Source organism: Pelobates fuscus, chromosome 1 (assembly GCF_036172605.1).
Source record: "Pelobates fuscus isolate aPelFus1 chromosome 1, aPelFus1.pri, whole genome shotgun sequence".
Taxonomy (NCBI): domain Eukaryota; kingdom Metazoa; phylum Chordata; class Amphibia; order Anura; family Pelobatidae; genus Pelobates; species Pelobates fuscus.
Genome location: NC_086317.1, coordinates 3,230,413 through 3,499,817, shown reverse-complemented (window position 1 = coordinate 3,499,817; position 269,405 = coordinate 3,230,413). Strand labels below are relative to the sequence as shown.

The following is a 269,405-nucleotide window of genomic DNA, read 5'->3' as shown; positions in this document are numbered from 1 at the left end:
CCTAGATATTGGTGTGTGGGGGGGAGGTCTGGTCTCAGCTGTGATGGAGGGGGTGTACTGTTCTTATTTATCTGTTTTTTAACCCCCCATGCCTCTGCTGTCTGCCGCTGTTTGGAGGCTGCAGGCATTGCTCACATGGGATCCATCTCTATTTTTGCCCTCTGAAAAAGTGACAGATGTCACAACCAATTAGGGTCCTTGCGCCCGCTGTGAATAACCAATGACAAATTCCCATTAAAGGGGCATTAAGTGCGTCCCAGACAGAACCCCCATCCCTCCTTCCCGTCTCAGTCCAGTACATCCCTGGAACCCAGGGGACATGGCTCCCCCCCCCCCCCCCATGCTCTGTCACTGTCACCGGCTGGTCTCCCCTGAGTAACACTCAGCTCTCCACCAGCTGCACTCATCCGCTCTACTCTCACAGGTGAGGAAGACAGTCACTCTTATCTCCCCCAGAGCTCGGACAATGTAATGCGTAGACCCCTGTTCTATGTGGACCACAGCCCCCTGAACCTGAGCACTGTGGATGCGGTAAGTCAATTTATGGCAGGGATGGGGGTAAATGGAATCTATATCTGTGCCCTCCAGGCAGTTATAACAAATTACTGGAGTAGATACAGCTATCGGAGGCTCTGAAATATCCAATCAATGGGATCAGGCAACAGGAGAGAGGGAGAAAGAGAGGGGTGGGATAGGGACTGAGAGAGGGAGGGGGAGAGAGAGAGAGAGGTGGGATATGGACAGAGAGAGGGAGAGAGAGAGGGGTGGGATAGGGACTGAGAGAGGGAGAGAGAGAGAGGTGGGATATGGACAGAGAGAGGGAGAGAGAGGTGGGATAGAGAGAGAGAGAGGTGGGATATGGACAGAGAGGGAGGGAGAGAGGTGGGATAGGGACAGAGAGAGGGAGAGAGAGAGGGGGATAGGGACAGAGAGAGGGAGAGAGAGGGGTGGGATAGGGACTGAGAGAGGGAGAGAGAGAGAGGTGGGATATGGACAGAGAGAGGGAGAGAGAGGTGGGATAGAGAGAGAGAGAGAGGTGGGATATGGACAGAGAGGGAGAGAGAGAGGTGGGATAGGGACAGAGAGAGGGAGAGAGAGAGGGGGATAGGGACAGAGAGAGGGAGAAAGAGAGGGGTGGCATAGGTACAGAGAGAGGGAGGGAGAGAGGTGGGATAGGTACAGAGAGAGGGAGGGAGAGAGAGGTGGGATAGGGACAGAGAGAGGGAGGGAGAGAGAGGTGGGATAGGGACAGAGAGAGGGAGAGAGATGGGGGCAGAGAGATGGAGAGAGAGGGCAGGGATGGAGAGAGAGACGGGGGAGAAACAAGAGGCAGTGAGAGTGAGGAAAAAAGATATAGATAGATCGATAGACAGACAGAGAAGGAGAGAGAGAGGTGGGATAGGGACAGAGAGAGTGAGAGAGAGAAAGAGAGGGATGGGATAGGGACAGAGAGAGGGAAGGAGAGAGAGGTGAGATAGGGACAGAGAGAGGGAGAGAGAGGTGGGATAGGGACAGAGGGAGGGAGAGAGAGAGGGGGGATAGGGACAGAGGGAGGGAAGGAGAGAGAGGGGGGATAGGGACAGAGAGAGGGAAGGAGAGAGAGAGAGAGGGAAAAGGGACAGAGAGAGGGAAGGAGAGAGAGGTGGGATAGGGACAGAGAGAGTGAGAGAGAGGGGTGGGATAGGGACAGAGAGAGGGAAGGAGAGAGAGGTGAGATAGGGACAGAGAGAGGGAGGGAGAGAGAGAGGCGGGATAGGGACAGAGGGAGGGAGAGAGAGAGGCGGGATAGGGACAGAGGGAGGGAGAGAGAGAGGTGGGATAGGGACAGAGGGAGGGAGAGAGAGAGGTGGGATAGGGACAGAGGGAGGGAGAGAGAGAGGGGGGATAGGGACAGAGAGAGGGAAGGAGAGAGAGAGGGGGGGATAGGGACAGAGAGAGGGAAGGAGAGAGAGGGGGATAGGGACAGAGAGAGGGAAGGAGAGAGAGGGGGATAGGAAGGAGAGAGAGAGAGGTGGGATAAGGACAGAGAGAGGTGGGATAGGGGCAGAGGGAGAGAGAGAGGTGGGATAGGGACAGAGAGAGGGAGGGAGAGAGAGAGAGAGGTGGGTTAGGGACAGAGAGAGAGAGAGAGGTGGGATAGGGACAGAGAGAGGGAGAGAGAAGTGGGATAGGGACAGAGAAGGGGAGAGAGAGGTGGGATAGGGACAGAGAGAGGGAGGGAGAGAGAGAGAGAGAGGTGGGATAGGGACAGAGAGAGAGAGAGAGAGGTGGGATAGGGACAGAGAGAGAGAGAGGTGAGATGGGAACAGAGAGAGAGAGGGGGATAGGGACAGAGAGGGAAGGAGAGAGAGGGAGGGATAGGGACAGAGAGAGGGAAGGAGAGAGAGAAAGGTGGGATAGGGACAGAGAGAGGGAGGGAGAGAGAGAGAGGTGGGATAGGTACAGAGAGAGGGAGGGAGAGAGAGAGGTGGGATAGGGACAGAGAGAGGGAGGGAGAGAGAGGTGGGATAGGGACAGAGAGAGGGAGAGAGATAGGGGCAGAGAGATGGAGAGAGAGAGGGCAGGGATGGAGAGAGAGAGAGACGGGGGAGAAACAAGAGGCAGTGAGAGTGAGGAAAAAAGATATAGATAGATCGATAGACAGACAGAGAGGGAGAGAGAGAGAGGTGGGATAGGGACAGAGAGAGGGAAGGAGAGAGGTGAGATAGGGACAGAGAGAGGGAGAGAGAGGTGGGATAGGGACAGAGGGAGGGAGAGAGAGAGGGGGGATAGGGACAGAGAGAGTGAAGGAGAGAGAGGGGGGATAGGGACAGAGAGAGGGAAGGAGAGAGAGAGAGGGGGATAGGGACAGAGAGAGGGACGGAGAGAGAGAGGTGGGATAGGGACAGAGAGAGGTGGGATAGGGGCAGAGGGAGAGAGAGAGAGGTGGGATAGGGACAGAGAGGGAGGGAGAGAGAGATGGACAGAGAGAGAGGTGGGTTAGGGACAGAGAGAGGGGTGGGTTAGGGACAGAGAGAGAGGTGGGTTAGGGACAGAGAGAGAGGTGGGCTAGGGACAGAGAGAGAGAGGTGGGTTAGGGACAGAGAGAGGTGGGTTAGGGACAGAGAGAGAGAGGTGGGTTAGGGACAGAGAGAGAGGTGGGTTAGGGACAGAGAGAGAGAGAGAGGTGGGTTAGGGACAGAGAGAGAGAGAGGTGGGTTAGGGACAGAGAGAGAGAGAGGTGGGTTAGGGACAGAGAGAGAGAGGTGGGTTAGGGACAGAGAGAGAGAGGTGGGTTAGGGACAGAGAGAGAGGTGGGTTAGGGACAGAGAGAGAGAGAGAGGTGGGTTAGGGACAGAGAGAGAGAGGTGGGTTAGGGACAGAGAGAGAGAGGTGGGTTAGGGACAGAGAGAGAGAGGTGGATTAGGGACAGAGAGAGAGGTGGGTTAGGGACATAGAGAGAGAGGTGGGTTAGGGACAGAGAGAGAGAGGTGGGTTAGGGACAGAGAGAGAGAGGTGGGTTAGGGACAGACAGAGAGAGGTGGGTTAGGGACAGAGAGAGAGAGGTGGGTTAGGGACAGAGAGAGAGGGGTGGGTTAGGGACAGAGAGAGAGAGGTGGGTTAGGGACAGAGAGAGAGAAGTGGGTTAGGGACAGAGAGAGAGAGGTGGGTTAGGGACAGAGAGAGAGAGGTGGGTTAGGGAAAGAGAGAGAGAGGTGGGTTAGGGACAGAGAGAGAGGTGGGTTAGGGACAGAGAGAGAGAGAGGTGGGTTAGGGACAGAGAGAGAGAGAGGTGGGTTAGGGACAGAGAGAGAGAGGTGGGTTAGGGACAGAGAGAGGTGGGTTAGGGACAGAGAGAGAGAGGTGAGTTAGGGACAGAGAGAGAGGTGGGTTAGGGACAGAGAGAGGGAGAGAGAAGTGGGATAGGGACAGAGAGAGGGAGAGAGAGGTGGGATAGGGACAGAGAGAGGGAGAGAGAGGTGGGATAGCAGGGGTCAAGTCCTGAGGAAAAAAGTGTGGGAACTCACCCAAGATCCACTGCCACCCCCCTCCCCCACCCCCCCTAAATAAATATAAATTTCGCAGAAAATTTTCAGTGCATTGAAATTCACAAGATTGGTTATGTTGCCTTTGAGACCGTATGGTAGCCCAGGAATAAGAATTACCCCCATGATGGCATACCATTTGCAAAAGTAGACAACCCAAAGTATTGCAATGGGGTTTGTCCAGTCTTTTTTAGTAACTGTGACTAAGTAGCTACTAAATAAGACTGAACATACCACATTTGCAATACCTTGGGTTGTCTACTATTGCAAATGGTGTGCCATCATGGGGGTAAATATCCTTCCTGGGCTACCGAACAGTCTCAAAGGCAACATAACCAACCTGGCAAATTTCAATTAGAAAAAAACTGAAAAGCAAGCCTTATATTTGACTCTGTAACTTTTGAAAACCCCATAAAACCTGTACATGAGGGGTACTGTTATACTCGGGAGACTTCGATGAACACAAATATTAGTGTTTAAAAACAGTAAAACATATCACAACAATTATATCGTCCGTGTAAGTGCCATTTGTGTGTGAAAAATGCACTTTCACTGACGATATCATCGCTGTAATACATTTTACTGTTTTGAAACACAAATATTTGTGTTCAGCAAAGTCTTCCGAGTAAAACAGTACCCCCCATGTACAGGTTTTAGGGTGTCTTGGAAAGTAACAGTTAAATATAGTGCTAACAAATTAAATTCCCTGGACTTTCAGCCTGGGTTGTCAGGCAGGTCCCACAAATTTTAATTAATAAAAATACCTAATTATGTAAAATTATTACATAAATATATACGTAGATTATTTTTATATATATATATATATATATATATATATATAATTTTTTCAAATTCTTTTTATTTATATATAGATATATATATATATATATATATATATATATTATTTAGTTATACGTGTATTTTGATATATATATATATATATATGTATATATATTAATTTTAAAATACAGTTAGAACGAATTTACACACACATATATTTATTTATTTAATTTTATTTTTTAACGTATTTACATACTTATTTTATATTATATATAAATATATATATATATAATGAAAATTATATATATATTTAATTAATATCATTGTACGTGTACTCCAACCCCCTCTCCAACCACCCAGCCCCCATCTGCATCCACCCTACCCCCCCTCCAACCACCCAGCCTCCATCTGAATCCAACCTACCCCCCTCCAACCACCCAGCCTCCATCTGCATCCACCCTACCCCCCCCCTCCAACCACCCAGCCCCCATCTGCATCCACCCTACCCCCCCCCCTCCAACCACCCAGCCCCATCTGCATCCACCCTACCCCCCCCCCCTCCAACCACCCAGCCCCCATCTGCATCCACCCTACCCCCCCCTCCAACCACCCAGCCCCCATCTGCATCCACCCTATCCCCCCCTCCAACCACCCAGCCCCCATCTGCATCCACCCAGCCCCCATCTGCATCCACCCCCTCCCCCCATCCAACCACCCAGCCCCCATCTGCATCCCCCCCCCATCCAACCACCCAGCCTCCAATAGTAGTAAAATATACTTACAGTTCTGACTCAGGGCTGGCTTGGCCTCAGGGGTGGGTGCTGGCTGGCTTGGCCTCAGGGGTGGGTGCTGGCTGGCTTGGCTGTTGGCTTCTTCTCCCTCCTCCTAGCGTTACACTCCGTGACTCCGCCTCCGCGTGACGTCACATCACTCCGCGTAGCCGCGTACGCAAAGGGCAGGGGAGGTCGGAGGAGGAACAACCCGGAAGTAAGTCCTCCGTCCGCTCCCGAGTCCTGACTCCTTCACTATGCGACGCCGCGCCAGCTTGCATAGTGAAGGCTCTGCTCAGGAGGAGCACCGGCTGGGCTCAAAAGGCACCTGCCTTTGTCCTGCAGGAGCAAAGGGAACGGCTTTCCTGCCATGAAAAAAGTGCAGGAACGCCGTTCCCACGCGTTCCCGCAGGACTCGAGCCCTGTGGGATAGGGACAGAGAGAGAGGTGGGATAGGGACAGAGAGAGAGGTGGGATAGGGACAGAGAGGTGGGATAGGGACAGAGAGGTGGGATAGGGACAGAGAGAGTGGGAGGGAGAGAGAAAGAGGTGGGATAGGGACAGAGAGGGAAGGAGAGGGAGGGATAGGGACAGAGAGAGGGAAGGAGAGAGAGAAAGGTGGGATAGGGACAGAGAGAGAGAGAGAGGGGGGGATAGGGAAAGAGAGAGGGAGGGGGGATAGGGAGGGATAGGGACAGAGAGATGGAAGGAGAGAGAGAAAGGTGGGATAGGGACAGAGAGAGGGAGAGAGAGGTGGGATAGGGAAAGAGAGAGGGAGGGGGATAGGGAGGGATAGGGACAGAGAGATGGAGAGAGAGATGGGGCAGGGATGGAGACAGAGAGAGGAAGTGAGAGAGAGAGAGAGAGAGAGAGAGACGGGGAGAAAACAAGAGGCAGTGAGAGTGAGGAAAAAAGAGACAGATAGATTAATAGACAGATAGATAGATTAATGGGTAGATAGAGTAATAGATAGATAGATAGATAGATAGATAGATAGATTAATGGATAGAACAATTTTTTTAATAAATAAATAGTTTAATTTAATATTTACTGGCCATATGTCTGATACAATATATAGATTATAGCCATACCTATAGATTATATAGATTATATCAGGATCAATAGATTATATAGATTCTAAATCTACTTATCTTTGTACATATAGATCATATACGTACCTATAGATTATATAGATAATATACGTACCTATAGATTATATAGATAATATACGTGCCTGTTACGGTACACCCCAGTATAAGAGGAGTTAATACTGCTGAGGACGTTCCCTTTCCGAATGAAAAAGCAGCTAACAGCAGTTCCAATTAGCCGAACAGGAACCATACGAAATCCTTCACAAAGCAAACAGCCGAACAAGTAAATCATACGAATCCAATACCCCCAAGTACGAGACCAAGCTCCGTATTGAGGGTTAAGCAGAGATCTGGTTTATTGAGGGCTGGTGGACACTCCCCTAGGGGACCAGATGGAAGACCGGGACAATATGGATACAGTAGCCAATCACAGTGGCACAAGCATAAACACTCCCCTTTGGTGTAGATAAACCCTCCTCCCTATCCTGGAGATAATTGGGAAGTAATCCAATTATCTCCAAGGATAGAGGCTAAACTCCATTTTGTACCTGAAAATAAAAATACAATAAAATTAATAACTTTAAATTCCACAGAATCCCCACATTCAACGTATCCCCAGATAGCTTAGATTTGAGCGCACATTATAACCGAATCCGCTCAGATCCTAGGCATACAGTTCAATAGCCATGGAGCCAAAGTCTTTCACATTGTCTTTCGGTATACGAACAGGCTCCATGGGATGGCTATCTGGGGTGCGTCTATTCATGCCGGAAAGTACCGAATGGACTGACGTTCATGTGCTGGATGGCAGAGAAGGGAGGTTGGTAGTACTGCCGCGAACATAACATTTTCGGTTCGCGAACGGCGAACGTGAACTTCCGCAAATGTTTGCGAACCGGGCGAACCACCATAGACTTCAATGGGCAGGCGAATTTTAAAACCCACAGGGACTCTTTCTGGCCACAATAGTGATGGAAAAGTTGTTTCAAGGGGACTAACACCTGGACTGTGGCATGAGGGGGATCCATGGCAAAACTCCCATGGAAAATTACACAGTTGATGCAGAGTCTGGTTTTAATCCATAAAGGGCATAAATCACCTAACATTCCTAAATCACAATGGATATGGATTGACACCTGACATATGACATATTGACACCTTGACATATGGATTGACACCTGTCCTCAGAGACCCTGATACACACTGACACAGAGCAGAATAGGGACTGTTCCCCCTACATAGGGTCACTTGGCAGATATGTATTGACGCCTGTCCTCAGAGACCCTGATACACACTGACACAGAGCAGAATAGGGACTGTTCCTCCTACATAGGGTCACTTGGCAGATATGGATTGATACCTGTCATCAGGGACCATGATACACACTGACACAGAGCAGAATAGGGACTGTTCCCCCTACATAGGGTCACTTGGCAGATATGGATTGACACCTGTCCTCAGAGACCCTGATACACACTGACACAGAGCAGAATATTCACTAAATGCCAAACATTGTTATACAGGGGAATATTCAGTAAATAAGGATAAGGGGGAGGGACCTACTGTCCTCCCCCCCGGCCCCCACCCCTGCGCGTTGGGTGGGGGCCATAAATCACAATGGGGGGGACCTACTGTCCTCCCGCCCGCCCCCACCTGTGAGCGGTGGGTGGTGGCCATAAAAATAATGAGGGGGGGAACCTACTGTATGATGTTGTATCGATCAGGTAGTGTAAGGGTTACGCCCGCTTCACAGTGACAGACCAAACTCCCCATTTAACGCACCGCAAACAACCACAAACAGTCCATTTGCACAACCGCAAACTCCCCATTTGCACAAGGTTGGATACCAAGCTAGCCATGTCCCGTTCCTTGTCCTCACTGATGTCAGTGAAGGTCTCTTCCTCCACCCAGCCACGTACAACACCAAGGGTCCCCGAAAGGTAACAACAAGCCGCCGGGGACGCCAGCTGTGTTTGGTCTTCCACCTCCTCAAAGCCACCTTCCTCCTCTGACGCCTCTTCTTCAGACTCCTCACTCTGCGTTGCCTCTCTAGTACTATTCTTATCAGTTTAATCCCTGTTACGAGTAGACCCCTTCAAAGGTGGAAAAAGCGGTATGAGTGGAAGAAACGAGGAAATGTGGTCAGGTGGTGGTGCCAGCCCCACCGAGGGCTTGTACCCAGGTATTCTAATAAACTGAAAAAAGAAAAAAATCTCCCAAGAAGGAGATCTAAAACTGGCATAGGAAAAGGTTAGACAACTATAATAAAGTGATACCTACAAATCCTAGTGAGCATAGGTGTATAATAGAGGGAGAAAGGGAAAGCAGAGTAATGCTTCCTAATACCATGGTTAGTACCCTTTGTTAAAGTAAATTGAGTAATGGACAAAAGTCTTTATTGTATCTGTAACGGATCACCCGGCACCCCGACTGAGTACCTCCGTTGAAGGATGCTCCTAGTGCTTCCCGAGGGCTACAAGCACTCCACCAGACACCATAAGCACCGCAGACCCCAAGTACCGCCGCAGCTTGGTTGGGGTCTCGCCGTCTCCTGCCCACCCTGGACCTACGACAAGGCTCCAGGGGGTAAACCTCTCCTCCAAGATAGTGGAGCAGGAACAAGCTCTTACAAGAGCTTAATAGTGATTACAGCAAGGGAATATGCAGAGCATAGCAATCCCTTGTAGCAGATTCCCCCAATAAGAGACGGCCCTTCAAATTGAGGGTAAAGAAGAACAGACTGTGCTGGCACACCCAGCCTGGTTTTTATTATGGTCTTGCACATACAGGACCGCCCACAGGGAGGTATAAAATAACCAATAAAATAACAGTTACAACCCACAGTAAAATCCTTCCCTCTGCCTGTGATACAATTATCTTACACAATGGGAAATGTAATTATCACAGGCAGAGAAATACAGTTTTTACAAATATACTATAACTTTAAAACTATACATCACATCACAAACTATACATCACATCACATTCACATAAAATGTCATGTTATTACATATTCACAATCAATCCATACAGGGGAACAACATATTAAAAAATGGCACGAATCAGACCAGGGGTTCAAAAGTTAGCAAAAGTATTAATAAAACCCACTGCCAGCATGGCTTTCCGGCCCAAACCAGTTTCACAAGAGTCCTCTATCCTGGAGACAATGGAGAGGTAATCCAATTATATCCAGGGATAAAGGCAGACTCCATTGAGCACATGTTAGCAAAATACACAAAAATACATAACTCCTATCATACTGAACAGAGCCCCCACATTTAACCCATCCCCAGATGGCTTGGATCTGAGCGCTCAATATATCCGAACAGCGCTCAGACCACACAAACACAGTCAAATCACACAGTCAAATCTAAGTTTAGCATGGGCTGATGAGAGGGCCATAGTCTGAAAGGGACATACACAGTCCAATAGAATTCCATATGCTGCTTAAACGGCCAGTGGCAGTATAATAAAATACAGTATGCCCAAATCTCCCAGGGACCATAATCACAGGGCAGGAGGCGGGCAAGCAGCCCCCTCCAAAAGCTCATGGCAAACTCTGTTACAAGGGTGAGTTTGCTACAGTATCATTTAAAAATAACAAAGGGATACTATACTCATTCCCCTATAGTGGCTAATTGTGTAATAATGGTAATACTATTACCTATTATATAATATTGGCAGGGGCAAGGAAATTCCCTCTAAATAGATGGGTATAGGCAGAGAGTATGGAGACCGGAGTGATAAAGTGTCAATAAGGTGATATAAAGTTAAATGTATCACAGACACACAGCCACCCTTTCTCTTAGCTAGTTTCCAGAAATGCTGGATAGGTAGAAGGGCTCAGAGAGGTCTAAGAAGAATCCTCTAAACTAGCCCTAATCTCCTTAAACACCTTCAAGGGTGTTCTAAGCTAAAGCTCAATCTAAACGTTTAGATGACTGCCTGATTTCCCATCACAGATGCTGGCTAGGAACAACACTGTGCAAGACAAAGAGTGGGTCTAAGTGCCCATAGTGCAGTAAAGTGTCCCTAGTGAAGTGAAAAAGAGAATAACGAGCTGGCGCCCAAGAGAATAACGAGCTGGCGCCCTATCAGGGGACGTCTATATGGCATCGATTTTAGGAACCGGGAGATGGAAAAAGATGCTTGGTCGGTCCTCCTACTTCAAAACTGGGGCACTGCGCGTGCAATCTAATGTGCCACCAGATAGGAGTGGTGTGTTAAGTAGTACTATTCCTATCAGTTTAATCCCTGTTATGTGCCTTTTTTGGGGTTTGGTTTTTGAAGCCACAGTGCAGCACCAGAGGCCCGAAAAATTAGGCATGTACACATGCCTGAAAAATTAGGTATTGTTGCAGCCGCTGCTGTAGCAGTGGCCAGAAAAATTTATGTTTGTTTCCCAGGCAGAAAGTGCCCTAGTTGGTGGCGGATAAGTCACGCAAGTCAACTGGCATTCAGAGCTAAAATACAGCAGCATGTGGACCATTTTTAGCCCAAGGCAGCTCATCTCATCAGACCTTTTTTAGTCGAATGTATCGCCCACTGTCAGTCCCTTTGGGATCCATCCCTCATTCATCTTAATAAAGGTGAGGTAATCTAGACTTTTTCGACCTAGGCGACTTCTCTTCTCAGTGACAATACCTCCTCCGCTCGGAACCTTGACGCACCATCCTCCTCCAGCTTAGCTTCGGGCACATCTCAAGATACCACTCACCCGCCTGCCGCCACCACCAACACTAGCACCACAGCCGCTTCACTTTATCTGTCAGAGGAGATATTTACACATCCGTTTGAAGAAATGAGTGATGCGCAACCATAATTGCCAGAGGATGTAGATAACAGGGATATGTCTCAGGCAGGCAGCATTACACACATGGACGTACGGTGTGATGATGATGATGTAGTACCCGCTGCTGCTTCCTTTGCTGGGGTGTCAGATACAAGTGAAGCGGTTGTCCATGGATGTCACGTGGGTGCCCGCTCGGCAAGAAGAACAGTGCGAAAGTTCAGATGGGGAGACAGAGAGGAGGAGGAGACGAGTTGGAAGCAGGGGGAGGTCGTCGCAAGGAGCTAGTGGCACAGTCAGACAGCATGCATTGGCACCCGGGGTCAGCCCGACAGCACGCCAATCAACGCATGCTGTGTCCACCACCAGAATGCCGTCATTGCAGAGCTCAGCAGTGTGGAATTTTTTTTTGTGTGCCTCTGACAACAGCGATGCCATTTGCAACCTGTGCCAAAAGAAACTGAGTCGTGGGAAGTCCAACACCCACCTAGGTACAACTGCTTTGCGTAGGCACATGATCGCACATCACAAACGCCTATGGGATCAACACATGAGTACAAGCAGCACACTAACTCAAAGCCGCCATCCTCCTCCTGGTCCAGCATCTTCAGCCACATCAACCACTGCTGTCCTCCTTGCCCCCTCTCAACCATCCGCCACTCCGTCTCTCGCCTTGAGCAGTTCCCGCTCATCTGCCCACAGTCAGGTGTCTGTCAAGGACATGTTTGAGCGTAAGAAGCCAATGTCAGAAAGTCACCCCCTTGCCCAGCGTCTGACAGCTGGCTTGTCTGAACTATTAGCCCGCCAGCTTTTACCTTACAAGCTGGTGGAGTCTGAGGTGTTCAAAAAATGTGTAGCTATTGGGACACCGCAGTGGAAGGTACCCGGACAAGCACTCCTGTCCACCCTGAACGCACAGATGGAAAAGTGGCTGACTCTGCAGCAACTGGAGATCGGCAAAGTGGTTTGTGACAACGGAACAAATTTGTTGGCGGCATTGAAGTTGGGCAAGTTGACACATGTGCTGTGCATGGCACATGTGTGTAATCTGATCGTACAACGCTTTTTGCATAAGTACACAGGCTTACAGGACGTCCTGAAGCAGGCCAGGAAGGTGTGTGGCCATTTCAGGCGTTCCTACACGGCCATGGCGCACTTTGCAGATATCCAGCGGCGAAACAACATGCCAGTGAGGCGCTTGATTTGCGACAGCCCGACACGTTGGAATTCAACACTCCTAATGTTCGACCGCCTGCTCCAACAAGAAAAAGCAGTTAATGAATATTTGTATGACCGGGGTGCTAGGACAGCCTCTGGGGAGCTGGGAATTTTTTTGCCACATTACTGGACGCTCATGCGCAATGCCTGTAGGCTCATGCGTCCTTTTGAGGAGGTGACAAACCTAGTCAGTCGCACCGAAGGCACCATCAGCGACATCATACCATTTGTTTTCTTCCTGGAGCGTGCCCTGCAAAGAGTGCTGGATCAGGCCGTAGATGAGCGTGAAGAGGAAGAGTTGTGGTCACCATCACAACCAGAAACAGCCTTATCAGCATCGCTTGCTGGACCTGCGGCAACGCTGGAAGAGGATTGTGAGGAAGAGGAGGAATGTGGCTTTGAGGAGGAGGAGGAAGACCAACCACAACAGGCATCCCAGGGTGCTCGTTGTCTCCTATCTGGTACCCGTGGTGTTGTACGTGGCTGGGGGGAAGAACATACCTTCATTGATATCACTGAGGAGGAGGAACGGGAAATGAGTAGCTCGGCATCCAACCTTGTGCAAATGGGGTCTTTCATGCTGTCGTGCCTGTTGAGGAACCCTCGTATAAAAAGGCTGAAGGAGAACGACCTGTACTGGGTGTCCACGCTACTAGACCCCCGGTGTAAGCAGAAAGTGCCTGAAATGTTACCAAATTGCAACAAGTCGGAAAGGATGCAGCAGTTCCAAAATCAATTAAAAAGTATGCTTTACACAGCGTATAAGGGTGATGTCACAGCACAACGGGAATCTAACAGGGGAAGAGGTGAAAGTAATCCTCCTCCTCCCACGACCACGCCTTTACAGACGTGTTGTTGATGGAGGACATGCAGAGCTTTTCAAGTCCTACACATCGCCACAGCCCTTCGGGATCCACCCTTAGAGAACGACTCGACCGACAGGTAGCAGACTACCTCGCCTTAACTGCAGATATCGACACTCTGAGGAGCGATGAACCCCTTCACTACTGGGTGTGCAGGCTTGACCTGTAGCCTGAGCTATCCCAATTTGCGATAGAACTTCTGGCCTGTCCCGCTTCAAGTGTCCTGTCAGAAAGGACCTTCAGTGACACCAGATATTGTGACACCAGATATGAGTGGCACTGTGCACTGGCAGAGGTTGGCAGAGCACACACTGTAGGCCTGACACACACGCTTGAAGACAACTAACTGCTATTCAATCTATAACAGTGAAAAAAATGGTTTATTTTTTATTTGACAATTTTTATTGTTTTGCAGGTATATATGGGTACAGAAAAGAAGGGGGAGGGGGTACGTTGATTTTTCTATCACATATCATACCATATCAAACATACAGAAGAGAAGGTTGTGTTATATTGCATTTCCTTTCACAAATCCCACTCTCCCTTGGTGGTCCTCTTGTTGTTACACTTCTGGGTGAAAGGCCCATGTGTGTGAGAGGTCTTTGTCTGTGGTCAGTAATGCTGTATGGGTCATGTTGGCCGGAGGGATGGCAAAGTCAGTGCCAGTATTATGCCCGTTGTGGGCTACATGTCGGTAGTTGTGAGTTTGGATAGGTGCTAAAGTGGAGTATGGCAAGGGGTAGCAAGATTTCTTTTACCCATTAACTAACTTCACGAGGGCATGCTGTGTGTTGAGCATTGTTTCCAGATGTCCCAAGCTTTGTGCCAGGCCGTGTTCGTCTTGCCATCAGTTCGTATTTGCAGTTGGTGTCTACTGTGTGTATACAATGTGCAATTGTGGGTGGATTTGTATTTTTCCAGTGTCTGCTGATTTCTGTGAGGGTGTCAGGATCATCATTGGGTTTTACACAATATTGTGTATTTGGGTCTGGCTGGGATCGAACCTGAGTTGCCTGCATCCCAGTCAGGATCCTTACATTGGGCTCCACGCATCTTTGACTGTTTCTAAATGTTCTTGGTATCCTGTAGTCTGAGCCTGTTTGCCTTGGATTTGCACACCTGTTCCTGGTTCCATGATTATTGGCTGAGTCTTCCTATTTAAGCCCCGCAAGTCTGGTCCTCGTTGTCAGATCGTGTTTCCTGTTCCGTTTGGTTTCACTGCTGTTCATCTGACTCCTGGTTTTGATCTCCTGCTCGTCTACTGTTTTCGCCTGATTGTCGCCAGCCCTGACTTCTGATTCTGTTACCGACTACTCTTCTGGATTTCCCTTGTCTGTACTGCGTTCCAGGAAGCACTGGTTATTTCAGCCCCAGTGCACTGTGTCACAGCCTTGGGGATTTCTGTCCTGAGTCCCCTCGGTCTGTGCCGAATTGCAAAGGGTGCCTTAACTCTGCCTGCCGGACTCCCACTCCAGGTAAGATCCCTGACAGAGGGCTGCGATAAGTATTTGGTATAATATGTACTGTTGCATTTTGTGCAGGCCTTTTGGAGGCAGAAGGAGTAGAAATGTTTCTGGCTTAAGGGGAATTTGTGTGCCTGTGCATTGTTCTGCGAGATTGTGAACAGCTTGCCAGTAGGCCTGAAGTTTATCGCATTGCCACCAGGTGTGCAGCATCGTGCCTTTTTGGGTTTGGCACCTCCAGCAGGTGTCTGACATGTTCGGGTAGCTGTGTTTGAGCCGGGTGGGGACTAGGTACCATCTATATAGTACTTTGCGCGATAATTCAACGTGCGTTGCGCACAGGGTCATTCGTTTTTGGGCTTGGATTATTGTTCTCCATTGTGTTTCTGTTAATTTGTAATAAATTCTTTCTCCCAGATGGACTTGAATGGAAGGGAGTCTGTGTTGGACATTTTATGTTCTGAGGCATAGATTGTGGAAATACGTTTTTTCGGTGGTTTGCTGCTCAGACAGATCATTTCCACTTCTGCGGAGGGTGTTGTTGACTCAGTCGAAAGTCGTTCTTTTTGTTGCGTAGTGGTCCAGGAGTGGAGTTGTTGGTATGTAAAGTGAGCTACGGAGGGAAGATGGAACTCTGCTTGTAGTTCTGCGAATGGCTTGAGGTGCGAGTCTTGAATAAGTTGGGACAATGTGTGTACGCCATGTCTATGCAGGACTGAAACGTTGATCGTTTTTTAAAGATGTTACAATAAAATTTGGATTTTTAACAAGTGAGTGCTCCTGACTATTTGAGATGGATATACTACACTAGCCATGGCATGCTAGCACCCTGATTTTTGGGATACTTTAAGCGTGAGTGCAGGAACACCTTGGATTTTCTGTGTATATATATAGTATGATTGCATACTGCAATACTCTGGGATATGTGTGTGTGTGTGTGTGTGTGTGTGTGTGTGTGTGTGTGTATGTATGTATGTGTGTATATATGTGTGTATGTGTGTGTGTGTGTGTATATATGTATGTGTGTGTGTGTGTGTGTGTGTGTGTATATGTATGTGTATGTGTATATATATGTGTGTGTGTGTGTGTGTGTGTGTATATATATATATATATATATATATATATATATATATATATATATATATATATAATATGTATTAAGGCCTTTTGGCCTGTAATTGTGGGAGGGGCGTATGACACACCTCTTCCCTACTTAAGGGACACCCCTTACCTGGCTCCATATCGTTCGAGGTCAGCGCTGCATCATTTCCACTTCCGGGTCATCCAGACGCCATTTTACCTGATTACTCCATGAGGTTTTTTAAGCAGAGCTGTGTCAGGAATCCAGCCACAGGCTTTTCCGGCCTACCACCTTCTTTCTTCAATCCATCGCCGTGGATGGTGTCCAAGTGACTCACAAACTGTAAGTCAACCTACCCGTTATGCCAGGCATCAGTCCCACGGCACCATGCACGGGTCAGGTCCTCACTTTACGGCTGCATTTTGTCTAAGTCTGTTCTAAAACCATTGCATGTTCATGCATATCATTCGTTTAAACCCCCTACCGGTCTTTGGGTGTACTACAGGCTTCTTAGACATTATCGCATTTCATGTACAAACCAACGAACCACTGCATTTTCGCCTACACACTGACCCCTACCGGTTATTCGGTGTACTACAGGCTTCTCAGACATTATTGCATTTCATGTACAAACCATCGAACCACTGCATTTTCGCCTACACACTGACCCCTACCGGTCATTCGGTGTACTACAGGCTTCTCAGACATTATTGCATTTCATGTAAAAACCAACCTTGCTTCATTTAAACGATTGTCATTTCGGTTTGTGTTTTCCGTTCGGCACTTATTCATAGTATATTCGATGCACGATTGCTGTTCGCATTAAAATGCATACGGTTAAGCTATTCATGCTAACTTCTGTTTCCCTTCATACTAAGATTCGGTTATTCTGCTATGTATTCACATAGATCTCTTTCGTGAGTTACATTTCATGATTTCATGTATTTACATTTGGTTAAAAAGTTGCTTGGTTAAATAGACAGACCATTTTCATGCTATTTTTAAGGTATCGCTTATTACATCAGGGTATGAAACCAGCTAACATTTCTGTATAGCCCATTGGACTCCCACGCTTACTGGAGTTTTCCATTTCATTACAATTAAATCAGCCTACGTTACAGGCCTCATTTCTTTGTTATTAACCATGACACAAGGATTTCATTCCTTTTCATGCATACTCGGGTTGAATCACACGTACTGATCCAACCAATCATACGTTTCCTGCACAGTAATCGGTTAAAGTTTCAAATACTTATTTTACACGATCTTAGGTTGTCTATTTTGTTTCAGTTTGCTTATTATATATATATGGTTTTAATAATAATAGTTATTTTATTTTACAATGCAGATATTACATGTATCTTACTGTTATGGTTAGCCTACATTATGGCTCCTTTTTCTGTCATGCTCGTACGACCTACCACGAGTTCAAGGACACGGTCCTATTTTCAAAGAGTATAATGGAGATATGATGTTATTACAACCATGTACATTACGATTACATGGCACTAACTATTCAGGCCATTTCTTATCATACTCATACGATATACCACGAGTATATAAGAACACGGTCCTACCTTCCACAGAGGGTTTCGGGTTGAATCACACGCATTGGTTCAACCACTCATACGTCACGTTACAACATTTTCTGCATAGATTGTCATTTCACATAATTTCACATGGCATTTACAAACTCAGGCCTTTTCTTGACACACTCAGACGACGTAACACGAGTATTCAAGAACACGGCATATACGTCTCACAAGACTTTCGGTTTTTGAATCACACGTTCTGGTTAATACATTCATACGTCACTTTACAGCAACATTTATGATTCTGCATATTGTCACTTCACATTAAAAAGTCCCTTGCATTCCCAGATCAGTTTAGTGACATGCATATCATCTGATCACCTTCCATATATACACATTACACGGCCAATCCCCTGTTGCCAGGTATCGGACTCAGCGTAACGGTTGTCACCAAGCATGGGCAGTCATGTCACTATCATACTCATAGATTTTACACCTCCCACACATACTGCTAGAAGCCCTAATCCCAGCCTATACAGATTACACAGGTCTCACAGGATCCATTCTCACTCTATCCCTTTTTAGGTTTATCCAGGTTTTCATACCTGTCGAATCTCAAAACTTCATACATACTACCAGGTACGTAAGCCTGCTCACGTTGTAGTTCACATACGTTTCATTCTTCTAGGCCATAGAGTACTGGCAAGTTAGGGGTATAGGCCCAAATAGGTACCTCCCTTCTTGGCATTTCTGCCTATCGTTTAGTGGTCCGCGAGGCCAACACCCCGCCTCAACGTTTCGGAGGCAAACGCCACACGTGAGTTAGCCGCCTCGCAATATTATAGAGAGGGCCTCACCTGTCACTCCCTCCCCCTGTTTTCTTTTACTATCACCGAGAGGCCTACGATTCCTGCCACTACGACGGGTGGCCTCAATAACCCCTCGCGCCAACTCATAGACAGAGCCTCTCATAGCCACTTGGCAACTAGCAGGGCCTCACCTGTCACAAAACAAGATTAATTTTTCGCCTTTCAGGCCTAGTTAGCCTGCCAGTATCACCCCTGGGGAATCGGTCACTACACCCCTTACCATGGCTGGGTTGGCCGCTGCGACCCCTCCAGCACTGGTTGAGTTGCAATCACTTTCTCCATGTCAGGGTACCTGAGGCCTCTACCTCTAAGGGAGGTAGAGACTTGGTGGTTTATCCGTCCAGGCGAGCTGTTTCCTCCGTTCCTCGCGGTTCATCCAGTCACTTAAACACCGGCCGCGAGGAATCCACGTCCTTTTCTAGCAGGACGCTCAATACGTGACGTCTTGACGCTATCACGAGCGACCTGCCACTCAAGTGTCCGATATCCAATCGGCACTTGTCAGAGGCGTGCTTACCATCCGGAGCCAGGGTATTTAAGCTTACTTCTCTCTTCAGCTCATTGCCCTGTCGTGGTTCTAGCTTGTCTAGTCACTCAGTGCTCTGGTATTCTAGTTTGCTCTATTTGGTTTTTGACTCGGCTTGTTGTACTTCCCTGCTTCTCTGTTCTCCCTTGACCCGGCTTGTCTCTCGCTTATCTGTCTTCTCGTTCCCTCGACCTCGGCTTGTCTCTGACTATTCTCTATTACTCTCGGTACGTTAGTCCGGCCATTCTAAGGCCCGGTATACGTACCTTTCCACTCTTTGTACTCTGCGTGTTGGATCCCTGTCCCGATCCTGACATTACGACAGGGCCAATGGATCCTGCAGGTACAAACAGTCAGCTTGGTTCTTCTGATCCCAGGTTTGACGCCATGGAACATAGGATGGATCAGATGGCTTTAGCACTACAGGCACTTTTGTCTCGTGCTAGTAACCCACCTGAGGAGACACGTACTCCTTCTATTTCTCCTGCAGTCTCAGGTCTAGAGGTAGCCACTGTAGGTGCTTCTTCCCGTATTACCCCACCAGTACGTTATGGCGGGTCACCGGAGAAGTGCCGTGGTTTTCTGAACCAGATTAGCATCCATTTCGAATTACAACCCCGCTCTTATCCTACAGATAGAGCGAAGGTTGGATTTGTTATTACTTTACTCATTGAGAAAGCTCTGAGATGGGCCAATCCTTTATGGGAGAATGATAATCCACTAGTCTATAATTATAATGCCTTTGTAGCTGCGTTTAGAAGAACTTTTGACCCTCCTGGTAGAAAGGTCAATGCAGCTAGATTACTGTTGCGCCTTAGACAGGACAATCGAACACTTGTGGACTATGCACTAGAGTTCAGGTCCTTGGCGGCAGAAGTTAAGTGGAACGAACAGGCTTATATAGATGTGTTTCTGAATGGGTTATCAGATGTAATTCTTGACGAGGTCGCTACTAGAGAACTCCCTGAGAATTTGGAGGATTTAATTTCTTTTATATCTCGTATTGATGAACGCATAAGAGAGAGGCAGAACACTCGAGATTAGACCCTCCTTTAAACTAGCGCCTACCTTTCAAAATTCTGAGTTCGAGGACTTACGTATTTCTGAACCTATGCAGATAGGCAGTACTCATCTCACAGAGAGAGAGAGACAGTACAGAAGAAGGGAGGGTTTATGTATGTATTGTGGAGTCAGAGGACATTTACGCCTAAATTGTCCTAATCGTTCGGGAAACGCTCGCACCTAAGTTTCTCTAGAGGACAGGCCTTGGGTGTTTCTACTTTGTCCTCTATTCACAACTACAAAGAGTTCAGGCTTCTGTTACCCGTTTCTTTGAGGTGGGAGAAGGGAGTAGTAAAGACTATGGCACTAATCGATTCTGGAGCTGCTGAGAGCTTTATAGATCAGGGTTTTGTTGCCAAGCATGCTATCCCATCCCAGTTAAAAGAGACACCACTGGCTGTTGAGGCCATCGATGGTAGACCGTTACTTGAGCCTGTTATTTTCCATGAGACCATACCGATTAACTTAACTGTTGGCATCCTACATAAAGAGGATATATCCTTAATGCTCATTTCTTCTCCGTCTATTCCCATAGTCCTGGGGTACTCCTGGTTGAGGAGACACAACCCTATTATTAATTGGGAGTCTGGGGAGAGTTTCGTGGGGAAAGAATTGTCAAGAAAAATGCTTGCGGAAGGTCTTACCTCTCGGATTAACTAACACATCGACTACCTCTGACAATCCTACAGAGACACAAATTCCGCCTCAGTATCTAGATTTAAAGGCAGTATTTGACAAAAAGAAAGCCGATACCTTACCCCCACACAGGTCCTTTGATTGCAAAATTAACCTACTCCCTGGTACCATGCCTCCCAGAGGTCATGTATACCCATTATCTACTAAAGAGAACTCAGTTCTAGAGGAGTATATTCACGAGAATTTAGACAAGGGATTCATCAGGAGGTCCTCCTCCCCTGCCGGGGCTGGATTTTTTTTTGTTAAAAAGAAAGATGGTTCTTTGAGACCTTGTATTGATTATCGAGGCTTGAATAAGATAACCATTAAAAATGCCTACCCGATTCCCTTGATCACCGAACTCTTCGATCGTTTGAAGGGCTCTACAATTTTCACCAAGTTAGACCTCAGAGGGGCATATAACTTGGTGAGAATCCAGCAGGGACATGAGTGGATGACGGCATTCAATACTCGATATGGTCACTATGAATATACTGTTATGCCTTTTGGGTTATGCAATGCGCCAGCTGTATTCCAGGATCTGATAAATGAGGTTCTTAGGGAATTTCAGCAAGATTGCGTCATTGTATACCTAGATGATATACTCATTCATTCTAGTGAGATTGAGACTCATCACAAGCAAGTCAGGAGGGTTTTGCACAAACTTCTCCAGCATGGCTTGTACTGCAAGTTGGAGAAATGTAGCTTTGATCAAACCCAGGTAACCTTTCTCGGCTATGTGATCTCTGGGGAGGGATTTAAGATGGATCCGGATAAGCTCCAATCCATTCTAGAGTGGCCTTTACCCAAAGGTCTTAAAGCCGTACAGAGATTTATTGGTTTTTCTAATTATTATAGGCGCTTTATTAAGGGCTATTCTTCCATTATCGCACCTATCACTAATATGACCAAACAGGGGGCTGATACTAAGAATTGGACTACTGAAGCTCTCCTTGCGTTCAAAACCCTCAAGGAGCTTTTCGCTTCCGCTCCAATTTTAGTTCACCCCGACACTTCTCTGCCTTTTCTACTTGAGGTAGACGCATCAGAGACTGGTTTAGGTGCTGTTCTATCTCAAAGGTTGGGGGTTGATAAACCATTACATCCATGTGGATTTTTCTCTAAAAAATTGACCGGTACTGAAAGCAGATATGACATTGGTGACAGAGAATTACTAGCGGTTATCAAGGCTTTGAAAGAGTGGAGACATTTATTGGAAGGTACATTACATCCTGTTACCATTCTAACTGACCACAAAAATTTGTCTTATATCGGAGAGGCTAAGCGGTTGTCCTCCAGGCAGGCTCGTTGGTCGTTGTTTCTTACCCATTTCAATTACGTTCTGACTTACAGACCTGGGTCAAAGAATTCTAAAGCCGATGCGCTATCTCGCCAATATGAGCCCTCTGCTTCAGTTGAACCACTTATGTCCTCCATTGTACCCAAATGCAATATTATTGCTAATACCAGTCTCAAAATTCATTCTCCGCTACTTGACCAGATCTTGAAGTCACAACATCTAGCTCCCGGAAACACTCCTGAGGGAAGAAACTTTGTTCCTCCTGAACTTCAACTGGAGCTCTTACAATGTTTTCACGAAAGTAAAATAGCTGGTCATCCTGGTATTCGCAAGACATACTCTTTGATATCCAAGGATTTCTGGTGGTCTTCACTGCGAAAAGATATTGAGGAGTTCGTCGCAGCTTGTGAAACTTGTGCCAAGACTAAACTACCTCATGCATCTCCATGTGGCCTGTTACACCCCTTGGACATTCCTGAGAAACCTTGGTCCTGTTTGTCCATAGACTTTATCGTTGATTTGCCTGCTTCCAAGAGACAGACTGTTATTCTCACGGTGGTGGATAGATTTACTAAGATGGCCCATTTCGTGCCATTACCTAAACTTCCGACTTCTCCTGAATTGGCGGAGATTTTTGCAAGAGAGGTTTTTCGCCTACATGGGATTCCTTCGGAGATTGTCTCTGATAGAGGCTCTCAATTTGTCTCACGTTTCTGGAGATCCTTTTGTTCTCAAATGGGCATCAAATTGAACTTCTCCTCGGCCTATCACCCTCAGTCTAACGGAGCTGCTGAACGTACCAATCAAAAGATCGAACAGTATCTGCGTTGCTTTGTTTCCGAACACCAGGACGATTGGGTCGGTCTGATTCCTTGGGCGGAGTTCGCACACAATAACCTTGTTTGCGATTCAACTCGCTCTAGCCCTTTCTTCATGAACTATGGCTTTCATCCTTCGATTTTTCCTTCGGTTTCCTCTTCTCAGGGGATACCGTCGGTTGATGATCATGTCGCCAACCTGAAGAAATTATGGGATCAGACTCGGCAAATTCTGTTACATAGTTCCTCGTTGTTCAAGAAACACGCTGACAAGCATAGAAGAGCGGCTCCTGTTTTTGTTCCTGGGGATAGGGTATGGTTAAGTACTAAGAACATTAGACTAAAAGTTCCATCTATGAAATTTGCTCCTCGCTACATAGGTCCTTACAGGGTTCTCACTCGTATCAATCCGGTTGCGTATCGCCTTGCTCTGCCACCTGCCTTACGCATTCCTAACTCTTTTCATGTCTCCTTGTTGAAACCTCTTATTTGCAACAAATTCTCCTCTAAGGTCTCCTCGCCTCGTCCTGTTCAGGTGGAGGGTCGGGAGGAGTACGAGGTCAGCTCCATCGTTGATTCCAGAATTTCAAGGGGAAAATTGCAATATCTGGTCAACTGGAGGGGATATGGTCCTGAGGAGAGGAGTTGGGTACCTCAGGAGGACGTTCATGCTTCTCGCCTTCGCAGAGCATTTCACCTCCGCTTCCCATCTCGCCCCGGTTCCTTCCGCCCGGTGGGCGTATCTGAGAGGGGGGGTACTGTCAGGGTACCTGAGGCCTCTACCTCTAAGGGAGGTAGAGACTTGGTGGTTTATCCGTCCAGGCGAGCTGTTTCCTCCGTTCCTCGCGGTTCATCCAGTCACTTAAACACCGGCCGCGAGGAATCCACGTCCTTTTCTAGCAGGACGCTCAATACGTGACGTCTTGACGCTATCACGAGCGACCTGCCACTCAAGTGTCCGATATCCAATCGGCACATGTCAGAGGCGTGCTTACCATCCGGAGCCAGGGTATTTAAGCTTACTTCTCTCTTCAGCTCATTGCCCTGTCGTGGTTCTAGCTTGTCTAGTCACTCAGTGCTCTGGTATTCTAGTTTGCTCTATTTGGTTTTTGACTCGGCTTGTTGTACTTCCCTGCTTCTCTGTTCTCCCTTGACCCGGCTTGTCTCTCGCTTATCTGTCTTCTCGTTCCCTCGACCTCGGCTTGTCTCTGACTATTCTCTATTACTCTCGGTACGTTAGTCCGGCCATTCTAAGGCCCGGTATACGTACCTTTCCACTCTTTGTACTCTGCGTGTTGGATCCCTGTCCCGATCCTGACACTCCAGCCATCTGTTTCAGGGCACATGCTAAATCTGTGTCCAAATAAAATGTATCCCAAAACTATACTTAACATCAATAAACATTTCTGTACTTACGACATTACTGCCACATCATCCATCTAGACATTTGGTGGAATTCATTATCTCGGGTCTATCAGAAGGATTCACACAGGCCTCATACACATGCCTTCCGGAATCCTGGAATGTCCTAATTTACAATCCGCACAACAAACCCTACAGCGGTGGAGACACTCATAGCCAGGAAGTGGCAGAGGACTTCCTATGGGGGCCCTTCCAGTCCCCTCCGTTCACCACATGGCGGACAAACGCCATCGGTATTGTCACGGGGAAATCTTCTCACAAACAGAGACTTATCATTGATCTATCAACACCTCACACCTCTGCCACTCCTAGTCTGAACTCCCTCATACCCTCTGAGGAATTTTCACTGCAATATTCCACCATAGATCACGCCATTACGGCTATCATGCAGGCAGGGGCCGGAGCATGGCTCAGTAAGACTGATCTCACAATGCTTTCAAGTTACTGCCTATCCACCCTACACTGTGTCACCTGCATGGTATCAAGTGGGCAGGGAACTACTATTTTGCTCACGTTTATCATTTAGGTTCCAAAGTAGTCCGGCCATTTTCGACGTATTTGCCGAAACCCTATGCTGGTTTTATTAAATATAGCCAGATGCCCTACAGTTATACATTATCTGGATGATTTCTTACTGGTCGAGGAGAATATTTCCCCTCCCAGTAGCCTAAAAGAAATCATCAGTCTATTCGAACAGGTGGGTGTCCCAGTCTCCTCCACCAAGACTGAAGGACCAGATACCTTCATCACATTCCTGGGTATCATACTAGACTCAGCCACCATGCAAGCTAGCCTGCCACGCCCAAGGTAGAAAACATTCTGATCAACATAATCTCTACATACAACTCGGTACTTGCAACCGCAAGAATTACAGTCTCTGCTTGGGTCACTGAATTTTGCCATTCGCATCATACCTCAAGGCTGGGCTTTCATCTCACAACTCCTTTACATGTTTCCCACTTTTAGACATGATGGACACAGGTCACCCCTGGATACCCAAGCCACGGCAGGCGTAATTATGTGGAGAACATTTTTAACCACCTTGAATGGTAAAAGCATGTTCCTTCCAAAATTGTCTGACTCCTCACCTACCATTTGGTCAGACGCGGCGTCTACCACAGGTTTTGCAGCAATTTTTCAGGAACGAATGGCTTTGGGGCAGCTGGCCTTCAGAAGTTCAGGACCTGGAGGGTTTTTCCACTACCTCAGCTCTGTTTGAGATATATCCCATCGTGACGGTTGCCGTGGCATGGGTGCATTTATGGGCAGGTTCGTCTGTACGTTGCTACTCAGACAACCAAGTAACTTGTCACATTATAAACAAGGCCGATCCAAATCACTGACTATTATGAGATTCTTGAGGAAACTCACTTGGCTGGCTGCATGTCATAATTTTCTCTTGTTTTGTATTCATGTTCCAGGTGTATGTAACACTGCTGCTGACAATTTGTCTCGCTTTAATTTCCAGGCTTTTCGTCAAATACTCCCGTCAGCCGCACTCACAGCCACGAACACCCCACTATTCCACTGTAACGGACCGTTTCACTTACAAGAGGATAAAACCCAGTTTAGGCGATAATCCCCTTTCTAGATGCACAGGCAGCTACGGCAAACACCATTCTCCCGACTGGAACCACACGAACACTGGGACAGCTGAACAAGAAAAGCAGACATCGGCTTACACTCCTGGCAGTCAGCAAACAATCCCATTCCCCCAAAGAACGAGACGACACATCGCTTTGAGGGTTAAGCAAGAACTCTAGACTGGGACACCCAGTCTGGCTTTTATTTCCAACTCACACATACAGGCCACACCCAGGGGGAGGCATAAAAGAACCAATTACATAGATGTTACCTCCCACACATCCCCTCCCCTTAGTGTGACACATAATTCCATTATGCATACAGAGTAAAATATACTTTTACACAACTTTCATAACTTGAAAACCATACATCACATTCACATAAAAATACATATCCACAATCAATCCATTCAGGGGAACAACATATTAAAAAATGGCATGAATCCGACCAGGGGTTTAAAAGTTACTAAAAGTATCTTTTGGGCCCTGGCTTGCAGCATGGCACAATCTGGCCCAAACAGAAGTAAAACATCCCCCACAATGCATCCCGGCTTCCTCCCTTCTGCCCTGGAGATAATTGGAGAAGTAATCCAATTATCTAGGACTAGAGTCAGACTCCATTAACCACATGGTTGCAAAAGACAGTAAAAGACATAAAATTACATACTGATACATTTAACACATAAAACACACATTTCTACATATCCCCAGTTTAACTGAACACATAAATACCTACATAATATTTAAGACAGTATTACTGTGATATGTTACAAAGTCTTAAAGGGACATTAGTCCCAAAAGTCCCAATATGTCCATCGCTGATTTTAAAGGGCCAGTAGCAGCAATATAAATTATTACATGCCCAAATATAGTGTTTATAGAGCAATATGTCCATGGGCCGTAGTCGCAGGGCAGGAGGCTAGCAGCCAGGCCTCTCCAGTTCACAGTGGCGAAGCTGGTTTCGCCACATCCACCATCTAGTAATGGACTAGATGCTATTATGCAACATAGCAGAACATTGTCCCAATTAGCACTGTCTACTAATACCCGGGAAACTTACGATAGAGCTTTCATTTGATTTAAAGATTCCTTTCTGAACACAACATCTTACAACCTTTCATCGTGACATCCTGGTTGGGCTTTGCTTCTTTTTGCCACCTCAAACTCAAACTATCATACAACACAATCAAACCATATCTGACAGGCATCCAACATCACATGCTAACTTTACAACCAGACAAATCAAGTGTCCTCCTACCAATTAAGAACATCCTTAGGGGTATTCAGAGATCCGAACCCCCACGTACGGCCCAGAGGCTACCCATAGATTTTCATATTTTTAAAGACTTATACAATTCACTAGATTTAAACCCTTTGCCAACAACACAAACCTCATCGTTAAAACCGCCATATACGTAGCCTTGTTTATGGTTTCTTGAGACCAAGAGAATTTACCGCCATCAGCACAACAGTCCACTCACATCCTACTTCATTCACACTTAACAAAACACATGGACTATTATATCTTGACTCTGCCTCACTCCAAAACCAGTCAACATGCACTTTCAGTAGAGATTAAGTACTATCCTACTCACAACAGGTAGAGCCCCGTCAAACTACTGGACTCATATACCCAGCATAACAACGAACCACCATCTCAACCACTTTCAGTCTACAAGGTTCGGTACTCACTACCACCACCTTTATGACACACGTCAGGTCTTTACTTACACAGCTGGGCCTCAAATCAGCTAACTATTCGGGCCACTCCTTCCGCATAGGAGCGGCCTCCACAGCATCCAGTGCAAACATTCCAGTTCATGTTATCAAGTCACTAGGGCGCTGGAAATCATCGGCTTACTCTAGATACATACCTAACCCGGTACAAGAAGTAAGAAATGCCTTTCAAGACATGTCTGGTTAAAGTATGTATATTGCTGGTATGTAATAAATTAGATTTTCTACTTTTGCCCTCTTTATTTACAGGCCTACCTCATCGTCGGTTCCGGCACACCACAACCGACTTGCTCTTTTAATACCATCCTACACTTATCAGTGTTTGTATCTTCTGTACTATCATGAGCCCTTAACACAAGTATTAAGGCCTTTTGGCCTGTAATTGTGGGAGGGGTGTATGACACACCTCTTCCCTACTTAAGGGACACCCCTTACCTGGCTCCATATCGTTCGAGGTCAGCGCTGCATCACCCACTCCTCATTATTAACTCCTTTTCTCTTTACATTTCTTCTTGGTGGGCCCTCTTTATTTACAGGCCTACCTCATCGTCGGTTCCAGCACACCACAACCGACTTGCTCTTTTAATACCATCCTACACTTATCAGTGTTTGTATCTTCTGTACTATCATGAGCCCTTAACACAAATATATGTATATATATGGTATTGTGGCAAACAAAATTAACGAATTGCTGAAGTGCCGAAGTTCCGAAGCACAGTATTGCCTAAGTACTAATATACTTACCCAGTTAAAGAAGAAGAATGTTACATTGTATACAATTTCAAATAAAAAGTATCCAAACATAGCCAGGATTCAGCTGTAAGCATTTGCAACACTTACATTTTATATGAATGTATGTTACTTGATTGTTGTAAGTTAATTAACCAGTCATGTAATGACAGGAATGAATAAGTAGATAACTCCCTAATTCCCACGGTATTAGGGAGTTATCTACTAAAAGGCTGAAAGACCTAAATTGGTCTTTCAGCCAAATTTACTAATACTAAGTAAAGACATTAGGTTTCCCCCCCCCTTATTCTTGTTTAGGGCCCCCACCCACCACTCAGAGGTGGGGGCCAGGGGGGAGGACAATAAGTCACCCCCAATTTGTGTTTAGGGCCCCCACCCGCCGCTCAGGGGTGGGGGCTGGTGGGGAGGACAATAGGTCCTCCCCTCTTTTTTTACTTTAGGGCCCCCACCCACCACTCAGGGAGGGGGGACCCTTTTTTTTAGCAGTGAGCAGGCTGCTCACTGTTTACTAGACTTGCCCCTACTCACGGTATAGCGAGTAGGGGCATAATTTACTAATACTAAGTAAGTTTTACTTAGTATCAGTAAATATGGCTCAAAGACTAATTCAGGTCTTTCAGCCTTTTGGTAGATAACTCCCTAATACCGTTGGAATTAGGGAGTTATCTACCAAGCGGCTGCAAGAAAAGTCCCGAAATTCCGAAGTTGCCGAAATTCCGAAGTTGCCGAAATGCCGAAGTGTTCAAGTGCCGAAGTGTTCAAGTGCCGAAGTTCAGAAGTGCCTAAGTGCCTGTAACGGACCGTTTTGCACACAATAGGTTAAAAACTGTTTAGGCGATATTCCCCTTTCAGATGCACAGACAGCTACTGCAATCACCAATCTCCGAACAGGAAACACACGAATGCTGTAAACAGCCGAACAGGAAAAACCATACTAACAGTTCACACTCCTGGCAGTCGTACTGTAACAGCATACAATTCAATTCCCCCCAAGAACGAGACGACACTTCGTTTGAGGGTCAAGCAGAGTCTGGTTTACTGGGGCTACCTGCCCGGCTTTTATGCAGGTCTCCCACCTGGTGGACACTCCCCTAAGGGACCAGATGGGAAACTGGGAAACATATTGGACATTGACCAATCACAAGCTTATAATCCCACAATGCATCACAAACCCTCCTCTCTGTCCTGGAGGTAATTGGGAAGTAATCCAATTATCTCCAAGGACAGAGGCAAAACTCCATTAACCACATGGCAGACAAAGGACAATACAAGACATAAAAATACATACTGTTACATTTATCACATAGAACATACACATTCTACATATGCCCAGATAGCTTAGATCTGAGTGCACATTATTACCTGATGGCGCTCACATCACATACATACAGTTCAATCGCCATGGAGCCAAAGTCTTTCATACAGTCTTTCCGTATACAGCTGGGCTCCATGGCATAGCTATCTGGGGTAGCATGGTTTAAACAGTAAAGTACCGAATGGACCGGTGTTCGGATAATTGATTGCAGGTAGGAAAAGGGAGGTCAGCGGCTCAGCGGTGTTCATGACTTTAACAGTCTGCAGAAAGGCACGAACCAGCCTTTCTGCAGGGAAAAAGAACAGTGTTAAACATGGGGCCATAGTCCAGCGGAAGGAGGCGGGCGACCAGGATCCTCCAGTGGCCAGTGGCGAGGTTGGTTCCGCCACAGTGCCAAATTGCCGAAGTCCCGAATTTCGGAATGCCGAACCGAGCCGAATATTTTAACCATGCACATGCCTAAAACTTAGCCACTTGGGACTATAAAAGACTTTCGTGCATGGGACCGCTTTCGGGACATTGAAAATGGTCGTATTTCATATTGCCAGTCTGTATAGATAAAGCATCCGTTTCCCGAACAGTAATCTGCAACCCTGTTCGGGAAACTAACTAACTACCGAATGAGAGACCACACCGATGAGGTTGTGTTTCTCTCATTAACGAAGTTGCAACATTGTTTCAATCACTGTTAAAGGGTCTTATCTGCGGCTGCCGTTCGTGTGCCGAACACGTGGTGGCGGCCATCTGTGCTCGCTAAAAGTTCAGCGGTGTTTAGTCGTCGAGTGCCTGGCACTAAAATCGGCTACTTGATTTTCAAACACCGCTGGACTTCCAGGCCGTTTGGGCAACTCGGTTTTTCGGCAAAATATAGCATTTTGTGTATTCTTTCCATAGAGTCCTGGTTCGCCTAAAGTTATATTATGTGTGGCATTCGGTCAATTCTGTGGGGATCTGAGCGGTATTTCGCTAGATTGTGCATTCAGATCCCCGCAACCCAATGAGGGATAATTCGTGCAAATCTGTTGTAAATTGTTATAGAATTTAATTTAAAATGTTCTGTTTTACTGTACAAGCTAATAATGTAATTAACAGTACTTGCTGACGTCATCTTGGTCCCTGTACAGTAAGGAATGCTGGGAAACGACCCTGCATGGTCAGTTTCCCACACAGTCCACCTGATTAAAACCCCTGCTGTAACAGTTTTGAGACCCCTTGCATGGGAAACCGTATAAATTTGGGAACTGTTCAATAAAGCCTCCAGATTACTCCTAGACTATGTGTCGTCTAGTCTTTGGGGGAAAAGGTATTATACTACGTTACCTGTGCTTTACCCGCGGATTCCTGACTACCAGCAGAGATATCGTGGATTAACCCCTGCTACTCTGCTACAGGTATCACTGCATACTGCAATACTCTGGGATTTATATATATATATATATATATATATATATATATATATATATATATATATATATATATATATATATAAAAGGTATCACTGCATACTGCAATACTCTGGGATTTATATATATAAAAGGTATCATTGCATACCGCAATACTCTGGGATTTATATATATAAAAGGTATCATTGCATACTGCGATACTCTGGGATTTATATATATATATATAAAAGGTATCATTGCATACCGCAATACTCTCGGATTTATATATATAAAAGGTATCATTGCATACTGCAATACTCTGGGATTTATATATATATAAAAGGTATCACTGCATACTGCAATACTCTGGGATTTATATATATAAAAGGTATCATTGCATACCGCAATACTCTGGGATTTATATATATATATAAAAGGTATCACTGCATACTGCAATACTCTGGGATTTATATATATATAAAAGGTATCATTGCATACTGCAATACTCTGGGATTTGTATATATATAAAAGGTATCATTGCATACTGCAATACTCTGGGATTTGTATATATAAAAGGTATCATTGCATACTGCAATACTCTGGGATTTATATATATATAAAATGTATCACTGCATACTGCAATACTCTGGGATTTATATATATAAAAGGTATCACTGCATACTGCAATACTCTGGGATTTATATATATATATATATATATATATATAAAGGTATCATTGCATACTGTAATACTCTGGGATTTATATATATATATAAAAGGTATCACTGCATACTGCAATACTCTGGGATTTATATATAAAAGGTATCACTGCATACTGCAATAATCTGGGATTTATATATATATATACCGTATATAAAAAGGTATCATTGCATACTGCAATACTCTGGGATTTATATATATATATATAAAGGTATCATTGCATACTGCAATACTCTGGGATTTATATATATAAAGGTATCACTGCATACTGCAATACACTGGGATTTATATATATAATGTATCACTGCATACTGTAATACTCTGGGATTTATATATATATAAAGGTATCACTGCATACTGTAATACTCTGGGGATTTATATATATATAAAAGGTATCATTGCATACTGCAATACTCTGGGATTTATATATAAAAGGTATCACTGCATACTGCAATACACTGGGATTTATATATATAAAGGTATCACTGCATACTGTAATACTCTGGGATTCATATATATAAAAGGTATCATTGCATACTGCAATACTCTGGGATTTATATTTATAAAAGGTATCATTGCATACTGCAATACTCTGGGATTTATATATATAAAAGGTATCACTGCATACTGCAATACGCTGGGATTTATATATATATAAAAGGTATCACTACAAACTGCAATACTCTGGGATTTATATATATAAAAGGTATCATTGCATACTGCAATACTCTGGGATTTATATATATAAAAGGTATCATTGCATACTGCAATACTCTGGGATTTATATATATAAAAGGTGTCATTACAAACTGCAATACTCTGGGATTTATATATATAAAAGGTGTCATTACAAACTGCAATACTCTGGGATTTATATATCTAAAAGGTATCATTGCATACTGCAATACTCTGGGATTTATATATATAAAAGGTATCATTGCATACTGCAATACTCTGGGATTTATATTTATAAAAGGTATCATTGCATACTGCAATACTCTGGGATTTATATATATATATATATATATATATAAGGTATCATTGCATACTGCAATACGCTGGGATTTATATATATAAAAGGTATCACTGCGTACTGCAATACTCTGGGATTTATATATATAAAAGGTATCATTTCATACTGCAATACTCTGGGATTTATATATATATAAAAGGTATCATTGCATACTGCAATACTCTGGGATTTATATATATAAAAGGTATCATTGCATACTTAATACTCTGGGATTTATATATATAAAAGGTATCATTGCATACTGCAATACTCTGGGATTTATATATATAAAAGGTATCATTGCATACTGCAATACTCTGGGATTTATATATATAAAAGGTATCATTGCATACTGCAATACTCTGGGATTTATATATATATATATATATATATAAAAGGTATTGTAACGGAGCTCCGTGTACCCCGACCGAGTACCCTCCGTTGATGGATGCTCCTAGCGCTCTCAGAGGACTCCAAGCACTGCAGACGACACCACAACCACCGCAGGCTCCACAACCGCCGTAGCTTAACTGGAGCCGCGCCGTCTTCCTTCCACCCTGGATCGGCTTCTGTCCTCCAGGACCGTGTGGGGAAGACCTCTCCTCCAGGAGAGCGTAACAGGAACAAGCTCTTAAAAGAGCTAAGTGATTAAGAGCTCAGGGGAATATGCAGCGCATAGCAATCCCCAGTGTGATATATAGCAGTTCCCTCCAATAACGAGACACGGCTACGTATTGAGGGTCAGAAGAGGTCTGAGGACTGGAACACCCAGCCTGCTTTTTATTAGGATCAGGTACATACAGGACACTCCCAGGGGGAGGATGAAATTGACCAATCACATGCATGGTAACACCCCCACGTCTCCTCCCCTCAGATAAACACATAACCCAATTAAAACATACATTATTTTACCCAAGTTCTGGATGTACCCCAAAAACAGGGGGTACAGCTTTAAATCTGGTATCCCCAAATAGCCCTTGTTCAGGGGAACAGTCTGTCCAAAAATCAGCCCATTCGGATGAATGGTTCGGGAGATACAGAGCTCCAAAGTTTTGACCGACCGCACAGACCAACTAGCCGAAAATAGTTCCATGAGTTTTGGCCTTGCGGTCGGTCTCCGTTCGCACGGTAAAATAGACGAAATTCTTGCCATCCATTCGCATCTTTGTGATCGCTAGAATCCCCATACTAAGTTAAGTATAACTACCGAACGGCCGGTCGTTCGGTAGTTTCCGTGCGTAGTTCTGGATGTCTGGAGGTCTTAGCGGTATTCGCCTGTTTGCGCTTCCGATTTCAGTTCCATGCGTTCACAGGCAAACACCGCTGTTCGCACGCAAGATGGCCGCGAACACGTGGAAAAGTCCCGAAATGGCGGCCACCTATTCAGAGCACAAAGAATTCGCATGAAATCATACGAACGGCTGTATTCTCCAGTAATGGTATTCTCATGCAATATATTCGCCTAAATCCCCTGGCTGTTAGGTTATATTAGCAGTCCAAACCTACAGCATAGATAAAGGGAAAAAGACAGTCTAATACAAGTCCATATGCCTGAATACAGGGTTTGCAGTGCAATATAGTCCAGGACCATAGTCACAGGGGAGGAGGCAGGCAAGCAGGCCTCTCCAGGACAAAGTGGCGAAGGGCACTTCGTCACATATCTCCCCTTTGGGGGGAAGACTAACCAGGCACCTGACCTTCTGTCGGTCAGTGCCTCCGTTAGTCGATCCACCAACCCACAATAAACAGATGTCCGAGTGGCCCCCCCACAACATCAAAGTACAGGAACAGCCCACCCACAACACACAGTCACTGCACCTGGGTATTTGGCTGTGGTAATGAGGCCACATGCCGAGGGTACTTGAAGGGCAGAGGCCAACTGCACTCTGCCCAGATGCCAGCTCTTCTGCTGGGGTAGCCTGCAGGACATCAGGCTCTGGACCAGGGACAAAGGTAGGGCAGAGGCCGACTGCGCTCTGTCCAGCTGCCAGCTCTTCCGCTGGGATAGCCTGCAGGACATCAGGCTCTGGACCAGGGACAAAGGTAGGGCAGAGGCCGACTGCGCTCTGTCCAGCTGCCAGCTCTTCCGCTGGGGTACTGAGACCATAGTCCGGCTCAGTAGTCAAGGGAACATGGACGTCAGGAGGGGTTAGCATCGCCTCCGTTAACCCTGGTGCCACGCTAGGAGTTAGCTGGGGAGAGGAATTTGTACTTACCCCCTCCTCTGGGTGTCCCGGTGAGGGTAGTTGGGGATCTGGAAAGGCTGTCCAGCATCCCTGTAGGTCAGGCACAGAGACCACGGTCCCATCTGCGCCGTCTGGAGGATTGGTGTCTCCCCTTGTTGGGGGAAGCTGCCGCTGGGGAGAGGGGGTGCTGTGCTCCTTTCCCGGAAACACAGGCTGCCGCTGGAGAGGGAGACCGCCTGTCTCCACTCCCTTACCATGGTCCTGTTGCTGTAGAGAGGGACCAACTGTCTCTGCTCTCTGTAGGACACACTGCTGCTGGGGGGGAAGGACGGCACCTTCGGCCCCCTGGGGTACACACTGCCGCTGGAGAGGGAGACCGCCTGTCTCCGTTCCCTTACCGTGGTCCTGTTGCTGTAGAGAGGGACCAACTGTCTCTGCTCTCTATAGGACATACTGCTGCTGGGGGGGAAGGACGGCACCTTCGGCCCCCTGGGGTACACACTGTCGCTGGAGAGGGAGACCGCCTGTCTCCACTCTCTTACCATGGTCCTGTTGCTGTAGAGAGGGACCAACTGTCTCTGCTCTCTGTAGGACACACGGCTGCTGGGGGGAAAGGACGGCCCCTTCGGCCCCCTGTAACTCACGCTGTTGTTGGGGCGCAGGGACGGAATACTTTGCCCTCACTGCCCGATATTCTGCTTCCATCTGCAGATACTCCGCCAGTTCTCTCCTTATTCTTGGTACCATTTCCTCGGTTAGAAGGGGCCCGTAGACAGCCAACCGCCGCTTCAGCATAGCGTCAAACTGTACGTGACTATACCAATAGTCCAGTTTTGCTGGGTGTTCCCAGGATGCTGTTCCTCGCCCTAGGGAAGCCATCCTGTTGTAGCCAGGGGCGCTGCCCAATGGCTAGCGTTGCCCTCAATTGTAACTCCAAACGTTACCAGTGTCTCTGAGCTGCTTCTCCTCGCACTAGGACGCCATCCCACCGCTGCCACCAATGTAACGGAGCTCCGTGTACCCCGACCGAGTACCCTCCGTTGATGGATGCTCCTAGCGCTCTCAGAGGACTCCAAGCACTGCAGACGACACCACAACCACCGCAGGCTCCACAACCGCCGTAGCTTAACTGGAGCCGCGCCGTCTTCCTTCCACCCTGGATCGGCTTCTGTCCTCCAGGACCGTGTGGGGAAGACCTCTCCTCCAGGAGAGCGTAACAGGAACAAGCTCTTAAAAGAGCTAAGTGATTAAGAGCTCAGGGGAATATGCAGCGCATAGCAATCCCCAGTGTGATATATAGCAGTTCCCTCCAATAACGAGACACGGCTACGTATTGAGGGTCAGAAGAGGTCTGAGGACTGGAACACCCAGCCTGCTTTTTATTAGGATCAGGTACATACAGGACACTCCCAGGGGGAGGATGAAATTGACCAATCACATGCATGGTAACACCCCCACGTCTCCTCCCCTCAGATAAACACATAACCCAATTAAAACATACATTATTTTACCCAAGTTCTGGATGTACCCCAAAAACAGGGGGTACAGCTTTAAATCTGGTATCCCCAAATAGCCCTTGTTCAGGGGAACAGTCTGTCCAAAAATCAGCCCATTCGGATGAATGGTTCGGGAGATACAGAGCTCCAAAGTTTTGACCGACCGCACAGACCAACTAGCCGAAAATAGTTCCATGAGTTTTGGCCTTGCGGTCGGTCTCCGTTCGCACGGTAAAATAGACGAAATTCTTGCCATCCATTCGCATCTTTGTGATCGCTAGAATCCCCATACTAAGTTAAGTATAACTACCGAACGGCCGGTCGTTCGGTAGTTTCCGTGCGTAGTTCTGGATGTCTGGAGGTCTTAGCGGTATTCGCCTGTTTGTGCTTCCGATTTCAGTTCCATGCGTTCACAGGCAAACACCGCTGTTCGCACGCAAGATGGCCGCGAACACGTGGAAAAGTCCCGAAATGGCGGCCACCTATTCAGAGCACAAAGAATTCGCATGAAATCATACGAACGGCTGTATTCTCCAGTAATGGTATTCTCATGCAATATATTCGCCTAAATCCCCTGGCTGTTAGGTTATATTAGCAGTCCAAACCTACAGCATAGATAAAGGGAAAAAGACAGTCTAATACAAGTCCATATGCCTGAATACAGGGTTTGCAGTGCAATATAGTCCAGGACCATAGTCACAGGGGAGGAGGCAGGCAAGCAGGCCTCTCCAGGACAAAGTGGCGAAGGGCACTTCGTCACATATCTCCCCTTTGGGGGGAAGACTAACCAGGCACCTGACCTTCTGTCGGTCAGTGCCTCCGTTAGTCGATCCACCAACCCACAATAAACAGATGTCCGAGTGGCCCCCCCACAACATCAAAGTACAGGAACAGCCCACCCACAACACACAGTCACTGCACCTGGGTATTTGGCTGTGGTAATGAGGCCACATGCCGAGGGTACTTGAAGGGCAGAGGCCAACTGCACTCTGCCCAGATGCCAGCTCTTCTGCTGGGGTAGCCTGCAGGACATCAGGCTCTGGACCAGGGACAAAGGTAGGGCAGAGGCCGACTGCGCTCTGTCCAGCTGCCAGCTCTTCCGCTGGGATAGCCTGCAGGACATCAGGCTCTGGACCAGGGACAAAGGTAGGGCAGAGGCCGACTGCGCTCTGTCCAGCTGCCAGCTCTTCCGCTGGGGTACTGAGACCATAGTCCGGCTCAGTAGTCAAGGGAACATGGACGTCAGGAGGGGTTAGCATCGCCTCCGTTAACCCTGGTGCCACGCTAGGAGTTAGCTGGGGAGAGGAATTTGTACTTACCCCCTCCTCTGGGTGTCCCGGTGAGGGTAGTTGGGGATCTGGAAAGGCTGTCCAGCATCCCTGTAGGTCAGGCACAGAGACCACGGTCCCATCTGCGCCGTCTGGAGGATTGGTGTCTCCCCTTGTTGGGGGAAGCTGCCGCTGGGGAGAGGGGGTGCTGTGCTCCTTTCCCGGAAACACAGGCTGCCGCTGGAGAGGGAGACCGCCTGTCTCCACTCCCTTACCATGGTCCTGTTGCTGTAGAGAGGGACCAACTGTCTCTGCTCTCTGTAGGACACACTGCTGCTGGGGGGGAAGGACGGCACCTTCGGCCCCCTGGGGTACACACTGCCGCTGGAGAGGGAGACCGCCTGTCTCCGTTCCCTTACCGTGGTCCTGTTGCTGTAGAGAGGGACCAACTGTCTCTGCTCTCTATAGGACATACTGCTGCTGGGGGGGAAGGACGGCACCTTCGGCCCCCTGGGGTACACACTGTCGCTGGAGAGGGAGACCGCCTGTCTCCACTCTCTTACCATGGTCCTGTTGCTGTAGAGAGGGACCAACTGTCTCTGCTCTCTGTAGGACACACGGCTGCTGGGGGGAAAGGACGGCCCCTTCGGCCCCCTGTAACTCACGCTGTTGTTGGGGCGCAGGGACGGAATACTTTGCCCTCACTGCCCGATATTCTGCTTCCATCTGCAGATACTCCGCCAGTTCTCTCCTTATTCTTGGTACCATTTCCTCGGTTAGAAGGGGCCCGTAGACAGCCAACCGCCGCTTCAGCATAGCGTCAAACTGTACGTGACTATACCAATAGTCCAGTTTTGCTGGGTGTTCCCAGGATGCTGTTCCTCGCCCTAGGGAAGCCATCCTGTTGTAGCCAGGGGCGCTGCCCAATGGCTAGCGTTGCCCTCAATTGTAACTCCAAACGTTACCAGTGTCTCTGAGCTGCTTCTCCTCGCACTAGGACGCCATCCCACCGCTGCCACCAATGTAACGGAGCTCCGTGTACCCCGACCGAGTACCCTCCGTTGATGGATGCTCCTAGCGCTCTCAGAGGACTCCAAGCACTGCAGACGACACCACAACCACCGCAGGCTCCACAACCGCCGTAGCTTAACTGGAGCCGCGCCGTCTTCCTTCCACCCTGGATCGGCTTCTGTCCTCCAGGACCGTGTGGGGAAGACCTCTCCTCCAGGAGAGCGTAACAGGAACAAGCTCTTAAAAGAGCTAAGTGATTAAGAGCTCAGGGGAATATGCAGCGCATAGCAATCCCCAGTGTGATATATAGCAGTTCCCTCCAATAACGAGACACGGCTACGTATTGAGGGTCAGAAGAGGTCTGAGGACTGGAACACCCAGCCTGCTTTTTATTAGGATCAGGTACATACAGGACACTCCCAGGGGGAGGATGAAATTGACCAATCACATGCATGGTAACACCCCCACGTCTCCTCCCCTCAGATAAACACATAACCCAATTAAAACATACATTATTTTACCCAAGTTCTGGATGTACCCCAAAAACAGGGGGTACAGCTTTAAATCTGGTATCCCCAAATAGCCCTTGTTCAGGGGAACAGTCTGTCCAAAAATCAGCCCATTCGGATGAATGGTTCGGGAGATACAGAGCTCCAAAGTTTTGACCGACCGCACAGACCAACTAGCCGAAAATAGTTCCATGAGTTTTGGCCTTGCGGTCGGTCTCCGTTCGCACGGTAAAATAGACGAAATTCTTGCCATCCATTCGCATCTTTGTGATCGCTAGAATCCCCATACTAAGTTAAGTATAACTACCGAACGGCCGGTCGTTCGGTAGTTTCCGTGCGTAGTTCTGGATGTCTGGAGGTCTTAGCGGTATTCGCCTGTTTGTGCTTCCGATTTCAGTTCCATGCGTTCACAGGCAAACACCGCTGTTCGCACGCAAGATGGCCGCGAACACGTGGAAAAGTCCCGAAATGGCGGCCACCTATTCAGAGCACAAAGAATTCGCATGAAATCATACGAACGGCTGTATTCTCCAGTAATGGTATTCTCATGCAATATATTCGCCTAAATCCCCTGGCTGTTAGGTTATATTAGCAGTCCAAACCTACAGCATAGATAAAGGGAAAAAGACAGTCTAATACAAGTCCATATGCCTGAATACAGGGTTTGCAGTGCAATATAGTCCAGGACCATAGTCACAGGGGAGGAGGCAGGCAAGCAGGCCTCTCCAGGACAAAGTGGCGAAGGGCACTTCGTCACAGGTATCATTGCATACTGCAATACTCTGGGATTTATATATATAAAAGGTATCATTGCATACTGCAATACTCTGGGATTTATATATATATAAAATGTATCACTGCATACTGTAATACTCTGGGATTTATATATATAAAAGGTATCACTGCATACTGCGATACTCTGGGATTTATATATATATAAAAGGTATCACTGCATACTGCAATACTCTGGGATTTATATATATAAAAGGTATCATTGCATACTGCAATACTCTGGGATTCATATATATAAAATGTATCATTGCATACTGTAATACTCTGGGATTTATATATATAAAAGGTATCATTGCATACTGCAATACTCTGGGATTTATATATATAAAAGGTATCATTGCATACTGCAATACTCTGGGATTTATATATATATATATATATATAAAGGTATCATTGCATACTGTAATACTCTGGGATTTATATATATAAAAGGTATCATTGCATACTGTAATACTCTGGGATTTATATATATAAAAGGTATCATTGCATACTGCAATACTCTGAGATTTTGGCATCTTATATATATTTGTGGTCCGGGAAAATATGTCAAGTTATAATAGTGGTGCCCTTAGTCGGTTGTGATGTGCCCCCCCCATTCACAATATAGTAATATAACATAGTTCTCTGACACCCAGTTTAAGTTGTCTCTTCTCACTTTAATTACGTTTGCTGGCCGTGTGGCTGTTGTGGCTTATTGACAGGCTGGCGGGCCTCTCTTTTTCTCCCAGCCTCTTTGTACGTCTGTTTTTCCCCCAGCCCCTGTGTGTGCATGTATGTCATCCTCAAGCCCCTCTGTGTGCCCCTTTGTCCTCCCAGCTCTTATTTGTGTCTTTGTCATAGAAGGGCTACAAAACTGGTTCATGGATTGCAGGATAAAACTTACCAGGAAAGGTTAAAGGATCTTAACATGTATAGCTTGGAGGAAAGACGAGACAGGGGGGATATGATAGAAACATTTAAATACATAAAGGGAATCAACACAGTAAAGGAGGAGACTATATTTAAAAGAAGAGAAACTACCACAACAAGAGGACATAGTCTTAAATTAGAGGGACAAAGGTTTAAAAATAATATCAGGAAGTATTACTTTACTGAGAGGGTAGTGGATGCATGGAATAGCCCTCCAGCTGAAGTGGTAGAGGTTAACACAGTAAAGGAGTTTAAGCATGCGTGGGATAGGCATAAGGCTATCCTAACTATAAGATAAGGCCAGGGACTAATGAAAGTATTTAGAAAACTGGGCAGACTAGATGGGCCGAATGGTTCTTATCTGCCGTCACATTGTATGTTTCTATGTTGTTTCCTCCCAGCCCCTCTGTGTTTCTCTTTCTCCCCCCTCAGCCCCACTGTGAGTATTTGTCCCCCCCCAGAGCCTCTAAGTGTCTCTTTGTCATTCCCAGCCCTTCTATGTGTCTCTTTGTCCCACAGCCCCTCTGTGTGTCTCTTTGCCTCCCCTTAGTCTCTCCTCTGTGTGTCTTCCCCCCCCCCCCCAGCCACTCGGTATGTCTCTTTTATCCCCTCAGCCCCTATGTATGTCTCTTTGTGCCTTCCCCAGCCCCTCTGTGTGTCTCCTGTCCTCCCTCGGCCCTCTGTGTGTCTCTGTCCCCCCAGCCCCTCTGTGTGTCTCTTTGTGCCCCCCCAGCCCCTCTGATTATCCTTGTCCTCCCTCATCTCCTCTGTATGTCACTTTGTGTACCTCTGAGTGGCTCCTTGTCCCCCTCAGACCTTCTGTGTGTCTCTATTTGCCCCACCAGCCCCTGTGTGTCCTCCTCCCACCCCTCCTGTGCCATTATTTTGCTTCCCTCCCTCTCCTCCTTTTCCTTTCATTTGCCTCCTCCCCTCCTGTGCCCTTTTTTTGCTCCATCCCCTCATGTGCCCTTCTTTTGTTCCCCTCCCATGCCTACTCACCTCACTCCGATCTATTGAGGAGCCTCTGTTTCCTCTACCCAGTCTGAGAGGAAGAAGTTTTAGTGAGCACTTCCTGTCAGACCGGGTAGAGGATACAGAAGTTCCACTACAGTGGTCCACCTGCTCCGCCACACTACATGCAGTGTCACCTGGAGATCGTGCCCCCCAGACTACAGTGCCACTTAGAGCGCACCTAAATCAGCTATTTTCAAAACCATTCTTTTCCTAAAACAATCAGAACCACTATGCTCTTGTGTGGCTCTCTCACGGCCCCCACCCATGGCCAGCAGCTGGGGCTCTAAAAATAGTAATGGGGTCCCCCCTGTTGGTTGCAAATGGGGACCCTAAATAATAATAGGGAGTGAGACTGAGTTCGCAGGGCAGGGAAAGCCTTATAAAGGCATTCTCATGCCGTGCAATTTGAGTCAGAGCACTCAGATTGGTTAAGTGCTCTGACAGGTAAATCTCAAGATTTTTCTTTCAGTCTATTTTTTAAATATTTTGACATGGTCATCTCCAAGGATATTAATCTGCCGTATTTTGCCCAACAGGTAAATCGAGGTGACAATGATGCTGAGTCCAGAGCAGGTGGATTCCGATCAGCCATCTGCACAGTCTGAGTCCGATTCCACACTGGGTGATACGAAGGGCGGCAGTCTGTCTGAGACAGATGGAGGATGTCGGACTCTGTGCCTTCCACAGCCACTAAGCCGTGAAGAAAAGAGGCGCAGGAGGCGGGCCACAGCAAAGTATCGTTCAGCACACGCTACCAGAGAGCGAATTCGTGTTGAGGCATTCAATGTGGCATTTGCAGAGCTAAGGAGCCTCCTGCCTACACTGCCCCCAGACAAGAAATTATCAAAGATAGAGATTCTTCGTCTGGCCATTTGCTATATCTCCTACCTCAACCACGTGTTGGACGTCTGATGGCCACGAAAGGAACTTTCATATCAGAATCCCACTGAAGCGGCTCTGGGGATGTTGAGATGAGGGGAGGGTAGATAGAATATGATGGTCTTCCCAAAGACAGACAGAACAAGCAAGGGGAGGAAATGTAGCAGCGAGTACTTGATATAAGGTTCTCCCAGGGGCCAGGCTGGGAGAATTAGGGCAGGAGGTTTAGGGAGTAGGTTAAGGGAGTGACACCATGAGGAAATAGACGTCGCACTGGGTCAAGCAAGGTGAATATTGAGGACACGATATGAGGGTCTTCAGACATGTCATCGATACCCCTACCTCATAGATAAATCAGTGACTGAGCGAGAGAGAACTTGGTCAAGGAAATCGTGATGTCCAAAAAATAGAGATAGAAAATAATGAGTTTATACAGTGTGCATTCATTTCTAGGTTAATGGACCAAAGGTGACTGTGTGTGACTTATTAGACGTAGCAATGGGTACACTTTGCACCATCTGTGTGGGCATTCAGAGCAGAGCAACAGTGCCACACAGTGGCTGCTATGTGTATTACATGAGTATTTTCTTAAAATGTTTGTACCAAATTGCTGTGATTATATATTATAAACAGTCCTATATGCAGTATATCTGCAGGATGGGCCTTGCACCTTAACAAGGTTTAATAAATATGTAGGAAGTCACACCACCTACACATTATTCTTTAAGATATGGAAGTGACTTTGTCTGTGGAATAACCCATTTAATTATAAGCACATATCCCAGCATGCTTCATTCCAAAGTCTCCTAATGCGGAACACAGTGATCGGTATTCATTTATAGAATATCACAGTTATCTGCTAGTTTTAGGAGGTGGTTTTGTGAGTACTTTTCAGGATCTCTCTCATGAGTTCTGTTTTATACCCAGCTTGATACATAAGGCTGTTTGCACCATAACAACATCAGTGATGTGAAGTGATCTCAGTGATCAGTGATCTCTGCTGTCAGAGCTGGAACCCCACCTCTGGGAGCGTCATTGGGCATCTTCTCCTGGCTAATGTCAATTCTGTGCAAATTCGGTGTCTAATGTCAGCAGAGAGCAAATGGCTGCATCCCCCGCTGTCTGTGCCACCCATGTCCTCCCGTCTGGGGGGAGTGATCGATCTGCAGGAAACTTGGCTTTGGAACTGGAACGGTGGTTAGTTTTATTCATAAAACACAGTGTTTAAGACTCTGCCAATAAAACGCCTTCTCCGAGATATCTCTCCTGTATATCCAGCCTTAGTAATGCTGGTCTACACCATGTAATATCTGCACAGCGACTACTTGTCAGTGAAATTGGGAGATAACGATCGCTGTGCACAGCAAGTCTGTGAAATGCGCTGATCCCATAGATAAGTTATTTACTAAATCATGTGGTCAGTTTTCCAGATTTTTTCTTACTCGGAGATCTGACTTGGAGAAACCTTGCGATTCCCTGGTGTACTCCTGACAATGAAGGGTTTAGGGAATAACAGTTTATGGAATATTGCAGACAATAACGACCTTGGTGCTATAACCAACGCATTTCACTGCAGTTTCCTTGTGCTGGTAACATCTAATACAGGGGTAGTCAACCTTTTAATACCTACCACCCACTTTTGTATCTTTGTTGATGGTAAAATTTCCTTAACGCCCACCAGTGCCGCAGTAACTAATTTGCTAGCGCAAGTACGATTTCTTTTTTTTTTTTTTAGGAGTTTTTTTTTTAACCCCTTACGGACCAAACTTCTGGAATAAAAGGGAATCATGACATGTCAGACATGTCATCTGTCCTTAAGGGGTTAATGTACTTAAATGTATCTATTTTCTATTCTACTTTTTTTTCTATGTGTGTCTGTGAGGCGTTGTGTGTGAAGGATGCAGTGTGTGTGTGTGAAGGATGCAGTGCTGGGCCGTGGCTGACGTGCTGGGCCGTGGCTGACGTGCTGGGCCGTGGCTGACGTGCTGGGCCGTGGCTGACGTGCTGGGCCGTGGCTGATGTGCTGGGCCGTGGCTGACGTGCTGGGCCGTGGCTGACGTGCTGGGCCGTGGCTGACGTGCTGGGCCGTGGCTGACGTGTGGCCAGTTAAATGATCCAAAGACTTGTGGTATTCAGGGTTTAGCAGGATGGATTTTTACATCCAACATAATATTTTGTATTAAATCCATTCACCTGGTTTTTGTTTTATGGCTTTTGGTACCAAAATTCTGCTTGAGATAAGAGACAAATAAAATAGTTTTTCAAACATGTTGTGTGAGTGAACACTGTCTTTGGAGACAGAGGCTCTAGTAATCTCTCGCATGGACTATTGTAACTCTCTGCTAATTGGTCTTCCCAATAGCCGCATTGCCCCGCTACAGTCTGTAATGAATGCTGCCGCCAGACTGATTTTCCTCTCCAGTCGCTCCTCTCACTCCTCTCCCCTCCTTACATTCAGGCCCGGACTGGCCATCGGGCACACCGGGCAAATGCCTGGTGGGCCGCGGTGGCCATGGGCCGAGGCCGGCAGGGGAAGGTCCCAGGATCTCCCCTGCCGGTCTATGCAGGGCCGGCACTATCCGAGCGCCGGCCCCGCTGCGTGCCATGGAGGGCCGGTGAGGAGATCAAAGCTCTCCCTCACCGGCCCATTTAAATAGACCTGCGGCTGGGGAGGGAGAGGACCCAGCTCTATCTTGCAGCTCCGCCGGGTTCCTCTCGCGAGATCCGGCGCGTTGCCATGGCAACGACCAGATCTCGCAAGAGTGAACTCTAGCCTAGCCTAGAGTTCACTCACCCACTGGACCACCAGGGAAGGTGTCACCGTGCCGGTCCCCCCTCCCACTCACCACCGTGCCGGACCCCCCTCCCACTCACCACCGTGCCGGACCCCCCTCCCAGGTTTAAGGTAAGAAGGGGGGGGGGGGGGGTATTATCACTACTTAGTGTTTTTATTTGTTTATTTATATCCCCCAACACACACTCCATTCTAACATTCACACACAGCACTCTCACACCCATCACACACAGCACTCTCACACACAGCACCCTCACACACATCGCACCCTCATACCCATCACACACAGCACCCTTACACACAGCACACACAGCACTCTCACACCCATCACACACAGCACTCTCACACACAGCACCCTCACACCCAGCACACACAGCACTCACACACAATCCACAATTATATCCACAATTGGACTACAGGGTACACTTTTTATGGTCCCCAGATCAGGTTATCATAGCTACCTCTGAGCCCACTTTTGCTATATATAGTGTACATATTCAATAGCCCATTCCTATTGCACAGATTTTGAGCATTCCCTTTAATATAATTGCGGTCAGTGAATGAGCAATTGGTTACCCAGGTTTCCCTAGAAGAAGCCACGGTTGATTTGGATAGGCCCACAGCGTTTGACTTAGGCACCTATCCATTTGTAGCTTTAGTTAATCTACTAACAATTGCTAGATGTCATTGTTTCTATCACACACAATAGATGACACGTTATTGTCTCCTTATAAGTTTTTAGGATCGAAATTTTAATAAAAGTTAATTTTTAATCACACTACAGAATTGTAAATTATAACACAGATCCCATAGGGACCTTTTCCGTGACCCCTGACGGTTGTTCTTTCCCTCCAGGGATCATTCGCTCTATAGTTTATCACACATTTGTGAGGGTTACCCCCTTTTGTGTTCCCTACACACATCCACTGGTTCCTTTAGGGGCACCAGTTTACTCTTCACTTTGAGAGGGGGCGTGTTTGTCATTAATGATGACAAATTACACCCTCTCTGCCCCGCCCCCTTCTTAGTGGGCCACTGTAATAAAAAAAATGGGCCAAATTATTTTCCTTACATTGGCTTCCTGTATGCTATAGGAGTCAATTCAAGGTACTAACTCACACCTATAAAGCACTGAACAACTCTAGCCCCTCTTATATCTCCTCACAGATCCATAGGTATGTCCCTTCTCGGTCTCTCCGCTCTGCCCGTGACCACCTCCTGTCCGCTGCTCGCACCCATACGGCCAACTCACGCTTGCAGGACTTCTCGCGGGCGGCTCCCTTCCTATGGAATAGCCTGCCTACCGCCATCAGACTCTCCCCTAGTCTTCAATCATTTAACCCCTTAAGGACCAAACATCAGGAATAAAAGGGAATCATGACATGTCATACATGTCATGTGTCCTTAAGGGGTTAAGAAGTGCCTTAAAACCCATCTCTTTAGGAAAGCTTATGGCCTCCCAGAGTAACCTCTACCTCACATACCTGTCTCTTGCTCTCTCCTAAAGGGCAGCACTTTACTCTCTCCTCCAGCCCTGCTTCACTCCCACCCTATTTGATTGCTCTTTCCTGTCCTAATGTGTTTTATATCCCAGTTCCTATAGAATGTAAGCTCGTTTGAGCAGGGTCCTCTACAACCTATTGTTCCTGTAAGTTTTCTTGTATTTGTCCTTTTTATAGTTAAATCTCATAATATTGTAAAGCGCTACGGAATCTGTTGCCGCTATATAAATGGCAATCACTGGCGTACATACCGCGGTCGCAGCTGCGACTGGGCACGTCCCTCCAGGGGGCCCGGACGCCCTTTGGGCCCCTGCAACCATGTACCCGCCTCCATCTTTTGCAGATCAGTTTCGCACCGGGGCCCCATGGATTGTGTGTACACCACTGATGGCAATAATAATAATAAGCAGTTCACGAATTAAAACAGAAACAGAGAGATTACCTGACATTTTTTTTTTAATTTACTCATCCCAGTAAACACTACTAAAACATACCTCTTCCTAACACTTACCTTATCGTCAGGGGCGGGCTGGGCCGGGGGGCAGGGAGGCAATTGCCCCCCAGGCCACCCGAAATTCTTTTAGGACCGGCCGCGGTGGGCCAGCCCTTTAAATGCTGCAGCCGCCTGAGCGCTCTGTAAAGGAATAAGAAGGAGGGAGAGGGTGGGGAGAATAAGAAGAGGGGAGAGGGTGGGAAGAATAAGAAGAGGGGAGAGGGTGGGGGGAATAAGAAGAGGGGAGAGGGTGGGGGGAATAAGAAGAGGGGAGAGGGTGGGGGGAATAAGAAGAGCGGAGAGGGTGGGGAGAATAAGAAGAGGGGAGAGGGTGGGGAGAATAAGAAGAGGGGAGAGGGTGGGGGGAATAAGAAGAGGGGAGAGGGTGGGGGGAATAAGAAGAGGGGAGAGGGTGGGGAGAATAAGAAGAGGGGAGAGGGTGGGGGGAATAAGAAGAGGGGAGAGGGTGGGGAGAATAAGAAGAGGGGAGAGGGTGGGGAGAATAAGAAGAGGGGAGAGGGTGGGGGGAATAAGAAGAGGGGAGAGGGTGGGGGGAATAAGAAGAGGGGAGAGGGTGGGGGGAATAAGAAGAGGGGAGAGGGTGGGGAGAATAAGAAGAGGGGAGAGGGTGGGGGGAATAAGAAGAAGGGAGAGGGTGGGGGGAATAAGAAGAGGGGAGAGGGTGGGGAGAATAAGAAGAGGGGAGAGGGTGGGGAGAATAAGAAGAGGGGAGAGGGTGGGGGAATAAGAAGAGGGGAGAGGGTGGGGAGAATAAGAAGAGGGGAGAGGGTGGGGGGAATAAGAAGAGGGGAGAGGGTGGGGGGAATAAGAAGAGGGGAGAGGGTGGGGAAGAGGGGAGAAAGAGGGGAGAGGGGGGGATAAGAAGAGGGGAGAGGGGGGGATAAGAAGAGGGGAGAGGGGAGGAATAAGAAGAGGGGAGAGGGGGGGATAAGAAGAGGGGAGAGGGGGGGGGAAAGAGGGGAGAGGGGGGATAAGAAGAGGGGAGAGCGGGGGAATAAGAAGAGGGGAGGGGGGATAAGAAGAGGGGAGAGGGGGGGGAAAAGAGGGGAGAGGGGGGATAAGAAGAGGGGAGAGGGTGGGGGGAATAAGAAGAAGGGAGAGGGTGGGGGGAATAAGAAGAGGGGAGAGGGTGGGGAGAATAAGAAGAGGGGAGAGGGTGGGGAGAATAAGAAGAGGGGAGAGGGTGGGGAGAATAAGAAGAGGGGAGAGGGTGGGGAGAATAAGAAGAGGGGAGAGGGTGGGGGGAATAAGAAGAGGGGAGAGGGTGGGGAGAATAAGAAGAGGGGAGAGGGTGGGGGGAATAAGAAGAGGGGAGAGGGTGGGGGGAATAAGAAGAGGGGAGAGGGTGGGGGGAATAAGAAGAGGGGAGAGGGTGGGGGGAATAAGAAGAGGGGAGAGGGTGGGGGGAATAAGAAGAGGGGAGAGGGTGGGGGGAATGGGGAGAGGGGGGAATAAGAAGAGGGGAGAGGGGGGGAATAAGAAGAGGGGAGAGGGGGGATAAGAAGAGGGGAGAGGGGGGGAAGAGGGGAGAAAGAGGGGAGAGGGGGGGGAAGAGGGGAGAAAGAGGGGAGAGGGGGGGATAAGAAGAGGGGAGAGGGGGGGATAAGAAGAGGGGAGAGGGGAGGAATAAGAAGAGGGGAGAGGGGGGGATAAGAAGAGGGGAGAGGGGGGGGAAAGAGGGGAGAGGGGGGATAAGAAGAGGGGAGAGCGGGGGAATAAGAAGAGGGGAGGGGGGATAAGAAGAGGGGAGAGGGGGGGGGAAAGAGGGAGGGGGGGATAAGAAGAGGGGAGAGCGGGGGAATAAGAAGAGGGGGTGGGGGGAATAAGAAGAGGGGAGGGGGCAAATAAGAAGAGGGGAGAGGGGGGATGGGGAGAGGGGGGGAATAAGAAGAGGGGAGAGGGGGGGTAAGAAGAGGGGAGGGGGGAATAAGACGAGGGGGGATGGGGAGAGGGGGGAATAAGAAGAGGGGGGGATGGGGAGAGGGGGGGAATAAGAAGAGGGGAGAGGGGGGTAAGAAGAGGGGAGAGGGGGGGAATAAGAATAGGGGAGAGGGGGGGAATAAGAAGAGGGGAGGGGGGAATAAGAAGAGGGGAGGGGGGAATAAGAAGAGGGGAGGGGGGAATAAGAAGAGGGGAGGGGGGGAATAAGAAGAGGGGAGGGGGGGAATAAGAAGAGGGGAGAGGGGGTAATAAGAAGACGGGAGAGGGGGGGGGATAAGAAGAGGGGAGGGGGGAATAAGAAGAGGGGAGAGGGGAGTAAGAGGGGAGGGGGGAGTAAGAGGGGAGGGGGAATAAGAAGAGGGGAGGGGGGAATAAGAAGAGGGGAGGGGGGGAAATAAGAAGAGGCGGGGAATAAGAAGAGGGGAGGGGGGAATAAGAAGAGGGAGGGGGGAGTAAGAGGGGAGGTGGGGGAGTAAGAGGGGAGGTGGGGGAATAAGAAGAGGGGAGGGGAATAAGAAGAAAGGGTGGGGAGTAAGAAGAGCGGAGGGGGAGAGTAAGAGGGGAGGGGGGAGTTAGAGGGGAGGTGGAGAGGGAGGTGGGGAGTAAGAAGAAGGGAGAGGGGAGTAAGAGGGGAGGTGGGGGAATAAGAAGAAGGGGGAGTAGAAGTGGGGAGGGGTAGAGTAGAAGGGGAAGAGGTGGGGAGTTGTGGGGAGGGGAGGGGGAGTAAAAGGAGGGGAGGGTGGAGAGTAAGAGGAGGGGAGGGGGAGAGTAAGAAGAGGGGGAGAGTGAGGGGGGAGTAAGAGGGGAGGGGGGAGTAAGAGGAGGGGAGGGGGAGAGTAAGAAGAGGCAGGGGGAGTAAGGAGAGGGAGCAGGGAGTAAGAAGAGGGGATGGGGGAGTAAGAAGAGGGGAGGGGGAGAGTAAGAGGGGAGGGGGGAGTAAGAGGGGAGATGAGTAAGAAGAGAGGGAGGGGGAGTAAGAGGGGAGGGGGGAGTAAGAAGAAGAGAGGGAGGGGGAGTAAGAAGAGAGGGAGGGGGAGTAAGAAGAGGGGGCAGTAAGAAGGAGGGGAGATAAGAAAAAGAGGGGGAAGGGGAGGGGGAGTAAGAAGAGGGAGAGGGGGAATAAGAAGGAGGGGAGATAAGAAAAAGAAGGGGGTAAGAAGAAGAAGGGGGAGTAAGAAAAATAGGGGGGAGTAAGAAGAGTGGGGAGTAAGAAGAAGAAGAAGGGGGAGTAAGAACAAGAGGGGGGAGTAAGAAGAAGGGGGAGTAAGAAGAAAAAGGTACAGTGTGCTTGACTATCACAGAGCTCTACATCAATAAAACTCACTGTAACGTTCAGGGTGCTTGACTATCACAGAGCTCTACCTCAATAGATCTCACTGTAACGTTCAGGGTGCTTGACTATCACAGAGCTCTACCTCAAGAGATCTCACTGTAACGTGCAGTGTGCTTGACTATCACAGAGCTCCACATCAATAGACCTCACTGTAACGTGCAGTGTGCTTGACTATCACAGAGCTCCACATCAATAGATCTCACTGTAACATGCAGTGTGCTTGACTATCACATAGCTCTACATCAAGAGATCTCACTGTAACGTGCAGTGTGCATAACTGTATCACAGAGCTCCACATCAATAGATCTCACTGTAACGTGCAGTGTGCTTGACTATCACAGAGCTCCACCTCAATAGACCTCACTGTAACGTGCAGTGTGCTTGACTATCACAGAGCTCTACATCAATAGACCTCACTGTAACGTGCAGTGTGCATGACTGTATCACAGAGCTCTAAATCAATAGATCTCACTGTAACGTTCAGTGTGCTTGAATATAACAGAGTTCTACATCAATAGATTTCACTGTAACATGCAGTGTGCTTGACTATCACAGAGCTCCACATCAACAGATCTCACTGTAACGTGCAGTGTGCTTGACTATCACAGAGCTCCACATCAATAGATCTCACTGTAACGTTCAGTGTGCTTGACTATCACAGAGCTCTACATCAAGAGATCTCACTGTAACGTGCAGTGTGCATGACTGTATCACAGAGCTGTAAATCAATAGATCTCACTGAAACGTTCAGTGTGCTTGAATATAACAGAGTTCTACATCAATAGATCTCACTGTAACGTGCAGTGTGCTTGACTCTCACAGAGCTCCACATTAATAAAACTCACTGTAACGTTCAGTGTGCTTGACTATGACAGAGCTCTACATCAAGAGATCTCACTGTAACGTGCAGTGTGCATGACTATCACAGAGCTCTAAATCAATAGATCTCACTGTAACGTTCAGTGTGCTTGAATATAACAGAGTTCTACATCAATAGATCTCACTGTAATGTGCAGTGTGCTTGACTATCACAGAGCTCTACATCAATAAAACTCACTGTAATGTGCAGTGTGTTTGACTATCACAGAGCTCTACATCAATAAAACTCACTGTAACGTGCAGTGTGCTTGACTATCACAGAGCTCTACATCAATAAAACTCACTGTAACGTTCAGTGTGCTTGACTATCACAGAGCTCCACATCAATAGATCTCACTGTAATGTGCAGTGTGCTTGACTATCACAGAGCTCTACATCAATAAAACTCACTGTAACGTTCAGTGTGCTTGACTATCACAGAGCTCCACATCAATAGATCTCACTGTAACGTTCAGTGTGCTTGACTATCACAGAGCTCTACATCAATAAAACGCACTGTAACGTTCAGTGTGCTTGACTATCACAGAGCTCTACATCCACAGATCTCACTGTAACGTGCAGTGTGCTTGACTATCACAGAGCTCCACATCAATAGATCTCACTGTAACGTTCAGTGTGCTTGACTGTATCACAGAGCTGCACATCAATAGATCTCACTGTAACGTGCAGTGTGCTTGACTGTATCACAGAGCTGAACATCAATAGATCTCACTGTAACGTTCAGTGTGCTTGACTATCACAGAGCTAGACATCAATAGATCTCACTGTAACGTGCAGTGTGCTTGACTATCACAGAGCTCTACATCAATAAAACTCACTGTAACGTGCAGTGTGCTTGACTATCACAGAGCTCTACATCAATAAAACTCACTGTAACGTTCAGTGTGCTTGACTATCACAGAGCTCCACATCAATAGATCTCACTGTAACGTGCAGTGTGCTTGACTATCACAGAGCTCTACATCAATAAAACTCACTGTAACGTTCAGTGTGCTTGACTATCACAGAGCTCCACATCAATAGATCTCACTGTAACGTTCAGTGTGATTGACTATCACAGAGCTCTACATCAATAAAACTCACTGTAACGTTCAGTGTGCTTGACTATCACAGAGCTCTACATCAACAGATCTCACTGTAACGTGCAGTGTGCTTGACTATCACAGAGCTCCACATCAATAAAACTCACTGTAACGTTCAGTGTGCTTGACTGTATCACAGAGCTCTACATCAATAGATCTCACTGTAACGTTCAGTGTGCTTGACTGTATCACAGAGCTGCACATCAATAGATCTCACTGTAACGTGCAGTGTGCTTGACTATCACAGAGCTCCACATCAATAGATCTCACTGTAACGTTCAGTGTGCTTGACTGTATCACAGAGCTGCACATCAATAGATCTCACTGTAACGTTCAGTGTGCTTGACTATCACAGAGCTAGACATCAATAGATCTCACTGTAACGTGCAGTGTGCTTGACTATCACAGAGCTCTACATCAATAAAACTCACTGTAACATGCAGTGTGCTTGACTATCACAGAGCTCTACATCAATAAAACTCACTGTAACGTTCAGTGTGCTTGACTATCACAGAGCTCCACATCAATAGATCTCACTGTAACGTTCAGTGTGGTTGACTATCACAGAGCTCTACATCAATAAAACTCACTGTAACGTGCAGTGTGCTTGACTATCACAGAGCTCTACATCAATAAAACTCACTGTAACGTTCAATGTGCTTGACTATCACAGAGCTCCACATCAATAGATCTCACTGTAATGTGCAGTGTGCTTGACTATCACAGAGCTCTACATCAATAAAACTCACTGTAACATTCAGTGTGCTTGACTATCACAGAGCTCCACATCAATAGATCTCACTGTAACGTTCAGTGTGCTTGACTATCACAGAGCTCTACATCAATAAAACTCACTGTAACGTTCAGTGTGCTTGACTATCACAGAGCTCCACATCAATAGATCTCACTGTAACGCTCAGTGTGCTTGACTATCACAGAGCTGCACATCAATAGATCTCACTGTAACGTGCAGTGTGCTTGACTATCACAGAGCTCCACATCAATAGATCTCACTGTAATGTTCAGTGTGCTTGACTGTATCACAGAGCTGCACATCAATAGATCTCACTGTAATGTGCAGTGTGCTTGACTATCACAGAGCTCTACATCTATAAAACTCACTGTAACGTGCAGTGTGCTTGACTATCACAGAGCTCTACATCAATAAAACTCCCTGTAACGTGCAGTGTGCTTGACTATCACAGAGCTCTACATCAATAAAACTCACTGTAACGTGCAGTGTGCTTGACTATCACAGAGCTCTACATCAATAAAACTCACTGTAACGTTCAGTGTGCTTGACTATCACAGAGCTCCACATCAATAGATCTCACTGTAATGTGCAGTGTGCTTGACTATCACAGAGCTCTACATCAATAAAACTCACTGTAACGTTCAGTGTGCTTGACTATCACAGAGCTCCACATCAATAGATCTCACTGTAACGTTCAGTGTGCTTGACTATCACAGAGCTCTACATCAATAAAACGCACTGTAACGTTCAGTGTGCTTGACTATCACAGAGCTCTACATCCACAGATCTCACTGTAACGTGCAGTGTGCTTGACTATCACAGAGCTCCACATCAATAGATCTCACTGTAACGTTCAGTGTGCTTGACTATCACAGAGCTCCACATCAATAGATCTCACTGTAACGTGCAGTGTGCTTGACTGTATCACAGAGCTGAACATCAATAGATCTCACTGTAACGTGCAGTGTGCTTGACTATCACAGAGCTAGACATCAATAGATCTCACTGTAACGTGCAGTGTGCTTGACTATCACAGAGCTCTACATCAATAAAACTCACTGTAACGTGCAGTGTGCTTGACTATCACAGAGCTCTACATCAATAAAACTCACTGTAACGTTCAGTGTGCTTGACTATCACAGAGCTCCACATCAATAGATCTCACTGTAACGTGCAGTGTGCTTGACTATCACAGAGCTCTACATCAATAAAACTCACTGTAACGTTCAGTGTGCTTGACTATCACAGAGCTCCACATCAATAGATCTCACTGTAACGTTCAGTGTGCTTGACTATCACAGAGCTCTACATCAATAAAACTCACTGTAACGTTCAGTGTGCTTGACTATCACAGAGCTCTACATCAACAGATCTCACTGTAACGTGCAGTGTGCTTGACTTTCACAGAGCTCTACATCAATAAAACTCACTGTAACGTTCAGTGTGCTTGACTGTATCACAGAGCTGCACATCAATAGATCTCACTGTAACGTGCAGTGTGCTTGACTATCACAGAGCTCCACATCAATAGATCTCACTGTAACGTTCAGTGTGCTTGACTGTATCACAGAGCTGCACATCAATAGATCTCACTGTAACGTTCAGTGTGCTTGACTATCACAGAGCTAGACATCAATAGATCTCACTGTAGCGTGCAGTGTGCTTGACTATCACAGAGCTCTTCATCAATAAAACTCACTGTAACGTGCAGTGTGCTTGACTATCACAGAGCTCTACATCAATAAAACTCACTGTAACGTTCAGTGTGCTTGACTATCACAGAGCTCCACATCAATAGATCTCAATGTAACGTTCAGTGTGCTTGACTATCACAGAGCTCTACATCAATACAACGCACTGTAACATTCAGTGTGCTTGACTATCACAGAGCTCTACATCCACAGATCTCACTGTAACGTGCAGTGTGCTTGACTATCACAGAGCTCCACATCAATAAAACTCACTGTAACGTTCAGTGTGCTTGACTATCACAGAGCTCCACATCAATAGATCTCACTGTAACGTTCAGTGTGCTTGACTATCACAGAGCTCTACATCAATAAAACGCACTGTAACATTCAGTGTGCTTGACTATCACAGAGCTCCACATCAATAAAACTCACTGTAACGTTCAGTGTGCTTGACTGTATCACAGAGCTGCACATCAATAGATCTCACTGTAACGTGCAGTGTGCTTGACTATCACAGAGCTCCACATCAATAGATTTCACTGTAACGTTCAGTGTGCTTGACTGTATCACAGAGCTGCACATCAATAGATCTCACTGTAACGTTCAGTGTGCTTGACTATCACAGAGCTAGACATCAATAGATCTCACTGTAACGTGCAGTGTGCTTGACTATCACAGAGCTCCACATCAATAAAACTCACTGTAACGTGCAGTGTGCTTGACTATCACAGAGCTCTACATCAATAAAACTCACTGTAACGTTCAGTGTGCTTGACTATCACAGAGCTCCACATCAATAGATCTCACTGTAACGTTCAGTGTGGTTGACTATCACAGAGCTCTACATCAATAAAACTCACTGTAACGTGCAGTGTGCTTGACTATCACAGAGCTCTACATCAATAAAACTCACTGTAACGTTCAGTGTGCTTGACTATCACAGAGCTCCACATCAATAGATCTCACTGTAATGTGCAGTGTGCTTGACTATCACAGAGCTCTACATCAATAAAACTCACTGTAACGTTCAGTGTGCTTGACTATCACAGAGCTCCACATCAATAGATCTCACTGTAACGTTCAGTGTGCTTGACTATCACAGAGCTCTACATCAATAAAACGCACTGTAACATTCAGTGTGCTTGACTATCACAGAGCTCTACATCCACAGATCTCACTGTAACGTGCAGTGTGCTTGACTATCACAGAGCTCCACATCAATAAAACTCACTGTAACGTTCAGTGTGCTTGACTATCACAGAGCTCCACATCAATAGATCTCACTGTAACGTTCAGTGTGCTTGACTATCACAGAGCTCTACATCAATAAAACGCACTGTAACATTCAGTGTGCTTGACTATCACAGAGCTCTACATCCACAGATCTCACTGTAACGTGCAGTGTGCTTGACTATCACAGAGCTCCACATCAATAAAACTCACTGTAACGTTCAGTGTGCTTGACTGTATCACAGAGCTGCACATCAATAGATCTCACTGTAACGTGCAGTGTGCTTGACTATCACAGAGCTCCACATCAATAGATCTCACTGTAACGTTCAGTATGCTTGACTGTATCACAGAGCTGAACATCAATAGATCTCACTGTAACGTTCAGTGTGCTTGACTGTATCACAGAGCTCCACATCAATAGATCTCACTGTAATGTGCAGTGTGCTTGACTATCACAGAGCTCTACATCAATAGATCTCACTGTAACGTTCAGGGTGCTAGACTATCACAGAGCTCTACATCAAGAGATCTCACTGTAACGTGCAATGTGCATGACTGTATCACAGAGCTCTACATCAATAAAACTCACTTTAACATGCAGTGTGCTTGACTATCACAGAGCTCTACATCAATAAAACTCACTGTAACGTTCAGTGTGCTTGACTATCACAGAGCTCCACATCAATAGATCTCACTGTAACGTGCAGTGTGCTTGACTATCACAGAGCTCCACATCAATAGATCTCACTGTAACATTCAGTGTGCTTGACTATCACAGAGCTCTACATCAATAAAACTCACTGTAACGTTCAGTGTGCTTGACTATCACAGAGCTCTACATCTATAAAACTCACTGTAACGTGTAGTGTGCTTGACTATCACAGAGCTCCACATCAATAGATCTCACTGTAACGTTCAGTGTGGTTGACTATCACAGAGCTCTACATCAATAAAACTCACTGTAACGTGCAGTGTGCTTGACTATCACAGAGCTCTACATCAATAAAACTCACTGTAACGTTCAGTGTGCTTGACTATCACAGAGCTCCACATCAATAGATCTCACTGTAATGTGCAGTGTGCTTGACTATCACAGAGCTCTACATCAATAAAACTCACTGTAACGTTCAGTGTGCTTGACTATCACAGAGCTCCACATCAATAGATCTCACTGTAACGTTCAGTGTGCTTGACTATCACAGAGCTCTACATCAATAAAACTCACTGTAACGTTCAGTGTGCTTGACTATCACAGAGCTCCACATCAATAGATCTCACTGTAACGCTCAGTGTGCTTGACTATCACAGAGCTGCACATCAATAGATCTCACTGTAACGTGCAGTGTGCTTGACTATCACAGAGCTCCACATCAATAGATCTCACTGTAACGTTCAGTGTGCTTGACTGTATCACAGAGCTGCACATCAATAGATCTCACTGTAACGTGCAGTGTGCTTGACTATCACAGAGCTCTACATCAATAAAACTCCCTGTAACGTGCAGTGTGCTTGACTATCACAGAGCTCTACATCAATAAAACTCACTGTAACGTGCAGTGTGCTTGACTATCACAGAGCTCTACATCAATAAAACTCACTGTAACGTTCAGTGTGCTTGACTATCACAGAGCTCCACATCAATAGATCTCACTGTAATGTGCAGTGTGCTTGACTATCACAGAGCTCTACATCAATAAAACTCACTGTAACGTTCAGTGTGCTTGACTATCACAGAGCTCCACATCAATAGATCTCACTGTAACGTTCAGTGTGCTTGACTATCACAGAGCTCTACATCAATAACACGCACTGTAACGTTCAGTGTGCTTGACTATCACAGAGCTCTACATCCACAGATCTCACTGTAACGTGCAGTGTGCTTGACTATCACAGAGCTCCACATCAATAGATCTCACTGTAACGTTCAGTGTGCTTGACTATCACAGAGCTCCACATCAATAGATCTCACTGTAACGTGCAGTGTGCTTGACTGTATCACAGAGCTGAACATCAATAGATCTCACTGTAACGTTCAGTGTGCTTGACTATCACAGAGCTCCACATCAATAGATCTCACTGTAACGTGCAGTGTGCTTGACTATCACAGAGCTCTACATCAATAAAAGTCACTGTAACGTTCAGTGTGCTTGACTATCACAGAGCTCCACATCAATAGATCTCACTGTAACGTTCAGTGTGCTTGACTATCACAGAGCTCTACATCAATAAAACTCACTATAACGTTCAGTGTGCTTGACTATCACAGAGCTCTACATCAACAGATCTCACTGTAACGTGCAGTGTGCTTGACTTTCACAGAGCTCTACATCAATAAAACTCACTGTAACGTTCAGTGTGCTTGACTGTATCACAGAGCTGCACATCAATAGATCTCACTGTAACGTGCAGTGTGCTTGACTATCACAGAGCTCCACATCAATAGATCTCACTGTAACGTTCAGTGTGCTTGACTATCACAGAGCTAGACATCAATAGATCTCACTGTAACGTGCAGTGTGCTTGACTATCACAGAGCTCTACATCAATAAAACTCACTGTAACGTGCAGTGTGCTTGACTATCACAGAGCTCTACATCAATAAAACTCACTGTAACGTTCAGTGTGCTTGACTATCACAGAGCTCCACATCAATAGATCTCACTGTAACGTTCAGTGTGCTTGACTATCACAGAGCTCTACATCAATAAAACGCACTGTAACATTCAGTGTGCTTGACTATCACAGAGCTCTACATCCACAGATCTCACTGTAACGTGCAGTGTGCTTGACTATCACAGAGCTCCACATCAATAAAACTCACTGTAACGTTCAGTGTGCTTGACTATCACAGAGCTCCACATCAATAGATCTCACTGTAACGTTCAGTGTGCTTGACTATCACAGAGCTCTACATCAATAAAACGCACTGTAACATTCAGTGTGCTTGACTATCACAGAGCTCTACATCCACAGATCTCACTGTAACGTGCAGTGTGCTTGACTATCACAGAGCTCCACATCAATAAAACTCACTGTAACGTTCAGTGTGCTTGACTGTATCACAGAGCTGCACATCAATAGATCTCACTGTAACGTGCAGTGTGCTTGACTATCACAGAGCTCCACATCAATAGATCTCACTGTAACGTTCAGTGTGCTTGACTGTATCACAGAGCTGCACATCAATAGATCTCACTGTAACGTTCAGTGTGCTTGACTATCACAGAGCTAGACATCAATAGATCTCACTGTAACGTGCAGTGTGCTTGACTATCACAGAGCTCTACATCAATAAAACTCACTGTAACGTGCAGTGTGCTTGACTATCACAGAGCTGTACATCAATAAAACTCACTGTAACGTTCAGTGTGCTTGACTATCACAGAGCTCCACATCAATAGATCTCACTGTAACGTTCAGTGTGGTTGACTATCACAGAGCTCTACATCAATAAAACTCACTGTAACGTGCAGTGTGCTTGACTATCACAGAGCTCTACATCAATAAAACTCACTGTAACGTTCAGTGTGCTTGACTATCACAGAGCTCCACATCAATAGATCTCACTGTAATGTGCAGTGTGCTTGACTATCACAGAGCTCTACATCAATAAAACTCACTGTAACGTTCAGTGTGCTTGACTATCACAGAGCTCCACATCAATAGATCTCACTGTAACGTTCAGTGTGCTTGACTATCACAGAGCTCTACATCAATAAAACGCACTGTAACATTCAGTGTGCTTGACTATCACAGAGCTCTACATCCACAGATCTCACTGTAACGTGCAGTGTGCTTGACTATCACAGAGCTCCACATCAATAAAACTCACTGTAACGTTCAGTGTGCTTGACTATCACAGAGCTCCACATCAATAGATCTCACTGTAACGTTCAGTGTGCTTGACTATCACAGAGCTCTACATCAATAAAACGCACTGTAACATTCAGTTTGCTTGACTATCACAGAGCTCCACATCAATAAAACTCACTGTAACGTTCAGTGTGCTTGACTGTATCACAGAGCTGCACATCAATAGATCTCACTGTAACGTGCAGTGTGCTTGACTATCACAGAGCTCCACATCAATAGATCTCACTGTAACGTTCAGTATGCTTGACTGTATCACAGAGCTGAACATCAATAGATCTCACTGTAACGTTCAGTGTGCTTGACTGTATCACAGAGCTCCACATCAATAGATCTCACTGTAACGTGCAGTTGTGCTTGACTATCACAGTGCTCCACATCAATAGATCTCACTGTAATGTGCAGTGTGCTTGACTATCACAGAGCTCTACATCAAGAGATCTCACTGTAACGTGCAATGTGCATGACTGTATCACAGAGCTCTACATCAATAAAACTCACTTTAACATGCAGTGTGCTTGACTATCACAGAGCTCTACATCAATAAAACTCACTGTAACGTTCAGTGTGCTTGACTATCACAGAGCTCCACATCAATAGATCTCACTGTAACGTGCAGTGTGCTTGACTATCACAGAGCTCCACATCAATAGATCTCACTGTAACATTCAGTGTGCTTGACTATCACAGAGCTCTACATCAATAAAACTCACTGTAACGTTCAGTGTGCTTGACTATCACAGAGCTCTACATCTATAAAACTCACTGTAACGTGTAGTGTGCTTGACTATCACAGAGCTCTACATCTATAAAACTCACTGTAACGTTCAGTGTGCTTGACTATCACAGAGCTCCACATCAATAGATCTCACTGTAACGGGCAGTGTGCTTGACTCTCACAGAGCTCTACATCAATAAAACTCACTGTAACGTTCAGTGTGCTAGACTATCACAGAGCTCCACATCAATAGATCTCACTGTAACGTTCAGTGTGCTTGACTATCACAGAGCTCTACATCAATAAAACTCACTGTAACGTGCAGTGTGCTTGACTATCACAGAGCTTCACATCAATAAAACTCACTGTAACGTTCAGTGTGCTTGACTATCACAGAGCTCTACATCAATAAAACGCACTGTAACATTCAGTGTGCTTGACTATCACAGAGCTCTACATCCACAGATCTCACTGTAACGTGCAGTGTGCTTGACTATCACAGAGCTCCACATCAATAAAACTCACTGTAACGTTCAGTGTGCTTGACTATCACAGAGCTCCACATCAATAGATCTCACTGTAACGTTCAGTGTGCTTGACTATCACAGAGCTCTACATCAATAAAACTCACTGTAACGTGCAGTGTGCTTGACTATCACAGAGCTTCACATCAATAGATCTCACTGTAACGTTCAGTGTGCTTGACTATCACAGAGCTCTACATCAATAAAACGCACTGTAACATTCAGTGTGCTTGACTATCACAGAGCTCTACATCCACAGATCTCACTGTAACGTGCAGTGTGCTTGACTATCACAGAGCTCCACATCAATAAAACTCACTGTAACGTTCAGTGTGCTTGACTGTATCACAGAGCTGCACATCAATAGATCTCACTGTAACGTGCAGTGTGCTTGACTATCACAGAGCTTCACATCAATAGATCTCACTGTAACGTTCAGTGTGCTAGACTATCACAGAGCTCCACATCAATAGATCTCACTGTAACGTTCAGTGTGCTTGACTATCACAGAGCTCTACATCAATAAAACTCACTGTAACGTGCAGTGTGCTTGACTATCACAGAGCTTCACATCAATAGATCTCACTGTAACGTTCAGTGTGCTTGACTATCACAGAGCTCTACATCAATAAAACGCACTGTAACATTCAGTGTGCTTGACTATCACAGAGCTCCACATCAATAAAACTCACTGTAACGTTCAGTGTGCTTGACTGTATCACAGTACTGCACATCAATAGATCTCACTGTAACGTGCAGTGTGCTTGACTATCACAGAGCTCCACATCAATAGATCTCACTGTAACGTTCAGTGTGCTTGACTGTATCACAGAGCTGCACATCAATAGATCTCACTGTAACGTTCAGTGTGCTTGACTATCACAGAGCTAGACATCAATAGATCTCACTGTAACGTGCAGTGTGCTTGACTATCACAGAGCTCTACATCAATAAAACTCACTGTAACGTGCAGTGTGCTTGACTATCACAGAGCTCTACATCAATAAAACTCACTGTAACGTTCAGTGTGCTTGACTATCACAGAGCTCCACATCAATAGATCTCACTGTAACGTTCAGTGTGGTTGACTATCACAGAGCTCTACATCAATAAAACTCACTGTAACGTGCAGTGTGCTTGACTATCACAGAGCTCTACATCAATAAAACTCACTGTAACGTTCAGTGTGCTTGACTATCACAGAGCTCCACATCAATAGATCTCACTGTAACGTTCAGTGTGCTTGACTATCACAGAGCTCTACATCAATAAAACGCACTGTAACATTCAGTGTGCGTGACTATCACAGAGCTCTACATCCACAGATCTCACTGTAACGTGCAGTGTGCTTGACTATCACAGAGCTCCACATCAATAAAACTCACTGTAACGTTCAGTGTGCTTGACTATCACAGAGCTCCACATCAATAGATCTCACTGTAACGTTCAGTGTGCTTGACTATCACAGAGCTCTACATCAATAAAACGCACTGTAACATTCAGTGTGCTTGACTATCACAGAGCTCTACATCCACAGATCTCACTGTAACGTGCAGTGTGCTTGACTATCACAGAGCTCCACATCAATAAAACTCACTGTAACGTTCAGTGTGCTTGACTGTATCACAGAGCTGCACATCAATAGATCTCACTGTAACGTGCAGTGTGCTTGACTATCACAGAGCTCCACATCAATAGATCTCACTGTAACGTTCAGTGTGCTTGACTGTATCACAGAGCTGCACATCAATAGATCTCACTGTAACGTTCAGTGTGCTTGACTATCACAGAGCTAGACATCAATAGATCTCACTGTAACGTGCAGTGTGCTTGACTATCACAGAGCTCTACATCAATAAAACTCACTGTAACGTGCAGTGTGCTTGACTATCACAGAGCTCTACATCAATAAAACTCACTGTAACGTTCAGTGTGCTTGACTATCACAGAGCTCCACATCAATAGATCTCACTGTAACGTTCAGTGTGGTTGACTATCACAGAGCTCTACATCAATAAAACTCACTGTAACGTGCAGTGTGCTTGACTATCACAGAGCTCTACATCAATAAAACTCACTGTAACGTTCAGTGTGCTTGACTGTATCACAGAGCTGCACATCAATAGATCTCACTGTAACGTGCAGTGTGCTTGACTATCACAGAGCTCCACATCAATAGATCTCACTGTAACGTTCAGTATGCTTGACTGTATCACAGAGCTGAACATCAATAGATCTCACTGTAACGTTCAGTGTGCTTGACTGTATCACAGAGCTCCACATCAATAGATCTCACTGTAACGTGCAGTTGTGCTTGACTATCACAGTGCTCCACATCAATAGATCTCACTGTAATGTGCAGTGTGCTTGACTATCACAGAGCTCTACATCAAGAGATCTCACTGTAACGTGCAATGTGCATGACTGTATCACAGAGCTCTACATCAATAAAACTCACTTTAACATGCAGTGTGCTTGACTATCACAGAGCTCTACATCAATAAAACTCACTGTAACGTTCAGTGTGCTTGACTATCACAGAGCTCCACATCAATAGATCTCACTGTAACGTGCAGTGTGCTTGACTATCACAGAGCTCCACATCAATAGATCTCACTGTAACATTCAGTGTGCTTGACTATCACAGAGCTCTACATCAATAAAACTCACTGTAACGTTCAGTGTGCTTGACTATCACAGAGCTCTACATCTATAAAACTCACTGTAACGTGTAGTGTGCTTGACTATCACAGAGCTCTACATCTATAAAACTCACTGTAACGTTCAGTGTGCTTGACTATCACAGAGCTCCACATCAATAGATCTCACTGTAACGGGCAGTGTGCTTGACTCTCACAGAGCTCTACATCAATAAAACTCACTGTAACGTTCAGTGTGCTTGACTATCACAGAGCTCCACATCAATAGATCTCCCTGTAACGTTCAGTGTGCTTGACTATCACAGAGCTCTACATCAATAAAACTCACTGTAACGTGCAGTGTGCTTGACTATCACAGAGCTTCACATCAATAAAACTCACTGTAACGTTCAGTGTGCTTGACTATCACAGAGCTCTACATCAATAAAACGCACTGTAACATTCAGTGTGCTTGACTATCACAGAGCTCTACTTCCACAGATCTCGCTGTAACGTGCAGTGTGCTTGACTATCACAGAGCTCCACATCAATAAAACTCACTGTAACGTTCAGTGTGCTTGACTATCACAGAGCTCCACATCAATAGATCTCACTGTAACGTTCAGTGTGCTTGACTATCACAGAGCTCTACATCAATAAAACGCACTGTAACATTCAGTGTGCTTGACTATCACAGAGCTCTACATCCACAGATCTCACTGTAACGTGCAGTGTGCTTGACTATCACAGAGCTCCACATCAATAAAACTCACTGTAACGTTCAGTGTGCTTGACTGTATCACAGAGCTGCACATCAATAGATCTCACTGTAACGTGCAGTGTGCTTGACTATCACAGAGCTCCACATCAATAGATCTCACTGTAACGTTCAGTGTGCTAGACTATCACAGAGCTCCACATCAATAGATCTCACTGTAACGTTCAGTGTGCTTGACTATCACAGAGCTCTACATCAATAAAACGCACTGTAACATTCAGTGTGCTTGACTATCACAGAGCTCCACATCAATAAAACTCACTGTAACGTTCAGTGTGCTTGACTGTATCACAGTACTGCACATCAATAGATCTCACTGTAACGTGCAGTGTGCTTGACTATCACAGAGCTCCACATCAATAGATCTCACTGTAACGTTCAGTGTGCTTGACTATCACAGAGCTAGACATCAATAGATCTCACTGTAACGTGCAGTGTGCTTGACTATCACAGAGCTCTACATCAATAAAACTCACTGTAACGTTCAGTGTGCTTGACTATCACAGAGCTCCACATCAATAGATCTCACTGTAACGTTCAGTGTGGTTGACTATCACAGAGCTCTACATCAATAAAACGCACTGTAACATTCAGTGTGCTTGACTATCACAGAGCTCTACAGCCACAGATCTCACTGTAACGTGCAGTGTGCTTGACTATCACAGAGCTCCACATCAATAGATCTCACTGTAACGTTCAGTGTGCTTGACTATCACAGAGCTCTACATCAATAAAACGCACTGTAACATTCAGTGTGCTTGACTATCACAGAGCTCTACATCCACAGATCTCACTGTAACGTTCAGTGTGCTTGACTATCACAGAGCTCTACATCAATAAAACGCACTGTAACATTCAGTGTGCTTGACTATCACAGAGCTCTACAGCCACAGATCTCACTGTAACGTTCAGTGTGCTTGACTATCACAGAGCTCCACATCAATAGATCTCACTGTAACGTTCAGTGTGCTTGACTATCACAGAGCTCTACATCAATAAAACGCACTGTAACATTCAGTGTGCTTGACTATCACAGAGCTCTACATCCACAGATCTCACTGTAACGTGCAGTGTGCTTGACTATCACAGAGCTCCACATCAATAAAACTCACTGTAACGTTCAGTGTGCTTGACTATCACAGAGCTCCACATCAATAGATCTCACTGTAACGTTCAGTATGCTTGACTGTATCACAGAGCTCCACATCAATAGATCTCACTGTAACGTGCAGTGTGCTTGACTATCACAGAGCTCTACATCAAGAGATCTCACTGTAACGTGCAGTGTGCTTGACTGTATCACAGAGCTCCACATCAATAGATCTCACTGTAACATTCAGTGTGCTTGACTATCACAGAGCTCCACATCCATAGATCTCACTGTAACGTTCAGTGTGCTTGACTATCACAGAGCTCCACATCAATAGATCTCACTGTAACATTCAGTGTGCTTGACTATCACAGAGCTCCACATCAATAAAACTCACTGTAACGTTCAGCTAGGTTCTCCGGATGGGCGCTAACCTTAACCTGAACCCATTAAAACAATGGCACAGGTTTTACTGTTGGAAATATTAGCCAACAGCTTTATTAATTATTAATTAATTATTAAGGTATAACAAAATAGGGTCATTGCCAACACATATTTATTAAAACCAACATAACGTACCCCTGGCAATGACCCCACAATAATAACAATAAATAATATAACGAACAGATAACACATAACCTGGCCGTCCAAATAGCCACATTTCCACTGGATTAAACCGTAGGGGTGTACCACGAGACCCCAACACCCCCAGGTCAGAGCCACCGATCAGCTTGAACCTACAAACCAAGTTTAACACGGCCTAATCTTTCTGCTCCATCTCCCCCCGATTTAACCTGGCCCTTCCCCACCGAACGGCGAACGGGAACTTCCGCAAACGTTCGCGAACTGGCGAACCGGGCAAACCGCCATTGACTTCAATGGGCAGGCGAATTTTAAAACCCACAGGGACTGTTTCTGGCCACAAAAGTGATGGAAAAGTTGTTTGAAGGGGACTAACACCTTGACTGTGGCATGCCGGAGGGGGATCCATGGCAAAACTCCCATGGAAAATTACACAGTTGATGCAGAGTCTGGTTTTAATCCATAAAGGGCAGAAATCACCCAACATTCCTAAATCGCAATGGATATGGATTGACACCTGACATATGACATATTGACACCTTGACATATGGATTGACACCTTGACATATGGATTGACACCTTGACACCTGTCCTCAGAGACCCTGATACACACTGACACAGAGCAGAATAGGGACCTTTCCCCTTACATAGGGTCACTTGGCAGGTATGGATTGACACCTGTCCTCAAAGCCCCTGATACACACTGACACAGAGCAAAATAGAGACTGTTCCCCGTCCTCAGAGACCATGATACACAGAGCAGAATAGAGACTGTTCCCCCTACATAGGGTCACTTGGCAGATATGGATTGACACCTATCCTAAGGATCCCTGATACACACTGACACAGAGCAGAATAGAGACTGTTCCCCCTACATAGGGTCACTTGGCAGATATGGATTGACACCTGTCCTCAAAGCCCATGATACACACTGACACAGAGCAGAATAGAGACTGTTCCCCGTCCTCAGAGACCATGATACACACTGACACAGAGGAGAATAGGGACTGTTCCCCCTACATAGGGTCACTTGGCAGATATGGATTGACACCTGTCCTCAAAGCCCCTGATACACACTGACACAGAGCAAAATAGAGACTGTTCCCCGTCCTCAGAGACCATGATACACAGAGCAGAATAGAGACTGTTCCCCCTACATAGGGTCACTTGGCAGATATGGATTGACACCTATCCTAAGGATCCCTGATACACACTGACACAGAGCAGAATAGAGACTGTTCCCCCTACATAGGGTCACTTGGCAGATATGGATTGACACCTGTCCTCAAAGCCCATGATACACACTGACACAGAGCAGAATAGAGACTGTTCCCCGTCCTCAGAGACCATGATACACACTGACACAGAGCAGAATAGAGACTGTTCCCCGTCCTCAAAGCCCCTGATACACACTGACACAGAGTAGAAAAGAGACTGTTCCCCCTACATAGGGTCACTTGGCAGATATAGATTCACACCTCAAAGACCATGATACACACTGACACACAGCAGAATAGGGATGTGGAATAGCACCTGGGGAGCTGGGGGGGTGCCGTTGATGTAGAGCAAGACGCAGCAGCAGAAGAGGACTCAGCCGAGGAGGTTATGGAAGAGGATGGAGTAGGAGGAGTAGAGGAGGTGGCAGCAGGCCTGCCTGCAAGTCGTGGCGGTGTCACCAACTCCTCTGCAATGCCACGCATTCCTTGCTTGTCAGCCGTCAGCAGGTTTACCCAATGCGCAGTGTAGGTGATATACCTGCCCTGACCATGCTTTGCAGACCAGGTATCAGTGGTCAGATGGACCCTTGCCCCAACACTGTGTGCCAGACTGTCAGGATCGGGACAGGGATCCAACACGCAGAGTACAAACAGTAGAAAGGTACGTATACCGGGCCTTAGAATGGCCGGACTAACGTACATAGAGTAACAGAGAATAGTCAGAGACAAGCCGAGGTCGAGGGAACGAGAAGACAGGTAAGCGAGAGACAAGCCGGGTCAGAGGGATAACAGAGATAAGCAGAATAGTACAACAAGCCGGGTCAAAACCAAAGAGAATACTAGAATACAAGAGCACTGAGTGACTAGACAAGCTAGAACCACGACAGGGCAATGAGCTGACGAGAGAAGCAAGCTTAAATACCCTGAGTCCGGAGAGTAGACACGCCTCAGCTGGGTGCTGATAGGATAAAGCCAATAGAGTGACAGGTCGCTCGGGATAGCGTGAAGACGTCATGTATCGAGCGTCGTGTTAGAAAAGGAAGCGGATCCCTTGCGGCCAGCGTTAGAATGACTGGAAGGACCGCGAGGAACGGCAGATATGGCGTGTCTAGAGGGATAAACAACTAAGTCTCTACCCTTCTCAAAGGTAGAGACCTCAGGTACCCTGACAGTACCCCCCCTCTCAGATACGCCCACCGGGCGGAAGGAACCGGGACGAGATGGGAAGCGGGAGTGAAACGCCCTGCGGAGACGAGGAGCATGAACGTCCTCCTGAGGTACCCAACTCCTCTCCTCGGGACCATATCCCTTCCAGTTGACCAGATACTGTAATCTACCCCGGGAAAATCGGGAATTGATAATGGAGTTGACCTCGTACTCCTCCTGACCGTCCACCTGAACCGAACGAGGTGAGGAAACCGTAGAGGAGAATCTGTTGCAAATCAGTGGTTTCAGCAAAGACACATGAAAGGAGTTGGGAATGCGTAAGGCCGACGGCAGAGCTAGGCGATACGCAACCGGGTTGATACGAGACAAAACCCTGTAAGGACCTATGTACCGAGGTGCAAATTTCATAGAGGGAACTTTTAAACGAATGTTCTTAGTACTCAGCCATACTCTATCCCCAGGAACAAAAACTGGAGCCGCCCTTCTGTGTTTATCAGCGTGTTTTTTGAACAACATCGAATTATGCAGGAGAATTTGACGAGTCTGATCCCACAACTTCTTCAGATTGGCGACATGATCATCAACCGACGGTACTCCTTGGGAAGAAGAGACCGAAGGAAAAATGGAGGGATGAAAGCCATAGTTCATGAAGAAGGGGCTGGAACGAGTAGAATCACAAACGAGATTATTGTGTGCGAACTCTGCCCAAGGAATCAAACCGACCCAATCATCCTGGTGTTCGGAAACAAAGCAGCGCAGATATTGTTCAATCTTTTGATTAGTACGCTCAGCGGCTCCGTTAGACTGAGGGTGATATGCAGAGGAAAAGTTCAACTTGATACCTAATTGAGAACAGAAGGATCTCCAGAATCGTGAGACAAATTGAGAGCCTCTATCAGAAACGATTTCAGAAGGTATCCCATGTAGGCGAAAAACTTCTTTCGCAAAAATCTCCGCCAATTCAGGAGACGTGGGGAGTTTAGGCAACGGCACAAAATGAGCCATCTTAGTGAATCTATCCACCACCGTGAGAATAACAGTCTGTCTCTTGGAAGCAGGTAAATCCACAATAAAGTCCATGGCCAAACAGGACCATGGTTTCTCAGGAATGTCCAAGGGGAGCAACAAACCACAAGGAGATGCGTGAGGCTGTTTAGTCCTGGTACAAGTCTCGCAAGCTCCGACGAACTCCTTAATATCCTTTCGTAAGGAAGGCCACCAGAAATCCTTGGAGATCAGGGAATAAGTCTTGCGAATGCCAGGATGACCAGCCACCTTGCTTTCGTGGAAACACTGTAAGAGCTCCAGTTGGAGTTCAGGAGTCTGTCCAGGTGCCAGATGCTGTAGGTTCAAGATCTGGGCATGCAACGGAGAATGGATTTTGAGAGTAGTGTTAGCAATAATATTGCATTGGGGTACTATAGAGGACAGAACCGGTTCAGAAGTAGCCAAAGGTTCATATTGGCGAGATAGAGCATCGGCTTTAGAATTCTTTGAACCAGGCCTATAAGTAAGAACGTAATTGAAATGGGTGAGGAATAACGACCAACGAGCTTGCCTAGAAGACAATCGCTTGGCCTCACCAATATAGGACAAGTTCTTGTGATCCGTTAAAATAGTAACAGGATGTAATGTCCCTTCCAATAAATGTCTCCATTCTTTTAAAGCCTTGATAACAGCTAGTAGTTCTCTGTCACCAATGTCATATCTGCTCTCAGCACCAGTCAATTTTTTAGAGAAAAATCCACATGGATGTAATGGTTTATCCACACCTAGCCTTTGGGATAGGATAGCACCTACGCCAGTCTCCGAGGCATCTACCTCAAGTAGGAAAGGGAGAGTGGTATTAGGGTGAACTAAAATTGGGGCGGAAGCAAAAAGCTCCTTGAGAGTTTTGAAAGCAAGGAGAGCTTCCGTAGACCAATTCTTAGTATCAACCCCCTGTTTGGTCATATTGGTGATGGGCGCAATAATAGAAGAATAACCCTTAATAAAGCGCCTATAGTAATTGGAGAACCCAATAAATCTCTGAACGGCCTTGAGACCCTTGGGTAGAGGCCAATCCAGAATGGACTGGAGTTTATCCGGGTCCATCTTAAATCCCTCCCCAGAGATCACATAACCGAGGAAATTTACTTGGGATTGATCGAAACTACATTTCTCCAATTTGCAGTACAGACCATGTTGAAGAAGTTTGTGCAAAACCCTTCTGACCTGTTCGTGGTGAGTCTCAATCTCTCTAGAATGTATGAGTATATCGTCCAGGTATACAATAACACACTCCTGCTGAAATTCCCTAAGAACCTCATTTATCAGATCCTGGAATACAGCCGGTGCATTACATAACCCAAAAGGCATAACTGTATATTCATAGTGACCGTAGCGAGTATTGAATGCCGTCATCCACTCGTGTCCCTGCTGGACTCTCACCAAGTTATATGCCCCTCTGAGATCTAACTTGGTGAAAATGGTAGAACCCTTTAAACGATCAAAGAGTTCGGTAATCAAAGGGATGGGATAAGCATTCCTAATGGTTATCTTGTTTAAACCTCGATAATCAATACAAGGCCTAAGTGAACCATCCTTCTTTTTAACAAAAAAAAATCCAGCCCCGGCAGGGGAGGAGGATCTCCTAATGAATCCCTTGTCTAAATTCTCGTGAATATACTCCTCTAGAACTGAATTCTCTTTAGTAGATAACGGGTATACATGTCCCCTGGGAGGCATGGTACCAGGGAGTAGGTTAATCTTGCAATCAAAGGATCTGTGTGGAGGTAAGGTATCGGCTCTCCTTTTATCAAATACTGCCTTTAAATCCAGGTACTGAGGCGGTATTTGAGTCTCTGTAAGATTAGAGGAGTTAGCCGACGTGTTCGCCAGGCAAAGGGGCGAGACCTTCCGCAAACATTTCTCTTGACAATTCTGACCCCATGAAATTATCTCCCCTAACTCCCAATTAATGATAGGGTTGTGTCTCTTTAACCAGGAGTACCCCAGGACTATGGGAATAGAAGGAGAGGAAATGATCAAGAGGGATAGGTCTTCCTCATGCAAGATACCAACAGTTAAATTAACAGGTATGGTCTCACGGAAAATAACAGGCTCAAGTAAAGGTCTACCATCTATGGCCTCAACGGCCAGAGGTGTCTCCCTTAACTGGGATGGGATAGTATGCTTGTTAACAAAAACTTGATCGATAAAGCTCTCAGCAGCTCCAGAATCAATCAAAGCCATAGTTTTTACTACTCCCTTCTCCCAAGTCAAAGAAACGGGTAGCAGAAGCCTGTGATCTTTATAATTGTGAACAGAGGACAAAATAGATACACCCAAGGCCTGTCCTCTAGAGAAACTTAGGTGCGAGCGTTTCCCGAACGATTGGGACAATTTAGGCGTAGATGACCTCTGTCTCCACAGTACATACATAAACCCTCCCTTCTCCTGTACTGTCTCTCCTCCTCTGTGAGGTGAGTATTACCTATCTGCATAGGCTCAGAAAAACGTGAGGTTTCGATCTCAGAATTTCGAAATGCAGGAGCTAGTTTAAAGGAGGGTCTACGAGTTCTATCTCGAGTGTTCTGCCTCTCTCTTAAGCGTTCATCAATGCGAGAGATAAAAGAAATTAGATCCTCCAAATTCTCAGGGAGCTCTCTAGTAGCGACCTCGTCAAGAATTACATCTGATAACCCATTTAAAAATACATCTATATAAGCCTGTTCGTTCCACTTAACCTCTGCCGCCAAGGATCTGAACTCTAGTGCATAATCCACAAGTGTTCGATTTTCCTGTCTAAGGCGCAACAGTAACCTAGCTGCATTGACCTTCCTACCAGGGGGGTCAAAAGTTCTTTTAAAAGCAGCTACAAAGGCATTATAGTTATAGACTAACGGGTTATCATTCTCCCATAAAGGATTAGCCCATCGCAGAGCCTTCTCAATGAGCAACGTAACAATAAATCCAACCTTCGCTCTATCTGTAGGATAGGAACGGGGTTGTAATTCGAAATGGATGCTGATTTGGTTCAAAAAGCCATGACACTTCTCAGGAGAACCGCCATAACGTACTGGTGGAGTAATACGAGAAGAAGCACCAACAGTAGCTACTTCTAGACCTGAACTTACAGGAGAGATCGAAGGAGTACGTGTCTCCTCTGGTGGATTACTAGCACGAGACAATAGCGCCTGTAGTGCTAGGGCCATCTGATCCATCCTGTGTTCCATGGCGTCAAACCTGGGGTCGGAAGAACCAAGCTGACTGTTTGTACCTGCAGGATCCATTGGCCCTGTCGTAATGTCAGGATCGGGACAGGGATCCAACACGCAGAGTACAAACAGTAGAAAGGTACGTATACCGGGCCTTAGAATGGCCGGACTAACGTACATAGAGTAACAGAGAATAGTCAGAGACAAGCCGAGGTCGAGGGAACGAGAAGACAGGTAAGCGAGAGACAAGCCGGGTCAGAGGGATAACAGAGATAAGCAGAATAGTACAACAAGCTGGGTCAAAACCAAAGAGAATACTAGAATACAAGAGCACTGAGTGACTAGACAAGCTAGAACCACGACAGGGCAATGAGCTGACGAGAGAAGCAAGCTTAAATACCCTGAGTCCGGAGAGTAGACACGCCTCAGCTGGGTGCTGATAGGATAAAGCCAATAGAGTGACAGGTCGCTCGGGATAGCGTGAAGACGTCATGTATCGAGCGTCGTGTTAGAAAAGGAAGCGGATCCCTTGCGGCCAGCGTTAGAATGACTGGAAGGACCGCGAGGAACGGCAGATATGGCGTGTCTAGAGGGATAAACAACTAAGTCTCTACCCTTCTCAAAGGTAGAGACCTCAGGTACCCTGACACAGACATGCCATGACTTCCTTTTGCACAATCGAGTACAGGTTGGGGATTGCCTTTTTTGAAAAGAAATTTCGGACGGGTACCTTCCACTGCGGTGTCCCAATAGCTAAAAAAAATTTGAACGCCTCAGACTCCACCAGCTTGTATGGTAAAAGCTGGCGGGCTAGGGGGGCGTGTCCTAACTACTGAAGCAAGAAGTCGCCATGCGTACGCCAGGCATACCGTACGCAACATGCAGGAGGCAGAGGGAATCCTGGGGCAACTGGGTCTCCCCCCGGACTCGCTACTCACATCGAAGCCTCCAACAAACTCCAAGCTCCCTCCATATTGCGGCAACGCCGAGGCTCCAACATTTGTCCCTGGAAACCTAGCCGGGACATCATGCACAACTTGAATGGAAAACGGGACTAACAGGTCAACCCTGCTTACGGAGACTCTCAGGTCATTGATCGTGTCAAGAGGAGGGGAACAACTTCGAAAATAGATTCCTGTCAAATTCTTTAAAAAAAAACGTGCAAACATGAATCCTGAAAGTACAGAAAGTACAGTGCTTAATCGTATTGGTGTACTAATTTCCAGTATATCTAAAAATGTTTTACATATTTTCTGATTTTAATTGCCATGTGTACCATTCGTATGCTCACGTGAAACGTTTTACCATTTAGGGCCCGAGTGGGGTCATTTAAACAGATCATACCTCGAGTGCAGAGTGCGTTTAATCCGACTCGTTAATGTTAGTTATTCACTAAGCTTAGTGAAAACATAGTTGGCTTAAATATGTTTTTGATTCAAGTTCTTGTGCCCCACAGTTCAAATTAACATTCAAATGACAATTCATGACAGATCACACAAGTGAATTGCCCTGCCAATGTCGTCTCAGAATTTTTTGGTTATCTAAAAAGAAATAAAAATGCATATCAACGGAAAATGCTGGCGGGCCAATAGTTCGGACAAGCCAACTGTCAGACGCTGGGCAAGGGGGTGACTTTGTGACATTGGCTTCTTATGCTCAAACATGTCCTTGACAGACACCTGACTGTGGGCAGATGAGCGGGAACTGCTCAAGGCGAGAGACGGAGTGGCGGATGGTTGAGAGGGGGCAAGGAGGACAGCAGTGGTTGACGTGGCTGAAGATGCTGGACCAGGAGGAGGATGGCGGCTTTGAGTTTGTGTGCTGCTTGTACTCATGTGTTGATCCCATAGGCGTTTGTGATGTGCGATCATGTGCCTACGCAAAGCAGTTGTACCTAAGTGGGTGTTGGACTTCCCACGACTCAGTTTCTTTTGACACAGGTTGCAAATGGCATCGCTGTTGTCACAGGCAGACACCAAAAAAATGCCACACTGCTGAGCTCTGCAATGAAGGCATTCTGGTGGTGGACACAGCATGCGTTGATTGGCGTGTTGTCGGGCTGACCCCGGGTGCCGATGCATGCTGTCTGACTATGCCACTAGCTCCTTGCGACGACCTCCCCCTGCTTCCAACTCGTCTCCTCCTCCTCTCTGTCTCCCCATCTGAACTTACCCCCTGTTCTTCTTCTCTTCTAGCGGGCACCCACGTGACATCCATGGACAAATCGTCATCATCAACCGCTTCACTTGTATTTGACAACTCAGCAAAGGAAGCAGCAGCGGGTACAACATCATCAGCATCACACTGTACGTCCATGTGTGTAATGCTGCCTGCCTGAGACATAGACCAGATATGAGTGGCACTGTGCAGTGGCAGAGGTCTGCAGAGTACACGCTGTTGGCCTGACACACCCACTTGAAGGCAACTAACTGCTATTCAATCTATAACAGTGAAAAAAGTTTTTTCTTTGTAAAGGCACGCTATAGAGACACCAGATATGAGTGGCAACTGTCAAAGTACGCTGGCAGGGTTCTGCAGGGCACACGCTGAAGGAAGGCCTGAAACACCCGCTTTAACCCCTTAAGGACACACGACGTGTGTGACACGTCATGATTCCCTTTTATTCCAGAAGTTTGGTCCTTAAGGGGTTAAGGACACTGACTGCTATTAGCTTACACTGTAAAACTTTTTTTCTTTGTAAAAGCACGCTACAGAGACACCAGATATGAGTGGCAACTGTCAAAGTACGCTGGCAGGGTACTGCAGGGCACACGCTGAAGGAAGGCCTGACACACCCGCTTTAAGGACACTGACTGCTATTAGCTTACACTGGAAAACTTTTTTCTTTGTAAAAGAGACACCAGATATGAGTGGTGGCACTGGGCAAATGGGCACAGTATCCACTGAGCCTGACACAGAAGCTGGCAGACAACTAACTGCTCTTCTTCAATCTATTACAGTGAAAAATTTTTTTTCGTTTTAAATGCAAGCTTAAGCTATTGTGACACCAGCAGTGAGTGAGTGGTGGCACTGGGCAAATTGGCACAGTATGCACTGTGAGCCTGACACAGAAGCTGGCAGGCAGGCAACTGCAATTACATTACACACACACAAAAAAAGCAGACTGATGTTCTAGCCCTAAAAAGGGCTTTTTGGGGTGCTGTTCTTACAGCAGAGATCAGATGAGTCCTTCGGGATTGTAGTGGACACTGAATACCCTAGCCTAGTTATCAATGTCCCTATCTAATCAGCAGCAGCTACACTTTCCCTCCTCTCACTAAGCATGCAGCTTCAGAATTAATCTAAAATGGATGCTGGGAGGGAGGTGGGAGGGTCTGGAAGGGAGGGTCTGCTGCTGATTTGCTGGAATGTGTCTGCTGACCGTGACGCACAGGGTCAAAGTTTGCTCAATGATGACGAATAGGGGGCGGATCGAACCGCCCATGTGTTCGCCCGCGGTGGCGAACGCGAACACGCTATGTTCGCCAGGAACTATTCGCCAGCGAACAGTTCGGTACATCACTAGTCACAATAGCTTGCATTTAAAAAAAAAAAACTTTTTTGACTGTAATATAATAGCAGTCAGTTTCCTTCACGAGTGTGCGATTCAGGGCCTGCCAGGGCACAGTGTCACACCAGTGCCACTCATATCTGTTGTCACAGTAGCTTGCACGCATAGTACCACTAATCGGAAAAAAAATTACAGGCAGAGGCAGGCCATCCCGCAGGGGCCGTCGTGGTCGTGGTGCTGTGATTCCCTTTGGCCCTAGAATAATGCCCAGTGTTCAGAGGCCACGTACCCTGAACTCGAAAAGTTCTGAGGACATAGTTGACTGGCTAACACAGGACACCCAATCTTCTACAGCTTCCGCTCAGAACCTTGACGCACCATCCTCCTCCAGCTTAGCTTCGGGCACCTCTCAAGTTACCACTCGCCCGCCTGCCGCCACCACCAACACTAGCACCACAGCCGCTTCACTTGGTATGTCAGAGGAGTTATGAGTTAATGAGTGATGCGCAACCATTATTGCCAGAGGATGTAGATAACAGGGATATGTCTCAGTCAGGCAGCATTACACACGTACAGTGTGATGATGATGATGTTGTACCCGCTGCTGCTTCCCTTGCTGAGTTGTCAGATACAAGTGAAGCGGTTGATGATGACGATGCGTCCGTGGATGTCACGTGGGTGCCCGCTAGAAGAGAAGAAGAACAGTGGGAAAGTTCAGATGGGGAGACAGAGAGGAGGAGACGAGTTGGAAGCAGGGGGAGGTCGTCGCAAGGAGCTAGTGGCACAGTCAGACAGCATGCATCGGTACCCGGGGTCAGCCAGACAGCACGCCAATCAACGCATGCTGTTGCCACCACCAGAATGCCGTCATTGCAGAGCTCAGCAGTGTGGCATTTTTTTGTGTGTCTGCCTCTGACAACAGCGATGCCATTTGCAACCTGTGCCAAAAGAAACTGAGTCGTGGGAAGTCCAACACCCACCTAGGTACAACTGCTTTGCGTAGGCACATGATCGCACATCACAAACGCCTATGGGATCAACACATGAGTACAAGCAGCACACAAACTCAAAGCCGCCATCCTCCTCCTGGTCCAGCATCTTCAGCCATGTCAACCACTGCTGTCCTCCTTGCCCCCTCTCAACCATCCGCCACTCCGTCTCCCGCCTTGAGCAGTTCCCGCTCATCTGCCCACAGTCATGTGTCTGTCAAGGACATGTTTGAGCGTAAGAAGCCAATGTCAGAAAGTCACCCCCTTGCCCAGCGTCTGACAGCTGGCTTGTCCGAACTATTAGCCCGCCAGCTTTTACCATACAATCTGGTTGAGTCTGAGGCGTTCAAAAAATTTGTAGCTATTGGGACACCGCAGTGGAAGGTACCCGGCCGGAATTTCTTTTCACAAAAGGCAATCCCCAACCTGTACTCGATTGTGCAAAAGGAAGTCATGGCATGTCTGGCACACAGTGTTGGGGCAAGGGTCCATCTGACCACTGATACCTGGTCTGCAACGCATGGTCAGGGCAGGTATATCACCTACACTGCGCATTGGGTAAAGCTGCTGACGGCTGCCAAGCATGGAATGCATGGCTCTGCAGAGGAGTTGGTGACACTGCCACGACTTGCAGGCAGGCCTGCTGCCACCTCCTCTACTCCTCCTACTCCATCCTCTTCCATAACCTTCTCGGCTGAGTCCTCTTCTGCTGCAGCGTCTTGCTCCACATCAACGGCACCCCCCCAGCTCCCCAGGTACTGTTCCAAATCCCGGATACGGCAGTGTCACATCGTCTTGGGGTTGACTTGCCTGAAAGCAGAGAGTCACACCAGACAAGCACTCCTATCCGCCCTGAACGCACAGGTGGATCAGTGGCTGACTCCGCACCAACTGGAGATCGGTAAAGTGGTTTGTGACAACGTAAGAAATTTGTTGGCGGCATTGCATTTGGGCAAGTTGACACATGTGCCGTGCATGGCACATGTGTGTAATCTGATCGTACAACACTTTGTGCATAAGTACACAGGCTTACAGGACGTCCTTAAGCAGGCCAGGAAGGTGTGTGGCCATTTCAGGCGTTCCTACACGGCCATGGCTCACTTTTCCGATATCCAGCGGCGAAACAACATGCCAGTGAGGCGCTTAATTTGTGACAACCCGACACGTTGGAATTCAACACTCCTAATGTTCGACCACCTGCTCCAACAAGAAAAAGCCGTTAACGAGTATTTGTATGACCGGGATGCTAGGACAGCCTCTGCAGAGCTGGGAATGTTTTTGCCACGTTATTGGACGCTCATGCGCAATGCCTGTAGGCTCATGCGTCCGAATAAACCTAGTCAGTCGCACCAAAGGCACCATCAGCGACATCATACCATTTGTTTTCTTCCTGGAGCGTGCCCTGCGAAGAGTGCTGGATCAGGCCGTAGATGAGCGTAAAGAGGAAGAGTTGTGGTCACCATCACCACCAGAAACAGCCTTATCAGCATCTCTTGCTGGACCTGCGGCAACGCTGGAAGAGGATTGTGAGGAAGAGGAGTCAGAGGAGGAATGTGGCTTTGAGGAGGAGGCGGAAGACCAACCACAACAGGCATCCCAGGGTGCTCGTTGTCACCTATCTGGTACCCGTGGTGTTGTACGTGGCTGGGGGGAAGAACATACCTTCAATGACATCAGTGAGGAGGAGGAACGGGAAATGAGTAGCTCGGCATCCAACCTTGTGCAAATGGGGTCTTTCATGCTGTCCTGTCTGTTGAGGGACCCTCGTATAAAAAGGCTGAAGGAGAACGACCTGTACTGGGTGTCCACGCTACTAGACCCCCGGTATAAGCAGAAAGTGCCTGAAATGTTACTGAATTACGGCAAGTCGGAAAGGATGCAGCAGTTCCAAAATCAATTCAAAAGTATGCTTTACAGAGTGATCTCTGGCCTGAGCTGCAGGTTAGAGTTCACTCCCCCACTAGAACCACCAGGGAATGGAAGGGAAAGCAGTGTATCCCCCTCCCTCAGCAAAGTGAGAAACTCAAGCTTATATGTGTAACATGGAAGCACACTACACACATCATGCATCTCTGTGTACAACTAAGCAATATCCAGGGTCACCGGATCCTCAGAACAACGTAGTAGGAAACCAGCCTATGAGTGCAACTTTGCGTGAACGTCTCAGAAAAACTCGAAGGTCTTTTAGTTCAGCATGTCCTGTTGTAAAACGTCTTAAAATAGACAGTGAAGACATTGAGGGGTCTCTGACTAACAACTCTAATGTATGTGAAGATTCTCTGGAAAATGTAAAGAACACAGTTCTGTCTGGAGCTGTACATAGCAATATACAAACTGGAGATGTGGAGATGTGCTTAGTCCACCAGACCGAATGTCACTGGAATCACTGCCGCAAACTACTAAAGACAGATCTACTGGTTACTTGGAGATGGTTGAGGAAAAAAGGAGATTATTAAAGCGAGTGGAGGACAAGGAAGAATTCTTGAGAAGACTGAAAATGGTTAAGCTTTATAGATATAAGAACAATTTAACAGAGCTACACTCTTTGATAGAAAAATGGAGGACAAGTAGCCAGCAAGTACTCTATGAACTCCAAACAACTTTATCAACCGAAAATTCCAAAATCAGCCTCACACAGCTAATAGAGAACTGTAATTTGGATGACAAATTACTGCAATATAATAGAGCAGAAGAGGATTTTGAAAATCTCTGAAACGTTGTATGTAAACACTGAAAGAGAAATGTCTTTAAGTTTAAATAAGGTAACAAAACATTGTCTATATTTATATTGTTTACGTTCGATTAATCATTTGCCTGTTTCTTGCTATTTCACTATTAATAAACATATTGGTTCTCGTAAAAAAAAAAAAGTATGCTTTACACAGCGTATAAGGGTGATGTCACAGCACAACGGGAATCTAACAGGGGAAGAGGTGAAAGTAATCCTCCTCCTCCCACGACCACGCCGGCAAGGACAGGATGCTTTACAGACGTGTTGTTGATGGAGGACATGCGGAGCTTTTTAAGTCCTATGCATCGCCACAGCCCTTCGGGATCCACCCTCAGAGAGCGACTCGACCAACAGGTAGCAGACTACCTCGCCTTAACTGCAGATATCGACACTCTGAGGAGCGATGAACCCCTTGACTACTGGGTGTGCAGGCTTGACCTGTGGCCTGAGCTATCCCAATTTGCGATAGAACTTCTGGCCTGCCCCGCTTCAAGTGTCCTGTCAGAAAGGACCTTCAGTGCAGCAGGAGGTATTGTCACTGAGAAGAGAAGTCGCCTAGGTCAAAAAAGTCTAGATTACCTCACCTTTATTAAGATGAATGAGGGATGGATGCTGAAGGGACGGACAGTGGGCGATACATTCGACTAAAAAAGGCCTGATGAGGGGGACTACTTAACACACCACTCCTATCTGGTGGCACATTAGATTGCACGCACTTTGCCCCAAATTTGAAGTAGAAGGACAGACCAAGCATCTTTTTCCATCTCCTGCTTCCTAAATCGATACCTTATATACACGTCCCCTGATAGGGGACGTAACAGGGATTAAACTGATAGGAATAGTACTACTTAACACACCACTCCTATCTGGTGGCACATTAGATTGCAGCCGCAGTGCCCCAAATTTGAAGTAGGAAGACCGACCAAGCATCTTTTTCCATCTCCCGCTTCCTGGGTGGAGGAAGAGAGACCTTCAATGACAGGAGATATTTTCCTGCACCCCGACCTGCTTTATTTATTTCCTAAATACAGCCATCCCTCCTAAATGTCTGCCTCATCCTCTCCCAGCCCCATGCTCCCACTCCCCCCAACCCCATCCCCTAAACCGCATGCTCCCTCTCCAACCCCATGCTTCCTTTCCCATAAAGCCCCATGCTCCCTCTCCCCCAACCCCATGCTCCCTCTCCCCTAAAGCCCCATGCTCCCTCTCCCCTAAAGCCCCATGCTCCCTCTCCCCTAAAGCCCCATGCTCCCTCTCCCCTAAAGCCCCATGCTCCCTCTCCCCCAAAACCCCATGCTCCCTCTCCCCCAAAGCCCCATGCTCCCTCTCCCCAACCCCATGCTCCCTCTCCCCAACCCCATGCTCCCTCTCCCCCAACCCCATGCTCCCTCTCCCCCAACCCCATGCTCCCTCTCCCCCAACCCCATGCTCCCTCTCCTTCCCAGCCCCATGCTCCCTCTCCTTCCCAGCCCCATGCTCCCTCTCCTTCCCAGCCCCATGCTCCCTCTCCTTCCCAGCCCCATGCTCCCACTCCCCCCAACTCCATCCCCTAAAGCCCCATGCTCCCTCTCCCCCAACCCCATGCTTCCTCTCCTCTGAAGCCCCATGCTCCCTCTCCTACCCAGCCTCACGCTCCCTCTCCCCTAAAGCCCCATGCTCCCTCTCCTACCCAGCCTCACGCTCCCTCTCCCCCAAAGCCCTATGCTCCCTCTCCTTCCCAGGCTCATGCTCCCTCTCCCCTAAAGCCCTATGCTCCCTCTCCTTCCCAGCCTCACGCTCCCTCTCCCCTAAAGCCCCATGCTCCTTCTCCTACCCAGCCTCACGCTCCCTCTCCCCTAAAGCCCCATGCTCCCTCTCCTACCCAGCCTCACGCTCCCTCTCCCCCAAAGCCCTATGCTCCCTCTCCTTCCCAGGCTCATGCTCCCTCTCTCCCAACTCCATGCTCCCTCTCTCCCAACTCCATGCTCCCTCTCTCCCAACTCCATGCTCCCTCTCTCCCAACTCCATGCTCCCTTTCCCCAAACCCCATGCTCCCTCTCCTTCCCAGCCTCAGGCTCCCTCTCCCCTAAAGCCCCATGCTCCTTCTCCTACCCAGCCTCACGCTCCCTCTCCCCTAAAGCCCCATGCTCCCTCTCCTACCCAGCCTCACGCTCCCTCTCCCCTAAAGCCCCATACTCCCTCTCCTACCCAGCCTCACGCTCCCTCTCCCAAAGCCCTATGCTCCCTCTCCTTCCCAGGCTCATGCTCCCTCTCTCCCAACTCCATGCTCCCTCTCTCCCAACTCCATGCTCCCTCTCCCCAAACCCCATGCTCCCTCTCCTTCCCAGCCTCAGGCTCCCACTCCACCCAACTCCATGCTCCCTCTCCTCCAACCCCATGCTCCCACTCACCCCAACTCCATGCTCCCTCTCCCCCAACCCCAAGCTCCCTCTCGCCTAAAGCCCCATGCTCCCTATCGTACCCAGCCTCACACTTCCTCTCCTCTGAAGCCCCATGCTCCCTCTCCTACCCAGCCTCACGCTCCCTCTCCCCTAAAGCCCCATGCTCCCTCTCCTACCCAGCCTCACGCTCCCTCTCCCGTAAAGCCCCATACTCCCTCTCCCCCAACCCCATGCTCCCACTCCCCCAACCCCATGCTCCCACTCCCCCAACCCCATTTTCTCTCTCACCCCAATGCCATGCTCCCTTTCCCCAGCCCCTTGTTTTCTCTCCCCCAACCCCATGCTTCCTCTCCTCCCCATGCCCACGTTATCTCTCCCCCAACCCCATTCTCCCTCTCCCCCCACAAGTCCCAAGATTCCTCTCGCCCCAGGGCCATGCTCACTCTCCCCCTAGCTCCATTCACCCTCTCTTCCCAAACGCATGCTCATTCCACCCCCAGCTCCATACTCCCTTTTTCCCCCAGTCTCGTGGTTCCCTTCTCCTCCCCCCTCTATGTCCCTTCTATCATGGTTCCCCTCTCTCCCCCCCCCCCCCGTGTCTTGTGCTTCCCATCTCCCCCAGCCCCCTGCTCCCTTTCTCCCCCCAGTCTTGTGCTTCTCCTCTGAACTCTCTGGCTAATCCCCCCACTAACCTCAGCAGCTATTTATAGCCCTGAAACAACTGTTGCCTAAAATTGGACAGGGGGGCGTGAGCGGTGCCAGGTGTACTCGTAACCCTAAGCCATGCAGTCACACATCCTCGGCTGCTGCGTGCTGCTGAGTTTGGGGAGATGCAGAGCATGGGGCTGTTTGTTTTTGGGGTGTTTGTCGCCCTGTGTGCGGCAGAGGAAGGTCTCCGATTCCCATCCTATGATGGAAGGGACCGTGTGCTAGAGCTGTCAGACGGCAATTACCGGCAGGCTATGAGGAGATATGATGTGTTCGGCGTTCTGTTACTGCCGAGCCCTGCACCAGGAGACCGCACTGCGCAGCGGCAGAGCCACATGGCAGAGATGGTGCTGGAGGTAAGATGGCGGATCATGCAACCTGCAGAGTATTGCAAAGGTGTGATTGTGATTTAATGTTAAAGGCTGCACAGTAATGTTTAATTCACTGATTTATCATATTAGTAGTAGATACCTGGAATAGCCTCCCAGTGGGAGCAGTAACAGTGATATAGAAAGGGTAGTAGATACCTGGAATAGCCTCCCAGTGGGAGCAGTAACAGTGATATAGAAAGGGTAGTAGATACCTGCAATAGCCTTCCAGTGGGAGCGGTAACTGTGATATAGAAAGGGTAGTAGATACCTGGAATAGCCTCCCAGTGGGAGCAGTAACAGTGATACAGAAAGGGTAGTAGATACCTGGAATAGCCTTCCAGTGGGAGCAGTAACAGTGATATAGAAAGGGTAGTAGATACCTGGAATAGCCTTCCAGTGGGAGCAGTAACAGTGATATAGAAAGGGTAGCAGATACATGGAATAGCCTTCCAGTGGGAGCAGTAACAGTGTTATAGAAAGGGCAGTAGATACCTGGAATAGCCTTCCAGTGGGATCGGTAACTGTGATATAGAAAGGGTAGTAGATACCTGGAATAGCCTTCCAGTGGGAGAAGTAACAGTGATATAGAAAGGGTAGTAGATACATGGAATAGCCTTCCCGTGGGAGCAGTAACAGTGATATAGAAAGGGTAGTAGATACCTGGAATAGCCTTCCAGTGGGAGCAGTAACAGTGATATAGAAAGGGTAGTAGATACCTGGAATAGCCTTCCAGTGGGAGCAGTAACAGTGATATAGAAAGGGTAGTAGATACCTGGAATAGCCTCCCAGTGGGAGCGGTAACAGTGATATAGAAAGGGTAGTAGATACCTGGAATAGCCTCCCAGTGGGAGCGGTAACAGTGATATAGAAAGGGTAGTAGATACCTTGAATAGCCTTCCAATGGGAGCGGTAACTGTGATATAGAAAGGGTAGTAGATACCTGGAATAGCCTTCCAGTGGGAGCAATAACAGTAATATAGAAAGGGTAGTAGATACCTGGAATAGACTTCCAGTGGGAGCAGTAACAGTGATATAGAAAGGGTAGTAGATACCTGGAATAGCCTTCCAGAGGGAGCAGTAACAGTGATATAGAAAGGGTAGCAGATACATGGAAGAGCCTTCCAGTGGGAGCATAGTGATACAGAAAGGGTAGTAGATACCTGGAATAGCCTTCCAGTGGGAGCGGTAACAGTGATATAGAAAGGGTAGCAGATACCTGGCATAGCCTTCCAGTGGGAGCAGTAACAGTGATATAGAAAGGGTAGTAGATACCTGGAATCGGCTTCCAGTGGGAGCAGTAACAGTGATATAGAATGGGTAGCAGATACATGGAAGAGCCTTCCAGTGGGAGCATAGTGATACAGAAAGGGTAGTAGATACCTGGAATAGCCTTCCAGTGGGAGCGGTAACAGTGATATAGAAAGGGTAGCAGATACCTGGCATAGCCTTCCAGTGGGAGCAGTAACAGTGATATAGAAAGGGTAGTAGATACCTGGAATCGGCTTCCAGTGGGAGCAGTAACAGTGATATAGAAAGGGTAGTAGATACCTGGAATAGCCTTCCAGTGGGAGCAGTAACAGTGATATAGAAAGGGTAGTAGATACCTGGATATATAAAAGCACAGAGTCTGCACATATGTGGGTTTGTATTGGGCTGGTGGCCTGTGCCCTCAACGACCTCCATGCCTCGGCTGGCCCCCGGGGATGTTCCTTTTTGGTTTCATACGAATATGAATATGTAGGATGTGGAGGTGTTACTGGCGGTGATGAGGTCACAGGAAACGGATTGTGTGTCTCAGACATGAACAGATTTTAGTAACCGCTCCCTTACTCTGTGTAGGACCTTAATGGGGGAGACACGGGTGGGCTACAGTTATCTTCCATTTGGCTTCGAAGGGACATTCCAGGCTGGGATTTTTAACACACTATATAAATAAAAAAAATACACCGTTTAGTATTCAGGAGTCGTTTTATTTATAAAATGGAGTCTCTGCACAAGTTCTATTGATTAAGGGGGTCTGAGTCCCGTATTGATTAACGCAGTAATGGTGGCTGGAGTCCCGTATTGATTAACGCAGTAATGGTGGCTGGAATCCTGTATTGATTAATGCAGTAATGGTGGCTGGAATCCTGTATTGATTAACGCAGTAATGGTGGCTGGAGTCCTGTATTGATTAACGCAGTAATGGTGGCTGGAGTCCTGTATTGATTAACGCAGTAATGGTGGCTGGAGTCCCGTATTGATTAACGCAGTAATGGTGGCTGGAGTCCTGTATTGATTAACGCAGTAATGGTGGCTGGAGTCCCGTATTGATTAACGCAGTAATGGTGGCTGGAGTCCTGTATTGATTAACGCAGTAATGGTGGCTGGAGTCCTGTATTGATTAACGCAGTAATGGTGGCTGGAGTCCTGTATTGATTAACGCAGTAATGGTGGCTGGAGTCCTGTATTGATTAACGCAGTAATGGTGGCTGGAGTCCTGTATTGATTAACGCAGTAATGGTGGCTGGAGTCCTGTATTGATTAACGCAGTAATGGTGGCTGGAGTCCCGTATAGTGTCCCATGTGTTAAGGAGCAGAATGCAGGGACTCACAGACAGAACAGCCGCCATGTAGGAAGCACAGTTTGTCCTTAATATTACACAGGTTACATGATGGTGTATGTGTACGTTTGTGACCATAACTTCCAGTTGGTTCACTCGTATTAACCCTCTAAATACCAGTCACTGAGAAGAGTGGAGATATGACCTGCACATTTTAGGCCGATGGAGCTGAGATCGAAAAAGAATTGAGCTGGAGAATGGTTCCAGCTTCGCTAGTTTAGCCTTAAATCTGTAATTCCGTGACCAGTTTAATGGCCGTCCCTCCAACACTTGGCTGACACTGGGGTTTCGCAAGCTGTTCTGTTTCTCCTTCAAGATGACACTTTAGCAGCTTGGCACGGCCGTACGGCAGTAATTCACACCCTGGGATGTTAAGACGTGTGAAGAGGATGAGAAGGTGTCAGGCCGAGGGTCAGGTCTCCTTCCAGCCGCTGTTATCAAATAACATGCTGATAACTATTAGAAAGTGATACATCTTTTCGTCTTGATTCTATTCCCAACAGTCACACAGAAGGTTAATGGCCGCCCCCAGCAAATGGTTCATAGACATGAGCCAAGCTTCTATATGAGAAGTTAAAGTAACAATTCAAGTACTATAACAACTACAGAATCCCTCCCCCTCCTCATTGCAGAGAGTCAAACTGTTTTTGAATTACTTGATTTATACCGCAGTGCAAGGTTATGATATGTAAAGTAAAAAACAAATAAAATAATATAAATGGGGCTTTATTTTGGGACCCCTGTCCTTCCATACTGGAATATGTCATTAATGTCGTGTGTCAGAGTGGCACAGCTATTGAGATGATATTGAGATCATTCTTTGCGTGTGTGTCACGGGTGGCGGTCCAGAGACCGGGACCCCTGTATGCCTGATGATGGTAGGAGTCACAGCGTAGAAAAGAACAATTAGGGTCTGGTGCAGGGTAACCAAACTCCCCCTGTTGTTGAGCACCAGGGTTTGTGCACCATGGCCCTGATTCAGCTTCTGCGGATCCCAGGAGCTTGATATTATGCAGATATGTATCCAGTACTAGAAACCAGGTAAGACTAGAACAGGCACCAAACATGATAACAAGACAAGATTAGAAGAACCCAGAACCGGAGCAGGACAGAAAGCAGAACCCAGAACATGTACACAAGACATGAGGGAAACATGAACAGGACATGGACAGGGCAGGACAGGACTGTACATGAACTGGGAATACAATACAAAATAAAACAAGACAAGGTGTCAGGGCTTACCTTGTTGGGAGTCCAATATGCAGAGATATGCTCACCCTTGCAATTAGACACAGGCCAAGGTGGTCAAGGAAGAACTCACCTGGCCTGTGAGTCTGTGCACGGGGGCTGTGCAGGTTAATGCTCGAAGTCGCAGTACAGAAAAGGAATAACCAGGAGAATAGTCGTGGTTAAGCCAGTGGTCAGAGGATGCCAGAAATCAGGAGATACGAGTAGCGAGCCGAGGTCAGGGGATGCCAGAGGTCAGGGTACAAACGAATATCAATCCAAGGTCAGGAGAACACTGGAACATGGAATAGCAATACTCTAACCAGAGTCAATGAACTGACACTGCCCTTAGGGAGAGGCAGTGTCTTATACCTGGCTAATGGGTGATCAGCCGCAGGTGTGCTAGGATCGTTGAAGCAGCCACAGAATAATGTCCAGCCCCCAGTGCTGGGAATAAGGCAAGATAGACTTCTGGCTATCTCTTGAGCTGATATGGTGGCTCAGAGGTAAGAGAGCAGGTCCAGGACTGCAGAGCACTTAGGTTCAAATCCCTCTTTGGGCACTAAAGGGGCGACCCCGTCTGGCAGTCTGGAGGTCCCGGTGAGAACCCTGATACAAGGGATACAAGGCAAAACAAGAGGAGAAATAACTAAGTACTATATATGTAATAAACATTGGAGATTTAGACATACATAAATGGCCAAGATGTATGCAGCCCACCACTGCGGCAAAGTACTCCAATTACGGTGGGTTCCTAACTGCCTAGACATGCATGACTAAATAAACAACAATAAAACACACACAGCACTTACCTGCAAAGAAAGGAGCACAGGAATGAGACCACTGCTAGCAGGAACACCCTGAAACAAAAAGGATTAATGGCAAACATTTAAAGGAATCCAGGAGACTGGGAATTCCAGAAAATCCAGCATAAAGAAAACCAGACATAGAATAGATAACCAGAAAACCAAAGCCAAGAAAAACTAAACAAGAATTGTAAAAAGAGTACTGGATACCAGAAGCCATGGCCAGAAATGGTCCGCATACAGCAACGGGTGTGCAAGCATGTTTTCCCTGCATATCTGTGGACATCTGGGTTGCTTTCTCCTCGTAGAGATATCGTGAAAATACGTTACAAAAAGTGACTGATGACTCATCCCAAGGGTCACTCTCTCCCTCTGCCAAATATTCTTCTCTGTCTGATCCTTTTTGTCAGCTGTGGACCTCCCGCTTCTTCATCCCCAACACTGTCCATTCCTGGTTCTCATCTTACTTCTCCCGACACTCAGTCACTGCATCCAACACGTTCTATGGATTCATTTCTGGATCCGTGTCTGTTTCCCGTTCTCACGTATGCAAACAGGGCTATTCACTACAGTGAGAACTGCCAGAAATTCAAAGTGAATTCAAACTCAAAATATCCTATTTTGGCCCAAACTTTGAAATTCCCTTTAAATTCCTGGGAAATCCTGACAGTTCTCGCTTTAGTGAATAGTCCTGTCAGAGTCACCTTGATTCTTCTGATATCTCGTGATCGTCTCATCAGCTCAAGTTTGCAACTGGACGTCTTCCCACTTCTTGACACTCTCGATATCTGAAAACAGATTCTTCTTGTACCTGTCTGAAATGTTAATCATCGTTTCACAGGTTTCCACCAGGTCAATGATTATATCATAAACTGTGTCTCACTATAAGAACTGTGTGACCGGGCTAACAGAGAATACACCGAGAATAAACAGAGAATAAATGTCACGGCACAGCCCGAGCCCTGCAGACAGCAAGGCGTGACTGCCCCTTTAAGAGACCTGGCTAGGTTTGAACTCACAGCTCCAGCATCCCAGTCAGGTTCTCTGCCGTGATATCTGTCTGCATTATTCTGCTACCTGACCCCTTGCCTGGATTAAGCAGCACTGAACCACCTGCAGCCCTTTTCCAATTAGGGCCACCTGCACCCAATTAGCATAAAATGAAAGTTAAGGTGCGCTGTGTCTTTAAGACAATATTAGTAAAAATTGCAACATGCCCTTAAAACAAAATCAATTAAGGTGCATATATTATAAAGTGCAATAGTACTTTGGTGCAAACACAATGCAATATAAGTGCCACAATTCGTGAAAAAAAATGTGGATCAGTGTAACATACAAACTTATTGTAGAATATTGGTTGATTTCATTGGGAGAGCATACATGTAAAATAAGAATAAAAGAACCTCATAGGGCAATATAGCACAATACATTGTATGCAATATCAAAGTTTAAAAGGGAACCCTCACAAACAGAGCAGAGAAGCCGGCTCTAAACTTTAATAGCTCCAAGATATATCACTCTGGACTAGATGATAAATTGTAGAATATCCAATCTTTATTGCAATACTTTAAAAACAGCAGCAGCCGCCAAAGGACCCATAAGCTCACCCCACCGATCGGATTTCACTTCTGCTACTCCACTGCCGGCTGTGGGATGTTGCGTCAGCAGTTCCCATAGGGCGTGGCTTGAGCAAAGTGCGTGCGTGTGACGTCAGGGCGTGATGAAGCGTTTCACCGGTATGCCGGCTTCCTCAGATCTGCCCTCAACATGCCCACACTCCATATTTATGTCCATAAGGTGGGCGTGAATCGTTTGAGATAATTAGAATTCAATACTAGTCCTTAATGAGCAATGGAAAAAATGTTCCATAAAAGTCCACAAACAAAACACAATTGTAGATTATGCTAGCTTTAGTGTACCTATAATCTTAATTTTATTAAAGGCAGAGAACATCATGGGGAAGAAACAAAGTCCTAGATACGATGAATATAACGATGTCCACCATCCGAGTGTAACCGTCAAACTAGATAGTGTTGATGGACTGTAAACTGAAACGAGAGAAAAACAGAATCGAACAGGTTGATTATCCAATGAAATGTACTCAGAATAAACATTGTAACAAACCACCTCTTTTACAGGTAGGGTTGTCACAGATCTTGCAGTAACCACCGCCTTCTAGGGTATATAAAGTCCAGGACACAGTCAGCTCGGTTTTCCTTTTTTTATTCAATAAGAAAACAGGTGCTTCAAATAATAACAAAAACAAACAAAATCCCTTGCTCTTACTAGACAAGAAATTGCTATCTGCAATTGGGTGGCTTTCCCACTTACCAATTTTCCAAACAAAAGAAATGTCTTTGCAATGAACACAGTTGTCATTCACTCTCCTAGCTGTCTTTTTTTCCCTCCCCTGCAGCAGGCTGCCCTCTTCATTTAAAGGCCTGTCCACTAATTGACTAGCTACAGGTGAGTGTCAATTTAGTTAACTCTTAAGTCTGATCTAAATTGTGGTTTGTTACACAGCAACTAATGCTGTTGGAGCATTGGCCCACCCTACTCTCCAAATACTCTGCCCCAGGGATCCATACCATGTTTTGCAGAACCTCAGCAATGTAGATTGAAAACACTAACATCTCCCTGGGGCATTTAACTGAAAATTCTCAGGTTGCAGTTTAGCAAATCCGGCCTGATGTATCTTCCATCAACCACAATGCCACTTTCACGCTCACAACATGTAGGTACCCAATGTAGCAACCAAAATTAACCTTAATATGTAGATATCCCAACCCTACTTATGAAAAGAAATACAGACATAATGAACAAGCGACAGGTATCAGAGACAACAAACAGAGTTGCATACGTACCTGATAATCTAAACTATAACATTAAACAAGGGAGGGACAAGAATGGGTGGGAAATACTCGCCTCCTGTCATTAATAAAATTAAGATTATAGGTACACTAAAGCTAGTATAATCTACAATTTTATAACATGACAGGAGGCTTCGTATTTGCTGTTTCAACGCTCAATTCACCAATCCAACGCTGTTTGTGTCTCTGGTATCTATTCCAGGAAATAGAGTAATCCTAATTGGACATTCCAAGTACGATAATTGACAGTAGACGGATCAAAGAAAATGCCAGCCGACGAAGCATCTCAATTACGGAAAAAAGTACCATCCGCTGGTAAATCCATTGTATGTGGTTGCGACTTGTTTCCTAGCAGCCGGTCCATGAGCTGGCAAGCTGACCTATCAGCCACATTCCTGTAGTTGTAATATCAAAGGTCAAGTCCGGACTTGGGGACGCGAGAAGAAACTGTCACCCTGTCTCAACTCATGATCCGTAAGGCGGTTCCTCCGATCGTGCCAGGGATATTCGGCGATGTGGTCTTGCAGGTAGATCTCCAATTTCAAGGAATGCGCCCAAGTCCACTACCAAAATCGCATTAGAAACCGAGGAGGAACTTTCGTTCCTTCCTGTCCTACCCGGTGATATGTCTCATCCGAGAATAATTTCATAATGCAGGCAAGAGCGTGGCCAAACTAGCCGTATTCTAAGTGATTCCAAGATTCCAAATGGACTGGGTAAACCTTGGACGCAGTAGAGAAAGACTCCAAAGGACGTCCATTCAGGGTTCCGAACTGAACTTGTGTGGAAGGACGGTGGTCGACTATACTGGGAATAGTGAATCCTGGAAACCTTCAAAGGAAGGGAAATGCCAACCGGAACGCAGATTTCCATCCAGCAATGCCCTCGTCAAAGAGCGAAAGATGTCTGTAGGAGTCGGGGTACACCAGGTACCTCCGTAAAGTCTCGTAGATCTCCTCGACGGAAGTTGAAAAAAGGGGGTAGCGCGAATCTAAAAACAGACGGCTCCCGTGAGGGATGAATAGAGTATAGACGAAGGGTCCTCCATCTCCGAACCATGTTCACCAGGTAAAGATCGTAAAGACCGGAGAAGTCAAGACAAACAAGGATTCCTGATTTACCATATGACCCATACGTACGGTTTTACCTTCAGACCGGACAATAGTCCTTCCTTAATGTTGTTACCCGAGCAAGGCGGTGCCTGTTTGCTCCATGAAGGTCTCCGTATCTCCCGACATCTTGACATGGGGGAAACTTTCTGCTCAGTTTGCTAGTAATAGTCTGGATATCTAAAACAGAAAGCAAACTCTGTATTATATGGTGCAGAATATGCCAAAAACCTGCACTCTCAAAATACCGGAGGACCATCCGTTAGTGTACCATCTCCAGGAGTGTGTGTAAATAAATGGGAGACTCCCCCCGTTATACCTCTGAGTATTTCTCGCGTGTTTTACAGCAGCCCGGATCCAGTAGATCCATCACGGGAGATAGAATAGATGGATCTAGTCCAAATATGTAATACTGGCATGACCAGGCAGTCCTCTGGGACGAAGCCAGTAGCGTGGATGGCAGCTCTAATTGAATTCCGGAGGGACGCCCCTCTATGCAGTCATCAATGTCTTGCACAGGCACAAGCCTGTGTGATGAACAAATGGCCGGTACTGTAGAGCGTCGAGTGTATGAAAGAGCCGCGCTCTCTACTACTGTGATCGCATACCGTGAGAGCGTCCGGGTGCTAGCCTGAGCGGGCCGCACCCGTTAGTAACCAACAGCAGAGTCTACATCCGAGACCGGTTCTCTCTATGAGAATGGGTCCACCCAACTTGTCCTCTGTATCCAGCCCAGTATCTGGTTGAGGACGAGTGAGGGGCTGCGCTCTCTAATAACAAATCAGTATCCGGTTCCGTATGAGAGGATTCGCCCACTGTTCCTGAAAATAAATATGGAGGTGATGGAGGGCCGCACCCTCCTGTGGTGCAAACTAGAGTCCCTAGAGATTCAGGGTGACCAAAACCGTAGGGCGCACCAATTACAAATGTCAGCAGAAGGCTGAGGGCAATCTGGGAAACAAGGAATGGAAAACTATCAACCGACTATCCGGATCCCGTGCGCGCGCGGGGTCCTGGTAGGCTGTTGGTAGTCCGAGGAAAGCTGGAGACGTTCTCCGCAATCCACGAGTGCCCGGGAGGTCGGAGGAGGCCAAGTCAGGCCTCACGACGACCCGAGCGAATAGGAAAAGGAAATCATGAAAAAACAAAAAAGCAACAATAAACGTAGATAAGAGAAAATACGCCCATTCTATCTCGGATAGAATGTAAACAGCAGGCCGGAAGGTAAGAAAAGTAAATCCCACTGGACAGGGCCAGGAGCTAACCTAACGCAGGAAAAAACTACCGAACCTATAAGGACTCCGGGAGGCATATACAGCGTAGATGGTAAAGACAAGGAAAAAACACAGCTTTCTCCTGAAGGAGTCTGAATACCGGTCCCTGCCGGTGCGAAGTTCTCCTTGGAGACGTGCCGTCGTCGGTTTGGAGTAAACCGTGGATGTGTCCGGGGTCTTCATAAGAAACTTTGCCCTTCAGGCATGAGGTTTAGGGCCTTCACCCTTCCCGCCATACTCAGATGGCCGTATACTGGTGTCCTATCTCCATGTCACTGGTGTGCACTGGGTTTTCCTCAGTGATATTACCCCAGGCCTGCGGCCAAAAGGGGTTCGGTACCAATAGCGTAGGCCCGTCATTAGGGCATAGGCTCAGCAGGTCAAACGAATGGACACAGAAAGGTTAGCCAAGCAAATAGTAACAGGCATAGCCGGCCATTCAAGTAGGCACCGACATAGCAGGCTATCCAATGGGGCACAGACATAGCAGGCCATTTTATTGGGCACAGGCATAGCAGACCGTTTTGATGGGCACAGGCATAGCAGGCCGTTTTAATGGGCACAGGCATAGCAGGCCGTTCTTATGGACACAGGCATTGCAGGCCGTTCTTATGGACACAGAACTAGCAGGCCAATCTTATGGGCCAGACCTAGCAGGCCAATCTTATGGGCACAGATATAGCAGGCCAATCTTATGGGCACAGACATAGCAGGCCAATCTTATGGGCACAGACATAGCAGGCCAATCTTATGGGCACAGACATAGCAGGCCAATCTTATGGGCACAGACATAGCAGGCCAATCTTATGGGCACAGACATAGCAGGCCAATCTTATGGGCACAGACATAGCAGGTCAATCTTATGGGCACAGACATAGCAGGCCAATCTTATGGGCACAGACATAGCAGGCCAATCTTATGGGCACAGACATAGCAGGCGGAGGCGCCGCAGTGAAGCCTCTACATGGAGGAAACGATCCGACCGCCGGGTACTCGCGCTCACTCGCGAGTACCCCTGCGACCGCGTAGAACACACAGGACCCACGTGGTCCGCGGGCGGAGACGGCTGCCGCGAAGCAGCCATGTGGGAAAGAAGATCCGGTCGCCGGGTACTCATGCTCACTCGCGAGTACCCCTGCGACCGGGTAAAACACACGGGACCCACGGGGGGGGGGGGGGGGGGGACGGCTGCAGCGAAGCAGCTACGTGGGAAAGAAGATCCGGCCGCCGGGTGGTCGTGCACACCGGCAGCTGGAAAAAACACATTGGGCTGGCGGAGATGAACTCCACGGTCCCAGATCCCAGATCTCGGGGAACAGAGGAGGAAAATGCTTTGGAGGAAGAAGCAGCGATGATCTGAAGTACAGACACCGAAGAAAAAATCCCACAAGGCCTATAACCTACTGCATTTACAGGAAAAAATTCCCATAAGCACAAAACACACTGCATTATAAAAAATAAAATCCCACAAGGCCTATAACCTACTGCATTTACAGGAAAAAAATCCCATAAGCACAAAACACACTGCATTATAAAAAATAAAATCCCACAAGGATAAAACACTGTATATAACATAAAATGCCATAAGGATAAAACATACTGCATTATAAAATAAAATGCCATAAGGATAAAACATACTGCATTATAAAATAAAATGCCATAAGGATAAAACATACTGCATTATAAAATAAAATGCCATAAGGATAAAACATACTGCATTATAAAATAAAATGCCATAAGGATAAAACATACTGCATTATAAACATAGAATGCCATAAGGAAAAAAACATACTGTATATAAAAATAAAATGCCATAAGGATAAAACTATTGCATTTACATGAATAAAATCCCACATGGATAGAACATACTGCATAATAAGAATAAAATCCCCTAAGGATTACAACAATACTGCATTTATAAGGCTAAAAGACTGAATATAAGCAATAAAAACCCAAAGCCACCCACTATAAGCAGGAGGCAGTGGTACTCTGACCTGTACTGACTGCAGAGCAGCAAAGAAAGAGGAAATGCTGCATGGGGAGGGGAGTTTTATAGTACCTAACTTTTTTCTGATTGGTTGTTTTTCTGTGCTGCTGTGGAGTTCTAGTAAAGAGAGACTTAAGCAAATACGAAGCCTCCTGTCATGTTATAAAATTTGTATACATTGCACCTAATTAGCAGCCTGTAAAAGCCAGCCCTGCCTGAAACCTAGGATCTGGTCATTTTGCCGGTTTGGTGTTTCCTCTGCTTCGCTACTGACCGATTTCCTGGACTCTGACCTCTGCCTGCCTTACTGACTTTGGATCCAGCTGCCAGTGGGAAGGCCTCTCCTCCAAGAGAGTATAACAGATATAGCTGTAAAGCTCCTATAAGAGCTAGTGATATAGCTCGTATAGCAGGTCCCTACAAACACGAGGCGAGGCTCTCTGTTAAGGGTAAAGGTCACACTCGCCTTTTATGCAAGTCCCCAAGCAAGGTGTACGCCCACATGGACCTTGTTGGGGACAGGGACACAAACTTATAAACCAATGATAACACGTTTACAATGGAAGGCACTCCCACACAAAGCACACAATCCCTCCCCTCTGCCTGGGAGATAATTGGATCAGATACTTCATTAACCCAATTATCTCCAGGCAGAAAAAACACATATTTTACAAAAAACCCAAAGTACCCCCAAAACACATAAAATCTGCACAATTATTACATCCCCTGATAGCCCTGATCTGGGTGACCAACATATCCCAAAATCACCCAGATCAGTTCAGGGGTTCATGAGTTCTATGGAAGTCTTATTTTGACCGATTGCATGCATGGTCCTATGCTCAAAACAGTTCCAGAATCAGGCTGTGCGGCCGGTCTACTTTGAGGATTCTAAATAACGTTACAATTACCGAACAAAGCTGTTCGTGGATATAGTTAATGTATGTCTCTTGTTCGGTAGTTTCTTCTTACCGAACGCCGTTCGACTCCCGTTCGAATAGCCGAACATCCATGGAAGGCAAATATAAATTATAAAACGGGAACATTTGAAGAAAAATGTATTCCACAATTTTGGGGAGTCCATCGTGGGGGCTGGGTGGGCATAAGGGTGTCACGGGTTTTGTTACAATAAGTGCGCTCACACATGATTCTCTATTTTCAGCTTGCGGCACAGGTTCTGGAGAAGAAGCAAATTGGATTTGGGGTGCTTGACTCCAAGAAAAATGTTAAAATCGCAAAGAAACTGGGTACGATGTGCATTCCCTCACTGCATATCCTAACTACATACACTGCATCCCCTTACTGCATACACTGCATCCCCCTTACTGCATACACTGCATCCCCTTACTACATACACTGCATCCCCCTAACTACATACACTGCATCCCCCTTACTGCATACACTGCATCCCCTTACTGCATCCCCCTAACTACATACACTGCATCCCCCTTACTGCATACACTGCATCCCCCTTACTGCATACACTGCATCCCCCTTACTGCATACACTGCATCCCCTTACTGCATACACTGCATCCCCCTTACTGCATACACTGCATCCCCCTTACTGCATACACTGCATCCCCTTACTGCATACACTGCATCCCCCTTACTGCATACACTGCATCCCCCTTACTGCATACACTGCATCCCCCTTACTGCATACACTGCATCCCCCTTACTGCATACACTGCATCCCCTTACTGCATACACTGCATCCCCCTTACTGCATACACTGCATCCCCCTTACTGCATACACTGCATCCCCTTACTGCATACACTGCATCCCCCTTACTGCATACACTGCATCCCCCTTACTGCATACACTGCATCCCCTTACTGCATACACTGCATCCCCCTTACTGCATACACTGCATCCCCCTTACTGCATACACTGGGTCCCCTCACGGCATACACTGCATCATCTTACTGCATCCCTTCACTACATATACTGCATCCCCTCCCGGCCTACACTGCATCATCTTACTACATCCCCTCACTGCATACACTGCATTCTCTCACTGCATCATCTTACTGCATACACTGCATCCCCTCACTGCATACACTGCATTCTCTCACTGCATCATCTTACTGCATACACTGCATCCCCTCACTGGATACACTGCATTCCCCCACATGCTCTGTACCTCCTCTCTCATGATCTGTACCTCCCCCCAGATGCTTTTACCTCCCCAGCATGATCTGTACCTCCTGTACCTCCCCCCACATGCTTTGTATTTCCCCCCACATGCTCTGTACCTCTCAGCACATGCTCTGTACCTCCCCTCACATGCTGTGTAATTCCTGTACCTCCCCCCTCATGCTCTGTACATCCCCCCACATGCTCTGTACATCCCCCCACATGCTCTGTACCTCCCCCCTCATGCTCTGTACCTCCTGTACCCACATCCTCTGTACCTCCCCCCACATGCTTTTACCTCCACCACATGCTCTGTATCTCCTGTACCTCCTCCCACATGCTCTGTACCTCCTGTACCTCCCCCACATGCTCTGTACCTCCTGTACCTCCCCCCTCATGCTCTGTACCTCCTGTACCCACATCCTCTGTACCTCCCCCCACATGCTTTTACCTCCCCCACATGCTGTGTATCTCCCCCCACATGCTTTGTACCTCCCCCCACATGCTTTGTACCTCCCCCCACATACTCTTTGTACCTCCCCCCACATGCTTTTACCTCCATCACATGCTCTGTATCTCCTGTACCTCCCCCCACATGCTGTGTAATTACTGTACCTCCCCCCCTCATGCTCTGTACATCCCCCCACATGCTCTGTACCTCCTGTACCCACATCCTCTGTACCTCCCCTCACATGCTTTGTACCTCCCCCACCTGCTTTTACCTCCCCCCACATGATTTTACCTCCCCCCACATGCTCTGTACCTCCCCCCACATGCTCTGTATCTCCTGTACCTCCCCCCACATGCTTTGTACCTCCCCCCACATGCTCTGTACCTCCCCCACATGCTCTGTACCTCCCCCCACATGCTTTGTACCTCCACCACATGCTCTGTACCTCCCCCCACATGCTCTGTACCTCCCCCCACATGCTCTGTATCCCCTGTTCCTCCACCACATGCTCTGTATCTCCTGTACCTCCCCCACATGCTCTGTATCTCCTGTACCTCCCCCCCACATGCTCTGTACCTCCCCCCACATGTTTTGTACCTCCCCCAACATGCTCTGTATCCCCTGTTCCTCCACCACATGCTCTGTATCTCCTGTACCTCCCCCCACATGCTCTGTACCTCCACACATGCTTTGTACCTCCCCCCACATGCTCTGTATCCCCTGTACCTCCCCCCCACATGCTCTGTACCTCCCCTACATGCTTTGTACCTCCCCCCCATGCTCTGTACCTCCCCTCACATGCTTTTAACTCCCCCCACATGCTTTGTACCTCCCCCATATGCTCTTTGCCTCCCCCACATGCTCTGTCTCTCCTGTACCTCACCCCTCATACTCTGTACCTCCCCCCACATGTTTTGTACCTCCCCCAACATGCTCTGTATCCCCTGTTCCTCCACCACATGCTCTGTATCTCCTGTACCTCCCCCCACATGCTCTGTACCTCCACACATGCTTTGTACCTCCCCCCACATGCTCTGTATCCCCTGTACCTCCCCCCCACATGCTCTGTACCTCCCCTACATGCTTTGTACCTCCCCCCCATGCTCTGTACCTCCCCTCACATGCTTTTAACTCCCCCCACATGCTTTGTACCTCCCCCATATGCTCTTTGCCTCCCCCACATGCTCTGTCTCTCCTGTACCTCACCCCTCATACTCTGTACCTCCCCCTACATGCTCTGTACCTCCCCTACATGCTTTGTACCTCCCCCCACATGCTCTGTCTCTCCTGTACCTCCCCCTCATACACTGTACCTACCCCCACATGCTTTTACCTCCACCACATGCTCTGTATCTCCTGTACCTCCCCCTACATGCTCTGTACCTCCCCCCACATGCTCTGTCTCTCCTGTACCTCACCCCTCATACTCTGTACCTCCCCCTACATGCTCTGTACCTCCCCTACATGCTTTGTACCTCCCCCCACATGCTCTGTCTCTCCTGTACCTCCCCCTTATACACTGTACCTACCCCCACATGCTTTTACCTCCACCACATGCTCTGTATCTCCTGTACCTCCCCCTACATGCTCTGTACCTCCCCCCACATGCTTTGTACCTCCCCCCATATGCTCTTTGCCTCCCCCACATACTCTTTGCCTCCCCCACATGCTCTGTACCTCCCCCCATGCTCTGTACCTCCCCCCACATGCTCTGTTCTTCCCCCATATGCTCTTTGCCTCCCCCACATGCTCTGTCTCTCCTGTACCTCCCCCTTCATACTCTGTACCTCCCCCCAAATGCTCTGTACCTCCCCCCAAATGCTCTGTACCTCCCCCTTTGTGTTCTGTACCTCCCCCCACATGCTTTGTACCTCCCCGCACATGCTCTTTGCCTCCCCTCACATACTCTTTGCCTCCCCTCACATGCTCTGTAACTCCCCCACATGCTCTGTAACTCCCCCTACATGCTCTTTGCCTCCCCCCACATACTCTTTGCCTCCCCCCACTTGCTCTGTCTCTCCTGTACCTCCCCCTACATGCTTTGTACCACCCCCCCCAAATGCTCTGTACCTCCCCCCACATACTCTTTGCCTCCCCCAACATGCTCTGTCTCTCCTGTACCTCCCCTCACATGCTCTGTACCTCCCCCATGCTTTTACCTCCACCACATGCTCTGTATCTCCTGTACCTCCCCTACATGCTTTGTACCTCCCCCTACATGCTCTTTGCCTCCCCCCACATACTCTTTGCCTCCCCCACTTGCTCTGTCTCTCCTGTACCTCCCCCTACATGCTTTGTACCACCCCCCCAAATGCTCTGTACCTCCCCCTTCATGCTCTGTGCCTCCCCCCTCATGCTCTGTGCCTCCCCCCTCATGCTCTGTGCCTCCCCCCTCATGTTCTTTACCTCCCCCCACATGCTCTTTACCTCCCCCCACATGCTCTGTCCCTGAGAAATTTGATTATTTAAAAGTTGCACTACTGAAGGCAACAGAAAATTGCATTAGGTTTGTCAGTAAAAGCAAACAATTCAAGAAACCACTGTGGTACTCCGCAGATGTGGCCAAAGTAGTAAAAAACAGAAAGTTAGCATTTAGAAATTATAATATTGTTGAATGGTTAAGGCAGTGGCTGAGTGACAGGCAGCAGAGGGTTGTAGTCAATGGAGTATATTCGAAGCTTGGGCCTGTCACCAGTGGGGTACCTCAGGGATCTTTACTTGGACCCATTCTCTTTAATATTTTTATTAGTGATATTGCAGAAGGTCTTGATGGTAAGGTATGTCTTTTTGCTGATGATACTAAGATATGTAACAGGGTTGATGTTCCAGGAGGGATAAGCCAAGTACAATGGTTCTTATCTGCCGTCACATTCTATGTTTCTCCCCCCATCCATTTTCTCTCTAATATTGATCTCCCTGTTAATCCTCAATGTCTGTCTCCTGAAAGGTTGCTCCGAGGAGGGCAGTCTGTACATCTTTAAGGAGGACAATGTCATAGAGTTTGACGGGCAGCTGGCAGCAGATGTGTTGGTGGATTTCCTGCTCGATGTGAGTTTTCTTCTGTAAAGTAAAAAAAAGAATAAAAAAGTCAGAGATACTGAGCCTTTCTAAATCCTCTTCCAGGCGTTTTGATACTTTCTTCATCGTCCAATGCAACGTATGCCTTGGCTGTGCCAGGACACAACCGATTCTCTAATGACAGAGCCCTTTTATTACAGCTGATTCTCTAATGACAGATCCCTTTTATTACAGCCGATTCTCTAATGACAGAGCCCTTTTATTACAGCTGATTCTCTAATGACAGATCCCTTTTATTACAGCCGATTCTCTAATGACAGAGCCCTTTTATTACAGCTGATTCTCTAATGACAAATCCCTTTTATTACAGCCGATTCTCTAATGACAGATCCCTTTTATTACAGCTGATTCTCTAATGACAGATCCCTTTTATTACAGCTGATTCTCTAATGACAGATCCCTTTTATTACAGCCGATTCTCTAATGACAGAGCCCTTTTATTACAGCTGATTCTCTAATGACAGATCCCTTTTATCACAGCCGATTCTCTAATGACAGATCCCTTTTATTACAGCTGATTCTCTAATGACAGATCCCTTTTATTACAGCCGATTCTCTAATGACAGATCCCTTTTATTACAGCTGATTCTCTAATGACAGATCCCTTTTATCACAGCCGATTCTCTAATGACAGATCCCTTTTATTACAGCCGATTCTCTAATGACAGATCCCTTTTATTACAGCTGATTCTCTAATGACAGATCCCTTTTATTACAGCTGATTCTCTAATGACAGATCCCTTTTATCACAGCCGATTCTCTAATGACAGATCCCTTTTATTACAGCTGATTCTCTAATGACAGATCCCTTTTATTACAGCTGATTCTCTAATGACAGATCCCTTTTATTACAGCTGATTCTCTAATGACAGAGCCCTTTTATTACAGCCGATTCTCTAATGACAGATCCCTTTTATTACAGCTGATTCTCTAATGACAGATCCCTTTTATTACAGCTGATTCTCTAATGACAGAGCCCTTTTATTACAGCCGATTCTCTAATGACAGATCCCTTTTATTACAGCTGATTCTCTAATGACAGATCCCTTTTATCACAGCCGATTCTCTAATGACAGATCCCTTTTATTACAGCTGATTCTCTAATGACAGATCCCTTTTATTACAGCTGATTCTCTAATGACAGATCCCTTTTATTACAGCCGATTCTCTAATGACAGATCCCTTTTATTACAGCTGATTCTCTAATGACAGATCCCTTTTATCACAGCCGATTCTCTAATGACAGATCCCTTTTATTACAGCCGATTCTCTAATGACAGATCCCTTTTATTACAGCTGATTCTCTAATGACAGATCCCTTTTATTACAGCTGATTCTCTAATGACAGATCCCTTTTATTACAGCTGATTCTCTAATGACAGATCCCTTTTATTACAGCTGATTCTCTAATGACAGATCCCTTTTATTAAGTGTTCTTGCATAGCAAGACCACTTAATGTTATCTCACATATATATTATTATTATTCTTATTATAGCCAAATTTGACACCCTAACTCCTCCCACAGTTTTTACACTACATAGACAAAAATTTACCAAAACGTGCAGATTGTTCCCGATCGCGTTGCTATTACTTTGTGGAACGTTTCGCTGAATGGTTCTCGGAATATCGTCGTTCTTGTGGCGAAATTGTAGATTATGCTAACGTAGTGTACCTATAATCTTAATTTTAATAATGACAGGAGGCGAGTATTTTGCATAACTTTCTTTACTTTATGCCTCCAGCAGCACAAGTCAATCAGAAAACTTTAAACCAATCAGTAACCAGCATCACATCTATATAATGCCCTGACAGTCACATGATTTCCTCTTTCTTTGATGCGAAAACAGTCCATTATAACGTCAGGGAATTCAAATAACAGTCCTGAGTAACGTGTAGAACATAACTTGTAACGAGGCTTGAAACCTTCCAGCTTTATCTTGATCTTTATCTTTATGATGGTTACTCTGAAAAGAACAGAAATACGTGAAAGGTGATGGAACCCAACTGATGTCCACATTAAATCCAGTATTATATGTATCTATATTTATATTACGTTAATATACTAAAACATTAAACAACCGTAGAATACTTTAATAATCGCCACGGCTGAAACACCCGTCAACCAAATAAGCATCCCATAAAATATACTGAAATATCCAAAATCTTATAATTAGACTGAAGATGACAACCAGAAAATAGAATTTCCCAGAGTATAGGGAGGGAAACAGGGAGGGAAAATACTCGCCTCCTGTCATTATTAAAATTAAGATTATAGGTACACTACGTTAGCATAATCTACAATTTTATCACATGACAGGAGGCTTCGTATTTTGCATTTTTAAAGCTGTGGTATGAGCGAAAAGGATGCGTGTGTGGTTGACGAAAATATACGGAAGTTGTCTCGCCGCGTCCGATTCGCCACCCGTAAAAATTATAGAGGCCCCCCTGAAGGCCTGAGAAGCGGCCGTGCCTCGTACCGAATGAGTACCTAAAGCACGTCTCCACTCCCGTTAACGATAACCACCAGTGAACCCATCCAGACAGAGTGTTCATGGAAACTGGCTTGTATGGTTGTTATAAATCCCGCAGATGTCTTACTGTGTCAATCTAAGTGATGTCGGGATCTCCATATAACCGAACACCGCTATAACTGCACAAAGACGGGGAGACCGCCGGGAACCGGGTAAAATGCGGACGCGAAAGGGATTAGTTCTACGAAACATCGTAGAGGTCCTCCCTTCTGGTGATACCGAAAAACCATTTACGTCGACCTCCAGAGTATCTGATACCCGACGAAAAAAATCTAACGTAACGTGATTATGACTGACGGTTGACGGAGGGATAGGTTCGTGTTATCAGACTAGTTTCGAAAACCCCAATCAAAGTCTCACAACAGTGAAACTTTAACTCATGGTTCTGGACCGTACGTTACCCCGTGGAAAAACGACCTATGAAAAGGTTCTTGATCGACCGGAGTGTCGTGAATCGTACTATGCGCTGTCGAACTAACGGAGCGGAACCCGTTAATGGAGCGGTCGGATCGTGTCGATCGGCCCGTCGTGAAAATTATGAGCAAGATTCAACATCGAGGTAGATAGGGGTAGTAAAAAAGACCGTAGTCCCTTTCCATACCCCAGTGACTTCCAAGTGTTCCATGTGGATAAGTTATTTCGGGGAATACCTGTTGTCCATGAGTCCCATGACTCTAGTTGGTTGCGATAGTCCCTTGACATACCAGTCTCCCTTGAAGGACACCAATTCACCAACTCTAGCCGCCCCTGCATTAACAATTGATGATGATGTTCTCCCTTTTGATCTGCCCGAAGGCAAGTTAGAACTGAAGAAGCAGAGGATGATCCGAATTAAAGACAAATCATTCTAGGTGTCACGCTTAGCTCCTTTACCTCTGTAATGAGTGCTATCGAAGTCCTTGCCATTCTGATCCCAATTTCATAGGTGTGCCCGGATCTCAGGCAGCGAGCTTTCAGTCGATGTCTGGCCTGTCCGTGAAGTGGTCATGGGAAATAGTCAAGGTACTATGGAGCCTTTCCGCCATATCCGTCGCATTTCCTTACGAAAAATCGCTATCGCTGATGTGGAAAAAGTGCAATCCGTCCAAGGTGGAATCTATTCCGAAGTAGAGGTACGTAGTTACTCGGAGCTGGAGTCGAACCGACTCCGCTCTGTTCATTATGAATCCCAACAATTCCAGAAACTGTAACAATAAATCTCGTTTGTATACGCAGTTAGGAATTGGGCTTGCAAAGGTCAGCAAGTTGACTAGGTATGCTACAGCGGATACCCTTTGCTCCTCAGTGCGTCCTGACCAGCTTCCAAAACTTCTTGAGGTACTATGTGAGCCAATAGGTAAGTGTCCTTTCAAATCTTACCTTGCAAAACCCTTTGGAGGAGCAGGTCTCCTAACAGGTGTATACCTTCCTTCTTGAGATGTCAGTACGTCCCAAAGCCATTGGGTTGGCCTATGTTGATGACTAGGTGAGAGTCTCCTGTCTTCTTCTTTACTACTTTTACGTGGACCTCGGTCTGATCGGGGCATAGATATCCCTGTAGTGACACCGAGCTCCCTGTTGAGGACTATCTTGTACGTTCCTAGATGACATGGCCATTCCATCCTGAGCTTGTTTCGTACTTCTTTTCCCCGAAGCCGGAGGTTGGCAAGGTGTGCCCGGTGCTTCGGCAAACCCCTTTCGGGTGATCCTGGGTGTCTGGTGGTGCGCGAGTCAACCAAGGTTTTCCAGTGTGCCAAAGGAAACTTTTCTTGCCAGGCGCATTCTGTCACTTTCCCTCTACCGATGAAGACTCTCCCTTCTCTATGATTTCCAGAGAAGGGGGGGGGGGGGGGATGGAGTCCTCGTCCCCTGATGATGGAGTCTGAGATGTTCAATGTGTAGGATGTTCTGAGAGACGGTTCCGCTAAGTCGTGGTTTTCTCTTTCCCCATTGGGGAAGTCGCGTTGGGCCATTCCCATGGTGCTTAGGTGGTAGGATGCCCGACTTGTTAGTCAGCCCCCTGGAGAGGGCTTCTTCACTTGGAAATTGTTCGGTGAATTGAGGGAAATCCGACCTGTTGGTTCACACCCTTTCGGTTTGTGGAGTCAGGATCGTATAACAGTACGCTTATTGTCACTCAGTGTGCCTCTGTGTATAACCGGGGTCACCCAGCATTTTGATTAATTGGTACCACTTTCGCAGGATCTGGGCAGTTGTCTGAGCATGAGGACACTCTCCGTAGGACCGGGACGTACCCGGGTATGGGAGACGTGAAAGTCTCCCTATGTATAATCCAATGGTTCATCCTTATATGTCCTAGAATTGTGGAGTTTGGCGGTATAGTGGGTTCTCCTTCTCGGTTAAGGGAAGGGCGTACGGGTCCTCCAATTGAAACATGGAGGTGTCGGCACACATGCCTGTAGTGTGCCCTGGTCTTGTTGGGACCCTCTTCCGGTCTGTGGGGGTACCGAGACAGGTGTCAGGTATGGTAATACACTTATAGTCACTAGTGGGTCTCCACCTACAGCTGGGGTTCACCCAGAACTGTTTCCATCAATACCACTTAGAGATTTCCTGGAGTGGCCTGAGGAGGGGGTCGCCCTCAATAAGACCGGGATGAACGGTCAGAAATGTCGGGACGTAAGCCCGTATGGGGGTACGGTAGTCTCCAAATTATCCAATGGGTCACCCTTATTGGATATAGTACTGTGGAGCTTTGGCAGCACCGTGAGCTCTCCTTCTTGGTGCTGTCGACATACCTGTATCCATTGTGTAACAGATCGTACTCCGTGGTTATCAGCCCGTCCAAGGGCGTGGGGATTAGACCTCAATATCTATATGTCCCTAGCCATTCCGGGTCTAGGCTGGGTTCTCTGACTTCCTGAGGTATGTCTTACCAGTCCTCCTCCTCCGAGGGCGAGTCCTCTGCCCTCCATTCGTCTATGATTTCTAAGGACAGTGGAGATAATGGTTCCTCATCCCCTGATGGGGGTCTTGTGGAGTGTCTGACACAAAGGTAGTATGATTCTTCCCGTCTGTGGGGAGACAGAGTATACGTCAGTGCGTATGTAGCTACACAGTGGCTTCCACATACAACTGGGGGACACCCAGGTATCATGTAATCAGTACCACTAGGAATTTGACTAGTGGTCTGAAGAGGGGTCACCCTCTTATCGACCGGGGTGAACGGTCTTAAATGTTGGGCCGGAGCCCGGTAATGGTCGGGACGGAGCCCGGTAATGGTCGGGACGGAGCCCGGTAATGGTCGGGACGGAGCCCGGTAATGGTCGGGACGGAGCCCGGTAATGGTCGGGATGGAGCCCGGTAATGGGAGGTATCGAAGACCTCAGTACGCTTTCACCCTTGTGTATGGAATTTTGTGGAAATTTTGCCATTGTGGATTGTGCGTACTTCGTTATAAGCCCTAGATTGGGCGTGGTGGTCACCCTTTGTAAAACAAAATTGTCATTTCGGATAATGCCAGATTTTTTGTTGTTGTTGTTTGTTTGTTTGTAATGATTTCTGGGTAGTTCTTCAGTGGTTTATACCAATCCTCATTGCCTTCTGTGAGTGTTCACCCGATTGGGCAGTGCAGCCTGATGGGAGTTGTTCCTGGTTTGGTGCAATATAATCCCAATGGTAAGTTACCTGCAGTGGCCCTTTAGCACAGAGTTGCAGGGGTTAACTGCAGTGAGAAGTGTGCTTAGCCTGATGGGAGTTGTTCCTGGTTTGGTGCAATACAATTCTAATGGTAAGTTATCTGCAGTGGCCCTTTAGCACAGAGTTGCAGGGGTTAACTGCAGTTAGAAGTGTGTTAAGCCTGGTGGGAGTTGTTCCTGGCTTGGTGTAATACAATCCCAATGGTAAGTTACCTGCAGTGGCCATTTAGCACAGAGTTGCAGGGGTTAACTGCAGTGAGAAGTGTGCTTAGCCTGATGGGAGTTGTTCCTGGCTTGGTGTAATACAATCCCAATGGTAAGTTACCTGCAGTGGCCATTTAGCACATAGTTGCAGGGGTTAACTGCAGTGAGAAGTGTGCTTAGCCTGATGGGAGTTGTTCCTGGTTTGGTGCAATACAATCCTAATGGTAAGTTATCTGCAGTGGCCCTTTAGCACAGAGTTGCAGGGGTTAACTGCAGTGATAAGTGTGTTAAGCCTGATGTGGGGAGTGTGTTTAGTTTTTACACCTTATATTATGTGGCAAAACTTTATTTCCGACAATGTCCAGCATTTTGACACTTCACCTTTAAAACTAGGTGAGGTGTCCTGTGGGTAGGACCAATTTATTCAGGTAACTCTTAATGGCACATAAAACATTTATAGAAGCAGAAAAAACTATGTGCCAGTTCGTGGGAATCACGAACTGGCGAAACTAAGATGGCCGCCGAGGATCTCGTGGTATCGCGAGATCCAAGATGGCCGCCGTTCGCGCGCAAAATTGCCGCGCAGTCCGCGATCGCGGCCCGCGATTGCGGTCCGACGGTATCGGTCGGTGCCCCCTCGCGCCCCCCTACCCACCCCTCGGTACCCTGGGACTCTTGGAGAAGCCTGGAGGTCCCGCGCGATCGCGGTAAAATGCCGCGAATCGCGAGGGACAAACAGGCAAGCAGGCAGACAGCAACAGATCCCAGCAGGGGAAAAAACAGTGGGGAAAAAAACACCTTACAGTCCAGGGAGAAGGATGGGTACAGCAGAGAGAAGTAGAGGAGGCAGATGAAAGAGGGGGGCCCCAGACAGGGGGGAAATTAAAGGACCACTCTAGTGCCAGGAAAACATACTCGTTTTCCTGGCACTAGAGTGCCCTGAGGGTGCCCCCACCCTCAGGGACCCACTCCCGCCCGGCTCTGGAAAGGGGAAAGGGGTAAAAACTTACCTTTTTCCAGCGCTGGGCGGAGAGATCTCCTCCTGCTCTCCTCCTCCGACCTGCCTCTTCTCCTCCCCGTCGGCTGAATGCGCACGCGCGGCAAGAGCTGCGCGCGCATTCAGCCGGTCACATAGGAAAGCATTCTCAATGCTTTCCTATGGACGCTGGCGTGCTCTCACTGTGAAAATCACAGTGAGAAGCACGCAAGCGCCTCTAGCGGCTGTCAATGAGACAGCCACTAGAGGACATAGGGGGAAGGCTTAACCCATTCACAAACATAGCAGTTTCTCTGAAACTGCTATGTTTATGAAAAAATGGGTTAACCCTAGAAGGACCTGGCACCCAGACCACCTCATTAAGCTGAAGTGGTCTGGGTGCCTAGAGTGGTCCTTTAAAAGGTACAATGCCAAAACAATTTAAAGAGACCACAAAATAAATTTGCATTATATATATAAAACAGTTGAGAGCTTAATACTCTGACCTGTGCCTTGGCTGGAAGCAGCAAAGAAAGAGGAAGTCATGTGACTGTCAGGGCTTTATATAGATGTGATGCTGGTTACTGATTGGTTTAAAGTTTTCTGATTGACTTGTGCTGCTGGAGGCATAAAGTAAAGAAAGTTATGCAAAATACGAAGCCTCCTGTCATGTGATAAAATTTGTCCCATAGGAATGAATGGCAAAGCTAGAGTGGGAGCTGGCAAAAGCTGAAAAATCAGGACATGATTTCTAAACTGCCACCACTCCCTCATTTTCAGGCCCACCTACACAAATCTTATATCAAAACGTTCAGCTATCCCTGCTGCCACTAAAAATGTCCACAGCTAAGCCATAGTCCTGATAGTTTTCACAATATGACCATTTGTTTGCAACTCACGCAGTCCATTGACATTCATTGAAACTCCACTCTGCAAAGCTCACATTTGAAGGGCAATTTCTAAACTGCGACTGTGCCTTCATTGTTAATATCTCAGAGACATACTATCCATCAAGATGTAGGTCTGGATCTTGTGATTCTCACAATATAAAGCTCTTTGCTGTAGGATTTATAGTTTTTAAAATACGACCGTTTGAAGATGGCAACCGCAAAAATACTCTGATCTGTGCAAGGCTGCAGCAGCAAGTGATGTCATAGACAAAGCGATTTTCACACCTGCTAATGTTTTTATAAATGTATGTTTTAACCCCTTAAGGACCGCTGACGGTTCAGGACCGTCAGCGGTAAAACGTGCGTTTGGACCGCTGACGGTCCTGAACCGTCATAGCGGTTTTGGGCAACTTACCTGATCGCCGTCGGTCCCACGGCGGCGATCAGCTCTCCTCCCGGTCCAGGGGGACTGCCTGTCTGCCCGGGCAGTCCCCCCTCGGCAGATCAGGACCCCACGGCCATGTGATCACTCGATCACATGACCGCAATAGGGGTCTTTGTATCTGCCTGCAGGGGGACTGTCTGTGCTGACAGGCAGTCTCCCTGCAAGTAAAAAATCATAAAATAAAGTAAAAAAAAAAAAAATCAGTGTAAAAAAAATTATAATATGTGTATATATATATGATATATATACATGTATTATATCTATATATACCTATATATATGTATATATATCATATATATAATGTCACACTAAGTGTATTTTTATATTTATATATACGTATATTAATATAAAAATACACTTATATTTAAATTACACACGAATATATACAATATATATAATAACTATATATATGGTATATATATATTATTATAAAATACAAATAATATGTTAATAAAAATAAATAACAAAAAATAAAAATAATTTTTAATAATTAAAAAAAAATTATATATATATATTCAATTTTATTCTAACAGTATTTTGATATTGATATATATATATTTATATCAAAATACACTTAGAATGTAATGATATATATATCTATGTATGTATAAATAAATAAAAATAATACGAAATATACATATGTCCATATACATAATTACATAAATAATTTCATAAATATACACGTAGACGTCAAATATATAAATATGTATATATATTAAAATTCTACGTGCATATTTATGTAATATTTTTACCTAATTAAGTAATTTTAATGATTGCAATTTGAGGGACCTGCCTGCCAACCCAGGCCAAAAGTCCAGAGAATTTAATTTGCTAGCACTGTGCTTAACCCTGTAACTTTCTATGACACCCTAAATCCTGTACATGGGGGTACTGTTTTACTCGGGAGACTTCGCTGAACACAAATATTAGTGTTTCAAAACAGTAAAACATATCACAGCGATGATATTGTCAGTGAAAGTGAAGTTTTTTGCATTTTTCACACACAAACAGCTCTTTCACTGAGGATATTATTGCTGTGATATATTTTACTGTTCTGATACACTAATATTTGTGTTCAGCGAAGTCTCCTGAGTATAACAGTACCCCACATGTAGAGGTTTTATAGTGTTTGTGAAAGTTACAGGGTCAAATATAAGGCTTGATTTTACTTTTTTTTTTTTTATTGAAATTTGTCAGATTGGTTAGGTTGCCTTTGAGAGCGTATGGTAGCCAAGGAATGAGAATTAGCCCCATGATGGCATACCATTTGCAAAAGAAGACAACCCAAGGTATTGCAAATGGGGTATGTTCAGCCTTTTTTAGTAGCCACTTAGTCACAAACACCGGCCAAAGTTAGCGTTTTTTGCATTTTTAACACACAAACAAATATAAATGCTAACTTTGGCCAGTGTTTGTGACTAGGTGGCTACTAAAAAAGACTGGACATACCCCATTTTAAATACCCTGGGTTGTCTACTTTAAAAAATATGTACATGTTAGGTGTGTTTCGGGGATTTATGACAGATAACGGTGTAACAATGTCACTATTGATACATTTAAAATATATATATATTGAAACAGCAATTTCCTACTTGTATTTATAGGCCTATAACTTGCAAAAAAAAGCAATAAAGCATGTAAACACTGGGTGTTTTTAAACTCGGGACAACATTTTGAATCTATTTAGCAGTTTTTTTCATTAGCTTTTGTAGATAAGTAAAAGATTTTTCAAGTAAAAGTCCAAAAACATGTTTTTTTTTTTTATTTTTCACCATATTTCATTATTTTTTTAAAATACAATATATGACATAATATAAATACTGGTATGTAAAGAAAGCCCTTCTTGTCGTGAAAAAAACAATATATAACTTGTATGGGAACCGTAAATGAGAGAGCGGAAAATTACAGCTAAACACAAACACCACAAAAGTGTTAAAACTGCTCTGGTCCTTAACGTACAAACATCGCAAAAACAGGCCGGTCCTGAAGGGGTTAATGTAACTGTGCAACAACGTTGCAATTAACCCCTTCAGGACCGGCCTGTTTTTGCGATGTTTGTACGTTAAGGACCAGAGCAGTTTTAACACTTTTGTGGTGTTTGTGTTTAGCTGTAATTTTCCGCTCTCTCATTTACGGTTCCCATACAAGTTATATATTGTTTTTTTCACGACAAGAAGGGCTTTCTTTACATACCAGTATTTATATTATGTCATATATTGTATTTAAAAAAAATAATAAAATATGGTGAAAAAAAAACAAAAAAAACATGTTTTTGGACTTTTACTTGAAAAATCTTTTACTTATCTACAAAAGCTAATGAAAAAAACTGCTAAATAGATTCAAAATTTTGTCCCGAGTTTAAAAACACCCAGTGTTTACATGCTTTATTGCTTTTTTTTGCAAGTTATAGGCCTATAAATACAAGTAGGAAATTGCTGTTTCAATATATATTTATTTTAAATGTATCAATAGTGACCTTGTAACACCGTTATCTGTCATAAATCCCCGAAACACACCTAACATGTACATATTTTTTAAAGTAGACAACCCAGGGTATTCAAAATGGGGTATGTCCAGTCTTTTTTAGTAGCCACCTAGTCACAAACACTGGCCAAAGTTAGCATTTATATTTGTTTGTGTGTTAAAAATGCAAAAAACGCTAACTTTGGCCGGTGTTTGTGACTAAGTGGCTACTAAAAAAAGCTGAACATACCCCATTTGCAATACCTTGGGTTGTCTTCTTTTGCAAATGGTATGCCATCATGGGGCTAATTCTCATTCCTTGGCTACCATACGCTCTCAAAGGCAACCTAACCAATCTGACAAATTTCAATAAAAAAAAAAAAAAGTAAAATCAAGCCTTATATTTGACCCTGTAACTTTCACAAACACTATAAAACCTCTACATGTGGGGTACTGTTATACTCAGGAGACTTCGCTGAACACAAATATTAGTGTATCAGAACAGTAAAATATATCACAGCAATAATATCCTCAGTGAAAGAGCTGTTTGTGTGTGAAAAATGCAAAAAATTTCACGTTCACTGACAATATCATCGCTGTGATATGTTTTACTGTTTTGAAACACTAATATTTGTGTTCAGCGAAGTCTCCCGAGTAAAACAGTACCCCCATGTACAGGATTTAGGGTGTCATAGAAAGTTACAGGGTTAAACACAGTGCTAGCAAATTAAATTATCTGGACTTTCGGCCTGGGTTGGCAGGCAGGTCCCTCAAATTGCAATCATTAAAATTACTTAATTAGGTAAAAATATTACATAAATATGCACGTAGAATTTTAATATATATACATATTTATATATTTGACGTCTACGTGTATATTTATGAAATTATTTATGTAATTATGTATGTAGACATATGTATATTTCGTATTATTTTTATTTATTTATTTATACATAGATATATATATCATTACATTCTAAGTGTATTTTGATATAAATATATATATATCAATATCAAAATACTGTTAGAATAAAACTGAATATATATATATAATTTTTTTTTAATTATTAAAAATTATTTTTATTTTTTGTTATTTATTTTTATTAACATATTATTTGTATTTTATAATAATATATATATACCATATATATATAGTTATTATATATATTGTATATATTCGTGTGTAATTTAAATATAAGTGTATTTTTATAATTATATACGTATATATAAATATAAAAATACACTTAGTGTGACATTATATATATGATATATATACATATATTATATATAGGTATATATAGATATAATACATGTATATATATCATATATATACACATATTATAATTTTTTTTACACTGATTTTTTTTTTTTTTACTTTATTTTATGATTTTTTACTTGCAGGGAGACTGCCTGTCAGCACAGACAGTCCCCCTGCAGGCAGATACAAAGACCCCTATTGCGGTCATGTGATCGAGTGATCACATGGCCGTGGGGTCCTGATCTGCCGAGGGGGGACTGCCCGGGCAGACAGGCAGTCCCCCTGGACCGGGAGGAGAGCTGATCGCCGCCGTGGGACCGACGGCGATCAGGTAAGTAGCCCAAAACCGTTATGACGGTTCAGGACCGTCAGCGGTCCAAACGCACGTTTTACCGCTGACGGTCCTGAACCGTCAGCGGTCCTTAAGGGGTTAAATGTGCTATATAAATAATAACAGTTACTCCGCCCACTCCAGTTGTAGACTACTGGTGGAGGCAAGAACACTTCACACAATTTCCCCAGAAATTGTAGCTTTTCTAGTTACAGCTGATTCTCTAATGACAGATCCCTTTTATCACAGCCGATTCTCTAATGACAGATCCCTTTTATTACAGCTGATTCTCTAATGACAGATCCCTTTTATTACAGCTGATTCTCTAATGACAGATCCCTTTTATTACAGCTGATTCTCTAATGACAGAGCCCTTTTATTACAGCCGATTCTCTAATGACAGATCCCTTTTATTACAGCTGATTCTCTAATGACAGATCCCTTTTATCACAGCCGATTCTCTAATGACAGATCCCTTTTATTACAGCCGATTCTCTAATGACAGATCCCTTTTATTACAGCCGATTCTCTAATGACAGAGCCCTTTTATTACAGCCGATTCTCTAATGACAGATCCCTTTTATTACAGCTGATTCTCTAATGACAGATCCAGTTTATCACAGCCGATTCTCTAATGACAGATCCCTTTTATTACAGCTGATTCTCTAATGACAGATCCCTTTTATTACAGCTGATTCTCTAATGACAGAGCCCTTTTATTACAGCCGATTCTCTAATGACAGATCCCTTTTATTACAGCTGATTCTATGACACATCCCTTTTATTACAGCTGATTCTCTAATGACAGAGCCCTTTTATTACAGCCGATTCTCTAATGACAGATCCCTTTTATTACTGCTGATTCTCTAATGACAGATCCCTTTTATCACAGCCGATTCTCTAATGACAGATCCCTTTTATTACAGCTGATTCTCTAATGACAGATCCCTTTTATTACAGCTGATTCTCTAATGACAGAGCCCTTTTATTACAGCCGATTCTCTAATGACAGATCCCTTTTATTACAGCTGATTCTCTAATGACAGATCCCTTTTATCACAGCCGATTCTCTAATGACAGATCCCTTTTATTACAGCTGATTCTCTAATGACAGATCCCTTTTATTACAGGTGATTCTCTAATGACAGAGCTCTTTTATTACAGCCGATTCTCTAATGACAGATCCCTTTTATTACAGCTGATTCTCTAATGACAGATCCCTTTTATCACAGCCGATTCTCTAATGACAGATCCCTTTTATTACAGCTGATTCTCTAATGACAGATCCCTTTTATTACAGCTGATTCTCTAATGACAGATCCCTTTTATCACAGCCGATTCTCTAATGACAGATCCCTTTTATTACAGCTGATTCTCTAATGACAGATCCCTTTTATTACAGCTGATTCTCTAATGACAGAGCCCTTTTATTACAGCCGATTCTCTAATGACAGATCCCTTTTATTACAGCTGATTCTCTAATGACAGATCCCTTTTATCACAGCCGATTCTCTAATGACAGATCCCTTTTATTACAGCTGATTCTCTAATGACAGATCCCTTTTATTACAGCCGATTCTCTAATGACAGATCCCTTTTATTACAGCCGATTCTCTAATGACAAATCCCTTTTATCACAGCCGATTCTCTAATGACAGATCCCTTTTATTACAGCTGATTCTCTAATGACAGATCCCTTTTATTACAGCTGATTCTCTAATGACAGAGCCCTTTTATCACAGCCGATTCTCTAATGACATATCCCTTTTATTACAGCTGATTCTCTAATGACAGATCCCTTTTATTACAGCCGATTCTCTAATGACAGATCCCTTTTATTACAGCTGATTCTCTAATGACAAATCCCTTTTATCACAGCCGATTCTCTAATGACAGATCCCTTTTATTACAGCTGATTCTCTAATGACAGATCCCTTTTATTACAGCCGCTTCTCTAATGACAGATCCCTTTTATTACAGCTGATTCTCTAATGACAGATCCCTTTTATTACAGCCGATTCTCTAATGACAGAGACCTTTTATTACAGCCGATTCTCTAATGACAGAGCCCTTTTATTACAGCCAATTCTCTAATGACAGAGCCCTTTTATTACAGCCGATTCTCTAATGATAGATCCCTTTTATTACAGCCGATTCTCTAATGACAGATCCCTTTTATTACAGCCGATTCTCTAATGACAGAGCCCTTTTATTACAGCCGATTCTCTAATGACAGAGCCCTTTTATTACAGCCGATTCTCTAATGACAGAGCCCTTTTATTACAGCCGATTCTCTAATGATAGATCCCTTTTATTACAGCCGATTCTCTAATGACAGAGCCCTTTTATTACAGACGATTCTCTAATGACAGATCCCTTTTATTACAGCTGATTCTCTAATGACAGATCCCTTTTATCACAGCCGATTCTCTAATGACAGAGCCCTTTTATTACAGCCGATTCTCTAATGACAGAGCCCTTTTATTACAGCCGATTCTCTAATGATAGATCCCTTTTATTACAGCCGATTCTCTAATGACAGAGCCCTTTTATTACAGATGATTCTCTAATGACAGAGCCCTTTTATCACAGCTGATTCTCTAATGATAGATCCCTTTTATTACAGCCGATTCTCTAATGACAGAGCCCTTTTATTACAGCCGACAGATCCCTTTTACCTACAGTTAGTTCTCGAATGACAGATCCCTTTTACCACAGCCAGTTCTATAATGACAGATCCCTTTTACCTCCAGCCGATTCTCTAATGACAGATCCCTTTTACCTCCATCCGGTTCTATTTATCACAGCCGACTCTCTAATGACAGATCTCTTTTATCACAGACGATTCTCTAATGACAGATCCCTTTATTCACAGCCGATTCTCTAATGACAGAACCCTTTTATCACAGCCGATTCTATAATGACAGATCCCTTTTACCTCCAGCCGATTCTCTAATGACAGATCCCTTTTACCTCCATCCGGTTCTATTTATCACAGCCGACTCTCTAATGACAGATCCCTTTATTCAGAGCCGATTCTCTAATGACAGAGCCCTTTTATCACAGCCGATTCTATAATGACAGATCCCTTTTACCTCCAGACGATTCTCTAATGACAGATCCCTTTTACCTCCAGCCGGTTCTATAATGACAGATCCCTTTTACCTCCAGCCGGTTCTATAATGACAGATCCCTTTTACCTCCAGCCGGTTCTATAATGACAGATCCCTTTTACCTCCAGCCGATTCTCTAATGACAGATCCCTTTTACCTCCATCCGGTTCTATTTATCACAGCCGACTCTCTAATGACAGATCCCTTTATTCAGAGCCGATTCTCTAATGACAGAGCCCTTTTATCACAGCCGATTCTATAATGACAGATCCCTTTTACCTCCAGACGATTCTCTAATGACAGATCCCTTTTACCTCCAGCCGGTTCTATAATGACAGATCCCTTTTACCTCCAGCCGGTTCTATAATGACAGATCCCTTTTACCTCCAGCCGGTTCTATAATGACAGATCCCTTTTACCTCCAGCCGGTTCTATAATGACAGATCCCTTTTACCTCCAGCCGATTCTCTAATGACAGATCCCTTTTACCTCCATCCGGTTCTATTTATCACAGCCGACTCTCTAATGACAGATCCCTTTATTCAGAGCCGATTCTCTAATGACAGAGCCCTTTTATCACAGCCGATTCTATAATGACAGATCCCTTTTACCTCCAGACGATTCTCTAATGACAGATCCCTTTTACCTCCAGCCGGTTCTATAATGACAGATCCCTTTTACCTCCAGCCGGTTCTATAATGACAGATCCCTTTTACCTCCAGCCGGTTCTATAATGACAGATCCCTTTTACCTCCAGCCGGTTCTATAATGACAGATCCCTTTTACCTCCAGCCGATTCTCTAATGACAGATCCCTTTTACCTCCATCCGGTTCTATTTATCACAGCCGACTCTCTAATGACAGATCCCTTTTACCTCCATCCGGTTCTATTTATCACAGCCGACTCTCTAATGACAGATCCCTTTTACCTCCATCCGGTTCTATTTATCCAGCCGACTCTCTAATGACAGATCCCTTTTATCACAGATGAGCTGAAAGCTGGACCGCTTGGATGATCTGGATCCCAGTGTAGAGAGTGAGAAGAGCCGCTTCAGTTAGTAGTCCATACGAATCCTGTAAATGTAGAACAATCCCACTAGCTATTTTACAGCTAGGATACTCTTTCCCCCACAAAACGAGTCGAGGCTGCGATTTGAAGGTCAAACAAGAACTGATTTTAATGGCACACAGGGATCGGTATTTATACAAAATCCCAGGTCCAGGGACAGCCCCCTCTGGACCTGATGGGATACAGGGATAACACAAGGGATCAACCAATGAGAATACAATGTATCATTTGAAATTGCTACCGCCCAGCTTGGAGATAATGAATCCAACGGCTATGACAATACAATTATCTCCAAGCGCCCAAACACCATGTTTTTATTACACACAAAAAAACTGGTTAAAAATATATAACTTCAACATTTTTAGTTAAAATTCAGGACTTTCACCATTAATTCTATAGCCCCGGTCTGGGTGTAATAGTTTACCGAAGAGCGCCTCAAACCCACGAACCATATGCTTAGTTTCTTCGTTACAAAGTCCGTTCGCATATTTGGTCCCTGAGCCTGAGATGGCGGCCATGTTTTTGAGTGATTCAATGGGCAGCGGGACCTCGGCATCAAACTCGTGGAACGAGTACTGGCCAGAGTTGTGCACGAAGACCCCGCTCTCTGGCTGGATGTTTCAGCTGTTCGGGAGACGAACGTAGACCGCCGTGAAGGGGGTACTTAACCTGCGGTTAACCGCAACACTCAACATTCTAATTGAGGCAACATGCCAGGCTGTAGGTGGTCCCAGTTTGTGACCCTTTTGGTAGTTTGACTATCGGGAGATACAGCACGAACGGGGATGCCCGGAGGCCGTCAATTAACCTGCGGTTAACCGCAGACCGCAACTCTCTGGGCGATCAAGTGATAACACGCTCCCCTCGCAGGGTGGTCGGCCGTTCGGTAGTTTGAAAGGTGACCGGGGTTAAGTGGCGGGACACACGCCAGAGACCGGGTGGTCCGTTATTCGTTTCACGAATCGGTGCAAGTAATCCGTTCGTGAGCAGAGTACAGGATGCAATTACCAAAGCCATATATAGCAAAGAACAACATAATGCTTGTCTGTAACAGTTTTGTAACAATTCTCTAATGACAGAGCCCTTTTATCACAGCCGATTCTCTAATGACAGATCCCTTTTATCACAGACGATTCTCTAATGACAGATCCCTTTTATCACAGACGATTCTCTAATGACAGATCCCTTTATTCACAGCCGATTCTCTAATGACAGAACCCTTTAACCACAGCCGGTTCAATAATGACAGATCCCTTTTACCTCCAGACGATTCTCTAATGAAAGATCCCTTTTACCTTCAGCCGGTTCTATAATGAAAGCTCCCTTTTACCCCAGGTGATTCTCTAATGACAGATCCCTTTTACGCCAGCAGATTCTCTATAACAGATCCCTTTTATCACAGCCAATTCTACAATGACAGATCCCTTTTACCTACAGTTAGTTCTTGAATGACAGATGCCTTTTACCTACAGTTTGTTCTTGAATGACAGATCCCTTTTATCACAGTTGATTCTTGTAAGGAAACCAAGTATATTTAAACCTCCTTCGGTAGTTTCCTCCCGAACCACCAGAGCATCAGTGAATATAGCTCTCCGTTCGGTAGTTAAAATAGACAAAGTTCATACGAATACAAATAGCTTCATAAGCATACGAATCCCCAAACATCAGGGGAAGCATACGAATCCCCAAACATCAGCCGAAGTCAAGAAGAAGGGTACAAATCGAACTGGCTTTAATGACCACACACAGGCTTTTATGCAAGTCCCCATGCAAGGGGGCATCCCACAGGGAGGGACACAGTATAACCAATCAAGTACAGTAAAAACATAAAACACTCCCAGCACAAACATACAATTCCCTCCCCTAGTCCTGGAGATAATCAAGTCTGATAAAGTAATAACTTGATTATCTCCAGGCAGAAAAATCACAATTTTCCCCAACATTCAGAACACCCCTTTATACACGGGGTATCCCCACAAATAATATGTCCCCTGATAGCCCCGATATGGGTGACCAACATATTCAAATTTCACCCAGATTGGTTCAGGGGTTCTCAAAAAGTGTGGAAGCTGCCCAAAACAGTTCCAGGAGTTTGGGTGTTTTTTCCGGTCTATTCAGAAAAAGGGAAAAAAATGAACAATTACACAAATGGATTCCCCTGGCTCTTAGCAGCGATTGTTCCCCTCATTCGTATGCACACATAGTACTGTGTGATATTTATTTACACACATTGTGACTTTTTATTTGACTCAATATTCTGTTTGATTTTTAAATAAATACATACATTTTTTGTACAAGTGCTAAATCATAGTATATGCATTAGTCCTTTATTGATATATTTATTTCTGAGCGCACATACTTTTTTACCCTTTTGAGCTACCACTCATTTATAGACGCTTGTGTATGTGTGTAGTTGCCAATCCCTAATATTTGTTATTCAATACACCTGATATCTCTATTTTTTCCCTCATTCGTATGCACAAAAGTACTGTACAGCGCTCTTCTAGCTAATCGGTACATATAGATCCAGCGTTCGTTTGTTTGAGATCGGTGTTCGGGAAGTCGAGTGTCCGATTTTAGTTCCAGACACTCAACGACCAAGTCCCGCTGCCTTTGTTCGTCTGAAAAAAGATGGCCGCGGTTTTCTCAGCCACGTGGCGTTCGGTAGTACGAACGCTGGCCGCACAGATAGAGGGTTCAATTGAAGCAGGCTTTGAAGTTTAATGAGCCAGGGGGTGGTCTTTGTTCGGTAGTTACATTTACCGAATGAATAGGGAAGAAATATTGAAATAAAAGAGGGATTTCTTCACAATTCTCTAATGACAGACCACTTTTACCCCAGTCAATTCTCTGACAGATCCCTTTTACCCCCAGCAGATTGTCTAATTACAGATCCATTTCACCTACAGATGTTTCTCTAATGACAGATCCATTTTACCTACAGCTAGTTATCGAATGACAGATCCCTTTTACCTCCAGCCGATTCTCTAATAACAGTTCCCTTTCACCCCAGCCAATTCTCTAATGAGAGATCCCTTTTACCTCCAGCCGATTCTCTAATAACAGTTCCCTTTCACCCCAGCCAATTCTCTAATGAGAGATCCCTTTTACCTCCAGCCGATTCCCTAATGAGAGATCCATTTTACCTCCAGCCGACTTCCTAATGAGAGATCCATTTTATCATAGACGATTCTCTAATGACAGATCCCTTTTACCCCAGTCAATTCTCTGACAGATTCCTTTTACCCCCAGCTGATTCTCTAATGGCAGATCCCTTTTACCCCTATTTGATTCTACGATGACAGATCCCTTTTACCCCCAGCTGATTCTCTAATGGCAGATCCCTTTTACCCCCATTTGATTCTATGCTGACAGATCCATTTTACCCCAGCTGATTCTCTGATGACAGATCCTTTTTACCCCAATTTGATTCTATATGACAGATCCCTTTTACCCCAGTCAATTCTCTGACAGATTCATTTTACCCCCAGCTGATTCTCTAATGGCAGATCCATTTTACCCCATTTGATTCTCTGATGACAGATCAATTTTACCCCAGCTGATTCTCTAATGGCAGATCCCTTTTACCCCCCATTTGATTCTATGATGACAGATCCCTTTTACCCCAGCTGATTCTCTGATGACAGATGCTTTTTACCCCAATTTGATTCTATGATAACAGATCCCTTTTACCCCCAGCTGATTCTCTAATGGCAGATCCCTTTTACCCCCATTTGATTCTATGATGACAGATCCATTTTACCCCAGCTGATTCTCTGATGACAGATCCTTTTTACCCCAATTTGATTCTATATGGCAGATCCATTTTACCCCAATTTGATTCTATGATGACAGATCCATTTTACCCCCAGTTGATTCTATGATGACAGATCCCTTTTACCCCCAGTTGATTCTCTGATGACAGATCCCTTTTACCCCCAGCTGATCGAGAATCCAGTTGAACTAATTGACAGCAACGTGGAGCTTAAAGCTCTGGACAGGATGGAGGAGGAAACAAGAGTCATTGGCTTCTTCAAGAGCGAGGACTCAGAGTGTAAGTACAGATTGTGAGAATTGTGAATTCATATTGTCACTGTGTGTGTTGACCATGCATGGGCACAGAGTGTGAGTATAAACTGAGCACACCACGTGTGAGTATAGACTGGGCACAGAGTGTGAGTATAAACTGAGCACACCACGTGTGAGTATAGACTGGGCACTGAGTGTGAGCATAGACCGGGCACTGAGTGTGAGCATAGACCGGGCACTGAGTGTGAGTATAGACTGGGGACAGTGAGTGTGAGTATAGACTGGGGACAGTGAGTGTGAGTATAGACTGGGCACAGAGTGTGAGTATAGACTGGGCACATAGTGTGAGTATAGACTGGGCACAGAGTGTGAGTATAGACTGGGCACAGAGTGTGAGTATAAACTGAGCACACCACGTGTGAGTATAGACTGGGCACAGAGTGTGAGTATAGACTGGGCACTGAGTGTGAGTATAGACTGGGCACTGAGTGTGAGCATAGACCGGACAGTGAGTGTGAGTATAGACTGGGGACAGTGAGTGTGAGTATAGACTGGGGACAGTGAGTGTGAGTATAGACTGGGCACAGAGTGTGAGTATAGACTGGGCACATAGTGTGAGTATAGACTGGGCACAGAGTGTGAGTATAAACTGAGCACACCACGTGTGAGTATAGACTGGGCACAGAGTGTGAGTATAAACTGAGCACACCACGTGTGAGCATAGACCGGGCACTGAGTGTGAGCATAGACCGGGCACTGAGTGTGAGCATAGACCGGGCACTGAGTGTGAGCATAGACCGGGCACTGAGTGTGAGCATAGACCGGGCACTGAGTGTGAGCATAGACCGGGCACTGAGTGTGAGTATAGACCGGGGACAGTGAGTGTGAGTATAGACTGGGGACAGGGAGTGTGAGTATAGACTGGGCACAGAGTGTGAGTATAGACTGGGCACAGAGTGTGAGTATAAACTGAGCACACCACGTGTGAGTATAGACTGGGCACAGAGTGTGAGTATAAACTGAGCACACCACGTGTGAGTATAGACTGGGCACAGAGTGTGAGTATAGACTGGGCACTGAGTGTGAGCATAGACCGGGCACTGAGTGTGAGCATAGACCGGGCACTGAGTGTGAGCATAGACCGGGCACTGAGTGTGAGTATAGACTGGGGACAGTGAGTGTGAGTATAGACTGGGGACAGTGAGTGTGAGTATAGACTGGGCACAGAGTGTGAGTATAGACTGGGCACAGAGTGTGAGTATAGACTGGGCACAGAGTGTGAGCATAGACCAGGCACTGAGTGTGAGCATAGACCAGGCACTGAGTGTGAGCATAGACCAGGCACTGAGTGTGAGCATAGACCAGGCACTGAGTGTGAGTATACACCGGGGACAGTGAGTGTGAGTATAGACTGGGGACAGTGAGTGTGAGTATAGACTGGGCACAGAGTGTGAGTATAGACTGGGTACAAAGAGTGTGAGCATAGACAGGGCACTGAGTGTGAGTATAGACCGGGGACAGTGAGTGTGAGTATATATTGGGCACAGAGTGTGAGTATAGACCCGGCACTGAGTGTGAGCATAGACCGGGCACTGAGTGTGAGCATAGACCGGGCACTGAGTGTGAGCATAGACCGGGCACTGAGTGTGAGCATAGACCGGGCACTGAGTGTGAGCATAGACCGGGCACAGAGTGTGAGTATAGACTGGGCACTGAGTGTGAGCATAGACCGGGCACTGAGTGTGAGCATAGACCGGGCACTGAGTGTGAGCATAGACCGGGCACTGAGTGTGAGCATAGACCGGGCACTGAGTGTGAGTATAGACCGGGGACAGTGAGTGTGAGTATAGACTGGGGACAGGGAGTGTGAGTATAGACTGGGCACAGAGTGTGAGTATAGACTGGGCACAGAGTGTGAGTATAAACTGAGCACACCACGTGTGAGTATAGACTGGGCACAGAGTGTGAGTATAAACTGAGCACACCACGTGTGAGTATAGACTGGGCACAGAGTGTGAGTATAGACTGGGCACAGAGTGTGAGTATAGACTGGGCACAGAGTGTGAGTATAGACTGGGCACTGAGTGTGAGCATAGACCGGGCACTGAGTGTGAGCATAGACCGGGCACTGAGTGTGAGCATAGACCGGGCACTGAGTGTGAGTATAGACTGGGGACAGTGAGTGTGAGTATAGACTGGGGACAGTGAGTGTGAGTATAGACTGGGCACAGAGTGTGAGTATAGACTGGGCACAGAGTGTGAGTATAGACTGGGCACAGAGTGTGAGTATAGACCGGGCACTGAGTGTGAGCATAGACCAGGCACTGAGTGTGAGCATAGACCAGGCACTGAGTGTGAGTATAGACAGGGCACTGAGTGTGAGCATAGACCAGGCACTGAGTGTGAGTATACACCGGGGACAGTGAGTGTGAGTATAGACTGGGGACAGTGAGTGTGAGTATAGACTGGGCACAGAGTGTGAGTATAGACTGGGTACAAAGAGTGTGAGCATAGACAGGGCACTGAGTGTGAGTATAGACCGGGGACAGTGAGTGTGAGTATATATTGGGCACAGAGTGTGAGTATAGACCCGGCACTGAGTGTGAGCATAGACCGGGCACTGAGTGTGAGCATAGACCGGGCACTGAGTGTGAGCATAGACCGGGCACTGAGTGTGAGTATAGACTGGGCACAGAGTGTGAGTATAGACTAGGTTCAAAGAGTGTGAGCATAGACCGGGCACTGAGTGTGAGTATAGACTGGGGACAGTGAGTGTGAGTATAGACTGGGTACAAAGAGTGTGAGCATAGACCGGGCACTGAGTGTGAGTATAGACTGGGGACAGTGAGTGTGAGTATAGACTGGGTACAAAGAGTGTGAGAATAGACCGGGCACTGAGTGTGAGCATAGACCGGGCTAACGAGTGTGAGTATAGACTGGGGACAGTGAGTGTGAGTATAGACTGGGTACAGAGTGTGAGTATAGACTGGGTACAAAGAGTGTGAGCATAGACCGGGCACAGAGTGTGAGTATAGACTGGGTACAAAGAGTGTAAGCATAGACCGGGCACAGAGTGTGAGTATAGACTGGGTGCAGAGTGTGAGGATAGACTGGGTACAAAGAGTGTGAGCATAGACCAGGCACAGAGTGTGAGTATAGACTGGGTGCAGAGTGTGAGTATAGACTGGGTACAAAGAGTGTAAGCATAGACCGGGCACAGAGTGTGAGTATAGACTGGGCACAGAGTGTGAGTATAGACTGGGCACAGAGTGTGAGCATAGACTGGGCACAGAGTGTGAGCATAGACCGGGCACAGAGTGTGAGTATAGACTGGGTACAAAGAGTGTAAGCATAGACCGGGCACAGAGTGTGAGTATAGACTGGGCACAGAGTGTGAGTATAGACTGGGCACAGAGTGTGAGCATAGACTGGGCACGGAGTGTGAGCATAGACCGGGCACAGAGTGTGAGTATAGACTGGGCACAGAGTGTGAGCATAGACTGGGCACGGAGTGTGAGCATAGACTGGGCACGGAGTGTGAGTATAGACTGGGTACAAAGAGTGTGAGCATAGACCGGGCACTGCGTGTGAGCATAGACCGGGCACAGAGTGTGAGTATAGACTGGGCACAGAGTGTGAGCATAGACTGGGCACGGAGTGTGAGTATAGACTGGGTACAAAGAGTGTGAGCATAGACCGGGCACTGCGTGTGAGCATAGACCGGGCACAGAGTGTGAGCATAGACTGGGCACGGAGTGTGAGTATAGACTGGGTACAAAGAGTGTGAGCATAGACCGGGCACTGCGTGTGAGCATAGACCGGGCACAGAGTGTGAGTATAGACTGGGCACGGAGTGTGAGCATAGACCGGGCACAGAGTGTGAGTATAGACTGGGTACAAAGAGTGTGAGCATAGACCGGGCACTGCGTGTGAGCATAGACCGGGCTAACGAGTGTGAGTATAGACTGGGGACAGTGAGTGTGAGTATAGACTGGGTACAGAGTGTGAGTATAGACTGGGTACAAAGAGTGTGAGCATAGACCGGGCACAGAGTGTGAGTATAGACTGGGTACAAAGAGTGTAAGCATAGACCGGGCACAGAGTGTGAGTATAGACTGGGTGCAGAGTGTGAGGATAGACTGGGTACAAAGAGTGTGAGCATAGACCAGGCACAGAGTGTGAGTATAGACTGGGTGCAGAGTGTGAGTATAGACTGGGTGCAGAGTGTGAGGATAGACTGGGTACAAAGAGTGTGAGTATAGACTGGGCACAGAGTGTGAGTATAGACTGGGCACAGAGTGTGAGCATAGACTGGGCACGGAGTGTGAGCATAGACTGGGCACGGAGTGTGAGCATAGACTGGGCACGGAGTGTGAGTATAGACTGGGTACAAAGAGTGTGAGCATAGACCGGGCACTGCGTGTGAGCATAGACCGGGCACAGAGTGTGAGTATAGACTGGGCACAGAGTGTGAGCATAGACTGGGCACGGAGTGTGAGTATAGACTGGGTACAAAGAGTGTGAGCATAGACCGGGCACTGCGTGTCAGCATAGACAGGGCACAGAGTGTGAGCATAGACTGGGCACGGAGTGTGAGTATAGACTGGGTACAAAGAGTGTGAGCATAGACCGGGCACTGCGTGTGAGCATAGACCGGGCACAGAGTGTGAGTATAGACTGGGCACAGAGTGTGAGCATAGACTGGGCACGGAGTGTGAGCATAGACCGGGCACAGAGTGTGAGTATAGACTGGGTACAAAGAGTGTGAGCATAGACCGGGCACTGCGTGTGAGCATAGACCGGGCACTGAGTGTGAGTATAGACTGGGGACAATGAGTGTGAGTATAGACTGGGGACAGTGAGTGTGAGTATAGACTGGGTGCAAAGATTGTGAGCATAGACCGAGCACTGAGTGTGAGTATAGACTGGGGACAGTGAGTGTGAGTATAGACTGGGGACAGTGAGTGTGAGTATAGACTGGGTGCAAAGAGTGTGAGCATAGACCGAGCACTGAGTGTGAGTATAGACTGGGGACAGTGAGTGTGAGTATAGACTGGGGACAGTGAGTGTGAGTATAGACTGGGTGCAAAGAGTGTGAGCATAGACCGAGCACTGAGTGTGAGTATAGACTGGGGACAGTGAGTGTGAGTATAGACTGGGGACAGTGAGTGTGAGTATAGACTGGGTGCAAAGAGTGTGAGCATAGACCGAGCACTGAGTGTGAGTATAGACTGGGGACAGTGAGTGTGAGTATAGACTGGGCACAAAAAAACAGGCGGGGCCTGACCGTCAAGCTGGATGGCAGCAGATTACACAGGCTTCTCTGTAGACTAGCTATTATCGCGACTAACTTACCTCTTGGCACCCTAAATTGTCATCCACCACGGCTGGTCTGGGTAAGGAGTCCTGTGGGCACAACTGCCTGCAGGTACAAGCTTTTGACCCGCTGGCGGGAACTGCCAACTGATGACTGAACCTTGCGGCCTGGTGTGTGGCCTTGGCGGGAGACGCGGCCGACCTCCCAAGCCTGGTCTACACGGGCCTCAACAAAAGCCCCGTGCTCCCCCCCGTGGGCTGGTGGGGGTTATCCCAGCCTCCGCTGGACTTGATAAGCTACTCACCCTGCTCTGCCTGACTCTAACCCAGCTAAATCGGTGAGCCGCACTGCTGACACAAAATGGCTGCCGCACTGGAATTTCCCCAAATACAGGCACCACAGGAGAGCCATACGTGGAAGGCTCTTTTTGAGGGCAAATTTGACAAAATATGCCAGGCGTTCTGGCTGAGAATTGAAAGCAGGCATCAAACCTCCAATGCCCCTGTTGATCTTCTGACACGGCTTGATGCTTTACCGCATGGCTCTTCTAAATCGATGGCCCACTCTGAGCTATCTCGGACCCACCGCCCACCTACCCTACGAGTTACTTGTGAACCGGAGCTCCTGGGGCACCGCAATCCAGCCATCGAGTGCACAAGGATCCTTAGACAGAAGGAAACAGCTACCATTAAAGCCCGGGCACGGAGAGCTGTGGCGCGGCAATATCATGGACAGTGCCATATCTACCCGCGGGAAACCAGCCCTTCCTCCACGTACCTCAAGGGGATCGAGAAGACATAGCTGTGGAGCTGTATCTCATCCTGCGGCACTCAAGCTAATAGGACTTGACGAGCAACAGCAGGCTGCCCATGATCACCCACCAGCTTCTCCCAGAAGCCTCCCAATATCGGGAATCGGATGACTGGGAACTCCTGCGCAGAGACACACCGACCAAGATATGATCTATTGAATGTCATCTTTTCATAACATTTTATTTGCTTTTGACCTGTTGTCTTTTCTCATTACTTTTCTTTTCTAATGGTTAGAGTGCTTCCTAGTCCTCCTCAGGCCCAGTGGTAAATTTCACATGCGTGCAACCTAGAAGCTATCCTAGACACAATACATAACATACTATAGATATTGCTCACATGCTCATTACGTATCACCTTTTCAGCTACCTTAATTGCACACATTGTATCTCTACCTATATTTTACCTTAATAACTGGTACCATTTAAGGCATGTTAAACTCTCTTGTTTATTCTAAAAATCTAAAATTGTGCAGCTCCATAGAATACTATCAAAGTGTTCCTGCTCTATGCTCCCAATATCTTTGTTATCACTGCTCTGGCATTTTTATTGTCTGAATGTAAATTTCCTGCACACCAAAAATAAAGAATATATATAAAAAAAACATGAGTATAGACTGGGCACTGAGTGTGAATATAAACAGGGCTCTGAGTGTGAGTATAGACTGGGCACTGAGTGTGAATATAAACAGGGCTCTGAGTGTGAGTATAGACTGGGCACAATAAGTGTGAGTATAGACTGGGCACCGAGTGTGAGTATAGACTGGGCACAATAAATGTGAGTATAGACTGGGCACTGAGTGTGAGTATAGACTGGGCACTGAGTGTGAATATAAACAGGGCTCTGAGTGTGAGTATAGACTGGGCACAATAAATGTGAGTATAGACTGGGCACTGAGTGTGAGTATAGACTGGGCACTGAGTGTGAATATAAACAGTGCTCTGAGTGTGAGTATAGACTGGGCACAATAAATGTGAGTATAGACTGGGCACTGAGTGTGAGTATAGATTGGGCACAATAAATGTGAGAATAGACTGGGCACTGAGTGTGAGTATAGACTGGGCACTGAGTGTGAATATAAACAGTGCTCTGAGTGTGAGTATAGACTGGGCACAATAAATGTGAGTATAGACTGGGCACTGAGTGTGAGTATAGACTGGGCACTGAGTGTGAGTATAGACTGGGCACAATAAATGTGAGTATAGACTGGGCACTGAGTGTGAGTATAGACTGGGCACTGAGTGTGAGTATAGACTGGGCACTGAGTGTGAATATAAACGGTGCTCTGAGTGTGATTATAGACTGGGCACTGAGTGTGAGTATAGACTGGGCACTGAGTGTGAGTATAGACTGGGCACAATAAATGTGAGTATAGACTGGGCACTGAGTGTGAGTATAGACTGGGCACTGAGTGTGAGTATAGACTGGGCACTGAGTGTGAGTATAGACTGGGCACTGAGTGTGAATATAAACGGTGCTCTGAGTGTGATTATAGACTGGGCACAATAAATGTGAGTATAGACTGGGCACTGAGTGTGAGTATAGACTGGGCACTGAGTGTGAGTATAGACTGGGCACTGAGTGTGAGTATAAACAGTGCTCTGAGTGTAAGTATAGACTGGGCACAATAAATGTGAGTATAGACTGGGCACTGAGTGTGAATATAAACAGTGCTCTGAGTGTGAATATAAACGGTGCTCTGAGTGTGATTATAGACTGGGCACTGAGTGTGAGTATAGACTGGGCACTGAGTGTGAGTATAGACTGGGCACAATAAATGTGAGTATAGACTGGGCACTGAGTGTGAGTATAGACTGGGCACTGAGTGTGAGTATAGACTGGGCACTGAGTGTGAATATAAACGGTGCTCTGAGTGTGAGTATAGACTGGGCACAATAAATGTGAGTATAGACTGGGCACTGAGTGTAAGTATAGACTGGGCACTGAGTGTGAGTATAAACAGTGCTCTGAGTGTAAGTATAGACTGGGCACAATAAATGTGAGTATAGACTGGGCACTGAGTGTGAATATAAACAGTGCTCTGAGTGTGAGTATAGACTGGGCACTGAGTGTGAGTATAGACTGTGGAACGACAGTCCTGCTAATACATAGAATCTGTGCTCTATGCCAAGAGCTCCTAAAATCAGCCTCCTAGAATGAAATGCCAACTTTTCAGTAAACGCTATTGTGGCAAACCTAGCCACTTCAGACTATATTCCCCACTTAAGACTGTATTTAAGTTTGTGTGATACTGTGGCTTTAAGACCACCTGAACTGTCATGTTCCCTATTCTATATTTTATGTGAACGAGAGCATTAGTATGCTGGCGGCACGAAAGCCACCAGCATTCATGCAGTAGTTTCACGAACAGTGAATTTCAACACTGTTCGTGAAACAAACAAATTACCGAATGGGAGACCACACACAGGAGGTCGTGTGGCTCCCATCAAGGATCGCAACAATGTATCTTTCAGCAGTAAATAGGTGTCCAAGGTGGCCGCAGTTCGGATACCGACCATGCGGCGGCGGCCATCTTGGATCCTTTGTTAGCCCAGCGGTATTTGGTCGTCAAGTGCCTGGAACTAAAATCGGCTACTCGATGGCACGAATACCGCTGGACTTCCAGGCCGTTCGGGAGCCCCGGTCTTTCGGTATTTTATCTCTGTATGTGTATTCGTGACTTTGTGAAGAATGTGCGTTCAAGTCTATTTCATGCGGAGTTCGGCTTATTGTGCTAGGATCTGAGCGGTACTTTCACGAAGTATGCGCTCAGACCCCAGCTATCTGCCGATCTGTCATTCGGTATAATAGCACGAATAATGTTAAAGTTATAGATTTTTATGTAAAAAGTCAGTTCTGCTGCACGGAGGGATAATCCACTTAACTGGATATTCTAGTGGGAGTATCCCTCTCGTACAGCAGTGCATGGTGGGAGAAATGTTCTGCTTGTTAAGTTCCCCATGTAGCCCCCTACTGTACAACCCCTGTAAAGTCAGTAAGGAAACCCCTTGCATGGGGAACCACATAAATACTGTGACCTCTGATTAAAAGCTCTGTTGACTCCTAGCCTATGTGTCGTCTAGTTCTTGGGAAGGAAGGATCTATATAACTCTACCGGGATTATTGTATGCTGTACTTGTTTTACCTGGATTATTGTATGCTGTTCCTGTCTACCAGCGGATATATTGTGGATTATACTCCTCTCCGCTAAAGCCATTATTATCACAGCTCGCTCAACTTGTTGAAGTTACAGCTTCAAACACCGGGAATGTGTCTATTTTTATCAGAACTCATTCTGTAATGTTTGGCCCTGAGAAGATGTGGTCAGGGGCGATCACTGTCTGTGAAACTTTAATTTTTTTATTTCCTCAGATTACAAAGAGTTTGAAGAAGCTGCAGAACATTTCCATCCGTACATCAGGTTCTTTGCAACATTCGAGAAATCGGTGAGATATTGATTAGGAACCATTCCCACTGAAGGATAGGGACTGGAATAGCTATCGATTGGGAACCATTCCCACTGAAGGTTAGGGACTGGAATAGCTATCGATTGGGAACCATTCCCACTGAAGGTTAGGGACTGGAATAGCTATAGATTTTGAACCATTCCCACTGAAGGTTAGGGACCGGAATAGCTATCGATTTTGAACCATTCCCACTGAAGGTTAGGGACTGGAATAGCTATCAATTGGGAACCATTCCCACTGAAGGTTAGGGTCTGGTATAGGTATTGATTGGAAACCATTCCCACTGAAGGTTAGGGTCTGGAATATCTATCGATTGGGAACCATTCCAAATGAAGGTTAGGGACTGGAATAGCTATCGATTGGGAACTATTCCCACTGAAGGTTAGGGACCGGAATAGCTATCGATTAGGAACCATTCCCACTGAAGTTTAGGGTCTGGAATAGCTGTCGATTAGGTACCATTCCCACTGAAGGTTAGGGACTGGAATAGCTATCAATTAGGAACCATTCCCACTGAAGTTTATGGTCTGGAATAGCTATCGATTAGGAACCATTCCCACTGAAGGCTTTGGGTCTGGAATAGCTATCCATTAGGAACCATTCCCACTGAAGGTTAGGGACTGGAATAGCTATCGATTAGGAACCATTCCCACTGAAGGTTAGGGACGGGAATAGCTATCGATTAGGAACCATTCCCACTGTAGGTTAGGGACCGGAATAGCTATTGATTAGGAACCATTTACACTGAAGGCTAGGGACTGGAAAAGCTATCGATTAGGAACCATTCCCACTGAAGGTTAAGGTCTGAAATAGCTATCGATTAGTAAAAATTCCCACTGAAGGTTAGGGTCTGGAATAGCTATCGATTAGGAACCATTCCCACTGAAGATTAGGGTCTGGAATAGCTATCGATTAGGAACCATTCCCACTGAAGGTTAGGGTCTGAAATAGCTATCGATTGGGAACCATTCCCACTGAAGGTTAGGGTATGGAACAGCTATTGATTAGCAACCATTCCCACTGAAGGTTAGGGTCTTGAATATCAGGGACTAAGCTGGTTCCTGGAAAGTGGATGTGCTCGTAGCAGATTCTTGCTCATTAAAGGCGAGTTTGAAAGGGACAGCAGGAGTCTGGTGGAAATAGGGACACAGAGACCGACTGGCCGAGCAGCTCAGAAGCTAAAATAGGACCATCCAAACAGTTATGGGAGAAATGAAGGAAAAAAATATACAGATATATGCCATACAAACGACAGCTATGTTAATGGGTTGGATTAAGTGGCTCAGAGTGAGAGGAGTTGATTGTCAGAGATTAGTCATGTGGCTCGGAGTCAGAGGAGTAGATTGTCAGAGATTAGTCGTGTGACTCGGAGTGAGAGTAGATTGTCAGAGATCTGTTGGTGGGGCTTGCGGTGAGAGGAGTAACTTATTAGATATTAGTCATGTGGCTTGCAGTGAGAGGAGTAGAATGTCATAGATTAGTCGTGTGGCTCGGAGTGAGAGGAGTAGATTGTCAGACAGTCGTGTGGCTCGGTGTGAGAAGTATATTGTCAGACATTAGTCGTGTGGCTCAGAGTGAGAGGAGTAGATTGGCAGACATTAGTCGTGTGGCTCGGAGTGAGAGGAGTAGATTGTCAGACCTTTGTGTGGCTCGGAGTGAGAGGTGTAGATTGTTAGAGATCAGTTTAATGGTAGGCAGTGATAAGGGTGGTTGGGTACACGTTCTATAATACGGTCCTGTTCACAGGTGGCCAAGGCTCTGACTCTGAAGTTGAATGAGGTGGATTTCTATGAACCATTTATGGATGAGCCGATCACAATTCCTGATAAACCATATAGTGAAGAGGAGATAGTGGACTTTATAACCAAACACAAGAGGTAATCAATACATGTTAACCGGAGACGTGAATTACTCTCTCCTCTACTTTTTTAGCTGGCTCCTAGATTCCAAGCAAATTTGTCAAGCCCTATGTTAAGGTAATGTTAAAGGGAGGTTAAGGTAAGGTTAGTGGATGGCACAGTAAGGTTAGTAAAGGTTATGGTAAGATTAGTGGGAGAAGGTTAGTGGAGGTTAGGGTATGATTAGGGGAGGATTAGTGATGTCCCGAACGGTTCGCTGGCGAATAGTTCCTGGCGAACATAGCATATTCGCGTTCGCCACGGATGGCGAACATATGCAATGTTCGGTCCGCCCCCAATTCGTCATCATTGAGTAAACTTTGACACTGTACCTCACAGTCAGCAGACACATCCGGCCAATCAGCAGCAGACCCTCCCTCCCAGACCCTCCCACCTCCTACACAGCATACAATTTAGAATAATTCTGAAGCTGCATTCATTTCTCTTTTTTTTTGTGTGTTTATTATACATTATCCTCCATAGCCAGTAACCTGTGTTTATTATACATTATCCTCCCATAGCCAGTAACCTGTGTTTATTATACATTATCCCCCCATAGCCAGTAACCTGTGTTTATTATACATTATCCCTCCCATAGCCAGTAATCTGTGTTTATTATACATTATCCTCCCATAGCCAGTAACCTGTGTTTATTATACATTATCCCCCCATAGCCAGTAATCTGTGTTTATTATACATTATCCCTCCCATAGCCAGTAACCTGTGTTTATTATACATTATCCCCCCATAGCCAGTAACCTGTGTTTATTATACATTATCCCTCCCATAGCCAGTAATCTGTGTTTATTATACATTATCCCCCCCATAGCCAGTAACCTGTGTTTATTATACGTTATCCCCCCATAGCCAGTAACCTGTGTTTATTATACATTATCCCTCCCATAGCCAGTAACCTGTGTTTATAATACATTATCCTCCCCATAGCCAGTAACCTGTGTTTATTATACATTATCCTCCCATAGCCAGTAACCTGTGTTTATTATACATTATCTCTCCCATAGCCAATAACCTGTGTTTATTATACATTATCCCTCCCATAGCCAGTAACCTGTGTTTATAATACATTATCCTCCCCATAGCCAGTAACCTGTGTTTATTATACATTATCCTCCCATAGCCAGTAACCTGTGTTTATTATACATTATCTCTCCCATAGCCAATAACCTGTGTTTATTATACATTATCCCTCCCATAGCCAGTAACCTGTGTTTATTATACATTATCCCTCCCATAGCCAGTAATCTGTGTTTATTATACATTATCCCCCCCATAGCCAGTAACCTGTGTTTATTATACGTTATCCCCCCATAGCCAGTAACCTGTGTTTATTATACATTATCCCTCCCATAGCCAGTAACCTGTGTTTATAATACATTATCCTCCCCATAGCCAGTAACCTGTGTTTATTATACATTATCCTCCCATAGCCAGTAACCTGTGTTTATTATACATTATCTCTCCCATAGCCAATAACCTGTGTTTATTATACATTATCCCTCCCATAGCCAGTAACCTGTGTTTATAATACATTATCCTCCCCATAGCCAGTAACCTGTGTTTATTATACATTATCCTCCCATAGCCAGTAACCTGTGTTTATTATACATTATCTCTCCCATAGCCAATAACCTGTGTTTATTATACATTATCCCTCCCATAGCCAGTAACCTGTGTTTATAATACATTATCCTCCCCATAGCCAGTAACCTGTGTTTATTATACATTATCCCCCATAGCCAGTAACCTGTGTTTATTATACATTATCCCCCCATAGCCAGTAACCTGTGTTTATTATACATTATCCTCCCCATAGCCAGTAACCTGTGTTTATTATACATTATCCCCCCATAGCCAGTAACCTGTGTTTATTATACATTATCCCCCCATAGCCAGTAACCTGTGTTTATTATACATTATCCCCCCATAGCCAGTAACCTGTGTTTATTATACATTTTCCCTCCATAGCCAGTAACCTGTGTTTATTATACATTATCCCTCCCATAGCCAGTAACCTGTGTTTATAATACATTATCCTCCCCATAGCCAGTAACCTGTGTTTATTATACATTATCCCCCATAGCCAGTAACCTGTGTTTATTATACATTATCCCCCCATAGCCAGTAACCTGTGTTTATTATACATTATCCTCCCCATAGCCAGTAACCTGTGTTTATTATACATTATCCCCCCATAGCCAGTAACCTGTGTTTATTATACATTATCCCCCCATAGCCAGTAACCTGTGTTTATTATACATTATCCCCCCATAGCCAGTAACCTGTGTTTATTATACATTTTCCCTCCATAGCCAGTAACCTGTGTTTATTATACATTATCCCCCCATAGCCAGTAACCTGTGCTTATTATACATTATCCCTCCCATAGCCTGTGGCTGCTCACTGTAAAAAAAAAAACCCTAATAACCTCCCCCCCCCCCTTGCGCGGCTTGTGGGGGCCCCATAAATAACAATAAGTTCCAAAGAACTTTCCCACGCTGTGTAAAATGACAAAGAGCACTCTGATTGGCTTAAACCCACCAATCAGAGTGTTCTAAGCCTAATTGCAGGGCGGGGCAAGGCTTTATAAGCCTTCCCCCGCCCTGCGGAGCTCAGTCTGTGCGGAGCCCTCCATGGATGAAGATGGATTATTTTTTTGCGCTCGGGTTTTTTCTTTTTCGTCTGGTTTTTTTTTTGCGCTCAGGTTTTTTATTTTATTTTAAGTTCGTCGGGTATGATGGCTTTTTATTTGGCCTTTTTTGGGGCTGAAAAATGAAGATTTTAGAAAAAAGAAGACGTCAAATGGTAAGTTTATTTTTTTTTACATGTTAGTTATTTTATTCCCCCCTCACTATTTTTAGGGTGAGGGGGGTAGGTAGGGGATAGTTTGATTTGGGTGGGGGGGGGGGGGGGGGTGACTAGGGGCTTGGGACCCCTAGTCACCTTGATTGGGGGGGAGGATTTTCATTTTCAGGTCCCCCCCTTATTGTTTTTTTAGGGCCCCCACCCACCGCTCAGGGGTGGGGGCCGGGGGGGGGAGGACGGTAGGTCGCCCCCACCATTCTTATCTAGGGCCCCCACCCACTGCTCAGGGGTGGGGGCCCGGGGGGAGGACAGTAGGTCCCCCCTCTCTTTATTTAGGGCCCCCACCCACTGCTCAGGGGTGGGGGCCAGGGGGGAGGACATTAGGTCCCCCCTTATTGTTTTTTTAGGACCCCCACCCACCGCTTAGGGGTGGGGGCCGGGGGGAGGACGGTAGGTCCCCCCCCACCATTCTTACCTATGGCCATCACCCACTGCTCAGGGGTGGGGGCCGGGGGGAGGACAGTAGGTCCCCCCTCTTTATTTAGGGCCCCCACCCACCGCTCAGGGGTGGGGGCCAGGGGGGAGGACAGTAGGTCCCCCCTCTTATTGTTTTTTTAGGGCCCCCACCCACCGCTCAGGGGTGGGGGCCGGGGGCTACAGTAGGTCCCCCCCTATTGTTTTTTTAGGGCCCCCACACACTGCTCAGGGGTGGGGGCCAGGGGGGGAGGACGGTAGGTCCCCCCACTTATTGTTTTTTTAGGGCCCCCACCCACCGCTCAGGGGTGGGGGCCAGGGGGGGAGGACAGTAGGTCCCCCCCACTTATTGTTTTTTTAGGGCCCCCACCCACCGCTCAGGGGTAGGGGCCGGGGGGGAGGACGGTAGGTCCCCCCCCACCATTCTTATCTAGGGCCCCCACCCACTGCTTAGGGGTGGGGGCCAGGGGGAGAACAGTAGGTAAAGGTAAGTTCGGCATGACAGTGCCGCTTTAAAGCATGTTATTCCAAACAATTTAGGAATGTTAGGTGATTTATGCCCTTTATGGATTAAAACGAGACTCTGCATCAACTGTGTAATTTTCCATGGGAGTTTTGCCATGGATCCCCCTCCGGCATGCCACAGTCCAGGTGTTAATCCCCTTGAAACAACTTTTCCATCACTATTGTGGCCAGAAAGAGTCCCTGTGGGTTTTAAAATTTGCCTGCCTATTGAAGTCTATGGCGGTTCGCCCGGTTCGCGAACATTTGCGGAAGTTCGCGTTCACCGTTCGCGAACTGAAAATTTTATGTCCGCGACATCACTCGGGAGGATACACTAAAGCTAGTGGAGGTTACAATAAGATTATTGGGAGAAGGATTGGGTAGGTTACAGTAAGGTTAATGGAGGGTACAGTGAGAGTTAGTAGGAGAAGGTTAAGGAAGATTAATGGGAAGTGTAGTGGGAGAAGCTTAGGGTTAAGAATAGTGAATGTCATGGTTAGGATAATGGGAGGAGGCTAGGGTAAGGTAAGTGAAGGTTATTCTAATAAGTGAAGGTTAGGGTGAGATTTGTGGGAGAAGATTAGGAGAAGGTTAGTGGAGAGTACAGTAAGGTTAGTAGTAAAAGGCTAGGGTACAATTAAAGGTTATAGTAAGGTTAGTAGGAGAAAGTTACAGGAAAGTTAGTGGGAGAAGGTTAGGGTAAGGTTAGTGGAGGTTACTGTAAGGTTAGTGGGAGAAGGTTAGGGTAAGGTTAGTGGAAGTTACTGTAATGTTAGTGGGAGAAGGCTAGGGTAAGGTTAGTGGGAGAAGGTTAGGGTAAGGTTAGTGGAGGTTACTGTAAGGTTAGTGGGAGAAAATTAGGGTAAGGTTAGTGGGAGAAAGTTAGGGTAAGGTTACTGGGAGAAGGTTAGTGGGAGAAGGTTAGGGTAAGGTTAGTGGATGTTACTGTAAGGTTAGTGGGAGAAGGTTAGGGTAAGGTTAGTGGGAGAAGGTTAGGGTAAGGTTAGTGGGAGAAGGTTAGGGTAAGGTTAGTGGGAGAAGGTTAGGGTAAGGTTAGTGGAGGTTACAGTAAGGTTAGTGGGAGAAGGTTAGGGTAAGGTTAGTGGGAGAAGGTTAGGGTAAGGTTAGTGGAGGTTACTGTAAGGTTAGTAGGAGAAGGTTAGGGTAAGGTTAGTGGGATAAGGTTGGGGTAAGGTTAGTGGAGGTTACAGTAAGGTTAGTGGAGGTTACTGTCAAGTTAGTGGGAGAAGTTTAGGGTAAGGTTAGTGGAAGTTACTGTAATGTTAGTGGGAGAAGATTAGGGTAAGGTTAGTGGGAAAAGGTTAGGGTAAGGTTAGTGGAGGTTACTGTAAGGTTAGTGGGAGAAGGTTAGGGTAAGGTTAGTGGGAGAAGGTTAGGGTAAGGTTAGTGGGAGAAGGTTAGGGTAAGGTTAGTGGAGGTTACTGTAAGGTTAGTGGGAGAAGGTTAGGGTAAGGTTAGTGGAAGTTACTGTAATGTTAGTGGGAGAAGGCTAGGGTAAGGTTAGTGGGAGAAGGTTAGGGTAAGGTTAGTGGAGGTTACTGTAAGGTTAGTGGGAGAAAATTAGGGTAAGGTTAGTGGGAGAAAGTTAGGGTAAGGTTACTGGGAGAAGGTTAGTGGGAGAAGGTTAGGGTAAGGTTAGTGGATGTTACTGTAAGGTTAGTGGATGTTACTGTAAGGTTAGTGGGAGAAGGTTAGGGTAAGGTTGGTGGAGGTTACTGTAAGGTTAATGGCAGAAAGTTAGGGTAAGGATAGTGAGAGAAGGTTAGGAAAAGGTTAGTGGGAGAAGGTTAGGGTAAGGTTAGTGGGAGAAGGTTAGGGTAAGGTTAGTGGATGTCACTGTAAGGTTAGTGGGAGAAGGTTAGGGTAAGGTTGGTGGAGGTTACTGTAAGGTTAATGGCAGAACGTTAGGGTAAGGTTAGTGGGAGAAGGTTAGGAAAAGGTTAGTGGGAGAAGGTTAGGGTAAGGTTAGTGGATGTTACTGTAAGGTTAGTGGGAGATGGTTAGGGTAAGGCTAGTGGAGGTTACTGTAAGGTTAATGTCAGAAAGTTAGGGTAAGGATAGTGAGAGAAGGTTAGGGTAAGGTTAGTGGGAGATGATTAGAGTAAGGTTAGTGGAGGTTACTGTAAGGTTAGTAGGAGAAAGTTAGGGTAAGGCTAGTGGAGGTTACTGTAAGGTTAATGGCAAGAAAGTTAGGGTAAGGTTAGTGTGAGAAAGTTAGGGTAAGGTTAGTGTGAGAAAGTTAGGGTAAGGTTAGTGGGAGAAAGTTAGGGTAAGGTTAGTGGGAGAAAGTTAGGGTAAGGTTAGTGGGAGAATGTTAGGGTAAGGTTAGTGGGAGAAGGTTAGGGTAAGGTTAGTGGGAGAAGGTTAGGGTAAGGTTAGTGGGAGAAGGTTAGGGTAAGGTTGGTGGGAGAAGGTTAGGGTAAGGTTGGTGGGAGAAGGTTAGGGTAAGGTTGGTGGAGGTTACTGTAAGGTTAGTAGGAGAAGGTTAGGGTAAGGTTAGTTGAGGTTACTGTAAGGTTAGTAGGAGAAGGTTAGAGTAAGGTTAGTGGCTGTTACTGTAAGGTTAGTGGGAGAAGGTTAGGGTAAGGTTAGTGGAGGTTACAGTAAGGTTAGTAGGAGAAGGTTAGGGTAAGGTTAGTGGAGGTTACTGTAAGGTTAGTGGGAGAAGGTTAGGGTAAGGTTAGTGGAGGTTACAGTAAGGTTAGTAGGAGAATGTTAGTGGAGGTTACTGTAAGGTTAGTGGGAGAAGGTTAGGGTAAGATTAGTGAAGAGTACAGTAAGGTTAGTGGGAGAAGGTTAGGGTAAGGTTAGTGGAGGTTACTGTAAGGTTAGTAGGAGAAGGTTAGGGTAAGGTTAGTGGAGGTTACTGTCAGGTTAGTGGGAGAAGGTTAGGGTAAGGTTAGTGGAGGTTACAGTAAGGTTAGTAGGAGAATGTTACTGTAAGGTTAGTGGGAGATGATTAGAGTAAGGTTAGTGGAGGTTACTGTAAGGTTAGTGGGAGAAGGTTAGGGTAAGGTTAGTGGAGGTTACTGTAAGGTTAGTGGGAGAAAGTTAGGGTAAGGTTAGTGGAGATTAATGTAAGGTTAGTAGGAGATGGTTAGGGTAAGGTTAGTGGAGGTTACAGGAAGTTTAGTGGGAGAAGGTTAAGGTAAGGTTAGTGTAGGTTACTGTAAGGTTAGGGTAAGGTTAGTAGAGGTTACAGTAATGTTAGTGGGAGATGATTAGAGTAAGGTTAGTGGAAGTTACTGTAAGGTTAGTGGGAGAAGGTTAGGGTAAGGTTAGTAGGAGAAGGTTAGTGGAGGTTACTGTAAGGTTAGTGGGAGATGATTAGAGTAAGGTTAGTGGAGGTTACTGTAAGGTTAGTAGGAGCAAGTTACAAGAAGGTTAGTGGGAGAAAGTTAGGGTAAGGTTAGTGGAGGTTACTCTAAGGTTAGTAGGAGAAGGTTAGGGTAAGGTTAGTGGAGGTTACAGGAAGGTTAGTGTGAGAAGGTTAGGGTAAGGTTAGTGGAGGTTACATTAAGGTTAGTCAGAGATGGTAAGGGTAAGGTTAGTTGAGGTTACTGTAAGGCTAGTAGGAGAAGGTTAGGGTAAGGTTAGTGGAGGTTACTGTGAGGTTAGTGGGAGAAGGTTAGGGTAAGGTTAGTGGGAGAAGGTTAGGGTAAGGTTAGTGGAGGTTACAGTAAGGTTAGTAGGAGAAGGTTAGAGTAATGTTAGTGGAGGTTACTGTAAGGTTAGTGGGAGAAGGTTAGGGTAAGGTTAGTGGAGGTTACAGTAAGGTTAGTAGGAGAAGGTTAGGGTAAGGTTAGTGGAGGTTACTGTAAGGTTATAGAATGTTAGTGGAGGTTACTGTAAGGTTAGTGGGAGAAGGTTAGGGTAAGATTAGTGAAGAGTACAGTAAGGTTAGTGGGAGAAGTTTAGGGTAAGGTTAGTGGGAGAAGGTTAGGGTAAGGTTAGTGGAGGTTACTGTAAGGTTAGTAGGAGAAGGTTAGGGTAAGGTTAGTGGAGGTTACTGTCAGGTTAGTGGGAGAAGGTTAGGGTAAGGTTAGTGGAGGTTACAGTAAGGTTAGTAGGATAATGTTACTGTAAGGTTAGTGGGAGATGATTAGAGTAAGGTTAGTGGAGGTTACTGTAAGGTTAGTGGGAGAAGGTTAGGGTAAGGATAGTGGAGGTTACTGTAAGGTTAGTGGGAGAAAGTTAGGGTAAGGTTAGTGGAGATTACTGTAAGGTTAGTAGGAGATGGTTAGGGTAAGGTTAGTGGAGGTTACAGGAAGTTTAGTGGGAGAAGGTTAAGGTAAGGTTAGTGTAGGTTACTGTAAGGTTAGGGTAAGGTTAGTAGAGGTTACAGTAATGTTAGTGGGAGATGATTAGAGTAAGGTTAGTGGAAGTTACTGTAAGGTTAGTGGGAGAAGGTTAGGGTAAGGTTAGTAGGAGAAGGTTAGTGGAGGTTACTGTAAGGTTAGTGGGAGATGATTAGAGTAAGGTTAGTGGAGGTTACTGTAAGGTTAGTAGGAGCAAGTTACAAGAAGGTTAGTGGGAGAAAGTTAGGGTAAGGTTAGTGGAGGTTACTCTAAGGTTAGTAGGAGAAGGTTAGGGTAAGGTTAGTGGAGGTTACAGGAAGGTTAGTGTGAGAAGGTTAGGGTAAGGTTAGTGGAGGTTACAGGAAGGTTAGTCAGAAATGGTTAGGGTAAGGTTAGTTGAGGTTACTGTAAGGCTAGTAGGAGAAGGTTAGGGTAAGGTTAGTGGAGGTTACTGTGAGGTTAGTGGGAGAAGGTTAGGGTAAGGTTAGTGGGAGAAGGTTAGGGTAAGGTTAGTGGAGGTTACAGTAAGGTTAGTAGGAGAAGGTTAGAGTAAGGTTAGTGGAGGTTACTGTAAGGTTAGTGGGAGAAGGTTAGGGTAAGGTTAGTGGAGGTTACAGTAAGGTTAGTAGGAGAAGGTTAGGGTAAGGTTAGTTGGAGGTTACTGTAAGGTTAGTGGGAGAAGGTTAAGGTAAGGTTAGTGGAGGTTACAGTAAGGTTAGTAGGAGAATGTTAGTGGAGGTTACTGTAAGGTTAGTGGGAGAAGGTTAGGGTAAGATTAGTGAAGAGTACAGTAAGGTTAGTGGGAGAAGTTTAGGGTAAGGTTAGTGGGAGAAGGTTAGGGTAAGGTTAGTGGAGGTTAATGTAAGGTTAGTAGGAGAAGGTTACTGTAAGGTTAGTGGGAGAAGGTTAGGGTAAGGTTAGTGGAGGTTACTGTAAGGTTAGTGGGAGAAGGTTAGGGTAAGGTTAGTGGAGGTTACAGTAAGGTTAGTAGGAGAAGGTCAGGGTAAGGTTAGTGGAGGTTACTGTAAGGTTAGTGGGAGACGGTTAGGGTTAGGGTTAGGGTAAGGTTAGTGGAGGTTACAGGAAGGTTAGTGGGAGAAGGTTAGGGTAAGCCCTACAAGGTTACTGTAAGGTTAGTAGGAGAAAGTTACAGTGAGGTTAGGGTAAGATTAACGGTGGATAGGGTTAGGTTAGTAAGTTAGTAGGTTGCTGCAGGGGATTGGTGGATGTATGTTGACAGAGCACTAATATCACCTTTTATTGGGCAGACTAGATGGGCCGAATGGTTCTTATCTGCCGTCAAATTCTATGTTTCTATGTTTCTATTATAACCTGTTACTGGTTTGAGACAGAGGAACCAGTCTACATGACCGGAAGCAGTTAGAAGGACACCAAAGGGATGCCAGATATCCTCCATATTGCCATAAAGGAGGGGGGATTGGAGAGGGGAGCTCACAATGGCAGCCAGGCAGGCCCCCCAAATCCCATACAATACCTTGTGTATATGTGAAACACCAACTGTATTCAAGTTCCTATGTTTTATATTGTTTATGTTTTATATTATTCTCTTTCAGAGCCACGTTGCGCAAACTACGCCCTGAAGACATGTTTGAAACCTGGGTAACCAAAATACATTTTGACACACAGCATGTTTATTTTCCAGTAATACCCTACTTTCCCACTACACTCTCAACCACCATCATCTCAATGCTTCTCACTCACCATCATCACAATCCATCTTCAACAACCGTAATCGCAATGCTCCCTCACCCACCATCATCTCAATTCACCCACACCCCCATCATCACAATCCACCCTCACCTATCATCATCTGAATGCTCCCTCACTCACCATCATCACCATCTACCCTCACCCATCATCATCTCAATGCCCCGTCATTCACCATCACAAGCCACCCTCACCCATCATCATCTCAATTCTCCCTCATTTACTAGCATTGCAATGCTACCTCACCCATCATCATCATCTAAATGCTCCCTCACCCGCTATCATCTCAACAGAGCCTCTCCCACCATCATATCAATACACCCTTCACCCCCATCATTGCAATGCTCCCTCGCCCACCATCATTTCAATGCACCTGTGTTGCGGACCACGGTTAACCCGGATGGTTACCTCCGCTAATTCCCTTCCTTCAGCCAGTCAGGAACCATGTAAAGTATAAAGAGACCCAATCCCCCCCCACCCCCAGTAACTGGATGTCACAGAGTCCTGGAGGTACACAATTTTATTGGCCCTACATGGCTTTCTTGCTGTAACGGAGCTCCGTGTACTCTGACCGAGTACCCTCCGTTGATGGACGCGTTGGAGCATAGCAATCCCCAGTGTGATACAGCAATTCCCTCCAATAACGAGACGAGGCTACGTTTTGAAGGGTCAAGAAGAACTGAGGTGCTGGCACACCCAGCCTGGTTTTTATTACAGTCAGGTACAAACAGAACACACCCAGGGGGAGGTATAAAACAACCAATAACATAATAGTACAGCCCACAGTTTCCCTCCCCTCTGCTTGGGAGATAATTGAGTTTCCTTCTATATCTACTCAATTATCTCCAAGCTAAAACGTACACATTTTTTATAAATTTTTATAACTTTATGATTTTACATAGTACATGAATAAAACTTACATCTTTATAATCAATCCATTCAGGGGAACAACATATTAAAAAATGGCACGAATCAGACCAGGGGTTCAAAAGTTAAGGGAAAGTCCTTTGTGACTAAATGAAGCATGGCTTTCCAGCTCAGACCGGTTTTACAGAGCCCTCTCTCCTGGAGAAGTAATCCAATTACCTCCCAGGGCAGAAACAGACTCCATTGAGCACAAGGTTGCAAAAAGACATAAAACACTTTAAAATACATAAAGTCCCCTTTTACACATAACACACAGACATTTCACATATCCCCAGATAGCTGGGATCTGAGCGCACAAAACTACCGAATAGCGCGCAGATCCTATTCATACAGTTCAATTGCCATGGAGCTAAAGTCTTTCCCATAGTCTTTCATTATATGAATAGGCTCCATGGCATAGCTATCTGGGGTATCACCGCTCACACAGGGCAAGTACCGAATGACCCCACTGTATTTAAAGTTCCAGAATGAGTGACATGCACTCTGTTAGGGCCGAATACTGTTTTTAAAGGGCCCAATCTTCCAGGGCCATAGTTGCAGGGGAGGAGGCAGGCAAGCAGGCCTCTCCAGGACAAAGTGGCGAAGGGCACTTCGTCACACTTGCATAACCCCATGCAAGGGGTGTCTCACACAAAAACATAGCCCCTAGCGCGGGAAGGGGCTCTGTTTCCTTTGTCCCCAAAGCCTGCCACTAAAAGTACAGGGTTTCCCCCACCAGCCGCCAGTGGGTCAAGAGCCTCTGTGCCTGGGAGTCTAGGTGCGGGAAAAAGGGACCATCCCGTTGTCTCCCAGCAACAGAAAAGCCATTCCGTGGGAAAAGAGCTGGTCTCTTTGTCCCTCAGGCTTATGAGAGCCCACAAAACCCGCCAGTGCCCCAAAAGTGCCCACACCAATCTCGCCTCGGTCCCTCAACCGACCAATCTCCGTTCACGAGGTCCTGGGGTGAAAAACAGACAAGGGAAACATCTCCTTTCGCATTCTGAATGCTCCCCCTGGCCGCCGTCCGTCTATACGAATGGCGGCCACCCAGGGAAGCACTCATTAATAACTTTCCTTGCGGTTTCACACCTATGTTGCAAATGCAAACGTTCTGATTAATTGGTGTGAACGTTCCAATGGGGCACCGGGGAAGTCTTCGTTTGGGAGACGAACGAGACAGGAAACAATCCACAAAAGCTCTCCCTGGTGGCGTTCACCTGTAGGAATTGCGTCCACCCAGGGAAGCACTCATTAATTGTTTACCTTGCGGTTTGCGGTTTTGACAGTTCTGTTGCGAGGTGTGAACATTCTGACCTAACATTCAAAATGAGGTATTGGGGTGGACCCTGTTTGGGAGGTAAATGAATTCCCTTCCCCGAACGGGGAGCAGGCACAATAAACGAACATACAAGGGAAACACATGTAGAAGAAAGGGAAAATCCACGAACAGGCAGCGGTTCCGCCACACAGCTCCCCCTTAACCACAAGCCGGCATACACAGTCTGATCCCAATGGATCGGCTTCGGTATGTCCAGGGGAGTACTCACAGGTCACTTCTCCAGGGACATCTGTCTTGACAACCCATCTGCGTTCCCATTTTGCTTACCGGGTCTGTAGTGAATAGTGAAATCATAGGGTCGCAGGGCCAGGCTCCACCGTAACTGCTGGGCATTGTCTCCAGAGATCCGGTTAGGCCACAACAACAGGTTGTGATCTGTGAGCAAGGTGAATTGCTGTCCATAGAGGTATGGTTGCAGTTTCTTGAGTGCCCACACAACCACCAGGCACTCTTTTTCGATAGCTGCGTAGCTCAACTCTCGGGATAACAGCTTTTTTTCTGCTGAGGTAAGCCACGGGATGTTCTCCGCCATCGTCCCCGACCTGGCTCAGCACCGCTCCTAATCCAAACAGAGAGGCATCTGTGTGGACGAGAAAATAATTTTTTGGATTAGGAGCAGCCAGGACAGTGGCATTTACAAAAGCGTCCTTAAAGGCTTGGAACGCCTGCTCATGCTCTGGGGTCCAGTCTACCTGTCTGGGCATGGTCTTTAGTGTCAAGTCGGTGAGGAGCTTAGCTAGGGCACTGCAGTTGGGGACAAACTTCCTATAATAGCCAGCGGTGCCTAGGAAGGGATGGGGCCAACTAACTACTGCCTCAACCTTGACTAGCACGGGCTTCTGTGACCCACACCCTACCCGGTGCCCTAGGTATTGTACTTCGGCACTTACTGGGTTTTAGAGTTAATCCTGCCATCCTAATCCTGTCTAGTACAGCTCCTACATGTACCAGATGCTCCTCCCAAGTGTCGCTATATATGGCGATGTCATCCAGCTATGCACAGGCATAGTGCTGGAGGCCCTCCAACAGCTGGTCCTCTATCCTCTGGAAAGCATTACCCTAAATTGGTACAGACCAAATGGGGTGAAGAATGCCGACTCGAGAACAGCATCTGCCTCTAGTGGAATCTGCCAGTATCCATTGCACAGATCTATCGTGGTGAGGTACCGGCCACGGGCCATCCTATCCAGGAGCTCGTCTATACGGGGCATGGGGTATGCATCCGATACCATCTTGTCATTGAGCCTTCGGTAATCTACACAGAACCTCGTGACTCCGTCTCGACGGGACCAGCACTACAAGGGAGTCCTAAGGACTCTTGAATGGTTCTATGACCCCCTAGCCGGAGCAACTCTCGGATCTCCTGACTCATATTCTCCCATACTCTGGTACTCTGCAGAGGTTGTTGTTTGGGGTGTCTACCCGGTGGTTGGCCAGTGAGGTATACCCGGGCAGATTGGAGAACGTCTCCCTCTTTGTAGACAGCATCTGCTGTGCCTGTCTGTGTTCCTCCTTGGTTAGTCTGTCCCCCAAGTGGACCTCATCTATGGACCCTGTCTAAGTTTCATCCTCCAGGAGGTCCAGCAGGGGAAGATTGTCAAAATGGCAGCTACATCCTCTGTCCGCTCGTGGTAGGCCTTCAGCATGTTAACATGTAACCGGCGTCTAGCCCCGGGACCTGAGCAAGGACCAATCACATAGGTAGTGTCACACTTCTGTTCCACTAACCGGTATTGGCCCTGCCAGGCAGCCTGTAGCCTGTCGTGTCGGACAAGTTTCAAAATCAAAACCTTCTGACCGACTTGAAAGCTACGGCTCCTGACTCCCCGATCATACCCAGTGCGCTGGCGCCTCTGGGCCATCTGGAGGTTTCCTCTCTGTGTCTCTCTCTTTGTCTTCCACCCCCTTTCTCTGAGAATCTTCCTGTGTCTGATTCCAGTTTACACACAGCGACATTAGCATTTATATAGGATGGGGGTGTCAGTGACATTATATAACGTGACCGATAATCTGAGTTTGTAGACACCGCCCTCTCTGGTGGATTAGTGAAAATAATGTCACCAATGGCTGCCACAATATAATTCCTCCAACATTGACAGGAGTAGTGGATGCAGAGAGGGGGCACTCTGACCGCAGTGGGAGCATACATAGGCTCCATTGGGGTCATTTATATCTAATTCCATCATTGCACAGTCTCAGCCAACAGAGAGATTCTGCACATAATATCATTTACCTAGCACCAACATATTGTGTAGTGCTGATTGCATTCACATCCCAGTAAATGTCTTGATTGAATATGAAGCAATACATTCTCGGAATGAAATGACACAGAGAGCCTTCCCTCGTGGCTGTGTAGTTGTGAGTGGGATGGACAGCACTCACCACATTCTCCCAGACACCCAAGTCCATACTTCTTCCTAAAGAGTAGGTTGCTGCCTGTCCGTGCGCGGGGCAGATGGTAGGAGATATGGGGGGATTCGCTAATTCTCACGTCTTTCACAGGAGGATGATTTGGATGGAATTCACATTGTGGCTTTTGCTGAAGAGGAAGATCCAGGTAACACAAAATACTAAATGGAGTACACTCACCTACTATAGATGAGTCAAAATTCCTGCGTTAATAAATGCACTTTGAAATAGTGTCCCCTGTATAATGGACATAAATAGTGTCCCCGGTATAATGGGAATAAATAGTGTCCCCTGTATAACGGGTATAAATAGTGTCCCCGGTATAATGAGTATAAATAGTGTCCCCGGTATAACGGATATAAATAGTGTCCCCGGTATAACGGGTATAAATAGTGTCCCCGGTATAATGGGAATAAATAGAGTCCCCTGTATAACGGGTATAAATAGTGTCCCCGGTATAACGGGTATAAATAGTGTCCCCGGTATAACGGGTATAAATAGTGTCCCCGGTATAACGGGTATAAATAGTGTCCCCGGTATAACGGGTATAAATAGTGTCCCCGGTATAACGGGTATAAATAGTGTCCCCGGTATAACAGATATAAATAGTGTCCCCGGTATAACGGGTATAAATAGTGTCCCCGGTATAACGGGTATAAATAGTGTCCCCGGTATAACGGACATAAATAGTGTCCCCGGTATAATGGGTATAAATAGTGTCCCTGGTATAATGGATATAAATAGTGTCCCCGGTATAACGGATATATATAGTGTCCCCGGTATAACAGGTATATATAGTGTCCCCGGTATAACGGACATAAATAGTGTCCCCGGTATAACGGATATAAATAGTGTCCCCGGTATAATGGGTATAAATAGTGTCCCCGGTATAACGGGTATAAATAGTGTCCCCGGTATAATGGGTATAAATAGTGTCCCCGGTATAACGGATATAAATAGTGTCCCCGGTATAATGGGTATAAATAGTGTCCCCGGTATAATGGATATAAATAGTGTTTCCCTGGTATAATGGGTATAAATAGTGTCCCCGGTATAATCGGTATAAATAGTGTCCCCGGGAATAAATCGGTATAAATAGTGTCCCCGGTATAATGGGTATAAATAGTGTCCCCGGTATAATGGATATAAATAGTGTCCCCGGTAGAACGGATATAAATAGTGTCCCTGGTATAATGGGTATAAATAGTGTCCCCGGTATAATGGGTATAAATAGTGTCCCCGGGAATAATCGGTATAAATAGTGTCCCCGGTATAATGGGTATAAATAGTGTCCCCGGTATAATGGATATAAATAGTGTCCCCGGTAGAACGGATATAAATAGTGTCCCTGGTATAATGGGTATAAATAGTGTCCCCGGTATAATGGGTATAAATAGTGTCCCCGGTATAATGGATATAAATAGTGTCCCCGGTATAATGGATATAAATAGTGTCCCCGGTATAATGGATATAAATAGTGTCCCCGGTAGAACGGGTATAAATAGTGTCCCTGGTATAATGGGTATAAATAGTGTCCCCGGTATAATGGGTATAAATAGTGTCCCCGGTATAATGGGTATAAATAGTGTCCCCGGTATAATGGGTATAAATAGTGTCCCCGGTATAATGGGTATAAATAGTGTCCCCGGTATAATGGATATAAATAGTGTTTCCCTGGTATAATGGGTATAAATAGTGTCCCCGGTATAATCGGTATAAATAGTGTCCCCGGGAATAAATCGGTATAAATAGTGTCCCCGGTATAATGGGTATAAATAGTGTCCCCGGTATAATGGATATAAATAGTGTCCCCGGTAGAACGGATATAAATAGTGTCCCTGGTATAATGGGTATAAATAGTGTCCCCGGTATAATGGGTATAAATAGTGTCCCCGGGAATAATCGGTATAAATAGTGTCCCCGGTATAATGGGTATAAATAGTGTCCCCGGTAGAACGGATATAAATAGTGTCCCTGGTATAATGGGTATAAATAGTGTCCCCGGTATAATGGGTATAAATAGTGTCCCCGGTATAATGGATATAAATAGTGTCCCCGGTATAATGGATATAAATAGTGTCCCCGGTATAATGGATATAAATAGTGTCCCCGGTAGAACGGATATAAATAGTGTCCCTGGTATAATGGGTATAAATAGTGTCCCCGGTATAATGGGTATAAATAGTGTCCCCGGTATAATGGGTATAAATAGTGTCCCCGGTATAATGGGTATAAATAGCGTCCCCGGTATAATGGGAATAAATAGTGTCCCCGGTATAATGGGTATAAATAGTGTCCCCGGTATAATGGGTATAAATAGTGTCCCCGGTATAACGGATATAAATAGTGCCCCCGGTATAATGGGTATAAATAGTGTCCCCGTATAATGGGAATAAATAGTGTCCCCGGTATAACGGATATAAATAGTGCCCCCGGTATAACGGATATAAATAGTGCCCCCGGTATAACGGATATAAATAGTGCCCCCGGTATAATGGGAATAAATAGTGTCCCCAGTATAATGGGTATAAATAGTGTCCCCGGTATAACGGATATAAATAGTGTCCCCGGTATAATGGGAATAAATAGTGTCCCTGGTATAATGGATATAAATAGTGTCCCCGGTATAACGGGTATAAATAGTGTCCCCGGTATAATGGGTATAAATAGTGCCCCCGGTATAATGGGTATAAATAGTGTCCCTGGTATAATGGATATAAATAGTGTCCCCGGTATAACGGGTATAAATAGTGTCCCCGGTATAACGGGTATAAATAGTGTCCCCGGTATAACGGATATAAATAGTGCCCCCGGTATAATGGGTATAAATAGTGTCCCTGGTATAATGGATATAAATAGTGTCCCCGGTATAATGAGTATAAATAGTGTCCCCGGTATAATGGGTATAAATAGTGTCCCCGGTATAATGGGAATAAATAGTGTCCCCAGTATAATGGGTATAAATAGTGCCCCCGGTATAATGAGTATAAATAGTGTCCCCGGTATAATGAGTATAAATAGTGTCCCCGGTATAATGGGAATAAATAGTGTCCCCAGTATAATGGGTATAAATAGTGTCCCCGGTATAATGGGTATAAATAGTGTCCCCGGTATAACGGGTATAAATAGTGTCCCCGGTATAACGGGTATAAATAGTGTCCCCGGTATAATGGGTATAAATAGTGTCCCCGGTATAACGGATATAAATAGTGTCCCCGGTATAATGAGTATAAATAGTGCCCCCGGTATAATGGGAATAAATAGTGTCCCCGGTATAACGGATATAAATAGTGTCCCCGGTATAATGAGTATAAATAGTGCCCCCGGTATAATGGGAATAAATAGTGTCCCCGGTATAACGGATATAAATAGTGCCCCCGGTATAATGAGTATAAATAGTGTCCCCGGTATAATGAGTATAAATAGTGTCCCCGGTATAATGAGTATAAATAGTGCCCCCGGTATAATGGGTATAAATAGTGTCCCCTGTATAATGAGTATAAATAGTGTCCCCGGTATAATGAGTATAAATAGTGCCCCCGGTATAATGGGTATAAATAGGGTCCCCGGTATAATGAGTATAAATAGTGTCCCCGGTATAATGGGAATAAATAGTGTCCCCGGTATAACGGATATAAATAGTGCCCCCGGTATAATGAGTATAAATAGTGTCCCCGGTATAATGAGTATAAATAGTGTCCCCGGTATAATGAGTATAAATAGTGCCCCCGGTATAATGGGTATAAATAGTGTCCCCTGTATAATGAGTATAAATAGTGTCCCCGGTATAATGAGTATAAATAGTGCCCCCGGTATAATGGGTATAAATAGGGTCCCCGGTATAATGAGTATAAATAGTGTCCCCGGTATAATGGGAATAAATAGTGTCCCCGGTATAACGGATATAAATAGTGTCCCCGGTATAACGGATATAAATAGTGTCCCCGGTATAATGGGAATAAATAGTGTCCCCGGTATAATGGGTATAAATAGTGTCCCCTGTATAATGAGTATAAATAGTGTCCCCGGTATAATGAGTATAAATAGTGCCCCCGGTATAACGGGTATAAATAGTGTCCCCGGTATAACGGGTATAAATAGTGTCCCCGGTATAATGGGTATAAATAGTGTCCCCGGTATAATGAGTATAAATAGTGTCCCCGGTATAATGGGAATAAATAGTGTCCCCGGTATAACGGATATAAATAGTGTCCCCGGTATAATGGGTATAAATAGTGCCCCCGGTATAACGGATATAAATAGTGCCCCCGGTATAAGGAGTATAAATAGTGTCCCCGGTATAATGAGTATAAATAGTGTCCCCGGTATAACGGATATAAATAGTGCCCCCGGTATAATGAGTATAAATAGTGTCCCCGGTATAATGAGTATAAATAGTGCCCCCGGTATAATGGGTATAAATAGTGTCCCCGGTATAATGAGCATAAATAGTGTCCCCGGTATAATGGGTATAAATAGTGTCCCCGGTATAATGAGTATAAATAGTGCCCCCGGTATAATGGGAATAAATAGTGTCCCCGGTATAACGGATATAAATAGTGCCCCCGGTATAATGAGTATAAATAGTGCCCCCGGTATAATGAGTATAAATAGTGTCCCCGGTATAATCGGTATAAATAGTGTCCCCGGGAATAATCGGTATAAATAGTGTCCCCGGTATAATGAGTATAAATAGTGTCCCCGGTATAATGGGTATAAATAGTGCCCCCGGTATAATGAGTATAAATAGTGTCCCCGGTATAATGGGTATAAATAGTGCCCCCGGTATAACGGATATAAATAGTGCCCCCGGTATAATGAGTATAAATAGTGTCCCCGGTATAATGAGTATAAATAGTGTCCCCGGTATAACGGATATAAATAGTGCCCCCGGTATAATGAGTATAAATAGTGTCCCCGGTATAATGAGTATAAATAGTGCCCCCGGTATAATGGGTATAAATAGTGTCCCCGGTATAATGAGTATAAATAGTGTCCCCGGTATAATGGGTATAAATAGTGTCCCCGGTATAATGAGTATAAATAGTGCCCCCGGTATAATGGGAATAAATAGTGTCCCCGGTATAACGGATATAAATAGTGCCCCCGGTATAATGAGTATAAATAGTGCCCCCGGTATAATGAGTATAAATAGTGTCCCCGGTATAATCGGTATAAATAGTGTCCCCGGTATAATGAGTATAAATAGTGCCCCCGGTATAATGGGAATAAATAGTGTCCCCGGTATAACGGATATAAATAGTGCCCCCGGTATAATGAGTATAAATAGTGTCCCCGGTATAATGGGAATAAATAGTGTCCCCGGTATAACGGATATAAATAGTGCCCCCGGTATAATGGAAATAAATAGTGTCCCCGGTATAACGGATATAAATAGTGCCCCCGGTATAATGAGTATAAATAGTGCCCCCGGTATAATGAGTATAAATAGTGTCCCCGGTATAATGGGTATAAATAGTGTCCCCGGTATAATGGGTATAAACAGTGTCCCCGGTATAATGGGTATAAATAGTGTCCCCGGTATAATGAGTATAAATAGTGTCCCCGGTATAATGGGTATAAATAGTGTCCCCGGTATAACGGGTATAAATAGTGTCCCCGGTATAACGGATATAAATAGTGTCCCCGGTATAATGGGAATAAATAGTGTCCCCAGTATAATGGGTATAAATAGTGTCCCGGTATAATGGGTATAAACAGTGTCCCCGGTATAATGGGTATAAATAGTGTCCCCGGTAGAACGGATATAAATAGTGTCCCCGGTATAATGGGTATAAATAGTGTCCCCGGTATAACGGGTATAAATAGTGTCCCCGGTATAACGGGTATAAATAGTGTCCCCGGTATAATGGGTATAAATAGTGTCCCCGGTATAACGGGTATAAATAGTGCCCCCGGTATAATGGGTATAAATAGTGTCCCCGGTATAATGAGTATAAATAGTGCCCCCGGTATAATGGGAATAAATAGTGTCCCCGGTATAACGGATATAAATAGTGCCCCCGGTATAATGGGAATAAATAGTTTCCCCGGTATAACGGATATAAATAGTGTCCCCGGTATAACGGGTATAAATAGTGTCCCCGGTATAATGGGAATAAATAGTGACCCCGGTATAATGGGAATAAATAGTGACCCCGGTATAACGGATATAAATAGTGCCCCCGATATAACGGGTATAAATAGTGTCACAGGTATAATGGGTATAAATGGTGGACCCCATCATGGGATGTTATATCTAGTGTGATTAGAGTACATGCTAGGTCCGCTAGATACATTTCTGCTCCCAGCCATGCTTGGAGTAAGTCTGACAGACGTGGTCTTTGTGTGTGGTTATCTCTGGAACGTGCTGTCTAACTGTCCCATATTTTATGTTGGTGACACTTTGCCTTATTTCTTTTATTCTTTTAGATGGTTATGAATTTCTTCAGATATTGAAGGAGGTTGCCCGTGAAAACACAGAGAATCCAGATCTGAGCATTGTGTGGATTGACCCTGATGACTTCCCATTGGTGAGACTATGGGGTGCACTAACAGGCTCTGTTATGTCTCATTAGATAAATGGCTATAAAGCTATACACTTTCTACCTAAAAGTCAGATTTATCGCAGGAACAAAGAACTACCAGGGTTGCAACAGTCGTGATTGCAACTGGGTCCTGGAGTTCTACATATCAGGGAGATCCAGGCTGTCGAGTCCTTAGTCTGTGGCCAGACGAGCCTCAGTCACAAACCTAGGGCTGGACGTCATATGCGGACCCAGCGGCTTGCCATGTGTGGTGGGCCCCTCTCAGCAGTCCCCACACTTAGGCAGAGGTGTGGGTGAGTGGTGTACTTACTGTGCCCTGCCTGCACAACTTCCTTGCGCACCCTCTAATGATGCCAGAGCCAGCATGTGACGTAACTCTGCTCCTACGTCACTGCCGTGTTAATATTATTTCATTTTTATTGTTTCTTATTTTTAGTCTTTTTAGCAGTAATTATAATTACAAAACGTCATTATTTTTGTTGATATAGTACTCAGCTTAAATGTTATTGCTGGTCCATGAGTTACCTTGGTGGGGGGCTCAAACTAAATTCTGTGTGTGTGTACATCTGTGTGTGTGTATATCTGTCTGTATATGTGTGTATGTATCTGTGTGTATATCTGTATATGTGTGTATATCTATATGTGTGTGTGTATATCTATGTGTGTGTGTGTACATCTGTGCGGATATCTGTGTGTGTGTGTACATCTCTGCGTATATCTGTGTGTATAGCTGTGTGTGTGTATTTCTGTGTATATCTGTGTGTGTGTGTGTTTACTGGCTTCCTTGAACTCGGCTTTCCCTTTGACCATTCTCTGTCTCTAGCGTATTAGTCCGGCCATTCTAAGGTCCGGTTTACGCTCTGTCCTTTTATTCCCTTAAGGACGAGTGACGGATGAGGTCCGTCACTCAGGTGAATGTGTTAATGACGAGTGACGGACCTCGTCCGTCACGCGGTAAAATTAACCCCAGATCGGTGATCGTGGGGTTAATGGTGCTCCGGTCTGCCTCTGTATTAGAGGCAGACCGGGAGCACCGGATCAGGCTGTCCCAGTACATGTGCCCGCTCTGACAGCATGTCAGAGCGAGCACATGTGCTCTGTATACTCACCTTCCGCCTCCCTGCACTTCCGGGTTCAGTGTGAAGTGCAGGGAGACGGATCAGTGCTGAAAAAAAAAGTAAAATTAAAATCCCACCCCCCTTTACCCATTTTAATAAAAAAAATAACCCCTTCCCTGCCAATTGATCACTAACTACAGTGATCAATTGGCAGGGATTACATTTTACTATGATCTTATTTTTTTTTTTTTTTTTTTTAATTCTTTATTTTTCGAATGGTAAAGTCGATTAATACAAGCATTTGAAGTATAGACAATTTGTAGGCTCATGCAAAAGCCGTGTCTCAAGTTTCACAACAGTATATCCATTTATAACTGAGTTTATACATAATGGCTGAGTTCTATCGGCGTCTAGTTCCAGGCATGAATCGTGTTACCATTCTATCCAATTTTTATATAACTAAATAAGTAATTCCAACAGGGTAGGTTAAAACTGTGGGTAATTTAAGAAAGCGGTATTGAGGTCTGGGGTTTGCATGACCGATTCCCATCTTTGTATGTAGAACGGTGGGACGTGGTAGAGAAGCTCCTTATGTCGGGGCTTATAGTGGGTGGGTTGTAGTCCCGTCAGTCTCAAGGGCTAGTGGGTGCTGTCGTAGGGTGGGGTATCGGTCAGGGTAGGTAGGGATGTCTCTACAGTAATTTAGTTCAAGTATTTTTTGGGGGGGGTATTTGGAAATCAGGATGGGTAGGCAGGGGGAACGGGGAGCGGGATGTCCGGCCATAGACCCCTCGGCCCACGCGACCATGCCAACAGCTCTTTCCAACAGCGGTCAACTCGTGAACCGCAGGTGGCTACATCTCGGGCGTCTCACCCTTGTGTGCCATCTAAAGGCGGCTTATGTTGTCTTTTTTTGACAGATATGATTTCCAGGGGAACCACCTAAGGGCACACTTGTCGGAGCGCCCCTGCAGGGAGGCGGTCATGATTTCCATGTCATAGATGGTTTCGACTTTATCTACCCATTGTTGGAATGTGGGGACCGTTGTGCGTTTCCAATGTAGTGGTATAAGGGCTTTCGCTGCTGTGAGTAAATGTATGGTGAGGGAATTTTTGTATGTGCGTACTGGTGTGGGTGTGTGGTGTAGGAGCATCTGTAGGGGTTGTAGGGGTATGTTCGAACCTGTGATCTCCCTGATCTTTGAGTGGATCATCTGCCAGTATGGCTTGATGTGCCGGCATGCCCACCATATGTGTATGTGGGTACCCAGTTCGGTGCCACATCTCCAGCATTCCCCTGTGTCGGTGACTCGCATGCGTCTGAGGTCGTCCGGTGTTTGGTACCATCGAGTCAGTACTTTATAATTAGTTTCCTGGAACTTTGAACTTATGGAGCATTTATGTGAGAGTTGGAATATTTTCCCCCACTCCTGGTCCGTAAGTTGGGTCTCGGTCTCCGCCTCCCACTTGCTTACATAGGCTGGACTGCCCTTGTCCTCCGACTCCTGAAGTATACTGTACATCTGGGAGATCCCGTGCTCAATATGTTTCCTGTTTGTGCACATTTGTTCAAATTCAGTGAGTTGCCTGTGGAGTTGGGCTCTACCAGGCAGTAATGTATAATACGTCTTCACCTGGTGGTAGTGATACGCGTCCAGTTGTGTGGGAGGCCGGTCATCCATCAGGTCCATCAGCGGCCGGAGTTCATTTCCCGTGCTCCATTGCCGCGTGTAGATCCAGTTTGACCTTTGGATGTTTTTGAAGGTTGTGGGGGGAGGCCCCCTGCTAGGTCGGGGTTGTAGGTGATAGGGGTGAGGGGGTTTGGGGAGGTCGTCAGTTGACGGGCGTATCTAAGAGTGCACCAAGTCTTGAGTGTGGCATCAATGATGGGGTTGCCCGTTTGTAATTCAGTGAAGGTTAGTCTTCCCAGCCAGAGTCTGGACGGGATGGTGCCTGGGTACTGTTTCGTCTCCATCTGTACCCACCGTCTGGGGCTAGGGTGGGCGTGCCAATCTACTATTCTATGTAGGTGGGTTGCCTGATGGTAGGCGAGGAGGGACGGCAACCCCACCCCCCCGGCGGCTTTGGGGCGTTCTAAGGTGGTCTTGCGGATTCGGGTCGGTCTCTGATTCCACACAAATTTTCGGATGGCCGTCTCCGCCGACCGGAAAAAGGCTCCTGGGATCCTCGTGGGCAGGGTTGCGAACAAGTAGAGCAGCCGAGGCAGGATATTCATCTTAACCGCATTAATGCGGCCGAACCACGATATGTATTGACCTGTCCAGCGTGCCAGGTCTTGTTGTATGGACGCCAGGATGGGGAGGAAGTTCAACGGGTAGAGTCGTGATAGGTCTTTCGGCAGCCAGGTGCCCAGGTAGCAAAGTTTGGATGAGCACCAAGAGAATGCGAATTGGGAGCTGAGTCGGGCTTCGAGGTCCTCATTTCGTGATATTGACATGGCTTCGGACTTGTCGATGTTTAGCTTCAGGTTGGATAGTCGTCCGTAGGTCTCAAATGCCTGCAGTAGGTTGGGGACGGATATTAGTGGCTGTTCTAGAAAGAAGAGCATAACGTCGGCGTATGCTGCCACACGATGTTCCTCTCCGCCCACTCGAACCCCCGTAATACCCCCGTCCCGTCTGACCGCCTCCAAGAACGGTTCCAGGGTGAGGGCAAACAGGAGAGGGGACAGGGGGCATCCCTGTCGAGTGCCGTTACTTATAGGGAAGGCCTTTGTCAAGGCTCCATTGATTCTGATTCTCGCAGTCGGAGTGGTATAGAGTGCTGAGACCCATGAGCGCATGTGTGGTCCGAGGCCCATATGCCGCAACGTTTCGGCCATAAACCTCTAGTTCACCCAATCGAACGCCTTTTCGGCGTCTGTTGATATGAGTACCGTCTCTCGGTTGGACTTCCTGGCGACGTGGATGACATTAAGGGCCCGTATAGTGTCATCCCTGGCTTCTCTTCCCGGGATGAAACCCACCTGGTCCGGGTGGACCAGGTCAGGCATTATTCGTGCCAGCCTCAAGGACAGGGCCTTGGTGAATAATTTCAGGTCGGCATTCAATAGCGAAATAGGCCTGTAGTTAGCACAGATGGTGGGATCCTTGCCCTCTTTGGGAATGACCGTGACTGTCGCCGCCAGGGAGTCCGTGGGAAAGCTCCAGCCATCTCTTATGGAGTTAAGGCCCGCGAGGAGCCTCGGTAGGAGTATGTCCTGGAACGACCGCAAGTATGTGAGCGGGAGACCGTCCGGGCCCGGTGCCCAATGCGTTTTTGAGCGCTTTAATGCCAGGGTCAGCTCCTCCAGTGTCAAGGGGCTGTCCAGGTCCTCTGCGATTTCTGGAGTTATCTTGCGGGTGATGTGTTTCGATAGGTAGTCTGCGATATTTTGGAGGGCGGTTTTAGGTTGTAAAGGTCTGTATAGTAGGATCGGAAGGCTTCCATGATCCCTTGGGGCATGCTGGTGTGGGTGCCCGCCCGTGTCTGGAGCTTGTGTATGTGTTGGACCCTCCTCTTGGCTCGGAGCATTTGTGCCAAGAGTCTTCCGCTCTTATTGGAGTATTCATAGAAGAACCTGGATGATTTCCGCAGTATGTGTAGGTGTTCCTGTGCGAGGAGGTCTCTGAGTTCCCTTCGGGTCTCTGTCAACTGGAGATAGGTGGCGTCGTCTAACGTCTGTTTGTGGGTGCATTCTAGGTCCGCGATCCGTCTTGTCAGGTCTGTGATGCGGCGTGTCTTTTCCTTCTTGCGGTGGGTGCATTTGGATATAAAGTGCCCCCGGACCACACATGTGCTTCCCACAGTGTCAGCGGGGGCATGTCGGGGGTCTCGTTAAGTTCAAAGTACTGGGTGATGGCCTGGTGTGCCTCGGTGTGGATCACCAGGTCCGCCAGGATGGACTCGTTGAGTTTCCACTGGCGTTCCGTTGGTTTAAAAAGGGGGGAGCTGATTTGCATCGTTGCTGGGGCATGATCTGACTGGTAGGCTATCCCTATGTGCGCTTCCCGGAGGAGCGACAGGTGTTCCTGCGATATGAAGATATAATCTATGCGGCTGTACAACTTGTGTACAGCCGAGTAACAGGTATAGTCCTTATCATCCGGGTGGGCTGTCCTCCAGCTGTCAACTAACCCCGCCTTGTGTAGGGATCTCCTAGCTGCTTGTAGGCAGTGTGGTGGTATGGCACTAGCACCTCTCGAGGTGTCTTGGTGGGGGTTCAGGGGAAGGTTCAGGTCTCCCGCTAGTATTAGGAGGCCCTCTCTAAAGCGGTCCAGTTTAGCTAATGTCTTGGCAAGGAATGTGTGTTGTGTTCGGTTTGGACTATAAACGCATGCCAGTGTGTATGTGTGATCTGCGATAGTGCCCTTGATGAATATATACCTCCCATTCGGGTCAGCGAGTGTTTCCCTGTGTTGGTATGGGACCGTGTGTGCAATTAGTATCGCGACCCCCGTTTTTTTGGCGTCTGGGTGGTTAGCGTAAAACCCCTGGGGGAATCTGTTGTTCTCGAGTTTGGGTTGGGTTCGGCTCATGAAGTGCGTCTCCTGCAGGAACGCTACCGACACTCTCTCGGTCCACAGGTGGCGGAGTAATTGGGAGCGCTTCTCCGGGACGTTTAAGCCTCGGGTATTGTTTGACCATATTTTCAATTGTGCTGGGCGAATGCTCGACATGGTCTCGCGGGCCGGGGGCCCCCTTCGGGAACCCTGCGCGTGCAGCCGGAGTAACGAGACAGGTCTGGGGTGAGGGGGGTTAAGGGGTCGTATAACAAGGGGGAGGGGGGAGTTTGGGGGGTGGTTAGGTCAGGTGGGTGCAACGTCGAACCTCGGTCGGAGGCTATCTTCGGCGGGGGCCAACCAGTAGCCCCGCCGAATTCCGACCGGTATGTACAATTCTGGTCAGTTGCGTGAGGTGCGGGGAGGGCAGCCAGCGGTGTCAGTCACACGGTTGTCTGAAGTTTGTCCGTGACTGTCTCCCAGGTCCCCCAACCCGCTGGGGGTGACTGTCCGCCTTCGTTATCGTCTGTCATGTGGGGTGTCTCATCGTTAGGGTAATGGAATCGTATGAGAGGGGGGCGTCTTAGTTGGGGTCTGCTGGGGATCAAGCTTTGGAGGGGCCACCTGTCGCACTCCGTCTCACTGTCGTTGTCTCGGCTCTCCGGCCGTCGGGGTCCCATTGGTCTAACTATTGCACAGGTGTCCTCTGTCAAGGCTAGGATTATGGGCTCGTCGGTTGGGGTAGCTTAGCTTTCCCGTCTAGTCGATTACAGCATAGGGCCACTACTGTCTGGTCATGCCATGGCCTGTCAGGAGCAACATTTAACTAAAACAAGGAAACCATGAAGTAGCAGACAATAAACATTGACATTTCTATGCACCTTTTGTGACCTCTTTCTCAGGCTATCTAAACGTCACGGCCGCCGGACCCCTCATCCGGACCCCGAGCCTGCTAATAACTGTGTTAGCGGCGGGGGGCCCCTTAGGTCCTGGGGGTGCGATGGGTGTGCTTCCCTGCCCTGCTTACTCGTAGTGTACTGTTTCGTGGGCCCCCCAGGCCCTCATGGTCCCCCCCCCCTATGGGTCAGTGCCTAACCAAGTTACATGATCCCAGGATTTCTTGGGCGCAAATTGGTATATCTGTTCTAGTCCAGGCCAGTTTAGTGCATATCGTCCAAGCTTTTGTGGCGGGGTGACCCATACTCAACTAACTTTTGCTATGGACCTTTCCAGCTGTTAAGGCTGACGTGAGCTGCGCGCCTTAGGGCCTAGTACCCGTGGGCTGCCTTGTATATGGTATAACGGCTGCAAGTCCTGAGTGTCTTATGTTAGGTCCATATAGGAGAGTTCAGGATCTGGCTGGTTCTTTGAAAAGCTCCGGTCTCAACGGCCCTTTTGAATTTGGGCAGCAGTGTCCCTCTGGCTTGGTGACAACCTATTACCCCGGGTGAAATCCCCAACCCCCTCATCGGGCCCTTCCTCCCCAACCTATGCTGGTTCCCCCTCATAGTAGCTATTTCTGTGGGGGGTAGTCTCCGTCTCGGTACCACCATGAACTCCCATCTTCGTATACCCTCTCCCCTCCCAAATGGGTCTATATCCCGGGCCTGTGCATGAATAGCGGGGGTGGAGTGGGTTTGTAGTACATACCAGTTCGGTTGGGGCCTGCTTCACGGGGTGTAACTGGGCCTTTACGGCGATGGGACAGGTGTTCGGCAAGTTCTTCTCCGCTTAAGGTGCAGGGATCCGGCGTCCGGTGGTGCAGCAGTAGCCCGGGGTCGGTGCAAAGTGGTCTCTCGTCTATTCCTCTGGAACTATAGGACCGCCTCGTCTCGGGCGCGGGCCTGTGTTGTCATCAAAAAGATTCTCCGCCGGGATGGTGGGACCGGTGGGGCGTGTCGGTGGGCAGTCCAAAATCCAATTTGGAATTGTCATGGGTGGTAGGCCAACGGCCCGTAGAAATCGGGGAGTGTCATTAGGCCATCTCATAATGTGCCATTGCCCGTCCACTCTAGCCTGCAGGCTAAATGGGAACCCCCATTTGTATGGGATCCTCTTCTCCCGCAGGAGGCTGGTTACTGATTTCAGTGCTCTTCGGGCGTCCAGTGTGAGTGTGGATAAGTCCTGGTATAGGGATATTTGAGCCTCCCTATATCTGATGGTGTGTTGCGATCTGGCAGCCCTCATGATGGTTTCTTTCAGTTGGAAGGACTGCAGGCAGCAGATTAGGTCCCTGGGCAAGCCATCTCTGCGTGGGGCCCTCAGTGCTCTGTGGGCTCTTTCCAGGCCGAAGTCCGCTGGAGCCTCTCCCCCTAGGATATGGGAGAACAGGCCCGTCAGGAGCTCTTGGGGTGTCTCCCCCTCGGATTCCGGTAGGCCGCGCACACGGATGTTATTTCGGCGCCCTCGGTTATCGAGGTCTTCCGTTTGTCGTCTGAGGTCTAGTAGCATGTTATCTTGCCTCGACGCTGCTAGATCGTCTGCCTGCGAGTGATTGGTTGTGTGCAAGCGGTGTTCCTCCAGGGCGTCCACCCTCGTCTCCAAGGTCGCAAGATCCCTCCGAACTGCCATGATTTCCTCCCGGATCGCGGTGCGGAGCTCCGCAACGAGGTCTGCTTTATCTTTGCGTGTGAGCATGTTTGCCGATATGGCTGCGAGGTCTGCGGACAGCTGGGAGAGAGCATCTCCCCTCGGGGAGCTCCTTGTGGAGTCTGCTGGACTGCTGGGTCCCGGTGACGAGGGCGCCATCTTGCCCTGGTCGCGTGGTCTCCCTAGGGTGAGCGAGGTAGAGAGATAGTCATCCATCGGGCCTGGCGTTTGGACCCCGTGTGTGCGGAGGTTTGGGGGTGGCCCCTCGTTTGGGTTTCCCCATATAATCTGCCAAATTTGCTGCGTTTTACCGGGTTTTAGCGGGTTGGGGCCTAGGAGCTCTGGTCTCCTGCTTCCTACTCCATCGGCAGCCAAGCCACGCCCCCCCCCTGATTTTTTTTTTAACCCCTGAGGGTTAATTCTTTTTTTTTTTTAACCCTCAGAGGTTAAATTAATTTTATTGATTAATTTAAGTATTTTAAAATTATATATTTAGCTAGCTGGGGTGGATGGAAGTTAGTGGGGAATTGAGGGATTTAGTGTTAGGCTAACTAGGTGTTAACGTTAAAAAAAAGTTTTAAAATAAGCTTTAAAAAGTGAAAAATTAAGTTAAAAAAAGTTTTTATAACGTTTAAGTAAAAAAAAATAAAAAAAAACACACCCCTTTACCCGGTCCAAATAAAAATTAACCCCTTCCCTGCCAGTCGATCACTGCCTACAGTGATCAAAACACAGATCACAATATTATACTGTGATCTAATTTTTTTTTAACCCCTGACGATTAACTTTTATTTATTTTTTAATCCTCAGGGGTTCAATTTATTTAATTAACTAATTTAAATATTGTATAATTAAATATTTTTTCTAGGTGGGGTGGGTGGGAGTTATGGGAAAATGGGGAATTTACGGTTAGTGCTGCTTACTGCTAGTTAGGGGTTAACGGTAAAAGAAAAACTTAGAAAAATATTAAATCTGTAAAAAAAAAGTTAAGAAAGTTTAGGAAAGTTTAAAAAAATTAATAAGCAAAACAAAAGTTTAAAAAATAGTTTTAAAAAGTAAAAAAAAAGTTAAAAAAGTTAAAAAATACATTTAAAAACGCTCATTACCACTACACCTAGAACAAACTAGAGAAAAAATGATCCCACGCTAAGGTTCAAAATATGCCTTTTGAATTACCCCAGGGTGTATTCTTTAATAAATAGTATGTGTTTGTGGGGAAGTTTCAATAACCAGGCAGCTAAACTACTCCAAATTGGAACATGGACACAGCGTAAAACTTCAACGTTTGAAAAAAAAATGGAATGGCTCAGTCCCAAATGTGCCCCTCCGATGTCCACATATACCTGGCAAAGGTACATATGGGGGTATTGCTGTACTCAGACCACATAGCTGAGCAACATATGAAGTATTATACAGTGGTAGCACACATAAGGTTTGCAAAATATACTGTGCAAACTCACTTTGTGTGTCAAAAAGGCAGAAAAAACGCTTATTACCACTACACCTGGTACAAGCTAGCGGAAAAATGATCCCATGCTAAGGTTCAAAATATGCCTTTTGAAATACCCTGGGGTGTCTACTTTAAGAAATGGTAGGCCTTTGTGGGGTAGTTTGAATTTAAAACCTGAGAAGATGCTTGGAAATTGCACATAGGCCCAGCGTCAAAATTCAAAGTTCGGTAAAAACTGATATGGCTTGGTCTCCTATATGGCACTGTAGCTTCACAAAATAGTGCCAAAGACATTCATTGGGGGGGTCTTTTTACTCAGAAGACTTAGCTGAGCATAATTTGGGGGTTTTGAACTTAGTGGCACATATGAAATATACAAAATGCCCAGCAAAAATGCAATCCGTATGTAAAAAATGCACAAAATTATTTTTTACCACATACTTTGGCATGTAATGGTAAAAAAATGGGGGCATGTTAAGGCACAATATGCACCTTATGAGATACCCTGGGGTGTCTACTTTTACAAATGGTAGGCCTTTGTGGGTTTTTTTTGAACAGTCAAACTGTTATAATACCCCAAATGGAAGCATAGGCTAATTAAATCCGTCTCTCAAAATTCTACTGTGAATACTGAAATGGATAGGTCTCCTATATGGCACTGTAGCTTCACAAAATAGTGCCAAAGACATACAATGGGGGTGTCATTTTACTCAGCAGATGTAACTGAACACATAATAAAACTTTGTACAGGAATAGCACACACCAACGATACAAAAGTTTGTGTGCCAAAACCCCAAAAAAACTCAATCTTACTCCAATATTTAGCAGAGATTGGCGGTGAAATGGCTACGTAGAAAGTGTCAAAACAACCTTAGGTAAATAGCCTGTGATGTCTACTTTATATAAATATATACTTTTGTGTGGCAATTTTGTTTTATTTTATGGCTATTAAGCTTACAAGACAAACATACCAAATTCTAAAATCGCTCCACATTAAAAGTTTATTTTACTCCTTGTGCTTTGTGACCTGTAACTACCAAAAAAAACTTAAAATCCCAGACACATTAAATATTCTGTAAATCAGAACAACTAAATGAATTTATTTTTAGTTACTTTCCTTAACCTGCACTAATTGTGCACACATTATTATTGCAAAAACAGTAAAAAAAAAAACACAAAAATTGTCATTTTTTTTGCATTTTTCTGTATTTTTTTCATAATAAATAAGCATTTATATATATATGTGTTACATCAAATTAAAGCCCTTTCTGTCCTTTAAAAAACGGTATATAATATGCGTCGGTGCAATAAATTAGTAAAATGCAAATTGCAGTTGAACGCAAACAGCAAAAAATGCAAAAAATGCCGTTGTCATAAAGTGAAGGACAGGCTTCTGAAGCTCTGTCCTTAAGGGGTTATTTTTCCTTTCCTTGTTTATGTATATGTTTACATAGTTTCTGTGTGCTGGACCACACTAGTAGTCGTGACATTACCTTGGCAGGTTCTGGTCGCTGTTTGCCCGAACCTACCCTATGGCCGAGATACTGTACCTGTACCTTGTTAGGCTTCAAAGTGAGCCCAGCTGCCTGAATTCACTTCAGTACCATAGATAAGTGTTTCAGGTGGTCCTCCCAGTGTGGCTGTAGATGGCAATATCATCAATATACGCACATGCAAAGTCCTGAAATCCCTCTAGGAACCTGTCGGTCATCCTCTGAAAAGTAGCCGGGGCATTCTTCATCTCAAATGGCATAACCTTAAACTGGTATAGCCCAAATGGGGTGACGAATGTCGACTTAGGAATGACCGCTGGTTCCAGGGGGATTTGCCAATAACCTTTACACAAATCTATGGTAGTCAAGTAATTCCCCCCAGCCATACGATTCAGTAACTTGTCTATCCTGTTCATGGAGTAGGCATCGGTAATGGTTCTGTCGTTAAGCGTCCGGTAGACGATACAGAAGCAAGTCGTACCATCTTGCTTGCGGACCAGCGCTACCGGAAAAGTCCAAGGACTCTGGAAGGGCTCTAATTTTTCCCCTAGACTGACTTGCTCTACCGTACCGGAGGAGGGGACGAGCAAGTCCGGAAGGGGAAGACCCTTTCTATCCTCAAATGAAGGGGCACATACGCTTATGCGCTCCACTACCTGGAAAGGTCCCTGCCATGCGGCCTGAAGCTTGTCTTTCTTAGACGGCTTCAGGGCTAATACTTTTTGTCCTATTTCTAGGATCCTATCTCGGGCACCCCTATCATACCATCTCTTCTGGCGTCGCTGAGTTGTCTGCAGATTCTTCCAGACAGTCAGTGAGCATCTGCAAGCGGTCCCTCAACTGCAAAACATAGGGTACAATAGGTATTCCCCTCTCTCTTGTGTTACCCTCCCAGTGTTCCCGTATGAGGTCTAGGGGTCCCCGCACTTTTCTCCCAAAAAGGAGTTCGAAGGGGGAGAACCCGGTAGAGGCCTGGGGCACTTCGCTGTAGGCAAACAGCAGAGGAGGAAGAAACCTTTCCATGTGCTGACAGGAGGCCATGAACGTCTTAAGCATCTGCTTGAGCGTGCCAATAAATTTTTTACAGAGTCCGTTCATCTGGGGATAGTAGGGAGAGCTAAACAGGGGTTTCACTCTGCAACTCTGCCATAACTGTTGGGTCACAGTTGCGGTAACTTGAGTCCCCTGATCAGATTGAATTTCCCTAGGGAAACCAACTCTAGTAAAAATCTTTACTAGAGCCTCGACCACAGTTTTGGCCTCTATATTAGAAAGAGCTACAGCCTCATGATACCTAGTAGCATAATCTACTACCGTGAATATATAGCTCTTTCCCGATGTGCTGGAGTTACTGAGAGGGCCTATTAAGTCCACCGCTACCCAGTGGAAGGGTTCCTCTATTATGGGTGGTCACCCCTCTTCCCTATCTTTTGGCAAGTGTCACACGTCCGGCAGTAATCCTGCAGGTCTTGTGTTATCCCTGGCCAAGAGAAGGTCTGGGTTAGCCAGTCTTTAGTCTTCCGGACACCCAGATGTCCAGCTAGGGGAATGTTGTGGCTAAGCTTCAGCAGCTCAGCTCTAATTTATGTGGCACTATCAACTGCCTTTTAGCTATCTGTGCTTCTCCACTCCCTGTTCCCCCTGTCACCCGGTATAATTTATTTATTTATAAAATATTTTACCAGGAAAGATACATTGAGATTTCTCTTGTTTTCAAGTATGTCCTGGGTAATATTAATAATAAACCGTTGTCCCACTCAAACCTTTCCTGAGCGATATCTCCTTGGGGGGACGCTGCTTATTTCCTATACCCTTCTAGTGTGGGGTCTGCCCTCTGTTCTAGCTCAAAACCTCTGGGTACGGGAGAGGGACTTTGGTTAAGGGAGCGACAGGAGGTCCTACCTGAGGGTCCTCGGAGTGTGCTGGCTCCCCCCGGCGGGCTTGCCATCTGGTGGTCACTGGGTACGTTTCCTCTGGGTCGAGGTGTGTGAGCTGGAGGTCAGGCAGCCCAGGTCATTTCCTAATAACACCTCAGCTGGTAACACCTTCACGATGCACACCTCCAAATGCTTGGCTCCCGAGCCCCAGTTTAGGTGCACCCGGGCAATGGGGAGCTTATGGATGGCACCTCCCGCCACCCTCATGGCTACTGTTTTTGGTGCGGGCTTGAGCACTGATTTTGTGTGGCTGTACTAGGGTGAGGGTGGCGCCAGTGTCTCTCATACCCTGTGCCTCTTGTCTGTCAACGGTGACCCACTGTCAATGGTGTTCACGGTTGTCGCCTGCAGCCTGGACTGGATTTGCCTCATGCAAAGTCGTCCACTGCTCCTCGCTGTGGTTTGGATTACTAGGGACCTTCTGGTGGAAACAATGAGCGGCTGCTCTGGTTGGTTGAGGTACTGGTCTTTCCCAACCTCCTGGGTTCCGGTTAGGGCAGTTATGCTTAAAATGCCCGGGTTCCTGGCAGTTGTGGCATAAAAAGGCAGAGCATCGGATGGGTGCTGGAGTGGGTGCTGGGGTGAAAGTAGCAAGTCTGGGGGGTGGTGGTGAGGTTTGTACCAGGTAGGAAGCATGGAAAGTAGGTCGCCCTTCACTGTGTTCCATTCTCCTGCCATCCTGGTACTCATCTACCAATTTAGCTGCTTCCTCGACGGTTTCCCGCTTACGGTCCCTCACCCAGTCTCTGATCTCTGTTGGTGTATGATGAAAGAATTGCTCCAGCAGTAGTAATTGTAGAGCATCATCCAGAGAGGTTGCCTGGCAGCCCTGCATCCAATTCTTGCCTGCCCTGTGCATCCGAAAGGCCCACTCAGCAAAATAGTATTTATGGTTCTTCTTGAGTCCCCGAAACTTCCTCGTGTATACCTCAGGTGTCACAGCGTACCGTGCCAACAAAATATCCTTTACCCGCTCATAATGGTGTATGTCTGAGTCTGATACTGACCGGTACACCTTAGTTGCTCTGCCGGACAACTTGCTGCTCAGGATGGCTAACCACTTGTCTCTGTCCAGTTCTTCCAGAGCACATTGCCTTTCAAAGTCCTGTAGGTAGGCATCTATATCCATCTCCCTATTTACAAAGCTTTTAAATGCATCATAGTTGGCTTTCTTTTGCTGCTCACCATTACTGGATCCCTGTAGTGAAGTTGTCTCACTTGGGTAAGGGTTAGATTGCAGTGCCAGCTGTGAAGTGGAGACTTGATCCATGACTTGCAGCACCATCTCTGGTGAGAGGTTTGGCCCCAACAGATTGAGTCGCCATTTGACCTTCCTCTGAAAGTCTGCTTCGTCCCTGCTTACTTCTACGGAATCGCTGGCTTGGTCGCTCTCCATTAGTTCAGCTATCAGTATGGCTCTTTTCTTATTACTTGACGACTGACCTCAAACGTTCATACTGCTGTGCATTCATGGATTCTCCTGGTTCGGGCGTTCCATTTGAATGTTCAGATCCCGTCACTTGCCACCAATTGAAATGAATGCTGGTATTTCAGATACCCATTTGTTCGCTTCCTACTTGGTGATCATAGCTCGCTGTTCGGGTGCTGATTCATACGAGATTATCACAGTAATATTGCATTCATGTCTAATATACAGCTGCCGCAGAAATAGACAGGGAACCGGGAGAGGAATAGGGAGTAAAAAGGTCTAGCGTGGGAAAATGCCCAATAACATTACTTGTTTGCTAGATAACCTGCACCAATCCACCTCCTCCACCCTCCTTACTGCTTCATGGCAGTCCCCCTAATAATGATACCGGAGAAACTGACGGAAGCCAAGCACAGAGAGATGGACACAGGTTTCTTCAGGAAGAAAGATTCTTTATTCGGTTCACCGATCGGGACTCAGAGGGACTAATGTCACCAAAAAACAGCAAAGTCTGAGTCCTGATCATACAGTGTAGGTCCCTTATATAGGCATGTAGCTCCTCCCATAATCAGTTCAACCTACACATACTCTTATCTAATCAACCGAATAGAGACTAAAATCCTGTTTGACCACATGGCTTGCCCAGCACAATGGAGGAGGGGAAATACTCGTATATCCTGTATTCCTACTTCTGCTCCTTACACTACTGATTGTATCTTAGCTACGTGTAATTGACTTAACTGGTACATCAACATATGCAAATGCACATACCATGTGGCAATCTTGTCCTAGTAAATTTATTTTTACTGAGATTCCACCACAATAGCAGTCTAGTATACAGCCGCCGCAGTGATAGACAGGGGATCGGGAGGGGAATAGGGAGTAATGGCGTCTGTAACAAAACCCCTATTTTGCTTTCCCCAGAGTTATTCTCCTATTTAGTTTGGAGATTTACTTAATATTGGATTCCCCTATTCTGCCACTATTCGAGAGTACTAAGTACCGGCCACCTACCACCCCCCTGGCTCATTAAGTTTAAAAATACCACAAGAATTAAGTGCTCTCTTTGTGTGGCCATCTTGTCGCACGAATCAGGCAGCGGGACTGAATCGTAGAATGCCTGGAACTCCGAGATGGACATTTGATGGCCTGAACACTGGTGAAACCATACGAACGCCTGCTTCTGTTTGTGGCAAGCCAGGAGAGCTCTGTTCGGTAAGTTTGTTCGACTAGATCTCCTGAACAAACACTACCCATGAGCCAGGGGACCCATTCACCTTTTCATTTGTTTTTTTACTCTTGAACTTGACCGACCGCTACTTCTGAAACTATGGAACTATTTTGGGCAAGCGTCTCAAGAGCGGTCGGTCAAATCTTCACCCCGGTGGCGATTCAACTATGTTCGTGGGATCTCAGCAATTTTCAGAAAACTTGGGCGTTCACATCCAGGCTATCTGGGGATGTATAGACTATGGGGGTTCGGTTATGTGAAATATGATTTTATGTATTTTAAAGTTTTTGGAGTTTTTGTAAAAGTAAATGTTTTCTGTACCTGAAGATAATTAAAGGACCACTCTAGGCACCCAGACCACTTCAGCTTAATGAAGTGGTCTGGGTGCCTGGTCCCTCTAGGATTAACCCTTTTTTTTATAAACATAGCAGTTTCAGAGAAACTGCTATGTTTATAATAGGGTTAATCCAGCCTCCAAATCCTCTAGTGGCTGTCTCATTGAAAATCACAGTGAGAGCACGCAAGCGTCCATAGGAAAGCATTGTAAATGCTTTCCTATGACACCGGCTGAATGCGCGCGCAGCTCTTGCTGCGCATGCACATTCAGCCGAAAGGGAGGATCGGAGGCGGAGAGGAGGAGGAGAGCTCCCCGCCTGGCGCTGGAATAAAGGTAAGTTTTAACCCTTTACTCTCCCCAGAGCCCGGCGGGAGGGGGTCCCTGAGGGTGGGGGCACCCTCAGGGCACTATAGTGCAAGTTTAATACAGTACTTAACCCAATTATCTTCCAGGTACAGAGGAGGGATTATCCTATTTTATGTGGGAGTGTCCTGGACCTGAGAGCCAATGCATTATGTGATTGTTTGTACTGTAGTCTACTCTCAGGTCCAGAGGGGAGTGCCCCTTGCATGGGGACTTGCATAAAAGGCCAGCTGTGGCTACCATTAAACACAGCGTTTTACCCCTTCATGAAGTCTTGGCAGCTATAATCACTACAACCTTTTTTATGCTTGGATTTCGGGAGACTCTTCACGGATATACTCAGTCGAAGTATAGGGGATCCGTTACAAGGTCTAGCGTGGGAAAATGCCCAGTGACATTGCTACAGCTCGCTGGCTAGATAACCTACACCAATCCACCTCCTCCACCCGCCTTACTGCTTTGTGGCAGTCCCCCCAGCATCCAATATAAAAATACAGTTTTTATACATGTACTATAACTTTAAAAAAAATACATCCAATCTTCATAAAAATTACATATTCAGAATCAGCACTTTAAACATAAACACTCTCAAAAATCAGACAAATCCATCCAGTAGATTAAAAGTTTGCTTTATGACCGACTGCAAGCACATTTTCCTGCCCCAAATAGTTCCATAGATTTGGGCTGTGTGGTCGGTCTATTTTACACAGAAAAATGACTAAGTCCCATTCTAATGCACGAACGGGACCATTCGTGCATTTAGCTTAGTATAGCAGTGAGTTCAAACTGCCGAACGGGACTTAGTCTCTGCAGCTCAAAATGGAGTGTAGGAAAAGGTAAGGGTCAGCGGTGTTCGTTGAAATGTGTAGCCAATTTCAGTTCCATGGATTTGGCTACACATACCGCTGACCTCGTTCAAATGAACAAAGATGGCCGCCGCCACGTGTTCATTTGTCGAATGGCGGCCACTTCGACTACTTTGGCTGCATCCGAAGTGCCAATTTAAAGCTGCAGAACTGCTCCAATACAATTTAACAGGGCAGCAAGTCTTTTAAAATCCAATCTGCTTAAATAGTCTTTAACAGGCAATATCTTCCAGGGGCCATAGTCTTAAAGGGGCATTGTTCCCAAAAGTCACAGTATGTCCCCATAGTCTTAAAGGGCCAGCAGCAGCATAATAAAATACAATATGCCCAAATACTGTATTTAAAGGGCCAAATCTCCCAGGGGTAGTCAGCAGACAGGAGGCGTGCAAACAGGCTTCTCCAATGCCCAGTGGCGAGGTTGGTTTCGCCACAAATGTGTTATTTAATTCAACATATAGATTGTGCTTGTGACAAACTCCCCTTTTCAAGTGAGTTTGCCACGAGCTCCTGGAGCAGCCTGCTTGCCAGCCTCCTGCCCACAGACTATGGGCCCTGCAACTATGGGCCCTGCAGGGAAACCTGTAAAAGACTACCAAACTTGACTGACTGTTAGCACTGATTTCCCTGGAACTGTTTTGGGCATGGGGCCATGCTTGGAATGAGGTGGCGGTATATATATATATATATATATATATATATATAGTGTTCTATGATTCAATGTATAGACTGTGCTGTATATATACTAGGCATGTGCATGGGGAAAATATTTGGCTCGGTTCGGCATTCTGAAATTTGGGACTTTGGCAACTTCGGAACTCCGGCATTTCGGGACTTTTCTTGCAGCCGCTTGGTAGATAACTCCCTAATTCCCACGATATTAGGAAGTTATCTACCAAAAGGCTGAAAGACCTAAATTGGTCTTCAAGCTAAATTTACTAATACTAAGTAAAGATTACTTAGTATTAGTAAATTATGTCCCTACTCGCTATACCGTGAGTAGGGACATGTCTATTAAATAGTGAGCAGACTGTGGCTGCTCACTGTTAAAAAAAAAAAAAAAGGGTCCCCCTCTCTGAGCGGCGGGTGAGGCCCTAAAGTAAAAAAAGGGGGGAGGACCTATTGTCCTCCCCACCGGCCCTCACCCCTGAGCGGCGGGTGGGGGCCCTAAATAAAAATTGGGGGACGGGGACCTAATGTCCTCCCCCCTGGCACCCACCCCTGAGCGGTGGGTGGGTCCCTAAATAAGAATAAGGGTGTAACGGACCGTTTTGCACACAAGAGGTTAAAAACCATTTAGGCGATATTCCCCTTTCCAGATGTACAGGCAGCTACTGTAAGCACCAATCTCCCGAACTCCAAACTACACGAATCCCCCAACTCCCGAACAGGAAACACACAAACTCTGGAAACAGCCGAACAGGAAAAGCATACAATCAGCTTACACTCCTGGAAATCAGCATACAATCCAAATCCCCCAATAACGAGACGACACTTAGTTTTGAGGGACAAGCAGAATCTGGTTTACTGGGGCTAACTGCCCGGCTTTTATGCAGGTCTCCCACCTGGTGGACACTCCCCTAGGGGACAAGATGGGAGACTGGGACACAAAGGATACAAGAACCAATCACATTTCAACAATCTCACAATGCATTACAATCCCTCCTCTCTGCCCTGGAGATAATTGGGAAGTAATCCAATTATCTCCAAGGACAGAGGTAAAACTCCATTAACTACATGTTAGCAAAAAGACATAAAATTACATACGATTACATTTAACACATAAAACATACACCTCCTACATATCCCCAGATAGCTTAGATCTGAGCGCACATTATTACCGAATGGCGCTCAGATCACATACATACAGTTCAATCGCCATGGAGCCAAGTCTTTCCTATAGTCTTTTGTTACACGAATAGGCTCCATGGCATGGCGATCTGGGGTGATGCTGTTCACACGGTTAAACTACCGAATGAACAGTCAGTCGGTTCCACTACCGAATGCAGAGGTAAGGATGCTGGAGGCTCAACGGAATTAAGTGTCCGTTTTCAGTTCCATAGTTTGGGCGCTGAACACCGCTGGCCATTCGGGAGCTAAAATGGCCGCTGCCACGTGTTCGGCACACGAACATCGGCCACCCAGCACTTGTCAATTAAGCTGCGGTTAACCGCAGCTTCTGGGCGGTCAATTGACGGCACACTCCAGTTCCCAGGTGGTCCATAGTTCGGTACTTTGTTCGGTAGATTGAACCTAATGTCCTCCCCCTGGCCCCCACCCCTGAGCGGTGGGTGGGGGCCCTAAATACAAATTGGAGGGGACCTAATGTCCTCCCCACTGGCCCCCACCCCTGAGCGGTGGGTGGGGGCCCTAAACAAGAATTGGGGGGGACCTAATGTCCTCCCCCCAGGCCCCCACCCCTGAGTGGTGGGTGGGGCCCTAAAAAAGAATAAGGGGGGGCCCTAAATACAAATTTAACCCCTCTCCTCCCTAGGTGACTAGGGGTCGCCAAACCCCTAGTCACCCCCTCCCCCCCCCAAAAAATGATCCCCCTACCTACCCCACTCACCCTAAAAATAATTAGGGGGGGACCTTTAACTAAGTACCTGTAAAAATAAACTTACCATTTGATATTTTCTTTCTTCTAAAATCTTCTTTTTTCAGCCCCACAAAAGGCCAAATAAAAATCCATAATAACCGCCGCAATAAAAAAAAAAAAAACGAGCGCCCAAAAAAATAATCCATGTTCACCCGGCAAGGGCTCCGTGCAGACTGAGCTCTGCAGGGCGAGGGAGGGCTTATAAAGCCTTGCCCCGCCCTGCAATTAGGCTCAGAGCACTCTGATTGGTGGGTTTAAGCCATCCAATCAGAGTGCTCTGACAGGTAAATGAAGAGACTGGCAGGTAAGTCTCTACATTTACCTGTCACAGCACTCTGGTGGATTTCAAACCAACCAATCGGAGTGCTGTGACAGGTAAATGTAGAGACTTACCTGCCAGTCTCTTCATTTACCTGTCAGAGCACTCTGATTGGATGGCTTAAACCCACCAATCAGAGTGCTCTGTGTCATTTTACACAGCGTGGGAAAGTTCTTTGGAATTTTCCCACGCTTTGTAATTTGACTCATAACACTCTGATTGGTGGATTAAGTAACCACAGGCTGCTCACTGTTTAATAGACATGCCCCTACTCGCAGTATAGTGAGTAGGGGCATAATTTACTAATACCAAGTAATCTTTACTAATACCGTGGGATTTAGGGAGTTATCTACTTATTCATTCCTGTCATTATATTGACAGGCTAAGTAACTTATATTTTATATGAATGTATGTTACTTGATTGTTGTAAGTGTTACAAATGCTTACAGCTGAATCCTGGCGTATGTTTGGATACTTTTTATTTAAAATTGTATACAATGTACCATGCTTCTTCTTTCACTGGGTAAGTATATTAGTACTTAGTCAATACTGTGCTTCGGAACTTAGGCACTTTGACACCTTGGCAACTTCGGCACTTCAGCATTTCGGCACTACTACACTTCAGAAATTCGGTAATTTCAGCCTTCGGCAATTCGGCACTTCGGCAATTCAGCTATTCGGACATTCGGCTGAAATTTAATTCGGACCGAAACGAATTGCACATGTCTAATATATACTGTGTTCTATGATTCAATGTATAAACTGTGCCGTATATATACTGTGTTCTATGATTCAATGTATAAACTGTGCCGTATATATACTGTGTGTGGCGGAACGCTGGTCTCTCACAGACTATTTCTGCTGGTAGTCCAGGTGTGGCTCAGGAACCAGCAATAATCCCAGGCACAATATCCACACTGAGAGAATAACCTAACAGCATAGTAATCACCATCAGCAAGAAAATCCAATAGTATCCCATCACCTTTCCCAATCACTGGACGACACACAGTATCAGGAGTAGAACTGAAGTTTAATGACACAATTCCTACTTTTATGAGATTCTCCCATGCAAGGGAGGGACTCACCATAATTACTACAGTAACCAATCACATAGATGTTAGATGTGACGAGACCAATCTCGCCACATTGCATTGGAGGAGTCTGGTTGCCCACCTGCTGCCTTTGGATTATGGACCGGCAGCTAAAGGGTTAATTTTACTGTGCAGAAGGATTTATTTCTCCCTTTCTGCACAGCCGTTCGGTAGATTCTATCTACCGAACAAACAGCCTGTTTGCAGCCTCCCCAGAGCCGTGGGAAGCCGTCCAGCGCCGTTAATTGGCCACCCAGGAGCTGGAGTGTGCTGCCAATTTACCTCCCTGAAGCTGCGGTTAACCGCAGCTTAATTGCTTGTTACTGGGTGGCCGCTGTTACACATAGCGGCCGCTAGGTGGCGGTGTTATGGAGCTCCCCGGGCAGCCAGCACTTTTCTGCCCGGCTTTCATGCACCAAAATCGGACACTTTTACGTGCAGGCACCGCTGAACCTCCAGCCCCTGGATCTAATTCGTATGGATTAAACGAATGCATGCAAATTCTGTATTTTGTGTTGGAGGAATGTTTTAACCCAGATAGCCATGCCATGGAGCATATTAGTGTAATTAAAGACTTTGGCTCCATGGCAATTAAACTGTATTCGTGTGGTCTGAGTGCCATTCACCTAATAATGTGCACCCAGACCTGAGCTATCTGGGGATATGTTACATGTCTGTGTGTTATGTATAAAATGTGTCTTTATGTATTTTAAAGTCCCCACGTGTGTAATGGAGTTTTTCCTTTGTCCTGGGAGATAATTTAATTACTTCTTCAGGGCAGAGGGGATGAAGCTAGGATGCATTGTGGGGATGTTTTACTGCTGTATGTCTGTAATTGGTACTTGTCTGTCCATTGTTACAGTCTTCCATCTGGTCCCCTAGGGGAGTGTCCACCAGGTGGGAGACCTGCATAAATACAGGGGCAGGTAGCCCTCAATAAACAGACCACTGCTTGACCCTCAACACGGAGCCTTGTCTCGTTCTTGGGGAGATTCACTGTATGCTGATAGAGACTGATTGCCAGGAGTGTAAGCCGCTTGGGAGCTTTTCCTGTTCGTCTGCTAGCAGCTATTCGTGAGGTTCCAGTTCGGGAGTTTGGAGTGCTACCTTATTCCCTTGTATGCAGTTCGGGAGTTTGGTGCATTCACTTATATCCAATTCGTGAGTTTTGGTGATTCTACAGTAGCTGTGCCTGTCTGTGAAAAGGGGATATTGCCTAAACGATTTTAAGCCCTTGTCTGCTGAAACGGTCCGTAACATTACCTCCCACACATCTCCTCCCCTTAGCTTAACAGTTAACATAATTATAAAGTACATACTTTTCCCCAATTCCTGGATGTACCCTGCAACGGATCACCTTCCGTTAATGGATGCTTCCTAGCTTGCGCCGAGGACCACAAGCACCGCACTGGACACCACAACCACCGCAGACTCCACAACCGCCGTAGCTTAACTTGAGCCGCGTCATCTTCCGTCCACCCTGGAATCAGCCTCTGTCCTCCAGGACCGTGTGGGGAAGACCTCTCCTCCAGAAGAGCGTATCAGGAACAAGAGCTAAGTAATTAAAGCTCAAGGGAGTATGCAGAGCATAGCAATCCCCAGTGTGATATAGCTGTCCCCTCCAATCACGAGACAAGACTACGTATTGAGGGTCAAGAAGATCTCTGGTTTTATGCAATTCTCCCCTGCAAGGGAGACGCCCACATACAATTATACATTACCCAATCACACAATGGTTACATCCCACAGATTCCCTCCCCTTAGCCTGAGAGGTAACCCAATTATACGTACAGTTTAAACATACTTTTTACCCAACTTTCATAACTCTAAAACCATACATCCAATATTAATAAAAGTCACATATTATTAATCAGCACATTCCAAATACAAACATACCCAAAAATGATTTCAATCCGTTTGTAACGAAAATATACCCCAGCTCGCAGGATTCAACTCGACAAAAGACAACAGAGAGGAGAGATACGTCTACCAGACCTCAGAATGGCCGGACTCGACGTATCTTAGAGGAGACAGAGTCAGGATCTATCCGAGGTCAAGGGCACAAAGAGACAGCGTAAACTAGGACTAGCCGGGGTCTGGTACACAGTAAACAGCAAGCCGGCAAACAGAACAGATAAGGATAAAGAGAGAACGTAGTCAGAAACAAAGCCAAGGTCAATACGAAGGAACACAACTGAACACAACAAGCGCTAAAGGGAACTGCAACAGAAACCACGATAGGGCAATGACTAAGGGAAAAAGGTGAGCATAAGTACCTTCTAAATTAATTTGATTGGCTCCTGTCATATCCACACCCCAAAAGGTAAGTGTATGGGGAGTGTGGCATGACAGGGGCCAATGGGAGCCTTTTTCCAATTTAGGCTCCCACTGTTTCTTTAAGAGCGCACCCGAGACCCGCGGCGCGCTCTTAGATTCAGTCGGGATACGTGACCGCTTCTCGCGGTCACTACCCGCCTTCTTGTTGCAGCCGTCGGATGAGCCGCGCGCAGCTCGAAGAGAGGACCGTGGCCGGCCCGTGGATAAGGTAAGTAACGCTACAGTACCCCCCCCCCCCCCCCCCGAGGACACGCCCTCCGGGCGGGTAGGACCAGGTCTGGCAGGAAAACGAGAATGGAAAGAACGCACAAGGCGGGGAGCGTGAACAGCTTCAGCAGAAATCCAACTGCGCTCCTCAGGCCCATAGCCCTTCCAATGTACCAAGTACTGAAGTCGACCCCTAAGGAAACGAGAGTCAAGAACAGCAGAAACTTCGGATTCCTCATGCCCCTCCACAGAGACAGGAGGGGGTGGAGGAGTATGCCAGGTATAGCGGTTGCGTACGTAAGGCTTAAACAATGAGGTGTGAAAGACATTAGGAATACGCAGATTCTTAGGAAGACCCAAGGCATATGAAACAGGATTAACCTTATGTAGAATAAGATAAGGACCAATGAAGCGGGGAGCCAATTTCATAGAAGGCACCCGGAGGCGAATATTCCGTGTGGAAAGCAAAACCCTGTCCCCCACAACATAAGAAGGAGCCGCTCTGCGATGCTTGTCAGCCTGAGCCTTCTGGCGAGCAGCGGAATCCACCAAAGAACGCTGAACCTGCTCCCAAGTATTACGCAGACCAGCCAAATGCTCATCCAGAACTGGCATGCCCTGTGAGGAGAATGCAGCTGGAAGAACAACGGGATGCTGGCCATAGACAACGTAAAAAGGGCTTTTGCCGGAAGAAACATGAGTGGCGTAATTCCGCAAACTCAGCCCAAGGAAGAAGGTCAGACCAATTGTTCTGATGGTGGGACACAAAACAACGAAGGTACTGGTCCAGAGACTGGTTGGCTCGTTCTGCAGCTCCATTAGACTGGGGATGGTAAGCGGCAGAAAATGAGAGAGAAATACCCATTTCTGAACAAAAGGCTTTCCAGAACCTGGAAATAAATTGGCTACCCCTATCGGATACAATCGATACGGGAATACCATGTAACCGGAATACCTCTCTAGCGAAGATAAGAGCTAGTTCCCTGGATGTGGGCAACTTGTGAAGAGGCACAAAGTAAGCCATTTTGGAAAACCGATCTACTATCAACAGGATAACTGTGTAACCATTCGAAGGGGGTAATTCAACAATAAAATCCATGGATAGGTTAGACCAAGGTCTCTCGGGAACGGGTAATGGATGCAGAAGCCCACAAGGGACTCTACGAGAAGATTTCATACAGGCACAAGTAGTACAAGCACCTATATAGTCAGTGACATCCTTGCGTAAGGAATCCCACCAAAAATACAGAGAAACAGCTGACATCGTTTTGGAAATACCAGGATGTCCAGCAGTCTTAGTATCATGATATAACGACAGAATATCCCGTCTCTCGGGAACATCAACGAACAATTTATCAAGAGGCCTCTTGCTAGGTGCCATGCTTTGTTTTGCCTGTATGGCCTGCAAGAGGGATGAAGAAATATGGGACAAAATAGTAGTAGCTATTATCCTGTCTGGGGCAATGACAGGAGTAACATCAATCTCCTCTTTGTCAGCAGTTTCGAACTGCCTGGACAGAGCGTCTGCTTTAATGTTACGATCACCTGGTCTATAGGTGATAATATAATTGAAACGGGACAAAAACAGTGACCACCTAGCCTGCCTAGAGGATAATCTTTTAGCTTCACCAAGGTAGGATAGGTTCTTGTGATCCGTAAAAATGAGGATAGGATCCTTAGTTCCTTCTAACAAGTGTCTCCATTCTTTAAGAGCTAAGATAATAGCAAGGAGTTTCGAAAAGAAGCCACAAGGATGCAATGGCTTTTCAGGCAACTCTCTTTGGGACAAAACAGCACCTACCCCGATATCAGAAGCATCAGGGCCGGCCTTAGGGGTGTGCGACCTGTGCGGCCGCACAGGGCGCCATGGTGCAGGGGGCGCCCTGCGGCCGCATAGCTCACACGGCATGTCTGTTAGCCGCAATGCTAACAAGGCATTTGCCTTGGGCGGCATTTTCCAGGGGGCGGCAAAAAAAGCCGCCCCCAAATGCCCAAGGCAAATGTCTTGTTAGCATTGCGGCTAACAGACATGCCGGGCTGCTGGGCTGCTGGGCTGGCGGGCGGCTGGCGAGGGAGCACTTCCTCTGAGCTGTTTGTTCAGCTCCCTCGCCGGCCGCAGAGTGAGGCTGGGAGGCGGAGCCGGAATATGACGTCATATTCCGGCTCCCAGCCTCACTCTGCGGCCGGCGAGGGAGCTGAACAAACAGCTCAGAGGAAGTGCTCCCTCGCCAGCCGCCCGCCAGCCCAGCAGCCCAGCAGCCACTGGACCACTAGGGAGGAAGTGACCCCCCCCCCCCCAGCATTCCCAAAGGTAAGGAGGCTGGTGGGGCGTCTAAATAAATTTAAAAAAATGTGTTAATGTGGGTGAGTGTGTGTGTCTGTTAGTGTGTGTGTGTGTGTGTGTGTATGTTAGTCTGTGTCTGTGTCTGTTAGTGTGTGTGTGTGTATGTTAGTGTGTGTCTGTGTCTGTTAGTGTGTGTGTGTGTGTGTATGTTAGTGTGTGTCTGTGTATGTTAGTGTGTGTCTGTTAGTGTGTGTGTGTGTGTGTGTATGTTAGTGTGTGTCTGTGTATGTTAGTGTGTGTCTGTTAGTGTGTGTGTGTGTGTATGTTAGTGTGTGTCTGTATGTTAGTGTGTGTCTGTTAGTGTGTGTGTGTGTCTGTTAGTGTGTGTGTGTGTCTGTTAGTGTGTGTGTGTGTCTGTTAGTGTGTGTGTGTGAGTGTGTTTGTCTGTTAGTGTGTGTGTGGCTGTCTGCCTGTGTGTGTGTGACTGTTTGCCTATGTTTGTGTGTGTGTGTGTGTGTGTGTGTGACTGTCTGCGCGTGTGTGACTGTTTGCGTGCGTGTGTGTGTGACTGTCTGCCAGTGTGTGTGTGTGTCTGTCTGTCTGTGTGTGACTGTGTGTGTGTGACTGTGTGTGTGTGGCTGTCTGACAGTGTGTGTTTGACTGTTTGTCTGTGTGTGTTTGACTGTTTGTGTGTGTGGCTGTCTGCCTGTGTTTTTGTGTGTGGCTGTGTGTGTGGCTGTCTGCCTGTGTGTGTGTTTGTGTGTGACTGCCTATGTGTGACTGTCTGGGCAGACTAGATGGGCCGAATGGTTCTTATCTGCCGTCACATTCTATGTCTGTGTGTGTGTTTGTGTGTGGCTGTCTGTGTATGACTGCCTGAGTGTGTTTGTGTGTGTGTGTGTGTATGGCTGTCTGCCTGCTTGTGTGTGTGTGTGTGTGACAGGGTGTGTGGGAAGGGGTAAGGAGTGGGGGAGGGGGGGGCGCTGTGAAGATTTTTTTGCACAGGGAGCCCAAATGCCTAAGGCCGGCCCTGAGAAGCATCAACTTCAGGAATATAAGGCAGTGAGGGGATAGGATGCTGTAAAATAGGTGCAGAGGCGAATGTAGTTTTAAGAAATTCAAAAGCCTGAAGTGCTTCGGGAGACCAGACACGAGTATTACCACCCTTTTTTGTCATACGTGTGGTAGGCGCTACAATAGAAGAAAAACCCTTAATAAAGCGTCTATAATAGTTAGAGAAACCAAGAAAACGCTGAATGGCTTTCAAACCTAGTGGTAGAGGCCACTCTATGACAGCAGAAAGCTTCTGGGGATCCATAACCTTTAGCGGAAATCAAGTACCCCAAAAACTGGACTTCGGATTGGTCAAATAGACATTTTTCCAGTTTACAATAAAGACCATTAGCAAGAAGGGTCTTCAGGACCGTTGTAACATGTCTGTGATGAGTGTGTAAATCTGTAGAATATATTAATATGTCGTCCAAGTACACGATTACAAATGTGTGAATAAAGTCTCTTAAGACGTCATTAATGAATTCTTGAAATACTGCTGGGGCATTACATAGACCAAATGGCATAACAGTATACTCGTAATGACCGGATCTAGTGTTGAATGCCGTCTTCTATTCGTGGCCTTTCTTAATACGTATTAAATTGTATGCACCTCTAAGGTCCAATTTAGTGAATACAGTAGCATGTTTCAGCCTGTCAAACAATTCCGTGATTAAAGGTATAGGGTATGCATTTTTGATAGTGGTTTTATTTAGACCTCTATAATCGATACACGGTCTTAAATCACCTTCTCTCTTTGATACAAAGAAGAACCCCGCTCCAGCCGGAGAAGAGGATCTCCTAATGAACCCCTTTTCTAGTGATTCCTTAATCACTTATTCCTTAGTGATTCTTGAGAAACAAGTACTGAGGAGGTATAACAGTAGACAAAGGAGGAGTAGTAGGAACATTAATAGTATTTAACCCCTTAAGGACCAACCTTCTGGAATAAAATGGAATCATGACATGTCACACATGTCATGTGTCCTTAAGGGGTTAAAGGGGTGACTTTAATCATACAAGATTCTAGGCAGGCTTTGCTCCATGATTTTAATTGTCCCGACTCCCAGTCGAAAATGGGATTGTGAGAACATAACCATGGGTACCCTAACACGATATGAGAAGAGGGAGAGGTGATAACCTGGAACTGAACAGTCTCAAAGTGTAAATCCCCTGTGTACATGAATAATGGTACAGTTTCAACGGTAACGACTGGAGTACTTAAAGGTCTACCATCTATGGCCTCAATGGCCAAGGGTATCTCCCAATCTCTCTGATGGGAATGTTGTGTTTCGTAACAAAACCAGAGTCTATGAAGTTCTCAGCAGCCCCGGAATCAACCAAGGCTAGTATGCTTTCAGCTATACATCTCTCTCCCATATGAAGAGAAACAGGGAGAAGCAAACGGTTAGGAGGCAATTTAGGAGACTTAGAAATCACACCCAAGGCCAGTCCCCTATAAGGTCCTAGGTGCGAGAGTTTTCCGGAAGCAAAGGACATTCATTTACCATATGGTCTCTCCTACCACAGTATAGGCAGAGTCCGTCCCTTCTTCTATGCAATTTTTCAGTATCAGAGAGTTTGGCAACCCCTAATTGCATGGGTTCCTCCTCAGATACTTTAACACTCTCAGGTTTATCATTTCTGGGGTTAATAGGTGTAACAAAACGTCTATTCCTGATCTTAGTATAGAGCCTGTCACGAATCCTATTATCTATATCAATAAGGTAATCAATAAGGTCCTCTAATGCAATAGGAAGCTCCCTAGCTGCTACCTCATCCAATATAGTGTCAGATAAACCTTCCATGAACGCAGTAGTTAACCCATTATTGGTCCAATCTACCTGTGAAGCAAGGGTACGAAACTGAATAGCATAGTCAGCCACAGACCTAAAACCCTGTTTAATTCTCATTAATGCTCTTGCGGCATTCTTTGACCTTTTCGTTGTGTCAAAAGTTCTACGAAAAGCCGTAAGAAAACTATTGAAATTATGCACCATAGCTCCATTGGCCTCCCAAATAGGATTTGCCCACTCAAGTGCTTTGTCAGTAAGTTGATGCATCAAAAACCCCACTTTAGACCTATCAGTGGGAAAGGAACGTGGATACATCTCAAAGTGGAATTCTATTTGATTAATGAAACCTCTGCATGTCTTAGCTTCCCTTCCATACCTGGGAGGGGGTGTTAAATGGGGTGAAGTATTAGGCAAATTGATTACTTCGGGAAGAAGAGGTGTAGGAGGGTTAGGTGCGGTTGCAGGAATAGTTCTAGACAAGAGCGTCTGGAGAGCCTGAGCTATCTGATCCATACGGTGATCCTACTCTACAAACCTTGCCTCATGAGAAGCCATTTGCTGAGCCAAATCTGCGGGGTCCATGGCCCTAACGTAATGTAACGAAAATATACCCCAACTCGCAGGATTCAACTCGACAAAAGACAACAGAGAGGAGAGATACGTCTACCGGACCTTAGAATGTACGGACTCGACATATCTTAGAGGAGACAGAGTCAGGAATGATCCGAGGTCAAGGGCACAAAGAGACAGTGTAAACTAGGACTAGCCAGGGTCTGGTACACAGTAAACAGCAAGCCGGCAAACAGAACAGATAAGGATAAAGAGAGAACGTAGTCAGAAACAAAGCCAAGGTCAATACGAAGGAACATAACTGAACACAACAAGCGCTAAAGGGAACTGCAACAGAAACCACGATAGGGCAATGACTAAGGGAAAAAGGTGAGCATAAGTACCTTCTAAATTAATTTGATTGGCTCCTGTCATATCCACACCCCAAAAGGTAAGTGTATGGGGAGTGTGGCATGACAGGGGCCAGTGGGAGCCTTTTTCCAATTTAGGCTCCCACTGTTTCTTTAAGAGCGCGCTCGAGACCTGTGGCGCGCTCTTAGATTCAGGCGGGACACGTGACCGCTTCTCGCGGTCACTGCCCGCCTTCTTGTTGCAGCCGTCGGATGAGCCGCAGGATCGCGCGCGGCTCGAAGAGAGGACCGCGGCTTGCCCCTGGATAAGGTAAGTAACGGTACACCGTTCAGCCGTTCGGGAGATAGGTATAAGTCCTTTATGACCGACCGCAAGCACATTTTCGTGCCCAAAACAGTTCCATGGATTTGGGCTGTGCGGTCGGTCTATTTTGCACCGCGAAAAGTCCCATTCGAAAGAGCGTTCAAATCTTTGAACGGGACTTAGTCTCCAGCCGCGGTGTCGAAGAAGGTATGGGTCAGCGGTGTTCGTGCAATTGGGTAGCCGCAAACAGTTCCATAGATTTGGCTGCACACACCGCTGACCGCGTTTGAATACGTTAAAATGGCCGTCGCCACGTGTTCGTTTGTCGAATGGCGGCCACTTCGGCACTTCGACGACTTCGGCAAAATCCACTATGCCCAAATGTAATTCCTAAAGGGCAATACATTCCAGGGCCATAGTCGCAGGGCAGGATGCTAGCGATCAGTCCTCTCCAATGCCCAGTGGCAAAGGGCAGTTTGTCACATACCCCAAATATGGTAGGTACACTTTTACATGTGGTATCCCCTGGTAGCCCTGATCTGGGTGAGGAACATATCCAAAAATCACCCAGATCAGACCAGGGGATCGGGAGTTATGAGGAAGCAAAGATTTGACCGACTGCATGGGTAAAGTAGCCGAAAATAGTTCCATGAGATCTGGCCCTGCGGTCGATCTCTGTTCGTGAATCAAAAGTCCCGAGAGGCTATGCCATCCATGGTTAGGTTTGTAGTCGGATGAATCCCCTAGTTCGTGGGATTCATCCTACCGAACAACGGGCCGTTCGTGCGTTTCAATCGGCACTTTCTGAAGTCCTGAACGTCTTAGCGGTGTTTGGTTAGTCGAGTGTCCGTTTTGAGTTCCAGATACTCGACAACCAAACACCGCTGTTCGCGGGTTTAAGATGGCCGCCGCCACGTGTTCGGCTGCCGAATTGGGGGCCACCAGGGAATACAGCAGAGTGTTCGTGCGTTTAAACCAAGGGAATGGAACTTGCATACAGGGAGGTAAATTACAGCCACACTTCACATCAGGATGGTCCGGTGTTCGATAGATTAAGTTCGTATACCGAATGCAGGGAGACAGTACAGTGTTAGGTGAACAATCAAACGAATGCTTCATATACAGGAACAAAGTACCGAAAGCATTTTACAACCCACAGTCTTGCAGACAGCTCAATGTTCTTTGCTGCATAACTTATATAGTCTGAAGTCTTTGCAATATTCTTTTATATGACCCTGGCTGGTTCTTAAAGGCCCAGTAGTGCCCTACCAAAAATCCCATTAAGCCCAGCCATATTGTTTAAAGGGTCCCATCTTCCCGGGACCATAATCACTGGGCAGGTGGCGAGCAAGCAGCCCCCTCCAGGAAACCAGGGCAGACTCTTGTACAGGGGCTAGTCCGCTACACTGTGTTCTATGATTCAATGTATAGACAAAGCTGTATATATACTGTGTTCTATGATTCAATGTATAGTCAGCATTGTATCTGTACTGTTTTCTTGACTGGTTATATATTAGGTGTTTGGTTACATGTTATACAGTAAATCTTGGCTGGATTAACGTTCATTGTGTTGTGTTCGCTATGTTATAACTCTGTTTTCTGTAAAATTATATCATATGATATTATGTGCACATAACGCTGTGTCTCTCATTTCTACCCCAGCTAGTAACGTACTGGGAGAAGACTTTTCACATCGACCTATTTCGACCTCAAATCGGTGTCGTCAATGTCACTGACGTAAGTACCTCATGGAATATGTTGCTTTTTGATGGTTCAGAACATTTAGAAAACAATGGTAAATTAGTAAGCGATACAAAACCAGAGCAGAACAGCATGTGGCTTAACCCCTTAAGGACACATGACGTGTGTGACATGTCATGATTCCCTTTTATTTCAGAAGTTTGGTCCTTAAGGGGTTAATGGGATTCAGACAGGTGATATAGTCACGGCTAAAGTAATCAAAAGCAGAATACTAAACTTTGAGCTGAGTTCCAACTTCCGGGTAACCCCTTAAGTCAGTTAATTGCATTTCTTTCTTTAAAAGTAATCAACTACAGATATCATAATTAGACACTTTATTTAACAATGCACCTTTGGATTCATTATGGGGCTAAAAATTGAGCTATCTCCATGAAGACTAATCACCCACCATTTCTAATTAGTTAAATATGGCATTTTGTTATACCAGACTCTGAATTGACAGAAGGCTACCATAAAATATAACACTAGCTGGACCCTGTCATTGTTTTTTAAATTGTGACATGTTGCCTTTTAGCCTTATGTTTTTGACGTATGATAACATTTAGATTCCCATCCCAAGATAGATGGAATTATGTGGAATGATTGGGATATTATACATCGTTCACCCCGGAGCTCACACATTCAATCCATGTTCTTCTCTTTAAGGCTGATAGTGTGTGGATGGACATAAAGGATGCCGAGGACCTTCCCACTCCCAGTGCGCTGGAGCAATGGATTGAAGATGTGTTGGCTGGGAAAGTTAATACCGAAGATGATGATGATGATGAGGAGGACAACGATGATGACGACGAGAATAATGACGACGACGAGGAGGATGATGACGACGATGACGACGATTAATCACATAGTTACATGTTTTACATAATATTCAAACATTTTCAAGGATTATCACTTGTTAAATATAGCATTATTGTTACATGATTTATCCTGTGTGTTATAGTCCAGAACTCACATACACATATGTAATAGACAAAGTCTTTACTACCCCAGTCAGCTTGCCTGACCACAGATCCCCAGACAGAAGAGCATAAGGGAAGGTTTGTTATGATCAGTATTTATACTTTAGCAGTTATTATGTAAGATCTGAATCCTGAAATGTCAGTCTATTTTTCAAATAAATGCTGTGAAACCCAAAGTTACATATTGCCAATGGGCAAGGTGTTTTACTGAAGCAACGCCAGTTATTAGCAGGAGATCAGTATTGTACCCAGAGTTTACTTCTTGTTTGAGTGTTTGGTCATCAAAAATGGCCAGACAACTGTAACGGACCGTTTCGCTCACAAGAGGATAAAAAACGTTTAGGCGATAATCCCCTTCCAGATAGACAAGCAGCTACTGCAATCACCAATCTCCCGAACTGCAAACTGCACGAATTCACCAACTGTCGAACAAGAGACACACGAACACTGGAAGCAGACGAACAGGAAAAGCCCTATGAACAGCTTACACTCCTGGCAATCGGCATACAATCAAATTCCCCCCCAAGAATGAGACGACACTTCACTTTGAGGGTTAAGCAGGAACTGACTGTCCTGGCACATACAGTCTCTTTTATTCCCAATCCACAACCACAGTACAGCCCACAGGGTATTACAGAACAACCAATCAATCCGTACAATACACACAGACACTCCCACACAAAATCCTCCCCTCTGCCTGTGATATGATTACTGAACACAATGGGTAATCTCATTATCACAGGCAGAGGAATACAGTTTTTACACAATATTTATAACTTCTAAAATATACATGTCACATTTTCATAAGCAGCATACTCCAAATACAAACATATGTCAAAATCATCCAAATAGGTCCATTGGTTCAAAAGATAGATTGAAGTCCTTTGTGACCAAATGAAGCATGGCTTTTCTGCCCAAAACCAGTTCCACAGAGTCTTCTATCCTGGAGATAATTGAGAAGTAATCCAATTATCTCCAAGGACAGAGGCAAAACTCCATTAGCCACATGGCAGACAAAGGACAATAAAAGACATAAAAATACAATAAAATACACAAGGTTACATTTATTACATAAAATACAGACATTCTACCTATGCCCAGATAGCTTAGATCTGAGCGCACATTATTACCAAATGGCGCTCAGATCACATACCTACAGTTCAATCGTCATGGAGCCAAAGTCTTTCATACAGTCTTTCAGTATACGGCTGGGCTCCATGGCATAGCTATCTGGGGTAGCATGGCTTTAACAGTCCGCAGAAAGGCACAAACCAGCCTTTCTGCAGGGAAAAAGAACAGGGGCCATAGTCTAAAGGCAAGAGGCGGGCAAGCAGCCCCCTCCAAGGACACGTGGCGAGGTCGGTTTCGCCACATTTCTCCCCTTTACCACCCAGACTAACAGGGTATCTGATCTCCTGTCGGTCAGTGCCCTGGTTAGTCTAGCAACCCACCCACAGAACACAATCAGCAGTACAGCCCACCCACAATAAAGAGTTACTGCACCTGGGTAAACGTGCAGCCAGTTTTTGTCCAGGGGCTCCATCACGGCTTTGTGGGGTACAGGTACTTTGGATCTGTGGGTTGCTGAGTGGGCAGAGACCAGCGGTACTCTGCCCTGATGCCAGCACTTCAGCTGGAGTAGTCGGGTTGGAGACCAGCTGTGAAGAGGGGGTAGTAGGCTCTTCTCCCTGGACCCAGTATTTCTGCTGGAGGGCACGACAGGCCTTCTGCTGGGGGGGGGGGCGAGACTGACTGCCTCATCTGGGAGAATAGGGTCTCCCCTTTGGGAAATAAGCTGCCGCTGGGAAGAGGTGGTCACCGACTTCTCTCCCTGGAACCCGTTCAGCCGCTGGGCAGAGGGGGTAGCAGCAGGGATGTATTTACCACAAGGCAAACAAGGCATTTGCCTAAGGCGGCACTTTCAGGGGGGAGCGCCAAAAAAACGTCACCCCAAGCTCCCAGACAAATGCCTTGTTTGCCTCATGTTCTGTGGCTATCCAGCTTACTGTGAGTGAGTGTAGCTGTCAGTGTGTGTCTGTGAGTGAGTGAAAGTGTGTGTCTTTCATGAGAATGGGTGTGCCTGTGAGTGTGTGTCAGTGTGTGTATGTCATTTTATGCGTATCTGAGAGTGTGTGCCTGCCAGTGAAAGTGTGTGCCAATGACTGTGTATCTGTCAGTGAGTGTATATCAGTGCATGTATCAATGAGGGCATGTGTCTGTCAGTCAAAAAAAGCTGGCCTTGACACGAATTGGGGGGAGATTTAGATTTTGGGGGTGCCCGAATTTAGTCGTCCCTAGGGCAGCACAAATCCAAAATACACCACTGGGTAGCAGGTTCCTCTCCCAAACACTCTCTCTGCTGGTGAAGGGGGGGACCGACTGTCTCCCCTTTCAATATTTTGTCCTGCGGCTGGGGTGCGAGACCAACTGTCTCTGCTCCCTGCAGGACACTCTGCCGCTGGGGAGGAAGGACGGCACCTTCAGCTCTCTGCAGGACACTCTGCTGCTGGGGAGGAAGGACGGCACCTTCAGCTCTCTGCAGGACACTCTGCTGCTGGGGAGGAAGGACGCGCAACATCCGCTCCCTGTAATACACACTGCCGCTGGGGAGGAAGGACGGTACCTTTAGCTCCCTGGGATACACACTGCCGCTGGGGAGGAAGGACAGCACCTTTAGCTCCCTGGGATACACACTGCCGCTGGGGAGGAAGGATTGCACCTTCAGCTCCCTGTAACACACACTGCCGCTGGGGAGGAAGGACAGCACCTTTTGCTCCCTGGGATACACACTGCTGCTGGGGAGGAAGGACGGCACCTTCAGCTCCCTGGGGTACACACTGCAGCTGGGGAGGAAGGACGGCACCTTCAGCTCCCTGGGGTACACACTGCCACTGGGGAGGAAGGACGGCACCTTCAGCTCCCTGTAACTCCTTTTTGGCCAAATCTGCTAGGAATTGCAGGTACTCTCCTACTAGTTTCCTGGCTCTCTCCGGGGGGTTGGGTCCATAGACAGACAGCACCTCATTAACCTCTCTGTCAAACTCCTCCTGAGTGTAGTCAGACGCCATGCTTGCTCTGCTGAAGTTGGTTCCTTTTGTAGATAGGGTCGCTGTACGGGTACTAACGTTGTCCTCAATTTGTGAATCTAGGGAATGGTGTTACCTTGTAGCTGTCCTTCTGGGCTGTGGGAATGATCCCACCGCTTGCCACCAATTGTAACGGACCGTTTTGCTCACAAGAGGATAAAAGCGTTTAGGCGATAATTCCCTACCAGATAGACAAGCAGCTACTGCAATCACCAATCTCCCGAACTGCAAACTGCACGAATTCACCAACTGTCGAACAAGAGACACACGAACACTGGAAGCAGACGAACAGGAAAAGCCCTATGAACAGCTTACACTCCTGGCAATCGGCATACAATCAAATTCCCCCCCAAGAATGAGACGACACTTCACTGTGAGGGTTAAGCAGGAACTGACTGTCCTGGCACATACAGTCTCTTTTATTCCCAATCCACAACCACAGTATAGCCCACAGGGTATTACAGAACAACCAATCAATCCATACAATACACATAGACACTCCCACACAAAATCCTCCCCTCTGCCTGTGATATGATTACTGAACACAATGGGTAATCTCATTATCACAGGCAGAGGAATACAGTTTTTACACAATATTTATAACTTCTAAAATATACATGTCACAAACATAAAACACACATTTTCATAAGCAGCATACTCCAAATACAAACATATGTCAAAATCATCCAAATTGGTCCATTGGTTCAAAAGATAGATCGAAGTCCTTTGTGACCAAATGAAGCATGGCTTTTCTGCACAAAACCAGTTCCACAGAGTCTTCTATCCTGGAGATAATTGAGAAGTAATCCAATTATCTCCAAGGACAGAGGCAAAACTCCATTAGCCACATGGCAGACAAAGGACAATAAAAGACATAAAAATACAATAAAATACACAAGGTTACATTTATTACATAAAATACAGACATTCTACCTATGCCCAGATAGCTTAGATCTGAGCGCACATTATTACCAAATGGCGCTCAGATCACATACCTACAGTTCAATCGTCATGGAGCCAAAGTCTTTCATACAGTCTTTCAGTATACGGCTGGGCTCCATGGCATAGCTATCTGGGGTAGCATGGCTTTAACAGTCCGCAGAAAGGCACAAACCAGCCTTTCTGCAGGGAAAAAGAACAGGGGCCATAGTCTAAAGGCAAGAGGCGGGCAAGCAGCCCCCTCCAAGGACACGTGGCGAGGTCGGTTTCGCCACATTTCTCCCCTTTACCATCCAGACTAACAGGGTATCTGATCTCCTGTCGGTCAGTGCCCTGGTTAGTCCAGCAACCCACCCACAGAACTGTTATGGCTACTAGGTGGCTTGGTGATTCTGTTACGCTTGATGGGGGAGATTTGGGTTGGAACTCAACTGCAGCTTGTAAACTCCCTAATTACAATAGTAAAGAAATGGAGAATCCTTAAGTATCAATACTGTAGCTTTAACCCCTTAAGGACACATGACATGTGTGACATGTCATGATTCCCTTTTATTCCAGAAGTTTGGTCCTTAAGGGGTTAAGAAAAGAGAGAATCACTGGTAACTTGATTCAACCGAAGTTTTAATAAGAGTTAAACTTAAATGAATTGCATTTAGGCAATAATCCAATAATAAGAAGTGCAAGTAGTTCAGTATTAAGTATTTCTTCAGAGATGCATTAAGTAACATTAGTTCATGAGAATAATCTTCAATAGGAACAATAATCAATTAGCTGAGAGTAGTTGCAAACAGGAACAGTTCATAGTGAATAAGCATGATGGGAGTTGTCCTTCATGAGATTAGTAACTTGTAGCAATGAATGTAATTGCAAAGCATGAAACAGTTCATAGTGAATAAACATGATGGGAGTTGTCCTTCATAGCAATGAAGATTTGAGTAAGCAAGCATTAGTTTATTAATAAATGATATTGTAGACAAATAGCTGAAAGATATACTTAAGGTTTATATGGGTAGTCCTCCAATAGTTCAGAGATATGGTCCACTTGTAAAGTAGCAAAGTATCCGTTCTCCAGTAATCCTTTATGGCTTGCAGCAATCCTTGCATTTGCTCAAAGGCTGGAAGGGCTTGTCTGGTGGAAGTAGTTCCCAGTAGCTGAGCCTGTCACAGAGGCAGCTCACACGTTATCTCAAACAATCAATCACCAAGCACCCTCCCTCTGGCCCAGTCTCCCTAAATACTGTCAGAGCTGTGTCAGAGGGGGGCGGGGTCCGGCTCTCACTACTGAGAACTTAACCCCGAAGTCTTACTCCATGACAAGAACACAATCAGCAGTACAGCCCACCCACAATAAAGAGTTACTGCACCTGGGTAAACGTGCAGCCAGTTTTTGTCCAGGAGCTCCATCACGGCTTTGTGGGGTACGGGTACTTTGGATCTGTGGGTTGCTGAGTGGGCAGAGACCAGCGGTACTCTGCCCTGATGCCAGCACTTCAGCTGGAGTAGTCTGGTTGTAGCCCAGCTGTGAAGAGGGGGTAGTAGGCTCTTCTCCCTGGACCCAGTATTGCTGCTGGAGGGCACGACAGGCCTGCTGCTGGGGGGGGGGGGCGAGACTGACTGCCTCATCTGGGAGAATAGGGTCTCCCCTTTGGGAAATAAGCTGCCGCTGGGAAGAGGTGGTCACCGACTTCTCTCCCTGGAACCCTTTCAGCAACTGAGGAGAGGGGGTAGCAGGCTCCTCTCCCGGACACTCTCTCTGCTGGTGAAGGGGGGGACCGACTGTCTCCCCTTTCAATATTTTGTCCGGCTGCTGGGGGGGCGAGACTGACTGCCTCATCTGCCCCATCTGGGAGAATAGGGTCTCCCCTTTGAGAAATAAGCTGCCGCTGGGGAGAGATGGTCACCGACTTCTCTCCCTGGAACCCATTCAGCCGCTGGGCAGAGGGGGTAGCAGCAGGGATGTATTTACCACAAGGCAAACAAGGCATTTGCCTAAGGCGGCACTTTCAGGGGGGAGCACCAAAAAACGTCACCCCAAGCTCCCAGACAAATGCCTTGTTTGCCTCATGTTCTGTGGCTTTCCACCTTACTGTGAGTGAGTGTAGCTGTCAGTGTGTGTCTGTGAGTGAGTGAAAGTTTGTGTCTTTCATGAGAATGGGTGTGCCTGTGAGTGTGTGTCAGTGTGTGTATGTCATTTTATGCGTATCTGAGAGTGTGTGCCTGCCAGTGAAAGTGTGTGCCAATGACTGTGTACCTGTCAGTGAGTGTAGATCAGTGCATGTATCAACGAGGGCATGTGTCTGTCAGTCAAAAAAGCTGGCCTTGACACGAATTGGGGGGAGATTTAGATTTTGGGGGTGCCCGAATTTAGTCGTGCCTAGGGCAGCACAAATCCAAAATACACCACTGGGTAGCAGGTTCCTCTCCCAAACACTCTCTCTGCTGGTGAAGGGGGGGACCGACTGTCTCCCCTTTCAATATTTTGTCCTGCGGCTGGGGTGCGAGACTGACTGTCTCTGCTCCCTGCAGGACACTCTGCCGCTGGGGAGGAAGGACGGCACCTTCAGCTCCCTGCAGGACACTCTGCTGCTGGGGAGGAAGGACGGCACCATCCGCTCCCTGGGGTACACACTGCCGCTGGGGAGGAAGGACGGTACCTTTAGCTCCCTGTGTGTCACGTTTACATAGATTGAGATGGAGCTCAACTGCAGATTTCAATGTAAATGGTTGGGGATTCAGAATTATAGAGAATAATATAAGAAATGACAGTTCGATATAGAATTTACTGGTACTGTGTCTTTAATTATTTGATTGAAGAAAACATAGGTACTGTATCTTTAATTGCTTCAATATTGGTGAGCTGTTCCTTATTGTATCTTATACTTTTGAATTGCAATAAATAAATTAAACGAAGGAAATAAACTGGAGTTTTAACCTGCAGATTTGTTTTAGCCTAATTTGTAGGATACGTTATCAGCTGGAGCCTGAATGGTTAATGAGCAGGTTTACAGCAATAAGGATAGGAGAACTTGGGAGCAGACCAAAGATTGAGTGCTCAAAAGTCTGAGGGAAAAGTTTGTATAACACATGAACGATAACTTAGCTTCCAGAGGTTGAAGTTGGTCCCAGAGTCCCCTCCGGGAAGGTTCCGTGGGAGATAGGTCGAGAGGAGTCCAGGTACTAGCCGTGGTCGAGGGAAGGAGAAGGAGGTTAGTCGAGTATCAGTCCGGTTCGGTACACAGGTAAGTTGCAGAGAAGAGTGGCAGCCGGTTAAATTCCGCGGTACGCTGTTCATTAATCCAGTGTCTGGTGTCTGGCGTGGTCGCATTATGTAGCGTAATGAGACCGCGTCAGAGAGGGGGTGTGGCTACAGTCCGTCAACCCGGAAGAGACAGGAATTACTGGTAACGGCCATGACAGTACCCCCCCTGTAAAGAGCACCCACCGGGTGCTATCCACGTGGTTTGGATGGATAACGTTTGTGGAACGCTGTAAGCATCTCATCGGCATGGATCACAGAGGAGTCTTCCCATGTATCCTCATCAACTCCATAACCCTTCCATCTAATGAGGTACTGTAAAGAGCCACGATGGATCCGTGAATCAAGAATTTTCTGGACCTCGTATTCTTCATTACCATGTACCAAGATAGGATCAGGAGAAGTGATTACATCTCTTTGGAAAGGGTCAGGATGATGGGGCTTGAGCAAGGACACATGAAAGACAGGGTGAAGTTTGAAAGTAGGTGGAAGCTTCAATTTCACAACGTTAGGGTTTATGATAGACACTATTTGAAAAGGACCAAGAAACAGGGAACTTAGTTTCTTTGAAGGACGGTTGGTGGAGATGTTTTTTGAGGAGAGCCAGACAAGATCGCCAATTTTATAAGTGGGGGAAGGTTGTCTCTTAGCATCAAAAAACTTCTTCTGGTTGGAGGATGCCACTTCAAGATTTTCATGTAATTGTCAAAATAAAGAGGACATATGAGAGATTTGATCCGAAATGGTGGGGTTAGATGAAGGAATTATTTGAGAAGGAAATGAGGAAGGATGAAATCCATAATTGGAGAAGAAGGGAGTCATTTTGCTGCTTGTATGAACTGAGTTGTTGTATGCAAATTCGGCCATGGGTAACCATGTCATCCAATCATCCTGTAGGTGGGAACAATAGCAACGTAAATATTGTTCTAAGCATTGGTTAACTCTTTCAGTTTGCCCATTGGTTTGAGGATGATAAGCGGAAGATAGTTTACGTTGAATACGAAGAGAAGCACACAATGCGTTCCAGAATTTAGAGGTAAACTGGGTTCCGCGGTCCGATATGATTTCGTCTGGAAGTCCATGAAGTTTCACAATATTATCGAGGAATGTTTTTGAAAGTTCTGATGATGAGGGCAATTTCTTCAAAGAAATGAAATGGGACATTTTTGTGAATCGGTCCACTACTACTAAAATGGTAGAATGGTGTTGAGAAGGGGGAAGTTCCACCAAGAAGTCCATGGAAATGGATTGCCAAGATCTTTCTGGAACTGGTAGATTCAGCAATTGACCAAAGGGTTGATGGTCAGATTAGGATCTTTGGCAGGTTGAACAAGTTTTCACGTAGGATTCGATGGTGATGTCCTGGCGAGGCCACCAATAATATCTTTTGGATAATTCGAGGGTCTTTTTTATACCGGGATGACCCGCCAGAGGAGAATCATGAATGAATTCAAGTATTTTATTTCTGAATGGGGGAGGAATGTAAATCCTATCATTGAAATAATAGAGACCGTCTTTCAGCGATAATTTAGTTGATTTAAGAAGTTCAAGAGCATCTGGATGAAGGCCTTTTATGTCATCTATAAGGGATGTTGCAATTCCGATGACTGCATGTGGTGGTTCCAATTCAGGTTCTTGGTGAATTCTGGAAAGGGCATCCGCCTTTTTGTTCCTAGCCCCAGGTCTAAAAACGATTTGAAAATTAAACCGGGAGAAGAAGAGGTTCCATCTTACTTGCCTAGCAGAGAGAGTTTTGTTGGAGTGAAGATATTTTAGGTTTTTATGGTCAGTATAAACTATTATAGGAGTTTGTGTTCCTTCTAGAAGATGTCGGCAGGTTTCTAAGGCTGATTTTTTTTTTTTATTATTATTTTTTTTTTTTAATTCTTTATTTTTGTTGTGCTTTGGGTAACATAACAAATAAGCTCTTGGTGCCCCAATAGCATTCCTCGAGCACAGTTTCAGGCAAAACAATTGGAACATTAGGATTATCAGCACACATTTTTTTTTTTAAACGTGAGATTAGTATTGATTAGATCATGTTATTGGTAAATGTAGGTCACAATAACCAACGGTGTGGGTACAAGAGGTTAATACACATGACTGATCTAGGCTATTAACATGCACATTTTTTTGCTAGTGTATCTGTCTTATGAGGCATATGCACATTAATGTATGTGTGGTAGGCAGGCTAAACTGAGTGTCTAGGCATAGAATCTAAGGCTACATTAACATAGTAAGAGGTGAAATGCCTAGGGTTTCAGTAGGTTGGCTAAGCGTGTCAGCAAATCTAAGTATAGCAATTAAAGAGTACTGGCAGAGTGCACAGTGCATGAGAGTCAATGGGGGGGAGATCACCGGATTTTGTGTGCGTTCTACGGTTCTCAGTGTCCAGTGCAGCCGGCGTCCGCCTGCCGCAGGTATTTAGTCCAGTGCTTGTTTCAGCCGATGCCCAGTTTAGTTATGGTCGGATTGCGGGCTGGTGGCTTCTGTGGGTCCGGTATGCTGTAATGTTTAGTCCCGTCTTTGCGGCCGCCCGGCCCGGTTTCTACGGCTCGGAGGTCTGCTCCGGTAGTTCCCCCCTTGTTGTGCTGCCGTGTGGTCGTTTGTGATGTTGCTGCGACTGGGGTGATGTGTTTCAAGTTGCGCTGGTCGCCGGGGTCAGGTAGCAGATGTGTGTGTGTCGCTTGGTTTATAATCCCGGTGCTTCTTGTGTTCTGGTGTGAGCTTGTGCCCGAGGGTTTTGGTCCCGTGCCCTGCCTCAAGGCTCGGCGGTATCTGCGTTGCCGAATGGCCATCTTGGAGGCTTGAGGTACCTGCATATAGTGGCTGCGCCTCGCTGCTGGACGTATCCACGACGCCACCCTTGTTTCAGCTTGTCGGTGGGATGCCCCCCGGGTGATTAGAGCCTCCTTGAGGCCTGCACAAAGCAGGTCAAAGATTTGCATAGGGGACACGTGTGTCTTAATGTGAGTGCTCTTTCCAGGTGTAGGCTGGGCGGCCATTTTGGCCGGTTGTTGTGGGCCTGTTGCCCCTTTATGCTCTGCTGCCAGTTTGCTAGCTTTCCCGACAGGTCAGTACGTCCTGTGGGGACCGGGATGTCCCCCACCGGTCCGGGGGGGGGGGAGGTATGCTGATACTTCGCTTGTGGGCTTTTGCACCGAGGAGAGCGGCCGCCTCTCCTCAGCTTCAGCCCTAGTAGGCCGCGATTAGATCTCCGTGATCCCGGTCCCGATCGGTCCCGGGGTGGTACCGATGGGTTCGTTGGGGCACCCCCGACGTGGGTGGTGCACCCTCAGGTGTAAGTTGGCTTAGCAGCCGTCGTTTTTGCCCCGAATTCTGTCCGCCGGGCTGGAGCTTGTGTAAGTTGCGTCCGCGCGGCTCGGCGGTCATGCTCCGCCCCCCTTCTAAGGCTGATTTTATACTCAATAATTCTTTTTCTCCTATAGGGTAATTCTTTTTCGTCAGGAGACATGGAACGGGAGAAAAAGACAACGGGATGAAGAGGATCTTGAGAAGTTTTGTGTTGGGAGAGGACAGCTCCAATGGCAGTTTCTGAAGCATCTGTTTCAAGGACATATAGACATGTGGGGTCTGGGAGTTGAAGGATAGGAGCAGTTGTGAATCTTCTTTTTAATTCATCGAAAGCCTTCTGGGCCTTTTCATTCCAGTTGAAAGCATGTTTTTTGCTGTTAAGTGAATTAAGGGAATGAGCTACGTCAGAGTAATTTTTAATACATTTTCTGTAGAAGTTAGCAAACCCTAGGAAACGTTGTAATTCTTTTACATTAGAAGGAATGGGCCAGTTGAGGATACAATTGATTTTCGAACTATCCATTCCAATCGAATGAGGAGTAATAACGTAACCTAAGAAGGTTATTTCATTGACGTTAAAGAGACATTTTTCTGGTTTAGCGTATAATTTATGAGTTCTAAGTCGGGATAACACCCATCTCACGTGTTTTTTGTGTTCCTCAGGAGTATTAGAATATATAAGAATGTCATCTAAATAAATGATAACACAGACATCTAGAAGATCCCTGAAGATGTCATTTATAAAATGTTGAAAGGTTGCAGGGGCGTTGCAGAGGCTGAAAGGCATCACAAGATACTCGCAAAGGCCATATCTAGTTCGGAAGGCAGTTTTCCATTCATCGTTAGCCTTGATTCTAACGAGGTTGTATGCCCCACGGAGGTCAAGCTTAGTATAGATGGTAGCTGTTTTTAACCTTTCAATCAGCTTGTTTATCAGGGGAAGAGGATAGCGATTTTTCACTGTTATTTTGTTTAAGGCTCTGTAATCTATGATGGGACGGATGGTCTGGTCCTTATTCCTCACAAAAAACATACTGGAAGCAGCAGGTGAGCTGGAGGGTCTAATGAACCCCTTACAGAGGTTTTCATGCAAGTACTCCTTGAGGAATTTTAATTCAGATTCAGAGAGAGGGTAGATGTGCCCAAAAGGAATGGGGGCACCAGGTATGAGGTCGATAGGGCAGTCGTAGGGACGATGAGGTGGGAGTGTTTCAGCTTCCTTTTTACTGAATACATCAGAGAACTCAGAATAGCAGGAAGGTATAGTTGGTTCTTCAATAGTTTGAAGAAGTGGAATATGTTGTAAGCATGTTTCCTTACAGTACTCGGACTTAAAGGTGAGAAAGAAGGGAGACCAAGTAATTTGAGGGTTGTGGTCCCTTAACCAGTTGATTCCTAGGATGACCGGATAAAGAGGAGAAGAGATAACATAGAATATAAGATATTCGATATGAGTGTTAAGGGTGGTTGTTCTTACAGGAATAGTTTCTTTTGTTATAGGGCCCGAGGATATGAGGGAGCCGTCAATTACTCTGACAGAAACAGAAGTGCTTTTACGGACACAAGGAATTTTATTTTTGATTACAAAGGATGAATCGATGAACACCCCGTTAGCCCCAGAGTCAATGATGGCTTCAGTTGTAATTCTTTCTTTGTCCCACTGTAAGATGAGAGAAATAGAGAAAAATTGAGTGGTTGATTTAGAAGGGAGTGCACTTAGTATGGAAGTGGTATGAGCATGCTTACCACCCCTTGGCCGTTTCAATAGAGGGCATTCCGGGATCAAGTGATCTTGTGAGGCACAGTACATACAGAGGTTTAGTAGACGTCTTCTAGTTTTCTCTTCTAGTGTGAGAGGACTTCTTATAGTGCCAATTTCCATAGGTTCATTTGGTGATGAAGGTTTTTCAGCTGGTTTTGGAGGAGCAACTGGTTTTCTCCACGATGAACCTGAGAGAGCCTTTTCGGCCTTTCTTTCTTTAAGCCTTCTGTCAATACTGATTGATAGTTGAATAAGCGCGTTTAAAGTAGTAGGAAGTTCAGTTCTAGAGAGTTCATCCTTTACTCCTTTGGATAACCCAATTCGAAACTGGTTGCGCAGGGTTATATCGTTCCATTGAGTTTCTATTGCCCATCTCTTAAACTCAGCTATGTAATCTTCGACAGGTCTATGTTTTTGCTGGAGGGTTCGGATGGTTAAATCAGCTGTAGACTGTTTGTTAGGATCTTCGTAAAGGAGAGACATAGCTTCAAAAAATTTGTCCAATGAGTCTAAGATGGGATCATCATTTTCCAAGAAGGAGTGGGCCAAGGCCATAGGTTCACCTCTGTAGCGTTACTCACCTTTCCCAGGGGCCGGCCGCGGTCCTCTCTTCAAGCCGCGCGCGTTCCTGCGGCTGTACGAGCCGCGCGCGGCTCATCCGACGCTTCAGGCAGGAAGGCGGGCAGTGACCGCGAGATGCGGTCACATGTCCCGCCTGAATCTAAGAGCGCGCCGCGAGTCTCGGGCGCGCTCTTAAAGAGACAGTGGGAGCCTAAATTGCCAAAAGGCTCCCATTGGCCCCTGTCATCCCACACACCCCATACACTTACCTTTTGGGGGTGTGGAAGTGACAGGAGCCAATCACATTAGTTTTGAACCTATTTATACTTACCCTTTTCCCTTAGTTCCTTGCCCTATCGTGGTTTCTGCTACAGTTCCCTTTAGTGCTTGTTGTGTTCAGTTGTGTTTCTCCGTATTTGACCTTGGCTTTGTATTCTGACTTCGTTTTCGCTTTATCCTTGTCTGTACTGTTTGCCGGCTTGCTGATTCCTGTGTACCAGACCCCGGCTAGTTCTCGTTTACGCTGTCTCTTTGTGCCCTTGACCTCGGATCGTTCCTGACTCTGTACTTCTCCTATTACGTCGAGTCCGGCCACTCTAAGGTCCGGTAGACGTATCTCTCCTCTGTGCTGTCTTCTGTTTGGCTGGATCCTGCGTGTAGGGGTATATACTCGTTACATTACGATAGGGCCATGGACCCCGCAGATTTAGCTCAACAGATGGCGTCCGATGAGGCTAGATTTGTAGAGCAGGATCACCGTATGGATCAGATAGCTCAGGCTCTCCAGACGCTCTTAGCTAGGACCATTCCAGCAACCGCACCTAACCCTCCTACACCCCTGCTTCCTGAAGTGTCGACTGTGCCTAATGCTACGGCCCATTTAACGCCTCCTCCTAGGTATGGAGGGGATTCTAAGACATGCAGAGGGTTCATTAACCAAATAGAGTTTCATTTTGAGATGTATCCACGTTCATTTCCCACAGAGAGGTCTAAAGTTGGGTTCTTTATGCACCAACTTACCGACAAAGCACTTGAATGGGCAAACCCTATTTGGGAGGCTAATGGACCTATGGTGCATGACTTTCACAGTTTCCTTACAGCTTTTCGCAGAACTTTTGACACTATGAAAAGGTCTAAGAATGCCGCAAGAGCATTAATGAGGGTTAAACAGGGTTCTAGGTCTGTGGCTGATTACGCTATTCAGTTTCGTACCCTTGCCTCACAGGTAGATTGGACCAACAATGGGTTAACTACTGCCTTCATGGAAGGCTTATCAGACTCTATATTGGATGAGGAAGCAGCTAAGGAGCTTCCTGTTGCCTTAGAGGACCTTATTGACTACCTCATCGTTATAGATAATAGGATTCGTGACAGGCTCTATACCAAGAACAGGAATAGACGTTTTGTTACACCTATTCACCCCAGAGTTAATACACCGGAGAGTGTAAAAGTATCTGAAGAGGAACCCATGCAATTAGGGGTTGCCAAACTCTCTGATAATGAAAAATTACATAGGAGAAGGGAGGGACTCTGCCTATATTGTGGTAAGAGAGACCATATGGTAAAGAAGTGTCCTTTGCTCCCGGAAAACTCTTGCACCTAAGACCTTATAGGGGACTGGCCTTGGGTGTGATTTCTAAGTCTCCTACATTGCCTCCTAACCGACTGCTTCTCCCTGTTTCTTTACATATGGGAGAGAGTTGTATAGTTGAAAATATATACGCCCTGGTTGACTCTGGAGCAGCTGAGAATTTTATAGACTCTGGTTTTGTAAAGAAAAACAACATTCCCATCAGGGAGAAGGAGATACCCTTGGCCGTTGAGGCCATAGATGGTAGACCATTGATATCTCCAGTTGTTACTCATGAGACTGCACCGTTACACATGTACACAGGGGTTTTACACTATGAAACCATTCGGTTCCAGGTCATCACCTCTCCCTCTTCACAGTTAGTGTTAGGGTATCCATGGTTACGTGCCCACAATCCCATTTTTGACTGGGAGACAGGGCAGATAAAATCATGGCGTGAGGCCTGCCATGAATCGTGTACTATTGAAGTTACGCCTGTGAATTCTATTAATGTTCCTACCACTCCTCCTTTGTCTACGGCTATACCCTCTCAGTATTTATCTTTAAAGACTGTCTTTGATAAAAGAGAGGCTGACAAATTACCGCCTCACAGACCCTACGATTGTGCTATTGACTTGTTGCCTGGCACTATACCTCCAAAGGGCAGGGTGTACCCCTTATCGGTTCAAGAAAACCGTGTCATGGAGGAATATATTAAAGAATCATTAGATAAAGGATTTATTAGGAGATCCTCTTCTCCGGCTGGAGCGGGGTTCTTCTTTGTATCGAAGAAAGAAGGTGATTTAAGACCTTGCATTGATTATAGAGGTCTTAATAAAATCACCATAAAAAATGCTTACCCTATACCATTAATAACAGAATTGTTTGACAGGCTCAAACATGCTACGGTATTCACCAAATTAGATCTTAGAGGAGCATACAATTTGATACGTATAAAAAAGGACCACGAATGGAAGACAGCCTTTAACACTAGGTCAGGTCATTATGAGTATACCGTCATGCCATTTGGGCTTTGCAATGCCCCAGCAGTATTCCAAGAGTTTATTAATGATGTCTTGAGAGACTTTATTCACTCATTCGTTATTGTGTACTTAGACGACATTTTAATATATTCTACAGACTTACACACTCATCACAGACATGTTACGACCGTTCTGAAGACCCTTCTTGCTAATGGTCTTTATTGTAAATTAGAAAAATGTCTATTCGACCAATCCGAAGTCCAGTTTTTGGGGTATGTGATTTCCGCTAAGGGTTTTCGTATGGATCCCCGGAAGCTCGCTGCTGTCATAGAATGGCCTCTGCCGCAAGGTCTAAAAGCCATCCAGCGTTTTCTGGGTTTCTCTAATTATTATAGACGTTTTATCAAAGGTTTTTCATCTATTGTAGCACCTATTACTCGTATGACAAAAAAGGATGGCAATACTCGTGTCTGGTCTACCGAGGCACTTCAAGCTTTTGACTTCCTTAAGACTACGTTCGCCTCTGCACCCATTTTACAGCATCCTGTCCCCTCATTGCCCTATATACTTGAAGTTGATGCTTCAGATATCGGGGTAGGTGCTGTTTTATCTCAAAGAGAGTCTCCTGAAAAGCCATTGCATCCTTGTGGCTTCTTTTCTAAACAAATGTCCAAAGCAGAGAAGAATTATGATGTGGGTAATCGCGAACTCCTTGCTATCATTTTAGCACTCAAAGAATGGAGACATTTGTTAGAAGGCACTAAGGATCCCATCCTCATATTTACGGATCATAAGAACCTGTCCTACCTTAGCGAAGCTAAAAGATTGTCTTCCAGGCAGGCTAGGTGGTCACTGTTCTTGTCCCATTTCAATTATATTATCACCTATAGGCCAGGTGATCGGAACACTAAAGCGGACGCTCTGTCCAGACAGTTTGAAACTATTGACAAACAGGAGATTGATATTACTCCTGTCATTCCCCCAGACAGGATAATAGCTACTACTGTATTATCTATTTCCTCGTCCCTATTGCAGGCCATACAAGCGAAACAAAGCATGGCACCTAGCGAGAGGCCTAATGATAAATTGTTCGTTGACGTTCCCGAGAGACGGGATATTCTGTCACTGTATCACGATACTAAGACTGCTGGACATCCTGGTATTTCCAAAACAGTGTCAGCTGTTTCTCGGTATTTTTGGTGGGATTCCTTACGAAAGGATGTCACTGACTATATAAGTGCTTGTACTACTTGTGCCTGTATGAAATCCTCTCGTAGAGTTCCTTGTGGGCTGTTGCATCCGTTACCCGTTCCCGAGAGACCTTGGTCCAACCTATCTATGGATTTTATTGTTGAATTACCCCCTTCGAATGGTAACACAGTCATCCTAATGATAGTAGATCGGTTTTCCAAAATGGCTCACTTTGTGTCTCTTCGCAAGTTGCCCACATCCAAGGAACTGGCCCTTATCTTCGCTAGAGAAGTATTTCGGTTACATGGCATTCCCTTATCTATTGTGTCCGATAGGGGTAGCCAATTTATTTCCAGGTTCTGGAAGGCCTTTTGTACAGAAATGGGTATTTCTCTCTCGTTTTCTTCCTATACCATCCCCAGTCTAATGGAGCTGCTGAACGTGCCAACCAGTCTCTGGAGCAGTACCTCCGTTGTTTTGTGTCTCACCATCAGGACAATTGGTCTGACCTTCTTCCTTGGGCTGAATTTGCTCGGAATAACGCCACTCATGATTCTTCCGGCCAAAGCCCTTTTTACGTCGTCTATGGCCAGCATCCCGTTGTTCTTCCGGCTGCATTCTCCTCACAGGGCATGCCAGTTCTGGACGAACATTTGGCTGGTTTGCGTAATACTTGGGAGCAGGTTCAGCGTTCTTTGGTTGACTCTGCTGCTCGCCAGAAGGCTCAGGCTGACAAGCATCGCAGAGCGGCTCCTTCCTATGTTGTGGGGGACAGAGTTTTGCTTTCCACGCGGAATATTCGTCTCCGGGTGCCTTCTATGAAATTGGCTGCCCGCTACATTGGTCCTTATCGTATTATACATAAGGTTAATCCCGTTTCTTATGCCTTGGGTCTGCCTAAGAATCTGCGCATACCTAATGTTTTTCACACCTCGTTGTTGAAGCCTTACGTGCGCAACCGCTATACCCGGCATACTCCCCCTCCCCCTCCTGTCTCTGTGGAGGGTCATGAGGAGTTCGAAGTGTCTGCTGTTATTGACTCTCGTTTCCTTAGGGGTCGGCTTCAGTACTTGGTACATTGGAAGGGTTATGGGCCTGAAGAGCGCAGTTGGATTTCTGCTGATGCTGTTCATGCTCCCCGCCTTGTGCGTTCTTTCCATTCACGTTTTCCTGCCCGACCTAGTCCTGCCTGCCCGGAGGGCGTGTCCTCAGGGGGGGGTACTGTAGCGTTACTCACCTTTCCCAGGGGCCGGCCGCGGTCCTCTCTTCAAGCCGCGCGCGTTCCTGCGGCTGTACGAGCCGCGCGTGGCTCATCCGACGCTTCAGGCAGGAAGGCGGGCAGTGACCGCGAGATGCGGTCACATGTCCGGCCTGAATCTAAGAGCTCTGTGCTGTCTTCTGTTTGGCTGGATCCTGCGTGTAGGGGTATATACTCGTTACAACCTCTTAGGAAGGAGATAACTGAACAAACCTTAGATCTTTCAGTGGGATAAGATCGAGGTTTTAGAGCAATCAATAATTTGCAGGAATTAAGGAACTCCCTGTATTTTGATCTATCTCCAGAAAACTTTTCGGGATTACAGACAGCAGGGTCGCTAGCTGAGTGCATAACAGTATGAGGAGTGTGGGTTTGTAAGTCTCTGACATAAGTAAGAATCCATTCATTTGTAACCTGGAGATCTTGCATGCCTTGAGCAAGTGTATCGACTCTTTGATTCAGCATAGTAAATTTTGAATCGAAATCCGCTGGATCCATTACAAAGGCTGGATTCATCTGTCATGCTTACATAGATTGGGATGGAGCTCAACTGCAGATTTCAATGTAAATGGTTGGGGATTCAGAATTATAGAGAATAATATAAGAAATTACAGTTCGATATAGAATTTACGGGTACTGTGTCTTTAATTATTTGATTGAAGAAAACATAGGTACTGTATCTTTAATTGCTTCAATATTGGTGAGCTGTTCCTTATTGTATCTTATACTTTTGAATTGCAATAAATAAATTAAACGAAGGAAATAAACTGGAGTTTTAACCTGCAGATTTGTTTTAGCCTAATTGGTAGGATACGTTATCAGCTGGAGCCTGAATGGTTAATGAGCAGGTTTACAGCAATAAGGATAGGAGAACTTGGGAGCAGACCAAAGATTGAGTGCTCAAAAGTCTGAGGGAAAAGTTCGTATAACACATGAACGATAACTTAGCTTCCAGAGGTTGAAGTTGGTCCCAGAGTCCCCTCCGGGAAGGTTCCGTGGGAGATAGGTCGAGAGGAGTCCAGGTACTAGCCGTGGTCGAGGGAAGGAGAAGGAGGTTAGTCGAGTATCAGTCCGGTTTGGTATACAGGTAAGTTGCAGAGAAGAGTGGCAGCCGGTTAAATTCCACGGTACGCTGTTCATTAATCCAGCGTCTGGTGTCTGGCGCGGTCGCATTATGTAGCGTAATGAGACCGCGTCAGAGAGGGGGTGTGTCTACAGTCCGTCAACCCGGAAGAGACAGGAATTACTGGTAACGGCCATGACACTGTAACACACACTGCCGCTGGGGAGGAAGGACGGCACCTTCAGCTCCCTGGGATACACACATGAGCTGGGGAGGAAGGACGGCACCTACTGCTCCCTGGGGTACACACTGCCGCTGGGGAGGAAGGACGGCACCTTCTGCTCCCTGGGGTACACACTGCCGCTGGGGAGGAAGGACAGCACCTTCAGCTCCCTGGGATACACACTGCCGCTGGGGAGGAAGGACGGCACCTTCTGCTCCCTGGGATACACACTGCCGCTGGGGAGGAAGGATGGCATCTTCAGCTCTCTGGGATACTGTCAGGATCGGGACAGGGATCCAACACGCAGAGTAAAAACAGGTACAGGGTACGTATACCGGACCTTAGAATGGCCGGACTAACGTAAGTAGTAAGTAAAGAATGGTCTAGAGACAAGCCGAGGTCGAGGGAACGAGAGAGCAGGTAAGCGAGAGACAAGCCGAGTCAAAGGGTAATAGAGGTAAACGAGGTAGAACAGACAAGCCGGGTCAAAACCAAAGAAACTAACAGAATACAAGAGCACTGAGTGACTAGACAAGCTAGAACCACGACAGGGCAATGAACAAATGTAGAAAGCCCTATTATATACCTTGGTTCCAAACAGGTAATCACGCCCCCGACGAATCCTCATTCGTGCTTGGGGCTTGATTGACAGATCGGGTTGGGTTGTCGTCATGACGTCGGCTACTGAACGCCGCGTCATAAAAGGAAGTGGATCCCTCGCGGCCGGCGTGTAAACGACCGAAGGAACCGCGAGGAACGAGTGATTCAACCCTTTTGCGAGGAAGAACGTCCAAGTGTCTCACCTCCACAGAGGTAGAGACAACAGGTACCCTGACAGATACACACTGCCGCTCTGGAGGAAGGACGACACCTTCAGCTCCCTGTAACTCCTTTTTGGCCAAATCTGCTAGGAATTGCAGGTACTCTCCTACTAGTTTCCTGGCGAGCTGCACGGCTCTCTCCGGGGAGTTGGGTCCATAGACCTCTCTGTCAAACTCCTCCTGAGTGTAGTCAGACGCCATGCTTGCTCTGCTGAAGTTGGTTCCTTTTGTAGATAGGGTCGCTGTACGGGTACTAACGTTGCCCTCAATTTGTGAATCTAGGGAATGGTGTTACCTTGTAGCTGTCCTTCTGGGCTGTGGGAATGATCCCACCACTTGCCACCAATTGTAACGGACCGTTTTGCTCACAAGAGGATAAAAAACGTTTAGGCGATAATCCCCTTCCAGATAGACAAGCAGCTACTGCAATCACCAATCTCCCGAACTGCAAACTGCACGAATTCACCAACTGTCGAACAAGAGACACACGAACACTGGAAGCAGCCGAACAGGAAAAGCCCTATGAACAGCTTACACTCCTGGCAATCGGCATACAATCAAATTCCCCCCCAAGAATGAGACGACACTTCACTTTGAGGGTTAAGCAGGAACTGACTGTCCTGGCACATACAGTCTCTTTTATTCCCAATCCACAACCACAGTACAGCCCACAGGGTATTACAGAACAACCAATCAATCCGTACAATACACACAGACACTCCCACACAAAATCCTCCCCTCTGCCTGTGATATGATTACTGAACACAATGGCAGAGGAATCATTATCTCATTATCACAGGCAGAGGAATACAGTTTTTACACAATATTTATAACTTCTAAAATATACATGTCACAAACATAAACATACATTTTCATAAGCAGCATACTCCAAATACAAACATATGTCAAAATCATCCAAATAGGTCCATTGGTTCAAAAGATAGATTGAAGTCCTTTGTGACCAAATGTAGCATGGCTTTTCTGCCCAAAACCAGTTCCACAGAGTCTTCTATCCTGGAGATAATTCTATCCTGGAGATAATTGAGAAGCAATCCAATTATCTCCAATTATCTCCATTAGCCACATGGCAGACAAAGGACAATAAAAGATATAAAAATACAATAAATACACAAGGTTACATTTATTACATAAAATACAGACATTCTACCTATGCCCAGATAACTTAGATCTGAGCGCACATTATTACCGGATGGCGCTCAGATCACATACATACAGTTCAATCGCCATGGAGCCAAAGTCTTTCATACAGTCTTTCAGTATACGTCTGGGCTCCATGGCATAGCTATCTGGGGTAGCATGGCTTTAACAGTCCGCAGAAAGGTACAAACCAGCTGTAGTGGACTGGACCCTGCACCAGAGTCTGCCCCAGTTTCCTGCCCCAGTGGCCCCTGGGAGATATTGCCCTTTAAGGGACTGAGTTGGGGCTTTTGGACTGCTATTATACTGTGCTGACCCTTTAAGAACTGTATTTGGGCATAATGGATTGTATAATACTGTTCCTAGCCCTTTAAATACTTTGGGGAAAGATTGGTACTAACTATATATGGCACTTCGGACACAGTCGAAGCAGTCGAAGCAGTAGAAGCTGTCGAAGCAGTCGAAGCAGTCGAAGCAGTCAAAGCTGTCGAAGCAGTCGAAGCAGTCGAAGCTGTCAAAGCTGTCGAAGCTGCCGAAGTTGTCGAAGTCGTCGAAGTGACCGGCATCGGACAAAGGACCACGTGGCGGTGGCCATTTTAACTTCGAACACCGCCGACCCTTACCATCGACTCCACTTCGACACTTCGACTAAAGTCGAAGTACCGGCAACACTTCGAACGGGACTTAGCCGTTTTTATGCAGGAAATTGACCGACCGCACAGCACAAATCCATGGAACTGTTTTGGGCAAGAAAATGTGCTTGCGGTCGGTCCTAAAATAACTTCCGTCTAACTTTTTTTTTTTTTTTTAATATTTAATCTTTATTGAAAAACTTTTTTCTGTTTTTTCATACAATATTACAAAAGGAAATTTGCTCTTAAACATTTAACATTTAGACATTAGAAGGGAAATTACATGAGATATATGTAAAAACATTACAATTCAATCACAATTCAATAATTTCCAAGACAGAGAGGAGAAAAAGTTTTAAATGTATACCATAATTCCTAAGAGCCCTTTTTTCCTTCTCCTTTCATTCCCCTTTCCCTTTCCTCTTTTTCCCTCCATCAAGTCCCTTCCTTATATATTTATACTTTTAACAAACACACGGACACCCGTGAAAAAGTGATAAAACACAAGAAAAAACTTAACTGATGGGTACACGGCTTCCCAAGGTTATCTCCCAGCTGATAACCATATAACAGGACTGTATAATTGATAGGATGTTTTGGGATATTGCTAGTGTACCTATAATAGAGGACAAAACATAGTGCAAATATTGCTAATAAACTATAATGAAACTTCCAATGATCAGAATGCACTCACATATTCCAGGAAAATAAAGCGTATTATGGGTGCCTCCCCTTGATGGAAATGGGGGGTATGTTCCTTTAAAAATCCCTCCTCAAGTGATAGCCAATAGGGTATCCAGGTCAGCACGGAGATTTACAGACAGCAACCAAAAGGAATACTTTACTTTACTTGAAAGAAGGTATAAATAAAATTTCAAAAAAACAAAATTAGAAAGAGATGCTGGTCCTACGCGTTTCGTCCTTACACAAAAAGGACTTCCTCAGGGACCTCTTTCAACAAATGACATTCAACAGGCACATAAAATCAAAACAGCATCCTAAAACGCTAACATTCAAAAGATCTTATATAGGGCTAAACCCTGCAAGTCATTGGTGGAATAGTGGGTGTCTTCTAATCTTGTAGTTCCAATTCGTCGAGGCTTTCCCCTCAGGTGTAACTGTTTTGCCGCAATGAAAAAAGCCGGGTCCATTCGAAGCACCAGCCGCTTCCGCATTCGTCATACGCCACACCTGCGTCACGTGTTTGGTTACTCATCACATGGTCGCCGTGCGTTCCACGCTCGGGAAGAAAAAACATGGCTGTGCGTTCCACAGCATAATAGCAGCTTAAAGAAGCATTTTTTCATACTTGGTGTTTGTATGCGAGCCACTAAAGATAGAAAACTGTTAGAATTCGTTCTGTAATCACATAAAATATCCTAATGAAAATAATAATATGTCCTCTAAAAATAATAATAACCAGTTTGAAACCTTATTGAAATGAATGAAAAAAACTTCCTATCCAAGTTTATCATTCATAATATCTATTATAAATTTGCAAAGAGTGATAATTAATTATTAATAATAATGGTAATAGATTCATATATTAGCAGCAATATTTTTTAACATAATAACCATTACAGTGACATAAACGACCATATCTCAATTGCAAATCCATTTTGAATAAAGTGACATGAATATTTATTTATATATTCAATTACATATCCATATTGTGTAAGGTGGCATAAGTGATTGAACACTCGATATTTGTTCTGAATAAAGTGACATAGAAATTATACACTTTAACTACTCAACCAGTGTTGTTGTGTTAAATATTTAAATTCTATTATATTATACTGTGTATTTATTTGGAGACATAAACATTCAATTAATTCAAAAAACAAACAATATCCATATCCACATTCAAACCCCTAGGGGTGAGAGTGCGTAGTCTGTGAATCCAATACGATTCTCTTTGTGCCAATCTTTTCTCTTTGTTACCCCCTCTCCAATGGGGTTGGATTTGTTCTATCCCTATACAACGCAGTCCCTTCAAACAGAAAGATGAGCAGCTGTTACAATGGAGGTGAACGGAGTGGGTCTCCAATTTCTTCTTTATATTATTTATATGCTCTAAAAGTCTTACGTTCAGACATCTTTTTGTGCGGCCAATTTATTTAGAATTTATTAGCACCCAGTTACCCTCTAAGAAATGGATCTATAAGTAACAATAAAAAAATACGGATAAAGCTACATCATATAGCAGTTTTGTGACAGGGAAACATTTTTCCATTAAATCAGAGATTGGCTGCTGCACGACCTGTGTGGTATATCTTCTTCAGTGTCCATGCGGTAGCCAATATATTGGCCGCACAAAAAGATGTCTAAAAGTAAGACTTTTAGAGCATATAAATAATATAAAGAAGAAATTGGAGACCCACTCCGTTCACCTCCATTGTAACAGTTGCTCATCTTTCTGTTTGAAGGGACTGCGTTGTATAGGGATAGAACAAATCCAACCCCATTGGAGAGGGGGTAACAAAGAGAAAAGATTGGCACAAAGAGAATCGTATTGGATCCACAGACTACGCACTCTCACCCCTAGGGGTTTGAATGTGGATATGGATATTGTTTGTTTTTTGAATTAATTGAATGTTTATGTCTCCAAATAAATACACAGTATAATATAATAGAATTTAAATATTTAACACAACAACACTGGTTGAGTAGTTAAAGTGTATAATTTCTATGTCACTTTATTCAGAACAAATATCGAGTGTTCAATCACTTATGCCACCTTACACAATATGGATATGTAATTGAATATATAAATAAATATTCATGTCACTTTATTCAAAATGGATTTGCAATTGAGATATGGTCGTTTATGTCACTGTAATGGTTATTATGTTAAAAAATATTGCTGCTAATATATGAATCTATTACCATTATTATTAATAATTAATTATCACTCTTTGCAAATTTATAATAGATATTATGAATGATAAACTTGGATAGGAAGTTTTTTTCATTCATTTCAATAAGGTTTCAAACTGGTTATTATTATTTTTAGAGGACATATTATTATTTTCATTAGGATATTTTATGTGATTACAGAACGAATTCTAACAGTTTTCTATCTTTAGTGGCTCGCATACAAACACCAAGTATGAAAAAATGCTTCTTTAAGCTGCTATTATGCTGTGGAACGCACAGCCATGTTTTTTCTTCCCGAGCGTGGAACGCACGGCGACCATGTGATGAGTAACCAAACACGTGACGCAGGTGTGGCGTATGACGAATGCGGAAGCGGCTGGTGCTTCGAATGGACCCGGCTTTTTTCATTGCGGCAAAACAGTTACACCTGAGGGGAAAGCCTCGACGAATTGGAACTACAAGATTAGAAGACACCCACTATTCCACCAATGACTTGCAGGGTTTAGCCCTATATAAGATCTTTTGAATGTTAGCGTTTTAGGATGCTGTTTTGATTTTATGTGCCTGTTGAATGTCATTTGTTGAAAGAGGTCCCTGAGGAAGTCCTTTTTGTATAAGGACGAAACGCGTAGGACCAGCATCTCTTTCCAAATTTGTTTTTACTATATTTTATTTTATTTATACCTTCTTTCAAGTGAATAAATCGCCTTTAAAGTATTCCTTTTGGTTGCTGTCTGTGAATCTCCGTGCTGACCTGGATACCCTATTGGCTATCACTTGAGGAGGGATTTTTAAAGGAACATACCCCCCATTTCCATCAAGGGGAGGCACCCATAATACGCTTTATTTTCCTGGAATATGTGAGTGCATTCTGATCATTGGAAGTTTCATTATAGTTTATTATTTGTCCTCTATTATAGGTACACTAGCAATATCCCAAAACATCCCATCAATTATACATATTTATACTTTTGATGACATTTCCTACCTGCCTATATTAATCTTTTAAATAAATATCAAGAAACAGAAAAACACAAAAACGTATACTCATTCACACAAAGAAGAAAAAAAAACAAAAAAAAAACACCACTGCCCCTTGCTAAGAGTTAGTCACGTAATACTCCTGGGAACCTAGAAAAGAATACTTAACAATCATTCTTTCTACCCAGCAGGCTCCGTAAAACTATGATTTTCTTGGAAATGTATGCACAGTAGTGATGTACCGAACTGTCCGCCGGCGAACAGTTCCCGGCGAACTTAGCGTGTTCGCGTTCGCCGCGGCGGGCGGACACATGCGCAGTTCGATCCGCCCCCTATTCGTCATCATTGGACAAACTTTGACCCTGTGCCTCTCGGTCAGCAGACACATTCCAGCCAATCAGCAGCACTCCCTCCCTTCCACACCCTCCAACCTCCCTCCCAGCATCCATTTTCGATTAATTCTGAAGCTGCATGCTTAGTGAGAGGAGGGAAAGTTTAGCTGCTGCTGATTAGATAGGGAAATTGATAGCTAGGCTAGGGTATTCAGTGTCCACTACAATCCTGAAGGACTCATCTGATCTCTGCTGTAAGGACAGCACCCCAAAAAGCCCTTTTTAGGGCTAGAACATCAGGCTGCTTTTTTTTTTTTTTCATGTGTAAACTAATTGCATGACATATGCACCGTCGTTATTCGGCAGGTGCTACTTTTAGTTTTACCTTAAATAAAACGCTGACACCAAATTTATCTGTTGGATTATAACGTCCACAGCTTTATTAATTATTAAAATATATAAATAAATAAATTAACAATTTAGGGTCATTGTTCAGCTAACATTATATTACTATCCCCCTGCACAATACCCCTGACAATGACCCTATCTTTTGAACAATAATTGACATTCACTTAACATATAACTAGTAACACACGGCCTACCAGAGAGGCCCCAAAACCATACTGTTAACTGTAGGGGTGTACCCAGACACCCCTACCCCCTAGGTTCGTAGCCACCGAAGAGCTTGAACCTACCAACACTCTAATCCATCTGGCCTACTCCAGCCTAGGCCTTGGCCTGTCCATTCCCAATTCCAGCTAACTCCTGCCTTTAACACGCCCTGTTCCGCCATAGCACATGACTTGATCCCTTAAGGACATGTGCGCCCCCCACCACCCTGAAACAGGGCCAAGCTAATCCCTTCCTGAAAACCCAGATTGAGCAAGTCACAACCCACATCTGACAAGTGTACCCCGTCTCTCCTAAAATATCCCGGCAACATGTCTTCCACTCGCCGAATAAAGCTCGCCATTGTCCTGTTAACCTTGCCCCTACATCGAGCCACTGCAGCCGGATCCCTGGCGTGCCGCCACGTGAAACGGGGAACCATTTCTGACCATACCACCACCACGCCAGGGACCAGGTCCAACAGCCGATCAACGTCTCTCTTCATCCGTCTAACCAACTCCCTTTGCGGAATCAGTCCCAAATCATTCCCTCCCCAGTGTACTAAAACTATGTCTGGTGATGACCCTTCGGCCAACCTGTGAAACAACGTGCTACTAAGGCCTTGCCAGCTAAACCCCCTAAAGCCGAAACATGAAATCGACACTTCTCCCTGAAGAAAACCCAGCTGTGCTCCACTTCTCCGAACAGCAGCCCTCTTCTGAGCCCAATAGACATACGAGTGCCCCCAGATCCACACCTTCCATCCTGCAAAGAAAAGATACGTTAATACCAAATTAGACGGATTTCCCGTCCTTCACAGCATAACACTGCCCCTCTCAAACCAACCTATCCGGTCTAACGTATGATCGGAAGCGCAAGGATTCCCACCTCCCAATGCGTTTAATCCTCTCGTCCCCCAGTTCCAACCGCGCGGCCTCGGTCGCCGCCCCAATTCTAAAGGAGTGAGTCCCAAATTGCCCAGGCTCCAGGCCAAGCTTCTTCACTCCCATCCGAAACACCCTCGCGAACTGGAAACGCGAAAGGGCCTAGCCGTCCTCGTGCAGAAAGAAGCAACCGTCACCCACCGGGCACAACGCCCGGTACTCCGCCCCTCTCTCCACTGGGCACAGTCCTGAACCTGGCAACCCAAACAGCACAACTGAGCAACCTTTACCAAAAATGTCCGTCTTCGAGCGGCGCAACTGAAGTTGCACCCTGTCCCCACGGACCTCCACGTCCGCGAGCTGAAGCCCCCCAACACCTATCTTGTTCGCGCTGACCAACTCCCCGATCCGAAATGCTCAGAAAAAAGCCCACACAAATGCCACTGTGAACAACGTTACCTCGAATGTGGAGCTGCAAATTCCCGGAAGAACACCCACCAGCTCACGCAACAAATCAAAGGACACCGGCCTGCGCGTGTCCACAGTTTTCTTCCCCCTCTTGAATCCTTTCACTGCTTGACGGACCAGGAAGTGTTTGGTATCATCAACCCAGCCATTGAACTTAAACAGGAAAGCCAAGGCAGATAGGTGTCTGTCCACCATGGCAGGCGACGCCTGATCTGCAAACAATCGACAAAGCAACCATAAAAGTGCATCCAAGCGTTGCCCCTCCGCAGGGCCGCTACCCACCTGAGCCACCGTCTCGTCCCACAGCTGCCAAACCTTTGCGTAAGAAGACCATGTGCTCGGTGCCAGTGACCTCCTCACGCAGTCTCCAAGCAGGCCGTCCCGAGTCGCCACATCACACCCGGGCACTCCTGCCCTTGGGCCTGCGCGTCCGGCGCTGCCACCCGAAAGCGCTCCCACTGAAAACGAGACAGTGAGTCAGCCACCACATTCTGGAGCCCCGGGATGTGCCTAGCCCTGAACATTATGTTGAATGACATACAACCAAGCACTAACTGTCGCAGCAAGCGTACTACTGGAGGCGACGATGTAAGCCCAGCAGCTTCCTTTCTTTTGACCTGCCGCCACTGCCCCCCGGTAGCGGTGCCGGCAGTCCCTGGAAAGGGCGCATTCTTCTGCGCCATCATTAACCGCATCCACAGCGGCAGGTCCATTTGGTCCCAGCGCATGGAGGGGTTGGCCGCCAGTCGCTGACGGAACTGCTCATCATACTTCCACCATGCCAACCCCCCATAGGTGCGGTACGCATCCCCAATTCCGTCAAGGTAACAAAACAACTGCGAGCAGCACTCCGGCCGCTTCTCCCCAATAACACTAGCCAATATACAAAAAGCCCGCAGCCAATTGCCGAAGGTCTTCGGTATCTTCCGATACCTCCGCCTTTTCTCCTCCTCCTCCTTTTTGGCATCCTTCTTGTCTTCCTCTTTTAAATCTAAAAATTCCTCCAGGGGAAGAAGGGAAAATATTTCCACAAATTCCCCTTTCGCAATCTTTTCCTTAACCTCCCCTTTCAAATGGCAACCTAACGGCCCCGCGAAGGACACATGTACATTTTGACGCGCGGCTTCCGCAATGTCCCCACCCGTCACGTCAAGTACCCCGTCCCCCGCCGACGATCCATCGGGCTTAGCCATGTTCCTTGTCTCCTCCCCACTACCACCTGTCACTCCTGAGGTCGCCCTTTCTAACCCAGGCCCGCTGTCATCCCCCGCTGACCAAACCCTATCGAACCTAAGCGGTTCCCCTTCCCCTGTCCATGATTCTATGAATGACTTCAAACAGTGTATGAATGTCCCAGGGTGTGGTGTAGAGGAAGACTCACCGCTGATGCCCCTGGCCGCCGCAGGCCGCGGGTTGCTGTCCCTCCATCCGCCATTTCAGACACTGGAGCTTCCAATAGTCGCCGACTCCTGCCCGCCTGGTCCCGCCTCGGAACCGCTGGTGAGTTACTCCATGACCTGTAAGGAGAAGACAACCTGGGTAGTCTGCCCGAGTAGCTCCCTACCCGCCCTTCCTCCCTACGCTCTTCTCCGACTGCCCGGGTTCCTCTCCTCTGCTCCATCCGACTTCCCTTGCTGTGTCCTCCCCGCCGCTGCTCCCTGAAGCTCCTCTCGGAAGATCCTGATGCACTTCGCCTCCTGCTCCTCCTCCCTTCCTCTGACCTTGATCTCCTCCTCCTCTCCCTGCTGCTGAACCTTGACTCGCTGCGGCATAGCCGCGAATGGCTCCTGTCCCTGCTCTCCTGTCTTCCCGACCAGCTCCTGTCACTGCTGCACCTGGCACCGCTAGTGCGCCGCTCGCCGCCATGGCCCCTCACTGCCGCTTCCCTGTCGCTTGGCCGTACCTGGGGGCAGCCGAATGGGCCCCCCCGCTCTATACTGCCACCCCTTGCTTCCCTGTATCGCGCCGAACCCACTGGCTCTCTTACAGCCGCAGCGCCTGGCCTCTCTCCGGCCGCCCTGTCTGACTCCGCCACAACCCCCAGGGTTAGGCCGCCTGTCGCCTTCCTAGCTCCAGAAACCCCCTGAGCTGCCTGACCCGCTCTGCTGCCCTCTCCTCCCATTCCACTGTGCTCCGCTCTGGCCTTCCCTCCGGCCGCCCCTTCGGATCCCCTGCTGACCTGGTCTCCCCTCAATGCCTGGCGGACCGCTTGTGCTGTGGGAGCCCCGTTAGCGTTCCCCTTTTGCCCCTCAGTGATACCCCTGGAGGTTGACTCACCGGGACGCTCTGTCTGTTGCCCACTGGCCGCGTGGGTGATGCCATCCGCAGCCGCATGGTCCGCTGGTGTTGCAGCATTTCCTCTTCCTGCCGTCCCGCCGGCCGCCATTACGCGGGGCGCCTTCTGACCTCGTGGCCTCCGCTTCGCGCCCGCTGTCGCCTGCCCGGCGGGTCCGCCCGATGGCACCTGCCGCACTCCTTCCTCTGCTGCTGTACTCGGTCCGGCAGCCGACCCGCCGACCGCAGAAGGGCTCCTCCGCCGCCGGGCCGCAGGGGCCTCCCCCGGGCTCAACCTCTGCGGCGGCCTGGTCCTCCGCGCCGACCTCCTCTCCGGTCCCTCCGCATGGGTGGCAGGTGCCCCGATCTGTTCATGTAGCCACGCCAGTCCCCTGTCACGAACCGCCGCCCGAACTCCGTCCAGAATCTCCTCCAGGGACGCCATTACCTGCAGAGGGAGAAAAAGAAAAAGAACTCCGCCGACCAGCCACAAGTAACAGGTCAGTGAAATTCAGATTAATTTCCTGCCCACTTCCTGGCTTTGTCAAGGCCCACTCCCCTGTTTCACTGTTCCATGGGCTTCAGGTGCCTGCCTGCCAGCTTCTGTGTGAGGTTCACATTGGATACTGTGCCTACTTGCCCAGTGCCACCACTCATATCTGATTTTACAATAGGTTAAGCTTTACATTTAAAATAAATAAAAAATTTTCACTGTAATAGAAGAGCAGTTGCCTGCCTGCCAGCTTCTGTGTCAGGTTGGATGCCTTGCCCATTTGCACAGTCAGTGAAACCACTCATATCTGTTTTAACAATAGGTTAAGCTTTACATTTAAAATAAATATTTTTTTTTCACTGTAATAGAAGAGCAGTTGCCTGCCTGCCAGCTTCTGTGTCAGGTTGGATGCCTTGCCCATTTGCACAGTCAATGCCACCACTCATATCTGTTTTAACAATAAGTTAAGCTTTACATTTAAAATAAATAATTTTTTTTCACTGTAATAGAAGAGCAGTTGCCTGCCTGCCAGCTTCTGTGTCAGGTTGGATGCCTTGCCCATTTGCACAGTCAGTGCCACCACTCATATCTGTTTTTACAATAGGTTAAGCTTTAGATTTAAAAGAAATAATTTTTTTTCACTGTAGTAGAAGAGCAGTTAGTTGTCTGCAAGCGTCTGGGTGTCAGGCCTACTTCAGCGTGTGCTCTGCAGACCTGTGCCAGCGTGCTTTGACAGTTGCCAATCATATCTGGTGTCTCTTTAGCGTGCTTTTACAAAGAAAAAAGGTTTCCAGTGTAAGCTAATAGCAGCCAGTCAGTGTCCTTCAAGCGGCTCTGTCAGGCCTTCCTTCAGCGTGTGCCCTGCACAACCCTGCCAGTGTACTTTGACAGTTGCCAATCATATCTGGTGTCACTATAGCGTGCTTTTACAAAGAAAAAAGGTTTCTAGTGTAAGCTAATAGCAGCCAGTCAGTGTCCTTCAAGCGGCTCTGTCAGGCCTTCCTTCAGCGTGTGCTCTGCAGACCTGTGCCAGCGTGCTTTGACAGTTGCCAATCATATCTGGTGTCTCTATAGCGTGCTTTTACAAAGAAAAAAGGTTTCTAGTGTAAGCTAATAGCAGCCAGTCAGTGTCCTTCAAGCGGCTCTGTCAGTCCTTCCTTCAGCGTGTGCTCTGCAGACCTGTGCCAGCGTGCTTTGACAGTTGCCAATCATATCTGGTGTCTCTTTAGCGTGCTTTTACAAAGAAAAAAGGTTTCCAGTGTAAGCTAATAGCAGCCAGTCAGTGTCCTTCAAGCGGCTCTGTCAGGCCTTCCTTCAGCGTGTGCTCTCCAGAACTGTTCCAGTGCACATTGCCAATCATATCTGGTGTCTCTATAGCGTACTTTTACAAAGAAAAAAGGTTTCTAGTGTAAGTTAATAGCAGCCAGTCAGTGTCCTTCAAGCGGCTCTGTCAGTCCTTCCTTCAGCGTGTGCTCTCCAGAACTGTTCCAGTGCACATTGCCAATCATATCTGGTGTCTCTATAGCGTGCTTTTAAAACCAAAATTCTTTTTTCACTGTTATAGATTGAATAGCAGTTACTTGTCTTCAAGCGGGTGTGTCAGGCCTACAGTGTGTGCTCTGCAGAACTGTTCAAGTGCACATTGCCAATCATATCTGGTGTCTCTATAGCGTGCTTTTACAAAGAAAAAAGGTTTCTAGTGTAAGCTAATAGCAGCCAGTCAGTGTCCTTCAAGCGGCTCTGTCAGTCCTTCCTTCAGCGTGTGCTCTGCAGACCTGTGCCAGCGTGCTTTGACAGTTGCCAATCATATCTGGTGTCTCTATAGTGTGCTTTTACAAAGAAAAAAGGTTTCTAGTGTAAGCTAATAGCAGCCAGTCAGTGTCCTTCAAGCGGCTCTGTCAGTCCTTCCTTCAGCGTGTGCTCTCCAGAACTGTTCCAGTGCACATTGCCAATCATAGCTGGTGTCTCTATAGCGTGCTTTTAAAACCAAAATTTTTTTTTCACTGTTATAGATTGAATAGCAGTTACTTGTCTTCAAGCGGGTGTGTCAGGCCTACAGTGTGTGCTCTGCAGAACTGTTCAAGTGCACATTGCCAATCATATCTGGTGTCTCTATAGCGTGCTTTTACAAAGAAAAAAGGTTTCTAGTGTAAGCTAATAGCAGCCAGTCAGTGTCCTTCAAGCGGCTGTCAGGCCTTCCTACAGCGTGTGCTCTGCAGACCTGTGCCAGCGTGCTTTGACAGTTGCCAATCATATCTGGTGTCTCTATAGCGTGCTTTTACAAAGAAAAAAGGTTTCTAGTGTAAGCTAATAGCAGCCAGTCAGTGTCCTTCAAGCGGCTCTGTCAGTCCTTCCTTCAGCGTGTGCTCTCCAGAACTGTTCCAGTGCACATTGCCAATCATATCTGGTGTCTCTATAGCGTGCTTTTACAAAGAAAAAAGGTTTCTAGTGTAAGCTAATAGCAGCCAGTCAGTGTCCTTCAAGCGGCTCTGTCAGTCCTTCCTTCAGCGTGTGCTCTGCAGACCTGTGCCAGCGTGCTTTGACAGTTGCCAATCATATCTGGTGTCTCTATAGCGTGCTTTTACAAAGAAAAAAGGTTTCTAGTGTAAGCTAATAGCAGCCAGTCAGTGTCCTTCAAGCGGCTCTGTCAGTCCTTCCTTCAGCGTGTGCTCTCCAGAACTGTTCCAGTGCACATTGCCAATCATATCTGGTGTCTCTATAGTGTGCTTTTAAAACCAAATTTTTTTTTTCACTGTTATAGATTGAATAGCAGTTACTTGTCTTCAAGCGGGTGTGTCAGGCCTACAGTGTGTGCTCTGCAGAACTGTTCAAGTGCACATTGCCAATCATATCTGGTGTCTCTATAGCGTGCTTTTAAAACCAAAATTTTTTTTTCACTGTTATAGATTGAATAGCAGTTACTTGTCTTCAAGCGGGTGTGTCAGGCCTACAGTGTGTGCTTTGCAGAACTGTTCAAGTGCACATTGCCAATCATATCTGGTGTCTCTATAGCGTGCTTTTACAAAGAAAAAAGGTTTCTAGTGTAAGCTAATAGCAGCCAGTCAGTGTCCTTCAAGCGGCTGTCAGGCCTTCCTACAGCGTGTGCTCTGCAGACCTGTGCCAGCGTGCTTTGACAGTTGCCAATCATATCTGGTGTCTCTATAGCGTGCTTTTACAAAGAAAAAAGGTTTCTAGTGTAAGCTAATAGCAGCCAGTCAGTGTCCTTCAAGCGGCTCTGTCAGTCCTTCCTTCAGTGTGTGCTCTCCAGAACAGTTCCAGTGCACATTGCCAATCATATCTGGTGTCTCTATAGCGTGCTTTTACAAAGAAAAAAGGTTTCTAGTGTAAGCTAATAGCAGCCAGTCAGTGTCCTTCAAGCGGCTCTGTCAGTCCTTCCTTCAGCGTGTGCTCTGCAGACCTGTGCCAGCGTGCTTTGACAGTTGCCAATCATATCTGGTGTCTCTATAGCGTGCTTTTACAAAGAAAAAAGGTTTCTAGTGTAAGCTAATAGCAGCCAGTCAGTGTCCTTCAAGCGGCTCTGTCAGTCCTTCCTTCAGCGTGTGCTCTCCAGAACTGTTCCAGTGCACATTGCCAATCATATCTGGTGTCTCTATAGCGTGCTTTTAAAACCAAATTTTTTTTTCACTGTTATAGATTGAATAGCAGTTACTTGTCTTCAAGCGGGTGTGTCAGGCCTACAGTGTGTGCTCTGCAGAACTGTTCAAGTGCACATTGCCAATCATATCTGGTGTCTCTATAGCGTGCTTTTACAAAAAAAAAGGTTTCTAGTGTAAGCTAATAGCAGCCAGTCAGTGTCCTTCAAGCAGCTCTGTCAGGCCTTCCTTCAGCGTGTGCCCTGCACAACCCTGCCAGCGTACTTTGACAGTTGCCACTCATATCTGGTGTCTCTATAGCGTGCTTTTAAAACCAAAATTTTTTTTTCACTGTTATAGATTGAATAGCAGTTACTTGTCTTCAAGCGGGTGTGTCAGGCCTTCAGTGTGTGCTCTGCAGAACTGTTCAAGTGCACATTGCCAATCATATCTGGTGTCTCTATAACGTGCTTTTACAAAGAAAATTTGTTTTTCACTGTTATAGATTGAATAGCAGTTACTTGTCTTCAAGCGGGTGTGTCAGGCCTACAGTGTGTGCTCTGCAGAACTGTTACAGTTCACATTGCCAATCATATCTGGTCTCACAGTAGCTTGCACGCATAGTACCACTAATCCCCAAAAAAATGACAGGCAGAGGCAGGCCACCCCGCAGGGGCCGTCGTGGTCGTGGTGCTGTGATTCCCTTTTGCCCTAGAATAATGCCCAGTTTTCAGAAGCCACGTACCCTGAACTTGAAAAGTTCTGAGGACATAGTTGACTGGCTAACACAGGACACCCAATCTTGTACAGCCTCCGCTCGGAACCTTGACGCACCATCCTCCTCCAGCTTAGCTTCAGGCACCTCTCAAGATACCACTCACCCGCCTGCCGCCACCACCAAAACTAGCACCACAGCCGCTTTACTTGGTATGTCAGAGGAGTTATTCACACACCCGTTTGAAGAAATGAGTGATGTGCAACTATTATTGCTAGAGGATGTAGATAACAGGGATATGTCTCAGGCAGGCAGCATTAAACACATGGAGGTACGGTGTGATGATGATGATGTTGTACCCGCTGCTGCTTCCTTTTCTGAGTTGTCAGATACAAGCGTAGCGGTTGATGATGACGATGCGTCCATGGATGTCACGTGGCTGCCCGCTCGGCAAGAAGAAGAACAGGGTGAAAGTTCAGATGGGGAGACAGAGAGAAGGAGGAGACGAGTTGGAAGCAGGGGGGGGTCGTCGCAAGGAGCTAGTGGCACAGTCAGACAGCATGCATCGGCACCCGGGGTCAGCCCGACAGCACGCCAATCAACGCATGCTGTGTCCACCACCAGAATGCCGTCATTGCAGAGCTCAGCAGAGTGGCATTTTTTTTGTGTGTCTGCCTCGGACAACAGCGATGCAATTTGCAACCTGTGCCAAAGGAAACTGAGTCGTGGGAGGTCCAACACCCACCTAGGTACAACTGCTTTGCGTAGGCACATGATCTCACATCACAAACGCCTATGGGATCAACACATGAGTACAAGCAACACGCCTACTCTAAGTCGCCATCCTCCTCCTGGTCTAGCATCTTCAGCCACGTCAACCACTGCTGTCCTTCTTGCCCCCTCTCAACCATCCGCCACTCCGTCTCCCGCCTTGAGCAGTTCCCGCTCATCTGCCCACAGTCATGTGTCTGTCAAGGACATGTTTGAGCGTAAGAAGCCAATGTCACCAAGTCACCCCCTTGCCCAGCGTCTGACAGCTGGCTTGTCCGAACTATTAGCCCGCCAGCTTTTACCATACAATCTGGTTGAGTCTGAGGCGTTCAAAAAATTTGTAGCTATTGGGACACCGCAGTGGAAGGTACCCGGCTGGAATTTCTTTTCACAAAAGGCAATCCCCAACTTGTACTCGATTGTGCAAAAGGAAGTCATGGCATGTCTGGCACACAGTGTTGGGGCAAGGGTCCATCTGACCACTGATACCTGGTCTGCAAAGCATGGTCAGGGCAGGTATATCACCTACACTGCGCATTGGGTAAACCTGCTGACGGCTGACAAGCAAGGAATGCGTGGCATTGCAGAGGAGTTGGTGACACCGCCACGAATTGCAGGCAGTCCTGCTGCCACCTCCTCTACTCCTCCTACTCCATCCTCTTCCATAACCTCCTCGGCTGAGTCCTCTTGTGCTGCTGCGTCTTGCTCCACATCAACGGCACCCCCCCAGCTCCCCAGGTACTATTCCACATCCCAGATACGGCAGTGTCACCCCGTCTTGGGTTTGACTTGCTTGAAAGCAGAGAGTCACACCGGACAAGCACTCCTGTCCGCCCTGAACGCACAGGTGGAAAAGTGGCTGACTCCGCAGCAACTGGATATCGGCAAAGTGGTGTGTGACAACGGAAAAAATTTGATAGCAGCATTGAAGTTGGGCAAGTTGACACATGTGCCGTGCATGGCACATGTGTGTAATCTGATCGTACAACGCTTTGTGCATAAGTACATAGGCTTACAGGACATCCTGAAGCAGGCCAGGAAGGTGTGTGGCCATTTCAGGCGTTCCTACACGGCCATGGCTCACTTTGCCGATATCCAGCGGCGAAACAACATGCCAGTGAGGCGCTTGATTTGCGACAGCCCTACACTTTGGAATTCAACACTCCTAATGTTCGACCGCCTGCTCCAACAAGAAAAAGCTGTTAATGAATATTTGTATGACCGGGGTGCTAGGACAGCCTCTGGGGAGCTGGGAATTTTTTTGCCACGTTACTGGACGCTCATGCGCAATGCCTGTAGGCTCATGCGTCCTTTTGAGGAGGTGACAAACCTAGTCAGTCGCAACGAAGGCACCATCAGCGACATCATACCATTTGTTTTCTTCCTGGAGCGTGCCCTGCGAAGAGTGCTGGATCAGGCTGTAGATGAGCGTGAAGAGGAAGAGTTGTGGTCACCATCACCACCAGAAACAGCCTTATCAGCATCGCTTGCTGGACCTGCGGCAACGCTGGAAGAGGATTGTGAGGAAGAGGAGTCAGAGGAGGAATGTGGCTTTGAGGAGGAGGAGGAGGAGGAGCAAAACCAAACACAACAGGCATCCCAGGGTGCTCGTTGTCACCTATCTGGTACCCGTGGTGTTGTACGTGGCTGGGGGGAAGAACATACCTTCAATGACATCAGTGAGGAGGAGGAACGGGAAATGAGTAGCTCGGCATCCAACCTTGTGCAAATGGGGTCTTTCATGCTGTCCTGCCTGTTGAGGGACCCTCGTATAAAAAGGCTGAAGGAGAACGACCTGTACTGGGTGTCCACGCTACTAGACCCCCGGTATAAGCAGAAAGTGGCGGAAATGTTACCGAATTACAACAAGTCGGAAAGGATGCAGCATTTGCAAAATAAATTAAAAAGTATGCTTTACACAGCGTATAAGGGTGATGTCACAGCACAACGGGAATCTAACAGGGGGAGAGGTGGAAGTCATCCTCCTCCTCCTCCTCCCACGACCACGCCGGCAAGGACAGGATGCTTTAAAGACGTGTTGTTGATGGAGGACATGCGGACCTTTTTAAGTCCTATGCATCACCACAGCCCTTCGGGATCCACCCTCAGAGAGCGACTCGACCGACAGGTAGCAGACTACCTCGCCTTAACTGCAGATATCAACACTCTGAGGAGCGATGAACCCCTTGACTACTGGGTGTGCAGGCTTGACCTGTGGCCTGAGCTATCCCAATTTGCGATAGAACTATAGAACTTCTGGCCTGCCCCGCTTCAAGTGTCCTGTCAGAAAGGACCTTCAGTGCAGCAGGAGGTATTGTCACTGAGAAGAGAAGTCGCCTAGGTCAAAAAAGTCTAGATTACCTCACCTTTATTAAGATGAATGAGGGATGGATCCCGAAGGGACTGACACTGGGCGATACATTCGATTTAAAAAGGCCTGATGAGATGAGCTGCCTTGGGCTAAAAATGGTCCACACGCTGCTGTATTTTAGCTCTGAATGACGTTTGACTTGCGTGACTTATCCGCCACCAACTAGGGTTCAAGCCGCCATGTTTTAGGGCACTTTCTGCCTGTCAAACAAACATCAATTTTTCTGGCCGCTGCTACAGCTGCAACAATACCAAATTTTTCAGGCATGTGTACATGCCTAATTTTTAGGCCCACTGGTGCAGCACTGTGGCTTCAAAAACCAAACCAAAAAAAAATCCTCCAAGATGGCACCAATATACCAGTGGTCTAAGCATCTTCCCACCTTGGCCTAAAAAGGGGAGGTGATTCAACAATTAAAAATCTCTGCCATTTACACGTCCACTGATAGGAGACGCGGAAGGTATTAAACTGATATGAACAATACTAAACTCACCACTCCTATCTGGTGGCACATTAGCTTGCCCGCGCAGTGCCCCAAATTTCAAGTAAGAGGACCGACCAAGCATCTTCTTCCATCTTCCTGTTACATAAATCAATGCCATATCCATAGAAATTGTAGAGAATATCCAGGATAGTTTTACAGGGCCAAATCATGTCGCCTGTTGAAAGAGGTGACCTTGCTCGGGTCCCAGGTGTGCGGTTCCTAAAATGGCTGCCATATACACGTCCACTGATAGGAGACGCGGAAGGTATTAAACTGATATGAACATTTACTAAACTCACCACTCCGAGTGCTGTTATTTATTTATTTTTTTTGTGGTGAGGCTTTACAGGACAGAGTGCTTCTCCACGGGACATGTTAACTCACGGGCAGCTGGCTCATCAAGGAACCAGAGCAGCTTGAACGAGGTGACCTTGCTCGGGTCCCAGGTGTGCGGTTCCTAAAATGGCTGCCATATACACGTCCACTGATAGGAGACGCGGAAGGTATTAAACTGATATGAACAATACTCCACTCCTATCAGTAGGTCCGTCCCATTGTGATTTATGCCCCCCACCCACTGCGCAAGGATGGGGGCCGGGGGGGAGGAAAGTAGGCCCCCCCATTGTGATTTATGGCCCCCACCCACCGCGCAGGGGTGGGGGCCGAGTGGGGGAGGACAGTAGGTCCCCCCATTGTGATTTATGGCCCCCACCCACCGCGCAGGGGTTGGGGAGGACAGTAGCTCCCCCCAGTGTGTATCATGGGCTTTGAGGACAGGTGTCAATCCATACCTGCCAAGTGACCCTATGTAGGGGTAACAGTCCCTATTCTGCTCTGTGTCAGTGTGTATCATGGTCTCTGTGGACGGGGAACAGTCTCTATTCTGCTCTGTGTCAGTGTGTATCATGGTCTCTGTGGACGGTGAACCGTCTCTATTCTGCTCTGTGTCAGTGTGTATCATGGTCTCTGTGGACAGGGAACAGTCTCTATTCTGCTCTGTGTCAGTGTGTATCATGGTCTCTGTGGACAGGGAACAGTCTCTATTCTGCTCTGTGTCAGTGTGTATCAGGGGCTTTGAGGACAGGTGTCAATCCATACCTGCCAAGTGACCCTATGTAGGGGGGACAGTCTCTATTCTGCTCTGTGTCAGTGTGTATCATGGTCTCTGTGGACGGTGAACAGTCTCTATTCTGCTCTGTGTCAGTGTGTATCAGGGGCTTTGAGGGCAGGTGTCAATCCATACCTGCCAAGTGACCCTATGTAGGGGGGACAGTCTCTATTCTGCTCTGTGTCAGTGTGTATCATGGTCTCTGTGGACGGTGAACAGTCTCTATTCTGCTCTGTGTCAGTGTGTATCAGGGGCTTTGAGGGCAGGTGTCAATCCATACCTGCCAAGTGACCCTATGTAGGGGGGACAGTCTCTATTCTGCTCTGTGTCAGTGTGTATCATGGTCTCTGTGGACAGGGAACAGTCTCTATTCTGCTCTGTGTCAGTGTGTATCAGGGGTTTTGAGGACAGGTGTCAATCCATATCTGCCAAGTGACCCTATGTAGGGGGAACAGTCCCTATTCTGCTCTGTGTCAGTGTGTATCAGGGGTTTTGAGGACAGGTGTCAATCCATATCTGCCAAGTGACCCTATGTAGGGGGAACAGTCTCTATTCTGCTCTGTGTCAGTGTGTATCAGGGATCATTAGGATAGGTGTCAATCCATATCTGCCAAGTGACCCTATGTAGGGGGAACAGTCCCTATTCTGCTCTGTGTCAGTGTGTATCAGGGATTTGACTATCTTTATTCAGATTCAAAAATTACAATTCCAGGAAAAATTTAACAAACATTTACAAGAACATGTTATGCACATCATAGAAACAACGTAAACCTCTTTAAAGCCACAAACTTAAGACAAAAAATACGTACACACAATGTGTAAGGGTTTGAAAGAATATTCTGAATCCTTACATGTTTACTTTATCGTTTGTTTGATTTTTGTGAACCATATATAAACTACAAGCAGCGTGAAAACTATAAAAGCTCAAGTGGCCATGCTGATCAAATTAAATAGTATGCTTTACACAGCGTATAAGGGTGATGTCACAGCACAACGGGAATCTAACAGGGGAAGAGGTGAAAGTCATCCTCCCCCTCCCACGACCCCGCCATATCTGCCAAGTGACCCTATGTAGGGGTAACAGTCTCTATTCTGCTCTGTGTCAGTGTGTATCAGGGGTTTTGAGGACAGGTGTCAATCCATATCTGCCAAGTGACCCTATGTAGGGGGAACAGTCCCTATTCTGCTCTGTGTCAGTGTGTATCAGGGATCATTAGGATAGGTGTCAATCCATATCTGCCAAGTGACCCTATGTAGGGGGAACAGTCCTTATTCTGCTCTGTGTCAGTGTGTATCAGGGATCCTTAGGATAGGTGTCAATCCATATCTGCCAAGTGACCCTATGTAGGGGGAACAGTCCCTATTCTGCTCTGTGTCAGTGTGTATCAGGGATCATTAGGATAGGTGTCAATCCATATCTGCCAAGTGACCCTATGTAGGGGGAACAGTCTCTATTCTGCTCTGTGTCAGTGTGTATCAGGGCAGGGCTTTGAGGACAGGTGTCAATGTTAGGTGATTTCTGCCCTTTATGGATTAAAAGCAGACTCTGCATCAACTGTGCAATTTTCCATGGGAGTTTTGCGATGGATCCCCCTCCGGCATGCCACAGTCCAGGTGTTAGTCCCCTTGAAACAACTTTTCCATCACTTTTGTGGCCAGAAAGTCCCTGTTGGTTTTAAAATTCGCCTACCCATTGAAGTCAATGGCGGTTCGCGCGGTTCGCCAGTTCGCGAACATTTGCGGAAGTTCGCGTTCGCCGTTCGTGAACCGAAAATTTTGGGTTCGCGACAACACTAATGCACAGGTTCCACTACCCCATCTAGAATTCACCATCGTATAAACCTTAATGTATGTTAAGTCTCACTTCTTCTTCCTAATTTTACAATCCATTTCTGCCATAGATCAATTCGTGGATTAAAATAATTATCTTGTCTCAGTATCCCTATTTCCATTATACAATTATTCAGAACCTGATGTTTTATCATCTCCCAAGACGGGGAGTCTGAAGTTTTCCAATATCTTGCAAGAGTGGCTTTAGTTTCTATAAGAATGTGAATCATTATTTATTTTTTATCCTTTGGAATTATGGGCCAGCCAATATGTAATATCATAGAACTGCAAGTAAAATCGAGATCCACCTCTATTTCTTCCCTGCAGAATTTCGCTACCTTTTGCCATAATTGAGATATGATCGGACATGACCACCATATATGAACATAATCTGCTCTAGAGGAAGCACAAGGCCAACAGAGATATTGCATTCCTGGATATATTTTTGCTAATTTAGCTGGGACATAGTGCCATCTATTAATAACCTTTGTAACGGATCCACTGGCACCCCGACTGGGTACCTCCGTTGAAAGATGCTCCTAGCGCTTCCAGAGGACTCTAAGCACTCCACCAGACACCATAAGCACAGCAGGCTGCAGCTATCTCCCTTCAGAACGAAGCAGGAACAAGCTCTTACAAGAGCTCAGTGATTATAGCAAGGGAATATGTCTAGCATAGCAATCCCTTGTAGCAGATTCCCCCAATAAGAGACAGGACCCAAGTTGAGGGTAAAAATAGAACTCTCTGGCTGCTAGCTTGCAGCCCTTTTTATTAGGTGCTCCCATGAAGGGGAGGGACACACACAGTAACGTACATTAACCAATCACACAATAGTTACATCCCACACATAGCCCTCCCCTCTACCTGTAAACTAATTATCTGTACACACAGGAAAATACAATTATCCTAGGTAGGGAAAATACAGTTTTTACACAACATTCATAACTCCCAAAATATACATCACATTCGCATAAAAATACATATTCACAATCAATCCATTCGGGGGAACAACATACTCAAAAATCATACGAATTGGACCAGGGGTTCAAAAGTTAGTACAAATGTGCATTTGACCTTCTGGAAGCATGGTTTTTCCAGCTCAAACTAGTTCCACAGAATCCTCTATCCTGGAGACAATGGAGAAGCTGATTTAATTATATCCAGGGACAAACACAGCCTCCATTAAGCACATGTTACCAGCAACCACCAAAAGACATACAAATACATAACTCCTGTTATACTAAACAGAACCCCCACATTCAACCCATCCCCAGATGGCTTGGATCTGAACGCTCAACATATCCAAACAGCGCTCAGATGCCACAAACACAGTTCAAACGCCATGGGTTTAAGTTTCGTATGGGCTGATGAGAGGGTCCATAATCCTGGGGCAGCCCAATAACCCACAGTATGCCCAAATACCGTGCATAAAGGGCCAAATCGCCCAGGGACCGTAGTCACAGGGTAAGAGGCGGGCAAGCAGCCCCCTCCAAAACACAGTGGCGAAGTGGCTTTCGCTACATATCTTCCCATTCGGGGGTAGACTAACCAGGTACCTGACCTTCTGCCGGTCAGTACCTAGATTAGTCGGGCAGCCCACCCATAAAACAAAATTAGCAGAGTAGCCCACCCACAAAACAAATTTAGCAGTGTAACCCCCCCACAATAAAGAATTCACAGAATGGCCCATACACGGTACATAGTTCACAGAGGGTCTAACCCACAAAACAAATTTAGCAGTGTAGCCCCCCCCACAATAAAGAATTCACAGAATAGCCCCCCCACAATAAGTCATACTGGCCTGTAGGTCCCAAGTTGTGGGGTGAAACTGTGGCACCCTCGGCCTTGCTGGGCAAATGGCTGTGAGTACTTGGGGGCCAGATGCCCGATGTGCTCTGCTCCAGGGTCAGAGCTGGGGTAGTCTCAGGGTAAGGAAAAAAGGAAGGACAGAGGCCAGCGGCGCTCTGCCCAGTTGCCAGCTCTTCCGCTGGGGCAGCCTGTAGAAAGTCAGGCACAGGGGAAGGAAACAAGGGAGGACAGAGGCCAGCGGCGCTCTGCCCAGTTGCCAGCTCTTCTGCTGGGGGGTCAGGGAACAAAGGAGTTGACTGGGGAGGAGAAATATCACTTACCTCCCCCTGGTACTCTGGCTGCTGCTGGGGGGGAGGTCGATGTTCTCCACTTTCTGTAACTCCAGCTCTAGTTGGGGATCTGGGCCAGTTGCCCAGCATCCCTGTAGGGCCGGTGGAGAGATCTCGGTCCCATCTCCACCTGCCTGCAGGGGGTCCTCCCAAGACCAGTCTATGAGGTCCTCTACCTCAGGTACCTCTGGTTGCTGTTGGGGAGGGAGACCGACTGTCTCCCCTCCCTGTAAAACATACTGCCGCTGGGGATCTGGGCCGGGTGCCCAGCATCCCTGTAGGGCCGGTAGAGAGACCTCGGTCCCATCTCCACCGGCCACCTCGGTTTCTTCCTCGTCCCACTCTACCTGTGGCTGGAGTTTCTCCCAACATGCCCACTGGCCTTCCCTCAACGCCCTGTGTTGTAGGTTCCGGGTCACCATGTCCCACACGAACCGCACGTATTTCTCCTCTGGATTGGGTCCGTAAAACTTCAGGTGCAACCCTACCATCGTGCCAAACTCTAGTACGGAGTAGCTATACGCCATGCTTGCTGTAGCCACTGCTGGTTCCATTATGTTGCTGAAGATAGGGGCGCTGCACAACTCCACACGTTACCGGTGTCTCTGAGCTGCTTCTCCTCGCACTAGGACGCCATCCCACCTCTGCCACCAATGTAACGGATCCACTGGCACCCCGACTGGGTACCTCCGTTGAAAGATGCTCCTAGCGCTTCCAGAGGACTCCAAGCACTCCACCAGACACCATAAGCACCGCAGGCTGCAGCTATCTCCCTTCAGAACGAAGCAGGAACAAGCTCTTACAAGAGCTCAGTGATTATAGCAAGGGAATATGCCTAGCATAGCAATGCCTTGTAGCAGATTCCCCCCAATAAGAGACAGGACTCAAGTTGAGGGTAAAAAATAGAACTCTCTGGCTGCTAGCTTGCAGCCCTTTTTATTAGGTGCTCCCATGAAGGGGAGGGACACACACAGTAACGTACATTAACCAATCACACAATAGTTACATCCCACACATAGCCCTCCCCTCTACCTGTAAACTAATTATCTGTACACACAGGAAAATACAATTATCATAGGTAGGGAAAATACAGTTTTTACACAACATTCATAACTCCCAAAATATACATCACATTCGCATAAAAATACATATTCACAATCAATCCATTCGGGGGAACAACATACTCAAGATGCCACAAACACAGTTCAGATGCCACAAACACAGTTCAAACGCCATGGGGTTTAAGTTTCGTATAGGCTGATGAGAGGGCCCATAATCCTGGGGCAGCCCAATAACCCACAGTATGCCCAAATACCATGCATAAAGGGCCAAATCGCCCAGGGACCGTAGTCACAGGGTAAGAGGCGGGCAAGCAGCCCCCTCCAAAACACAGTGGCGAAGTGGCTTTCACTACAACCTTATAATGACTTTCCGATAGATTTAAACAATGTGAAGCTTTCATTACTGCACTATTGGCCTTAAGCCATTCGTTTCTCGTAATACTGATTTGTAGGTCTTTTTCCCAAGCTTTTAAGGCTGGAAATTCAGGGGTTGACTTGTATTTGCTACCAATTTTTGAACATTTAGAGACTAAGTTTTTATTGTATCTGATATTTAGTAGATTCAAAAAAATGTGTAATTCCTCAGATATCTCCACTATTCTGTGTCTCATTAAAAAATGTTTTAACCTTAAGTATTTGTGCGCCCACCTCTGATGAGTGTGACAGCCTGCCCCTCCAGGATCTGCTGGGAGACGGACAGCTGTCTGGAGACTTAGGAGAGGTTGTACTAGGGGATCGGTTGAGTCCACAGGAAGGTATCGAGGTACAACAACTACTGCAAGAGAAGCAGGAGACCTTCTCTAATGTGCCTGGATACACTCCTTTGGCTACCCACCGAGTAGAAACCCCAGGGCAACTCCCCATGCGCCAGACCCCATACCGCATCTCTGAAGCGGTGCGTGAAAATATGCGCAAGGAGATCGAGGAGATGCTCCAACTGGGGGTGATTGAACCCTCAGACAGTCCCTGGGCTTCTCCTGTAGTCCTCGTACCAAAGCGAGACGATACGACCCGCTTTTGCGTGGACTACAGGAGATTGAACGAAAAAACTATATCCGACGCATACCCTATGCCTAGGATAGATGAACTACTAGAACGGATGGCCAGAGGCCAATACCTTACTACTATTGATTTGTGTAAGGGGTATTGGCAGATTCCATTGGCTCCGGACGCCATCCCCAAGTCCGCCTTTGTTACCCCATTCGGCTTGTACCACTTCAAAGTCATGCCGTTTGGGATGAAAAACGCTCCGGCTACCTTCCAGCGGATGGTGGACCGACTCCTAGATGGGCTCCAAGACTACACCTGTGCATATCTCGATGATATTGCCATATTCAGCAATACCTGGCAGGAGCACTTGGCCCATATAGGAGCGGTTCTAGATAGAATCAGAGAAGCCGGTCTGACATTGAAACCAGCTTAATGTAGTATTGGGATGACCGAGGTACAGTACCTGGGTCATCGAGTGGGCTGTGGCAAGCAGAAGCCAGAACCAGCCAAAATAGAGGCAAAATAGAGGCCTACCCCTAAAACTAAGACTCAGGTATTAGCTTTTCTAGGGACAGCGGGGTACTATAGGAAGTTTGTCCCCAATTACAGCGCCCTAGCCAAACCCCTCACTGACCTGACCCGTAAGAACCTTCCCCGCCAAGTAACCTGGACCCCGGAGTGTGAGCAGGCATTCCAACACCTGAAAAATGCACTTGTTAATGCCCTTGTCTTGGCAGCTCCCAATCCAACTAAACATTTTCTTGTACACACAGACGCTTCTATGTTTGGATTGGGGGCAGTACTGAGCCAAGTCGGGGCCGATGGCGGAGAACACTCCGTGGCTTACATCAGTCGCAAGTTGTTACCCAGGGAAGTAGGAAGTAAGCTACGCCGCCATTGAAAAGGAATGCTTGGCTGTGGTGTGGGCCCTAAAGAAGTTGCAGCCGTATTTATATGGACAGGCTTTTTCCCTGCTCACGGATCACAACCAGTTAGTCTCGCTGAACCGGGTGGCTGGGGACAATGCCAGGCTGCTGCGCTGGAGTTTGGCGCTGCAGCCTTTTGACTTTAACATTCGGTACCGCCCGGGTAAGCAAAATGGAAACGCTGACGGGTTGTCACGACAAACTGATTTGGAGAAATGATCCGTGAGACCCCCCGGACATCCCCAAGCCGATCCGTGTGGGATCAGACTGTGTATGCCTGCTTGTGGGCAAGGGGGAGCAGTGTAGCGGAATGTATTAAGCCTGTCCTGTAACATTCCTGTGTGACTGTATTTGTTTTATTGTATTCGTGTATATCTGTATAATTTTGTATGTTGGTTCGGTAGTTCCATGGGAATGAAACTACCGAACCATCAGATGACCCCAGTGAGAAGTGTGCGCCTCGTTAGGCTTCACACTTCTCGCAAACCGCAGCTTAATTGTTAATGCCTGGGTGGCCGCTGTTTGGTATACGAACCACGTGCGGAGGCCATCTTACGCATAAAAATCTCAGCGGTGTTTGGTCGTCGAGTGTCTGGAACTCAAATCGTACACTCAAACAACCGAACACCGCTGAGACCTCCAGAGCTCCGTAACTACCGAACAGAGGGACCTAACGAACTCCCATTCGGTAGAAACAAAGTACCGAACAAGGGAACTCTAATACATGTGAATTTAAGTATGGATGGCAATGATTACTATATGTTTTTACTGCCAAACGGAGACCGACCGCAGGGCTCAAACACATGGAACCCTTTTCGGATACCACCTCGTGTGCGGTCGGTCAAACTTCACCCTCCATCTAACTCCCGAACCCCTGGTCCGATCTGGGTGAATTTTGGATATATTCTTCACCCAGATCAGGGCTACCTGGCGGTACCCTAAGATTTATGCTATGTACTAGTTTAGGGGTACATCCAGGTTTGGGGTAAATGTACAGTATAGTTAAGGGGATTATGAGTCACTCTGAGGGGAGGAGATGTGTGGGAGGTAACGGTTATATTATTGGTTACTGTCCTAATTAATGTAAATCCCTCCCTTGCATGGGAGAATGCTTTATAAGGAGACTGTGTGGATTAAAAGTCAGTTCTGTTCCTGATGCTGTGTGTCGTCCAGTTATCGGGAGTGCTGTTTGGATATTATTGGATTGTTTTGCCTGCTGAAAGTACTACTCTATGGATTTATAATACTTGTTCCTGAGCCTCACTGGGATCTATAGTGGAGTTAACCTGTGAAATATCAGGCCTCCGCTACACGGTTAAACCCTCAGGAGCGGATGCAGGTCCAAAGACTTATCCAGGAAAAGAGGGCCACGTTTTCTAACCGGCCCGGGTACACTCCGTTAGCTACTCATAAGGTAGAAACCCTAGACGAGACCCCCCTTCGCCAACCCCCTTATCGCATACCCGAATCTGTTAAAGGAAGTATGCGGCGGGAAATTGAGGAAATGATACAGTTAGGAGTAATAGAACATTCTGACAGCCCCTGGGCGTCTCCGGTAGTCCTAGTACCGAAACGGGACGGCACGACACGTTTCTGTGTGGACTACCGGAGGCTCAACGATAAGACTACCTCAGACGCCTACCCAATGCCCCGGATAGACGAGCACCTGAGACAAAATGGCCAGTACCTCACCACAATAGATCTGTGCAAAGGGTACTGGCAAATTCCGTTAGCCGAGGATGCCATCCCCAAGTCGGCATTTGTCACCGCGTTTGGCCTGTATAAGTTTAAGGTCATGCTATTCAGGATGAAAAATGCCCCGGCTACCTTTCGGAGGATGGTAGACTGGCTACTGGACGGGTTTCAGGAGTATGCGTGTGCATACTTGGATGATATAGCCATTTTTAGCTGCTCCTGGCCCGAACACCTGACCCACATAGGAGCCGTACTAGACCGGATTAGGGAGGCCGGACTGACCCTCAAGCCCAGAAAGGGCCATATAGGGATGGCAGAAGTACAATATTTAGGGCACAGAGTAGGCAGCGGGCTACAGAAACCCGAACCCGCTAAGATAGAAGCAGTCGCCCAGTGGCCAACTCCTCGCACCAAAACCCAGGTGCTCGCATTCCTCGGTACCGCAGGGTACTACAGAAAATTTGTAGCCAACTATAGCACTATAGCAAAACCCCTCATGGATTTAACCCGTAAAAACCTCCCCAAGATAGTTGCATGGGCCCCAGAGTGTGAACAGGCCTTTCAACAGCTCAAAACGGCGCTCAGTAAATCACCTGTACTTTCTGCTCCTGATCCAACTAAACGTTTTGTCGTCCATACAGACGCTTCTATGTTTTGATTGGGAGCAGTACTGAGCCAAGTCAGAGCAGATGGCTGCGAGCACCCTGTGGCTTATCTAAGCCGGAAACTTGTGCCCAGAGAAGTGAGCTACGCCGCCATTGAAAAAGAGTGCCTGGCTGTGGTGTGGGCCCTCAAAAACCTGCAACCCTATTTGTATGGACAACCGTTTACATTACTCACAGATCACAACCCGTTGGTGTGGCTGAACAGGGTGTCAGGAGACAATGCCAGGCTGCTGCGCTGGAGTTTGGTGCTGCAGCCCTTTGACTTTACAATCCACTATCGCCCTGGGAAACAAAATGGCAACGCTGACAGGTTGTCCAGACAAACAGACATTGAACCATGATCTGTGAGTACTCCTCCGGACATCCCCAAGCCGATCCGTTGGGATCAGACTGTGTATGCCGGTTTGGTTCTGGGGGAGCATTGTGGCAAAAGCAGCCACTTTAAAACTATGTGTGCTTAAATATGTGTGTACCACTTTGTAACGGCTACCCAGATATTGAGAGGGTATCTGCCGCTGGAGACGTCCTTTTCCCTGCAAGCTGCTGTGGAGAAGTCAAGCTGGTATAATCCCATCCACGATATCCAGAGAGAATCAGGTTCAGCTGCAAACAGGAACAGAGTAATCTTCCCAAATAATCCCCTTCCAAGAACGAGACGAGGCTACGTTTTGAAGGGTCAAGATGAACCTGATTCTCTCTGGATATCGTGGATGGGATTATACCAGCTTGACTTCTCCACAGCAGCTTGCAGGGAAAAGGACGTCTCCAGCGGCAGATACCCTCTCAATATCTGGGTAGCCGTTACATTGGTGGCAAGCGGTGGGATGGCGTCCTAGTGCGAGGAGAAGCAGCTCAGAGACACCGGTAACGTGTGGAGTTGTGCAGCGTCCCTATCTTCAGCAACATAATGGAACCAGCAGTGGCTACAGCAAGCATGGCGTATAGCTACTCCGTACTAGAGTTTGGCACGATGGTAGGGTTGCGCCTGAAGTTTTACGGACCCAATCCAGAGGAGAAATACGTGCGGTTTGTGTGGGACATGGTGACCCGGAACCTACAACACAGGGCGTTGAGGGAAGGCCAGTGGGCACGTTGGGAGAAACTCCAGCCACAGGTAGAGTGGAACGAGGAAGAAACCGAGGTGGCCGGTGGAGATGGGACCGAGGTCTCTCTACCGGCCCTACAGGGATGCTGGGCACCCGGCCCAGATCCCCAGCGGCAGTATGTTTTACAGGGAGGGGAGACAGTCGGTCTCACTCCCCAGCGGCAGAATGTGTTATTGGAGGAAGAGACAACCGGTCTCCCTCCCCAACAGCAACCAGAGGTACCCGAGGTAGAGGACCTCATAGACTGGTCCTGGGAGGACCCCCTGCAGGCAGGTGGAGATGGGACCGAGATCTCTCCACCGGCCCTACAGGGATGCTGGGAAACCGGGCCAGATCCCCAACTAGAGCTGGAGTTACAGAAAGTGGAGAGCATCGACCTCCCCCCCCAGCAGCAGCCGGAGTACCAGGGGGAGGTAAGTGATATTTCTCCTCCCCAGTCAACTCCTTTGTTCCCTGACCCCCCAGCAGAAGAGCTGGCAACTGGGCAGAGCGCCGCTGGCCTCTGTCCTCCCTTGTTTCCTTCCCCTGAGCCTGACTTTCTACAGGCTGCCTCAGCGGAAGAGCTGGCAACTGGGCAGAGCGCCGCTGGCCTCTGTCCTTCCTTTTTTCCTTACCCTGAGACTACCCCAGCTCTGACCCCGGAGCAGAGCACATCGGGCATCTGGCCCCCAAGTACTCACAGCCATTTGCCCAGCAAGGCCGAGGGTGCCACAGTTTCACCCCACAACTTGGGACCTACAGGCCAGTATGACTTATTGTTGGGGGGCTATTCTGTGAATTCTTTATTGTGGGGGGGCTACACTGCTAAATTTGTTTTGTGGGTGGGCTACTCTGCTAATTTTGTTTTATGGGTGGGCTGCCCGACTAATCTAGGTACTGACCGGCAGAAGGTCAGGTACCTGGTTAGTCTACCCCCGAATGGGAAGATATGTAGCGAAAGCCACTTCGCCACTGTGGTTTGGAGGGGGCTGCTTGCCCGCCTCTTACCCTGTGACTACGGTCCCTGGGCGATTTGGCCCTTTATGCACGGTATTTGGGCATACTGTGGGTTATTGGGCTGCCCCAGGATTATGGGCCCTCTCATCAGCCCATACGAAACTTAAACCCCATGGCGTTTGAATTGTGTTTGTGGCATCTAAACGCTGTTTGGATATGTTGAGCGCTCAGATCCAAGCCATCTGGGGATGGGTTGAATGTGGGGGTTCTGTTTAGTATAACAGGAGTTATGTATTTTTATGTCTTTTGGTGGTTGCTGGTAACATGTGCTTAATGGAGGCTGTGTTTGTCCCTGGATATAATTAAATCAGCTTCTCCATTGTCTCCAGGATAGAGGATTCTGGGGAACTAGTTTGAGCTTCTAAAAACCATGCTTCCAGAAGGTCAAATGCACATTTGTACTAACTTTTGAACCCCTGGTCCAATTCGTATGATTTTTGAGTATGTTGTTCCCCCGAATGGATTGATTGTGTATATGTATTTTTATGCGAATGTGATGTATATTTTGGGAGTTATGAATGTTGTGTAAAAACTGTATTTTCCCTACCTAGGATAATTGTATTTTCCTGTGTGTACAGCTAATTAGTTTACAGGTAGAGGGGAGGGCTATGTGTGGGATGTAACTATTGTGTGATTGGTTAATGTACGTTACTGTGTGTGTCCCTCCCCTTCATGGGAGCACCTAATAAAAAGGGCTGCAAGCTAGCAGCCAGAGAGTTCTATTTTTACCCTCAACTTGAGTCCTGTCTCTTATTGGGGGAATCTGCTACAAGGGATTGCTATGCTAGGCATATTCCCTTGCTATAATCACTGAGCTCTTGTAAGAGCTTGTTCCTGCTTCGTTCTGAAGGGAGATAGCTGCAGCCTGCGGTGCTTATGGTGTCTGGTGGAGTGCTTGGAGTCCTCTGGAAGCGCTAGGAGCATGTTTCAACGGAGGTACCCAGTCGGGGTGCCAGTTGATCCGTTACACACTTTAAGAACCAAGTGCATGTATGTGTAATGTGGTTCAGGTGAACTATAGCGTTGGTATGCTGGCGGCATGAAAACCACCAGCATTCATGCAATTGTTTCACGAAAAGTGAATTTCAACACTGTTCGTGAAACGAACAAACTACCGAAGGGACACCACACACAGGAGGTCGTGTGGCTCCCATTAAGGATTGCAACATTGTTGCAATCGGTAATTAAGAGGATTCAGGGTGGCCGTCGTTAGGCTACCGACCACGCGGCGGTGGGCCATCTTGGATCCTTTGTTAGCCCAGCGGTATTTGGTCGTCGAGCGCCCGGAACTAAAATCGGCTACTCGGCGGCACGAATACCGCTGGACTTCCAAGCCATTCGGGAGCCCCGGTCCTTTGGTAATGTGTTTCCCTAAGGTCAATCGGTAGTGTAGCGGAGAGGTAGTTTAATCCACAGGGTCTCCACTGGTAGACAGGAAAAGCAGGTAGTAATCCAAGTAGGCAGGTACAGCATGCAACAATGCAGGTAGCGTTATACAATCCTTCCCTCCCAAGAACTAGATGACACATAGGCTGGGAGTCAACTGACGCTTTATTCACAGGCTTCCAGTATTTATGGGATTCCCCATGCAAGGGGTTTCCCTACAGACATTCCAGGGGATGTACAGTAGGGGACTACATGGGGAACTGAATAACCTGGGCATTTCTCGCATCAGGCACTGCTGCACGAGAGGGATACTCCCACTAGAATATACAGTTAAGTGGATTATCCCTTCGTGCAGCAAAACTGACAATTCACATTAAAAACCATAACTTTTACATTATTCGGTATATTTAAACGAATGGACGCTCGGCAGATGGCTGGGGTCTGAGCGCACCTTTCGTGAGAGTACCGCTCAGATCCCAGCTGAAATAACCGAACGCCATACCAAATACACTTTACATTTAAGTTCCCTTCAAACTACCGAATGAACTTAGGGAACCACATTACCGAAAGACCGGGCTCCTGAACGGTTTGGAAGTCCAGCGGTATTCGTGCCGCCGATGTAGGCGATTTTAGTTCCAGGCGCTCGACGACCAAATACCGCTGGACTAACAAAGGATCCAAAATGTCCGACCGCCGCGTGGTCGGTAGCCGAACGGCAGCCACCCTGAATCCTCTTAATTACCGATTGCAACATTGTTGCAATCCTTAATGGGGGCCACACGACCTCCTGTGTGCGGTCTCCCTTCGGTAGTTTGGTTGTTTCACGAACAGTGATGAAATTCACTGTTCGTGAAATGATTGGCAGGGAGGCTGGCAGCTTTTCTTGCCACCAGCATACGAATACCAGCATACGAATGCCATTGTTTGCCTGAACCACATTACAGACACTTGGTTCTTAAAGGCATACACATGCAATAAACATAGTACATACAGGAAGGACAATATACAGTGGCTGTGTTTGCCACAGGTAGTTTGAATGTAACTTAGAAATAATGTGTTTCGTGCAGCGTTCGGTTATTTAAGCTGGGATCTGAGCGGTACTTTCACGAAATGTGCGCTCAGACCCCAGCTATCTACTGAACGTCCATTTGTTCAAATCTAACGAATATTATAAAAGTTATGTATTTTCATGTAGAATATTGGTTCTGCTGTACGGAGGAATAATCCACTTAACTGTATATTCTAGTGGGAGTATCCCTCTTGTACAGCAGTGCATGATGGGAGAAATGTACAGGTTGTTCAGTTCCCCATGTAGTCCCCTACTGTACAACCCCTGTAATGTCAGTAGGGAAACCCCTTGCATGGGGAATCCCATAAATACGGTGACCTGTGAATTAAAGCTCAGTTGACTCCCAGCCTATGTGTCGTCTAGTTCTTGGGAAGGAAGGATTCTTGCAAAGCTACCGGGATTATTGTCTGCTGTATTGATTTGCCTGGATTATTCTATGTTATTCCTGTTACCCAGCGGAGATACTGTGGATTATACTACCTCTCCACTACAGAGGGCCTGTCTCTGAGTGTTTACTCGGTGCTGTATCTGAGGGCCTGTCTCTGAGTGTTTACTCGGTTCTATATCTGGGTCCCTGTCTCTGAGTGTTTACTCGGTGCTGTATTTGAGGGCCTGTCTCTGAGTGTTTACTCTGTGCTGTATCTGAGGGCCTGTCTCTGAGTGTTTACTCAGTGCTGTATTTGAGGGCCCTGTTTCTGAGTGTTTACTCGTTGCTGTATCTGGGTCCCTGTCTCTGAGTGTTTACTCGGTGCTGTATCTGGGTCCATGTCTCTGAGTGTTTACTCGTTGCTGTATCTGGGTCCCTGTCTCTGAGTGTTTACTCGGTGCTGTTTTTGGGTCCCTGTCTCTGAATGTTTACTCTGTGCTGTATCTGGGTCCCTGTCTCTGAGTGTTTACTCGGTGCTGTATCTAGATCCCTGTCTTTGAGTGTTTTCTCGGTGCTGTATCTGGGTCCCTGTCTCTGAGTGTTTACTCTGTGCTGTATCTGGGTCCCTGTCTCTGAGTGTTTACTCGGTGCTGCATCTGAGGGCCTGTCTCTGAGTGTTTACTCTGTGCTGTATTTGAGGGCCTGTCTCTGAGTGTTTACTCTGTGCTGTATCTGGGTCCCTGTCTCTGAGTGTTTACTCTGTGCTGTATTTGAGGGCCTGTCTCTGAGTGTTTACTCGGTGCTGTATCTGAGGGCCTGTCTCTGAGTGTTTACTCGGTTCTGTATCTGGGTCCCTGTCTCTGAGTGTTTACTCGGTGCTGTATCTGAGGGCCTGTCTCTGAGTGTTTACTCAGTGCTGTATTTGAGGGCCCTGTTTCTGAGTGTTTACTCGTTGCTGTATCTGGGTCCCTGTCTCTGAGTGTTTACTCGGTGCTGTATCTGGGTCCCTGTCTCTGAGTGTTTACCCGTTGCTGTATCTGGGTCCTTGTCTCTGAGTGTTTACTCGTTGCTGTATCTGGGTCCCTGTCTCTGAGTGTTTACTCGGTGCTGTTTTTGGGTCCCTGTCTCTGAATGTTTACTCTGTGCTGTATCTGGGTCCCTGTCTCTGAGTGTTTACTCGGTGCTGTATCTAGATCCCTGTCTTTGAGTGTTTTCTCGGTGCTGTATCTGGGTCCCTGTCTCTGAGTGTTTACTCTGTGCTGTATCTGGGTCCCTGTCTCTGAGTGTTTACTCGGTGCTGTATCTGGGTCCCTGTCTCTGAGTGTTTACTCGTTGCTGTATCTGGGTCCCTGTCTCTGAGTGTTTACTCGTTGCTGTATCTGGGTCCCTGTCTCTGAGTGTTTACTCGGTGCTGTATCTAGGTCCCTGTCTCTGAGTGTTTACTCGGTGCTGTATTTGAGGGCCCTGTCTCTGAGTGTTTACTGGTTGCTGTATTTGAAGGCCTGTTTCTGAGTGTTTACTCGTTGCTGTATCTGGGTCCCTGTCTCTGAGTGTTTACTCGGTGCTGTATCTGAGGGCCTGTCTCTGAGTGTTTACTAGGTGCTGTATTTGAGGGCCCTGTCTCTGAGTGTTTACTCGTTGCTGTATCTGGGTCCCTGTCTGTGAGTGTTTACTCGGTGCTGTATCTGGGTCCCTGTCTCTGAGTGTTTACTCGGTGCTGTATCTGGGTCCCTGTCTCTGAGTTTTTACTCGGTGTTGTATCTGAGGGCCTGTCTCTGAGTGTTTACTCGGTGCTGTATCTGGGTCCCTGTCTCTTAGTGTTTACTCGTTGCTGTATCTGGGTCCCTGTCTGAGTGTTTACTCTGTGCTGTATCTGGGTGTCTGTCTCTGAGTGTTTACTCGGTGCTGTATCTGGGTCCCTGTCTCTGAGTGTTTACTCTGTGCTGTATCTAGGTCCCTGTCTCTGAGTGTTTACTCGGTGCTGTATCTGGGTCCCTGTCTCTGAGTGTTTATTTGATACCGGAGAAACTGACGGAAGCGAAGCACAGAGAGATGGACACAGGTTTCTTCAGGAAGGAAGAGATTCTTTATTCGATTCACCGACCGGGACTCAGAGGGACTAATGTCACCAAAAAACAGCAAAGTCTGAGTCCTGATCATACAGTGTAGGTCCCTTATATAGGCATGTAGCTCCTCCCATAATCAGTTCAACCTACACATACTCTTATCTAATCAACCGAATAGAGACTAAATTCCTGTTTGACCACATGGCTTGCACAATGGAGGAGGGGAAATACTTGTATATCCTGTATTCCTACATATGCTCCTTACACTACTGATTGTATCTTAGCTACGTGATACATCAACATATGCAAGTGCACATACCACGTGGCAATCTTGTCCTAGTAAATTTATTTTTACCGAGATTCCACCACATTCCCCCCTTTGATGCCTCTGATATTTTCACAATTACGGAGGCATCACTTAACCTTAGTTTGCATATACCTCAGGTTTCCATGAACCAGACCAGACTTTGCTACTAATGATGTGAACCCCTCAACATTCTTCTTCCTGCATTAGTTCTCCCTGATTTAGAACCTCATATCTATATATGGCCTCTATCTGTGCAGCAGCCTTTCTTTCTGCTATATTTTCTATAATGCTCTGCACAGACCTAACTACTAAAGGAATAAGACATGGTAGGAGAAGACACAGCATTAAGATCAGCACGACTCTACCTACCAATGCCTTAAGTCCTCCAAACTGCTCATACCAATTACCAAACCAACTACTTGGATTATACCCTTTCCATACCTGAGTAGGCACATGCGCTAGTTTAACCATATGGCTAGTAAGCTCAGCTATTGCTTGCCCTTCATCATCTATTTGAAGACAGCAATTGCTTAGGTTAAACTTCCCACATACACCTCCCTCTACTGCCAATAGGTAATCCAAAGCTAATCTATTTTGGTAAACGGCTGTCCTCATCCTAGTATTATGCTTCGCTAGAAGATTGAGCGCTTGTGATGTCTCATTAGTAATTATCTCAACCACCGCCTGTAACCTTATAATGCGGTTGAGCATATATATTGGGGTTCTATATCTCGAAAGTGCCATCCTCTGCCCAAGTGGCTGGCCCATAATAATCTATAATACGCTGGGGAGGCCATTCATTATCTTCCCAGGCGCCTATCTCTATGGGTCCCCTTTTCTTCCTATGATTCACATCATATACTTTAACTCCCAAAGTCTCACCTGTTTCAATAGGCAACAAGAAGAAGGATGGTTTGAGCATACCTAACACACATGCCCCTTCCCAGTCCTGTGGTAACTCCGAATAGGCCTTCTTACCACAGATCCAGTACAAATTTGCTGGGGCTTTCCAACTAGATGTAATAGATAAATCAAACCACACATCCTTTAAACTGGCATATCTTGCAAATGGGTTGGGTGGTTCTGAGACATTTGAAGCCGACCACCAGGTTGTATTCATTGTACTATCATCATAAGCTTTTTGCCCTAGACAAGTTAGTTCTCCTACAGATGTATTAAACATTATTCCTTTTCTTGCTATGCAAACATAACCTATGATGGAGGTCTTTAATCTCCACTCAGATTTACCTCTAACACTCATCTGATTATCGGCTTGTGAGGATATTATTTGTTCAATTGTCTCAGAACCGGACATTACCTCCTTTGCTTCCCAGGGCCATTGGTCTCCCATGTTAGTACCTCCACACACATAGCAGTTGGTCACATTAAGACTACCAGCAATACTTTCAGCTAAATCTATAAACAGGTTTTTAGCATTATGGGGGATCTTATTATCTACACTCATCTCTTCATAAAAAGAATGGAAAACCTGACGAGTTTGGGATGCTACGGTATCGGTCTCTATCCCTATAAACAATATTGTCCCAGGATCTAAACCCGTCCCATATATCTGAAACCCAAATAAGTTACCGAACCCATCTAAAAATTGTTCAGGATTATTTATAAGTATATGGACTGGGTTACATTCCATAGACTTACAATATGGTTTGGTAGGCAACTTAGTAACAATCATATCCTTGTCTGCTGTCTGTCCCCAAGTTGCCCACCCCACACAAGACCAATATGGGCAATAATTATAATCCTTATCTGGGCATTTTGGACTTACGTACTTGTTTTTTACTACTGGGACAAATATATTTATCGTTAGACCCATACGTTCTCTCCCACTTAAGATCCCCACATACATTCCACGGCTTTCTACCACTTGATATCGCTTTACATGCATCAAATAGCAGAACACCCGAAGAATGTACGGTTTCTAATACAGTCTTATTTATTAGGGTCCCCTGTGGATCTCCATTCCTGAGGGTCAACCAAATTGTACGGGGTTGATACTCTGGATTGAAGCACTTAGGTTCTCCTACTCATAAATGGCATACACTATATTCTATAACTAGGTATCTACACCTAGACACATATTCCTTACACTCATATTGTGAATGCCAAATTAGGGTCTGGGAAATATGATTACCTGTTCTAGTAGTTTTAATGCAAACCTCACCGCTAGGAGTGTCGGTACCTCTACCTTCCTGAATATAAAAAGACACAAAAATATACATTATCAAAAGCACTTCTTTCGACGTCTTCATCCTCAGTCTTCGTCCGTGCGATGGCACCTCAGCTTCCAGGATGTAAGGGCTGCAGGGAATGGAGTTCTGCTCTTCTTCACAGAGGTCCCTTCGAGACACCCTGGCTATGATACGTGGGTGAGTGGTCAGGCTTTATTATGGCCGTCAAAAACACTCACTTACTAATCTCTTTAAATACAATTGTAATCCCAATGTCTCCTCGTCACTCCGACTTTAACCGGATCTTGCAGGGATTCTCTGGATCTGGTGTAGCTTGCCAAGAATCTACTGCTGCTGGTTTAACCCTGGAGTGATGAATCCACGGAGTCACTTCAGCCACCTTTATTGCTGCAGGGGTAGACAAAAGAACAACATAAGGACCCCTCCACTTAAGCCCTAACGGTATACTGTTCCACTCTTTAATCCACACTTGATCTCCTGGATGATAGCTATGAACAGGGGGATAAATATTCACAGGTAATCTATCTTGTACCCATTTCTGTACCTCCTCCATAGTTTTACCCAACTCTACAACCTGCTGCCGAGTAATTCCTTCTCCCAACTGACTCAAATCCCCCCTTAAGTTACCAAGTACGGGAGGTGGACGCCCATACATGATTTCAAAAGGTGAGAGACCCATCCTTCTGGTAGGTGTACTACGAATACGTAACAGAGCTATAGACAAAAGAACATTCCACTTAAGCTGAGTCTCTTGACACATCTTTGCCAACTGGTTCTTTATAGTTCTATTCATTCTTTCTACTTTACCAGAGCTCTAAGGTCTATATGCCGTATGAAGCTTCCACTTAATACCAAGCATATGAGTCAGTTGTTGTAGGCACTGGTGAACAAAGGCTGAACCATTATCCGATCCTATAGAGCATGGTAGTCCATATCGGGGTATTATTTCTCGCAGCAGGAATCGTACAACTTCTCCTGCTTTCTCTGTACGAGTAGGACATGCTTCTACCCAGCCTGAATAGGTGCACACAACTACTAGTAGGTAGCGATGTCCACCGGATTTAGGCATTACTGTATAGTCTATTTGAAGATCGGACATAGGGAGTCCCCCCATATACTGAACTCTTGGTGGTTTTACTGGTCCTTGCCTTGCATTATTCTTAGCACATATTACACATCTTCGTACAATGGCTTGAGTCAAGTTGGACAATCTTGGTATGTAGAAATGTTTTCTGAGAGATTCTTTCATACTATCTCTTCCAGAATGTGTCCCGTTGTGATAGTTCTGGACAATTTCTACAGATAGTGATGCTGGAATGACTATTCTTCCATCTTCTAACTGATACCATTTGTTCTCCAGGTACTTTCCAGTTTCAGTCTTTAACCACTCTTCTTCTTGAGCTGTATAAACTGGAGTCCATTGAGACAGTGGAGTTGGTATAAGAGCAGCTATATGTTCCACATATTCCTGTCTTCCTGATTCAGCAGCATGCTTAGCTGCATTATCTGCCATCCGATTTCCTTTGGTTACATCACCATCTCCTTTCAGATGCGCCCGACAATGTATAATACCAACTTCTTTCGGTTCCCATACGGCTTCCAATAGTTGTAATATTTCGGCTGCGTACTTAATTTCTTTACCCTCTGAATTCAATAGTCCTCTTTCTTTATACAAAGCTCCGTGGGCATGAGTGGTTAAAAACGCATACTTGGAGTCCGTGTAGATGTTCACTCTAAAACCTTCAGCCAATTGTAACGCTCGTGTTAGTGAGATTAATTCTGCCTTCTGTGCCGATGTTCCTTTTGACAGTGGCCGAGCTTCTATCACCTTGTCCATAGTTGTTACTGCATATCCTGCATAGCGAATCCCTTCTTTCACATAACTACTACCGTCTGTATAGTACTGGACATCAGGGTTCTGGATGGGAAAGTCACGAAGATCTGGTCTACTTGAAAATACTTCATCCATCACCTCCAGGCAATCGTGTTGACTTTCAGTAGGTTGCGGCAAAAGGGTAGCTGGATTTAAGGTATTGACAGTCTCTAAATGCACTCTTGGGTTTTCACACAACATAGCTTGATACTTAGTTATGCGACTGTTACTAAACCAATGATTGCCTTTGTAATCTAGCAACGTTTGTACTGCTTGCGGGACTCGCACATAGAGTTCTAGACCCAGAGTGAGTTTATCGGCTTCAGCTACCAGCAGGGCGGCTGCAGCTACGGCTCTTAGACAAGGTGGAAGACCACTGGCCACTGCATCCAGTTGTTTGGACATATATGCAACAGGTCTTTGCCATGATCCCAAGTACTGTTGTAACGGAACCGCTGGCACCCCGACCGGGTACCCTCCGCTGACGGATGCTCCCAGTGCTTTCCAAGGTCTCCAAGCACTCCGCCTGACACCATAACCACTGCAGACCCCACGAACCGCCGCAGCTTGGTTGGGGTCTCGCCGACTCCACCCACTCTGGACCCAAGACCAGGGTCCAGCTTCCAGTAGGTGGACCTCTCCGAATTCCAGAGAGCAGGAACAGGAACAAGCTCTTAGCAGAGCTCAGCGATTATACCCTGGGGAGTATAGTGATTATAGCAATCCCCAGAGTGTAGTTCTCCAATCCCCCAAACATGAGCCGAAACTTCATGAAGGTACAAGATGATCTGAGGTGCTAGCACACCCAGTCTGCTTTTATTTCCATCTTACACATATAAGACTGCCCACAGGGGAGGGGTAAAATAGCCAATAGCATAATGGTTACAACCCACAGGTTCCCTCCCCTCAGATAACCAGTTAACATAATTATTACAGCCAGGTAAAATACAGTTTGTATACGTGTGCTATAACTTTAAATCCATACAACCAATCTACAACCAAACCAATATATTTGAACTCAGCCCACTTCAAACATAAACACTTCCAAAAATCAGGCAAATCCCTCCAGTGGATCAAAAGTTAGGTGGAAGTCCTTTATGACCGACCGCAAGCACAATTTCCTGCCCAAAACAGTTCCATAGATTTGGGCTGTGCGGCCGGTCAATTTCATGCGGAAAAACGTCCCATTTCGAACGGAGCTGAAAAACTAAGTGTAGGAGAAGGTAAGGGTCAGCGGTGTTCGGTAAAATGTGTAGCCGATTTCAGTTCCACAGAATCTTTAGCATACACCGCTGACCTCGTTCGAATGAACAAAGATGGCCGCCGCCACGTGTTCGTTTGCAAGAACTGTGGCCACCCACTGGTCGGCAATTACCCTGCAGTAACCTCACAGCCTGGGAGGTAAATTGCCTGCACACTTTAACTTCTGGGTGGTCTGCCTGTGTGGTACTTGGTTCAGTAAGCCCGATTTACTGAACCAAGAGGGGGAAAGCCAGGGGCAAGTTATTTTACAGGTCTGGGGACATAGTCTTAAAGGGACATTGTTCAGCAAAGTTACAAGATGTCCCCAGACGGTTCTTAAAGGGCCAGCAGTCGCACAATAAAATACAATATGCCCAAATGTTGCACCTGAAGGGCCAAATCTCCCAGGGACCATAGTCAACAGGTAAGAGGCTGGCAATCAGGCTCCTCCAACAGCCATGGGTAAAGGGCAGCTTGTCACCAATAAACTCAGTGACGAAAGGCATTTCGTCACAACTGTGTTAATACTCCCACAGCCATTCTTCTTTGCTCGTGAACATATAAGTAGAATGGACGTGTGTGATCAGGTAGACCTAATGCTGGGGCACTCATCAAAGCCTTCTTCACATCTTCAAATGCCTTTTGCTGTTCAGGGGTCCATAGGAAGGGATCGTGTTCTGTACCTTTTATAGCTGCATAAAGAGGTTTCACCAATATCGCATAACTGGGAATCCATATCCTACAGACGCCTGCTGCCCCCAAGAACTCTCGCACTTGTCTTCTATTCTTGGGTATTGGTATTTGGCGATTGGTACTGGCGATACTCATCTGTACCGGGCTTTTGAACAGGCAGCAATGGGGTGTTCCAGGGGGAAGTACAGAATTTTAGGATACCATACCGTAAGAACTTATCCAGATATGATTGTATATTCTTCTTGGCCTTTTGTGGGATATGATATTGCCGTAAGCTCACTGGATAGACCCCAAGTTTCAGTTCGATTCGAATTGGTGGAATATTACGAGCAAGTCCTGGTGGGTTGTTCTCTGCCCATACTCCTGGTATATTGAACAAGGATTCATCACTCTTAGGGTTTTGGCTAGTCAACGCTGTATAAAGTCGCCACTCTTCTTCCTTTGGTACAGATATTGTCATTATACCTGAAGGTCCATTGAACTTTAAAGATGTTGTTCCATTTGGTAGAAACGTTATCTGCGCTTGTAGTTTTGACAGCAAATCACGTCCTAGCAGTTGGACTGGACATTCAGGCATATAAAGGAATTGATGTTTCACTATGAGGCCTCCCAATGTACAGAGTCGACTTTTAAGAACCGGTTTAGCAGCACTCCTTCCAGTTGCTCCTATTACGGTGATAGTTCTTCCAGATGGAGGAGCAACTAGGTCAGTCACCACCGAATGTTCAGCACCAGTATCGATCATGAATTTCCCCCTATTGATACATCGACCATAGGCTCCGCTCGGCCAAGGGGGATGGAGCCCGGTCGGTCGCTTGGCTGACAAAGGAGTTAACCATCTAGGAATTCTCAGGGGCCTCCGGATTAAAGGGGGTATACAAGCGGTATGCCTCCAATAATCGGTCATAAAAGACACTTGGCGATTCATCACTTTTCTGTAACACCTCAGCCGTCTTAGACATGTTAATCGCCTTCTTTCCTCCAGCTTTCATGCCAGCAATAATAGCATCTCTATAAGCTTTTAAATGAACCATGTCTGCACCATTGACATTCCACTCTGGATCAGTGTTCGGATAATGAGTTGCGGCCCATGCTGCTGGGTTGGCTTGATTTAGTGCACGGGCCTCTTCTTCCAGCGCTTTAATTGCCGCTTGATTTATCGTAGTCCTTTCTTCGTTATTAAATAATGTCATTAATAATTGCTGGCAATCAGCCTGTAGCGGAGTAGGTATCTCCGCTGGTAGACAGGAACAGCAATCCAAGACAGGTACAAGACAGGTAGCGTAGTTACAATCCCTTCCCTCCAAGAACTAGACGACACATAGCTTGGAGGTCAACTGAGGCTTTATTCACATACTTGCAGTATTTATGGGAATTCCCATGCAAGGGGTTTCCCTACAGACAATACAGGGGTGAAGGAACAGTGGAATACGTGGGGGACTGGGACAGAGAGACATTTCCCCCATAATACACTGCTGCACGAGAGGGACCCTCCCACCAAGATATACCGTTAAGTGCATTATCCCCTCGTGCAGCAGAAACATACTTTTACATTAAAATATATATTTGGAGTATTATTCGACAGATTTGAGCCAACAGGCATTCGGCAGATAGCTGGGGTCGGGGCGCACATTCCCTGAAAGTGACACTCCGATCCCAGCTTAAATAACCGAATGCCGCACATATTACATTTATTTTCGAAGTTCGCCCCAAACTACCGAAGGATCCCATAGACCCTGATACCGAAAAAATGGGCTCCCGAACGGCTTGGAAGTCCAGCGGTGTTCGTGCCGCCGAGTGTCCGATTTTAGTTCCAGACAATCGACGACCGAACACCGCTGGGCTAACAAGGATCCAAGATGGCCGACCGCCGCGTGGTCGGTAGCCGAACGACGGGCACCCGGAATCCTCTTAATTCACCGTTTGCAACAATGTTGCAACCTTTAATGAGAGCCACACGATCTTCTGAGGGTGGTCTCCATTCGGCAGTTTGTTTGTTTCACGAACAGGGATGGAAATCCCTGTTCGTGAAATAATTACCTGCATGCCGACGGGTTTTACACCGCCACCATGCGAACACGTTGAACATACATTACATTACTCCTGCGTACCCTTGGTTCTTAAAGGGATACGTACAGGCTTTAATAAAAATACAGGTTAATGGCTGCTGCCGCCACACAGCCCAAGTGGGATTGTGTGTCTGGACTATCGAGGTGAACAGATCGGTCATGGCTTGAGGCTTTTCAGTGTAAGAGGAGTTATGGGTCTTCCAATTAAGAGATCGGTAGTCGTGAAGGGGACATAGACAAAAACTGGGTCAGCGTATTGTATCTGGCCATCATCGTTAAGGTGTGTCGAGCCAGGAGTCAATCGAAGTGGCATTTGATAATGTCGGGGTTGGAGGGTACCGGTCAGTTGTCGGGTTAGTATGGGGCTTCGTTGAGGTGCGTCAGTTAGGGGTTCCAGTCGAGGGGTAGTAAGGCATGGGGATGGGGAAGCTTTACTATGGGGAAGGTTGGTGAATAAAATATTCCGGGCCGGGCTAGGGGGAGCCTGACCGGAAGCTAGATATGGCGCCAAATCAGGATATGTGGGGTTAACGGAAGTAGGTACCGGAAGGGGAGGTTTTGAAACAAGGGGGCTGGATTCTGAGCTGGAGGAGGAAGTAGGTGGGGACAACGGGGCAAGGGGTGGAGCGTTTCCAGCAGCACCTCCTCTTCCTCTTCCTGTGGAGGAGGAGTAAAGGGGCAGCATAGGGATCTCAGACTCAGGGGGCGTGTCCAAAATGGGCATAATCATGGCCCTAGTGGACAAGCGAGTCCTGGCCACCATGAGGCGACATTGCTCCTCGTGGCATACTCGGATCCATTTTGGCGAGTCATTTACGGCCTGCCTCCAACAATCAATATATGGAAACTGGCCGTAAAGTTCAGGCCTACCTGATACAGCCACGTGTACACGCTGTACCAGGTTAGGATCCAAACTGCCACGTGGCGGCCATGCGGCAACCAAAGTAGGCCATTCCCTACTACACAATGTTATCAGGCGTGCTGGAGACATTTTTACCCCAAAATCACATTTAGTGTATTCCCTTTTTAAAATTCTTTATCATGCATCCTAAGGGATCCAAAATCGTCGAATCTGACGCGCCCATACTTAACAATGGAGCGTCGTTTCCAACAGATACTATGCAAACACTCTACCAACGGTCACACCCGTTCCCTCGGCAACAGCACCACGTGGTACAGTTACTAAGTGAAACGCACACAACAAAACACTCAGGGAATTCCCGTACACACACAGCTGTTACACCAGTCACTAAATAACTAATACTGTGCCCTTTGGCGAAACTATACAGTCACCCACGCTATAATTCCCTATATCTGAATTACCCGTCTATAACATGCCCCAGTAACATCGTCTTTACAAACAGTAGTTACAGTACGGTTAGCATAGGTTAAAGTACAATTTAAAGTCACAGTACAATTAGTAGTGGTTATGGTGTTAGACATGCAATATAGACGACAATTATTAGTACTTATTTACAGTATCAGTAATTATACATGGTTATGGTACCGTGCGCTATAATACAGTTACACACTATTCACACTCTCGCTAGACGGCAGAGCTCACACTATCTAGCAAGATATACACGCTACTAAACAATCTTTAACACATATACAATTCCCAACTAATCTATTGGCCAGTACCTTGATGGACTACCTAAAACTATCTACATACGTTTTGGTTAGCCACACTGCCCAAGCACCACATATAGCGAACTAGAGGGCGGAATTTACAACAGCACCCTTTTAGTCTAATTACTCTATCAAAAATCTAGTGGGTTCCAAATTTACACGCCTTCCCACTTAGCCAAGATAGGTTGAGATCTAGCGGACCGAATTTACACAGACGCCGCTTAGTCTCCCGGTCCCTCCGACCTAGCGAACAAAATATACACCCTAGAACGCTAGTCTAGACAAGACACCGGTGTCCGGCTAGGGCTATTTACACCAGAACCCCGCCTGACTCCAAACCAAAATTAAACGGGCTGACTACAGGGGGCGTTTAATTGAGCGGTGCGCCTTCGCTCCTTCCCTCCACTGGAGGGGGCAGATTCCAAATAACCCCTTATGGGCCTACCGCACAATCGGTATCCAATACCCCTAGTGGGTCCGCCGTCTAAAACAGCGGTCGTCTTACCTCCTCGTTCCTGAACCTGAGTTCACACTCATCGACGGGGACACCCCAGCACTTACTACGTAGAGGCCGATGATCTCCTGGACAACAGACCAGTGGCGCCGAGACGAAGGGAGGTCCACGCAGAAGTTCAGGGGTGCAGCCGTAGAATTTATTCGATTCACTGACCGGGACTCAGAGGGACTAATGTCACCAAAAAACAGCAAAGTCTGAGTCCTGATCATACAGTGTAGGTCCCTTATATAGGCATGTAGCTCCTCTCATAATCAGTTCAACCTACACATACTCTTATTTAATCAACCGAATAGAGACTAAATTCCTGTTTGACCACATGGCTTGCCCAGCACAATGGAGGAGGGGAAATATTCGTATATCCTGTATTCCTACATATGCTCCTTACACTACTGATTGTATCTTAGCTACGTGATACATCAACATATGCAAGTGCACATACCACGTGGCAATCTTGTCCTAGTAAATTAATTTTTACTGAGATTCCACCACATATTCAGTGCTGTATCTGGATCCCTGTCTCTGAGTGTTTACTCGGTGCTGTATCTGGGTCCCTGTCTCTGAGTGTTTACTTGGTGCTGTATCTGGGTCCCTGTCTCTGAGTGTTTACTCGGTGCTGTATCTGAGGGCCTGTCTCTGAGTGTTTACGCGTTGCTGTATCTGGGTCCCTGTCTCTGAGTGTTTACTCGGTGCTGTATTTGAGGGCCCTGTCTCTGAGTGTTTACTCGTTGCTGTATCTGGGTCCCTGTCTCTGAGTGTTTACTCGTTGCTGTATCTGGGTCCCTGTCTCTGAGTGTTTACTCGTTGCTGTATCTGGGTCCCTGTCTCTGAGTGTTTACTCGGTGCTGTATCTGGGTCCCTGTCTCTGAGTGTTTACTCGTTGCTGTATCTGGGTCCCTGTCTCTGAGTGTTTACTCGGTGCTGTATCTGGGTCCCTGTCTCTGAGTGTTTACTCGGTGCTGTATCTGGGTCCCTGTCTCTGAGTGTTTACTCGGTGCTGTATCTGGGTCCCTGTCTCTGAGTGTTTACTCGGTGCTGTATCTGGGGCCCTGTCTCTGAGTGTTTACTCAGTGCTGTATCTAGGTCCCTGTCTCTGAGTGTTTACTCGGTGCTGTATCTAGGTCCCTGTCTCTGAGTGTTTACTCGGTGCTGTATTTGAGGGCCCTGTCTCTGAGTGTTTACTCGGTGCTGTATCTGGGTCCCTGTCTCTGAGTGTTTACTCGGTGCTGTATCTGGGTCCCTTGACATGCGCACAGTCGTTATTCGGCTTGTGGCATTTTAACCCCCGTAAACCCCCAATAAACACAGACACCAAATTTCTGTTGGAAAATAAAAGTCCACAGCGTTATTTAAATTTTTCTCAATAAAAAACAAGATAACAAATTGGGGTCAAATAAGATTAATATACCCCCACCCCCTTCCGTACAGCATTAACCCAGACAATGACCCCATAACATAAACAATATATAACAATATAAATAACACATAATATATAACACACGGCCTACCAAAGAGGCCCCATAATCATAACTTTCTTAACTGTAGGGGTGTACCGAGACACCCCTACACCACCAGGTTCGGAGCCACCGATGAGCTCGAACCAACAGACCACTTCCAACTCTGGCCTAATTCAGCCTAAGCTTAGCCTAGCCACTTGCTAATCCTCTTCCATCCCAATTACCCTAGCCCTATCCCGCCACAGCCCGAGACTTGATCCCTTAATGTCTCGAGCGCCCCCCACCACACAGAAATAGGGCCCGGGCTATCCCTTCCTGAAAACCCAAATTTAGCAAGTCACACCCCACATCGGAAAGATGCACCCCATCCTTGCGAAAATACCCAGGTAACATACCCTCTAGTTCCCAATGCCTTACCGGGACCCCGCCCGACCTCCAAACGAAAACCGACATGGCCTTATTCACTTTCCCCCGACATCGCGCCACAGCAGCTGTGTCCCTGGCGTGTCTCCAATTAAACCTTGGCACCATCTCAGACCATACTACAACCACTCCAGGTACCCGCTCCCGAAGCCGATCTAAATCCCGCTTCATTCTCCTCATTAGCTCCCTCTGTGGGATTAACCCCAAATCGTTACCCCCACCATGAATCAATATTATGTCCGGGGGGTCTCCCCCCCCAACAATTTTCCAAAAATCTCTCCACTAATGCTCTGCCAGCTGAAACCACGAAATCCAAACCACTGTAACTCCACTGTTTCCTGAAGAAAGCCCAGTTGTGATCCATTCCTCCGAACTGCGGCCCTCTTCTGCGCCCAATAAACGTAGGAGTGACCCACCAACCATGCAACCCGACCTATAAAGAAACACAAACCATTAACTTGCAGAGCATTTAAAAAACCCACAACCTCCACATAACCCCGTCAAACCAACTTATCCGTTCGTAAATATGTCTGAAAACGCGCGGACTCCCACCGACCTATCTGTTTAATCCGTTCATCCCCGAGTCCAAGCCGCGCCGCTTCCGTCGCTGCCCCTATGCGAAACGAATGTGTTTCAAATTACATGGGATGCAAACCCAACTGCTGCAGCCCCATGCGAAATACCCTGACAAATTGGAAGCGTGACAGCGCAAGACCGTCCTCGTGCACGAGAAAGCACCCCATGCCCTTGGGGCGAACGCCTAAATATTTGTGCCCGCATGCTACTGGGCAGACTTCCGACCCTGGCAACGAGAACAAAACTATTGTCTTACCTCTACCAAAGACATCCGTCTTGGAACACCTCAGTCGTATCTCGACTTTGTCCTGCCCCATCACCACATCCTCAAACCTGAGCCCATTAGCTCCGAACTTATTAGAACTGACTAGCTCCCCGATGCGAAATGCCCCAAAGAACGCCCAAACAAAAGCTACTGTAAACAAGAGCACTTCGAACGGTGATGTACAAACGTCGCGCAACCCGTCCACCAACTCTTGCAGGATGTTAAACGACACCGGCCGTCTCGGGTCTACTGCCTTTTTCCCCTTTCGGAAGCCGCGCAAGGCTTGCCTCACCAAAAAAGTTTTTGTGATATCCTCCTTACCCGTTGTAGCGGCACCCCGGTGTAGTAGGGGTTTACGCCGCTGAGAAGGTGTCCTTTCCCCCAAGCACGAAGTCAGCTAAAGCATAACAGGTTCCCCATAATTACGACTCCAAGTAATAGCCATCCCCTCCAAGCACGAGACGAGACTCTGTGTTGAGGGTCAAAGTAGGAATAATGTTTATTCTGCAACTCGGGCTTTTATGCCGTACAACAACTCCTCCCCGTATCCGGAGGAGATAATACATTTACAGTGGGAGTCACTCCCACTGTACCGAGCAGAATATTTCACAAATATTACAGGTTTAATAACACACACAATATATAACGAAAATGCAATGTGCTACGTGTATTAGGGAACGGAGATCTAAGGGAACAATATACGTGAAAATCCCCTAGATCGGTTGGGCCGTTCGCTAGATACACGTTTGCACCATTTACTCAGGAACCATATAACATAAACAAAAACTCTCTCTTGGATCCGGTGTCTCTATTTCGGTACTTTGGATCTGTCGACCAGTATGGGCGTACGTTACCGGTAAGGTTGAAATTCGTCGTGTGGAAAGTTCGTGAGTGTTCGGTCATTAGTTCATGCGGTCAAAATGGCCGCGACCCATTGTTCTTTCCACGTGGCGGCGTGTACCGTACGGATCCACAAGTACCCGAAATCCACAATAATCCAAATACAATGGCAATTCTCCGAGATGGTATCTGTCACTCCAAAAGGGGTCTGTCACACGGCTCCCTCCTAGTGGTACACTCCGGCAGACCTGGCTTGATCCTTTCGGATTAATTTAGGGATGACCGGAATTCACTTATCCGGAGAATTGTCAAGTTGTCGAGACAGCCCATCGGCGTTGCCATTTAGCTGACCGGGTCGATAGCTGATGGTGAAATTGTACGTTTGCAGGGCCAAGCTCCATCTTAGCAATCGGCCATTGTCTCCTGCGACCCGGTTAAGCCATACCAATGGGTTGTGGTCGGTTACCAAGGAAAATTCTTGTCCATACAGATAAGGAGTTAGTTTTTTCAATGCCCATACCAGGGCCAGGCACTCTTTCTCTACGGCCGCATAACTCACTTCCCTCGGTAACAACTTTCGGCTGAGGTATGCGACCGGATGCTCTTTTCCATCTTCCCCGATTTGGCTCAGCACAGCCCCCAGTCCATACATGGAAGCGTCTGTATGTACAAGGAAACGTTTGTTAGGTACTGGGGCAGCCAAGACAGGAGCATTAACAAGAGCATGTTTGAGGGATTGGAATGCGGCTTCGCAAGCGGGAGACCACAGGACCTGTCTAGGTAAATTCTTCTTGGTCAAGTCAGTCAAGGGCTTGGCTACCGTACTATAATCAGGGGCAAAGCGCCTATAATACCCGGCGGTCCCCAAGAAGGCCAATACTTGGGTATTGGTATTAGGTGTGGGCCAGTTCGCTACTGCTTCAACCTTGGCAGGCTCCGGCCTCTGGTTTCCACACCCTACTCGGTGACCCAGGTATTGGACCTCGGCCATTCCTAAATGGCACTTCTCGGGTTTTAGTGTCAGGCCCGCTGCCCGAATCTTATCTAGTACTACTCCTACGTGGACTAAATGTTCTTCCCAAGACTCACTGTAGATCGCAATGTCATCCAGGTATGCACACGCAAACTCCTGGAATCCATCGAGGAGCCGATCCACCATTCGCTGGAACTTAGCCGGGGCATTTTTCATCCCGAATGGCATGACCTTAAATTGGTATAAGCCAAACGGGGTGACAAATGCCGACTTGGGGACGGCATCCTCGGCCAGGGGAATCTGCCAATAACCCTTGCAGAGGTCTATGGTAGAGAGATAGTTACCCCTGGCTATGCGATCTAATAATTCGTCTACCCGGGGCATGGGGTAAGCGTCAGTGGTAGTCTTTTCATTCAGTCGTCTGTAGTCGACGCAGAACCGAGTGGTTCTGTCTTTCTTGGGGACTAGGACTACGGGAGAGGCCCAGGGACTGTCGGATGGCTCAATGACCCCCAGCTGGGTCATTTCTCGTATTTCCTTTAGCATCCCGTCCCGGACGGCTTCCGGAATACGGTAAGGGGGTTGTCGGAGGGGGGCCTGCCCTGGGGTTTCTACTTTGTGCATGGCCAGGGTGGTGTATCCTGGCTCCTGGGAGAAGGTACTCTGTTTTTCCCATAGGAGCGGTCTAGCTTGCTCTAGCTCAGTAGGGTCCAGTCGCTCTCCCAGCTTCACTAGGCTAACTGGGTCGGGGTGAGTCTCCCTTTCTAGCAGGTCAGGTAGGGGTAAATTTTCGGGGTCATCCGTAGCTGGGGCACAAACAGCGTTAACATCTTCCTGTCGCTCTTGGTATTCCTTCAACATGTTCACATGAAAGGATCATTGGATCCTTTCATCTGCACAGCTGGCAATAAGGTAGGTGGTATCACAGAGTTGGGCTAGAACCTTGTATGGACCCTGCCACGCAGCTTGCAGTTTGTTGTCCTTCACCGGTTTTAGCACCAATACCTTCTGCCCTATGTGGAATAGTCGTTGCCGGGCACCCCTATCGTACCATCGTTTCTGTCGCCCCTGGGCCGCCTGGAGATTCTCCCTTACCAATAGGGAGAGTTGCTCCATGCGGTCCCGGAGTTCCAGGACATATGGCACAATAGGCGTCCCTGCCTGTTCGGTTTCCCCTTCCCAGTGGTCCCGAATGAGATCGAGGGGTCCTCGCACCCTCCTCCCATACAATAACTCAAAGGGAGAAAAACCCGTAGATTCTTGGGGGACCTCCCTATACGCGAATAACAGGTGGGGTAAGAATCTCTCCCAGTCTCTGCAACCGTCCGTAAAGGTCCTCAACATTTGTTTGAGGGTCCCATTAAAGCGCTCACAGAGACCGTTAGTTTGGGGGTGGTACGGGGAGCTGAGCAGGGGTTTAATGTGGCACACTTTCCATAACTGCTGTGTGAGTAAGGCAGTGAACTGGGTTCCCTGGTCGGATAGGATTTCTTTAGGGAACCCCACCCGAGTGAATATCTTAACCAATGCATCGGCTACCATCTCAGCTTCAATATTTGGCAGGGGTACTGCCTCGGGGTACCGGGTCCCATAGTCCACCACAGTAAGAATGTACTTCTTACCGGATGGGCTAGGTCGCGCTAGGGGGCCTACAATGTCGACGGCGACCCTATAGAAAGGTTCCCCAATGATCGGCATTGACATTAATTTAGCCTTTGGGCGATCTCCCCTCTTACCCACCCGTTGGCAAGTGTCACAGGTTCTGCAGTATTGTCGCACGTCCCGGTTAAACCCTGGCCAGAAGAAATTCTGGGTAATCCTATGGCCCGTGCGACGTACTCCTAAATGGACAGCTAAGGGTATATCGTGAGCGATCCTCATGATCTCGTCGGTATTTTTTCGGTAGCACTAGTTGCTTCTGCGGGACGGGGTTTTTACCTGTTGCGGGCTCCTGGGGGATCCTATACAGTCTATCCCCCACCCACTCGTAGCTTTCCCCGGTTCCCCTTTATCTGCCTTATCCCTATACTTTCGTAGAGTGACGTCTTCCTGCGTCTCCCTCCCAAAAGTCTCAGGGGTATCCCAGTCTAAGGGGGTCTGTCCTAAGGTCACAGTCGGAGGGTTAGATCTTACCTGGGTCTCCGCGACCGGCGGGCCGATTCCAATAGCACGAGCCTGAGCCCGGGTGGTGACAGGGCAGGCTCCAGCAGGGCCTTGAGGGGCAAAAGCGGACAACAGCGGGGCTAAATCATTTCCCAAGAGTACTTCCGCTGGTAGCCCTTTCATCAGGCCCACATTCACTTGGCCAGCTCCCACCCCCCAGTCCAAATGCACTCGGGCCGTGGGGAGACGATGCACCGCACCCCCGGCCACTCTAACGGCCACCGTTTGGCCAGTATGGTCTTTTTCTGGGACCAGGTCGTGTTGGATCAATGTTAGGGTGGCCCCAGTGTCTCGTAATCCACTGACAACTTGTCCATTTACTCGGACTGTTTGTCGGTGATGTTGACGGTTGTCTACGGCAGCCGCATATAGGGGGTTGGCCTCGTGCAAAATTTCCCATTGCTCTTCCCCCAGGGGCTGGGCTTCAATGTAATGGGCCCCTGAGGTAAAGGGCCGGGTGTTCCCTTCAGCGGGCTTCCTCCAAGAAGCTTGTCGAGCTGGATCTAGTGGGCATTTGTCTCTCAGGTGGCCCACCTGTTGGCACCTATGGCACCGCCGGCGGTCCGGGACACTGGACTGGGCGAAGCGGGAGGGAGTGTTGTAGCTAGGTTGATTAGCGGGGGTGGTTGGAGTAGGGCCGACTGGGCGGCTTTCTACTCGGGGAGCTGCCTTTTGGACCGAGGGGTCGGGTTTGCGGGCGTCTGCATACTCGTCGGCCAGCCGGCCGGCTTCGGGTAGGGTAAGTGGTCGCCTATCCCGAATCCACTCTCTGAGCTCCTTGTCCACCTTTTCAAAAAAATGCTCCAACAAAAACAATTGTAATACCTCCTCCGCGGTGGTAGCTTGGCACCCATCCATCCAGTGGCCAGCCGTGCGTTGTAGTCGGCAGGCCCATTCGGTGTAGGAGTCACCGGTTTGCTTTCGGGATTCCCGGAAGCGTCTCCGATATGCTTCGGGGGTTACCGCATATCGGGACAATAGAGCTTCCTTGACCAATCGATAATTTCCCACCTCATGGTCCGGGATCGCCCGGAAAGCATCACTGGCTCGTCCGGATAATTTGCCAGACAAAATTTTAACCCACTCCTCGGAGGGTACTTTATGTAAGGCACATTGACGCTCAAAATCCGCTAAGTATTGGTCAATCTCCCCCTCTGTTTCTACGAAATTTTCAAAAGCGGCAAAGTGTACTTTCCTCTTTTCCTCGGGAGTTTGAAAAGTCCCAGCAATTGGACTGGCGCTGGTTGAAGTCTGGCGCCGGTTGGCATCGACCGCCGCAATTACTTGAGTCACGATCCTAGGTGAGGGGTTTGGTCCGTAGTGAGCCAGCCTTACCCTCACCTCGTGGTCGAACCGTTCGTCTTCCGGGGTTCGGACCAATGCGATCTCCGGTTCTAGGTTTGGTTCGACACCCAGTTCGCCATTCTGTTCAGCTAAGTCCAATGCGACCAATTCTGCCAAAATGTCTCTTTTCTTTTTGTTGCTAGCCGAACGACCATGGCTCTCCAACAAGTCTTTTAGGGTAGATCGTTTCAACCTTCCGTAGTAGGCCTCCATCCTGATTGCTCTCGGTAGCTGTCCTTCTGGGGTGAAAGAACGATCCCGCCGCTGCCACCAATTGTAGCGGCACCCCGGAGTAGTAGGGTTTTACGCCGCTGAGAAGGTGTCCTTTCCCCCAAGCACGAAGTCAGCTAAAGCATAACAGGTTCCCCATAATTACGACTCCAAGTAATAGCCATCCCCTCCAAGCACGAGACGAGACTCTGTGTTGAGGGTCAAAGTAGGAATAATGTTTATTCTGCAACTCGGGCTTTTATGCCGTACAACAACTCCTCCCCGTATCCGGAGGAGATAATACATTTACAGTGGGAGTCACTCCCACTGTACCGAGCAGAATATTTCACAAATATTACAGGTTTAATAACACACACAATATATAACGAAAATGCAATGTGCTACGTGTATTAGGGAACGGAGATCTAAGGGAACAATATACGTGAAAATCCCCTAGATCGGTTGGGCCGTTCGCTAGATACACGTTTGCACCATTTACTCAGGAACCATATAACATAAACAAAAACTCTCTCTTGGATCCGGTGTCTCTATTTCGGTACTTTGGATCTGTCGACCAGTATGGGCGTACGTTACCGGTAAGGTTGAAATTCGTCGTGTGGAAAGTTCGTGAGTGTTCGGTCATTAGTTCATGCGGTCAAAATGGCCGCGACCCATTGTTCTTTCCACGTGGCGGCGTGTACCGTACGGATCCACAAGTACCCGAAATCCACAATAATCCAAATACAATGGCAATTCTCCGAGATGGTATCTGTCACTCCAAAAGGGGTCTGTCACACCCGTAAACTTGAACCAAAATGCCAATGCTGACATGTAACGGTCCACCTTCGCGGGAGAAGCCCCTCCCGCGAATAACCGACACAACAACCATAACAGTGTGTCCAACCTACCCTCAGGAGAGTTCGCCCCTCCCGACTGTCCCACCATCTCCTCCCATTCATACCAAACCTTGGTGTACGCTGCCCATGTTCCAGGCGCTAGGGAACTTCTTATAAAACTCCCAAGCAAGACGTCCCGAGCCGCCACATTTCCGCCGGGCATGCCTGACCCGTCTCCTGAGCTCCTGGCGCCGCTTCCCGAAAACGCTCCCACTGTGAACGAGACAAAGCGTCAGCAACAACAGTCAACAAGCCTGGAACATGCTTCGCCCTAAACACAATATTCCAAGACATGCAAAGCAGCACTAGGCGCCTCAACAACCGTACCACGGGCAGTGAAGAGGCCGAAATATTATTAACCGCCTGCACCACTGCCATATTATCTGAGTGAAAAATCACCTTCCTGTTCGCGAGCTTCTCGCCCCACAAGGATACAGCCACTACCACTGGAAAGAGCTCTAGGAAGGCCAGGTTCCGGATCAATGAGCTTTCCTTCCACGACCTAGGCCACTCTTCCGCGCACCACTTTCCCGCCAGGTAAGCACCGAAACCTACGCTCCCGGAAGCATCCGTAAATAAACCGATGTCTTCCGACGATGCTGCAGCATCCCTAAAATACACACGACCATTAAACTCCTGTAGAAAACACAACCAAACATCCAGGTCCGCCTTCATCTCAGTGGAGACCCTGATATAATGACCTGGCAATCGCACACCACAAGTGGCTCGAGCCAGCTGCCTGCAAAAAACCCTCCCCATAGGGATTACTTTACAAGCGAAGTTCAAGCTCCCTAGCAGGGACTGCAACTCCCTCAGGGTCACCTTCCTTGAACCCCGCATGTCCCCACCCGTTGGCGTAGCGCTATCAGCTTATCCATTGGTAACCGACATTCACCTTTTACCGAATCTATTTCCAGCCCTAGGAAGCTCAACCATACCGTCGGGCCAACCGTCTTTTCCGCTGCCAACGGGATCCCAAAGGCCTGCGCCACCCATTGTAAAACCCGCAGTATCTGCCCACAACGATCAGAGCCCGCCGGTCCTACGCAGAAGTCGTCCAAGTAGTGCACCACCGCACCCCCCTGCCGACTCCTGACGCACCACCCATTCGAAGAAAGAGCTGAACTTTTCAAAGTATGAACAAGAAATAGAGCAGCCCATGGGCAAACACAAATCTACGAAAAAAACCCCGTCGAAGAAACATCCCAATAAATGGTGACATGCCGGGTGAATAGGAAGTAACCGAAAAGCTGCCTCCACGTCCACCTTCGCCATCAACGCTCCCGGCCCCGCTCTCCGAACCAACTCGACCGCCTGGTCGAATGATGCGTATGATACGGAGCTTAGGGCCGCGTCAATGTCGTCATTGACAGAAGCCCCTTTTGGGTAAGACAAATGGTGTATCAGGCGGAATTTGCCCGGCTCCTTCTTGGGGACCACCCCCAGTGGAGACACCCTCAAGTTCGGCAATGGCGGGACCGCATAAGGTCCCGCCATCCTACCTAGCCTTACCTCCGTCATCAATTTATCCCGCACCACCCCTGGATGATCCCGTACGGATCGTAAATTCAAACATAAAGTCCCTGGCCCCTTCACTTTGAATGGGATCATAAACCCTTCCGTGAATCCTTTCACCAAAAATTCAGCGTCAGCGCGGTTAGCGTAACGCTTTAGCCACGGCAGCATCTCGCCTACCTTCACTGGAGTTGCCCCCAGTGGTAGCGGCAGGAGCCGTGGAGCCGCTGGGACCTCCCCCGCCAGCCGGTTTACCTCTCTTGAAGCACCTATTAACCCCGTGGGCACCGCCGCAACCGGAACATTCGTGCTTGAATCTACACAACGTGCCCCATTTACATTGGCCCTCGTTGAAGAGCCAGCAGAAGCCCTTCTTTTGCCCGGCCGGCGCCGCTCCTCCAGGTACTGCACCGGCCGCCCCGTGAAAGGGCGCAGCCTTCTGCGCCATCATGAGTCGCATCCACAGGGGTAAATCCATTTGATCCCATCTCATACTCGGGTTCGCTGCCAAACGCTGGCGGAATTGCTCATCGTATTTCCACCATGCAATACCCCCATACGTCCGGTAAGCGTCCCCTATCCCGTCCAAATAACAAAAAAGTTGCGAGCAGCGATCGGGAAACTTTTCCCCAATGACACTGGCTAGTATGCAAAAAGCCCGCAGCCAGTTTGCAAACGTTTTGGGGATCTTCCGATACCTACGCTTTTTCTCTTCTTCCTCCTTCTTCGCATCCTTTTTATCCTCATCCTTTAGATCGAGGAACTCCTCCAAAGGAAGGAGAGAAAAAACCTCTACGAACTCACCTTTCCAAATCCTGTCCTTCACCTCAGCCCTCAGATGACAGCCTAAGGGGCCCGCGAAAGATACGTGCACGTTTTGCCGCGCTGCATCAGTAATCTCGCCGCTTACTACCGAACCTAAACCCGTCTTGTCACCCGATTCAGACGTACCCGGCCCGGAATCACTACCCACCGCCCTGCTAGCTTGTCCCGTGGACTCGAGACCCGTTTCCGGAACCCATACCCTCGAAAATTGCGGTGAAGCCCCCTCCCCACCGGCCCACGAGTCTAAAAATGATTTCAGGCAAGTTTACAGTGATTCTGAATGTGACGTAACAGATAACTCACCGCCAGAGCCTCCGGCCGCGGAGGGCCGCGAGGTCGTTTTCCTTCCATCCGCCGCGTGCGGCTCCGGAGTGTCCAATTGATGCCGACTCCCATCCGCCGGGTCCCGCCGCGGGACCGCAGGTGTACCGCTCCGCGACCTGTAAGGAGAAGAACACCTGGGTAGTCTGTTCGAGTGTCCATCTACCCGCCCTTCCTCCCTACGCTCTCTGCCGTCCTCCCTACGCCTATCTCGCCTAATAACCAGGCCCTCGTGGCCGTAAATCCTACCCGGCCGTCCTTGGGGGCTCCCGTCGGAGGACCCGGACTCGCTGTGCCGTTCCCATCTCCTCCTGGCCCTGCAGACCGGCCTCCGCCTACCGTGCCTATCAGTAGATGGGCTCCTCTCCTTGTTGCCCCCTACCCTGTCTTGCCTGGCGCCTTCCCCGCGCCGTTCCCTGTTGCCTGTAGGCCTGGGGTTGTCTCTATAATCTTGTCGCCCCCGGGAGCAACATTTGTGGCCCTCCCGTCCACTCCTAACCCCGCTGTCAGAATATGCATCAGACCCTTGTGACAGGCCCCCACTGTCCGCTCCCCTGTCCATCGGGGAATCGCTGCGCTGACCCTGACAAGCAGAATCCCCTTCTGCTGCCGCCCTGGCCTGATCCTGCTGTCCAAGCTGGGTGACCCGTCCGGCCGTCCCCCCGCTGCCTTGCCTGGACCTTGCTACGTCCGTTCGACTAACCTCCCTTACACTTGATCCCCTTTCGGCTCGTCATCCCCAGTCCCATGTGCTTTCCCTTGCCGCCCGGTAGTTAAACCGGCGGCAGACTAACCGGGACGTCCCTGGGCTCCATCCTCTCCTCCGACATCCTCTGTGCTCCTAGTCTCCTTGGAGGCCGCCGCCAACTTTGCCGCCTTGCCGCCCGCCGTCCGGCGAGCAGCGCTCCTCGTGGTAGGCCGCAACACCATCCCAGGCCTAACAGCCGTCCTTGCCCTACCGGCACCGCGTCGCGTAGACGGGGCCGGTGGCGTTTGCACTACCTCCGACCGGCCTGCATCCCCAGCTGATGATCCGCTTGCCTCTCTGGACGGACTCCGTCGCCGACGCGCTGCGGGCATCACGCCCGGGCTCAGCCGCTGGGGCGGTCTCGCCCTCCGCACCGAGCGCCGCTCAACTGCCGCAGGGGGGTTACCGCTGGTCCCAGGAACCCCCAGTTGCTGCTGAAGCCATGCCATCCCCCTGTCTCTCACGGCTGCTCTCACTCCGTCCAAGATCTCTTCAAGTGAAGCCATCTGAAGAAAAGAAACCACAAAACCTGCCAAAAACAATTAACAGGTAAGTGCAGATTCTGATTAAAATGGCCGCTTAATATACTTGCACTTTTCCACACCACTTATTACGCTCCTCACTAACTCCCCACCCCTAAATCTTTAGCTCCACCTGCCTACTCCTTGGCTCTGTCAAGGCCCATTCCCCTGACTGCGCTGATCCATGGGCTTCAGTCTATGAGTGTTTACTCGGTGCTGTATCTGGGTCCCTGTCTCTGAGTGTTTACTCGTTGCTAAATCTGGGTCCCTGTCTCTGAGTGTTTACTAGGTGCTGTATTTGAGGGCCCTGTCTCTGAGTGTTTACTCGGTGCTGTATCTGAGGGCCTGTCTCTGAGTTTTTACTAGGTGCTGTATTTGAGGTCCCTGTCTCTGAGTGTTTACTCGTTGCTGTATCTGGGTCCCTGTCTCTGAGTGTTTACTCGTTGCTGTATCTGGGTCCCTGTCTCTGAGTGTTTACTCGTTGCTGTATCTGGGTCCCTGTCTCTGAGTGTTTACTCGTTGCTGTATCTGGGTCCCTGTCTCTGAGTGTTTACTCGTTGCTGTATCTGGGTCCCTGTCTCTGAGTGTTTACTCGTTGCTGTATCTGAGGGCCTGTCTCTGAGTGTTTACTCGGTGCTGTATCTGGGTCCCTGTCTCTGAGTGTTTACTCGTTGCTGTATCTGGGTCCCTGTCTCTGAGTGTTTACTCGGTGCTGTATCTGGGTCCCTGTCTCTGAGTGTTTACTCGATGCTGTATCTAGGTCCCTGTCTCTGAGTGTTTACTCGTTGCTGTATTTGAGGGCCTGTCTCTGAGTGTTTACTCGGTGCTGTATCTGGGTCTCTGTCTCTGAGTGTTTACTCGGTGCTGTATTTGAGGGCGATGTCTCTGAGTGTTTACTCGGTGCTATATCTGGGTCCCTGTCTCTCAGTGTTTACTCGGTGCTGTATCTGGGTCCCTGTCTCTGAGTGTTTACTCTGTGCTGTATCTGGGTCCCTGTCTCTGAGTGTTTACTCGTTGCTGTATCTGGGTCCCTGTCTCTGAGTGTTTACTCGGTGCTGTATCTAGGTCCCTGTCTCTGAGTGTTTACGCGTTGCTGTATCTGGGTCCCTGTCTCTGAGTGTTTCCTCGGTGCTGTATTTGAGGGCCTGTCTCTGAGTGTTTACTCGGTGCTGTATCTAGGTCCCTGTCTCTGAGTGTTTACTCGGTGCTGTATCTAGGTCCCTGTCTCTGAGTGTTTACGCGTTGCTGTATCTAGGTCCCTGTCTCTGAGTGTTTACTCGGTGCTGTATCTGGGTCCCTGTCTCTGAGTGTTTACTCGGTGCTGTATCTCGGTCCCTGTCTCTGAGTGTTTACTCGGTGCTGTATTTGAGGGCCTGTCTCTGAGTGTTTACTTGGTGCTGTATCTGGGTCCCTGTCTCTGAGTGTTTACTTGGTGCTGTATCTAGGTCCCTGTCTCTGAGTGTTTACTCGGTGCTGTATCTGGGTCCCTGTCTCTGAGTGTTTACTCGGTGCTGTATCTCGGTCCCTGTCTCTGAGTGTTTACTCGGTGCTGTATTTGAGGGCCTGTCTCTGAGTGTTTACTCGTTGCTGTATCTGGGTCCCTGTCTCTGAGTGTTTACTCGGTGCTGTATCTGGGTCCCTGTCTCTGAGTGTTTACTCGGTGCTGTATCTCGGTCCCTGTCTCTGAGTGTTTACTCGGTGCTGTATTTGAGGGCCTGTCTCTGAGTGTTTACTCGGTGCTGTATCTAGGTCCCTGTCTCTGAG

General features: G+C 46.8%; 2 protein-coding genes, 1 non-coding gene and 1 pseudogene across 3 annotated transcripts; all 4 read left to right on the top strand.

The window, feature by feature from the left end:
* Positions 1–344: 344 nt before the first annotated feature.
* On the top strand, positions 345–43,752 carry NHLH2 (nescient helix-loop-helix 2). The gene is made up of 2 exons (XM_063441806.1): positions 345–531; positions 42,505–43,752. Exon 2 carries the CDS (start codon positions 42,521–42,523, stop codon positions 42,878–42,880), a length of 360 nt encoding a protein of 119 aa, XP_063297876.1. The 5' UTR covers positions 345–531; positions 42,505–42,520; the 3' UTR covers positions 42,881–43,752.
* Positions 43,753–79,874: 36,122 nt separating this feature from the next.
* LOC134566783 (swi5-dependent recombination DNA repair protein 1 homolog) lies at positions 79,875–80,567 on the top strand (annotated as a pseudogene).
* Positions 80,568–83,725: 3,158 nt separating this feature from the next.
* Positions 83,726–188,133, top strand: CASQ2 (calsequestrin 2). The gene is made up of 11 exons (XM_063445811.1): positions 83,726–84,030; positions 97,081–97,165; positions 101,456–101,556; positions 122,448–122,559; positions 132,033–132,106; positions 133,874–134,004; positions 143,720–143,765; positions 148,621–148,675; positions 154,960–155,060; positions 186,897–186,971; positions 187,641–188,133. Exons 1-11 carry the CDS (start codon positions 83,797–83,799, stop codon positions 187,833–187,835), a joined length of 1,209 nt encoding a protein of 402 aa, XP_063301881.1. The 5' UTR covers positions 83,726–83,796; the 3' UTR covers positions 187,836–188,133.
* LOC134577020 (small Cajal body-specific RNA 11) lies at positions 137,093–137,230 on the top strand. Its single transcript, XR_010085911.1, has one exon. It is a non-coding gene; the product is annotated as a small Cajal body-specific RNA 11 (non-coding RNA).
* Positions 188,134–269,405: the final 81,272 nt, after the last annotated feature.

Coding starts and splice junctions, on each gene's coding strand:
- NHLH2 (XM_063441806.1), top strand. CDS start 42,521: ATGATGCTGAGTCCAGAGCAGGTGGATTCCGATCAGCCATCTGCACAG.
- CASQ2 (XM_063445811.1), top strand. CDS start 83,797: ATGCAGAGCATGGGGCTGTTTGTTTTTGGGGTGTTTGTCGCCCTGTGT. Junction 155,061..186,896: donor ACCCTGATGACTTCCCATTG/GTGAGACTATGG, acceptor TTTCTACCCCAG/CTAGTAACGTACTGGGAGAA. Junction 186,972..187,640: donor GTGTCGTCAATGTCACTGAC/GTAAGTACCTCA, acceptor CTTCTCTTTAAG/GCTGATAGTGTGTGGATGGA.